General features: G+C 43.0%; 3 protein-coding genes and 1 long non-coding RNA gene across 15 annotated transcripts; 2 read left to right on the top strand and 2 right to left on the bottom strand.

Annotated features, from left to right (window-relative positions):
- The first annotated feature begins 46,838 nt into the window (after positions 1 to 46,838).
- On the top strand, positions 46,839 to 155,411 carry IL16 (interleukin 16). Of its 7 annotated transcripts, none has more exons than XM_055277461.2 (19): positions 46,848 to 47,134; positions 73,538 to 73,950; positions 108,138 to 108,246; positions 114,019 to 114,161; positions 116,372 to 116,482; positions 119,374 to 119,488; positions 124,932 to 125,005; positions 125,673 to 125,889; positions 128,970 to 129,087; positions 132,006 to 132,138; positions 136,794 to 136,881; positions 138,904 to 139,385; positions 143,503 to 143,653; positions 145,957 to 147,052; positions 147,923 to 148,091; positions 150,097 to 150,198; positions 152,397 to 152,655; positions 152,910 to 153,035; positions 154,933 to 155,411. In XM_055277461.2, exons 2-19 carry the CDS (start codon positions 73,639 to 73,641, stop codon positions 155,124 to 155,126), a joined length of 3,999 nt encoding a protein of 1,332 aa, XP_055133436.2. In that variant the 5' UTR covers positions 46,848 to 47,134; positions 73,538 to 73,638; the 3' UTR covers positions 155,127 to 155,411. The 7 variants fall into 7 exon arrangements, 6 of the variants coding, with proteins under 6 accessions (XP_063496218.1, XP_055133436.2, XP_055133439.2 ...); XM_055277464.2 differs by having other exon boundaries at positions 46,848 to 47,149; positions 152,913 to 153,035; XM_055277460.2 differs by having other exon boundaries at positions 46,848 to 47,149.
- STARD5 (StAR related lipid transfer domain containing 5) lies at positions 136,796 to 168,995 on the bottom strand. Of its 6 annotated transcripts, XM_063640152.1 has the most exons (10): positions 168,787 to 168,963; positions 168,064 to 168,113; positions 167,577 to 167,709; positions 164,235 to 164,352; positions 163,328 to 163,421; positions 157,438 to 158,300; positions 156,082 to 156,762; positions 155,644 to 155,851; positions 153,788 to 153,949; positions 149,883 to 150,177 (listed from the first exon to the last, which is right to left on the bottom strand). In XM_063640152.1, the coding sequence occupies exons 1-6, from the start codon at positions 168,883 to 168,885 to the stop codon at positions 158,153 to 158,155; spliced, it is 642 nt and encodes a 213-aa protein (XP_063496222.1). In that variant the 5' UTR covers positions 168,886 to 168,963; the 3' UTR covers positions 149,883 to 150,177; positions 153,788 to 153,949; positions 155,644 to 155,851; positions 156,082 to 156,762; positions 157,438 to 158,152. The 6 variants fall into 6 exon arrangements, with proteins under 6 accessions (XP_055133442.1, XP_063496222.1, XP_063496219.1 ...); XM_063640149.1 differs by having other exon boundaries at positions 156,082 to 158,300; XM_063640150.1 differs by lacking the exon at positions 156,082 to 156,762.
- Positions 168,996 to 177,490: 8,495 nt separating this feature from the next.
- TMC3 (transmembrane channel like 3) lies at positions 177,491 to 217,939 on the bottom strand. Its single transcript, XM_055277459.2, has 22 exons — positions 217,686 to 217,939; positions 216,292 to 216,438; positions 211,966 to 212,041; positions 207,187 to 207,268; positions 204,330 to 204,436; positions 203,359 to 203,457; positions 203,110 to 203,252; positions 201,499 to 201,646; positions 200,741 to 200,784; positions 196,744 to 196,891; positions 194,510 to 194,619; positions 191,415 to 191,493; positions 189,823 to 190,068; positions 188,975 to 189,103; positions 188,329 to 188,396; positions 186,428 to 186,556; positions 184,426 to 184,536; positions 183,689 to 183,814; positions 182,884 to 182,962; positions 181,652 to 181,694; positions 179,790 to 180,045; positions 177,491 to 178,334 (listed from the first exon to the last, which is right to left on the bottom strand). Exons 1-22 carry the CDS (start codon positions 217,772 to 217,774, stop codon positions 177,491 to 177,493), a joined length of 3,303 nt encoding a protein of 1,100 aa, XP_055133434.2. The 5' UTR covers positions 217,775 to 217,939.
- Positions 217,940 to 230,697: 12,758 nt separating this feature from the next.
- Positions 230,698 to 249,232, top strand: LOC134736773 (uncharacterized). Its single transcript, XR_010121016.1, has 2 exons — positions 230,698 to 234,670; positions 238,720 to 249,232. It is a non-coding gene; the product is annotated as an uncharacterized lncRNA (long non-coding RNA).
- The last annotated feature ends 4,103 nt before the right edge of the window (positions 249,233 to 253,335 follow it).

Genomic DNA, 253,335 nt, shown 5'->3' with positions numbered 1-253,335 from the left:
GTTACCCTAATTCCCTATTCTGTGTCAGTTTTAGTGTCACCAGGAATGAGTGCCACTGACCAAGTTTGCACTCAGGTAATCAGTGACTGACTACAGTGACTGCTGGGGGCGTGACTGCTGCCTGGCTGACGGTGATTGTGAAGCACTTCATTTTAATGTACACAGACTGAGTTCAGAGACGTTAAAAGATGGAAAAGAAAAGTCTATACTTCTCAGAATAGGTGAAAGACAATAAATAACTGGAAAGTGAGCACTTATATGCATCACCTCGTGTTATTTACAAATCAGTATTTCTACCTTGGGTCTGTTGTGCACCTCAAAATTATAAAGGGCTTTTATATTCATTTTCTTATTTAATTTTCACTACTCGCTGGGGTTAGACCAGGTCTTGTTCTTTGTTGTTTATTTCCATTTCCTGGGAAATACGTGTTAAGTGAATGAATGAATGAATCAACAGATGAATGAATCCATAACTTTTACAGAGGAGCCAGGCTTAGAGATTTGTTCAGGGACACAGCTCCTAAACAGCAGAGCTGGGGCAGGACCAAGTCAGATTCTTCTATCCCTTCTTCTGGACAAGGGCCTTCTAATCTAATTATTTTTTCTAATTCTTTGTTGTGGTTGCTTTCCTGTGCATTATAAGATGTTTGGCAGCATCTCTGGCCTCTGCTCACTAGAAGAAGTAGCACTCCTCCACTCATGACAACAAAAAGCATCTCTAAACATTGCTAAGTGTCCCTGGGAGGGGTCTGCTATTTGAGGACCAATGGTCTAGACCTACTTCTAGACCATTTTTTTTTTATTTGCCATTTATAAAGGATGCTGTAAAATGGGTATTTCTCTCTCTCTTTCCTTCCTTTTCTTTCTTTCCTTTTTTTGTGTCATAGAGATTAGAATATGTGGTCTCTAACATGACTTCCAGATATATTAATAATCTGCCTTTAGCATCCGAGCTGGACTTTGATGGAAACTTAGAATATTGGCAGGTGGAGACTGGCTCTCCAGGACGCAGCAGCTGTATGGACCTGTGTACAGTGACTTTGGCACACAGCACCTCTGCAGCGACCTCCAGTGTGGGGCACAGAGATGCTCATTGAGATGTGAAAAGAAGAGTTTAGAACTCTGCGTATATCATTATTTTATCCTTTAAAGTGCATTAATGTGTGTGTGCTTTATACTATCCAAAATAGTTTTTATTTTTTACCTTTAATACAAGTTTATCTTTTTATTTTTACACTTCAACTTGACAAAATGCTAGTTTTTTTTTCTTTTTTTGAGACAAAATGTTAGTTTTTAAATGTACATGACATGTTAGCTTAATGGGCGTGAGTAAAATTTCTTAATAGAATTACATATAAATGTACGTGTATAGCAAATACCCAGAAGGATTGCTTATTGGGAAGAGTGCACAATCGCAAATTGTGGAGAGCATCCTGTGTGCTGTGTGCAGTCATTCATTATACAGAAAATGCCACTGAGTCACTGTTGCTGCAACGATGCCTGCACAGCTTTGTCCTGAATCATGGACAATGGGCTTCTCCCAGCTCTAAGGTTCACTTTCTTTCAATTGAACAAATATTTATGAATTATTTGACAGTGAGGAACAAGCTAAGCACCCTGCAAATGCAAGAGAGAGGGAAGAAGAGACCGTCTGTGTGATTACGCACAGGGCATGCTGAAATCCCAGTGGAAGGAACACATTACTTATACCTGGAGGCCAGGGAAGCCTGCCTTCAGATGACACTTGAGCTGGAAAGGACACACATGGGAAGAGCATTTCAGGCAAAAAAGACTGTGTTTGCAAAGGGCCAACACCTCTCCTGGGGAGAAGTGGGGACTGGCAAGAGACATTCAAAATGGGCTGTGTGCTGGTACACTCAGCATGGCTATACTGGCTGTTAAAATACGATAATGCCTCCATCCTGGTTGGAAAATAGCTACTAACTCAAGCCCCTAAAGTGCCCCCTGTAACCCTGGCACCTCCCTTGGGACCCTGGGATTTCCCTACAACCAGCAACTAAAGGGTTAATGTTCAGCCCAATGGTGGGGCCTGCAAGACCCTACCCCAGCATGGTGCCTGGAGTTTATTTTATTTGGCCAATGTTTTTCTTGAGTATCACTCAAGAAAAACTATAGAGGTGGTTAACTATTTTGAATATCACTCTTGACTTCATATATCAATTATTGAACTTGAATTTGATCTTGAAAGTGATGGTCAGCCTGTGAAAGGCTTTGAAGAGGAAAGTGTCACGATTTTACTTTAAAAAGATGATTATGGAGGCACGGGAGGATGAGCTGATGCGGCTTTGAACTAAGGCAGTGTCAGGAAGCACTGGGAAAAGGGTATGGGTTAGAGAGAGGCCAGGAAGAGAGAGGCATGACTCTATAGCTAGGTGGGTATAAGGCTAGGAGAGGAGAAGGTGAACCCTCAGATTTGGGGCACATGCCCCTCCCTGAGATTCAAACCCAGGAGGAAAAGCAGGTGCACGGGAAAGGTGAAAAGCAGTTATCTGGGAATGTCTGGCCCGAGTGGAGGTTGTTTTTGTGTGGATATAGCTGCAACCCACCTACAGCACTGTCATCTGCTAGGCTGTTTGTCTCTGTCACACTCACCTAAGTCTTGGGTAACTGATAGCAAATACAACTTTGGAATTGAGGAGCACCTTTAACATCCTGCCAGTGGGAGCAAGGAAGAAACCAACGAGCCCAGTGGCTAGGGTTTGCCACACCCTAGCTCCAAGAACTTCACCTTTGAGGGCTTCTGAGAGGACTGGATATGGTAGCTATGCAAAAGCAGGTGCCCATGTGTGAAAGGGCCTCTGTTGCTCCCCTTCCATCTTCCTATGAATTTGATAGGTGTACATCCCAGTCAGTAAGTGAGTTCATCTTTATCACATTTGGTTCTATACCTGGAGGAAGACTCAACTCCTTTCCCATATACAGTAGATCTTTTTGCATTCAACCAGATCCAGCAGACATCACTGACTATTTTATATCAGGTCTTGAGGTAGACACTGGGGATCCAGTGGGGAATAAATGTGTTTCTACCTTTAAGGCTTCCACTGCAGAGAGGGTCAGGAGGGAGATGAGACATTGAAGGAGGTAGAGGGGTCGGAGTGTGGCAGTCTGTATTAATATATGGAGCATTTGGGAGCCACCGCATATTTTTGAGCAAGGGAAAGGAAGGTTAGTCTGGGAGTGAGGGGTACGAGGTAATTGAAGGAGGTCATTTGTGAGTCTGAAATTATAGTTGGTGAAAGCCCCCAAAGGCTTAAACCTGAGGAGAACAAAGCTGAAGTCTGATTAATGGGTTTTGGCAGGTTTTTTTCCCCAATATCCTTTCAAAGGCAAAAAATAATAGAGACATTGTTTTTTCCATTAATAAATACACTCAACATCTCCTTATTTGTCTGTAGCTGTTTCAAAAGAAAATAGCTTTGTTTTTAAGAGCAACTACGTAGGCCCCGGCGTAGCTCCTGCCTGTACTCCTAGTGCTTTGGGAATTTGAAATCAGTCTGTGCAACATAGAGAGAACCCGTCTTTACAAAAATAAAAATAAAAAAAATTAGCCAGGTGTGGCGGCACATGCCTGTAGTCCTAGCTACTTGGGAGGCTGTGGTGGAAGGATCACTTGTGCCCAGGAGTTAGAGGTTACAGTGAGCTATGGTAATGACACCGAACTCCACCCTGGGCAACAGAGCAAGATCCTGTCTCAAAAGAAAAAAAAAAGGACAACTATTTAGAAGTATTTCTATATTTGATAATAATTCAATATAAATTCAGTTATCTTGAAGACTTGGCATAAGCAGAGCCTGGCTAAATTACTGGGTTCAATTCCTATGGGGAGATGATGTCGCACAGGAGTCAATTGGTTAATATATAAGGAACTCCTACAAATGCAAGATAAAACTGTAAACACCTCATTAGAAAAATAAGGCAAAGGCTTAAACTGGCAACTCTAAAAGAAGTAATTCGAGGATCCAATAAACATTTCAAAACATGTTCAAATGAAGACAGCAGTGAGATACCATTTTCCTTTCATCTGATTGGATGGCAATGACAGAACCGTAGAGTGTCAGAATCTACAAGGACCAACTGATTTGGCTTCCCCACTCATTTTACAGGTGAGGAAGATAGGCCCAGATAGGGGAAGGGACACACCTAAACCCAGGGGTTAGACAGAGGCAAATTCTGAACAGATCCCCCTCTGATGACAGTGGCTGCTGAGAAGTCGAGACTGATGAACCTTGAAGAGGTTTTGCAACCTGGAAGGAGGCCTGGTTTCTGTCCTGCCAATTTGATCTTGCAGTTTTCCAAAGTGGCCACGAGATGTCAATGTTAATAATGCTAACAAGTCAACACTTGCAATTGCTCAAATATTGAGCTTATTGCAAAATATGAAGGAGTTTTCAGTTTTCAAAATGTACATTTTAAGAGGGGAAAAACCGTAAAAACACTGTGGTCAGAGTATGAGTTCAATTTTTTGTGACTTTATAAAGAAAACAGTGTATTAGGCATGTGTAAACCCTGAATAAAACAGCATTCCGAGTGTTTGCGACAAAGGAAGTTCAGGTTAGCATACAGCCCCTTTGGGACTTTTTATAAACATTGCATCTGGAGCCTGGAGTTCCCTCCAAGAAATTGTACCCTAAACCCCGGGTCAGGGTTCCTGCACGATGTGCCAAATAGTGATTTCAAAGCCCTCGCTGCTACTTACCATCCTCAGCTAAGCCACTTTGCCCTCATGAAGCCTCAGTTTTCTCTATAGGATTACTAGCTCCCTCTTAGAGTTGTTTAGAGGATTAAATAGAATGAGACAATGTATTTGAGAGAAGCAGGAGGAGATCATGTTTCTGAGTGCTGGCTCTGGGATCAGACAACTCAGTGTGGACACTGTTCGCTACCTAGCTGCATGTCTTTGGAAGGTCATTGCACCTCTTTGGGCCTCCACTCATTCATAGGTTAAAAAGAGGGCTAAAATATTACCCATCTCTCAGGCTTCCTGTGCAGATTAAGTCGAGTTATGTGGTTAAGCATTGAGCATCCTGTCTAGAACTATGTCAATAAGAATAATAATTCTCAAGACTACTTGGGTCTCTTGTATGTATCTCTGCCTTGCATTGCTGCGTTCTAATTTTTAAATATTTGTCTCTCCTCCACTTAACTATGAGCCCCTCAAATACAGATGCTGTGGGTATACACATATGATTTTAATATCCGCATCCCCCATGTTCAGCCCGGGGCTTGGCTCATACTGCTAAATGCTAGTTCTTCCTTCTCCCTCATTTTACAGGTAAATGAAAACTTGGAGAGGTGGACTGATTTGTCCAGTGGTGCACATGAGTTAGTACTTCCTCTGTTACAGCACTTGTCACTCTGAATTATATGGTGTGTTTACCTCTGTCTGCCATGCTTGACCATAAGCTCCCTGAGGGCAGGAAAACTTATCCCAGGTTGTGTCTCCAGGGTTAAAATACCATCATTAGCATAGCTAACATTTATTGAGCACATACTATGTGCCAGACACTCTTCTAAGCACTCTTTTTCATGCATTAACCAATGTAATTCTCACATATAACCTGTAAGCCAGGTACCATCATTATCTGAGTTTTACAGAAGCAGAAACTGAGACATGGAGAGGTTAACTTACCCAGTGTTACACAGTTGGTAAGTAGGAGAGCCAGGCATTCTGAATCTGGGGCCAGAACACTTCACCGGTAACTTAACCTCTCAGGCAGAAATCCTTCATGAATTTTTGTCGGCTACAACTGAATCAGTAAGACTGGAGATTGAGCAATACTGTAGTGTATCATGGGGAGTGACCCTAGGTGTGCCTTCAAATTCCATGTTGAGACCTGCTTCAAATGTACCATCCAAGGGTGACAGGAAGAACCATGTCTGCAGGGAGAACGTTCTGCAGAACCATGTCTGAGTGAGTGGGAGGGAAGGAGTCAACGGGAGGCAAGGTGCCAGGGGAACCGCTCAGCCCAGGTACCATCCAGTCTTGGGGAGCTGGGAACAGTGGTGAGGACTGTGGAGGAAGCCTGGGGGCTGGGCATCCCCCCATCCCTGCTATGAGTCTATGGTGGGACCACAGTTGTTTGTGAAGGCATGGATGAATCTGGAGGACATTAAGTGAAATAAGCCAGACACAGAAACATAAATACTGCATGATCTCACTCACATGTGGAATCTGAAAGAGTCAAACTCCCAGAAGCAGAGAGTAGAATGGTGGTTCCCAGGGACTGGGAGGTGAGGGAAATGGGAAGATATTGTTCAGAGGATGCAAACTTTATACGATGAACAACTTCCAGGGATCTCATGTACAGATCCACGTGGGTGATAAGAGATGTGCTATTTGGTTTGATTGAGCACACCTAGGGCCGCTCCCCATGATACACTACAGTATTGCTCAATCTCCAATCTTACTGATTCAATTGCAGCCAACAAAAATTCATGAAGGATTTCTGCCTGAGAGGTTAAGTTACAGGTGAAGTGTTCTGGCCCCAGATTCAGAGTGCCTGGCTCTCCTACTTACCAACTGTGTAACATTGGCTAAGTTAACCTCTCCATGACTCAGTTTCTGCTTCTGTAAAACTCAGATAATGATGGTACCTGGCTTACAGGTTATATGAGAATTACATTGGTTAATGCATGAAAAAGAGTGCTTAGATGAGTGTCTGGCACATAGTACGTGCTCAATAAATGTTAGCTATGCTAATGATGGTATTTTAACCCTGGAGACACAACTTGGGATAAGTTTTCCTGCCCTCAGGGAAACTTACACAGTGTGTATGTATATCAAATCATAATGTTGTATACTTTGAATGTATACACTATTTGTCAATTAAATTTATTTATTTATTTATTTATTTATTTATTTGAGATGGAGTCTCGCTCTTTTGCCCAGGCTGGAGTGCAGTGGCGTGATCTCGGCTCACTGCAAGCTCTGCCTCCTGGGTTCATGCCATTCTCCTTCCTCAGCCTCCCAAGTAGCTGGGACTACAGGCGCCCACCATCACGCCCGGCTAATTTTTTTTTTTTTTTTTTTGTATTTTTAGTAGAGACGGGGTTTTACCATGTTAGCCAGGATGGTCTCGATCTCCTGACCTCGTGATCCGCCTGCCTCGACCTCCCAAAGTGCTGGGATTACAGGCGTGAGCCACGGCACCCGGCCAATTAAATATTTTAAAATAAAAAATGTCTTAAGAAGAAGGCGGTGCTTAGTTCCCTGAGCACCCACAGGTGCCTCAGCACCCCTGGAAACTCAGTTGCCCGCCACATCCCTCCAGCCCGGATGGGCGGTGCATGGGACTCGTCTCCCCAGCTCTGTCAATGGGTAGTGGTTCTCCGGAGCCCTGTGCTGAAAAAGATTAGAGAAATGTCCAGTCTCTGTGGGAAGAGCATTCGAGATGCCCTCATGTGTCCAGGAGGGGATTGTGGGCCACATTTTAGCCTGTCCTGCCCCAGGCCCTCCCTTTCTGATAAACCCAAATTCTTGCAGCTTCTGCAGGCCTCCCTGGTCAGCCAGGCTGGCATTGGGGTTGTGGGCTTTGTCTGGGGAGCTGAGAAAAACAGGCGGATCCCCTCAGGGCTCCACCCTAGAATACTGGCACTGTGCGTCCCATGCTGTAACTCACGCGTGCAAGTCATACATGAACACCCTGCCTCCCTCCCACCCAGAAGGAGCTGGAGATGGTGTCTCCTGTGGCCATCCCTAGCCGCTAAGCAAGTATCCTCCCTTCCTCCATCCCTGCATCGTCTCTGCGCTGTGTTATTGTTGGCTGACATGGACAAGGTTGAACATTTGCCAAACATCTGCTCATGTCTCCTGAATGTGCTCCCAAACAGACGGGCAGGAAGCAGCACCACCCTTGAACTGCACTGCCAGGGCCTGGGAGCTGCCACACCAGGACACTGCCTGGCTTGCTTGGGGCTGGCGGGATCCCCTGAGCTGAGATCTGGTCTCTTCCTTTGGGAAGGGTGGGAGAATGGCGAGAGAAACCTCTTGGTTTTACATCCTTCCTTCCCTCTGAGTAGGGATAATGCTATGGGTTAGGGACGTTCAACAGACAGAGGCCTGTCGCAGGTGGCTGGAGATGGAAACAGGAGGAGGTTAGGGTCCCCCTGGGAGACAGAGGGGAGGGAGTGGCCTCTACTTCTGGGATAGAGATGGGAAGCAGACAAGATGTGAGTCCAAACAGCTCATTTGAGAGGTGATATGAGACAGGAAAGAGAGGCAAGTCAATAAAAGGTGCTTTTTATCAAGCAGGTAGCACTGGGGGCAGCTGGAACTCCATCCCACTACAGAACCTGAGAGGCAGGATGTGCCTCAGCAAAACCCCACCTGAAGGGTGAGCACATGGGGAGATTTGCTTCTCATCTCACATCTGTCTTTGATTGAGGACCGCTCTGGGGACGAGAACTCCTTGGCCTTTTTGTCCTGCTGCAGGGAGTGGGCTGAGAGAAAGCCCTAAGGGGAAGCCCCGGGTACTTGCAGTAGGAAGCCACAGAGGCAATTTGGGCAGGACAGGACAGTTCCTGTTACAAGTGGCAAACAAAAGTCGAAGATAAAGGGTAGATGGGGGCATGGACCCATTGCTTATTTCTCTCCTCCTCTCTTCCTGTATCTTCTTTTTCTGTTACTCTTCATGGTTACTTGCTCACCTCTTCTCTCTCCTCCCCTGCCCGTCTCTCCCCTGCCGCTTCTCCTATCTCCCTTTTTCTGTTCTCTCTCTCTCTCTCTTTCCCTATGTACCTGTCTCTCCTTCTCTCTGTTTTCCTTATGTATCCCAGATATGGAACAAGCAAGTAATGGATTGATAAAGTGCCTTCATTCCTACTGCCCAAGCAGGGGCCCTTTAGTTTAGTCCCAGAGAGACGCTTCCTCCTGTCCCCAGGATGAACACTGCTCCACTAGTCCCTTAGCTGGTAAAGTGATCTTGGACCACTTTATGTTGCCAAACACAGGCTCAGTTTGGCAATTACAATGTTGTTTTTCCGTGTCATAATGAAATTCTGAACTTAATGTAAAGTTGAATCTTTCCTTCTCCTCCAGCTCGGCTCACTGCTGGCAGGAGGCCCCTGGTAGATTTGCTTCTCCACCTCACCAGCTGCAGTTTCTGACCCTTTTGGGGTTGAAGTTTGAGGGCAGGAAAATAAATGAGATCATCAGGAAAGTTCTTTCTCGACACCAGTTCTGAGAGATCTAGCTTCTGGGTTCTCCGGTCTTGGCAGATGGCCAAGGTCACTGTCTATCTTGAGTGTTTTGAGACTTCCTTGGGGATCTCCCACTCTGCGGGGTCTTTCCTAGGGTTTCTATGGAAGGCAGATTGGTCTGTCATCCAACTCACTGCTTGCTCTCAGCCTCTGGGCATCCCCCATACTTTTGGGTTCCTCCTGTTGAGGTCTGTCTTCTCTTTCAAGGACACCACTTAGATGGGGCCTAGGATGATCCCACATTCTCTCTCTCTCCCTCTCTCTTCTAGCCCACATCTGGCCCACAGGAAAGAGCCATGGACTTTTCCAGCTCCAACAAATTCTGGGCGCATATATCCAGCCCCATGAAGCCACTCTTTCTTCTTGCCACCAAAGTAGCAACTCAATATTTCCTCATTTCTCTCTCTTTTTAGCCTTTCCAGGTGGGAGTCAGCACCAGTACTGGGTTTCCTTCAAGTGGCAGAGGGTGCTAATCAATATCCCTGGGTGACCTCCTTGAAGCTCTCTTCTGTTAACTTCAGGTGGAGGGGGACGTATTCTCATCCCTCTTTGGGGATGATGCAAGGACAGAGAACACCACCAGTTTTCTCCAAAAATCCCTTTTCTCTTCTCTAACTGCTGACTCTTATAAACCTCTATGAATAGAAAATGTAGGGAAAAAAAACTCACAATGAAAAATAATAATACGACCATAAAAAATAACATGAGGCAGGACATGGTGGGTCATGCCTGGAATCTCAACTCTTTGGGAGGCTGAAACAGGAGGATTGCTTGAGCCCAGGAGTTTGAGGTATTGCAGTGAGCTTTGATTACACCACTGCCTGGGCAACAGAGAGCGACCCCATCTCTAAAAAAGAAAAAAATAATAATACAAATAAAAACCAACACAGTGTAACAACTGTTTATATAGCATTTACATTGTATTGGTATTGTAAGTAATCTAGATATTATTTAAAATATATAAGAAGATGTGCATGGGTTATGTGCAAACACTACACCATTTACTTGCAGTTGGAACATTTACTCCCACTGCAGGTTTTTTTTTTTTTTTTTTTTTTGAGATGGAGTCTCACTCTGTCACCCAGGCTGGACTGCAGTGGCTCGATCTTGGCTCACTGCAACCTCTGCCTCTCGGGTTCAAGCAATTCTTCTGCCTCAGCCTCCCCAGTAGCTGGGACTACAGGCGCCCACCATCACGCCTGGCTAATATTTTTAATTTTTTTTTTTTTTTTTTTTTAGTAGAGCTGGGGTTTCACTATGTTGGCCAGACTTGTCTTGAACTCCTGACCTTGTGATCTGTCTACCTCGGCCTCCCAAAGTGCTGGGGATTACAGGTTTTTGGTTTTTTTTGATAGGATCTTGCTCTGTCACCCAGGCTAGATTACAGCAGTGTGATTGTAGCTCACTGTAACCTCGAAGTCCTGCTGCCTCAGCTTCCCAAGCACCTAGGACTACAGGTGTGTTCCATGCCAGACTTCACACAACAATTTAAATGTGCAAAACAAAGGACTCCTATTCTCTACAGCTATATGATTTTCTTAACAAATCTCTACCACCTGGCAAAGGTGTGATGGGGAGGAGATGAATTAGATTTAAATAAACCATAAAATCTTATTCTGATGCAATAATTCAAACAGTCCCTTTAGGTAAAATTTTTGATCTCTTAGGTTTGTCCCCACCATGCTTCCCTAACCCAAGATGGTATGTAGTGCATGTGGAGGGCTTAAAAGCTGTGCATGGCAGCAGGGGAAAAGGCAGGTTCTTGAGTCCATGAGTTGTCCTGGAGGGTCCTTGCTGAACTCTGCCATGAGGCACCTGGACTGCTCTGGGCTGGTGACTGCTGAAGGCTGACCAGCTCCCTCTGCTGATACTGGCCATAGTTGTCTGTGGCTGGAGTGATTAGTGATCTGGCCTGGTCAGTACTGTATAGTCCTTCTTGGTTGACCGAACCTCCCCTCAGTTCTCGACAGCACTGTGGCTGCCCTACTGCCTTCAGGTACAGGCCACTTTGTCCCTATAGCAGGGACCTTCTCTAGTAAACTCTCCTGCTGAATCCTCAGCTAACTTCTGCTTATCTTCTTCCACAAATTGAACTTTTCAATCATGAGCACAGCACACAGGAATGAAAAGCAGCTCGTTTGTGCTCAACTCAAGCCCCATCTCCCTGATCCTGCTAAATCATGAGTTTACTTTGATGTGGTTTCCCTTTAAGTTCTGCAAGTCATGATTTCCCTATGGTTGTATATGAGAGGTGACTCCAGCTTGAATTGGGCTTTCCCCTGAAGTCAAGTCACCTCTCTGCCTCTCTCCTCCAAAGTCGAGTTTCCTGTCCTCGACATCCAGCTGCTTCTCCCATCTACTGGCTGAGTCTGGGGTCTTTACAGGCACAGGATGGAGGTTGGGATGGGCTGTAGGTAGTTTTGGAAAAGGCAATATTCAGTTGGTAAAAAGACATTATTCAGAAAGAACCAATTGGGAAAGAGTGGGCAAAGAGGGATAGAAGTTCTCGTTTTGGGCCATGGGTTTCAGGCTTTTCAGCTTGAAGATCGAGCTTTGCCAGCTTTCCCCTGCCTGCCTAGAGTTTCTCTACTTCCTGTTTCTATCTTTATATTAATCCCGATATTTTAGGGAAGTTTAGGAAAATGCCCCCACCTGGATGCTGCTGAGGCCTGCACGGAGTTTGCTCCTGCCTGCGCCAAAGTGGCTGGCTGGTTCTAGCGCTCGCTCACCTATGCACTCCCTCCCATGAAGGGTGGGGCACAGCGGGCCCGAGTAAATAGAGTTTGATTCTGCTGGCACTGAAGCAGCCTGCACTTGCTTTCCTACATGCTCCCTCCCATGAAGGGTTGAGCATGGCAGGCTGAGTAAACAAGACACCCTTGTCATGGGTCCCATGTAGGGGTCAAGAAAACATCCTGTATCAATATTATGCTCCTTTTTCCTTCTCTTACCAATCTGCTCTTCTGTCCATTATTCTCTGAGACCAGAGGTGTTAGCTCCAATCTCTACTTCCTCTGTGTTATACCATCTCCCCTAGGGTAGCATCTTAGGCCATTGTCTCTCTCCAAGGCCGAAGGTATTTGCTTTCTATTATGGAATGAATCATGAAGTTTAGCAACAGGCCTGCCTCCTAATAAGCCAAAGAGGAATGGGGGTAAGAAAACCAATTGGTTTTCTTTCTTGCAATAAATCTAGCTTATAGAACTACTGCATGGCTGGAGATCCAGAAAATCCTATGCAGATGCCAGAAGCTGAATGACTCGTGTTGCCTTCCTACTCTACTGGTCTGTACTTGCTTGCCTCTTCTCCCATCTCCAGGCAGGTGTATGCCTCACACTGCCTAGGAAAAGAATGGAAACAAATGCAAAAAGAAAAGCATATTCCTATATTATAAAATAATATACAATATTTAAATTCTGTAATTATACAAATAGGAATGTGAGAGAACAGAAGAGGGAGAGACTCAGGGACGCTTTGTAATTGGGAAGACTTCATAGAGTGAGGGCCATTCCAGTAGAGAGAGGGGCCTATATACTAGTGTGTAATTTTTTTACTTCTTTAGTTTTTTGAGACAGGGTCTTGCTCTATTGCCCAGGCTGGAGTGCAGTGGCATGATCTAAGCTCACTGCAACCTCCATCTCCTGGGCTCAAGAAATCCTCCCACCTCAGTGTCCTGAGTAACTGGGACTACAGGTGTGCACCACCACACTCAGCTAATTTTTGTATTTTTTTGTAGAGACAGGGTTTCACCACATTGCCCAGGCTGGTCTCTAACTCCTGGGCTCAAGCAATCCTCCCACCTCAGCCTCCCAAAGTGCTGAGATTACAGGTGTGAACCACTGTGCCTGGCCTAATGTGTAATCTTGAAAGACCCATTCAGAGGACTAGACGTCCGAAGACAAAGTCAGTTAATTGTTAGGAACCATACCCTCCAAGCAACTGAATTACCTATTGACTTTAATATTTGTGAATTCTTCTGATTAAAAAGTAATAAATGCTCACTGGATTAAGTGAATGCTCACTATATACTTATACTGGATATAAGTACCTGTACTGTTAATTTTTCATGTGTCTCCTTAACATACATTTTATATGCCATATAGAGCCATCAGATTCATATCAGACTTTCTGTGAGAAAGCACATTACTTGTATAAGCCCCTGAATATTGGGATTCATTTGTGATGATAATATTTCCTGACTTCTTCTAATTAATTTAGAAATTGGTAGTAGAAATGGAATGCTGCGTTGACAGATTAGCTAGGCAACAGCAGTGAGGAAAAAAACTAAAATATGTGCATTGACAGATTGGTTAGGCAATAGCAGTGAGGAAACGGAATCATACTGAAAACCCTGCAGCCCCTGCTGTACAGTGGTAAAATATTTGTAAGACTAGCCTGCAATAACTTGGAAGGCTTATTCACTTCCTGATGAACTTGTAGCTCTAGGGGAAGGGGTTGAAAATAGAATGTTGGTAGCATGTACTGATTATTACTGTGCTTAACAAAATTTACAAGGAAGAGATAAGCACAGAAAATAATTGACTAGTTTCTAGGAGTAATAAAAGAAAATAGAGAAAGGCCAGAAATTAAAGTTGCAAAGCTAACTGCCTTTAGATGATAAATGCTAAGTAATGGAATTTAGAAAGATTTTAAATGGCCAAAGGCAAATATCAAATTAAGAGTGTGCTTTCCAGTTGGAATTAAGGCAAAAGTCAAACGAAGTGTGTGTTCCATACCTATTATTAAAATTTCCCTCTGGCTAAAATGTATCAGAGCAAATATTAGATTAAGGCTGTGGCCTTGACACCTATGGCTCCAAGTTGCCTCAAGGTAGCCACCAACATATTGAGTGAAAGAAGCTGGGGTGCCTAGAATGAAGAAATAAAGCAGCTCTGGAAACCAAGCCTTCTAAGAACAATGGGTGTGGTTCTTGGAAGAGGAACTGACTGCTGAACTTTGAGACTCGTACACCAGTGCACCAACAAAACAAAGCAACCTCCCTTCTCATGATTCTGGCCTTAAAAGGCCTGTGATTATTTGGGACCTATAACCACTCTTGAGACTCCAAGAGGCAAACAGGCTGGGAAAGCTATGCAGCCCCCCAGGAGGACACATTTTCTGAAACCAACTTCAGATGAGGCCAAGGAGGCAAGGGAAAAGGAAGAAACTTCTGAAATACATCCTTGGAGGACAATAAAAACGGGAGTGTCCTCCAGAGAACAGCCTAAAGGACTAACTAGGGAACATCTCCCACCCTCGAGGTCAGAGGTCCTCACAATGGCTGTCCAGTAGGATTGCAGGATTTCTATGGTTCTATGACTGCTGGAGTCTCCCATTTTTTCTCCTCTTTGAATGAGAGTCCTTATGGCTGTTGTCTTGTCTCTGTTCCACCACTGAATACTGGTACGTAGAAGGCAGGTAACTTGACTTCTCAGATCAGCAGTTGACAAACTATTGGCCACTGGCCAAATACAGCCTACAAGCCTTCTGCCTATTTTTTTTTTTTTTTTTTTTTTTTTTTGAGATAGGTTCTCACTCTGTCACCCAGGCTGGAGGGCAGTGGCACGATTTTGACTCACTGCAACCTCTGCCTCCCAGGTTCAAGCAATTCTCATGCCTCAGCCTCCTGAGTAGCTAGGACTACAGGCATGCACCACGACACCTAGCTAATTTTTTTTTTTTTTTTTGTATTTTTAATAGGGATGGGGTTTCACTATGTTGGCCAGGCTGGTCTTGAACTCCTGACCTCAGCAATCTGTCAGCCTTGGCTTCCCAAAGTGCTGGGATTACAGGCATGAACCACTGCACCTGGACCCTTCTGGCTGTTTTTGTAAATAAAATGAGATTTATTTACAAAAGCCAAGCTCATCATTTGCATACTGTCTGTGACTGCTTTTTGTGCTACAATGGCAAGTTGAGGAGTTGCAACTGAGATGCTATAGGCTGCAAGCCTTACATACTTACACTTTGGCCCTTTGAGGAAATATTTGGTGACCCCCGTTCTAGGATAATAGTCCCCTTGACCACGAGGAGCCACATCTGACTCAATGCAGAGACCACTGTGCATCTTCTGGAGATTCTAATCTTTTGAGCTGGGTGCCTGGACTGGATGGGACTTTGCGTTGTCTCCCATGGAGTAAGACTGAGTGTTTGTTTGTTTTGTGGAGAAAGGAGGGAGAAGAGGGACATTTGGTGACCAGAATGTGGCTGAGATAATGAATACTCACTAAATATCCATGTGCTCTTCCTAGCTGCCTTGTAGTTGGGTGTGGTCAGAAAATAAGTTCTAGGCAATAGATCATGAGTAAAAATGTCATATATCACTCCTGGCCTGAGGCATTGAAAAACTCTTGTATAATTCTTTGTGCTTTCTCATCCTCCAATGTGGAGCTCTGGAAGCATTGTGTTAAGATGATGGAGACACAAGGTGGAGACAGCCTGGATCCCTGAGTCACTTTGGAAGGTCTGACTGATACAATAAACATCACAGCTAAGTCATAATTTAAATAAAATTGAGTTTATACTTATATATTATTGATAGTGACAGGAGGCAGAGAAATTCTAGGCAGACAGGGGCAGATCCCTGGCGAAGCCCCACTCTCAAGTCAAAAAGCCTGAGACTGAGAGGAGCAAAGTGAGAACTTCTATCCCTGTTTTCCTGCTCAAATGTTGCCTTTTCCTAAATCACCCATGGCCCCACCCCATCCCATCCTGTGCCTATAAAGACCCCAGACTCAGCTAGCAGAGGGGAGAAGCCACTGGACGTTGGGGACTGTGGCTAGACATCAGAGAAAAGTGACTAGACTTTAAAGAGCTTGAAGGCATAACTTCAGAGAAGAATCCAGTTTGAGATGGCTGGACTCCAGGGGAAGATTACCTACTTGTCCCATCCCCTTTTCAGCTCCCCTTCCCACTGAGAGCCACTTTCATTGGGGACAATAAAATCCCCTGCATTTACCATCCTTCAATTCATTCACGCAACCTCATTTTTCCTGAACAATAGATAGAGCTCAAAAGCCATGAGTGCAGATACAAAGGGCCCACTGAGCTGTTAATACTTAAGCCACCTATGAATGGCAGAGCTAAAAGAGCTCTGGGGCTTCAGGGGTTGCAGGCATCACCCACCCCAGATGCTGCTTCAGGGCCTGCACAAAGTTTGTTCCTGCCTGCATAGAAAAGCGCTTGCCCTGCTCCCACAACTGCCCACCTGTGTGCTCCCTCTCATGACGGGTAGAACACAGTGGGTCCCAGCGAGTGCCAGTGCAGAAATGGCCAGCTGGTTCCAGCACTCATATACCCTAGTTCCCACCTTGTTTGCTCACATGCTCCCTCCCACGAGGAGTTGAGAGCAGTGGGCTGAGTAAACAAGGCCCTCCTATTGTGAGTCCCACTAAGAGGTCAGGAAAATATCCTGCTTTCTTATCTATATTTAATAATATAATTATATTTATGTTATTAATAGTTTCCCATACTATGTAAAATAGTCTTTGGAAACATGATTTGTAATAATTTTATGTTATTCCATTGGATTATTTCATTGATAATGCTCCATGCTTGGAAAGGTATCCTGAGAAAGACAAGTTCATTCACTGCTTGTAGGAAAACAATTTAGTGCAATTTTTTTGAAGTGCATAATAAGAGATGTCAATTAGCCGGGTGTGGTGGAACACACCTGTAGTCCCAGCTACTCATGGGACTGAAGCAGGAAGATTGTTTGATCCCAGGAGGCAGAGGTTGCAGTGAATGGAGACAGCACAACTGCACTCCCACCTGAGTGACAGAGTGAGACCCTGTCTCAAAAAGGAAATAAATAAAGAGATGTGGGGAAAAATTTATCAACCAAGATTTTTGTTTTAGCTTAATTTATAATATCAAAATTGGAAATGACCTAAATGTCCAACAGTAACCAATCTGTTAAATAAATGACAACGCATCTCCAGGCATTGCCTGTGTGTTGATGTGGCTTCTTTAGCATCAACTGGCTGGAACTTGAGACAGAGAACATGGATCTGATCTAACAACTGGCAGCTTGAATGCTCTGTCTTTCACACTGTACCTATTCATTTCCTGCCGACTGCCTTGGATTATAGATAGGGCTGGCTGAGGTTTTTCTCCTCTTAATTTTCTTGGCAACTCACGACTTCTGGCTGCAAAGACTTTTCAGATGGTCTCTTGGACATCAAACAGCTACAGGCCAACATTTGGTTACATAAAGTGCAAATGAATCATGAACATGTGGATTATATTTCTATTCAAATACACAAGGGTTTCAAATTATGGGAAATGGACTATGGGCTGTATAAATTAGCACGAGGTTTGGGAAGTCAATGGAAATGCTGAACAGATTCTCAGTTATGTCCATCTACTCTTCCCCAAAACATTCTTCCTTAGCACCCTAGAAATTACAGCTATTCAATTCAAGGGAACGCTGAATGCTAGTCTTTTCTGCAAGAGAGAGGGAAGGCCAAATGAATTTGCCAAAGGTTCTTAGGGTTTATTTATTTTGTTCCAAAGCCAGCAAAGACTGAACAACATGCAAAATATATCCTCCCTTCCCCTTGGCTTCTGTGTTGGAACTTTCTTAATTTTATCTTTCTTCAGTCTCTTCCCTGTCTTGGTGTTGCATCTCTGTTGGATGTCTTTTCCATTGCTTGTTTCTTCAATGTTGAAATTTTATAAGGCTTCGTGCTTAGCCCATTTTTTTTGGTATTGCTGTTATTTTTGTTTTCTTCTGTCTCTGCTGCTTGAACCAGAACTTAGTCCATTTTTCTTACTGTGCTTTCTATATTGTTTTAAATCAGAACCTTTGACTTCAACTACTTTCTATACACGGATGATGTTCATATTTCTATCCCCATCCCAGATCTCTCTCCTGACCTCCAGTTCCTGCATCCATATGCCCATCAGACATCTCTACTCTTTATAGCCCACAGATGCTCCAAACCATGTGTCCAAACTGAGCTCATCATCTTCCTTATCATTCCAGTTGTTTTCCCTGCATTCATTATTTTAGTAACTAGAAGTATCAGTTGCCAATGCCATTATTTAATTAGTTTAGGCAATTTTGAGTCTTCACTGTATGCCAGACACTGAGTTAGATCAGGGAACACAAAGATGAATAAGAGCTAGTATTTGGCCTCAATGTGTTCACAACCCAGCAGAGAAGATGGACATGTCAACAAATAATTACAGAGAAAGCCCAGCATTGGAAATATGCAGAGAATCTTAGTAGCGTGGGAAAGGGGCATGAATTATATTGGTGGTGGCGAGCATTCAAAGGAGAATTTTAGAAGGGTGATCCCTGCACTGGCAATCAAAGGGTGAGAAAGGTAAAGGAAGAGAGGGGACAGATGCACAAAAGCATGGAGGTGACAGACAGCAGTGAAAGCAGACAATTAGCACAATTTCAGCTTTGCTGGAGCCTGGCATTTGAAGCAAATAGACAGGGCTTTGTTATATAAAGGCTTGCATGCCTTGTTCAGAAGGTTTGGGATTTTTTTCAGATAGTTTATATAGTCTCTCATTGGAGTGTTCAGTGGCAAATATAAAGGTCAGACTTCTCCCCTTCCTCCTTTTCCTCTTCCTTCTTCTTCTTTCTTGAGAGAGGGTCTCCCTGTGTTGCCCAGGCTGGTCTTGAATTCCTGGTCTCAAGCAATCTTCCTACCCCAGTCTCCTCTCTTAAAGTGTTAGGATACAGGTGTGAGCCACTGTGCCTGGCCAAAAGGTCAGATTTCTATGGTTATGAGAGAGGATGAATTTGAGAAGAGTAAGAATGGATAAAGGTAGAGAAATTAGGAGACTCTTGGGTTATTCTGGCTGAATAGTATGAAAGCCGACGCCAGGAAGTGGCAGAGAAGTCAGTGGGTCTGAGAGATGTTTAGAATATATAACTGTGAGGGGCCAGGAACAGTGGCTCACTTCTAATCCCAGCACTTTGGGAAGTTGAGGTGGGCAGATTGCTTGAGGCCAGGAGTTCAAGACCAGCCTGGCCAACATGGCGAAACCATATCTCTACTAAAAATACAAGAAAAATTAACCAGTCATGGTGGTATGCACCTGTAATCCCAGCTACTACTGAGGCTGAGGCACCAGAATTGCTTGAACCCAGGAGGCAAAGGTTGCAGTGAGTTGAGCTCGAGCCCCTGCACTCCGGCCTGAGCAACAGCACAAGATCTGTCTCAAATAATAATAATAAAAAGAAATAAAGAAAATATAACTGTCAGGACTTGAGCTGAAAGTTGAGATAAGGAAAAAAAAGGAGTCAGGGATAGATTGTAGCTATCTGGGTTGGGTGATGTGGAATATAGTAATGGTGCTAGCAGAGAAAACACAAGTAGCTCAGAAATATTCTTGATATTTATTAGATATATTAGATATATATAGATATATATTAGATATATAGAGATATATTAGATATATATTAGATATATTAGACTGTGGTTCCTTGAACTCATCCTCCTATTTCCTGTCCCTGTACCATGGTGCATACTGGTGCCTGTGACTCAAACATGCCCACCACCCTTTTCCAGCTGGCCAACTCACCCGAGGTTCAGAGTCAATTCATTCGTCTATCCAGTGTTTATCTGACCTAACTCAGCAGGGTCTGTGCCTTCTTCTGTGCTCCCACATCTCCCAGGGCTAAGCTTTATCCCCCAAACCACCCCACTGTAATGTACTTGCCTCTGTCCCCTCTGTCAGTCTCCAATAAAGAGGTTTTGAGGACAGAAGCCTAGCAGCCATTCAGTTGCTCTTTGCTGACTACTGAATGCATCTTGGGAAGAAATGAAGGTTGTTCTTTTTAGTTACAGAATTGAAATCTAACGCATCAGAGAAATGAGGACAACATAGATGGCATCTGAGCTTTGATTTTTCTTTCTTTCTTATTATTATATTTGGAGATACGGCGTGCTCTGTCACCCAGGCTGGATTGCAGTGGCACAATCACAGCTCGCTACAGCCTCGACCACCTGGGCTCAAGTAATCCTCCCACCTCAGCCTCCAGAGTAGCTGGGATTACTGGTGCATGCCAACATGACCAGTTAATTTTTTTTTTTCAGAGATGGGGGTCTCACTATGTTGCCCAGGCTGGTCTTGAACTCCTGGACTCAAATAATCTACCCACCTTGGCCTCCTGAGCTTTGATTTTGTGACCATTGTTACCAGTGTGATCTCAGGGAAAGAGGAAAGATACAGGCAGCATGCTCTATGACCATCTAACAATGTGATTTGGGGCTATAACAACTCCTCTGGCTATTAGGTGAGTGGGAAGTTTCACTTGTGTGAGTGAATGGCCAATACCCTGGAAACAAAGCATCTGGGCTCAGGCCTTTCAGGGACCAGGGTGGGAGGAGGGTGGCTGATGGAAAGTAGTAGCACTGGTCAAAACAGCAAGGTGACAACTGGAGGCTCCAAGGTGGAAAGCTCAGTCACAGGGCTCTAGGTGGGCCTTTCCCTTGATTCCTTAGCCGTGCAGGATGGGTGTCAGCTGCAAATGAGATTCTTGAAAAGGGCAAGGACAGGAACAGGCTAAGGTTTCAGGGACAGGGGAAGAAGGAATAGCGGAGGGAGGAGGAAAGGTGAAAAAATGTCTCTAGAGAAACAGCAGAGCTGTTGGAGCAGAAGTGGTGGAGGCGCAGAGAGAGCAACGTGAGTAGGAGCTCCCAGCCTGCAGTGGGGCTGTGTCCACTGCGTATAGTGTAGACATGGAGACAGCAACCCAAGTGAGCTCCAAGCCTACAGCGGGGCTGTGTCCACTGTGTCCACAGCAGATGGTGCAGGCATGGAGACAGCAACCCAAGTGAGTTCTAAGCCAACAGTGGGGCTGTGTTCACTGCAGATGTTGCAGGCATGGAGCCAGCAGCCCAGATGAGCTCCAAGCCTACAGTAGGGCTGTGTCCACTGCAGATGGGATAGGCATAGAGTCAGTAACCCAAGTGAGCGCCAAGCTTACAGTGGGGCTGATCTGGGGGAGCCTCCAGAACTTGACAGCCTCACTACTGATTTCTTTTGGCTCTGTGGTCGATGTAAAGGAAGAGAAAAGTGTGAGATGACCTGGAAGGAGTTGAGAAGGCATCCTGGGGGGACTGGAAATACCTTTGAGGCTAAGCCTAATGTCATCCCCTCTATGAGGTCTAGCCTGTGTTCCCATTATTGGAGTTCTTCTTTCCCTCGAGCTCACTCCTGGCCTTTAAGTCATCCAGTTTACCCCCACTCTGTGTTCTTAGTTCTGCAGTCACCACTTTTGGACATAGGGCTGAGATCTGATCTTTGCAACTTGGCTCTGGGGCCTTCCTTGAGAACAGAGCTCTGGCCTTTTGTGCTAACTCTCTGTACTTTAAACAGCCTCAGTGAGTAGATCTGGCCTTGGGTGGACCATTGGCCTCTTTCTGGTTGACATCCAGCCAAACACATTCAGTTTCCCTTGGAGAGGTGGAATTCAGACAACAATCCTTTGTCCCCCCTGGCTTAGCAATCTGCGGCAGCATGAGCTGGAATACTCAGCATTCCAGCCAAGCCTCTGCCTCCTCCAGGTTTTCCTATCTAGAACAACTCAGTAATTTCTGCAAGACAAAACTGACTTAAGGTAGGAAGAGCAGAACTTACTTACCATCTTCCAAATGATGTACTTATTACTTGCTTATCTCCACCTTAAGGGGGAGCAAAGATATGATGCCCCAGGGCTTAACCCAGGACTTTCATGTTAGTTCTGGTTCCTAAGTCACTCCTGGGTGCCATGTGTTACTCTCTGGGTCCCCTATTGCTTCTTGGGTCCCTGTAATGGGCTGGTATTGGAGTCACTTTACTTTTTCCCTTTACTACAACAGACAATCCAGATGAACCTCCATAGTCAGTCAGCCAGCCAGATAGTGGCCATAAGTGTCCATTGATATTTGTCAGTTTCTCCCCTGCTCTTGTCTAGTTTGGAGGAGATAACCAAACTTTGATGGCATTCTACAATGTGATGCTGACCACAGTATGCCTGAATTCAGAGAGGTAATACAGGTGAAGTGATTAGCACGGTACCTGGCACAGAGGAAACGCTCAGGAAATGGTAGCTGCCATCACTACCATCACCGTCATCACCATCATAACCACCACCAACCACCACCACACCATCATCACTATCATCCCCATCATCACCACCACCACCACCATCATCACTATTATCACCACTATCATGATCACCATCATCACTATTATCACCACTACCATGATCACCACCATCACTATTATCACCACTACCATGATCACCATCATCACTATCATCCCCGTCATCATCACCACCACCACCATCATCATCACTATTATCACCACTACCATGATCACCATCATCACTATTATCACCACTACCATGATCACCATCATCACTATTATCACCACTACCATGATCACCATCATCACTATTATCACCACTACCATGATCACCATCATCACTATTATCACCACTACCATGATCACCATCATCACTATTTTCACCACTACCATGATCACCATCATCACTATCATCCCCATCATCATCACCACCACCACCACCATCATCACTATTATCACCACTACCATGATCACCACCATCACTATTATCACCACTACCATGATCACCATCATCACTATTTTCACCACTCCCATGATCACCATCATCACTATCATCCCCATCATCATCACCACCACCACCACCATCATCACTATTATCACCACTACCATGATCACCATCATCACTATTATCACCACTACCATGATCACCATCATCACTATTATCACCACTACCATGATCACCATCATCACTGTTATCACCACTACCATGATCACCATCATCACTATTTTCTCCACTACCATGATCACCATCATCATCACCACCACCATCATTGCCATCATCACTACTACCACCATCACTATGATCACTATCATCCTGATACCATCATCATCATCACCACCACCATCATCATGATTACCACAACCATTATTTTCAACATCATCTTCACCATCATTATCATCACAATCATCATCATCATTGTCACCATCACTATTGTCACTACCACCACTATCATTATCATCATTACTATTATGGCCACCACTGTCATTGTCATCACCATCATCCCCACTATCACCATTATCATTGCTGTTCATTGCAATTACTCATATAATCTCCTTATCTCCCACTGTCCAGGCCCAGTCTAGAGTATCATACTATCATATAAAACTCAGTAAGGGCAGCTGGTGACTGATATGTTAAACTGAAGGGGACTACTAGAGCAGAATAAGCACACTTCATCCCTAGAAAGAAAAGATAAGATGTAGTCCAGAAAGGAGAGCCATAGGCCCTGAAGTCTGGGAGTCCCTTGGTTTAGTCTACCAGTGGTCAGTCTTGAATTGGGAAGAAGCTGGAGAAAAAGAGCAAGGCTGGAACCACAGGAGGCAGAGCTCAAGAGGAGGGGTTAGGACCAGGGGCAGGTGGAAGGTTGGCTCAGAATTAGCCTTGCTAATGCTGGTGCCTGCTGCGATGTTCCTGTTCCTGTTGACTGACTCAAGAGTTGGGCTTGAGTCAGTTCTGTGAGGATAGATAAGGGTGTTGCTGGAGGACAGGAACGTGGCTTACCTATTCTGGTCTCCTACAGCATAGCTACCTGGCTCAGTGCAGGTGCCAAGGAAGTCCTTGCTGCATTGAACTGGCTTCTTGATGACAGAGGCTATGGTGAGTTTCTCTCCTGTGAATTATGCTTGCTTCTGGATTGCTCTTGGAGAAACATTTGTAGTTAACATAGTATTTGTGGAATTTTGTGTATTGGCCATGAGTAATTAATGATAAATTTGTATATATGTGAGTATATATGTACAATGTAAAATACATACACACACATATAATGTAAAACTTTTTCATTAAAACAATAAAAGGCTTCCAGAATAAAAGAATAAATTGAGACTTTATGCTTTGAGTGTGCAGAAAATATTTTTGATACATTACAATATAAGATGAGATTGGGTATTCATGAATATGCTTTCAAAAGTACAAAGTGCATGAAAGATTGATAAAGCAAGCTCTACCTATCTGTAATTTGCTGGAATGTCTGCTTGCTTGGGAGCCGCTGTGGACAAAGGAGACTTTGAGCAGAGGGTCTCTTTCTAGTCTTAGTATGCAGCAGACTGGTCACAGCAGGGCGATGAAGTGAGTTCTTCATTCATCAGCCTTCGCCATGGATGGTTGAGATGGGTGCTGGTGGCAGAGCGATTGGCATTGGTGGCCTGTATGACTCTCACTGTTTCTGAGATTCTTTGTCCTTGAGCACATCATTCTTCCTTCTAGGCCTCGGTGTCCCAGTGTGTATGATGAGTGGGCTGGTTTAGGACAAGGGTTTTCCTGATGTGCTCAGAAGAGCTCTAGGAGGCTGCTGAGGACGGGAGGCTGGGGGCAGGGCAACAGGTTTGCCACCTTGTCTTCAACCAGAACAACTTCACATTTATCTGTTTTAGCCATTGGTGTTTCATGTGAGATGTTATTTGTAAAAAGAGATCTGGTCCTCTTCAAAGTTTGCAGATCACATGGATCAGCTCATCCCTAAGTTCTTCCAGCTCTGACTTTCATGATTCCATGACTATGATCACTCAAGGCTTGGAGTGGATACCAAAGATTATTGCCTTTCCTTCTGGGCACAGCTGGGATAGGTCCTCTTCACTGATGCATCTACTTAGTTCTTGGTTGAGAATCTGTAATTGGTAGTTTTCTGGTCCTAACATAAGAATCATTGGGCATAGGTCCTACTTCCATTATTTCTTAATTCTGTGACCCCCAAGCAAGTCTCCCAACCTCTGTGGGCCTATATTTCCAAGTCCATACAATGGGGAAACTATGAGGATTAAACAACGACATGGCGATAGAGTAGTTCTTTGTAATGTGTGAGGCATATGAGTATTGATCATCATTGTTAAGCGGTTAATAGTTAAGCAGGTTTTGTGGTTTCTAGCACTATTACAGATGACTGCATGAAATTTCAGGACTTTTTTCTGAGATTTGGGATTTCCAAATCTCCAAGGTTAGAAAACCAGTCTGTGCTTTTGCCCTTCTTTGAATGTTGAATGAGGCTCAATTTGTCCTTCACGTGAATGTTGAAAAATAATAAAGCATTTAAAAATCCATAAATTGATATAATGGCCTGCCTCTATAATGTTCTGAATGCAAAAATAAATGATGAAGGCAGTGAACATTTTAAAACTAATGAGCTGGTTGAATAAGAACATTGATTTTTAGGTGCACTTACCATCCGCGGAGTTTAAGGCATTGGGGTTAATGATTACACATTAGACTGAAAAATAGTTTACTGGCATTTTCTGAGCCAGCCCCATCTCCCATGGGGTCACTGTCATGTAAGTTGTCACATGTCAAGCCATGCAGTGTGGCAGCTCTCCATGGAAATGTGTGAGAAGTGGCCAAATGTTTGAGAGACAATGCTGGCTCTTCTGATGACAGGACCTAGGATGATGTTGCAGGCCATTTGCTACACAAGGCCCCTGTGGAGAATGAAGAAACCAAGTTTTAGAGGTTTGTGATCTTGGGATGATGCTGGCAGGCAATGGCTCAGCTCCTGAAGTGTTAAATGTGATTTGACAGCATCAGCTGAGAATTCAGAGGTCCAGGCAATGGGAAACGGGAGGAAGTCGGCTGTGGGAACTGGTCCCGGGGCTGCTGTAGGTCTGGGCCCTCGGGAACACTACAAATCCATTATATAACAGGGAGTGGTGCAGTTGGACTGGATTTGGGCTGTCTGCCCCGCAGAAGTGGCCTGTGCTGAATCTGGTAGGGGCAGTAACTTGTGGCTTTGGGAGAATGAAGTAGGGGCCAACTATACAGTCCAGTCTGTACGCTAGAGGCCGCTAAACAAGAGGGAACATACAGCCAAGGGGCAGGGTTTAGGGCGGGCTCCAGGCCCACCAGGGAAGGCACAGGCCAGGCAACAGCAGCAGGAGGCAGGCTAGGCAGACCAGGTCAATACATGAGACCTGGGAAGACTCAGGGCTCATTCCAGGCACAGTAGATCCTATGCCCACGGCAGTGCGGGTCACTGTGAGCCTCGCCTGCCAAGCTCTCTGAGCCCCCCAACATCCTGGCAGCCCAGTCACAATCAGCTCAGGGCTGGGGAAGGCCCGGTAGGAACTGGAAGCATCTGTGTCCATAGCCGTGAGGGGCTGGGGGGCACAAGGACTAGCTGAGGAAGGGGACCCGATCATCTGAAGGGAGAACAGTCCAAGGGACTGTTGAGTGTGTGGGGGATACCAACAAGCTCTCAGTTCTAGGGGCCAGTAAGGGGTGCTGCTAATGGGGGCACAGCCAGCGGCCAAGAGGGGAACAGAAATTGGAATGTGTATGGGTGGCTGAAGGTATGTCTCTCCCAAGGTAGTTTAACTGGTAAGAGGCAGGACCTTTCATTCTTCGTTATAGACACTTGGGTGCAACAAAAAGTTGCTCCCTCAGCTCCTTTTACGCAGAGGAGGGATGGCAAGGATTTGGGTTTGTGTATGGGAAGAGGTCATATAGAAAGAATGAAGGAAATAGAAGACCTCCCTAAATGTGGTTTCTCCCCAACCCCCTAACGCTCATTCCAGCTTTCCAGCTTTTCTAATTTGTGGTTATAATTGGGATGGTGCCATTTGACACCCACCCGTTCTTCCAGGTTGAGGGACATAGTCTAGAGAGGAAGGAGGTGTGCAAAGAAGCCTGGTGCTTTGGGGCCTCTTCCTGGGGCTGGTGGTAGAAACTCAGAAGTCAGTGTCGAGGACCTTTCATCTGAGACACACATGCATGAGATTCCTAAGCCAAGAGGCCAAAAGCAACAGGTCCACAGCTCTAGCTTAATTTCAACACTGCTGCAAACTCAGAAATGTTAACCTCAAAAGACATGGTGTCTGACTAGTGATTCCCGATGTAGCCTCCTGATCTTCCCACCAAAGTCCCTAGGAACATACAGAATAAGATAAAAGCTTGTCATCAACGCTGGAAACTAGACATCTAGGTTGTTGTAGAGGCATGTGAATTGGTTGAGAAAGTCATTCAACAAATATTTGTTGAGCATCTACTCTGTGCCAGACATCATTCTAGACACTTGGGATAAATTGGTGAACAAAACAAAGATCTCCTCCTCATTGAGAATACAATCTCTTCATAAATGCGTAGTTCTGGGTTCCCAAAGACTAGGGCTTCCCATATTTTTATACAAATATATATCCCCTCCCCCCTCTTTAAAAATATATATAATATATAATATATATTTATATAATAATATGTTTATTTATATATTATATATTATATTATAATATATAATATATAATAAAATATTATATATAATATATAATATATAAATATATATATTTTTATTACACATAAAATATATAGTATTTTATTAAATATTACACATAAAATATATATTTCATTAAATGTTACACATAAAATATATAATATTTCATTAAATGTTACACATAAAATATATAATATTTCATTAAATGTTACACATAAAATATATAATATTTCATTAAATGTTACACATAAAATATATATTTCATTAAATGTTACACATAAAATATATATTTCATTAAATGTTACACATAAAATATATAATATTTCATTAAATGTTACACATAAAATATATAATATTTCATTAAATGTTACACATAAAATATATAATATTTCATTAAATGTTACACATAAAATATATATTTCATTAAATGTTACACACAAAATATATAATATTTCATTAAATAGTACACATAAAATATATAATATTTCATTAAATAGTACACATAAAATATATAATATATATTTCATTAAATATATATAAAATATATAATATTCCATTAAATACATATAAAATATATAATATTTCATTAAATATATAAAATATATAATATTTCATTAAATATATATACAATATATAATATTTCATGAAATATATGTACAATATATAATATTTCATGAAATATATATACAATATATAATATTTCATGAAATAATATATATACAATATATAATATTTCATGAAATATTATATATACAATATATATTATACAATATATAATATTTCATGAAATATTATATATACAATATTATATATACAATATATAATATTTCATGAAATATTATATATACAATATATAATATTTTGTATATTTTATATTTATATATATTTTTTAAGAGACGGGGTTTTGCTATATTGCCCAGGCTGGTCTCGAACCCCAGGGTTCAAGCAATTCTCCCACCTTCGCCTCCCAAAGTGCTGGGACTACAGGCATGAGCCACCATACCTGGCCCTATTTCCTCCCTTTTTGCCAAGGAACAGACATGTTTCTTTTGGCAGAAAATAAATTAGCAAATACAGAAAAAATAAATAATCCCACTAGCCTGAGATAATTTTTGTTCAAACATTGGCATATAGCCAATATGCTATTAACAAAAAAATTATATACAAATATGCAACCTCATTTATTTCCATGTGATTGAATGTCAACTCTTAAATCTCCATTGTTGTGGGTGATGGAAAGTTAATTTTGTCAATTCAAAGTAAACTTAGTCACTCTTAATTTAAAACACAGTCTCCTCTGGGTAACTACTCGCTCAATTCAGGATTTTCCCTGCTGGGCTGCTGTGTGGTATGGTGGTGTTTGGAAGGTGCACACAACTCGCAGTTGCCTCTCCACTGGAATTCACTGCGGATGTCACTTGTCAGCCTCTCGTTCGTCCAGGGAGGTCCCATCCTCACCACATGGGCTGCCGAGACATCTGGTTCTCTGATCCATGAAGGTCATCCTGCTTCCTCTGGTCTGACTGTCAAGAGCTCGCTGGGGCAGCTGGCACATCAGGACAATCCTGGGTACCTCTTCAAGGCACAGAAAACTTTCAGCTATACTCCCACCCCCAACGGAAGACTCAGGAGAGTGTCCCAGAATCTTTGTCTAAATATCCCAGGTGGATATTTCTACTCTGTGTAGACTCACACTCAAAGAGGCTCTTTTCTCCCAGAATCTCAGGTAGGGAGTGGGATACAGGTCTCTGAACTCTTTTCTCTAGTGTGGACAGCCCCTATCTCTTGGTGCCGACTTCAGAAAGGAGCAGAGTGGGCAGAGGCCCTCTCAGGCTCCAACCTGTGGCCTTTGAACGTCACCTTCCCTTCAGCTGGGCAGACTTTTATCTGCTTTTGGATAAGAAGAAAGCTGCTCAGATAGCATCTCATGTTCTTCCCAAGTTCGTGGTTTATGACATAAATTTTGTGCTTTGCGTTCTCCAGGCTTTTCTCTTTGTAGTGAAAGCCAAGCTTTTGGCATCAAAGAAACAAACAAAATAAAAACAAATCCAAATGTATTTATCTGGATAAGCCACACAAGTTTAGTGGCCTAAACAAGGCAAAGTTATTAGCTTACATTTCTGGAGGTCAGAAGCCCAACATGGGTCTTCCTGGGCTAAAATCAAGGTGACAGCAGGATTACAGTTCTTTTTGGAGGCTAGAAGGGATAATCCATTTCCTTGCTTTTTCAGCCTCTGGAGGCCACCTGCATTCCCTTGGCTCATGGCTCCTTCCTGCATCTTTAAAGTCAGCAGCAGAGCATCTTCAAGTCTCACTCTGACTCTGACCTCCTCTTCTACCTCCCTCCACTCTTAATATAAAACACAGTCTCTTCTGGGTAACTACTCACTCAATTCAGGATTTTCCCTGCTGGGCTGTTGTGTTTGGAAGGTGCACACAACTCGCAGTTGCCTCTCTGCTGGAATTCACTATAGATGTCGCCTGTCAGTCTCTCCTTTGTCCAGGACCATCCTCACTATATTGGCTGCTGAGGCATCTGGTTCTCTGATCCCTCCACTTTTTTTTTTTTTTTTTTTTTTTTTTTGAGATGGAGTTTTACTCTTGTTGCCTAGGCTGGAGTGCAATGGCGTGATCCCAGCTCACTGCAACCTCCGCCTCCCAGGTTCAAGAAATTCTCCTGCCTCAGCCTCCTGAGTAGCTGGGATTACAGGTGCGTGCCGCCATGCCTGGCTAATTTTTGTATTTTTAGTAGAGATGGGGTTTCACCATGTTGATCAGGCTGGTCTTGAACTTCTGACCTCAGGTGATCTGCCCGCCTTGGCCTCTCAAAGTGCTGGGATTATAGGCGGGAGCCACTGAGCCGAGCTGATCCTTCCACTTTTAAGGATACTTGTGATTACGCTAGGCCAGCCTGGATCATCCAGGATGATTCCTTTATTTTGAAGTCAGCTGATTAGCAAGCTTAATTCCATCTGCAATCTTAATCCCCCCTTGACATGTAACATAACATATTCACAGGTTCCCAGGTTCAGGATGTGGACATTTCTAGAGAAGCCATTTTTCTGTCCGTCATACGTTTGTCAAAGGCTTGATTCGTATCATTATGAACCATGGTTTTCAATATTACAGTCTTTGCTAGTGATTTAACAAAGTCTATTTAGGAATTCTAAAGCCAATGCTTTGACTTATTTTTTTTTTTAATAATCGTATAGATGATATGAATTGAAAGGGAAAAGCCCAAAGGGATATTGAAAAGCTCATGGTGAAAATAAAAAAAAACCTCAATTTTATTCTCCCAATCTGATCTTGTTTCATGTATGTGGATCATATTTACACCATGTTTTTCGTAAGTGATATTATTCACTTAATAATATAATGCAGACATCTTTCTATGGCAATACATCTTATTTTATCACATCATCTTAATTTCTTTTCTTTTCTTTCTTTTTTTTTTTGTTTTTGTTTTTTGAGACAGAATCTCACTTTGTCACCCAGGCTGGAGTGCAGTGGCACGGTCTTGGTTCACTGCAATGTCCACCTCCTGGATTCAAGCAATTCTGCCTCAGCCTCCCGAGTAGCTGGGATTACAGGCACATGCCACCACATCTGGCTAATTTTTGTATTTTTAGTAGAAATGTGGTTTCGCTATGTTGGCCAGGCTGGTCTTGAACTCCTGACCTCAGGTGATCCACCCACCTTGGCCTCCCAAAGTGCCGAGATTACAGGTGTGAGCCACGGTGTCCGGCCTCACATCATCTTAATATCTGCAGAGTACTCCCAGAATTTATCTAGCCTATTGCTTATTGTTGCTGCCGTTGGGTACAACTAAAATGCAAGGCCAGTTTCTGGCCCTCACAGTGCTCCTGGCACAGCTGCAGCATACTGCAGTTTCAGAGCCTAGGCAGTTCATTCAATAATCACAGTAAAGAAGAGTCAGGAAGTGCCAGTGAGGGGTCCCCACCCTCACCCAAGGGTGATGATGGCTCTCGGGGAGCTGTTCTGACTCCAGGTGCTGATAGCAGAGTTTCACCTGTAGCACTGCCTTGAGAAACGATTATCTAAAGTATATTTGCATGGGGGTGAGGGGTGCAGAGGGAGTAGGAGATTCACAGTGTCTTGGCAGTGGATTGAGCAGAGTGATGGTGATGCCAGTGGCCATAAATCTTTGGAGCCCTGAGTGGTAGCAGTGATACTGAGGCCAGAGGCACCATGGCAGGGGGCCCATCCCAAAAAGACCTGGGGCCATTGGCTGGTGACAGATAACTCAGGGACTAGACCAGAATCTGTCTCACTTGCTTTCCTGGTAAGTTTTTCTCTCTATCAAACAGAGCAGGTTTTCCCTTCCATTCAGTCTCACATTGCTATGTCCAGAAAATCATCACACTCTTCCACCAGAGGGGTGGATATTACTTTCTCAGTTTTCAGTTCTGTTTGCCGACTCACTGTATATTATTTTGGTCTTTCCAATGGTGATCCAAGGATTTATTTAACCCAGTGGTCAAATTGGTCATTTTGAATAATAGTACATCTTGTCCAAGTCCAAAAATAAAATGTCCTGGTATGAGAAGGCAAGCAGAGGAAATTGGGTAGAGTAGGCTGAAAACATTTTATAGCACCATTACCCAGAGTCCAAGTCCCTTTTTCATTTATCCCTTTTTTTGTCCTGGCATGGCAGGAGTCAGAGCGCCTTCTGTTTGTCTTGATTAAAGTCAGCCTCCACCTTCCCCCGAGCCCAATTGCCCTTCTCGGGACACAGGCTGCATTCACCATGGGTCTCTCTGCCCAAGCTCTTTGCAGATTTTATGAAAGGCGTTTTCACCTGGATTAAACAGGCACTGTGTTTGTGTGTGGTGTGTGTGAAGGAGAAAATGAATCACTTCAACTTTGGGCAAGGATTTTAGGTGTTGTGTTTGTCCCATGCAATTACATAAACACACCAGAACTCATTAAAAAAAAAAAAAAAGTAGAAGGGGGGCAGAGATTCAAGTGCTTGCCATGATCTAAACAGTGCGGCACATTTTCCATACATTAGACCTCAGAAAGGGTTGTGTTCTGCCCTCTCACAACAGACTCCAAGTCCAAAGGAAAGTTTGAGGTTTTACATTTCTGTTTGTGGTACAGGAAAAGGCTTATGATCTGAGGGCTTGATTCAGTGAAATAATATTGCCTTTATACACATTTGCTTCTCAAGGAGGGCAGGAGTTGGAAGCGACCGTTGTGAAACGTTAAAGATTTTCTGGCAGAGGGAAAGGGATTTTTTTTTCTCCCTCCCTGCCGAGGAAAAAAACAGTTCTAACGAGGAGTTACTTTGTAGTTTTAACTCATATTCAAATACTCCCAGCCGAGAAGCTGCCATCGATCCTCCCATGGACCCCTGATCCTGGTTTGAAGGAACTTTTCACAGCTCTCTCTCCCTCCCTCAAACCCTGTGTGATGAGTTTGCAGAAGAGAGTCTTCCCGAGAAGGCAGAACGGTGAGTGGAGCTACTTCTCCTATCCCAAGGAACTCAGGGGAGGTTGGAATGGAGGGGTGGACCCTTCCTGACATCCTCCCAGGGGAATGGAAGCATGGTTTTGGTCACACTGTGTAGTATATGAGTGAGTGTGTGAGTGTGTGTGTGCACACGTGTAAGTATGTGTGTGTGTGCAAACTTGTGTGCTACAATAGGACACAATGCCTGTCTTTGCAGAGGCTGGCTGAATGCTTACCATGTGCTTGGCAGAGAGTTCGGGAAGGGCAATTGCAGGACCCCCACAGGGGAGGAGAGTGAACCCTGGCCAGGGCAACGGCTTTCCATGTGCCCTGGCTTCCTCTTCAAGGGGCAGAGGCATCAGTGTCTAAAACGCTGTAGCTGTCAGGGTCCCCACCAGTTCCGCTCCAGTTTCAGCAGAAGCAGAACAGAAGAGGGAGCTGCTCAGCTCCGGGAGAAGTGAACGGAGTGCTGGTCTCTGGAGCAGATCTGAGAACTGGGAGGGACCTGCATCCAGATCCCCTACCTTCCTGCAGGTACAGCCCAAGAGATGAGAGCATTTCTTATTAAAATATTCTTCTTTTGCTCTGGAAACATAAACAGGCATCAGGGCAAAACGTTTTAACCCTTCTGCCCAACTTTTAAAGTTAACACTGGTGAAACTTCAGCTCTGTTGCAACTTTGGCATAAGAGAGTAAACACATGGTTTTCCTTAAAAAGAAGTAAGCGAGTCAAAGGCGTGTTCTGACTTTTCCAGCTCCAGAAAGATACGGCTAGAACCCTGGCATCCACTTGCTTAGGTTGCATTAAGGCATCCGCTGAAGTCTGAAGAAAGGCAGTGGGGTGTAGGGAATAAGAACCTGGGTCATGGGGCGTGGCCACCTGGGATGGAATCTTGGCTCTGAGGCTAACAGCCTCCTTGATCTTGGAAAAGGCATTCAAAGGCTCACTTTCCTCCTTTGCAAAACGGTGGTCATAAATTCTTACCTCACAGGAAGGCAGAAACAATAACTAAGATAAAGTGTGTGAAATGATCCAAATGGCATGTACGTATTCAGAGGACATGTCAGCTCTCCGAAGCAGGCTGCTCCCCTGTTCTGACACAGCAACCATCATAGATATACAGGCTTGAGGATGAAGAAAAGAGTGCTTGAGGGCCCACAGTAGCCCTGGCTCTTCGTGTAGCAGAAAGTAGGGTGAGCATTCAGGCGGTCTCCCCTTGGAGGCAGATGACATGGATGCATTTACTTCCACTGGGGATCTTCGAGGGTGGGACTTGACCTGGTGTTTACTAGGTGCTCAGTGTTTGGTGAAACTATTTTATTCACTCTGATTCACAGGGAGGTCTTACCACTTCCTACCCTGGCTGCACTGCCTTTGGTTGGGTTTCCCTGGTAACAGATGGTGAGACAGAGATTTGCGCATAGGAAGTTCATTGGTGCATGCTCTGGGAACAACACCAGTGTGGGGTGAGGGAGGCAGAACCAGACAGATGGAGAAGCTGGGCTGTGATGCAGTTGCAACACTGGCCTCAGCGGAGCCTGGAGATCCTATGGGGTTTTGTATCCCTGCAGTGACCAGTCATTGCTTGTGGGCTGCCCCTGGAATCCAGGCATAACCTTGGGCGAGAGAGCTGTCTTTGGCTGAAGGCAGTTTCCTGAGAGGGACTCAGTTGTGAGTCATCACAGGCAACTCTTATGTCAGCTGTGGGAATGAACACCTCAGTCCAGGGGTGAGGAGCTTATCTGGGTGATGCCCCATCATCTACTCAATACATTTGACGCAGTGCTTTCTTTCTCTGAGTTAGGCTGTTAGAAGACTGGGCATTCACATGCAGGGACACCTGTCCAGTTAAATCCTTGCATAGTGGTGTGACTTTGGATAAGCCCCTTTCCATATCTGGGACTCAGTGTCCCCGTCTATAAAGTGGATGGAAGGGTGTTGGACTAGACATGGCCTCTAAGAACACTCCAGTTCTGCTATTTCACATGTGCAGATTCTGAGCATGTGGTCATGGTGGTTGGATGTGTCCTCAATAATAGTTGGGTCCTGTGGTCTCTGCCAGAGGTGCCTTGACTCCTGCTGGGATATAGGAATAGAGATACCTGGGGGTCCTTGGGACTTGGCCAGCGGTCAGCAAGGAGGGGCTGGGCCTGTGGGAAGCAGAAGGAGGTTCTGCATAGGGCTGGAGGGTGGGGCGTAGGGTTTGAGGAGGATTCTGCTGCACACCTTCCCCCACCATCCCCGCAACATTTCTCCAAGAAAAAAAGTAAAACCACATGAGACACAGCCATATGTCTTTGATAGTTAAGAGCTATGTAATGTTGCCCGGGACAAGCATGGATATAGTTTTATTACTCTCTGTCTCCTCCTAATTTCCTATTTACTTTTCGATATACAAAGAGTGAAATCACTTTCCCAAACACTTGGAATTCATTTTCATTGCTTTTTTTCTTTTCTTTTCTTTTTTGTTTTTCTTTTTCTTTTTTTTTTTTTTTTTTTTTTTTTTTTTTTTTTGACAGGATCTCATCTGTCGCCCAGGCTAGAGTGCAGTGGCGTGATCATGGCTCACTATGGCCTCAACCTCCTGGGTTCAAGTAGTTCTCCCACCTCAGCCTCCTTAGTAGCTGAGACTACAGGAGTGTACCACCATACCTGGCTAAATTTTATTGTTTTGTAGAGATGGAGTCTTCCTATGTTGCTCAGGCTGGTGAGCCACTGTGCCCAGCCTGGAATTTATTTTCAACAAATTATTTAGAGGATTCTATGCTTCACGCACTGTGCTGGGCTCTGGGGATCTAATGGGACACATTAAACAAACAACTGTACACACATAAATATAACGGCAAAGAGGGTTAAGTTCTGTGGGAGGCTGTAACAGGGGAGTTGGCCTAGTCTGGCAAATCAGCGTGGGGCTTCCCTGAGGAGGTGCTGTTTGAGTTGTTTTCTGAAGGGTGTGTGGGACTTATGCTGGGGCAGGGATGGAGAAGCAAACAGGCGAATTGTAGAATAGAGATGGGAAAAGTGTTTCAAATCTTACCAGCTTAACCTAGCCACTGTGAGTTTTTTAAGTGTACATCCATCCAGTCTGTTTTTCTTGCAGCATCTTAAAAAAATTATGGTGACCTGTTAGCTAAGGGAAGAAGATCTTTTTGCTGGTGGGTCGAGGTTTTGCCTGTGTATCAGCCAGTTGTCTCTGTTCCCCATATCTGGCAGCCAACCCCTCAGTGTGCATCCCTCACTACCAGGGGCCTCGCCCTGAACCCTCGAAAGCCCTCAGTAATACCAGCAGCTCCCTCTTCCTGAGTGCTTTCAGCACCAGGCATTGATTTGGGATCATCCTGCGTGAGCACTGACTCATTGACTCATCTGATCTTACCTACAGCGCTTTATTTTTATTTTTATTTTTTTATTTTTACCTACAGCGCTGTGGGGTATATGCTGTTGTCTTTACTTCTCAGGTGAACCAAAACGAGACACAGGGAGTTTAATCAGGTGGTGAGTGGCAGGCGAGTCTATTCCATCCTAAAGCCTGTACTCTTAGTAAGCAGTATGCAGCTGAAAAAGCACAGTGAGCTTTCTACACATCCATACTGCTCACATGCTGATTCTTCCACTCGACATTGGTTGTGGATAACTTCTCAGTTCCGACAAAGTTATCTGAACCACCAGTCTTACCAACCTCAGAAAATCAGATCAGATGCCTGTGCAGTAATTTATTTAACCACTCCCCAATTATGGACTTCTTGGCTTGCTTTCAATTTTATGTTTTCCAAAATATCATCATAAATATTTTCAAACATATGGAAAAGAGGAAAGAATTGTAGTCAACATACCTATGTCCATTATCTAGATTCTACAAATAACATTTTACCATATTTGCTTTATCACATCTATCCATCTCTCCATCCCTCTGTCCATCCATGCATCCATCTTTTTTTTTTTCTTTTTTAAATATAGAGATGAAGTCTTACTATGTTGCCCAGTGGGGCCTCGAACTCCTGTCCCCAAGTGATCCTCCCTGCCTCAGCATCCTAAAGTGCTGGGATTACAAGAGTGAGCCACCATGCCTGGCTATCCATCTTATTTTTGAATGCATTTCCAAATAAGTTGGGGATTAAATAAAGAGTACCTGAGGGCCCAAAGTAGCCCCCCTGGCTTCCTGTCTAGTAGAAAGTAGGGTGAGGATACAGGTGGTCCCCCTTTGGAGGTAGACTATGTGTATGCACTTACTTACACTGGGGAACCTTCCAGGGTGGAACTTGACTTCATCATACATCCAACTTTCAATATTTGTTTGCTGTTGTTCTTTCAGGTAAGACTTACATACAGTGAAATGTATGTATCTTAAGTGCACCGTTCAGTTCATTGTGAAAGTGTATATCCCAGTGTAAAGCACACCCCTAGCAAGGCATAAAATGTTATCATCACTGGCTGGGTGCAGTGGCTCACATCTGTAATCCCAACACTTTCGTAGGCTGAAGTGGGAGATGGCTGATGCCCAGGAGTTCAAGACCAGTCAGTGCAACATAGCAAGACCCTGTCTCTACAAAAATTAAAAATTAGCTGGGTGTGACGGTGCACACCTGTAATCCCAGGTACTTGGAAGGCCGAGGAAGGAGGGTTGCTTGAGTCTGGGAGGTTGAGTCTGCAGTGAACTATGATTGTATCACTGCATTCCAGCCTGAGTGACAGTAAGACTTTGTCCACCCCCACCCAAAAAAATTACCATCATGATCACCCCATAAAGCTTTCTTGTGCCCTTCTCAGTTGCTTTCAATTTTTGCTAATAATACACAACTTGTTGCTAACTTTAAAGACCTGATTAAATAAAATATGGCACCTGCTTTGTCCTCCTTTGACCACGGGGACAGAACCCTTGCCTGCAAAGGCCCCCAACTGTGGTGAGCAGACCTTATGATGAGTTCAAGTGTAGACTTTGGCTGGGGGTTCTGGGACAAGAAAGCAGCACCAAGCCGTGGGTTATTCTGGGCTAAAGGGCAACAAGGTATAGAGAGTGGTCCTGGCTATCTCTGGGCTTGGGATTAGGGTTGCAGTTTTGGGTTCTGACAGTGAGGTTAGAAACAGGCCAGGGCAGAGGAGATGGAGCAGGGGTCCCATGAGTGGTGAGCACTGTATTGAGGCTTTGTATGTCCTTGTCTATCCTGAAGGCCTCGCCTGAGCCCCCATGGACCCTGAGGCCCAGTGATGGGTGCCAAGCTGTTCCCACTAGAGTTGTCCTCGTATTTCCTGCTGTAGTCCAGACTAGAACAGGCACTGGAGGCAATGCATGTGCCTTTCGCTGGCAAGATGAATACAAAAACAACACCAAATAGACTGCAGGTAGTGTTGGGCAGATGTGCTTTCAACCGTCTGAATCGCTATGTTGTTATGAGGCGGAGAGGGGGAGGGTATAGACACGGGTATTTCTGGCTCTTGCACACTGCTGTTCTTTTCTTCCCATTGCAGAGGGTGTGTGGGGCACTGTGGGCAGGATGGAGCTGAGGGAAGGCAGAGCTGGTATTTGTTGAACGTCCACTGTATTTCAGGCAGTGAGAGCATTCTATATAAGTCTAATAATAACCCACTTTACAGATGAGGAAGCTGATGCTCAGAAAGAGGACTGGCTTCTCTCAGGTCACACACTGGTCAGCAGCAGCCCAGGGGATAGGAACTCAGGCTGCTGGACTCCTGGACCAGTGCTCTTTTTAATGCAAACCCTGCCTCCTGTGACTAGGGTGTGCACGTGCATATGTATGCCTGTAACAGGTTAGATCCATGTGTTGATGTGTCTATATTGTCTCTGTGTCTATGCATCTGATCACAAAGAATCCCTCTCTCCCTCCTTCCTTTGCCCTTCTTCCTCCCTGCCTTTTTTTCTTCTTTCTCTTCCTCTTCTCATCCTTTCCTCTAACGGCTACTTAGCATCCAGTTTGTGTCAGGTACTACACTCAATACCAGGGCTACAAAGAAAGATATGGCACAGCCCCTGGCAGCAAGGCTTTATTCCCTTACTGGATAAGGCAGACACACGGATGCGAGAGCTCAGCATGGACTGCTTTGGGAGGACAGAAGGGCAGCTCCTTATTTATTTCTTATTTATTGAAACAAGGAGTGCAGTGGTGTGATCAAGGCTCACTGCAGCCTTGACCTCCTGGCTTAAGCCTAGGCTTAAGCAATCCTCCCGCCTCAGCCTCCTAAGTAACTGGGACTAGAGGCACATGCCACCACGCCAAGATAATTTTTTTTTTTTTTTTTTGAGACGGAGTCTCACTCCATCACCCAGGCTGGAGTGCAGTGGCCGATCTTGGCTCACTGCAACCTCCACCTCCCGGGTTCAAGCGATTCTCCTGCCTCAGCCTCCTGAGTAGCTGGGATTACAGGAGCCCGCCATCATGCCCAGCTAAGTTTTGTATTTTTAGTACAGACAGGGTTTCTCCATGTTGACCCAGCTGGTCTCCAACTCCTGACCTCAAATGATCTACCTGCCTCGGCCTCCTAAAGTGCTGGGATTACAAGCATGAGCTACTGCACCTGGCCCATACCAAGCTAATTTTTCATTTTTATTTTTGTAGAGACAGGGTCTTGCTGTAGAGACAGGGTCTTGCCCAGGCTGGTCTTGAACTCCTGGCCTCAAGTGATTCTCCCGCCTCAGCCTCCCAAAGAGTTAGGATTACAGGTCTGATCCACTGTGCCCAGTCAAGGCAACTCGTGATTTAATGTGTGAGTTGGGAGGAGGTGTCAGGGAAGTCTTCCTGGAGGAGGTGATTCTGAGCCAAACCTTGAAAAACATATGAGAGTTCGCTGGAGGCAGGGCTTGTTGAGGCCCTTGCTTAGAAAGGGCAGAGTGTGCTGACATGTGGAGGTGGAAGGACGCACGAAGCATCTGGAGGAACTTCAAGCATGGGGGAGACAAGCCTGTGTCCTTGGGCAGGGATTTAAAATTTTTACTTATTGAGTCAGTCATGTCATGACAACAACAAATTAAGAGAAGAAAGTAGGGATTTCTTAATCTTTAAAAATGTTGCTTTCTGATGCAAGGCAGGAAGCGGCGTTCCTCAGATACTTGTGTGGGCAGAAAGACTGAAAGCGTGGGACAAATAACTACTTTGCACAGCCGGGCACCATCCACCTCGAACTCCACCCTTGTCCTGTCTGAAGCCACGCGGGCCAGGGCCCCTGGCCAGGGCATCTCAGACATTCTGTGAGACCAGAAAAGACGAGGGACTCAACTGCCTCCACACCCTCGTAAAAGGCAAGACCCCAAACTGAACACACGGTTCCTGCCAAAGCCTTGCTGAGTGGAAACATTCTCCCCCTTCTCCCCCCGGTGTGGCATTCATTAATACCTGGCCTTTTCTCGTTGCCAGGTGGTGCTGTGCAAACCATCCTAATCTTGGCCTTAAAAATAGCACCACCCAGGCACTGACCACTCCCTCCCGCTGTGGCGTTTAACCCTTTCTAAGCCCACCCATGTGATAGGGCTGAAGGGGATGGGTAGGGATCTATAGATGCTCAGCAGGGCAATGTTTACTTACTCAGCTTTTGTTACAAGGGCAAGAAGTGACTGGATTTTGTTGTCAAATAATCCTGGGTTAACATCCTGGCTCTGTACTTTGGGCTTTGAGTTGTTTCACTCTCTGTGATGTCTCTTCCTCCCTTTCTCATAAGAAAAAGGAGAAATCATTATGGTACCAACCCTCCAAGTGAATTGGGGAGCTGGATACTGTGTGGATGGTACTTAGCTTTGTGTCTAGCTGTTCCATGGTAGGCAGGCCTATGCAAACCTACCCCCAAAGGCGGAGGAAGTTGAGGGGCCAAAGAAAGAAGCTGAAAAATCCAGTTTCTTAGAAAGAAATGTTGAATAGGGACTTACGACCAGAAGCCATGTCTGTGTCTAGGATGGCGAGACAAGATGGTGAATCCCCACAATTACACCCCAGACCCAGGGTTTATATATCATAGGAGAGGGGTACAGTGCTTCAGAAGGAATGGGTAGGGTGATTGCTTAAGGTCAGGATTTATGGTAAGTACAGTAACATCAAGATTGTTTTGACCTAAGGGCAGGATAAGTACATGCTCTTATACAAGGAACAGTAGATAGACTAGAAACCTTCCGAGACTTTCCTGGAACTGGAGTTAATCAGAATCCAACATGGGGGATTAGCACCCTAGATGGAGTTGCCTCAGCCTCCACACTGGCCCACAGCAAGTGCTGCACAAATGCTTGTTGTTGCTGTTATTAATCAGCCAAGGTTCTATATCTCTAAGTATTTTTTCTTTGTTTTAGAGCCATGAATTAAACCAAGTGATTCTTCTTGTCATAACCAGAGGGTCATGAATGCTCTTGGAAGTAAACTCTCTTCCCTTGGAGAGAACATTTTGTTTCCTAATCTGTGGCTTCTAGGAGCTAAGAGAGATACTGTGAATATGTTTTTTAAGTTCCATTTAAACCTGGGCCTAATCACATAAATTACGCTAAGGAAATGTCTAGAAGAGCTCTTTGTAAACTCGAAACTACAAACAAATGTAGAAACTCATTACATGGCATTAGTCATTTATTATTCTTTCATTTATGCATTGATTCACTCAGTAAATGTTTATCAACCCTTTATGGGCCAGGCATGCTCTAGTGCTGGGGACCCCACAGTGAACAGACTGATCAGGTCCCTGTGTGGGACCTAGATGGTGCGGATAGGTGGTATGCAAGCACCCAAGCAGACTAACAAGACAGCTTCAAATGCTGGCAAGTTCTATGAAGAAAATAAAATAAGGAGAGGTAATGGTGAGTGCCTGGTTTAGGTTGAGTGGTCAAGAAAGATCTCGCTTAGGATGCGGAGTCAGGGAAGAGCCAGCCATGTGAAGACCTGGAAGATGAACTTTCCTGTAAGAGAAAACAGCTAGGGCAGAAGCCTTAGGGTGACATGGGCATGGCTTATTCAAGAGAGAGCCAGAAGGCCAGGGTGGCTTTGGGATGCAGCGAGCAGGAGAGGCAGAGGTGGAAGCTGAAGTTTGGGAGATAAGGGTGAGATCATTTAGCTCCTTTGGGACACTGTAAGGAATTTGGGTATTATTTTGAAAAACAATGCAAAGCCTTTGGAAGGGGCGGAGCACAGGGCATTTTTAGGGCAGTAACTACATCCCTCTGTATGATACTACAGTGGTAGATCCATAACGCTACGCACTTGTCAGAACCCATAGAACTGCACAACACAATGGGTGAACCATCACGTAAGCCATGAACTTTAGCTAATAATCATGTATCAGTATTGGTTTATCAATTGTAAAAATGTACCACACCAGTGCAAGATGTTAATAGTATGGGAAATTGTGTGTGTGGAGAGCGAGATCGGTATTCGGGAGTTCTGTACTTTCTGTGCAATATTTCTGTAAATCTAAAACTGCTCAGAACAATCAAGTTTATTAAATTTTTTAAAAAGTGGTTGGGTGCAGTGGCTCATGCCTGTAATCCCAGCACTTTGGGAGGCCAAGGAAGGAGGATTGCTTGAGGCCAGGAGTTCGAGACCAGCCTGGGCAACATAGACCATGTCTCTACAAAAAAAAAAAAAAAAAGCCAAATGTGGTGGCATGTGCTTGTTTTCCCAGCTACTCGGGAGGCTGAGGCTGGAGGATTGCTTGAGCCAGGAGTTTAAGGCTGCAGTTGCTATGATCATACCACTACACTGCAGCCTGGGCCACAGAGCAAGATGCTATCTCAAAAACAAACAAACAAACAAACAAACAAAAAAATAGTTTTTAAAAGTAATTCAAGCCCTTGCAAATGTTATGCTGGTGAATGTCATGATCCAATTTATATTTTCAAAAAGCCTACCTGCTATTATGTGAAAAATGGGTTATGAAGGTCTACGTAGGAACCAGAATCCCAGTTAGAAGGCGAAAGCCATAATCAGGCAAGAGGCACTGGTAAGAGGAGGGTGGCGGCAGTGAAGATGGAGAGAAGCAGAAAGAAAGTGGGATAGCTTCTGGGGATAGAGCCAACGAGAATCACTGATAAATTGGATGTGATGTGGAAGGTCAGAGAGACAGAGGGATCAAGATGAATAAAAACTCACAGAGGGCTTATTCTGGCAGGCACTGTTCTAAGAACCTTACAAGTATTACCACATTTAGTGCTAAACAAACCTTGTGAGGTGGATGTTGGTGCACTAGCCAGCCTGCAGATGACAAAAGCAGTCCACAGAGAAGTGCCTCTTTGCCTGCCTATCATCATGCACTTGGGCAGGGACAGACCTGCGAGATGAACCCAGGAATTTTGGCTTCAGAGCCTGTGCTATGTTCTTCCCACCTTGATACTGAGTATTTTGGCTTGGGAAATTGATGGATGCTAGTGACAACTACCAAAATGTGGAAGTTTAGGGAAGAAACATTTTGTTAGGGGGAAATCAAGAGTACTATTTGGCAGTGTTCCTTTTTTTTTTTTTTTTTGCCTCACTGAATAAGAGCCAGGCAATGTTACTTTTGAAATTTAAGTTAAACCCCAGCTGAAGATGTTAGGCAAGTGGTAGGAAATAACAGTCAGAATTCAAGGAGAAGTCCAGGGCTGGAGAAGTGAACTTGGGAGTTGTTGGCATGTGCGTGGTATATTTGCCTGTGGACTGGCTTCAGCTGCTTGTTGTAATTGTATAGTACCTTAGTGATGGAATATTACTTTGAAAGGATGCAAGCCCGATGGACAGTTTGAAAGAAAAAAAGGCCAGAGGGAGAGGGCAGCATGGTCTAGATGGAAGTCAGCTAGAATTTTCGTATGAAGTTAAAACCTTTGGTTTGAATCTATATGTTGCTGTGGGCCAGGGAAAGAGGGGAAGAGAGCCCGGGAGTGGGAATCAAGGGATCGATGGCTTCTGACTGCACAGCCTTGGACGCACACTTTTTGGACACGTAACTTCTCTGAGTCTCAGTGTTTGCATCGGTAAATGGGAACGTACAATAAAATCGTCAAGTTTTGGCCTCGACCTTCTCTCTAAGTTGAAAGTGCTAAATGCAGAGAGAATTTATTATCATCATGTTGTGATGTTACATTACTAGTTAAAATTGTTAAATTATATTTTGCATCATGATAATACAGTTCGCATGACCGAAAGTGTACAGCATAAAAAATTCCCAAGGCATTTTATAGATTGTGAGACAGCTCCTTGCTCAGACCTCTGAGCAGCCCTGTCAGATTATTGGGTTATTGTTTCCATTTTGTGGACATGGAAACTGAGACTCAGTAAGGTAAAAGGACTTGCAGTTGACAGAGCTGCTTAGTACAGAAGCTGGGGCTTACTGGTCTGACTCTAAGCTCTTTATTTTGCCATTGTTGGAACAGAATAGGAGATGACCCTGTCGTGTCATTTTAAGGACACACTTTCTTTTGCCTTCTGAATATTTTTACTTGCCACAACAAACATGTATTACTTTTATAATTAACATTTTGAAATTAAAAATTTTTGTAATTTTAATTTTTTAAATTAAATTTAAATTTGTAATTTTAATTTTAATTTTTAAAAATTAAATTAGAATTTTTAAAATTAAACTTTTTTAAATTAATTTTTTAAAATTTGTAATTTTAATTTTGTAATTAAAATTTTTGTAATTAAAAATTTACTTTTGGAAATAAAATCTTGTAATTAAAAAATAGGAGAATTAGAAGGAAATACAGGTTATTGGTTATGAAACTTTAGCAAGCATCAGAATCACTTGTTGAACAGATTTCTCAGTTCTGTGGGCTGGAAGGGCCAACAAGGTGAGCAGGCTTCTGCTTGGTTAGCTGTTGGCAGCATGCTTCCCCCTCTATTGCCTCATTCTCTCAGTAAAACTGTGCAGTAGAAGTTTCTAATTTCATCTGGCAGACAATTAATTTCATCTAATTTTCATCGTAGCAGACTAAGGCTGTGAATGACCAAGATCACACAGGAAGCTCTTGGTTGAGCTTGAAGTGGTGCTTGAACTTCCTAGTTCTAACCAGGGCGGGGCTCTCTCAGCTGCGTCTTCCTTCCCCTCTCTTCTGGCTTGCAGTGAGCTGTACTATGGAGTGTTGGGCAGGGTGGAGACTCTTCTTTTTCTGCAGGATGTCCTGAAGGGCAGATGGGTGACAAAGTTTCCACCTGGAAGCGCAAACCACCCGTATTAGGAAAAATCAGGGCCAAGTCTCAACTACACTTGGAATAAATTTTCCTTCTGAGAGTGAGAAAGAACAGATCTTCGGAAAATAGAGGGAGAGGCGGGAACTGGATTCAGGTGCTGATGACAAGAGAGAGCTTAGACTTAGTGGAGGAGGGAGGCTGTGGGGCCCTCCCAGGCTTCAGGATCCAAGAAGGGCAAGGCCAGCCTCCATAGCCCTGGGGTGCTGAATTGCTCCTCAGCCCCTCTGCCAGAGCAAGACGGAAGTGGGGCCTGAGTCTATCCTGGCCCCACCGCACCCAGGCCATTGTGAGAGAGATTGTGGGTGTGAGCTGAGCAGGCGACACTGACAGAGGCGCTCACTCCCTGCAATTTAGAAATTCTTTCACTGCACTCCAGACTCAGCCCTACAATGTCCCCTGTGCCTGCTGACAAAGGCAGCTTTATCCCCAGAGTGCTCCCTCCTCCCATGCTTCCCTTGCGACCATGGGCCTGGGTTCTCCAGCAGCAGCGGCTAGATCTTTACAGCTTTGCATGGAATTTCAAGGGCTTCCTACAGTTGCACCTACACCCTCATTAAAGCCCCCAGGAAGCCCTGAAACATTTGGTGCTGAGCATTGGGAAACAATTCCATTCTTTAGAAGAGAGGTCCACACAGAAACCTCAGGCTAGCATGTACACACGGCTCACAGAGACTGAGCTTAGGAGAGATGTGTGGGATGCTCTTTGCGGGGCAGATGGGTTAAATGCCACCCTACGATTCTCCAAGGGGCTACGTGGGGGAAAGGCACTCCGGTCTCATGACAGTAATGCCAACAGGACACACACAAAAGTGCCCCATTCTTTTATGCTGCAATTTTCAACATGCTCTGTATACGTCAGGTCATGGGCTCTCACACTTGAGCACGCACCAAAATCACCCGGAGGCTTTGTGAAAACAGAGTGCCAGAGGGGCTGCTTCAGGAGGTCTAGGCCAGGGCCTGAGAACTTGCATTTCTAGCAGATGCTGCTGATGCAGCTGGCTTGAGGACCGCTGAGTTACATACGCCTCTGAGAGCCAGTCTGTTGTTTTGGGAAAGGACGGCACAGACAGGAAATGAGATGCTATGGGAAAAGCCTGGGCTTTGGAGACAGGTGGATTTTGGCTTGCTAACTTGCTAACTGTGTGACCTTGGGGAAATTGCATGGCACGTAGTAGGTATAGGCTTTAATGAACGTTTGTGCAGTGGCTTTCTTTGTCTGCCAAGTAGGTGATATATTTACCAGATTGATGGCAGGATTGTATGTGATGACTTTTTTTTCCTCTTTTTATTAAATTTTTATATAATTTGAGATGAGTTCTCACTATGGTTTGCCCAGGGTGGTCTTGAACCCCTCCGGCTCAAGTGATCCTTCTGCCTCAGCCTCCTCAGTAGCTGGGATTATAGGCTGTGCCACAGCTCCCAGCATGTAATGAGGTTTATAGAAATCTCCTAGCAGTGTGCCAGGCACATTGCAGGTACCAAGTCATGTTTGCTACCTTTCTGCTCTCCTAGTCATTTCTGTGTTGTCCAAAGAAGGCAGGGGCAGCTGGGCTGGACCAAGGAACCTCACTGTGGTTCTGTAGCTCTGCACTGGGTTTGCCTCCTGGGTGTTGCCGGCCAGCCCAGCAGATGGTGGACCTTGTTCTGAGGCTGAGCTTCTCAGCACTGGCAGCCCCCCTTTTTGGATCAAGCCTTTTCACGTGGAGCAGTCAGATGGCTCAGATCGGGAGTCTTCGAGCAAATCCATGCCAGGTGGGACACATTTGTCCTGAGTCACCTGTCCAGAGCAGGTGGTGAATATTGTGTCCTACTCACAGCATCTCAACTATCGGAACCTGGGATCTGACTTAAAGGCCGGCCTCCGTCTGAGAACTTAGCGTCCATTTCTCAATCCTTGCCGGCTCTGACCCAGGCCTGGGCCACAGGCTGTCCGGGAATAAGTGGTGCTGCAATCCCTGCTGGGCAGCTGGAGAGAGGAGCAAGGGAGGTGGCAGCCCCGGGGGACTGTGCATAGGGAGGTAGGTGGGCACCAGGTGAGTGAATGTGTGTCAGGCAGCTGCTCTGTCCAGGTGGCCGTTACCGGAGGGAGGAGGCTGGGCCTCTCTGACCTGCATGGGGAGGGTCTTGGTTACTAGGACGTAACTTCATATTTGGAAGTGGTGCTGGGGTCAGGGGCAGGAGCAGAAGCCAGGATTGTGTTGGTAGGAATCTGTGTCACCATGTCACACAGGTACAGGAGGAAGCAGCTTCAGAAGGCCAGGGCGGGCAGAGGGATATCGCTTGACCTGGCTCTGCGGCACGGGGAGAATTCGGTCCTGAGATTTCGGACTTTTCAGCCTAGTCTCATCCTTGGTAATGGGGTGTGGAAGGAGGTGGAGGAAAGGAAGGCAGCGGGAGAGAGAAAGGCCACGGGCACCTGATGGTGGCTTCTCTGCTGCCTGGCCAGACTCCTTTTCTCCAAAGTGGGCACAGCAGGTGGGCATCTCTGCAGATTGACCATGGGAAAAGTGTTCACTCTGCTTGCTTTTTGATAATGGTCCCGTGACTAATTCCTGCATTGGTAGGTCCCAGGATTGGTGTTTTTTGTTTTTTGTTTTTTTCTTTTTTGGTCCATAGCAAGTTTGCTTTCTGTAGCTGGAGAATGAGGTAACAGCACAAGAATAGAGGTTCCCTGGGGAATACAGGGAAGCATCTGCTCCTACTGCCCTTATCAGGTGAAGTCCTCCCACTTCAGGCTGAGCCACACAAAGACGACCCCTTTGTCCCAGGAGGCCAGTTCAAGCTCCCACCGGGTTCCTGGAAGCAGCCTGGGAGCTGCCGTCTCTGTGGCTCCCCTTCCTATTTCTCCAGTTTCCCCTGGAAGGAGAAGACTGTTCAGCCTGTTTCCTCCTCTCTGTTCTCCTTCTTTACCCTGAAGTTAAGTGATGGTCAACATTTATGAGCACAGTAGAAGGCACCTCCCCTGCTACAGATATGATGTGGGCATGAGCCGTCAGGTGGGTCAGACCCTTGAAGCCTCTACTGTTCATTTATTCAATCTCCAGTGAGTCTTTTTAATAAAACTTAGTACCCCAACCATCTCCTGGCCACTCTTCCTGCCCCAGGCACCACGCTAAAATATTCACATACCTCATTTCATTTAAACCTCACAACAACCTGGAGCTTAGGGAGTGTATCCCCAAACTGAGAGGTGAGGAGGCTTGCACAGGACCACTCAGCTAGACATTCCCAGGACCCGAACCGAGCCTGTCTGACTCCAAAATCCATGCTTTTGCTGGCTTTGTGGCATGTCTCAATAAATACTTAAGTTTCCTAAACACAAAGATGGTCATATATCCATAGGGTTAAAAAAAATCTCCGTTGGATGCAATTAACTATAAAATTATTATTTTCTAATTCTTTGTATTCATGGAAACCTTTTTAGAATTAAAATCTATCATGAAAGCTCATGTATAATCAGTTAAGGCAGAAATTATTTTGGCAGAGGCAGACCAGGACCTTGAGACCTGCCCTTTTGTCAACCCCTCCCCCTTTCTGGATCCCAGCAGTGGCCCAGGGGTATAGGAGTGAGAGGGAGGGAGGTACACTTTGAATTGAAATCTACTGGCCGGGCACAGTGGCTCACGCCTGTAATCCCAGCACTTTGGGAGGCCAAGGTGTGTGGATCACCTGAGGAAGGGGGTTCGAGACCAGCCTGGCTAACATGGTGAAACCCCATCTCTACTAAAAATACCAAAAATTAGCCAGGCATGATGGCAATTGCCTGTAATCCCAGCTGCTCTGGAGGCTGAGGCAGGAGAATCGCTTGAACCCAGGAGGCGGAGGTTGTGGTGAGCTGAGATCATGCCACAACACTCTAGCCTGGGCGACAGAGCCAGACTTCATCTCAAAAAAAAAAAAAAAAAAGAGAGAAATCTCTTCACCAGTAGAAGGTCCTCATTCCTTAATTGGCCTGAATTGGCTATTCATTTCTCTCCTCTCTGCTCACACTCCAGGCTCCACTGCTCTGAAGAGATTTGCTTTGACCCGAGTACAGAAGGATCTCTTCACCTCAAAATGCTCATTCAGCTTTCAAGCCCTAGCTCATGGGTTTCAAATTTTTATGGATTTTGCAATATTTGCATTATATACTTAGCCTCGGTTCAGCATCTCTAATCTGAAAATCCAACATCCAAAATCTCCAGTGAGCATCTCCTTTGAGTGTCATGTAGGTGCTTAAAAATTTTCAAATTTGGGGGCATTTTGGACATCAGATTTTTGAATCAGGGAGCTCAACTTGTAATACCTTAAATTTGTATTGTGCAGGCTAGGCACAGTGGCTCACGCCTGTAATCCAAGCAGTTTGAGAGGCCGAGGCGGGCAGATCACTTGAGGTCAGGAGTTCCTGACCAGCCTGGCCAACATGGTGAAACCCTGTTTCTACTAAAAATACAAAAATTAGCCGGGCGTGGCAGCACATGCCTGTAATCCCAGCTACTCAAGAGGCTGAGGCAGGAGAATTGCTTGAACCCGGGAGGCAGAGACTGCAGTGAGCTGAGATCATGCCACTGCACTCCAGCCTGGGTGACAGAGGGAGACTCCATCTCAAAAAACAAAAAAAAAAAAAAAAATATATATATATATATATATTTGTATTTTTATTGTGCATTTGAGTTGGTAATACATTTTCATATATAGGTTACGTTTTGCTATTAAAAAGCAATTCATTGTGAATAGCAATATGCTCATAAACATGGGGAGAAAATAGGCGTGGGGGCAAAATAAACAAATAGTTTCAAGAACTTGGAGTTTTGGTTAGCTAGGAAGGCAGCTTGAAATCAGGAATTTACTTCAAGTTCTTCTTTCGAATTCCTGTTGAAATAAGGACGAATCTATGTCAGTCTTGTTAACTAGACAGGGTTGCTCAGTGTATGCCAGAAACACTGAGAAGTCTCAGTGGATGTCTCAGGTGGATGTGAAGGACGCTGGGTGGAAGAGCGGAGCCCATCAGGAGGGAGGCGCTGTTCTTGCCACAGCTGGAGATGCTGGAGGAGAGGTCTGCTTTGAATGGGAGCAACTGGTAATGCTGGACGGTGACCCTATGCTGGGATCTAGCGTGGAGATCTCCATCGGTCTTGCCCCTGGCTTAGTCTTGGCATGTGCAGCTGGGATGGAAATGCTCCTCCAGTGGACAGTTACAGCAGCTAGGACATGGCTACCTCGCTCAGCCAATAGGAGGCGGTCACCTACAAACATCCCTTCCAAAGGTCCAAGGCTCCCCTGAGAACTTGGATGCTGGGGAATGATGCACCTTCCCTGCTGCTCACTGCACCTCTCACCTGGCAAAGAAAAGCCACAGGAAATCTAAGCCCTTTCTGCAGTCTGGCATGAGCATATGAAAGATTCCAACGAGGAATTTCAGAGCCCATCCCAGCTCCGAATCTGAGTAAGCACAGACCTCTTGAGTAGGGCTGAGCAAATGCGGCAAAATCAACGCACATATGAAAAGATTCAGTGGCCCGAAGAAGGGAGCTAAATGAGGAATCAAAGCAAATACCCCATATGGAATTGCTATAAAAAATCAGAGAAAACCTGAAAGTAGTGGTTTTCAAGCATGACCCACTAGTGGATTGAAAATCAAGTTAGTGGGTTGGAACCAACTTCTTTTTTCTAAAACAAAAAAAGAATAGCATACATCAGATTGCATCAGGTTCTTAGCAAAATCATATTTTATATTATCTTTTTCATACCAAAGATATTTTATATTATTTTTATTATACCGTAGTAAAGGTATTGTTTCCTGAAAGATTTTGGTTATATTTATTTATTTATTTATACATATAAATCTTATGTGTATGTGATCCACGTACTATGATGTAAAATGTAAATTATTATTGTAAGTCAAGATTTTTTTAATTTTTAAAATTCTTTAAAAATTATTTTTATTTATTTATCTATGTATTTATTTTCTGAAACAGGGTCTCACTCTGTTGCCCAGGCTGGAGTGCAGTGGTGCAATCCTGGCTCACTGTACCTTGACTCTGAGCTCAGGTGATTCTCCCCCTTCAGCCTCCCAAGTAGCTGGGACTACAGGCACATGCCACCACACCTGGATAATTTTTTGTATTTTGATTAGAGATTGGGTTTTGCCATGTTGGCCAGGCTGGTCTCAAACTCTTGAGCTCGAGTGATCTGCTCGCCTCAACCTCCCAAAATGCTGGAATTAAAGTTGTGAGTCACCATGCCGAGCCTAGGTCAAGATTTTAAAAGTTTCGTAAATAGTCCTGTAGAACACTGGGTGGAGTTTAGGATGGTGAAAATGTGTCAGAAGAGTATTGTAACTAAAATATTCCTGATCTTCTCTTTCAAAAAGATGGCCTTCTTCCCATTATCCAAGGCAAGGATTTCAGCCCTGAGTCAGCCATAAGCTGATCTCTCCTTTTTTCTGTACTTACCTCCTCATAAATGGATTAAGAGAGCCTCGAGCAACGGTGAGGGTTGGAGAAGGTGGGCAGGTGGCCCAGTCCTATGCACTTTCTCTCTCTTCCTTCCTTCTCCTCATCCTCCGAGGATGGTTGTAGCCAACTCCAGCCAAACTGCAGATGCCAGAGAATCCTGCAGCAGTTGCTGAGAACACAGGATACCTGTCACATTTACTGAAGCAATGGCTGGACAATGCATCCCCTGCATTGAGCTAGTTGTCAGAAGCAGAAAATAAAAAGTGTGTGTGTGTCTCTGTGTGTGTGTGTGTGTGTGTGTGTGTGTGTATGTGTGGTGAAAAAGAGAAATATATCTAAAAATAATCTTAAAAGAGATGATATATAATTTCTTACCAAAACCCAAGCCAAAACAATCATACATACACCCACACTCATGCACCCATTCCCTCCAACCCACACACACACACAGAAGTAAATGACAGCAGTTGGACCATCAAAATCTGAAAAATTCTTTCAGGCCAAAGACACCATAATGCTCTATAGCTGTTATTTTGCATTTCTTTGAATCTCCTGTCAGTTCTATTGAGAGATCATGAGATGTCAATTTAATGCCCCTGCCCTTAGTTCTCCAGGAAGGAGATCTTAGTTGTCCATCCATGAACAACTTTTTGAGCTGCTTTCCCACTTCTATTCTATTTCTTCCAGTAGGCAGATCATATTTTGGGTTTCTTTGTTTTAAGTTTGTGGTTTTTGCTTTTGTTTTTCCTTCTTTTTCTTTTTAGGTTGTAGTTAAGTGGTGTATGCAAATTTATTAGCAATTTATTATATTGCCACTTTGTATTTTAATCTTTAATATTAAATTTTGCTTTTGGTAAAAATGCTGTAATTAGTAAAATGTAGAGTAATCAGTTTTTACCCATTCTCTGCTCTTCAATAACAGCTTGTTGAGTATTCTTTCTGATTTATTCTAGCGTCAAACACACACACACACACATGCACACACTGTGCTGCAGCATGTTTTGTTTTCCAATTCTATGTAGCACAAAACGATTTAACCTCATTCTTCTCCAGGTCTCAACAGTATCCCATATATCTTGATGATCAATTACAATATAAGGCAAGTAGGCATAGGCAATTCATCAGATTTGAACCAGAGATGGGGTTACTAAGTGAACTATTAGTTCCCCAGAAGAATTAGCCCAAGCAAAGGTGTTGTACAGTATGTAAAATGTCTTTTCCTACTTTATACATTTTATCTGGCCAGAGAACACCTTTAAACATTAAATGCAATCATCCTTAGTCATTCAACAAATATTTACTGAGCAATTGATAGAGGCCATTCGCCAAGCTAGGCCTTATGGATCAACTTGAAATATGACAGACGTAGACTCTGCCCTCGGAGCTTAGAATTCAGTAGACATGACCAGTGGTGACACAAGCCACTGCAGTAGCATCAGATGAGTGCTTTGGTAGCGGAAGAACCTGTTCTCAGAGCACGGACAGCTTTGGGGGTCTGTATTGGTATGTGGTTTCATTTTAAAGAAGTGTTATCCAAAAACAGGGTTTGAAGAGTGATGAAAATTCAGCATCATCAAGGACTATAGAAAATTTGGAAGGCATTGGAAGCAGCCTGCACCAAGTCCTGGAAGCTAGAGAGCGCATGGGACATTCAGGGGACTGAAAAGGTTTAGTGCTGTAGTAGAATGGAGTTCAAGATAGGGCAGAGCAAGAGCCTGGAGAGGTTGGGGGAGCAGACCATGATGATAAAAAAATTGACAGGCCACAAAACAAGACAAACTTTAAGTTAAGTCTCAGTGATGGTTGTTAATACAATTTTGAAATAAAGCAAATGATAAAAATAATCTTAGACTGGGCGTGGTGGCTCACACTTGTAATCCCAGCACTTTGGGAGGCCAAGGTGGGTGGATCATTTGAGGTCAGGAGTTCGAGACCAGCCTGGCCAACCTGGTGAAATCTCATCTGTACTAAAAATACAAAAATTAGCCGGGCATAGTGGCACATGCCTGTAATCCCAGCTACTCGGGAGGCTAAGGCAGGAGAATGGCTTGAATCTGGGAGGCAGAGGTTGCAGTGGGCCAAGATCATGCCATTGCACTCCAGCCTAGACGACAGAGCAAGACTCCATCTCAAAAAAAAAAAAAAAACTTGAGAGATGATATATAATGATATATGATGTCCCCTAAATAGTCAATTACCCTGAGAGCACCTAACACCTCACCTCTTGCATAGGGAAGAGGCATTAGTGCCATTCTTGCAATCAATGAAGAGGAAAAATACAGGCTCAAATATTACTTTGAAAAATTGTTTACATAGCCACCAGTAATATCAAATAAAATGAATGAAACCTATGATTCATTAAGAAGGAAAAGAAAGTGTGAGTAAGTTGACTGGAAAACAAGAAAAGGAATAATTAAGGAGCCATAATAAGAAAAACAAAATATGTGAGAAGAAAGATGAATCAATTAAGCTCTGTAGTAAGATTACACATTAAAATAAAAGAGACTCTCAGATTCAGTTTAAAAAAGGGAAACAGAAAAAGCCTAAAGAAACAAACTTTCTCTCCCCAGTCCAATTATATCCCACTTTCAAGAAACACATTTAAAACTTAATCACATAAAGTTACAAATAAAGGGATAAGAAAATACTGTGCAAATGCAAATTAAAAGAAAGTGAGGTGTCAGTGTTAATTTTGTCAGACAAAATAAAAACTGAGGCAACTATTAAATAGATCAAGAATTACTTTTTACAAAATGATAAAAAGAGCACTCGATGAAGGCATGAAAATCAGAAAACTTTGGGTAAACATAAATGTAAAACAATGTTTTGTTTTACATTGAAATACATAAAACAAAAAATTAGAGATATACTCCAAATATGGTGTTAGATTTCAATGTACACCACTGTTAAGATTTTTTCAGATTAATTAGACAAAATGTACATAAAGAACTTGAATTCTATGACTTACAAAATTGAATATGTGCTTACATATATATGCAGTCATGTGTTGAATGGCAATGGAGATAAGTTCTGAGAAATTTCATCGTCATACAAACGTTACATAGGGTACTTAAACAGACCTGGATGGTATAGCCTACTACACCCCAAGGCTATATGGTATAGCCTACTGCTTCTAGTCTACAAACCTGTACAGCATGTTATTGTAGGCATTTGTAACACAATGCTAAGTATTTGTGTATCTGAACATTTGTAAACAAAAGGTATGGTAATGATATGGTATTTTAATTTTATGGGACCACTATCATATATGCAGTTCTTTGTTGACCATAATGACTGCATTTTAATATCACATTTGAATATATACATATTTGAAACTCAAAACACAGAATAATCATTCTTTTCAAATGTGCACAGAACACGTAAAACACTTAGTCACATCACGTACTGGCTAACAAAGTAAACCTTAATGAATTCCAACAAATAAAAATATCTAAGACACATCCTGTGGCACGATGCAATTAAACTGGAATTTTCTATTAAAAAATTATAAGAACAGCAAGACTAAATCTGGGAAATTTAACTACGTGAAATTAACAATAACAACAAAAATCTCCTGAAGAACTGACTTTAAATTGGGAATCAAAACTGCAATTACAGACCATTCCTAAAATAATATTTAGAATATTATATTTCAAAATTCCTGGGTTGTGGCCAAAAGGATGTTCAGAAGAGAATTTCGGGCTTTAAATAATGATGATGATGATGACATGGTGGCAATAAAAACCACCCAACAAACCATGCTAAGAAATTTACATCCAGGCCGGATGTGGTGGCTCATGCCTGTAATCCCAACACTTTGAGAGGCCAAGGCAGGTGGATCACGAGGTCGGGAGATCAAGACCATCCCAGCTAACGCAGTGAAAGCCCGTCTCTACTAAAAAAAAATCACAAAAAATTAGCTGGGTGTGGTGGCAGGCACCTGTGGTCCCAGCTACTGGGGAGGCTGAACCTGGGAGGCGGAGCTTGCAGTGAGCCAAGATCACGCCACTGCACTCCAGCCTGGGCAACAGAGCAAGACTCCATCTCAAAAAAAAAAAAGAAAAGAAATTTACGTCCAATATTTCAATTTATAATCACAATGTTGCTGTGAGATGGCTAATCATCCCTGTCTTACAGATTTTTAAAAAGTGAGTCACAAAAAGGCTAAGTAGATTTTTTAAAATTTCAACTTTATTTTAGATACAGGGGGTACCTATGCAGGTTTGTTACATGGGTATATTACAACTAGTAGTGAGCATAATACCCCATATATAGTTTTTTTAACCCATGCCCCACCTCCCACCCACCCCCTCTAGTAGTCCACAGTGTCTGTTGTTTGCATGTTTATGTTAATATGTGGCCAATCTGTAGCTCTTGCTTACAAGTGAGAACATGAGGTATTTGATTTTCTGTTTCTATGTTAATTTGCTTAGAATTATGTGTGGTCTCTAGCGCCATCCATGTTGCTGCAAAGGACGTGATTTCATTCTATTTTATGGCTGCATAGTATTTCAAGGTGATATGTACCACATTTTCTTTACTCCACCGTTAATAGGTATCTAGGTTGATTCCATGTCTTTGCTGTTGTGAATAGTGCCACAATGAGCATACAAGTGCATGTGGTTTTTTTGTTTTTTTTTTTTTTTTGGTATAGTGATCTGTTTTTCTTTGGGTATATATGCAGTAATGGGATTGATGAGTCAAATGATAGCTCTGCTTTAAGTTCTTTGAGAAATCTGTGAACTGCTTTCCATAGTGGCCAAACTAGTTTACATTCCCATCAACAGTGTACAAGCATTCCTTTCTCTCTGCAACCTCACCAGCATCTGTTGTCTTTTGACTTTTTAATAATTGTCATTCTGACTGGTGTGAGATGATATCTCATGATTTTTATTTGAATTTCTCTAATGATTGCTGATGATGAGCATTTTTTCACGTATTTCTTGGCTGCTAGTATGTCCTCTTTCAAAAAGTGTCTGTTCATGTCCTTTGTCCATTTTTAATGGAGTTATTTGGTTTTTGCTTGTTGATTTGTTTAAGTTCCTTATAGTTTCTGGATATTAGACCTTTGTCAGATGCACAGGTTGTGAATATTTTCTCTCATTCTGTAGGTTGTCTTTTTACTCTATTGATAGTTTCTTTCGCTCTGCAGAAGCTCGTTAGCTTAATTAGGTGGCATGATCTCAGCTCACTGCAACCTCTGCCTCCCAGGTTCAAGTGATTCTTCTTCCTCAGCCTCCAGAGTAGCTGGGATTACAGGTGCCCACCACCATGCCCAGCTAATTTTTAAAATATTTTTAGTAGAGGTGGGGTTTCACCATGTTGGCTGAGCTGGTTTCGAACTCCTGACCCCAAGTGATTTGCCCACCTTGGCCTCCCAAAGTGCTTGAATTACTGGCATAAGCCATCGAACCCGGTCCATATTTTGGTTTTAAAAATGTTTTCGCAACTCTTATCTCATTGTCTCCTTTTCCCCCAAACCCTGGGAGGAAGGTAGTATAATATGTTGATGATGCATATTATCAAATATATGTATAATAGCAGTATTGCTATTTCTGAAGGGCAATATGGCACAGGGGTTAGGTGTGTGGGCTCATTAATCTGACTGCCTGGGTTGTGGTCTTTCTCAGTTACTAGCTGTGTAATCGTAGACAATCCACTTTACCTCTCTGTGCCTGTTTTCTCACCTGTTAAATGGAGAAAGTTAAAAATAGTATATATCTCATATGGATATTATAAGGATAACATTATAGGCACTTATATGAGAAAATTCGCCTAAAACAGAACACTGCACATAGTAATTGCTTGATAGACATTATGATGATGATTTCTATTTTAGCATGGGGGCACTAATTCTGAGGAATTAAGCACTTAATGAATTCAATCACATGTATTGAGTCTCTTCAATGTGCTGGACAGTGTGCAAGAGTTAATAGTTGATGGTGCTCAGAGGATAATGATGGAGACAGGGACAAACCAGATCATTCTTATTTCTGATGTGGCCAAAGTGCAGGCACAGACTTGTCAGGGAAATCATGGGTACACCGAGGAGGGCAGACAGTGTGGAGAGGGGCGTCCTGGGGGAGGTGGCTGTTGAAAGCAGGATATTCCAGGAAACCAGTCTGGATGGTGCTAAGAGATGGGAATGGACAGAGGGATATGGGCTCGCAGGGGCTTGCAGGAGCTCACAGGGGCTTGGAAGAATTTGCTGGGGGTGGCAGAAGAGGTGATGAGCACAGCGGAGTCAAGTTTGAGGCAGGGATGAACTGGGACAACAGAGAGGGGCATTGTCCAATTCAGAACCTGAGCTCTCTTGTTCTTTTTTTTAAGGAGCACAGGTGATCCTTAAAGATCCGAGAGTGAATTCTAAGCAAGGGAGGGTTTCAGTTGTCTAAGCAAGTCCTGCAATCAAAGGTGCCAGGTCAGCAAGGCCAAAGGCGACAGCAGGTCCTCATATCCTTTCTGGAGAAGCTCAGAGTACTCAATAGCCCACACCTACTCACTTCTCCCTTCTCACAGGGACACTCTAGTCCATGCCCTGTCTGCCTCTCTCCCTGCCTCCCCTCGCCAGAGTGGCCCTGCACCTAGGCATGACTCAGTTAGCCCAGATGAACTCTGCAGCCTCTAGCAATGCCATGGTTACACTGACTTCAAAACAACATCTGGAATTGTCACTTTTTGTTTTTGTTGCAATTGCTTTTGGGGACTTAGCCAAAAATCTGCCAAAGCAGATGTTGACAAGGGTACTTCTTAAGTTTTCCTCTAGGATTTTTATAGTTTGAGATCTTATATTTACGCCTTTAATCCATCTTGAGTTAGTTTTTGTATATGGTGAAAGGTAAGGTTCTGGTTTCATTCTTCAGCATATGGCTAGCCAGTTTATCCAGAAACATTTATTAAATAGGGAGTCCTTTCCCCATTGCTGGTTTTTGTTGGTGTTGTTGAAGATCAGATGGTTGTAGGGGTGCAGTTTTATTTCTGAGTTTTGTATTTCGTTTCATTGGTCTGTGCGTCATTTTCTATACCAGTGTCATGCTGTTTTGGTTACTGTAGCCTTATAGTATAGTGTGAAATTGGGTCATGTGATGCCTCTGGCTCTCTTCTTTTTGTTTAGAATTGCCTTGGCTATTTCTGTTCTTTTTGGATTCCCTATGAATTTTCGAATAGTTTTTCTAATTCTGTGAAGAAGGGCACTGGTAGTTTGATAGAAATAGCGTTGAATCTTTAAATTGCTTTGAGCAGTATGGCCACTTAAACAATATTGATTCTTCCAATCCATGAGCATGGAATATTTTTCCACTTGTTTCATTTCTGATTTCTTTCAGCAGTATTTTGTAGTTCTCCTTGTAGAGATCTTTCACCTTCTTTGTTATTCATTTTCTTTGTGGCTATTATAAGTGGGATTGTGTTCTTGATTTGACACTCAGCCTGGACATTATTGGTGTATAGAAATGCTACTGATTTTTGTACATCGATTTTGTATCCTGAAACCTTGCTAAAGTTGTTTATCAGTTCTAGCAGCCTTTTGTTGGAGTCTAGGGTTTTCTAAGTATAGATTCATATTGACAATGAAGAGAGATAGTTTGACTTCTTCTTTTCCTATTTGTATGCTTTTCATTTTTTTCTTTTGCACGATTGCTCTGGCTAGGACTTCCAGTACTATGTTGAATAGGAGTAGTGAGAGTGGGCATCCTTGTCTTATTCCAATCCTCAAGGGGAATGGTTCCAGCTTTTTCCCATTCAGTATGATGTTGCCTGTGGGTTTTTCATAGATGGCTGTTATTATTTTGAGTTATCTTCCTTAGATGCCTAGTGTGTTGAAAGATTTTTTAGGCTTTCTGTTTGTTTGTTTGTTTGTTCTCATAGACAGAGTCTCACTCTGTCACCCAGGTTGGAGTGCATTGGTGCGATCATCGCTCACTGCAGCCTCGACATTCTGGGCCTGAGTGATCTTCCCACCTTAGCCTCCTGAGTAGCTGGGACTACAGGCACGTGCCATGCCTGGCTAGTTTTGTATTTTGAATTCTTTTTTTTTTTTTTTTTTTTGAGACAGACTTTCACTCTTGTCACCCAGGCTGGAGTGCAGTGGTGCAATCTCTGCTGACTGCAACCTCCACCTCCCGGGTTCAGGCTATTGTCCTGCCTCAGCCTCCCAAGTAGCTGGGATTACAGGCATGCACCACCATGCCCAGCTAATTTTGCAGTTTTTAGTAGAGACAGGGTTTCGCCATGTTGGCCAGGCTGGTGTCAAAATCCTGACCTCAGGTGATCCACCCACCTCAGCCTCCCAAAGCACTGGGATTACAAGCATGAGCCACCGCGCTCGGCCTAGTTTTTGTATTTTTAGTAAAAACAAGGTCTCACTATGTTGTCTTGGCTGGCCTTTAACTCCTGGGCTTAAGCAATCTGCCCCTCTTGGCCTCCCAAAGTGCTAGAATTACAGGCATGAGCCACTGCACTTGGCCATGTTTAGGTGTTTTTTATTATTATTATTATTAAGGAATGTTGAATTTTATCAGAAGTTCTTTTCTGTGTCCATTGAGATGATCATATGGTTTTTGCTTTTAATTCTGTTTATATGGTAAATCACATTTATTGATTTATGTATATTGAACCAATCTTGCATCCTAGGAATAAAGCTTACTTGATCGTGGTGAATTAACATTTTGATATGCTGGATTCGGTTTGTTGAGGATTTTTACATCTATGTTCATTAGGGATATTGGAGTGGAGTTTTCTTAGTTCATTGTGTCTCTGCCACATTTTGGTATTAGACTGATTCTGGCTTCATAGGATAAGTTACGGAGGAGTGCCTCCTCCTCAATTTTTTGGAATAGTTTCGGTAGGATTGATACCAGTTCTTTGTACATCTGGCAGAATTTGGCTGTGAATCCATCTTGTCTAGGGCTTTTTTTTTTGGTTGATAGGTTTCTTATTACTGATTCAATTTCAGTGCTTGATATCGGTCTATTCAGAGTTTCAATATCTTCCTGATTCAATCTTTGGAGATTGTGTGTTTCCAGGTATTTATCTATTTCCTCCAGATTTTCTAATATGTTTGCATAGATTTGTTCATAGTATTCTCTGAGGAATGTTTGTTTGTCTGTGGGATCAGTTATAATGCCATCTTTACTTATTTATATATACATCTTACATGTGTTTATGTGATCTATGTACTATGATGTAAAATGTAAATTACTGTAAGTCAAGATTTTTTTTTAATTTTTAAAATTTTTTAAAAATTATTTTTATTTATTTATTTTTTGAAACACGATCTCACTCTCTTGCCCAGGCTGGAGTGCAGTGGTGCAATCCTGGCTCACTGCAGACTTGACTCCCTGGGCTCAGGTGATTCTCTCACTTCAGCCTCCCAAGTAACTGGGATTACAGGCTCCCTCCACCACACCCAGCTAAATTTTGTATTTTTAGTAGAGGCGGGGTTTCACTATATTGGCGAGGCTGGTCTTAAACTCCTGACCTCATGTGATCTGCCTGCCTCAGCCTCCAAGAGTGCTGGGATTACAGGCGTGAGCCACCATGCCCGGCCCTTCTCTTTTTAAATATAGCTAACTGTCTATCAATCTTATTTATTTTCTTGAAAAAACAATTATTGGTTTCATTGATCTTTTGTTTGGATTTTTGCACCTCAATTTCACTGAGTTCTTCTCTAATTCTATTTATATCTTTCCTTTTATTAGTGTTGGGGTTAGTTTGTTCTTTTTTTGTTCTAGTTCGTTTAGGTGCAAAGTCAGATTGTTAATTTAACATCTTTCTAATTTCTCGATGAAGGTGTTTAGGGCTCTAAACTTTCCTCCGAACACTACTTTAGCTGCATCCCAAAGATTTTGGTAAGTTGTATCCCTATTTTCATTAATTTAAAAGAATTTTTTTAAATTTCTGCCTTAATTTCTGTGCTCATCGAGGAGTTATTCAGAAGCAAGTTGTTTAATTTCCATGCATTTACATAGTTTTGAGAAATCTTCTTGTTACTGATTTCTATTTTTATTGCACTGTGGTTTGATAATGTGCTTGGTATGAGTTCAATAACTTATTTGAAGTTATTGAGACTTGCTTTAGGACTTAACATATGGTCTATGTTAGAATATGTTTCACGTGCAGATGAGAAGAATATATATTCCATGGTTGTTGTGTGGAGTTTTATAGATGTCTAATAGGTCCAACTGGTCAAGTGCTGAGTTTAAGTCCAGAGTGTCTTCGTTGGTTTTCTGCCTTGATGATCTGTCTAACATTGTCAGTGGGGTGCTGATGTCTCTCACTATTATTGTATGGTTGTCTAAGTCTTTTTGCAGGCCAAGAAGGACTTTGTTTTATGAATCTGGGTGCTCCAATGTTGGGTGCAGTATATATTTAGGATAGTTAAATTTTCTTGTTGGATTGTATCCTTTATTATTATATAATGCCCTTCATTGTCACTTTAACTTTTATTGGTTTAAAGTCTGTTTTAAAAATAGTGACTCCTGTTCTTTTTTGTTTTCCATTTGCATAGTATATCTTTCTCCATCCTTTTATCTTGACTCTATGGGAGCTACACGAAATAGGTCTCTTGAAGATAATAGATGGTTGGGTCTTGTCTTTTTATCCAGCTTGCCCCTCTGTGCCTTTTAAGTGGGAACATTCAGCCCATTTACATTTACAAGGTTAGTATTGATATGCGTGATTTCGATCCTATCCTCATGTTGTTAGCTGATTGTTATATAGGTTTGATTGTGTAGTTGCTTTATAGTGCCTGTGGGCTATGTGCTTAAGTGTGCTTTTTTGTGTGTGTGTGTGGCAGTAGGTATTGTTCTTTTGATTCCATGTTTAACATTCCCTTAAGAATCTCTTGAAAGGCTGGTCTAGTTAAAACAAATTCCATCAGCATTTGCTTGCCTGAGAAGGATTTTAGCTCTCTTTCACTTATGAAACCTAGTTTGCTTCACTTATAAAGCTTAGTTAGCTATATGCTTAAGTGTGTTTTCTGTGGTAGCAGGTGTCATCCTTTTAATTCCATGTTTAGCACTCCCATAAGGACTTCTTGTAAGGCTGGTCTAGTTTAAACAAATTCATTAAACATTTGCTAGTCTGAGAATGATTTTATTTTTCCTTCACTTATGAAGTTTAGTTTGGCAGGATATGAAATTCTTGGTTGGAATTTCTTTGCTTTGAAAATGCTGAAAATAGGCCCCCAATCTCTTCTGACTTGTAAGGTTTCTGCTGAGAGGTCTGCTGCTGCCTAATAGGATTCTTTCAGTTTATGATTTACTCTACTCTCTAATTGCCTTTAAGATTTTTTTTTGTTTGTTTGCATTGACCTTGATGAATCTGATGACTATGTGTCTTGGTGATGGTTGTCTTCTGTAGCATCTAGCCAGGGTTTTCTATATTTCTCATATTTGCATATCAACCTCTCTAGCAAAATTAGGGAAATTTTTGTAGACTATATCCTCAAATATGTTTTCCAAGGTGCTTATTCTCTCCCCTTTTCTCTCAGGAATGCCAATGATTTGTAGATTTGATCTCTTTACATACTCTCATATTTTTTAGAGATTTTGTTCATTTTTCTTAATTCTTTTTTCTTTCCCTTTGTCTGATTGAGTTGATTCAAGGAATCAGTCTTAGAGCTCTGAGATTCTTTCCTCAGCTTGATCTATTCTGCTGTTGATATTTCTGATTGTAGTATGAAATTTTTGTAGTGAGTCTTTCAGCTCTAGAAGTTCAGTTTGGTTCTTTCTTAAAGTGGCTATTTTGTCTTTCAGCTCTTGTAACATTTTACTGGATTCCCTGGATTGATTGGGCTTCAACTTTCTCAGGAATCTTAATGAGCTTCCTTGCTATCCAGATTCTGAATTCTATGTCTGTCATTTTAGTCATTTCAGACTGAGCAAAAAACCATTGCTAGGGAACTAGTGGACTCATTTGGAGGTAAGGGGACACTGGCTTTTTAAATTGCCAGAGTTGTAATTAGTTCTTTCCCATCTGCAAGGGTTAGTGTTCCTTTAACTGTGGTGTAAGTTGATTATACTCAGTTGGCTTTGTTTCTGGATGTTTTCAGAGGATCAGAGCTCTGCACAGGATCTGTATGTGTGGGTGAATTCTTGTGTTTGGTTTCACAGATGCATATATTAGTAGGATAATTTTTGGTGTTGCAGCTTAGGCTGTGATCCAGTAGATGGTGTGGAAGAGTGATGGCCAATAGCTAGGCTAATAACCAGTCACACTACTCTTTTGTATTTCCTCATGTTGGCAGGTGTGCTCTGCAGTCAGGGGTGGAGACAAATGGCCCCTTCACCAGGTCTGCTCATGAGCCTTGGGGAGACCCTTTTGATCACCAGTTATGTGCCCGTGTTTCTTTTGTTAGGTGTTCTGGGATGCAGGGACCTCTCTGGGAAAGACTGTAAAAGGAAGATGTTCTTCACCCTTTCTGGATTGACCCTGTGGAGGGAGGCATATCTTGTTCCCACCCTGGCCCAGGAACCCATTTGTCTCACCCCTTGCCACACTCTGAGGGTGGGGGATCCTCCCTCACTCAAGTGCCAACCACAGATCCTGGCTTTATATTCCTGAGCTGCTGTACTGTAGCCCTGGGGCACCAGGACATCCCATGGCTCTGTCTGAATCCATGGTTGGATTCTGGCTGCACTGGGGATTCTATGTGCTCCAGATCACCAGGAAAGTACTCAGGTGGAGCAATGCACTCAGGCTGGGCCAAGGAGGCTGTGCTGTGCACCTGCTCCTGCAGGGTGGCTAGGCATGGGCCCTGGGAAGGGCTAGCATGTAGGAGGGCTTGCAGAACGGATGTGCATCATTCCCAGGGAAGCCAGCCCTGCTCTCTCCTGGCTGGAAGGTCAGCTGGGGCCAGCGGCTCCCAGAGGGGAATAGAGAGTCCTGGGGGATGACCATCTATGGCTGCTCTCTGCTGGAGCTGTCCAGTGCACACAAACTCCTCAGCTCCATGCTGTCTGAAGGCCTGTCTTTGCCTGTCCCCTGGGGAGATCCCCCTCCAGCTCCCACGTCCTTGTGTGATGCAGGGTCCCCTGTAGCTAGAATCCTAGAGGCTGGTGGCAAGAGTGAGGCATCCTTCAGTTCCCTCACTCACCCCTTTCCCAGGAGCTGTTTGGGCCAGGAACTAGCCCTAATAGTGTTTGGGTACCCCTGCAGGGTTCCCAGCTTCCTCCCTCTTCAGCCTCAGCTTCAGTATCACCTCTACCCACCCTTGGCTTTTTCTTTTTGAAGAGCTGCCCAAATTATGGTGGCTTACTTGATAGTTTGGTCTCTCTCAGTGGGAGCAACACTTCCTGGCTGCATGTAGTCGACCATCTTGTTTCCGCCTCCTGCTGTCTTTGAAGAATGCTCAGCCTCCATCCAGCTGGGCCACCTCTGTCTGTCTTAGCAGCAGCAGCAGCAGCAGGAGGAGGAGGAGGAGGAGGAAGACAGCAATGATGAGGCTGCCTACTGAGCATTCATGAGGACCTCCTATGAGAAGAACCCAAAGCTGCTCACATCCCTGGCTGCTGAATAGGTCTACTGTGCCTGGCACCCCAAGCAGCCCTCCTTATAGCCTTGCAGCCGAGCCTCTTCCAGCCTCCCTCGTCTCCACTGCATACTAACTGGATTTCTTCAAGGTCAGGCATAAAAAATTGTTGGAGTGGGATTGACACCTAGGTCTACTTAGGCTGTAAAGCTACAGCGTGTAACTACGACATGATATGCTATCATTTCTGAAATAGAATAAATTTAAGGAAACTAAATATTCAATTCTTGAAGATAGAAAAAAAACAAATAAAAGCAAGAAGGAAAAAAGTAGCTAAAGCAGAAACAAATATGTTGGAAATCAAACCCCAAAAAGCAGATGTTTTCACTGCTTCTAAGAATGAGTCCTTGGAAAGGACTGATAGAACAGATAGTCCTCAGTGAAGATAAAGCAAGGCAAACAGAAGGGGAGGCCAACAGAAATGCAGAGCACTGGTTAGGAGAGCATATGCACAGGTTTTAGAAAATATTTAAAATTATGAGTCTGTGATGGACAACTCTATACTAACAAATCTGAAAATCTGGATGAAAGAGTACTTTTATGACAATGTAAGTGATCAAAATTAACAGAGGAAATTTTTTTAAAAATTAAAATAGACCAACCAAGGAAGTAATGGAAAAAGTTTCAAAGAACTACCTAAAGGGGATGCCAGGACCAAAAAATTTTATGGAAAAAGTATTTCAAGCTTTTAGGACTAGGTGTACTTTAAACTATTAAACTATTTCAGAAAGTAAAAGAAATGTCCAGCTTCTCATTGCTCTTTTTATAAAACCTAAGACAACCCAAATGAGATGGCAGACCATTCCTATTTGTGAATATAGATATAAAAGTCCTAAATAAAATGTTAGCAAACTCAATCCAGTTATCTATTAAAAGAGATGCACATTGTGATCTAATGGGACTTAAAACAATAACAAAATATAGGTAGCTCAATTGTAAGAAAGGCATTAGTATATTTCTTCATTTTGACAAATCAAAAGAGGAAAGACACCTGATAGTGCCAAAGAGCTAAAAAAGCATTTAATAAACAACCACCCATTCTTGATGAAAATGCTCCCAAAATTATCATTAGTAACATGTATTTCCTTAATATGATAAAAAAAAATTACGTCTCAATATATATCTACACACCAGAAAACACTGCAGGAATTTCCATTAATGTCTGGAAAAAGAAATGAAAGTCGTGTATTGTCATCATGATTTACTAAGGTTCTAGAAACTTTAGTCAGTAAAATTAGAAAGCAAAATGAAATAAGTGACCCAAATATTTGTAAATGAAGCAAGTTTGTTAATGTTGAGGTTACATGATTGAAAATTCAAAATAACCTACTGAATAGTTATTAGAATTAATATGAGATCTGCAAGTTTGCAAGTTATGAAGTAAATATGCAAAAGTCACTTACATACATACAAAGACTAACCAATTAGAAAATATATTTTACAAATAATTCAATTCAAACTAGAAAAAAATGTTCCGGAAAAATGTAATTAAAAATATTTAGAGCCCAAATAAAGAAGAGCATAAAATGTGATTGAAAGTCTGAAAAGAAAATTTGAATGAATATAAAAACAAAACAACAATTTTCTAAAAAGTCCCTGGATGGGAAGACTTTCTCCCCTAATTCATCTATAAATGCAAAGCAATTCCAATCAAAATTTCCACCAGGCATTTTAGAACCTGATAAAAATCATTTCACAACTACTAGCTGACAAAAATTAGGCATAAATTTCTATTTTGTTCCTGCAAATAGAAAATCTTTATTTTCTCATCATAATTGTGACATAATTGTTGTAAAAAGAAATCAAGTGTAGAAAATTACACGGAAAGGAAAGACTCCTTGTAAATATCATCCCCCAGCACCTTGTTGTACCTAGTTATTAATAGTTTGATTTTATTGATGTAAGTAAGTTTTCTGTAAATAAAACTCAACTCCAGCTATTTTATGGTTTTTCAGTTTTACAATATATTGCAGACATATTTCCATATCTATATATGTATCTATTTTATTCTTGTGATTGGCTGCATGGTATTCCATAGTACAAACGTATCGTAATATATTTAACAAAATCTCCCATTCATATACATTTAGGTTTTTTCTCCTCTTTTACTGTTTTTTGAGTAACAATTTTTTTTTAATCCATACTACGTGCAAGGCAATAAGCTAAGTATCTCTCAGAATTATTTTCTTTAGCATTCACTGTTGTTAGCATCGTTATCTCTAAGCCATAAAGGTGTTAAATACTTTGCTTAAGTTGTCCAGATACTAAGCAACAGATCTGGCATACAGAGGAAGGTCAATTTCAGAGCCTAAGTCTTTAAGCAGTATATTTATAATCCTGCTTGTCCATCTTCCCAATTATTAACAATTACTAATTAACGACACTGTGTGGACATCCCTGTGTGTAGCTTTGTGCAGTTGACCTCTCATTTCATTCTGCAATGACATTGACTGAGTACGTCCTAAGTGTGAAGTCCTGCTCTGGGCACTGGGATTCCATGAGGAATGAGCTTTAGCCAGTCTTTTAAGAACAATGATGAGTGGATATGCCCTTATTTATCTGGGTGGAAATGCCTTTATTTATCTAGCTCCTTCTTGCAATTGACTATATAGCAGGGCTTTATCATATTGGAGGTAATATATACTGAGTGGGAAATCCCTTTCCTGACTTATCCTGTGCCCTAGGGGCCTGGATCTTGTTGAGGCCCTCCTGATGTCCCACTCATGCCTGTGCGCTGATGGTTAGGTTCTCCTTCCAGGATGTGGAAAGTGCAGTGGTCCCTGTGAGGGGCTTCTCCAGGATCTTAAGGACTTTTCTGAGGAGCAGCATTGAGAATCTTCCCTGATGGCTCTTGACTTGTGTTCTGCTCTGAGGTCAGCCCACTGTGGCTCTTTGTCACTCTGATGTTGGTTGGTTACCTGGAGTCCATCATTCTGTGGTCCTAGCTGAGATGGTTTCCTTGAGAACACTTCACATGATGTTGGTGCAGGAAAAGTCTGTTGGAAAGGGCCTCTGAAACACTCCTCTGCCGTTCATTCACTGAACATGCAAATGCCCCTTCTTTGTGTCAACCCCCATCAAAGCTTTGGGGACAAAAAATGAATAAGACTATATCTATCTCTCCTCTCCACGAGGTAACAGTATAGAGGAAGAAAGATGACAGATATGAAACTAACTTCAACACAACTTGCTTAAATTACCAGTTGGGAAACTGAGGTCCAGAGACATTGTCTTCCTAGTCCTCTGTACAGTGTATAGAGACATACACAGAACTACTCCCAGCTGCAGATCCAATGGAATCCTATTAAAGATACTTCTTTTTTTCGAGACAGGGTCTCACTGTTGCCCAGGCTGGAGTGCAGTGCTGTGGTTTCGGCTCACCGAAGCCTCCACCTCCCAGGCTCAAGCAATCTCTCCATCTCAGCCTCCTGAGTAGCTGGGACCACAGGCACATGCCATCACGCTGGCTAGTTTTTTTTTTTTTTTTTTTTTTTTTGTATTTTTGGTAGAGACAGGGTTTCACCAGGTTGCCCAGGCTGCCCTTGAACTCCTGAGCTCAAGCAAATCACCCGCCTCGGCATCCCAAAGTGTCGGGATTACAGGCGTGAGCCACTGTACCCCACCTAAGATATTCTTTTAGAAAGAGAAAGAACCATACATTTCTTCATATCTTATCATTGAGTTATTCTTTAATTGACAAAGACAAAAATTACCCCCTGAGCTAGAGTGACCAAACTTTAAAAATTGCCTTTGATGTAGGACGCTGTTGGAGAATTCAGCAATTGGAAACACATTTTACCAGCTAGTTCTCCTCTCTCCATATGGTTATTTACCCTCCCAGAGATCTCCATGAGTTAAATGTATTTTATCCAGATGGAAATACTGTGGCCGTTCCTCCAGTAGGTTAGCTTTGCCTAGCACAAAAACAGGCACATGACAGTTTCTCAACAAGTGCTTGTTGAATGAAAAAAAAAAAATGAAAAGGAAGGAAGGAAGGAGGAGGAAGGGAGGGACAGACTAACGGATCCTGCTTCACAGTACATATTCTGCAAGTTTTCTGAACTTCTTTAAAGGGGAGGAACTATCCATTTCTTTTCAATTCAGCTCTACCCTTTTGGCTTTGCATTTTCTAAATAAATGACAGCTCTGCCATGGTAAAAACATATACTGATAACTATGATGATGAGTCAGTCCTGTCCCACTTTTTTTTGGCACAGTGTCCTTACCCAAGATGTTGTGGGGAGACCCCTTCCAGATCTAGTATTCTGTGGAAGATATAACTAAAGAGCAAATACACTAGCCCAATTGGGGAGGCGTGGGGAAGCCTCCAGGGAGTTGGAGAGCAGTTTTCTAGGGAGTTGCAGAACTTCTCAGTTTTTCTGCTGGGAAGTAAAAGCAACTGATCTCATTAGCTTAGCCATGTTAGAAACCTTCATTGTGCTTCCCCCCCGGAATCCTCTGGAGGAGACCCACAAGGCTGTCTTGTGGAGGGTCCACCAGAGGCAGAGAAAATCTGCCAAGAGTTTGACAAGTTGTCATAGAGCCTGGGGAAAAATAAGGGAAAGCTCATTAGTTCCAACCTTTCGAAGGCAGCTGGACTAGAGGAATGGCATGGGCTTGCCCCCCAGCTCTGCTGACATTTGGTTCCATTAGGGAGCAATAGCTGGTTCCAATGTCCTGAGCTCAATTACTGAAGCTAAGCTGAACCATGTGACCACAGCACTGTGTTTTCAATTATTCTCTCTCCCTTCCTCTCTCTCGATGCCAGGCCTGGAGGGAAGGCAGTCTCCCACAGAAGTCCAATTCTGGCTTCTCTACTACAGCTCTTTTGCAATTGTTCTCTTCCTTAAAAAAATTCCATAATGACAAGGCTGATTTTGAAAACTGCCTTCACTCTTAACCAAAGGATTAATGCCTTGCCCCCTGGTTCATTGCCATCTCCCATCCCATGGGCCCTGCCATCCCACATGAGAGCCTAGGTCATGAAAGTGGTGATTCTCTTGGGAAGAGCTTATTTTTTCAAAGCTGCCAGTACTCATCAGACACTACTGCAAATGGTGCATTGGGATTAGCACAGTTTCCACCAAGGAATTTGATCCCTCTGTTCTCTTAAATGCTACATGCAGCCAACTATTCCACCACTGAGTGAAGCACACAGCCTTGCACCTAGCCCCAAAGGTCCCCAAATTTTTTTTTGTCCTGGAAAATGCCTAGTGAGTGACCTTGCTATTGCTGGGACAGTTATTGTATGTTGGAAGAGGATGTGGAAGAGAAAGCGAATTGGGTTTGCATTCCAAGAACCCATGCAGACTGTGGCAATTCTTGGTGGGACAAGAATGCAAGAGGCTGTTATACCAGAACTTGGCACTGGGGGATGGAGGGGGCAGAGTTGAGGCCTTGACTGGGTATGACTGGCTTCTCTCTTAGGCTTGGGGTGGGATAAGAGAGTTTCAAAAACCCTCTCGGCCCTTAGATGTCATTGTTTTCCATGCCTTATGCCAGCAATGGCAGAGAGAAGAGCTACTATTCCAGGAGGGTTTTTTTTAAAAAAGCAAAAAGAAAGTCTATTGGTTTGCATAACTGCATAGGTCAATGTGGTTTCAGGCATGGCTGGATCTAGATGCCCATATGATAACATCTGAACTCAGTCCCTCTCAGATTTTCTCTCTGGCCTCCTTCCTTTATCTCTACCTCTCTCCCCACCTCTATGAGTTCTGTACCTTCTGTGTTGGCTTCACTCACAGGCAGCCTCTCTACATGGTGGCCCTCAGGATCCCCATGTTTATATCTTCCATGTTTAGCACCAGCAAAGTCCAGAAGGATTTTAACACAGCACTGATTATCTTACAAATTTCCAAATGCCTAATGGACCAGTGTAAGCTGTGACCAACACACACACACACACACACGCGCACACACACACACTCACATACACACACACATCTTTCCCCGTGAAACCCTGGTGAACTATGGGAACTCCTAAGGAAGTGATCAAAATGGAAAGATGTTTGGACATATTTATAGCGACGCTGGTGTGGAGAGTCACTAGTTTTGGGAAGTGGAATTGGCAGGATGCAGAGAAGCTCTTGGGTTGGGGATGGGGGCAGAGGAACATTCACAATTTGCATTTGGAAGATGACATCTGGAACTAAAGGCAATAATGAGGTAAAAGAGAAAACTACTCTAAAAGCTTGAAACGTATGTATTCTTCTGCCAATGGATCTGAGCATTGATATACTGGTTAACAAATCCTCTCAAAATGTAGCAAGTTTTTTAACCAAGCAGATTTGGCCTCTGGACTTTGGTTCATGGCACTGGGGTTTGTAAAAGGCAGACCTGATACAACAGTTTCAGTGGCTGTAGGGAAAGGAAGCTGACTCTGTGGGCTGAGGCTTGAAGAGGAGGTAAGCATGAGGGGAGGAAGTACAAAGTGCAGAACAATTTGCTCAAGAAGCCATGAAGGGGATAAAGGAAAAGCAAGTGACAAGAGGAGGACATGGAGTTAACATGTAGTGTTTGAAAGACAGAAAAGATTTGAGTATGTTCATGTGCTGTGGATAAAGATCCAGCACAGAGGAAGAGACTGAGGCTAAAAGTGAGAAAGGCAATAATCAATGAGACGGTAGAGCCAGGGTAAAGTATGCAGGCTTAAGAGCCAGATTGCCTGGTTTGATTCCTGCTTTTACTGAGTCCTAGCTGTGTGATCTTGAGAAAGTCACCTAACTTCCCTGTGCCTTAGTATCTCTTCTGTAAAATGAGGCTATTGATGGAGCCTACCAGAGAGTTTGTGAGAACTAAATAGTAAAGCAATGAGAACAATGCCTGGCACACCGTAGTGAAGTTTTCAAACAGATATTGTTGGAAATGTATTATCAAGCTGATTACTGAAACAGTACTACTGTTGGCCAGAGCTAGAGGCCCAGTTGGTGGCCACAAATGTTTCATGGTACCAATCTGTTCAGGAGTGAGAGTGTCTCCTTCAAGGCTTAGAGACCCACAGTCAGGCATGAACGCTGCAGAGGCTTGGATTTGTCTGTGATTGGAGTTTGGCTATCATTTGAGATGGAAGGACATAGAGTACAAAACTTAGGCATGTTGACAAGAGGGTGCTTGATAAAATGGATCAAAACCGAATTAATTGATACTAAAGCATCAAGCACAGTGCCTGATATATTGTAGACTTTCAATCAATCATTAATTCATTTTTGTTTATAGCTATTGATTAGTGGGATGGTTGGTGAATAAATTGATAAAATCAAAGAGCTAATACAGAAAACAATAAATGTGTGCAATTTGAGTGTTGAAAAACTGTCTACTTTTAGGCAGAAATTCTCTTTTTGGAGGATATGTGAAAAGGTTTTGATGTAATGAAATGTTACTAGGTCTCTGCTATTCCTTATTCAATACTGGATGTGCACAAACAGCAGTACCAATGGGCCAAGAGCATCCCACAATTTGTTGTTCCGGCCACAGCCTCTCTTTTGTGGCTTGGGCCTGAGTCAGAACTTTTTAGGATACAGCATCAGGGCCCCTTTCACCACCTGCTTCATGGAAACTGAATCCATGGGAGGCTCCTCTTGGCAAAGCTGAGCCAGGATGTTGGCCTGACTGGAAAGCCCATCTTTGGTCTCTCTGGCTGTGAGAATTTGACCCAGTGGGGATAGGTGATGAAGCAGGAGCCCCTGGGCCTGACTGTGACTCTGGCCAAGTGTTTGACTTTAGGCCTGGAGAAAGGCACTCATGTTTGCCAGGAGCCTGTTATGTGCTCATCCCTTTGGCAGGCGCTTGCCAAGTGTCACCTTCTTTTATGCTCACATCAACTCTGGCAGGTCAGTGTTAGGTGAGACTTCCAACCTTCCTAGCCTTGGGCTCTTCATCTGTCAATGGAGGACATAAGACATTAGTGGTCTTCAGACTCAGCTCCATGGATTCTGGGGTTTCTTTGGAGATGCCATGGGAGTTACCAAGGGTGGAGTTACCAAGGGGCCCAGGGAAGTGGAACTTAGTCTTCGGTTTTCCCATCTTTGGTCTGCTCTATAGACTGGAGTTCACCACACACTTTTGTTTAAAGAATGGCTTCCAAGTTTAAAAACCTCACAAAGTACTAGGCTCTATGATCCCTAAACTGTCTCCTGGAACTTATTACTGGCTCTTCTGCTAGTGCCTTGGGTTGGTACTTCCCCTCTCTGCACCTCAGTTCCCCTGTCTATAGAATGAGAAGCTCTGGGGCTAGGTCTCCATGACACTGGGAGTGGAGTGGGTGTTAACCGCTTGGGTTAACTGAGCCCCATTTGGCTGGCACACTGGAAGGGCCAGTGATCTTAAAGGATGATCTGCCCATCTGTCCTGCTTCACGGGCACCAAGAACCTGTGGCTCAGATCCAGGACTCGTGTGCAGCTCCACTTGTCAGCAGCAAGTCACATTGCTTCTTCCCGTTTCTTCTTTCCTCTAGGGACTCATGAAGTGGCAGCTAAGCCCTGTCCAGTGGCCACCCGTCAGCCAAGGGCCAGAGACCAGGAAAGGAAGAAAGGCAGCTTCACTTCCTCTTTGAGGATGGAGTCGCACAGCCGCGCTGGAAAGAGCAGAAAATCCGCAAAATTTCGGTCCATCTCCAGGTCCCTGATGCTCTGTAATGCTAAGACCAGTGACGATGGCTCTAGCCCTGATGAGAAATATCCTGATCCCTTTGAGATTTCCTTGGCCCAGGGCAAGGAGGAAATTTTCCACTCATCTGTGCAGCTGGCAGACACATCGGAGGCTGGGCCCAGCAGCATTCCTGATCTAGCACTGGCCTCTGAGGCTGCTCAACTCCAAGCAGCTGGGAATGATCGAGGCAAGACCTGTAGGAGGATATTCTTCATGAAGGTATGCCCAGGCTTTGCAGGCCTGAAAGAGCCTGCAGTTGGTTTCTGGTGCTGTGAATTAAAGTCTTAGAATCCATTTATTCAAAAATCAGGAAGCTGCAGAGTTATAATTCTGAAAGAGAGCAAGAAAAAAGTTGAGGCAGGGCCCAGTGGGACTATAACAATGAGTATGGGAGTGAATCAGGCTCAGTTAACACTCTTGCTTGAGAGGTTCAGGGAAGCACTATGTCACTCCAAGGTAAACTGAGCCTAGATCCCTGATGGAAAATGCCAGATGCAGTAGTCAATACACTGGGAAGCTCTCTTCTCCAGACAGGCATTATAGAGCATACCATAGGCAGGCCAAATCACATCTTTCTTGTAGACTTATAGAAACAGACTTATAGGGCCTGGGCAGAGAAGGAGGCCTTATGGCAAGCAAGGTAAGGGGTGCTGGATGAGTGAGTTTGTTCCCTGAATGCTGACTGTGAACATTTTCCAGGTACCCTCTGCCATTTTCAGAACAGGTGTAGATGCTGAAGGTGGCAAGTGGAGCCATCAATAGGGGAGAGGGAAATAAGCAGTGTTTGGGGACCTGCCAGAATTCAGAATGTTTTCCTTTCTGTTATATCATATTTCAATTTTTGTCATCATAATGAGATGGAGATTGCAGAATACCAGAAATCTAGACTGAGTAAAATATTTTGCTATCAAGTGCTGTGGCTTCTAGCAAAGGTGAGATTTCTCAAGGGTCCAAATGGCCCTGAACCATGGGGTAAGTGCTGCTAACTCAGTGATGAGCCAACATAGAGACATTTCTCCGGTAGCCTACTGCCAGTCTATGAATATAAATAGGGAAGGCATTCCAGTACCTTTGAAAGGCGTCTGTCACCTCTGTACAGCTTGCCTTCTTCAGGAGGGAAATCACTATTTAACACACATAATAAACAACATTTGTGTTAAGGTCCTTAAGGACTCCACAGCATCCATAAGAACGTCACCCAGCCCAGTCTGCTCTATAACCCATGATATGACTTCTATTAATATGTCCTGCACTCACTTAATTGAATAGAAGGAGAAGCCATCAGCCCAGTGGGTTTGGGGGAGGCTCGCCAGGCTCCCAGGCTGCTGTTAATGATGTGAAAAAATGCAATCCACCAACGGAGAGTCAAATGTATTAGTGACATTATGAATGTATCTACATTAGCACTCACCTAAATGAAATTCAAAAATTATTTCAAGACCTCAGCAGAATCCTAGAATGGATTATTCACATGCTTCCATGTAATATCATAGGTATTTCCTGAGCACCTATTATCTGCAAGGCACAGTGGGGGTCCAGTCTCTGCCCTGAAATAACTTACTTAAAATAGAGTGAAAAATACACTACAAGAGGGGTGTAGGAGGGCTGTGGGAGGCTCAAAGGAAAAAGGCAGCACGTCTCTGGGGGTGCTGTCATTCCTTCCTTCATTCAGTAAATACTTAAGCCAGGCATGGGAGTGGGCAAAACAGACTCAGTCCTTGCCCTATTGCAACTTTTACTGATTTGGGGATACAGATAATAACAACTTGATATATAATATAATGTTATATTAAATAGTGAAGGACTATGAAGACATATTAAGCAGGATAAGGGGATAGAGAGTCATGAGGAGGGGTTACTGCTTTTTGTTGAAAAGGTAATCACAAAGCCTTCTCTAAAGATGTGACATTTTGGCAAGGACCTGAATGGAGGGGTGCATCACGTGACCACCTGGGGAAGGGCATTGCAGGCAGTGGGAACAGCATGTGCAAAGACAGGAAGCAAGAGTGTGCTTGGGAGCATGAAGGAGACCAGTATGCCTGGGGTAAAGACGAAAGAGGAGGATGGTGGAAGACCAAGTTGAGGTGGCAGCCAGGGACCAGAACAAGGGCTGTGGCAAGGACTTGGAATTTTATTCTACGAAGGATGGGAAGCCATTGGAGGATTTTGAGTAGGAAAGTGACATGCTCAGATTGGTGCTTTAAAAGGAGCTCTCTGACTGCTGAGTGGAGAATGAAGTGTAGGCAGACCAGTGAGGGGGACAGCAGCAATAACCCAGGCCAGAAATGACGTGGCTTGGACTGAGGTGGTGGTGGTAGAGGTGCTGAGAATGGCCAAGGTAGGGATTTGTTGATGCAAGGATGTAGCATGTGAGAGAATGAGAGACATAAGCTTCAACTGCAAGTTGCAGCCTGAGCACCTGGGGGTAGTAGGGGAAGGAGGCACCCTGTCCCAACATGCAAAACAGGACGGGCTGGCAAAATGGTCAGGAAAATGGTGAGCTGTGCTCTTAAGGGTACGCAATTGTACTAAGCAGAGGTGGATGGGAGAGAATTCCAGGTGAAGGGACATGCGTCTGCAAAGACAGGAGAAGAGAGGTCTGAGTGCTTATGCTGGGGTCTCCGGGCACAGGTGAGCACATCTAGCACTCTGTCCTTGTACCTATTCCACAGCAGGAGGTTGGATACTTGGGAATGACTAGATGGCACAGGGAAGGGGTGGGCATGGGGAGGGACCTGGGCAGGGGAAAGAAGAACAAACTTCACCTTTTCATCTGTTTGTGATTCACATGTGCACCACATTTTTTTTTTTTTTTTTTTTTTTTTGAGACAGAGTCTCGCTCTGTTGCCCAGGCTGGAGTACAGTGGTGCGATCTCAGCTCATTGCAACCTCTGCCTCCTGGGTTCAAGCGATTCTCCTGCCTCAGCCTCCAGAGTAGCTGGGATTACAGGAGCCCGCCACTACGTCCAGCTAATTTTAAAAATATTTTCAGTAGAAATCGGGTTTCACTATGTTGGCTGAGCTGGTTTCAAACTCCTGACCTCAAGTGATCTGCCTGCCTTGGCCTCCCAAAGTGCTTGGGGGCGTGAGCCACCGCACCCGGTCTATATTTTGGTTTTAAAAATGTTTTCACGACTCTCATCTCATTGTCTTCCTTTCCCCCAAATCTTGGGAGGAAAGTAGTAGAATATGTTAATGCTGCATATCATCAAATATACATATACTAATATAATAATAGCAGTATTGCTATTTCTGAACAGCAATATGACACATGGGTTAGGGGTGTGGGCTCATTAATCTGACTGCCTGGGTTGTGGTCTGACTTTCTCAGTTACTAGCTGTGTAATCCTAGACAATCCACTTTACCTCTCTGTGCCTGTTTTCTCACCTGTTAAATGGAGAAAGTTAAAAATAGTATATATCTCATATGGATATTATAAGGATAACATTATAGGCACTTATATGAGAAAATTCACCTAAAACAGAACACTGCACATAGTAATTGCTTGATAGACATTATGATGATGATTTCTATTTTAGCATGGGGGCACTAATTCTGAGGAATTAAGCACTTAATGAATTCAATCACATTTATTGAGTCTCTTCAATGTGCTGGACAGTGTGCAAGAGTTAATAGTTGATGGTGCTCAGAGGATAATGATGGAGACAGGGACAAACCAGATCATTCTTATTTCTGATGTGGCCAAAGTGCAGGCACAGACTTGTCAGGGAAATCATGGGTACACCGAGGAGGGCAGACAGTGTGGAGAGGGGCGTCCTGGGGGAGGTGGCTGTTGAAAGCAGGATATTCCAGGAAACCAGTCTGGATGGTGCTAAGAGATGGGAATGGACAGAGGGATATGGGCTCGCAGGGGCTTGCAGGAGCTCACAGGGGCTTGGAAGAATTTGCTGGGGGTGGCAGAAGAGGTGATGAGCACAGCGGAGTCAAGTTTGAGGCAGGGATGAACTGGGACAACAGAGAGGGGCATTGTCCAATTCAGAACCTGAGCTCTCTTGTTCTTTTTTTTAAGGAGCACAGGTGATCCTTAAAGATCCGAGAGTGAATTCTAAGCAAGGGAGGGTTTCAGTTGTCTAAGCAAGTCCTGCAATCAAAGGTGCCAGGTCGGCAAGGCCAAAGGCGACAGCAGGTCCTCATATCCTTTCTGGAGAAGCTCAGAGTGCTCAATAGCCCACATCTACTCACTTCTCCCTTCTCACAGGGATACTCTAGTCCATGCCCTGTCTGCCTCCCTCCCTGCCTCCCCTCGCCAGAGTGGCCCTGCACCCAGGCGTGACTCAGTTGGCCCAGATGAACTCTGCAGTCTCCAGCAATGCCATGGTTACACTGATTTCAAAACAACATCTGGAATGAGGCCCTGTGACGTTAGCCTCTCCTCTGGAAACGCCTAATATAAAAATTAAAGAAGAGGAAGTTATATAAACAGCCAACTTTTTTTTTTTTAAAGCCTTATTGGATGGGTTGTGTTTGGCCCAGAAAAGACTGGGTAAATTAATGCCCCAGGATGTGCCAAAGCGGGGCATGGGCATGAAGAATCCAAACTAATTAAGCATTTGAATCTGTGTTGTGCATTAAAGTACTGATTAGGGCTGTTTGTTCTGGGGGAGCTTCTAGACCCCTGGAGATGAATTCAAATGGAAGAATGTCAAAAGGCAGGCTTCCTAAGTTAACAAACAAAAGCAAATACCAGTTATCAGACTTAGAACTTTGAAAGAAGGAATACAGGGACTCACTGGCTACTCCAGCCCCTGTCTGTTTGCAAATGGGAAGAGTATTTTTAAATGCTCTTAAAGTAGGATGTTAAGGCCAAATGGAAGGCAGCTCAGTTAGAGGGAACGAAAGCTTAAACCCTCCCTCTTCTCTTTCCTCTCTTCCTTCTCCTTTCTTCCTTATTTCTTTCTCTTTCTTCAGACATTGGCAGGGACCTGTTATGAGCTATCCTCTGGAGATAAAGAAATAGATTTGATATTATACCCTCAGGGAACTTGCAGTCTAGAGAAGGGGGCAGGTGTAAGCATAGTTAATCCTGTCCCTTATCTCTTCCCCAACCTGAATGGCGTTCCTTGCTCCGTTTTCTTAAGGAAAGGTCTCATCCAGAGAATGAGTAGTGGGGGAATTATATCCTACAAAGAGACTTCTAGGTTACCTTTCGTTTCCCTAGAACATTCCACAATAATAGGATTTACACCCTTCGTTATGGAGCTTCCCTAGAAGGAATGGGTACAGTTAAGATTTCTGTGAAATCTAAGCAATCTTAGAAATGAGCAAATGAGCTCTGGTCAAGCTGACTCTCCTGCCTACCTCTCCAGGAGGCTCAGTATACATGGGTGGCGGACAAAGGTAGGATTCCCTGGAGAGTTAAAGGGCATCAGAGCATGGGGGGTGCAGGAGAAGATGGAGGTGAAAATGCAGAGGGAGACAGTGGAGGAAGGGGAGAGAAAGCTGGAGGCAGGAGTGAGAGGGATCACTCCTACATCTCAGAAGTCAAACCTGTCCCCAGATTCACAAATAAATCATTTTCTGGCTTGGCACAGTGGCTCACGCCTGTGATCCCAGAATTTTGGGAGGCTGAGATAGGTGGATCCCTTGAACCCAAGGAGGTTTTGAGACCAGCCTGGCCAACATAACAATATAACATAATATAACAATAACATAACATAGCAACATAGCATAACAATACCTTGTCTCTGAAAAAAGGAAGGCAAGCAGGTGGGCAGGAAAGGAGAGGAGAGGAGAGGAGAGTAGAAGAGAGGAGGGGAGGGGAGGGGAGGGGAGATCTACCCCAAGGTCGGTTTGTCTCTCTCTCTCTCTCTCTCACGACAGGGTCTTGCTTTGTCACCCAGGCTGGGATGCAATGGCATGAACACGGGCTCACCACAACCTCAACCTCCCAGGCTCAAGTGATGCCCCCTTTCAGCCTCCTGAGTAGTTGGGACTACAGGCACATGCCACCATGCCTGGCTAATTTTTGTGTTTTTTGTAGAGGTAGGGTTTCACCATGTTGCCCAGGCTGTTCTCAAACTTCTGCATTCAAGCAATCCACTCACCTTGGCCTCCCACAGTGCTGGGATTACAAGAGTGAGCCACTGTGCTCGGCCTACCCCAAGGTCATAAAGATATTTCCTCATGTTTTTTCTAGAAGCTTGGTTGTTTTATGTTTCACAATTGGATCTTTAATTCACATTAAATAAATTTTTGTATATGCTGTGAGTTAGCTGCTAACTTTTTTCCTACATGAATATCCAATGAAGTCAACACCATTTTTTGGAAATCCTGTCATCACCCCACTGCATAGCAGTGTCATCTCTTTTATAAGTCGAGGATCACATATGTATAGGTTTATTTCTGGTTTCTCTATTCTGATCCATTAGTCTTTTATTTTTCCTATTTTTGCACAGTTCAATTTACTGAAGCTTTCTAATAAGCTTTATGATATTTGGTCATGTAAGTCCTCCACATTTGTTCTTAAAACTAGACTTGGTTTTTCCATTGGAATTTTTATTGGAATTGCATTGGCTTTATAGATCAATCTGAAGAAGACTAACATCTTTACAGTACTTGATATTCCAATCCCTTTACATGATGTATTTCTGCAAAGTTTGATTGGAGATTTTTTGTTGTTGTTGATTTTTCAGCATACCCAATCATTACCTACCATTTCTGAATAAGCGGAGCTCTATTTCTCCCCTTCCAATTTTTATACTTTTTTCTCCTTTATTTTACAGGCTAGGACCTACAGTGCAGTGTTGAATAGAAGTGGTGATAACAGGCATCCTTGTCTCATTCCTAATCTCAAGGGGAATTTTTCATTATTACTATGTCAGTACATATGATGTTTGCTGTAGTTTTTTTGTAGCTACCCTTCATTGGATTAAGGAAGTTTGCCTCTGTTCACAATTGGCAGAGGTTTTATTTTGTCCCCCCACCCCCACCCCCAACACGAATTGTTGAATTTTGTGAAATGATTTTTTTCTGCATTTATTGAGATGCTCGTATGGAGTTTTATACTTTACTTTTTCATGTAGTGAATTGCACCAATTGACTTTTTTGAATGTTGAAACAACCTTGTCTTCCTGGAATAAACTCAATTTAGCTATGAAGTATTGTCCTTTTAATATAACTCTGGATTTGATATGCTAATATTTTGTTAGTAATTGTTGCCACTTGTGTTTATGAGAGAGATAACCTAAAACTTTCCTTTCTGGTGATGTTTTGATCTGGTATCCAAACTATGGGTATTTTGACCTCATGAAATGAGTTAGGAAATACTTTCTCTTTTCCATTTTCTGGAATACTTTGACTTACATTGGTGCTATACTTTTTAAAAATGGTTGAAGAATTCACCTACGAGCCATCTGGGACTAGAGATTTCTTTTTGGAAAGGTTTTAAATTATCATTGTATTTATTTAGTAGAAACAGGACTATACAAATTTTCAACTTCTTTTGATATCAGTATTGGTAAGATGCATTTTTCTTCTGAGAATTTGTTTCATCTGAATTTCCAAATTTATTAGCATGAAGTTGTTAATAAAAATCTTGTATTTTTACTCAAATTTTGAGATTGTTGTAGATTTACATAAAGTTATAAAGAATAATAGAAAGATCCTGTGTACCTTTTCCCAGTTTTCCCCAAAAGTAACATTTTGCATAACTCTAGTACAGTAACACAACCAGCATATTGATTTTGATACAAACCATTAATGTTACTCACATTTTCTCAGCTTTACTTATATTGATTTGCATGTGTGTGTATACTTGTTATTTTTTAGGCATTGGTAAAAACCATAGTGATGTTCATTTTTCATTCCTAATATTGATACATATGTCTTCTCTTTCTGTGTGTGTGTGTGTGTGTGTGTGTGTGTGTGTCTTGATTGATTCCTAGACTAATTGTTCCATAGTTAAAGAAGAGAATGTATTGTGAGTGATTTTAATCACTGGAAATTTGTTGAGAATATATATACACGTATATATACACACATATATACACACACAAAATGTGTATATATGTCTGTGTATGTGTATACATATATATATCTGTATATACATATATATTTGTTGAGTGCCATCTTCTATATTTGTCTATTAGGTCAAATTCCACAATAACCATTAATTTGCATGAATAGTCAAATAGAGAAGATATTTTTCTACCCATTTCCCCTATGAATAGCTTGTTAGCTATTTTCCCAATCTTTTTTATCAATTCCAGCTCTCAATTATTTACTGAAAGAAGCATGTTAAAGCCTCTCATTATTATTGTAGATTGGTCTGTTTCTCCTTTCAGTTCTGTCAATTTTTGCCTTATATATTTTGAAGCTATACTTTATATGCATAGACCTTTATAACTTTTTATGTTTTCTTTGTTGATAAATGCTCTTACAATTTTGAAATATTCTTTTGACTAGTGCTGGTTTTTTTCTGAAAAAATTGTCTGTTACTAGTATAGCTTCACCACTATCTTTTGGTGAGTGGTTGTATGGTATATCTTTTTTCCTCCTTTATCTTCAATCTGTGTTCACATATTTAAAGTATATCACATGCAAGCATCATATAATTATGTTGTTCTTCCTTCAGTCTTTGTCTTTATAATTGTAGGTGTTTACACTATTTACATTTAATATCATTTCAGATGTGTTTAGATCTATGTGTACTCTCTTATTATTTGGTGTCTAATTGTCTCAAGTGTTTTATATTCTGTTTTCTCTCTCTTCTTGCCCTCTTTTGGACTAACATAAGTTTTATTACTCCATTTCCCCTATGATTAGCTTGTTAGCTATAATTTTTTTTTTACTTTTTTAATCATTAAAATATACAACATACAGTCTTAATATATTAGTCTTATATAAATTTGTACTTTTTACTAGTTCTCAAATAATGCTAAAACCTTCAGACACACAACTCCATTTATACTTGCCCACTTTTTGGTATTGTCATGCATTTTAATTCTACATATATTTAAAACTCCAGACTATATCATTATTATTCTATAGAGTCAATATTCATGTACATTAATTTACATGTTGACATTTTCCATCATTTTTCATTCTTTCCTGCATTTATGTGTTTCTCAGTAAGATCACTTCCTTTCTGCCTGCAGCAGGCTGCCTCTAACACAGATAGGCCCTGGAGTGAAAGTACACATGAGATCTACATGTTAAATGTCTAAAAAGTTACAAGTCAAGGTAAAATATGTTAAAAATACATGTTCTACCTTCCTACATTGACAAATATACCTTTGTAAGAACTTGGATGGCCAAGTTCAACTGATTTCTTGGACTCCTCAGAGTTTTGCACTGGAAGGTGATGGTGTAGGAAGAGCCATTTCATGGCTCCTGGCTGCCAGCTAGGATCCCTTTTCTTGTACCGCCCTCAGCACTGTTCATCACCAGTAGGGGCCATAAATGCACGTATGTGAACACCTGTAGTTCTCTAATCACTGCCCCCATGCCCAGTAAACAGCTACCCTGGCACCCCTCCAGCCTTGAACTGTGCATACCAGTGGTGTGATTCTGCACTGATAGCATAGACCCAGAGAAAAGATAAGGTTGGGGGCTGTGTTAGTCCATTTTGCATTTCTATAAAGGAATACCTGAGACTGGGTAATTTTAAAAGAAAAGGGGTTTATTTGGCTCACCATTCTGCAAGCTATACAAGGATGGGACCAGCATCTGCTCGGCTTCTGGTGAGGCCTCAGGAAGATTTTACTCATGGTGGAAGACAAAGGGGGAGCAGTTGTGTCACATGGCAAGAGAGGGAGCAAGAGAGAGAGGGGAGGTCCCAGACTCTTTTTAATAACCAGATCTCATGTGAACTCATGACCACAAAAAGAGCACAAAGCCATTCATGAGGAATCTGCCCCCAGTGACCCAAACACCTCCCACTAGGCCCCACATCCAACACTGGGGATCACCTTTCAGCATGAGATTTGGAGGAGACAAACATCTAAACTGTATCAGGGGCACAATCTCTCCCAGTGGAGTCTGATGCCTCCCATTTCTCAGTTTCTCTCCAGTTGAATGTTAGCAGGTCACAAAGTAGACCTGGAACCCCATGTTTACTCACTCTGGAGCCGGTACTCTTTTTACGACTTGGTGGAGCACAGAACTGAATGAGACCGGGAACGGCACATAATAATGGCTCTATAAATGTTTGTGAAAGGAGTGGCATTATACCCATAAATGGGTATAATGAGACCACCCTTAAGGCAGAAAGTCTATTCACATGGCCCAAACTTGCATTTGTTTATTTGAGTCAACACATGGCTTTACACTGGATATTGCTTTGGGCATCCCCATTGGGTGGGATATGGAGTTACAGGGCACTAGATCTGGAAGAAGGACAGCAGCAGATGAGACCGAATGTGTGGGAGGTCCCCACTTCAGAGCTGCCCTCCTAAAAAGATGTGAAATGCTTTATCCACATGAGAATGACCTCCACAGAGTGGAAAATCTTGCTTTCTTTAAAAATTCAAAGTAATTGGTCAGACAGTGTCACCACTCATATAGCATGACTCAGGATTTGATGAGGTCAGATCAGTCGTCTGAATCTCTGGCATGTGCTGTGGTTGGAGAAAAGGTGGTCAAGGCCTTCCTTCAGCAGACAAAAGCCTTTGCTTTGCTGCCTGTGAGCAACTCAGCCTGTGGCTTTGGGGCCTGGGCCTTCTTGGCAAGCGGGAAACCCAATCTTTTGGCTGCCTGCCTCTTCCTGCCACAGAAGAGCAACTTATGGATGCTGAGAGCAGCCACTGAGAGGGAAGCTTGGGGCTCTAGGACTCCCACAGAGCCAGCTGTATCCCCTGAGTGTGTGGGAGGATGAGGAGGGAGGCAAGGGTGGCCCATGTGCAGGAAGCAAGGAGGGGCTGCCCACAGGTATGATTAATCTTCACTTGCTGACTGTCTCCCCAATTCCATGTGATTTCTAGTTGCTGTTTTTATTGCCAGAAGACATTTTGTACTATTCCTGAAAGCTAGTTTTAGGAGTTGGCCTTTTGAATTTCATTAGCTCTGGCAGAACATCATTTGGTTAGTGAAGAGGAGTTAGGTAGAAAAGAAGAGGAGAATAAGGCCAGGCGCGGTGGCTCATGCCTGTAATTACAACACTTTGGGAGGCTGAGGCGGGTGGATCATCTGAGGTCAGGAGTTCGAGACCAGCCTGGCCAACATGGTGAACCCCTGTCTCTACTAAATACACAAAAATTAGCCAGGCCTGGTGGTAGGTGCCTGTAATCCCAGCTACTCGGGAGGCTGAGGCAGGGAGAACTGCTTGAACCCGGGAAGTGGAGGTTGCAGTGAGCCGAGATCGCACCATTGCACTCCAGCCTGGGTGACAGAGGGAGACTCCATCTCAAAAAAAAAAAAAAAAAGGAAACTGGGAAGAAGTAGTAAACCAGCTACCTTTCCAACTCTATTTCTCAATATGGCCCTTTATTTGTACATTACAACCCATGTAGGCTTCTCCCTGTTCTTCACATATAACCCACTGGTTACTGCCTCCAAGCCTTTGCCCTTGCGGCTCTCTCTGCCTGGAATATCTTCCTCACTCTCATCTTTATGAACCCAAGTCTTAGTTATCCTCTAAGGCTCAGCTTCAGTGGAACATCCACCATAAACCTTTTCCTGATCCTCCTCTTCTCCTGCACCCTTAGTTTCCACCATCCCTACTTGAAACAAAAAACAATTAAGAAACTTATATATTCCCCTGAAGAATGGCAACTAGCTGCAGGTAGGAGGAATTTACTCTATCAATTTGTGTTTCCACCCCCAGTTTAGAAGAATGCCTGAAAAAAGGTTTAAGGCTGCATGAGATACTATACATCACAGTTTATTATTTTAAGATCTTCAGAGTATTTTATTAAATATTGAACATATAAAAATGAATTTATAAGATGTATACACACTCTAAAAAATAAAGATGCCCTATACATCTGTGTGTCAATTATCAAGTTTAAGAAACAAACCTTACCATTAACTTTGAGATTATTTGAATGTTCCTACCTGATGCCTTTCCATTCTCACTCCTCTCTAAGGTAACCACTTAATTTTGGGTATATTATTCTCTTGCTTTTCTTTATACTTTATCATTACCTGTTTGTATATCTGAATGTTGTATTATTTAGTTCCACTTATTTTTGATTAGCATTTACATGGTGTCTATATTTTATCCTTTTACTTTCAACCTACTTGTTATGTTTCAAGTGAGTTTCTTATGGATGGCATATAATTGGGTCATTTAGAAATTTTTACTCACTCTACCAGTCTCTATATTTTATTTTTTAAATTTTATTTATTTATTTATTTATTTATTTATTTATTTATTTATTTATTTATTTATTTATTTTGAGATGGAGTCTTGCTCTGTCACCCAGGCTGGAGTGCAGTGATGCAATCTCAGCTCACTGCAACCTCCACCTCCCAGGTGCAAGCAATTCTCTGCCTCAGCCTTCCGAGTAGCTGGAATTACAGGCACCTGCCACCATGCCTGGCTAATTTTTGTATTTTTAGTAGAGATGGGGTTTCACCATCTTGACCAGGCTGGTCTTGAACTCCTGACCTCATGATCCACGCACCTCAGCCTCCCAAAGTGCTGGGATTACAGGTGTGAGCCACTGCGCCCGGCCTAGTCTCTGTATTTTAACTGGTGTATTTAAGCAATTTATATTTAAAGTAATAACTTGTATGTTAGAACTTAAGTCTGTCATTTTATTATTTGTTTCCTGTTTGTTCCCTTTATTTCTTGTTCCTCCACGTATTTTCTTTTGCCATCCTGTGTAATCCTTAAGCATTTTAAAGAGTTCCACTTTGATTTATTTATTATGCTTTTGAGTATATCACTTTTTATAGTTTTCATAGTGGTTGCTATATATATTACCATATATGCACATAACTTGTTACACAGCCTATTGGTACTGACATTTTACTACTTCAAATAAAGTGTAGAAGTCTTACTTATATTTAGATCCCTTTACTCTTCTCATTTCTTAAATATTATTGTTTTAAGTACTTTATCTGTATCTATTGAATACCTCATTAGGTGTTGTTATAACTTTTGCCCCAACCGTAAAATATAAGTAAAAAAACTCATAAAGGGAAAGATGATCTATTATGTTTACTTACATTTTTACTCATTCTATTGTTCTTCTTTCCTTTCCAACGGTTCCAGACATTTTATCATTTTCTTTTTATTTTCCTTTAGCCATTCTTTAAGGGTAGGCCTGTTAGCAACGAATTCTTTGTTTTTTTTTTTTTTTTTTTTTTTAACCTGAGAATATCTTTATTTTCCATCATTCCTGAAGGGTAGTTTCAATAGATATAGGATTTATGGTTGACATGAATTTCTTTGTGCTTAAAAAAATGTGTCCTGACTTCTGACCTTCATGTTTTCAGATGTGAAATCTGCTGTCATTTGAATTGGTGTTCTTCTTTTTTTTTCTTTATAGGTAATGTGTCATCTTTTTGTTATTTAAAAAAATTTTCTTCTTTGTCTTTAGTTTTCAGAAGTTTAATTATGATGTGTCTAGTTGTTGATTTATTTGGGTTTATTTTAGTTTGTCTTTTCTCATTTGACTTGTGAATTCTCAGTTCTTGACATTATAAGTGACTTTCAATTGTGTCTTGGACATTTTGATTATTATGTGAGGAGACTCTTCATCTGACTTAGATCTTTTGTTTTAGTAGGCAGCCACTCTGTTTAGGATTAGCATGTAGTTCTAGCCTACTCTTATGAGCTTTTGTTATAATGGCATTTCAGTGTTCAGAGCCCTTGCAGTGCTATTCTGATATGCTTCACTTTTCTGGTACTACCAGTGCTCTTGCTCAATCTCTGCAGTTCTGCCTACTGGGATGAAAAGACCTTTCCTGGGCTGCCTGGTACCACTGGGTGACCATCTGCTGCTTAGGTTTGGGGACAGAAAAAGCCTGCAGGGCCTGGGCCTCTTTTCCTACTAGGAGGAGAGCAGAAAAAAATGAAGAACTCAGCTGATGCTGTACCTGAAGGTGAACTGGACCACTGGCCGCCAGTGCCCCAGTGATAGAGTGAGGCTGAGTTAACCTAGGATTTTGCTGCTGCTAAAGTAGACATATCAGACCACATCTTGGCACCCTCATTGTGGAACAGAGGCTGGGATTCCCCACTAGGTCTTTACTGGTCTTCCCCCTTTCCTGGTGTTTTAGCCAGGCTGCAGAGAACAGGCTTGTCTTGTTTGTTTGTTTGTTTTTGGCTTTGCCTATTGGCAGTTCTGGGTTGCGGGCCTCTCCAGCCTCTAGTTTGGGGTAGATAGTAGATAGAAAGAAAATCCAGGGAACTCACCCTATTGTTGTTTCTCAAGTCCTGAGGTCCCTAACCAGTTCATTCTGACTTTCAGAATCCTTATATTGTTGTCTATTAAATAATTTCCAGGGTATTTAGTTGTATTTAGCAAAGAGGAGGAAAGTCAGTCTCTACCATCTTGTCCTGGAATTGGAAGTCTCAGTTCCTCTTATTTGTGAATGTGATATAAATGCAATTGCACTGTGATTCCTCTTTGGTAAATTTGTTTATGTTATTCAATATTATGTTCCAGGAACTCATTTATATTATTTCATTTTGTTGTAGTTCATTGATTTTTCTCTGCTCTAGAGTTTTCCATTGTGTGAAAGCCACTCAATTTATCCATTCTACTATTGGTGGACATTTGAGATATTTCCGCTTTCCCCTCTCCTACTTTAAATTAGAGACTATACTTCTATGGGCATTCTTGTACATACCTCCAGCGGCATCTGTGCAAGATCAGTAGAGTATAAATCTAGGTGAGTAAATGGTGAGTCAAAGGGTATGGGAATTTTCATTTATACTAGATAAAGCCAAATTATTTTCTTAAGTGGTTATACCAATCTACCCTTCCATCAGCAGGTGTAAGTTTCTTTGTTCCTTTGCATCCTCATCAATCCTTGATAACATCAGATTTTAAACTTTCTCCAATCTCAGGGCAATGAAATTTTTCTAATTTTAGTTGTAACTTGCATTTCCCTGATTACTAATAACATTGTACATATATAAAACTTTTTTCATATTTTATAGGATCTTTTATGTGATATGCTCATTCAAACCTTTTTCTATTTTTCTTTTGGCTTGCTAGTCTTCTTCCTTCTTTTCCAGTTTTTCCCTATTTTCTCTCAGCTTTTAATTTGTCATTTTTACTCTTTTAATCGATGAGTAGAAGTTCCTAACTTTAATGTGGGATTTATCAATCCTTTCCTTTATACTTTATGCTTTTGTGTCTTATTAAAAATTGTTACCATTTCCTAAAGTAATAAACATTATTTTATAATGTCTATTCTTTTTTGTTGTCTTCTAAACATCTTAGAGTTTTGCCTTTTGTGTTTATGTTTTTAGTCTACCTGGAATTGATGTCTGTGAGGTATAGGGGTACATTATCATTTTTTTTCATACAGTTAGCCCATTGTTGCAGTGCCCTCTGTTGAAAAGTGTCTCTTTCCCCACAGATCAAACGTATTAGTTTTGGAACAATTCAGGTTTCCTCTTATGAACATGGGGTTGTTTCTAGGCTCTCTATTCTATTCCATTTGGTCAGTTTTTAAGATTTTTATGCCAATAAGCCATTGTCTTAATCACTATATTTTAAAACAAGTATTGTTCTCTTGTATGAAAGTATCTCCTTCCTAGTGTTTATTTAGATGCACTTATTTATTTGAGGCCTTTTGCTTTTGATAAATATTTAAGGATAAGCTTAAATCTAAAAAAAAAAAAGACTTGAAAGTTTGATACTATATTAAATTTGTAGATAAATTTGGGGAGAATTGACGTCTATTAAGCCTACCATTTTAATAGATATGATATATTGCTGTGTTATTCAGGCCTTATTTAATATATTTCAGCAATTTTTATAATTTTCTTCAGCAAGGGCTTACATATCTTTCATTAGATTAGTTCCCAGGCATTCCTCATTTTCTGGTGCATTGTAATTCTTATCTTTTTAATAATTCTATTTATGAACTGCTATTTGCTGGCATATGGAATGCAATTTTTAAATAGTTACTTTAAACATTCTATTTTGCAATTATGGTAGATTCACCAGAAGTCACAAGAAAACAATACAAAGAGATCTGTGTATAATCCAGTTTCCCCCAATGGTAACATCTTGTAAAATTATAGTAGAATATTACTGATGTTGATGCAGCCAGGATATAGAATATTTCCATCATCACAAGGTTCCCTCATGTTACCTTTATATAGCCACAGTCACTTCCCTCCCAACCCCACTCCACCTTTTCTCCTATTTTTTTCTAGAAGTTTTATAGTCTTACATTATACTTGTAAGTCCATTTTGAGTTAATTTTTGTGTAAAATGTGAAACTTAAACCAAGCTTTTTTTTTTTTATCTCCTGTGGATATCCAATTATAGCACCATTTGTTGGAAAAAACTATCTTTCTTCCATGGAATTCCTGCTGCATCTTTGTCATATGTCAATTCAGTATATGCTTCAGGCTTATTTCTGTGTTCTCTATTCTATGTATATCTCTTACCAAATATCACACAGTGCTGAATTCTGTAGCTATACATTAAGTCTTAAAATTGGGTAGACTGATTCCTCCCATTTTATTCTTCTATTTCAGTCGTTTTAGCTAATGTAATCCCTTTGCATTTACATATAAATTTTAGAATAATTTCGTCCATATCTACAAAAAGTCTTACTGAAATTTTGGTAGGAATTGCATTAAACCAGCATATCAGTTTGGGAAGAATTAATCTTTACTATGCTGAGGTTTTCAATCTATGAACATGGTATGTCTCTGTATTTATTTAGATCATCTTTGATTTCTCTCATTAGTGTCTTTGTAGTTTGTAGCATACAAGTCCTATACATGTTTTGTCAGATTTATGCCTAAGTATTTTGCTTTCTTTTGAGTGATTATAAATGGTATGCATTTTAATTTGGGTGTCCATATATTCACTGATAGTAGATATAAATACAATTGATTTTTATAAGTTACTTTTATGTCCTGTGAATTACTGAAACTCATTAGTTCTAGGCATTGAGTTTTTCTGTGTAGACAACAACATCATCAACAAACAAGGACAGTTTTATTTCTTCCTTTCGGATCTTTATGCTTTTTATTTTCTTTTGTTTCCTTATTGTAGTAAGTAGAACTTCCAGTAGTATGTTGAATAAAAGTGTTGAGATTGGGCATTCTTTCCTTGTCCCCAGTCTTGGTGAAAACATTTGGTTTTCATTATTAATTATGGTTTTAGCCATGGGATTTTTGCAGATGTTCTTTATGAGGTTGAAGATATTCTCCTCTAGTCCTAGTGTACTGACAGCTTTTAATCATGACTGGGTACTTAATTTGGTCAAAAAATTTTTTTGCATTCATTGATATGATCATGTGATTCTTCTTATTTAGCCTATTAATAGGGTGAATAGCATCAATTGATTCTTGAATATTGAGCCATCCTTGCATTCCCAGAATAATTCTACTTGGTCATCATGTATAATTCTTTTCATATATTGATGAATTCAATTTGCTAACATTTTGCTTATATATTATCTATATAAGTATATATATATATATATATATATATATATATATATATATATATATATATATATTTTGCAGCAAGGTCTTGCTCTGTCACCCAGGCTGGAGTGCAGTGGCACAATCATGGCTCACTGCAGTCTCCACCTCTCAAGCTCAAGAAATCCTCCCACCTCGGCCTCCCAAATAGCTGGGACCATAGGCATGTGCCACCATGCCTGGCTAATTTTTATTTTCTTAATTTTTTTTTTGTAGATACAGAGTTTTGCCATGTTGCCCAGTCTGGTTTCAAAGTCCTGAGCTCAAGCAATCCACCTGCCTCGGTCTCCCAAAGTGCTGGTGTTATGGGCATGAACCACCATGTCTGGCCATGCATCTATATTTATGAAGGCTGTTGGCTGGTAGTTTTCTTTTTTTGTAAATCTTTATGTGGTTTTTGTACCAGGGTAATATTAGCTTAATAAGATGAATTGGGATGTATTTTCTGCCATTTTCTGGAAAAGACTGTATACAATTTATGTTAATTCTTTAAATGCTTGGTAGAATTCTTCAGTAAAGCCATCTGACCCTAGAGGTTTATCGTTTGGAAGTTTTGAAATTACAAATTCAATGTCCTTAATAGTTACAGAACTATTCAAATTATATTTTTCATATTTGCATAGTTGTGGTAGTTTGTGCTTTTTGAGGAATTGGTACATTTCATTTAGTACATTTATGTGTGTAGAGTGGTTGGTAGTATTTCATTATTATCCTTCAGAAGTCTTCAGGGTTTGTAGTGATAGCTTCTCTTTTATTTCTGATATTAGTAATTTGTGTCTTTTCTATTTTTTATTGTATTAATGTTGCAGTCTTGCTAGAGGTTAGTTTCATTGATTGTCTCTATAAAAAATCTTGTATAGCTTTTTTAGTTGTTGTTGTAGGCTTTACATTATATAGACATAACTCATTACAGTCTACTAGTGATCATTTTACCAATTCAAGTGAAGTGTAGAAAACTTATTTCCCTTTACCTACCTCGTTTATACTATAATTGTCTTAAAATATTTCCTTTGCATACACTTAAAACCACATCACAGTGTTAACATTTTTTGCTTCAACCATCAAATAGAAAACTCAAGAGGAGAAGAAAAGTCTATTGTATTTACTCACATTTTGTTTGCCATGTGTTTTTCCTTCCTGATGTTTTAAGATTCTTTTTGTTTGTTTTCCTTCTGTTTAGTGAATGTCCTTTAGATGTTTTTTTGGGATAGTTCTGTTGGTGACAAATTCTATTCATTTTCCTTCATCTCAGAATCTCTTGATTTCCCTTTCATTTCAGAAAAAAATATTTTTTGCTAGATAAAGGACCTTGGGCTGACAATTTTTTTCTTCCATTACTTAAAAATATAGCACATCCTTCTGTCCTCTTTCAGATAAGAAATCTACTGTCATCTGAATTGAGTTTCCTTTATAATTAATGTGTTATTTCTTTCTGCTTTTTTTAAAGATAATTTTATGTGTCTAGTTTTTAAAGTTAAATTATAATGGGCTTTTATGTAGGTTTCTTTGGATTTATTGTTTGGAATTCTCTAAGCTTCTTGAATCTGTAATTTCATATCTTTTCCTAAATTTGTGAAGTGCTCAGCCATTATTTCTGAATCCCATTCTCTTTCTCTCTCCTTCCGCAACCATATGACACAAATGTTAGCTCTTTTGTTATAGTATCACAGATCCCTGAGGCTTGGTTCATTTTTTTCCCAGTCTATTTTTCTCTGTCTTGTTCAGAGTGAGTAATTTCTGTTATTCCATATTCTAATTTATTGATTCTTTCCTCTGTCCCCTGAGTTCATTCCTTTAGTTTGTTTATTTTGGTAATTATATGTTTTAGTGCTAAGGTTTCCACTTGATTCTTCATATCTTCTATTTATTTGTTGAAACTTTCTGTCTTTTTCATTGTTTTGACCATATTTGCAATTGCTTATTTAAAACATTTTATGATAGCTGCCTTAAAATCTTTGTCAGATATTTCTATATTTTCTATCATCTCAGTGTTGGCATCTATTGATGGTTTTTCTTCTATCCTGTTCAAAATATTTCTGGGGTTTGGTATGATTAGTAATTTTCAATTGAATCCTGGACTTTTAAAAATTGTTATGAGGCCCTGGATCTTATTTAAACCTTCCATTTTAGCTGCCTTTGACATTATTCTTGCAAGTGTGGGGAAGGGGCCACCATTTGTTACTGCCGGGTAAAGGTAGAAGTCCAGCTTCCCCATTAGGTCTTCATTGTCACCCAAGGTGAGGGGCTTCTCATTAATGTTGTATAGAGATGTGATTTACAGTTCTCCACATGTTTTACACTAAAGCTGTGGGTGAAAAGGGCTTTCTACTGTATGGCAGGGATGAAAGTCCCATCACTCTACTCAGCCTTCTCTGACAGTACCCCAACAGCCGGGTTGGAATAAGTTGTTACTACCTGGGAAAGATGGAAGTCTAGGTTTCCCATTCAGCCACTTCCCATTCAGCCACTGCTGGCATGGGTGGGACGGGGCCCCATGTTTCTTTGATGGAGTGGAGCAGTTATTGTCTAATGTTTTCTGTCTTGCTGAACAGTCCCTTCATGGTCATTTGGCTAGAGAGATCACACTTTGGTTTTGGCTTTTTTTTTTTTTTTTTTTGCCTGTACCTGCTGGCAATTTCAGATTGCCAGCTACAATTCTGGAATACATGTGGCAAAAGAATTCCTAGAGAAGTCATCTTGTCATTCCTTGGGTACCAAGGTTCCTATTTGATCTGTCTTCTCTCTACCTTTCAGAGTCTTCTTATGTTTGTTTAACATCAAATGTCTAGCATTCTTAGTTGTACTTACTGGGAGAAATAGGGAAAAGTCTGTGTACTCCATCTTCCCAGAGTGGAACTGCAATTTATTTTTGTTCGTTGTTGTTATATTCAGCATCTTCAGGCTCTTTGCAAATCTTTTATCTTAGATTTTATTTTCTACATAATAATATCATCTATGAATAATAATGGTTTTGTTTCTTCAAACCCCCTTTTAATTTTTTTAATTTTTAAGTTAACATACTGTAAAAATGACTTTTATGTTTTTTCAGTGATAAGAAGATATTACAAATAACTATATAGCATAAATTTGAACAACTAGATAAAATGAGAAAGTTCTGAGGAAAATAAACTGTATCAAAATCAACTCAAGAAAAACAGGGAAACTTTTACAGGCCTGTAAAAATTAAAGAAACGGAGCGATTTTAACTCTTTCCACAAAGAAGTTTGCCATCCTTCTAAAATGCAAGAGTTTTATGAATTTTAACATATGCAGGGTCATGGAACCACCACCACAATCAGGATACAGAAAAGTTGGTTCTGTCACCTTTGAAAGTTCCCTTAGGCTGCCCTTTTGTCCTCCAACCATCTCCCCACCCCTAACCCCTGGCAACCATTTTTCTGTTCTGTCTTTCTTTTTCTGCCTTTTCCAGATAGCATATAAAATGAATTCATACACTTTGTGATCTTTTAAGATAATTTTTCTTCTTAATCTGTTAAAGTGGTAAACGATTTCATCTATCTGCCAGTGTTCAACAAATCTTTGAATCCCTGGATTCAGTCGACTATGATTTTATTTGTAATTTTTATGTTCATGAGTGTGATGGCCTTGGAATTTTTCTCCTGTACTGGCTCCAAGGTTACACTGACCTCACACTGATACCATGCTCATCTCTTTTACTGATATCAACGTTTTATTTTTCCTTGCCATGTAACTAAGTTTGCCACCCTTCTAAAATGCGAGGTGTGGTTTCTCATTATCTACATTCTGGAATTTGTATTCCAGGTTTGGAATTATTTATTTCTTCAATGACTTATAGAACTTACTGTTTAAAACCATCTGGTACCAGTGTTTTCTTTGTGGAAAGAGTTAAAACCACTCTGTTTCTTTAATTTTTACAGGCCCGTAAAAGTTTCCTTGTCTTTCTTGAGTTGATTTTGATACAGTTTATTTTCCTCAGAATTTTCTCATTTTATCTAGTTGTTCAAATTTATGCTATACAGTTATTTGTAATATCTTCTTATCATCTTTTAATCTTTACTGTATCTGTAATTGTGTCCCCTTTCAACCATTATTTTATTTGCGTTTTCTTTCTTTTCTTTTTTTTTTTTTTTTGGTCTTGAGTGACCTTGCTGGAGTGTCATCAGTATTTTAAAATCTTTTCACAGAACCAGCTTATAATTTTGTCAACTCCCCTATTATATGTGTATTTTTATTTAATAAATTTTGTCCGTATCTTTATCATTTTCTCTACTTTCTTTGATGATTAGCCCATTATTTTCAGCTTTTCTTCCTTTTTAATATAAGCACTTGAGATAACTTTTCCTGTAAGCACTGTTTTATCTTTAGCTGCATTCCACAAGATTTAATATGTAAAATTTTATCATTCAGTTCTAAATGTTTTAAATTTCCAGTATGATTTCTTCTTTGACCCATGAGTTATTTGAAGGTATGTTTCTTGATTTTCAAATATGTAGTTATTTTCCAGTTACCTTGAAGACAAAAATCAAAACCTTTTTCTTTTCGAGTAACTACATATTCACAAGAAGTTGCAAAGATAGTACAGAGAAGTCTCATGTACCCTTCACCCAGTTTTCCCCATTGGTTCCCTCTTACATAACTATAGTAAAACATCAAAACCACAAATTTGACATTGCTACGGTGTGTGTGTAGTTCTATGCTATTTTATCACCTGTCACTTCCACTTCAGCGAAGACATCAAAGTGCTCCCTCGCCACTAAGATCTCCCTAATGCCACCCTTCAGAATCACACCCCACCCCTTTTCCCAGCATCCTTAACCTCTAGCAGCAACTCATCTGTTTTCTCTCTCCCCAGTTAACATTTTTAAGTGCCTTATAATTAATTGTGGTGTTGTCAGAAAGCGTGGAGTGGGTCATTCCAGTTATTCAGAATTGTTGAGAATTATTTGATGACCCCATATAAGATTATTTTCATATTTTGTTTATGTTTAAAGAGACATTATATATAGCTATTAACCTTACTGCTTTTTGTCTGCTTGATCTATCAGTTTCTTAAGGAGTCACTTAAAAATCTCATGCTAGATTTTCCTTTTAGTTATTTCAGCATTATGAGGCTATGTTATAAGGTGTGAACACATTTAGAATTGTTATATATTCTTTATGATTGAAAGCAGTTATAATTTGTATCCTGAGTTTATCTCTATTATTTTTGTTTGAGTCTACCCTGTCTATAAAGTGGTACTAGCTTTATTTTTATTAGCAGTTGTCTGAGCTATCTACCCACCTATCTATGTCTATATTTATCTACTTGTATCTAGTTTTTATTCTTTTGTTTTCAACTACACACACACCTACATATGTATGTGTGAATGTGTATGTGAATGACTGTTGCTTTTTGAACTTTTTGTCTTCTTTTATTTTACCTGTATATTTCTTAAATGGTTTGTGGTTGGATTTTCAATGCAAATCTATCTTGACAATCTTTGCCTCTTAGATGAATCTCTTTAAAATTATTTTTATTATTATATTAAAAATTATTAAAAATTATCTTTAAAATTATATTTATCTTTAAAATTATATTTAACCCCTTAAATTATAAGTAAAATTATTTCACATTTAATATTTATTCCATTTTCCCTGTTTTATTCTCTGCTTTGTCTTTTTATTGATTATATTTTCTCATTCCTTTTCTCCTCCTCTTGATTCTGTTTCTAATTCTATTTCTGTGATTGTTTTTCTTTCTTTTTTCTTTTTTTTTTTGAGACAGAGTCTCACTGTATCGCCCAGGCTGGAGTGCAGTGGTGCAGGCTCCGTTCACGGCAAACTCCACCCCCCGGGTTCAAGCGATTCTCCTTCATCAGCCTCCCAAGTGGCTGGGATTACAGGCGCCCACCACCATACCTGGCTAATTTTTGTATTTTTAGTAGAGTTGGGGTTTTGCTATGTTGCCCAGGCTGGTCTTGAACTCCTGAGCTCAAGTGATCTGCCTGTTTCTGCATCCCAAAGTGCTGGGATTACAGACAGACATGAGCCACTGCACCCAGACCTATTTCTGTGATTGTATGGTGAACTCAGAAAATTTGGCATGTATATGAAGGTTTTCAAAGTGTAAAATTTATGAATTTTTACTTTTACCCTCTTCCTGAATAACAGAAAAACCATTGAATATTTTCACCCCAATAGTATGTTTTCCTGGCTCATATCCTTTTGTTAACAGGTAAATTGCTCCATTTTTATTTGTAAAACCATAACATATTATTATTACTTCAGACAGTCACTTTTTGTTTAGATTTACCTGAATATCAACTCTTTCTTTTAATCATCATTCTTTGCCTCACAGGCCTTCATCTTGGGTCACTTCTCTTCTTTCTAAAGAAAAACATATTTTTGGAATTTCTTTTAGTGAGAGTATATTGGTGGCAAACTCCCTTGGGATTTTTTTTTTCTGTCTGTAAAGACCTTTATTTTACTCATTTTTGAAGATATTTTAGCCGGTATACAATTCTATGTTGATGATTACACTGAACTAATCATTACACTGCTATTTGACTTATCCAATTGCTGTTGAGAAGTGAGCTTTAAGTTTGATTTTTGCCCTTTTGAAGTTAATCTGTCTTTTCTCTCTGGCTGCTGTTTTAAAGTCTTCTATATGTTTTGGTGTTTTGCAGTTTTGCTAAGAACAATCTAGATATGCTTTTTTTATTTATCTTATTTGGGATTTGTTGGGTTTCATGAATTAATGCATTTCTTCAGGACTGAAAGATTTTCAATAATTACGTGAAGTATACTTCTACCTCATTATTCCTCTGATTAGATGTTAGGCTTTGTCACTCTATCTTACATGTTTCTTTACCTCTCTTTTATGTTTTCTTTATGTTACCATCTGAGTATTTTGTCATATATATATTCTAATTCTTTCATCCTCTCTTTAACATTGTCTAATATACTTTTCATCTATCTATTTAATTTTTAATAAGAATAATTTTTTAAATTTTGTGCTGCTTTTTCAAGTTGGCTGGGAAACCTTATTTTCTCCCTTCTCAAATTTCTCAGTCACTTCTTTTTTGTTTTAAAAATATTAAATATGTTTATTTTGTATTCTGTGTCTGCTCACTCCATAATTAGAAGTCTTCACAGGTCTGATTATGGTGTGTTGCTCCTTGTAGTTCTCTCTCTTAGAACCTTGTTTTTTGTTTTGAGACAGTCTTGCTCTGTCACCCAGGTTGGAGTGCAGTGACATGACCTCGGCTCACTGCAACCTCTGCCTCGTGAGTTCAAGTGATTCTCATGCCTCAGCCTCACGAGTAGCTGGGATTACAGGCATGAGCCACCACTCCTGGCTACTTTTATTTCTTTATTATTTTAAGTAGAGATGGGGCTTCACCATGTTGGTCAGGTTGTCTCAAGCTCTTGGCCTCAAGTGATCTGCCCACCTCAGCCTCTCAAAGTGCTGCAATTACAGGTGGGAGCCACCACACTTGACCTAGGACCTTGTTTCAATGTGTGTTTTATCTTTTGTTTTGTTTTGTTTTGATTTTTTTTTCTGTGACAGCTCATATGTTTTGTCATTTTGTGGGAAGTTTTGTGACCGAAGTCAAAGCTGGTTCCTGCAGAGAAGATTCAAATTTGTTTCTGCCAGGTAGTGGGGCACCACCAGCCTGGAATCATTTTAAACTAAATTCTTATCTAGAGGCTTTAAAAAGATGTCCATATGTATTAATTAGGGTTGCCAACTCTTGCAAAAGCCATCTGGTAATGATTATTCCTCTGGGGGGAAGATTTTCCTCCTTCCATTCAGGGTCATTTCCAGATTAATTGTTTTCATGCATTTCCTGAGGGAGGGGATTGATTTATTTCCAGTTCAAACTTAAAATGAAGATATATCCTTTGGGGCTCCCTTTTTATCCGAGAGAAGTATCCTGTTAAACTCTCTTTCTTAGGAAGGAACTGGTATTTCTCTTCTGTTCCCAATATCCCATAAACCTAAGAAAGACAAAGTTCAAGTTCAACCAGTTCATCAAATTATCTCAGAGCAATCTCCAGCTTCTGGGCTCTGCTTGTTTCTCAGAAAAGCTATGGTACAGCTTTTATTTACTTTTTGGCCTCCAGGTATTCCTTACCCATTTGCTATTTTATTGATACATTTACATCCCACGCAACACTTCCACTTGTTTTTGTTTTTGTGTTTCTAGAGACAGGGTCTCTCACTGTTGACCGGGCTGGGATACAGTGGTGTGATCTTACCTTACTGCAATCTCAACCTCTTGGGCTCAAGTGATCCTCCTACCGCAGCCTCCCAAGTAGCTGGTACTACAGGTTCGTACCACCACACTGGCAAAATTTTAAAAATCTTTGTAGAGATGGATCTCACTTTGTTGCCCAGACTGGTCTTGAACTCCTGGCCTCAAGCAATCCTCCCACTTTGGCTCTTTTACTTTTATTTAGTGGAAGGATCCACTATACTACTAGACATGGAAGTCTCCTGTCATGACACCTTTAGTCATTCTCCTATCATTGAATGTCCCCCTCCATGTTTTCTATTACAAACAATATGATGATGAACATATTTGTATAGACATCTTTGTGTACCTTGTCCAGTTAGTTTCTATAATAAATTTCTAGAATATAAAAAGAAAGTGACAGAACTGAGGAATATTTGGAAAATAGCTTGGCACTACTTATAGACTAACTAGATTCTTAGGGCTCTTGATAGTCATTGCATATATTACTTTGCTTACTCCTTTCAAAAATCCCACTGGAACTAGCATAATGAAAACTCTACTGAGGGTAATTTCTATTAAGTAAATAAAAATATACACACTGTTTCTGGAAAAAAATAGCCAATTATTTTAATATTACCTAGAGTTTTTTTTAAGAGGACCTTCTCCCAAATTATTAACAGAAATAATTTCTTAACTAAGTAACATAATTCTGTAATGTGTTTGGAAACATGTAAGATGAGTCAAGATGAAGAGCAATGAAAAACTGGTCCTATCAGGTTTGAAAACAGCTGTAAACAACCATGGATATTTTAATCCTTCCTAGGGTCTGATTGGTGGAGAAGTCCATGGTTTTCTCAGGGGACAGCTATTTGTCTGGGGACATCACTACAAAGGTTCTGTAAATCAATTCTAAATTGATTCCAGAAGGATGAAGGAGAGAATGGATGGGTAACTACATAAACAGCAGGAAATACCAGGATCCACTGGTAGGAAGTGGACTAACAAAGTGCAATGGAGATTTGGGGCTATCTGGGTAGTGTCAGAGGAGGAGGGATGTTGAATGACATACCAAGGGGTTTGGATTTGGTCTTGAATTCATGAAAGACAGAGCCATTAGTTTTAATAGAAAGTTTCATGGGTAGCATTTGCATTTTTATAAAATTATGCTGGCAACAAGGTACAGAGGAATTTAAGTGAGAAAAGATTAAAGGCAGGGAAATTAGGAATAGATGAGTGAATATTTTTAATGGTTTTATTAAGATATTAACTCACATACCACACAAACAATTTAAAGTGTAATGTTAAATGGTTTTTAGTATATTTACAGAGTTGTACAACCACACCACTGTCTAATTTTAGAACATTTTTGTCCCCCAAAAAAGAAACCTCCCACCCATTAGCTGTTACTCCTTATGCCCCTCATTCCTGCCCGATCCCTAATTACCCACTAATCCACTTTCTATCTATAGATTTGCTTATTCTGGACATAATATAAATAGAATTATACAATATGTGGTCTCTCGTGACTGGCTTCTTTCATTTCATTTAATGTTTTCAAGACTCATCCATGTTGTAGCATGTATCAGTTCATTCATTTTAATGTCTTAATGTATTAATTCATTCATTTTAATTGGCAATCTTCCATTATATGGATATACCCCATTTTATTCATCCATTTATCAGCTAATGGACACAGGTTGTTTCTATGTTTTGGATATCATGAATAATGCTGCTTTGAACTTTTTTGTACAAGTTTTTGTGTGGTTTTATGTTTTCATTTCCCTTGGGTATATACCTAGGAATGGAACTGCTGGATCATATGGTAACTCTATATTTAACTTTTTGAAAAACTGACACTGTTTTCCAAACCCCCTGCTCCATTTTACATTTCCACCATCAATGTAAGAGCATTCCAATTTCTCATCTCCTCCTTATACTAGCAGGTATGAAGTGGGTGTGATTATAGCCATCCTAGTGCGTGCGAGTGGCATCTCATTGTGGTTTTGATTTGCATCTCCTTGATGGTTAATGATGTTGAATATCTTTTTATGTGCTTCTAGTCTTCTTGTATATCATTTGAAAAAATGTCTATTCATATTTTTTGCCTATTTATAAAAATTAGGTTATTTGTCTTTTTATTTTTGAGTGGTAAGCATCCTTTGTATATTCTAGATACACAAGTCCCTTATCAGATATATGATTTGCAAATATTTTCTCCATTTCTATAGGTTGTTTTTTCACTTCCTTGATGGTGTCCTTTGAGGCACAAAAGTTTTAAATTTTGATGAAGCTCATTTATCTGTCTTTTGTCATTTGTGCTTTTTGTATCATACTGAAGAAGCCTCTCCCTAACCCAACCCAAGATTTACTCCTATATTTTCTTTAAGACTTTTATAATATTAACTCTCACATATAGATCTATGATCTATTTTGAGGTCCTTTTTGTGTATGGTGTGAGAAAGGAGTCCAGCTTCACTCTTTTGCATGTGAATATCTGGTTGTCCCAGCACTATTTGTAAAATATATTTTTAAAATAGTTTTTCTATACCCCCTAGGGCATTGTATTAATAATAGTCCAATCTAAAACAAATATCCTGAGCTATGCCATTGGCAGTGGGAATGGGTGTGCTGGGGAAGGTTGAGAAGGTAAGATTATAAGGACTTGGGAACTGCAGTCATGCAGGGGTCGGAGAGTAAGAACTTGAGAAGTTTTAGATTTCTGGTTCCCAACCTTCCCCTCCATATCAGGAGATCTGTGGCCTCATCATCCCACATGACATGTGGCCATCCCAGAACCAATCTGCTGGGGCCTACTTGTTTATCCTCATGACTGGAGGATCAAAGCCTGTAGCTGTATGATCAATTCAACCACAGGAAATAAGCCTCAATCAGGAGGACAGTTGAATTCTATTTTGTGGTTCCCTTAGACTGGAGCAGCTATGGCATCTCAGTTCAAAGAGAACACGGTAAGGTTTGGATGGAAGGGGAATGCAGTAGCCAACTCCAGAAGCATCAGGCTTCTGTCAGTAATGCCAGTGATGTCAGCCAGGGCTGGCTACATAAAAAATAAACACTCCAAACAGAGCAATGGAATTGTCATGATCTTTGGGGAGAAGTTTAGGCTTTGGAATCACCTTGTTTGTAGGACACAATGCCCCAGAATTCTCCATCTTCATTCTGGATCCATTCCCTGGTTGCATGAGAATCTTGTTTGTTTTTGTTTTTTCCCCCATTTCTTGGAGTTGACTGTTCAGCCCTAGCAGTTACATGACCAATCCTAACTTTGGAAAAAATATTTAAAGAGTTCTCTGGACAGTTGACCCCATTTCTCGCTCAGTTGCCATGGGGACTGGCAGATGGAGAGACTGGTACCCAGGTAATTACAGGGTGTATCACCCATAGAACCTCTGCCCAGGGCCACAGTCTCTGATGAGAATAGGGAAAATGTGTTTAGAAATGATTTTGACAGCCCCTGACCTCGATGACAAATCCTCAGCTCTGAGAGCAGCCCCACCTTGAGAGCAGAAACAGAAGAGTTCTGTTCTGTGTGCTGGGAGGGAGTCACACTGTGCAGACGTTCGTGGGGCTCCTACAGAGAATCCTTTGATGAGAAACCTCTCCACCCAGGACATACTTGCCAGAGAGAGACCAGATGCTTTGTTCTTATGTAAGATGTTCTGACATGTGATCATTTGAGAGAGGTGCCCTTTAAACATAACCATCAGTTACTATTAAAAGTAAAGAGCTGAAAGTGATTTTAGAGATTGTTTAGTTCACCCCTCAGCTTTACTAAAGGGGAAACTGAGCCCAGATAATTGACAAGCTCAGAGTCATGAGAGAGTGAGTGCTGCTGGTCTCATGACCCTTTCTCTACTGTTCATTTCTGATGAAGAAACTGTTTAGCTTGAACAATAACTTGAAATAGTCCCAGAGTATAGATGAGTACTAGACCCTTGTTGGTGTCGAGAAAATAGAAGGTCCAAAAATGTGTGCACTGCCTCTGTTTCAGGAACCTTTAGGAGTCATATGGTTTTCTATGTGTTTGATAGAAAATTGCTACTTAGACCTCATCTTGGGTCATGATAGAACATTTCTATTCTCTCCTAGTAGCCATCTCATGAGCCATTTCACACCATGGCCATGTTGAAGTGAAGCACATCAATTTCACAAAACTCTCAAAGAACTTGATTATAGCCTAGTGAGATACACCTTACTGGAGCCTCCAGCTACTTCAGAGACTGGCTGCATGGCAGTGGGAAGGGAACAGCCTTCTGTCATCTATGTCTGAGATGGCTTTGGTTGGAGGATACAGACTTGTGAAGGAAGGAGAAGGACTCATCTGCATAGCCTTGCGCATGCACAAGAGGCTACACCTCCCTGCATGTGGAAACTGAGATTGCTGTTCCCAGGTGCCATGAAAAGAAGAGACTGAGCCACTGAAATGTGGAGAACTGAGGGGCCAAGTGGGGTCCCAGTCGGTTCAGTGTCTTTTGGATAAGGCCTTCTACAGCCAGCACTGAAACCCCCAGAGAAAGCTTTCCTTCTAACATGGCATTAAGCATTTACAGCTAATCTGGGTGGGCGGGGCAGGGAGAGGTTCCACTTCCTATGATTCTCCTGCCATCAATTGGCTTTACAGGCCAGGCAATTTCCAACTGTGCCTTGGACTCAGAACTTACAAAGAGGATTAAAAGAAAGACGTTTAAAAATAAACAGGCTTTAAGTCTACCAATGTGACAATTGAAGTAAATGTAAAAGTAATCATTTATTTTTGGTTTGATTCTAAAAGTAGCATATACTCTCTATGGAAAATATAGAAAATCCAGAAAAGTGTGAAAAAGTAGTATCCATAATTCCATCACCCAAACCGACTCTTGCTAATTCGTGAGAGCAGGACCTTCTGTTTCATGTCTGCTGTCACATCATCAGTACTTGGAACAGTGCCTGGTACAGAGTAAGTGCTTAATAAACATTTGTTGAATGAATGAGTGTTACTGTTTTGGTATACTTATTTCCAGCCCTTTTGCCCTTTTTCTGTGTATATTTTACATGATTGTAGTCAGTCATCATCATTAGATAATATCTTTTTTTTTAACTTACTATGATAACACAGGTATATCTATGTCACAACTGTTTACAAACTTTTTTTTTTTTTTTTTTTTGAGACGGAGTCTTGCTCTGTCACCCAAGCTGAAGTACAGTGGCAGGATCTTGGTTCTCTGCAACCTCTGCCTCCCAGGTTTATGCGATTCTCCTGTCTCAGCCTCCCAAGTAGCTGGGACTGCAGGTGAATGCCAACATGCCAGCTAGTTTTTTTGTATTTTTGGTAGAGACGGGTTTTGCCATGTTGGCCAGGGTGGTCTTGAACTCCTTGAACCCCTGAGCTCCAGTGATCCCCCCACTTTGGCCTCCCAAAGTGCAGGGATTACAGGTGTGAGCCACCGCGCCCGGACTCTACAAACATTTTTAAAGGTGCTTAGTATTCGATGTATTGTGTACACATCATTTACTTATTTACGTTCATGAAGCTAGATATTTGAGATAAAATATCAATTTCAAAGATCCTTTGCACATAGGGCTTGCTCCTCATGGATAAGTAGATCAACTGGCTGTTTTACTAGGCTTCCTTATGCTCAATGGACCCTAAAAAGTTCATAAAATCACATTCTATTTTTTACTTTCATAGTCTCACTGGATTTACATAAAGAAGCTTTCACTTCTCAGTGCCAGAGGGAGGTCTTGAAATTAGAATCAGGACATTACCTTGTCAATCTACTGTAACTAAGAAATATATTTTGAATATTGTGTTTTATGAAGCATTGAATTCAGAGAACTACTCATTATGCTAAGTTCTGGCAATACAGAGTCTCAAGAATTCAACTGAACTCAACTACCTTCTCTATAGAGTCACTGCTTTCTCCCCTTTAAAAGAATTCCCTGGTTAGCCTGGTTAAAGAAGGTAATTTTGTCCAAGTTAATGTAGCACCATCTGCTGCTGAAAAGGAGTCCTTCGGGATGAGTTCTCTAGTTTTAAACATTGACTTGTATAAGAAATAAAAGGGAATTGACATGTGGTTTCTTGCAGGATCCCCTTGTGTCAGACCTGGAAACAATCTTTTTCAAAAAGACTGAGTGGACTTCTGGCTCCAGATGGCGACAGAGTACACTTGATTAACTCCTCCACCTGTTAGAAATTTCTATCAAAATTCAAAAGGAATATACAAATAGGGAGAAATGCATGTCAGAAACAGGAAACCATGGAAAGGGGCCAACACATTCTGGAACTCATGAGAACTTTCTGCACGACAAAGTGCAGGTGAGATTGGATTGAGGGAAGGGCTCATTAGCCTGCCATTGACCACATAAGAGAGAAAAGCCAAGGGAATGAGGGAGACAGATTCCAGCAGAGCCCCTCAATACCTACTAGCTCACAGTGGCAGGGGCTGCAGCTGAGGGTGGGTTATTTGGCACATAGTGAGAGGCAAGCATAGATCCTCCCTCTGTTCTGGAAAATGCACCAGGTGCTGGGTTCTGCAAACCCTTGGCACATGAAATTAACCAGGCATTACTAAGCCTGGCTTCTAAGAAACGCAGTTAAGTCAGTTAGGATAGAGTTATAATACAGTGTCAGTGTCTCCAACAAACTATACCCTGAAACACTAAGTCCCAGAAAGCATTTAAACCATCTAGTTTCCAGGTCGAGTAACCAATATCCAAAGATTCTATACTCAGCCAATCATTCACATGTGACAACCACAGAAAGACATTCCTAGACATGCAGATATTCAGAGAGCTTTCCTGAAAGAAAACACACACACACACAGACACACACACAGACATACACAGATACACACAGCATGTGCACACACACACACAAGAATTATGGTAGAGTAATAAAACCAATATAACTCAAGAGTTAAGTGAAGATCATTGTGGCTACCAAAGTTACAAAATAGAAGAATCAGAAAACAACTTCAGGAAGAGAAAGTAATTAATACCATCATCCTCATTATCAGTCTCTATCCCTATACCCATCCCTAAAATCTCAGGATGAGGAAAGGGAAGAAAGTAAAAGTTGTCTCAAAATCTCATCTTAGATGAGGGAGAGTCGTGTTTTCTGTTTCATTACTGACCCTGGTATGGAAATGAGTCCAAGTATGTTGTTTAATATACTGCTTACATACTCAATACTATAAAATATTTTCTAAATTATTAGTATAAAAAGAGAGCAAAGAAAATTTGATTGGCTAGGCACGATGACTCACACCTGTAGTCCTTACACTTTGGGAGGCTGAGGTGTGAGGATCACTTGAGCCCAGGAGTTTGAGATCAGCCTGGGCACATGATGAAACTCCGTCTCTACAAAAAATACATAAACTAGCTGGGCATGCTGGCATGGATCTGTAGTACCAGCTACTCAGGAGGCTGAGTGGGAGGGTCTCTGGAGCCCAGGAGGTCGAGGCTGCAGTAAGCCGAGATCACACCACTGCGCTCCAGCCGGGCAGCAGAGCACCACCCTGTCCTGTCCTGCTCTCTCTCTGTCACTCGTGCTCTCTCTCTCTCTCTCTCTGTGTGTCACGCTCTCTCTCTCTCTCTCTCTCTCTCTCTATATATATATATATATATATATATATATTTGTGCATATATGCACACACAACATGTGCACGCACACACAAGGATTATGGTAGTGAGTAATAAAACCAATATAACTCAAGAATTTAGTCAAGATCATTGTGGATAACAAAGTTATAAAATAGAATAACAATCAGAAAACTGTTTCAGAAAGATAATTAATACCATCATCCTAATTATCAGCCCATATCCCTACACCCATCCCTAAAATTCCAGGATGAGGAGAGATGTATAATAAATTAATATATATATATTTGATTAATATAGCAAGGTAGAAAAAGGATAAGAGAACCATAAACAAGTTTAACTATTGATTTTCTAAAGCCCTAAATTAAACATTTTCATATAGTAATCAGCAATATAGTAAAATCATGATACCCTTAATAATGCATGGATAGTTCAATATTAAGAAATCCATTTATATAACATTCATTCAACAAATATTTGCAAGTGCCTGTTATGTGCCAGGTATGCCAGAACAATGTAACTTGCTCGATCCTTTTCTCTAAAACATACCTGCCAGGCTCCCTATCCACATCACTCTTTAGTTCTTTTCTTCAGAGCACTTATCATTCTCTGTAATTACCTTTCACCTTTATTTTGCTTGTTTATTGTCAATCATCTTTCACTAAAATGCATTTTCTCCAAGATCAACATCCTTGTCTCTCTTGGTCACAGCTATATGCACAATGTCTAACAAAGAACTTGACATGTAATAGTTGATGGATTCATTCAATCTGTGTCACATTAGTTTACTATTAATGTAATTTATTCATTCAATATTTGTAATTAAACAAATGAATGTATGTCTATGAGTGAAAGGATGGTGGTGATTCTAAATCCCTGCTCTTATAGTACTTATCATTTAGTAGGGGAGACAGATAATCTGAGTACTTCTATGGTCAGTGTCAAAATCCAGTTTTGCTAAGCACGGTTTTCTATTCTAACTTGCTGAATAAAAAGACGGCAATTGTTTTGCAGGAATCTTCCACAGCTTCCTCTCGAGAAAAGCCCAGAAAACTAGAAGCACAAAGTAGTAACTTCCTGTTTCCTAAAGCCTGCCACCAAAGGGCACGCAGCAACTCAACCAGTAAGTGTTTCCCCAACACGTCTTCAGGAACAGGGCTCAGCTGTTCCTAGATAGCGGGAATATTGGGAGGAGGGTGGATCTCTTCTGGTCCAGTTGGAGTAAACTAGCATTGGAGTCTGCTCAGCTTCTTCATAGTGTGTGCATGTTCTGGCTAGCCAGAGCTCTGTGTGCTCTAGCCAGCTCTCCTCATGGCTGCAAGTGCCATGCTGGAAAGACCTGGGTGTGGGGAAGAAGAGACCGGGCTTTACTCCTGCTCTGTCTCCTGACATGCTCCTTGGTCTTGGGAAGGCTTCTGTCTCTCAGCTGCAACACGATAGAGGTTGAGGTTGGAAGATCTCATAATTCTTATTTGCTGAAAATAGAGGATGGCTAATACAAAGTCAAGAGAATGTGAAGAATGCAAGAATACAGAAAAACCTGAAGAAATTAAAATCACACCACATCATAATATTAGAGATCATCTATGTTAACATATTCAGTTATTTCCCTTCTATGCCTATATATACTATAAAAAGCTTCACGCTCACATTTATTAATATACAACTATTTCATGTCATCAGAAACTCTTTTGAAAACACCATTTTTTAGTGGATCCGTGGTATTTTATTATATGAATTTATGAAATCTAGTTAACCAACTCCCTATTATTAGATATTTATAAAATCTACTTAACCAAATCCCTGTTGTTAGGTATTTAAGTCATTCTCAGGTTTTCACCAGCCTAATCAAGTTGCCGAATATGTACATGAGATTTTGTCCAAGTTCGTGATGATCTTTCAGAGAAAATACAGAAGGGCATTGGCCTGGTTAAGAGCTCACATTTGGGAGCTAAGGCATTTGGATCTGGGTCCTGCTTCCAGAACGAATGACCTATGCGATCTTGGGCAAGTCCCCTCTAAGTCTCATATGATTCTGCTGTATGATGCACCATCCTTAGTGATTTCCTATTACTGGAAATAAAAATATTTTTAAAAAGTTACTTGCTTTTTTATCATAAATTTTTACTTATTCTAGCATAATTTTCTAGAAATGGAATTTGGGGTCAAATGGTAGATGTAGTTTAAGGCTTTTTATCTGTGTTGCCAAATTTCAGTAGCTAATATTCTTTCAATAATGTATATGAATACCTATTTCTTCAATCATAGCTCACACGGGATTATGGTTTTTGATAAATATTTGCTTTACAGCAATTTACAGATTTACAGGTTTTTCTCCTTTCCCTTTCTCCCTCACCCATTCTTTGCTTTTTTACTGTTTTGTTTGGCACCCAAGACCAGCTATACAATTGGTAGGACTCACTGTAAAATGAAAATGCAGGATTGCTGTTCAAAAAATATATTAATAATTTCAAAAATGTAGAAGAAAATCTTTGAATCAAGTTGGGATTCTTCAATCACAGGGCCCCAGGTGACTGTGCAGGCCACGTGCCTGTGAAGCCAGGCCTACTTGCCCCCCTGGGAGCTGACACCCTCAGAGCTCCCTGGCTCCCTGGCATCCCCAGGGCTCCCTGGCTCTCTGGCTTCTGATTGACTTCAGTCAATGACAGGCATCAATGGAGGACTGGCAGGGGGAAGAGAGCCACCAGGGTGTTTCTTCCCCTGCTCCCCCTACCTTGGTGCTGCAGCGCTGGCGGTGGCTGTGCCCCTCTGTGACAATAAATCATGTCCGGGTGGCCTGTCGTTTCCAGTGCCCACTGGGCTCTGGTAACACCATTTCCCCACCTTACTTCTTCAAGCCTGGGGTGGTAACAGCATCTGATACCTCAGTAGGCCTCATTATTTTTCTAACCCTGCCCACCCCTCTGTGCATGGCTCCTTTACCCAATTCTCAGAATCCCAACTGAGTGTGCCTTTTGTTTCTTCCCAAACCCTGATGGACACACTGATAAAAATAGATGAAAGAAAAGTACCTAGGCTGGCTGCCACAGCTTATGCCTGTAATTCTAGCCCTTCGGGAGGCCGAGGCAGGAGGATCGCTTGAACCCAGGAGTTTGAGATCAGCCTGGACAATATAGTGAGACCACGTCTCTACAAAAATTTTTTTTTAAAAAACCCACCAGGTATGATGGCTCGTACCTGAGGTCCCAGCTACTGGGGAGGCTGAGGTAGGAGGATCCCTTGAGCCCGGGAGGTTGAGGCTGCAGTGAGTCATGCTTGTGCCACTGCACTCTGGTCTGGGCAACAGAGTGAGAGCTTGTCCTGCCCCCCCTCTGAAAAGACTACCTCTTCATACAGGTGAAGTTAAACATTCCTTCATTTATTTATTTTGTTTTTGGTGAGTTTGCCTATAATTTATTGGAATATCTTTTTATCATTAATTTATAAAAAGCCTCGATTAAATTGATATTTGACATCATACTTGTTGAAAATACTTTCTCCAGTTCGTTGTTTTTATTTTAATTTTTTAACATTAAGGCGTTTTAATCTTTATGTAATCAAGTTTACTGATCTTTTCTTTTTTAATGTGAAAGTTACTTCCACATTCAGATAACTATTAAGTCTGTGACTATATATTCTTCTAATTTGTAAATGATTTATCTTTGTTCCCTCAAATTTACTGTATTATCTGTAGTTTATTTTTTGGTGTTTGATATGATGTAAGAATCTAGGTAGATTTTTTTTTCTAAATGAATAGAGAATGATTCTGGCATCACTTGTTTACAATCAGTTCCTTTTATTTTGCCTTTTTTGTTTGTTTTGTTAATCTCATGCAAATGATATGCAGTTTGGTCCCTGAAAGCAAATTTGGCAATTTTTTTAAGAAGAGAAGCTCAAGGCCGGGCGTGGTGGCTCACGCCTGTAATCCCAGCACTTTGGGAGGCCGAGGTGGGCGGATCACCTGAGGTCAGGAGTTCAAGACCAGCCTGACCAACATGGAGAAACCCTGTCTCTACTAAAAATACAAAATTAGCTGGGTGTGGTGGCGCACGCCTGTAATCCCAGCTACTCAGGAGGCTGAGGTAGGAGAATCACTTAAACCTGGGAGGCAGAGGTTGTGGTGAGCTGAGATTGTGCCACTGCACTCCAGCCTGGGCAACAAGGGTGAAACTCCGTTTTAAAAAAAGAAAAGAAGCTCAAATAGTTGAAATCAGTGTTATAGATCATATTTATTTTTACTTAGCTCTTTGTATGCTTTTTATTTTGATGGTTCCTTGCCATTTGTTTGTTCTTGGCCACTTGCTATAATGATTGTGAAAGATTTATTTAATTGTTGTCTCTACTTCTGATTTCCTTTAAGTTTTAATTAATTACCCAATTAAGTTTAATCAATTAATTAATACCTGACATAACATTTTCCAAATTGTCCCCCTCATGAAAGATGAGGAAGTTAGCTTGGTGTTATTCATCCCTTTTCCATGGATTTTTCCATTTTGTAATTCAACATAACTTTAAATTATAAACTCATGACAATATATAGCTCTAATATAGCCTTTTTTTGTATGTAATCATGACAATATACAGCTCCCCTTTCAAAAACTATTTTGTTTTGTTTTTTTGCATCGGGTTGTAATAACCAGTTGTCAGTTAACTCACTTAATACTCTACACTTAACTGTTTTAAACTTCCCCCAATGGAGATGATAATTTTGATACGTTTCCTAGTTGGCTGGAGTGTATCAACAAGCAATGTTCAGAAACAGTGGGCTGAAGTGGGCACGGAAATCGACCCCAGACCAGGGAGAGTTTTGGAGAACCCACTCTGTCCTGACTCTGGCCTGCGTCCCCACAGATCTGAATGCCTAGTGGGACCTGGAGCCCCCACACAAGTGGAGCTGGGTGTGGCCTGAGCAGTTGCACTGGGCTCTCCTGCGGCTCTGAGGTCAGGTTGATCTGCTCTGTGAATGATTCCAAGTTGGCAGCCTGTTTGTTCATCCTCATTCCCTCTGAACCCAAACCATGCACCACTGGCCACCTTCAAGTCACAGGTCACCTCTGCACTGCTGTGGACGGAGAGAATGCAGGGAGACTGGGATTCTGGAGGCCAAGGTCATGCCTCAGACTGTTTCTTCACTGATCCGGAACCCTCTGGGCTTCCATTTTCTCACTGATAAAGGAAGGAGTAACTCCAGCAGGGTTCCCAAAGGACAAGTGACGAGCTGCCTGCGTCACCTGCACAGGCTGACAAACATACAGGTTTCCCGAGACCCGATCCATGCAGATATGGATCAATAGGTTGGGTGGAGCACTGAAATCTACCTTTCTATTAAACACTCCAGATAAATATAACGCACAGGCAGAGTTAGCACCAGAGGATCTTTAGCCTCTCACCCTCTTTCTTGATTCTGTGTCCTCTCTTTGCAGCGTGTGGTTTTCTGAATCTTCTGGCTTCGTCTCCCTCCTGGTCCATCTGGGAGGAATTGGTCCCTGTAACTCAGAGAGGGCCACCTACTCGCGCTGAGGCAGCTGCTGGGAGCAGCTGTCCTTGCAGGGGCAGGTTTCCCCAGCTACTCTCCGGCCCAGATGGACCAAAACCTCTCCCTTCTGCACCTTGTCTTTGTTCCTTTCCTCATCCCTCTTTGGAGATCTCACACCCTCAGGGATGCCACTCCTCTTTTCTTCTCAAGCTTCCCTGGCCAGTGGCTTCCTCTCTTCAGCCTATAAATAAGCTTAAGTCTTTCCCATCCTGAAAATAAAAGCAAACCCAACCCTGCTCCATCCTGTGTTCCCTTTGAACTACCACCAGTCTTACCTTTCCTCTAGGGGAATTTTTCACAAAAGTCTGTCCATTCACTTGAGCCTCGCTTGGCCCTCAGGATACTAGGGAAACCCTGCCCCTCTCCTGGCCTCTAGAGCAGAACTGCCCAACACATTAGCCACATGTAGTCTCGAGCACTTGAAATGTGACTTATTCAAACAGAGATATTCAGAAAGTATCAAAGACCCACTGGATTCAAAGACTAAGTGCAAGAAGAAAAGGATGTAAAATATCTCACTAATAATTTTACATATTATTTATATGTTGAAAGAACAATAGGTTAGATATAACAGACCAAATAAAATATGTTATTAAAATTAATCTCTCCTGTTTCTTTTCACTTTTTAAATGTGGCTACTAGAAAATTTTTTAATTACATAGATGGCTGGCATTATATTTCATTTGGGAAGCACTGTTGTAGACAATGACAGGTTAAATCAGATCATCTGTGAAGGTTTTCCCAGCTGGATGTGGTAGGGTAGCGAGGTAGGGTAGAGTTCCCGGTTGGATGAAAGGAAGTCTGTCGCTTTGCATTTTTGCAGATATCCAAAGAATCAAGAGTTGTCTCCATGTGTGTATATCCCTGTGTGTGAGTGCCTGTGTAAGAGGCAGTCAGATGGGATCTCCCCTGCCCCCGTTCCTACTGGGTCTCGCCTGTTTGTGCTTGGCCTCGGAAACCTTTGTGTTTTCCTCCTTTCTCTCCTTGGCTGGGATTGAAAACACCGGGGCCTAGATCTGATGCAGCATCGTGGTTTCTGAGAGCTCAGCACACTGATTGACTTGCAGCAGATGCCTGTCAACTCTTGTTGCATTGAATGGAGGTAAAATGGAAGTGAGAGTCCCGTCTGCACCCTGCAGTACAGACAGCATGCGTGGAGATCATGAAAATGCTGCTCATGTCTTCCGCGGCCACCTCTCCCCACCACACACCTGGCACAGGGTGTTAAGTGGTTTACAGTCACACTGGCCCCTGGCTAATGAGGGGCTGGCAGGTGGTGGGGGCTGATATTGTTCTCAGTTGAACTTTGCATTTTGAGAGCACAAATGATTTCTTGCTGTTTTTCCTCTTCTCGTTTAGGTGTTAATCCCTATTGCACAAGAGAAATTGATTTTCCAATGACCAAGAAATCTGCAGCGCCCACAGACCGGCAGCCTTATTCTCTCTGCAGTAACAGGAAGTCCCTCTCTCAACAATTGGACTGTCCATCAGGAAAGGCTGCGGTAAGAATGGAAGGAGGGAAACTCGAAGAAGAGTTTCTCCCGGGGAGAAGGGAGGGGCCCAACATTAACAGTGGCTGAAGAGGACTTCCCAGTAGTTTTTTTGTCCGCAGAACTACAGAGGAGAGGATCTCGCTTAGTAGCTGCAAGAAGGTACAACCATCTCTGGGCTGAGAACCGTATTAGAAATGGTCATCCATTGAGCGCCCCCTTGTGCCAGGCACTTGCAACTGCTGCCACGTGTGTGCTATTAAGAGCTAACATGTAGACAACACGGCACGTGGGGGGACCCTGAACTATGGCTTTGCGTGGATCGCTTTATTTCATCTGCACATACTCCTAAGAGGTAGAAGAGGGAGCTACAGCTTGGGCAAGTTAAGGGATTTATGCACATTCACATTGTTGAGGAGAAACAAGGCTGGGACTTCAAGTCTGATCTTTACGACTCTAAAGCCTGTGCAAAAAGGCTTTTCACTCTTATAATACAGTGACTTGCTTTACCAATATTGCCTCCAATTCTTAAAACAAGCTTAGAAAGGAATATGTTGTTAGCCCCATTTTATAGTAGGACACTGAGGCTTGGCAAGGTGAGGAGCTGAGTTTATGCATCTTAAAACCTATAGGACCAGAATTTAAACTGCCCTCTGTGCTCCTCAGTCCATCACCTTCCCACTACAGGTGTCAGCTTGCAGGCAGAGAGCTAAGCAGATATAAAGCACAGTGTACCCCACACACATCCCCCCAGCTTGCCTTTCAGCCCCAGCCAAAGCACGCTGTGCTGCATGCTGCCACTTTTGGTCACACAGCGCCCTCTGTCTGTAGCATCTTATCCCTCCTTCTCTGATCTCTAGCTCTAGAAACTGCCCTAGCCTTCAAAAGCCTTTCTAAGGTTCCCTTTCGTCTGGGACCTTCCTATGTGTCGGGCACCGTTCTAAGCACTCGCATAGATTTATTCTTCAAAACGACACTATTAGATAGGCCCCATTAGGACCATGCTTTTACGGCTGAGGAAACTGAGGCAGAGAGGGCTAAGTCACTAAGCTATGGTCACCCACCAGCTAATAATGGGCAGAGTCAGAAGAACCCAGGCAGTGGGGTTCCCGAGTCTAAGCTCTCACCACAAACCTGTATTTCCCCACTGCAGGGCAGCTTCCTGTGGTACACAGCTCTGCTTCTCATTCGCAAATAGTTAAGCCTGTCTGCCTACCCCAAAATTACATTCTGAGTTTTGAAGTCTTTGGGCTCCGCCCCCTTGCCCACCACCTCCTGCCTGGCACAAGGGGAATTCTCAGTAAATGTGTCTTGGATTGAACCTAAGTCTCAGGGCATTCTTGGTAGCTGGCTTCCCAAATTCTGCCTGAGACCTCGGTTGTGAGGACTTGTCCTGGAGGCAGTGTGTTCTATGATGTTAACTTATAGAGGAAAGAGGTTTAATGGACTCACAGTTCCACATGGCTGGGGAGGCCTCGCAATCACGGCAGAAGGCAAAGGAGGAGCAAAGTCACATTTTACATGGCAGCAGGCAACAAAGCATGTGCAGGGGAACTCCCCTTTATAAAGCCATCAGATTTTGTGACGTTTGTTCACTGTCGTAAGAACAGCACAGCAAAGATCACCCTGTGATTCAATTATTTCCCGCCGGGTCCCTCCCATGATACATGGGAATTAGGGGAGCTACAATTTGAGATTTGGATGAGGACACAGCCAAACCATATGACACATTCACTTGTTCATTTTCTCCTAGTCAGCTTTATAGTGGGCAGTAACATACAGAGGAAATAATGATTAAATTATATTTACTAAATTTCCCTTTTTTTATTTCTAGGAAATGGTTACTAATTGGCAGTTGGACCTTTGAATATACTGCAATGTGATGAGATTTTTATGGAGTTAGTCTTTTAATCCCATACCAAGTATGCCTGAAAGTGTCAGTTTAATTTCGTTTTTATAGTATTCAAACTGTCCATCCATAATTTGGGAAATCAGATCTCTTTTTTATGATATCAAATAACACTCAGTTTTATGAAGAGGAAATAAGACTCCAGTTTATGGTTTTTCTCTTCCAATTTGTCAATTGGCGTTTTTCAACATGTTGCCCTTAGGAGAAAGAAGACTTGGTTCCTCTCCTTGGCTGGGCTTTTCCCCTTCCTGGTGAGGCGTGTGCTGCTGTCCTACGTGGCTAATCTTCTGCCCACTCTGGTTCCTTGTTGCAGGGAACTTCGAGACCAACACGGTCCCTGAGCACAGCTCAGCTCGTGCAGCCATCTGGGGGCCTCCAGGCTTCAGTCATCTCCAACATCGTGCTGATGAAGGGCCAGGCTAAGGTGAGAGGGGACTGTGGCCAACCGGAAGTCCTGGGGGGCGGCACCAGTCTCCAAGGAGCTTCTGTGTCCAGGGAAGGATGGGAATAGGACTACTGGGGTGTCCTGGCGCATCAGAAGAGACAAACACAAGAGCGGCTAGTCTTTTAAAACGCACAACTGGCTGAGTCCAAGCAGCACACATTTTTCTAATTAGACAAAGTGATCGTTTTCTTGTAAAGGACGCCAGACCCTGCCAGCTGCCTTAGCACTTTCAAAGCTTGTTCTCTAATTCATTCCTGGCACAGTAGTTTCCAGGACTTAATTTTACCTGATAACATAAATCCAAATTGTTTACATAGATTTCTGGATCCTGAGTTTACCTCTGCCATTCAGATGTTGGCATAATAAAGCAGGGACCCACATATTAATTTATAAAAACATACGCTACCTACTACATGTGGGAAATTCAATGGTTGATAGTGCTTTTGGCTGTCAATTGGAGCATCTGGAAGAGTCAGAACTAACTCTACCTCTCTCAAGATGATGAGGCATCATACTGATCTCTGCTTCACAATTGAGATATATCCAAAGGGGATACAAAAGTATGGGTGGTGGTGGTGAGGTAGGGGGTGTACACAGGTTTGCACTGCTCCCAGAACATGCCACCTTGTGCGTGAGGTTGACTGCAAAGCTCTCAGGCCAGCCCAAGCACCCCAGGTGCTAAGATAATGAAAGGGTGGTTTATTTATGTAATATAATTTTTTGTGTGGTGTGAGGGGAGGACCTAATTGCTACTTATGGTCTGCCCAGGGGGAGGGGCCCCACCATACACCTCAAGTCCTCTTTCCCTCCATCTCCTGTTCCTTCTGTCTGCTGGGAGCTTAGCAGGAAATAAAAAAGGAGACAGACATGAGAGATGCTGGGATGAATGCTCCTCTGATCACAAGGGGGTAACTGTCTTCTATGCTGACTTTCTCTGAACGACCCGATTTTCTGATTAGTAAATCACCATGCTTTTTCCTCTTCAATTTAGGTAGTAGTATTTTTTTGAATTGACTTTTAAATTGTTTGCAGTGCCCAAAAGAAGGTGAAATGGTAAACGCCACCAAAACTCATGCAAAGATGACCAAAAATGGTTTAAGTTATCTTGGTGTGCACAAAATGTGCATTCAATGAGTAATCTTTATGAGGCCAGGGGGTGGAAGAAGATGAATCATTTGATATAGAAATCCTCATGTACAGAGCAGTGATGATGAGTTCAGAAATAAAGCAGGCTTCCCACTATCTGGTGATACAACCTACACCCCAAGATCTCGTCACTAACAGGATGACAAGTAGCAGTGAAGCAGGGGGAGGAGGAGTTAGACCCAGAAGGATCAGTAAGTGCTTGAGGTAGAGTCAAAAGCAAATCACACAATAAAACCAGCCACCAAAACCCGGGCATTGTGCTATGGGCTTTGCAACCCTAACTCCTTTAATCCCCGCAACAACCCTCCTATTATCTCCCTTTTATAGACGTGGAGCTGGGCACGCTGGCTCACGCCTGTAATCCCATCACTTTGGGAGGCCTCCTGTTTGAGTCCTGGAGTTGGAGACCAGCCTGGGTAACATAGTAAGACCCTGTCTCTACAAAAATAAAATAAAATAAAATAAAATAAAATAAAATAAAATAAAATAAAATAAAGTAAAATAAGATAAAATAAAAATTAACCCGGTGTGGTGGCACATGCCTGTAGTCCCAGCTGCCCAGGAGGCTGAGGTGGGAGGATTGCTTGAGTCTGGGAATTTGAGGACACAGTGAGCTGCAATAGAGCCACTGCACTCCAGTCTGGGCAGCAGAAGGAGACACTATCTCTAATGAATATCTATGTGTGTATGTGTGTATATAGATACGGAGATGGGGGACCTGGGAGGTTGCAGGACTTGTTCAAGGTCACTTGGTTATTGAGCAGCTGAACCAAGGCAATGACCCCAGGCTGCCTGACCCCTGGGCCTTGTTCTTAACCATGATGCCATCCTGGGTCCCCAGGGTGGGTGAGACTTTGAGTCTAGAGCAGCCGTCTCAGCCAGGACAAGGCTAGGGGCCCGTGGAGGAGCCCTGAAGGGGCTCCTATCTCACCTTTTCCTAAGCCTGTGCTACTCCTGGCCACCATTTGTCCTGCCCATCCTGGAACACACACCACCTTCACCAGAGGCTTAGAACAGCTGCCCATCCCCACGGCTCTCCCACTGACTCCCTACAGTGTCAAGAAGATGGCGGACAGCGTGTTGTCTCTGAGGCACGGGGTGATGCTCATAAACAGTGGAGCGGCTCTGGCCTAAAGTAAACTGCCCATGAGCAATGGTTCTGTTAGAGCAGTGGCCATCACTTTAAAGGGTCTGTCTAGGAGCCAAGCTACTGGCCACTGCCTGGCATGCTTGTAGGTTGGACCCAAAAGCCTGGCCTCCAGGTGCATTTATGCTTTTATCCTGTAATACGTGCTTCTTGAGCACCTGCCTGAGGCCAGACACAGAAATAAGATGCATTTACTGTCTTCAGAGAGCTTATAGTCTAGAAAGCTGCTTATTAGACTCAAGCTATGCCCTCTAGGGCAGGATGGGGTGCCTTAGTCCTCAACAAAATTGAGCAAGTCACATGCATTTCCTTTGCTGCTTTTCAGGTCTGCCAGGCCATTCTGTGAACTCACTGGCCGATTTGCAGGGGAAGCTGTGCCCACCCCAGGCTGGCCTTCAGGCCGCTGCTCTTGCTACTTTTGTCGTTGTTGTTAAGTTCTGAGACCTCTGAGACCAAAGGCACCTTCTCTCCTTCCCAATCCCTTTGTTCAGGGCTGAGGCAGGCCCTCAGAAGGCATCAGCCCAATGAGAAGCATGGAATACTACCCCGAAATCAGACCTTCTCTTTTTTTCCCCAGGGTCTGGGCTTCAGCATCGTTGGGGGAAAAGACAGCATTTATGGCCCCATTGGGATTTACGTCAAAACCATTTTTGCAGGGGGAGCAGCAGCAGCTGATGGAAGGCTACAGGAAGGTAGGCTTCCCAGCCCTTTTCAGACCATGGTGGAGGAATCAGAAGCAGAATCCAGAATTGCTGGGGCCATAGAAGATGTTGGGAATGCAAAATGTGTCTTGAGCTGTCAGGATAGGGCCAGCATGCATCCTGGGGTCTGCAGGGAGTGGGGACACAGCTCCCCCGAGGGGGTCTTCATTATGACTGGCAGGTTGGTTGTGCATGTTTGCACATTTAGCCCCTGGCACCATTACCCCTTAGCTGGTTCTGGGGACAGCCTGGGTGGGACTGAAGTCTGAGGGGTCTGTTTCTGACCCTTCCCTCCTCTCACCCATTCTCTCAGCTGTCTTTCCCTTTCCATCCAAGATCCTGTCTCAGTTGCTGAGATCTGCTAACACCCCCTCTCCTTCATTCTCCCTGTCCTTCCTAACCCACAACCATAGGGAAACCAGGTTCAATGCTTCCAACCCTTGTAACAGATGAGTCTGATAAACATTCGCTACGAGTCTACTGAATTCTAGAGTCTAGGAATACAGAGAGAAACAATCAGGCATGATTCCTGAAGAGCTCATGGTCTGCCACAGGGACTCTCTCTTCCACTCCCTACCCACCTTTCTTCCATCGACCCACCTCCTCTCAACTCTTTCATATCCTCACAGGACAGAAGCCTCAGCCATCCTGGGATTGAGGGGCTGGGGAAACAGAGCTGCCTGTCTTCTTGTCCTGGAGAGTCAGGGTTCCCCCCACCCCCAACTCCACCCTAAAGTCATGCATGAATTATTGAGCAACAGGTTTGGCCCAAAGAGATTGCCAAGTTTCAACTCAGGAGGCAAAGTTCAGGGGCTGGAAGTCACAGGGCAGAGAGTACCCACTGCAGGTCAAGGACGGGGTCATACACCAGAGGTCTGAAGAGAAGTGACTTCATAGCGTTTTCACTCTTCTCTGTCAGCTGGGTTTCTGTAAGCTATGCTGGGAGCCTGACCACCTTTAATCATCTAACTTGCTTAGGGCAGGGTAGGCACACTACGGTCTGTGGGCCAAATCTGGCCCACCACCTGTTTTCAGTATCTCATGAACAAAGAAAGGTTTTTACATTTCTAAATGGTTGAACATTTAAAAGTGTTTTTGATTATTTTATGATATGTGAAAATGAAATGAAATCCAAATTTTAGTATCCATAAAAAAGCTTTCTGGGGATTCGAGCACGCTCATCCACGTACCTGTCATCCAGGGCTGCTTTCATGTTATGGCATAGTATGGAATGGTTGCAGCTCACAAAGACTAAAACTTTTACTATCTGGGTCTTTACAGAAAAAGTTTATCAACCCCAGCACTACGCAGAATTACACATACGGATTTTAGGGTGTGGGCAATGCCGAGCCTCTGAAGGTTTTTATACTATGGGAGGGACCTGCTGTGACCAGGGTTTTCAGAGGCTTCAGGAAGCAGAGTGTAGGGTGAAGTGGGCCATTGTGAACCCCAGGCTACAGCTCTAAGGACTGCCCAGAGGCGGTAACCCTGGGAGGAGAAGGGAGCAGATGAGAGAAGTGACAGAGGCTGAGCAGAGGTCACAAAGGGCGGGGCGGGTCAGAGAGAACTGGAAGGTTTCTGGTCTTAGTAAACTAGAGAAAGACATTGCCTTACATAGAGGAAGAGGCACTGGAGGAGGAGGAGGAAAAGGAAGGCAAACCAGAGTGTGTAGGTCTGAGTGGCAGAAGGGAGAGCAATGTCCCAGGATGACCACGAGATGGCGATGTCCAGCAGAGGAATGACATCCGTTCTCTCTCCGTTCAGGGAGTTAGAAGTGAATGCAGGCATTTGGGGAGCACGGACGTTAGAAAAACAGCTGAAGTTACCAAGCAGATGAGGGGAGGGGAGGGAAGGGAAGGGGAGGGGAGGGGAGGGCCCAGATGCAGTTCTAGGGGAATAGCTAAATCAAGAGGGGAGGGGAGGGGAGGGGAGGGGAGGGGAGGGGAGGGCCCAGATGCAGTTCTAGGGGAATAGCTAAATCAAGAGGGTAGGGGAGGGGAGGGTGGTGGAGGGGAGGGAAGAGCCCAGATGCAGTTCTAGGGGAACAGCTAAATCAAGAGGGTGGTGGAGAGGAAATGTCAAAGAGAGGAAGAAAGAACAGTGGGATCAGAACTGGGACAGTGTGCCATCGTGTGTTTTATTATCTTTTGTACTTTTCTGTGTTTAAACGAAGGGTGGGGGAAGGGTTAAAGTGGCAAGAAAAGAGAATATTGTGTTTTGTTTTCTTTCCTGAACGTAAGCCTGCCCGAGCCAACCTTTTTATTTTTTCTGAGCATTTGCCTCCCTCAGTCAACAGCAATCATAAAAATTGAAGATTTCAATGAGTCAAGACTCTCAGCTAGTATACGATCCCTGATTCTAGCCTCAAACATTGACCAAATCATCTTTTATAACTTCTTTTAAAAGTAAATATTTGAATCTTGAATTCAGGGCAAATACATTAGTTGCAACAAAAGTTTGGTGTACAGATCAAGGCTACTAATGTTTTACTTTTATTCCCCTTCCAAGAAACTATTGTGTAAGATTTATTTGGCAAAACCTAATCAACCAGCTTTTACCAGATATAGCCAAATAAGGACAGGACATTCCAAAAAGCCCAGAGCTGGGCTGTGTGGCCCCAGTAAGATGGACATTCTAATAACTTAATGAGAAGTCTAGCCCCTTAGGTAATTAAGAATGGACATTCTGAATTTTTGTTGTCTATCCTTCCTTCAGCACACATGTAATTATATTCTGATATTTTAAATGTATCTATTTTCCTTCCCAGACTTGGAGTCTCACAATGACAAGAACTGGTTCCTTTTATTTTTCACTTTGGCTCCAGCAACCTAACAGACGGAACTGATTTGAATACTCTCCCCACCCTGCCTCCAGCCCCTGTTTCCAATACGTAGTCTTGTGAAATAATATAGCACATCCAAAATCAAAATAAAGATGTGGAAATGCCCAGCTGCTAAGAAACAAAGAAACAACTTTAAATCTAAGAATGGCAAACTCAGGGGTTGATGATATGGCGGGGAGGGCTGCTGGATGCTTATAGACCTTAAGGGCTGGAGCTCAGATTTGAATGCCCACATGGGCAGAGGGGACAGAGCCTTGGGTCCATGTGAGGCTCTGAGAACCTGCACACAGCCTTGATAATGAAAGAGTTTCCCCTCAATAAAGCCAACAGGCCCCAGGGGAGCAACAAGGAAACTTAACTTTACCCATGGCTCCTCAGTGGGCAAAAAACATCTCTCACCGAAAAGTGAGTATCAAAATTGTGTCATATATGGGCATGCAGTTTACATTTATAGTTCCTGTAAAGCAAAGGTAACGCCAAGGTAAGAAATTAATATGAAAACTAGTCCCAAACCAGTGAAAACCTTGGGGTGCCAAATGGAAATAAAGGAAAAACTGGCAGTGACCTGGGGTATATGGGAACCCCATAGAAAAACAGAATATCCTGAAAATGAGTTTATAAAGATTACATACTATAATACCTCAGGAAATGTCCACTGTTGAGGAGAGTCAGCAGAAATAACAAAGAGGAGTGTTAGCCCTTAACAACTTAACAGAACAATCTAAAAGAGACTATAGAATTTCTATGTTTAAAATCATTTTAAAAAGATATAAAAAGGAATATAAACTGTAAGACAAGACCGGAACACAGTAAAAAAAATAAGTGGAAGTGAAAAAAATAACTTTTGGAAATGAGCAAAGAAAAAGCAGTCATTGAAATAAAAAACTCAATGGATGGCTTAAACAGAAGATTAGATGCCGCCGTAAGGAGAATTAGTGAACTGGAAATTATCCAGTACGCCACACAGATCAAAGAAGAAAAAGATGAGCACTAAAGAAATATGGAGAATAGGTTGAAAGGGTCCAAAATACATGTAATAGAAATTTTAGAAAGAATAGAGTGAAAGGGGAGAGATAATATGCAAAAAGATAGTGGCTTATAATTTTCAAGAACTGACTTAAGGCATGATTTTTCTGCTTGAGGAAACACAAAGTGTTTCCTTTCTCTCTAGCACATCATAATAAAACTGCAGAATATCAAACACAAAGGAAAAATAAATCTTTACTTTTTTTTTTTTTTGAGACGGGATCTCATCCTGTAGCCCAGGCTGGAGTGCAGTGGTGCAATCACAGCTCACTGCAGCCTTGATCTCCCAGGCTCAGGTGATCCCCCACCTCAGCCTCTGAAGTGGCTGGGACTACAGGTGCATGCCACCACATCCAGCTAATTTTTGTACGTTTTGTAGAGACAGGGTTTCACCATGTTGCCCAGTGTGCCCCCATCTCAGCCTCACAAAGTGCTGGGATTAGAGGTGTGAGCCACAGTGCCCAGCTAGAAAAAGGAATCTTAAGAGAAACCAGAGAAAAAGGATGGATTATATACAATGGAACCATGATTAGGTGACAGCAGATTCATCAGTAACGACCAGGTCCAGAAGTCAGTGTAAACATAGTATTTATATCTGAGTTGCTTGGTGCAATGTTGAATTCAGAGAAAATGCTCCCTGTTTGTGTATTGAACAAATTGAAAGAAAGGGAGAAGTGGTTTTCTATTCACATAGAAATGGATTTTTGGTTACAGGAAGAATGATTCTCCTACAAGTATACTGTTGTGAAAAAAGGACTTGCAGTCAAAAGATCCAAGTCCTATTTATTTATTTATTTATTTATTTATTTATTTATTTATTTTTACCATATGACTTTGGACTTCTCTGAGTTCACTTTTCTCTATTGTAAAATGGGATCTACATTGCATTCTGGAAAATCGTATCCAAACCACATCCACTGAGCAATCTGTAGACCTCATTCAGCATTGGTCCTAGGGATATATCATCTAATAAGACAAAATCCCTGTCCCCAACAAGCTGCCAGCCTGGCCAGGGAGTGACTCAGGGTGCAGGCCATTGATCACCACCCAGGGTGACAAGTGTAGTAGGTACAGTGTGACATGAACGTACAAAGGAGCTAAAGGTAGCAGGGGCCTAAAGATTAAGAAGGGATAGGAGGAGAAAGTGAAAGTACATTTTATTTGAGAAAATAGCATGGACAAGCATTTAACTGCACAGACCATTGTGGAAAATGCAGGTCGTGTTGCATCAGAAAATGATGCATGGGAGCAAATGGTGTGAGGGTCAGGGAGACAAGGAGGAAGGAGGTGAAGCAAAGAGGTGGGCAAAGACCATATCCAGCCAGGACTTGTGTGCCTGGCTAAGAACCCTGGGTTTCACCCTGGAAGAGAGTGGGTGCCACAGAAGGCCCATGTTACTGCCCTGCCTGCTTTGCAAGGGGAGAGCACAAAATGAGAAAATGTTCTTCCAGAGCTTCATGCATCATACAAAAATCTGGGCAGGTGGGGAGCCTAGAGTTAAAGGTAATGATAATGCCCTTTGATTGGGCAACACTCTTCTTAGCTACACTTTCTCTCTCTCAACAGGTGATGAAATTCTGGAGCTCAATGGTGAATCAATGGCTGGACTAACACATCAGGATGCTTTGCAGAAGTTCAAGGTGACCATTTCTTATCAACACGTGGCCAAACTCTGGGGCCTTCAGGCAAAGAAACCAAGCTCTCAGCATCCAAACCTACAAATTCAAATTGTGGAACCCTTCACATGAGGCACCTCACTGATGCTGCTCTTGGTGCAGGGTTAAAAGAAGACCTGACTCAGAAAATAATAGTGTGATCAGGATTGTTGTGAGGGATTTTAAAACTCTTTAATATGTATAAAATTGTTTTAAAACACTCCATGTATTTATCATAGTATATTTACAAATCTGTTTTAAGTTTTTAAGATAATTGCTAAATGATATATTTAAGTCTCCATCTAGTTAGTTCAAGTCATGACTCTATCCATCCATCTACCTATTATCTATCTATCTGTCTATCTATCTATATCTATTCATCCATCTATCTATCCATCCATCTATTCATCCATCTATCTATCCTTCCATCTATCTATCTATTCATCCATCTATCTGGCATATGTAGATATATATAGTTGTTGTGTGTATATATACAAATATGTCATAATATAATTTGTAACATGTATAAATATATACACACATTTATATTTCAGACACATACACACACACAGAGGTGTGTTTCCTTAAACAGTATTCTTCATCTCACCCTGGATTGCTGCTGGGTGTTGTAGCCTTCTCTCTTTCCTTTCAGCAAGCCAAAAAGGGGCTCCTCACCCTCACCGTGAGAACCCGCCTGACGGCACCCCCTTCCCTGTGCAGCCAGCTGTCTCCCCCACTGTGCCGTTCCCTGAGCTCCAGCACTTGTATCACCAAGGACAGCAGCTCCTTCGCCTTGGAAAGCCCTTCGGCTCCCATCAGCACTGCCAAGCCCAATTACAGAATCATGGTGGAGGTTTCTCTGCAGAAAGGTAGGAGTGCTGCAGCTGCATCCCCTGCCTGGGTCTCCCAGCACTGGCTGAGTCTCCCAGGCTTTCCTCACTTGGAATCAGTCCAAAGGCAGGGCAGGATGTTGTCTTTTAGCACATTTTACAGCTATTGCATGGAGCCAGGTCTAGTCTTCTGTTTATAGAAGCTAAAGACATACCATTTGAATCTAGTCAATGTGTTCTGGGTCAGTGGTTTAAATAAAGCAAAACAAAGCAAACAAAAACTCAAACACAAAAATACCCAGAGAGAGAGAGAGAGAGAGAGACAATGCGCCAGGAGTGGTAGCTCTGCAGTAAATATGCTAAGACACCCCGGGCAGGCCGCCTCCCCTTCCCTGGGCCTCTGTTTCCCTACCTGTGGCAAAGAATTGAGATCCTTTCTACCTCTGACATTCACGGACAGACAGCCATTGCCTTTGCCACCCCAGGTGGGCTGCTGACTCCAGAGGGCTCGGAGCCCTCTCTGCCTGAATGCAACCGAGATGAGGCCTGGAGGATAAAGAGGAGGAGGTGAGGCACAGAGCTGGGCTCCAGCACAGGGGCCAGCATGTCTTCTAGGAGCAGAATGAAGGCCAGCATGGCTGGAGCTAGGTGGGCAGAGTGAGAGCTGACATCAGGGTACTTGGCAGAGGCAGAGAGACCGTGTGGGGCTTTGCAGCTCAATTCTCTTCTAACTGGAGTTGGACATCTTTTAAAGATTTCGAAGCAGGGGAGTGACACATCAGTTTATGCTTCCAAAAATGTCTCCTAGGGTTCTCCATGGAGAATGGCCCATAGTGTGACGAAAGTAGAGGCTTGGAAACCACTTGCAGCCATTTGGGTCAGAGGTTGGGAGTAGTGGATTTGGAGAGAAGAGGATGGGCTTGAGATGTATTGTCAAAGTGGAAGGGAAGCACACATAGTTAATTCCTAGCTAGATGGATGAATAGATGGATGGATAGATGGATGAATAGATGGATGGATAGATGGATGAATAGATATAGATAGATAGACAGATAGATAGATAATAGGTAGATGGATGGATAGAGTCATGACTTGAACTAACTAGATGGAGACTTAAATATATCATTGAGCAATTATCTTAAAAACTTAAAACAGATTTGTAAATATACCATGATAAATACATGGAGTGTTTTAAAACACTCCTGCTAGGTCGGAAGCTCCCTGAGGCCTCAGATGCCTCTGTGTGCCTGCAAGCCTGGCACAATGCTTGGCATAAGGACTGGGGCAGATAAGTCTGTGCTGGCATGGTCCCAACAGCTGTAACCAGGGCTCCCGCAGTGTATTCGCTGAGCAGGCATAAAATGGGAAAGGCATGGCCTTGGAGTGGTGTTTCCTCTGATCACTGGCATCAGAAACAACTTAGGGAGGATTTTTGTTTGCTCATTTTATATAATGCAGCTTCTAGACTCTACCCCCAGAGATTTTGCTTCAACAGTGTTTGTTCAACAAGGTGAGGTGAGGCCGAGGGATCCACATTCTAAACAAGTATCTTATGCAATTCTGACACCCATTAGACTGAAAAACTCTTGCTCTAGTCAGGACACCTGGGCTGTGGGAAGGGCTCTGACTTTTACCAAATTCTTCATCCATAAAATGGGATTGCCAACAACTGTCACGACCTCCCTTATGGGACTGCTGCGAGGACCAGCATGAGAAGGTGAAAACATTTGCCAAAGTGCTCTGTAAATCATACGTGTCGAAAGAAAACTGTAAAGGGCTTTCCCCTACTCTGTGCTCACTCCATCTGGTCCTCCTTGCCGACAGCTCCTCGTTTTCCAGGCGTTTCCATGTTGGTGAGCCCCAGGTCCTCTCCCACACACTGGGGGATCCCATCCAGCCCCACGGCCCTAACACCACCTACATGCAGCTACGTTCAAACTTTCAGCTTCCACCCTGCTTTCTCCTCTGGGTTTCGGCTTCATCTGTGCAAACATCTGCTCTACATGTCCCTGGGATAGTCCCAGACATCCTGACAGCACCCCCTTGCCTGTGCAGCCACTTGAAGTAGCCATTCCTCACTTTCCAGCACATTGCGCATGTCATTTGGGCAAAACTGAACCCCCCAGTCTCACCCTCATAGCCCCGGGCCTCCATAGCCCTCCCTGCTTTGGTAAATAACATCACCATCTGCCCAGTTACTCAAGCCAAACAGATCTCCGAGTTATTTTGATTTTATTTGTTAAGTTTCTATACTTCATCCATCAGCAAGTCTATCTTCAAAATATCTTCCATGGGCATCCGTTTCTCTCCATCGTCACTAGAGGTGAAGTCCAAGGCCACCACTGTCTCTCTCAACAGAGGCCTCTTAGCTTGTCTCCTTGCTTCCATTCTCCATGATCCATAGTTCTTTCCCTTCACAGTAGCCAGATATGTTCATAAAAATAGGAGTGAGATCATGTCACTTCCTTGTTCATAGCTCTCCTATGGCAACCCTTCTCAGTAGAAAATAAACCCGTTCACTGACATGCCCTTGTTGACACAACCCCACTGAATCTGCGCTTGATCTTGATCCCTCTCTCTCACCGTCACGTGCTGCTCTCCCGTGCAGGCTGTGTCCCTGCCACACTGGCCTTTCTGGTCCTGCAACATGGCATGCTTGCTTTTGCCCTTGGGCCTTTGCACTGGCTGTTTCTGCTTCTGAGATGCTCTGCCCCATCTCTTCACCCCTAACTCTTGCCACTTGTATTTTAGCCTAACTAGTGTCTCCTCTGAGGCCTGAAGTAGCCATCCCTCACTTTCCAGCACATTCTGCGTACATTCACCATGTAATACTTATCAGTCTTAGATACTGTCCTCTCTTCTCATCTAGCTCCCTCCTTCTCTTCTTCCCTTCCTCCCTCCTTCCCTCCTTCCTTCCTAGTCTTTCCCCACTATTCCTTGCCTGCCTTGGTCACTGTTCTGACCCTAGAGCGGTGCCTGCACACAACGACTACTCTGTGAATACAGGTGGGATGAAAGCTGTAATAACCAGGGGGCCATCTCTGTGGCACCCAATCGACGAGTAGCCCCCTGGGAAAGTTCAGTCCCGGTCTCCCCACCCCGCCCTGTTCTGCTTCCAGAGGCCGGCGTGGGCCTGGGCATCGGCCTGTGCAGCGTTCCCTACTTCCAGTGCATCTCTGGCATTTTCGTGCACACGCTCTCACCAGGATCCGTTGCGCACCTGGACGGACGTCTCCGGTATGTCCTCCCTTCTGTTTCTGAATATACCCCCAACTTACAACCAGGGCAGAAATACCGTAGAATGTCGGGAGATTGATTTGGACATGAGCTATAAAGAATGATCTTGTGGTGGAGGTCAGCCGCTCCACCCGCCAGGACACCCCCTGTTGTGGGCACTGGCTGGGGAGGGACAGGCCTCCTTCCGGCCCCCCAGGACACTCTTGGGAGGTGCATTTGCAATCTGGCTCAGAGGGAGGGAGTGAGGCTTTGCACCCCAACCCCTCTCCAGGCCACTGGGAGGGTGGGTGCTGGCTGAGCCCCCAGGGCTAGCAGGAGTGGGGTGGACAGGGTCTTTGTTCTCAGCTCCCACAGCAGAGCCAGGTGTGGGTCCTGCCAGGACCAGACTGAGGTGGGGTGGCCTAAATACCACATCCTGCTGTGGCCAGCACACCCCCAACCCTGCACACATTTGTGACCCTGAGAAATCCCAGGGCCGAGCTGGGAGGCAGAGAAGCTGGTGGGGATGTCTGAGGCCATGCCCAGGGGGCTGGTTCAAGCCTGTGGCTGGAGCTGGGGTCTGTTTATCTAATAAAGTCCCACAGGTGCCTCAAACAAAAAACAACAACAACAAAAAAGAGAATGATCTGGGCATAGCTCAGAGCCATGTTCCTCAAAGTGTGGTCTGGACCAGCAGAATCAATGTCAACTGGGAACTTGTTAGAAATGTGGAATCTCAGACGTCCCACCCGGACCTGCTGAGCCAGGACCTGCATTCTAACAAAATGCCCATGAACGTGTATGCATGTTCCAGCTTCAGAAGCATCGTCTCAGAGAACGCCAGTCCAACATAGAAAACGCACTTTAATTCAGATTTAACTAATAGCGAATTTACAATGACATAAATAGGAGCTTTGATGAGGTTAATCTATGAATTCTATACGGAAATGGTGGCTTAATGACAAAAATATTAGTAAGCTGGGCACGATGGTTCACACCTATAATCCCAGCACTTTGGGAGGCCAAGGCAAGTGAATGGCCTGAGCTCAGGAGTTCAAGACCAGCCTGGGCAACATGGCAAAACCCATCTCTACTAAACATAAAAATTAGCCGAGTGTGGTGGCACCTTCCTGTAATCCCAGCTACTTGGGAGGCTGAGGCAGGAGGCTTACTTGAGCCAGGGAGGCAGAGGTTGCAGTAAGCCAAGATTGCACCATTGCACTTCAGCCTGGGCAACAGAGCAAGACCCTGTCTCAAAAAAAAAAAAAAAAAAAAAAGAGAAAATATCAGTAAGAGAAATACAGGTTCTTTCTCCCATAAAATATTTTTGGGTACTCCAGATATATTTTTTATAAATAATTTCTAAGAGAAGTTCGAATCTAATTTTTTTCAATAACTGATCTGAATTTGATTTAAAAATTTATGCTATTTAATTTGTTACAATACTTTGCACTCTAACATTCATGTATAGTGCAAATATATCTTCTCTCACTGGTTTTGGGTTTTCCTAAATCAGGAGAGTTTTGCCATCCTGTTAAAGGGTTTCCTACAATTGCAGCGTATGGAAAGGCCGTCCCTGCTTATGATGCTGTCTCTCTGGAGCTTCTGAATTTGAAAGGGATTTGCTGTTATCTGCAGGAGGGTGGCAGGTGATTTGCTGAGCTGCTCTGCTGGTTCGTGGGACATAACTGCAGGTTCCATGTGGTTGTCTTGGTCCTAGTACCCTCAGACAGAGAGTACCTTCTTCTTAGATCTGCAGTGGGGTAGGGATTGTTCTGGAAGCTTCTGCTTTCCTTAGCATCTGGTGCTATATAAGCATGGCCTTCAGTTACAGCAGTAAAAAGGAATACGCTCCTAGCAAGGGTGAAGGAGGATGAACTCAGCAGAAGGAAGTCACAGAACACAGCAGGGGAAACAGGGAAATCAGCCTCAGGAGGCTAGAGTTCCAATCCTGGACCTGCTGATGAGCAACTAGGCCAGCGGTCTGCAAACTGGGGCCTATCACTGTTTTGGTTTTGTTGTTTTAATAAAATTCTATTGGAACAAAGCCATGCTCATTTGTTTATGCCTCGTCTATGGCCACAACTGTCATGCTATTAATATAACAGCAGAGTTGAGTAGTTTCGATAGACAGTACGGCAAAGCATGCAACACCAAAAATATTTACTCTTTGGCCCTTTGCAGAAAAAGTTTGTCAATTCCTGAGCAGACCTAGATCAGGGAAATCTATTCAACCTCTGCAACTCAATTTCCCTATCTAGATCGGGAAGGGGACTGGATTATACAAATCTTCCATGTATCTATATGACCCCATGTTTCCTTTTTTTTTTTTTAAGGTTTAGGTTGCTATTAACTCCCTTCCCACCTTACAACTAGAATGAATGCCATCACCTTTTCTCCTTATTTCTTTTTGCAAGAATCTCAATTGCTCTCCTGCTGAGTTATTTTTTCTGTACCATTTAGCACATATAGGATGTTAGGTCTGATATTCAACATCCTGTGTGTGCTATGTTAAATCCAATCCTTCCTCCTAACTAGTCTACTTATGGGAACCTGGAGGCCCAAGGAGAGGATGTGGTGGATTAAATCCTGGTTAATTGGTTATTTAGTTGAATTGGCTAAACCACACCCTCAGTCTTTAATGGGCATAGTTAAATGTGAAAAGAAGGAGGAAAGTTACAGATGAACTTTTGTTAATGTCGACCCACCGTAAATGTGAAATGTCTGCTGCTTTGTGGTTGTACAGTAAGAGGGTGTGGGATATGCTACTTTGGTCTGCCCTGTTCTGAGTTTTGGTCTGGTGGCTAGCGGGGTCTACTTATTCATGTGATTTTTAGATCTCATCAAACAGCCCAGCCAGGAGTGGGCCCCTGGGGCAGTGACTGTTCAAATGTCTCATTGATTCACTTACTGATGGCTTCTTGTTGATGCTTGCACAGGTGTGGGGATGAGATTGTGGAAATCAGTGATTCCCCTGTGCACTGCCTGACGCTCAATGAAGTCTACACGATCCTGAGTCACTGTGATCCCGGTCCAGTCCCCATCATTGTTAGCCGACATCCAGACCCACAGGTAACACCCACTAGGTTATCCTCTTCTTCTCAGGCTCACTCGTTCAGTACCAAAATTGGAACAAGAAATAGATGAAAACAGAGATGTTGCTGGCTGGGTTTGTACCTGAATTCCCAAGAATCCCTTCCAAGTTTCTGTAGTAAGAATTGTCTGCAGCAGAGGTCCATTAACAAACTCCTAGATATCAGAGGCAATTGACATTAACTTAGGGAAGCTCTTACAGCTGAGTTATAAGCTCTGGGGTAGGAAAATAGAGACCCAGCGTCCCAGCTAGTAGACCAAGAGATTTATTCATTTATGCATCTAGTAGGTACCCACTGTGGGAATGTCTGGAGGTAGGTAATGAAGATACAGAGACAAGTTCATAGCACACAGTCCTGCCCTGCAGAAGCTCACAGTATCAATAAAGAGCCTGACATACAAATAATTGCAAAACAGAGATGGTAAATCCTGTGGGAATACAGGAATATAGCAGGGAATTGTTGATAAAGTAAAAAAATACCAGAGGTTAGTTTTCTCCAGGCAAAGAATATAAGGAAGATCATTCCAGGCAGTGGGAACACAAAGTTCAATGTTACAGAGTCATGAAGGGACCTGACATGGAAGGAGAGGAGTGGGTTCTGTGGGGCTGGAATGTAGGGTACTAGGTAAGAGTGACTGAGAACAGAGGTTGGCAGGGCATTGGGCTTACACTGCAGAGGGCTTGCAACAGGATACTAAAGAGTTTGCATTTTATTCTGCATAGTGAGGATCTATGGGAGGTCTGTAGCTGTAGATGGAGCATGTTCATATTTTAATTTTTAAACTTTTGATTGCACTGTAGAAGACAGGATAGAGTGGGTGGAGTGTGGGGTTTGTAAGAGGAAGGAAGCTGATGGTGAGAGCCTGAACTACACAGCAGCCATGAGAAGAGAAAAGAGAAGGAGCAATGTATTAGTCTGTTCTCCCACTGTTGATAGAGACATACCTGAGACTGGGTAATTTATAAAGAAAAAGAGATTTAATGGACTTACAGTTCCATGTGGCTGGGGAGGCCTCACAATCATGGCAGAAAGTGAAAGGCACGTCTCACATGGTGGCAGACAAGAGAGAATGAGAGCCAAGTGAAAGGGGAAACCCCTTATAAAATCATCAGATCTTGTGAGACTTATTCACTATCATGAGAACAGAATGGGGGAAACTGCCCCTATGACTCAATCATCTCCCACCAGGTCCCTCCCACAACATGTGGGAATTATGGGAGCTACAACTCAAGATGAGATTTGGGTAGGGACACAGACAAACCATATCAGGCAACATGAGGCAATGCTTGGGAAGACTCAACAAGAGCTGCTGGGCAAGTGGCTCTGGGGTAAGAGAGGGAGGAACCGAAGATATCTCGAATATTTTTAGATTGGAAGACTGAGCAATGGTCTTCCACCAGAAGAGAGAAGAGGAGAAGGTAGCAGGCTTGGGAGGGAGCGAAGAGCATGATCTTAGTGTGGGACATAGTGAGGTGGAGGTACCATGGGGTGTTCAGGTAAAGACGCCCAGTAGGCAGGTTAGACTTAGGGCTGATAGCAACTATAACAGGGACCCAGGCTGGAGCTGGACTTGGGGGTTGAATCCCTGCTGTTGGTGAGAGCTCTGGGGAACCTGGAATAATCACCACAACTAGTTATTTAATCCCAGTATGCACCAGGCATGTTTTCCAAAGATGTGACCCACACAACTGCATTTAGTTGTTGTGCAGCCTCCTGAAATCAGTGTGATATTTCCCCCCCAACTCACAGATAAGGAAACTGAGGCTTAGAAAGGACAAGTAAGTTTCCCAATGGTGAAGCTGCTAAGTAAAGAAGCTAAGATTTAAATCTAGCAAAGCCTGTGCTTTGAACTCACTGACTCCCAAACTCCCAGTGACACTTGGACAGAGTGGAGTAATGAGGAAAATCAATATATAATGGTGTGGTAGAATTCAAACCCAGCCCCATTCTATGGATTGCACACTGGGGCTAAACACACCAGAGACAAGCAAACTTCTTAATTAAGACAAACAAATAATTGGCCTAAATCTCTGGACAATACAAGAAAAGAAAGAGGTCCCAATTAATTTATCATTTCCTCTTGCTGCTTTTAGGACTACGGCAGAAAATCAGTGGAGTAGGGGTCAGGTTGTGGGCAAATGCTGTAGCCCTGGGCTTAAGGAATGTGCATTCTCCCAGAGAGATGGGACACACACAGAGAGGCCACAGAGGTGAGGGCCTTGAGAGTGAGGGAGCTGGAGTTCCAGCTGCTCAGATAAGGGAGCCAGGCCAGAAAGGACAGGTAAGGTTCAGAGCAGCAGAAAGGCAAAGACACCCTAGGCAGCGGAGATCCAAGGGCACAGGCATAGGGCAGAGAGAAGAGAGCCAGGCCCAGCAGCAGAATGCCTGGCAAGTGTCCAGTCTGCTGCTTGCTTACAGTTAATTTGGGCAACTCATCTAACCTCCAAGAGCCTCTGGTGCCTCAACTCTGACGTGGGGGAGTGGTCTTTACCTTACAGGACTGTTGTAGATAGTAACTCTCCTCTATTAAGAGTTTACCATCTGCCAGGCATTGTGCCCAAGACTTTAAATGATTTATTTATTGTTGTTTATTGTGGTAAAATACACATAACATAAAATTTACCATCTTAACCATTTTTTAAGTGTACAGTTCAGTGGCATTAAGGACATTCTCATTGTTGTGCAACCATCGCCACCATCCGTCTCCAGAACTCTTTCCGTCTTTCAGAATTTAAACTCTACCAATTAAACAAGTCCCTATGTTCTCCTACCCGCAAGTCCTGGGAACCACCATTTTACTTTCTGTCTCTGTGATTTTGACTACTCTACGTTCATCGAAGTGGAGTCATATAAAGTTGGTCCTTTTGTGTCTGGCTCATTTGACTTCGCATAATGTCCTCAAGGTTCATTTATGTTGTAGCATGGGCCAGAATTTCCTTCCTTTTTAAGGTGGAATAATCTTCTAGTGTGTGTGTGTGTGTATGCACGTGTGCGCACGCACGCGCGTGTGAATCACATGCTGTTTATCTTCTGTTTTTGGGTACTTGGGTTGTTTCCATCTTTTGACTATTGTGAATAATGCTACAATAAACATGGCGTACAGATTCCTCTGAGATACTGACTTCCATTCTTTTAAGGTATATACCCAGAAGTGGAATTGCTGGGTCATATGGTAATTCTATTTTTAAGTTTTTGAGGAGCCTTCAAACTGTTTTCCACAGTGGCCACACCATTTTACATTCTTATCAACACAGCCCAAGTGTCCCGATTTCTCCATATCCTTGCCAATACTTTGTTATTTTCCTTTCTTTTCTTTTTTGAGATGGAGTCTCACTCTGTCACCCAGGCTCGAGTGCAGTGGCACGATCTTGGCTCACTGCACTGAGTTCAAGTGATTCTCCCGCCTCAGCCTCCCTAGTAGCTGGGATCACAGGTGTGCACCACTACACTGGCTAATTTTTGTATTTTTAGTAGAGATGGGGTTTCACCATGTTAGTCAGCCTGGTCTTGAACTCCTGACCTCAAATGATCTGCCTGCCTCAGCCTCCCACAGTGCTGGGATTAGAAGCATGAGCTACCATGCCCAGCCCCTTTTCTTTTTGTTTATAGTAGCCATCCTAATGTCCTAATATGTGTGAGGTGGTAACTCAGTGTGGTTGTGATTTGCATTTACCTAATCATTTGTGATGTTAAGCATTTTTTCATTTGCTTTTTGGCTGTTTGTAGATCTTCTTTGAAGAAATGTCTATTCAGGTTCTGTGCCCGGTTTTTAATCAGGTTGTTTTGTTGTTGTTGTTGTTGTTGTTGTTGTTGTTGTTGTTGTTGTTGAGTTGTAGGTGTCCTTTATATAATCTGCAACTCAACCATTTATCTGAAATATGATTTGTAAATATTTTCTCCAATTATATGAGTTGCCTTTTCAATCTGTTGATGATGTCCTTTTGATGCACAGAAGTTTTTGATTTTTACACAGTCCAATTTATCTATTTTTTTGTTTCCTGTACTTTCGATGTCAAATAATTTATTTTTTAAAAACCTGTCCTCATTGTGAAATTGGTTTTATTATTGTTATTATTTTACAGAAGGAAGAAATGGAGGCTTAGGAGGTTAAGTAACTTGTCTAGGTGTTTACACCTAGACAGTAGAGGAACTGGGACTAGAACACAAGCCTTTTGGACTCTAAGACTCCTACTCTTAACTATTACTCCAAAGTGATAATAAACTGTGAGTCACAGCTCAGATGGTATAATAGTGATTGTGATGATTACGACATTGTTGATAATGATGATGTCATGACAGCGTTGCCAAGAATGGACTAGCTCATAGAGATAACCTGTGAAGTGGTAACTTTGTCTAGAATTTTCCTGCAAGTAGTGGGAAGAAGGTTGGAGAGTTGAGGGGGCTTCCTTGGGAACCCCTGCATTGATAGACTTTGGACTTTATCTAGAAGATACTGAGGAACCATTGATTCCCAGGGTAAGTCTGGAAATGGAATTTGTCAGCTATTTGCAGAGTGGGTTGAAAGGAAAAAAATTTAGAATCCAGTGGCCCAGCTTTGGAGCTGGTACAGGGCTGGAAGCCTGATGTAGGAGCTTCCACTGTTTGTTTGAGGAGATGATTGATATTTTCTAGGTCTCTGAACAGCAACTCAAAGAAGCTGTGGCCCAGGCTGTGGAAAACACCAAGTTTGGAAAGGAGAGGCATCAGTGGAGTCTGGAAGGTAAGATAAATGGTGAACTTTGATGTAAAATATCTTTGCCTTCTTAGAAAGCTTAGGATTTATCCATTAACTCATCGTGTATCCAAGGAATAGTAACAGCATTTACCATAGACCAGCATAGTATGTAGACAAAGGCTGAAAACTAGCAGCCCACCAGCTAAATTTAGCTTATATTTTTGCTTTGTTTGGAAGACACAAGATTTTAAAAGCATCTGAATTTAAATTGCTACAAATGTGCCAGGCTCTCTCCAGCTCCCTATGGTCCCCACCATTCGCTTTATCCTGTACCAAGTTGCCATTCACACAATAGCCCCTGTAGGCATTTGAGTTTGCAACCCCTAGTTTATAATAATAGAATATTGGACAAATTAACATTTGGGGATATAATTCTGACATTTATTTAATTCTTATCATGTCAGGGACTGTGCTAATTCATGCATTCACACATAATTTTTATGCACATTTTATAAAAAAAAGTGAGGCCCTCAGAGACTCTCTTACTCAAAGTCATACCACTAGAGCACAGAGGCTTTGGAATGGAAATCCAGCTGGCTTGACTCCCGTGCCTAGCCATTGGGCATTGGTCACGTCTACCATGGAACATCCTTAATGATAGAACAACATGCAACCATTGGCACTGATAGTGACAAGAAATTAAATGATCTGGGGAAATGTTCAGAGAAAAGAACAGAATACAACATTTTATTTCAGCTCTGGTCTATTATTTCTACCCACCCAACATGCATATATGCTTGGGAAAGCATGACAGAGAAACTCACCAAAATTTTGACAGTAGTTATTTCTGGCTGATAGGAACACAGGTGAAGTGAATTTTTACTTTCATTCCTTCCTTCTTGTGGCTGAGTTTTCTCTAAGGAGGATGCATTATTTCATGATCAAGAAAAAAACAAAAGAAAACTTGTTGTTTAAAGAGAAAGTGAGTTAGGAGCTTGGCTGGCCTTGGTTCTCTCTCATGGGGCTCCTCTGGCTTTCCTGGTCTCTCAGAATGAGCTGGAATTTGAGCAAAAGACTAGATTTCAATCCTCTCCCACCCCCTCCAGCTGTGATTTTAGGAAAGGGGCACCCTTGACAGCTTACCACTAGAGAGAAGGGCCTCTCAAGGATACATGGGTAGCCCTAGTGCTGGAAACTAGGGTAGGAGGTACCGAGAACCAGGAAGAAGGGCTAATGGGAAGGGAGGGAGGAAGGTGCAATGGCTAAGAAATAGCAGCTTTCTGCCCTCACCTCACCCTCAACTGGAAAGAAATGGTGACTTCTTCATGTAAGATTCAAAGTGCCTCGACAGGTAGTTTCTCTCTCTTTGTTACTGAGCCTCAAAATAACCCCAGTGACTTTAAAATTATCATCCTCATTTTATAGATGCAGAAATGGAGTTGGGTCCCCCAGGAAGCCAACTCTGAGATGGAGTTTGGTCTGCAGCATGTTTATTAGGAAGCGTCCTGGGGATCACTACCTGTGGCAGGGAGGGGAGCAGGCAGGGTATATAGAGGGAGGATGGAGCTGAGATGCACACCCAACAGCTTCAGCCAAGCCCTGGAGCTCTGCAGCTGAAGTCCCCATTAGAGTTGTCCCGAGTTGGCCAACATAGCTGGGCCTCTGTAACCCTATCTCCAGCAGTCCCTGGAGATGGGCTGCCCTCTTGGACAAGGCAGCTGTCGGCAGCTGTGGCAGCCCCTGGAGGGACCCACAGCTGAAAGTAGTCTGCCAGCAGCACTCCCCACAGCTGGGACACCAAGCCCTTCCTCGTGGGTGATCTGGGTGGCATATCTCCATATACATTAGTCATAGGCTCAGAAAGCTTGAACGATTTTCCCAACCCAAAGTCATACAGCTTGACGGGACCAACACCAAGACTGCCATACTCCAGATCCAGAGTGACTTCAGATAAGAAGCAGATGGCCGGTGTTCAGTGTGCTGCCCACGGCATTCGCAGGCAAGGCCAGGGGGTGTTTCTGTTTTCTGAAGCTCAGCTGTGAAGATTCCCTTGTGCTTCCCACACAGGTGTCAAAAGGCTGGAAAGCAGTTGGCACGGGCGGCCCACCTTGGAGAAGGAGCGAGAGAAGAACTCAGCACCCCCGCATCGCAGGGCTCAGAAGGTCATGATCCGCTCCAGCAGTGACAGCAGCTACATGTCTGGGTCCCCAGGGGGAAGTCCTGGGAGTGGCAGTGCTGAGAAGCCGTCCTCTGACGTGGACATCAGCACACACAGCCCCAGCCTGCCTCTGGCACGGGAGCCAGTGGTGCTTTCTGTAGCACCCTCCAGGCTGCCCCAGGAGAGCCCGCCCCTCCCAGAGAGCCGGGACAGCCACCCGCCGCTAAGACTGAAGAAACCCTTTGAGATTTTGGTGAGAAAGCCTACGTCCTCCAAGCCCAAGCCTCCACCCAGAAAATACTTTAAAAGTGACAGTGACCCTCAGAAGAGTCTGGAAGAGAGAGAGAACTCCTCATGCTCTTCTGGGCACACCCCGCCCACCTGTGGCCAGGTAAGAGGATGGGTCCACAGGTCGAGTGTTTCCAGAACCAGACTCAAATCTTGAGCATGGGCAAATTAGCAAGTTAGTGTTAGCAGGGCCAGAATGAAGGTTTCTCCTGCTCCACCAGAGAGAAGCTGTTGCTTAGGACTCAGCTGAGGACTGACCATGGAAAGATGGGTTTGAAGGTTGACAGATAATTGAAGTCCCAGTCCTGCTTGCTGGCATCTGGGTTCCCACCCATAACACACTGGAATTTAAGGTGTCATTTTCACTCACCATGAAGGAAAAATACCAGGGCCCCTGCAGGGTCATAGTCTTTGCACGTGGATCTTTGAGTGTCCTGCTTGTAGGGAGAATAGTGGCTTAAATAACTCAAAAGGGGCCTGGCGTGGTGGCTCAGGCCTGTAATCCCAGCACTTTGGGAGGCCGAGCTGGGTAGCTCTTGAGCTCAGGAGTTCAAGACCAGCCTGGCCAAGATGGTGAAAGCCTGTCTCTACTAACAATACAAAAATTAGCCAGGTGTGGTGGCAGGTGCCTGTAATCCCAGCTACTCGGGAGGCTGAGGCAGGGAATTGCTTAAACCCAGGAGGCGGAGGTTGCAGTGAGCCAAGATTGCGCCACTGCACTCCAGTCTGGGCGACAGGGCAAGACTCCGTCTCAAAAAACAAAACAAAACAAAAAGCAACTAAAAAGGGACAAGAGCTGCTTACCCTGCTTCCTAAGTGAGGGGACTGGTATGATTTTGAGAAACTGGCTCCTATATCTTCCCCAGTTATCTTTTCCTCCTCACTTCCTTAAGCGTGGATCCTTGGGGAGACCCCACCAATCTGTTAATTGGGGCTGCAAGTAGTGGCTCCTTCCAAGGGCTATTGTGAGGATTAAAGGTAACCACTTAAGGCAAGTACCTGACAGCATCTCAGGCATATTAGCATTCATTGCCATGATCTTTCCATCAGGCCCCTTAAAGCCCTCCTTTCCACCCCTTGCATAAAAGGCAGACTGACTGACAGGCAGCTGCTGTGTCTGGAACCGTTTTTATGCGCAGGCTAACTACACTGACTACTTTCATGTATATTGTGTCAATTACATCTTACAACCACCTGATGGTGAGAGTCCCAGTTGTGCAAAGAGGGAGCTGAGAAACTCGCTCAAGTTCACATTGCTAGTGGGTCACAGTTACCCACTATGCCACGCTGAGTTTCCCCATCCTTACCCAGAAGCTGCCTCCCCCATCATGGAATGGCCCTGCAGGGGCCCTGGCCCTTCCCTTAAGCACACCGTGGGCAGGTGGGAGGGGGCCTCTGGAAGCCCCCTAAAACAATCTACAGTGAGGGTTGGCAAGCTTCAGGAGGGGTAGTGGAGACGGGGTGTTGAGTAGGAGGGGTGAAAGCGAAGGAGGGAGGAAGCCAGGTTACTAAAAAGGAAGTGCAGTTTTGCAGAGTGCTGGCAGGATGTGGCTGGTTAGTAACACATGATGGAGTTCTCAGATGGATCTGTTCTCCCACCCCCTCTTTTAAGCCCATATTTCATTTTCCCTTGGGCCTGAGACCTATGAGTCTAGAAGGGCAAATCAGGAGCAGCCAGCTGAGAAGCCAGTCATTTTGCCTTCCTCCTGGAGGCCCAGAAAAGAATGAGTGCAGTTGCTACAGCAGGTCTGTCCCAGTGATGCCCTCGGCAGAGCCACATAGGGTCAGGGGGTATTCCCAAGTAAGGCATCTGGAGAAAGAACTGGGGTGTCCTCAGGGAAGCCCAGGCAGGGAACTTCCCCACAGGTCATCTTTCCTGCCCTGTGTGCCTCGGCAGAATACCGGGCTCCCTCCCGTACCCGCCCCCAACAGCACCGTCTCCTGGAGACAAGGCTGTTCTGCAGCTGCCCTCCTCTGTCTGCTCTGCTCTGTCCCATGTGGCCGGCAGATCCTTCTCCCACAAACATTTCCATAAAAGCAATCAGCATGACATACTTTTATTGGGTACTGGGGGGTCACAGAAAAAGGATCACAGCACGCAATAGAAAACAGGAAGCAATTTGCTTGAGGTCGCTCTCAAAATTTCCTTGACCGTTCCTGGGGATTTCTCACTGGGTGTTTTCTTCCGTGGCCACGGTGTCCACTGTCTCACCCTCCCACTTTTCCCTCCCTGTAGTCTTTTCTCTACAGGGTCCCAAGACTGTTGTCAAGCTGCTATGGATGACCCCCAAATCTTTCCCATCTACCCTAATTCAAGGGGACTTAACTCTCACAACCAATATGAACTTTGGGATATTTTCTTCAACAAAAAACTAACATCCCTCGTATAGAAAATCAGCCTAAACTCTCACCTGTGCTTAAAAAAACTTCAACACACAACAGGATTTTGTAAGAATCCTTTCTTAGAAAACAAACAAAAACCAAACAAAAACATACTTTCTCCCCTCTATGCTGAATCCACTCTCTCCCTCTTTCCTTCTTTCTCTTCTCCCTCCTTCATCCACCAAGCACTGTTCCAGGAAACACTAGTAAGAGAAAAATTTGTGTAAAATCAAATTTATTTCAGGGGCTAATTTTGAAGTCTCCCATGAAGAGGATGCAATACTGGATGTGTTGATGAAAAGACAAAACACATTTGTGTCTGTTCTAAGATGTAAAGCTGCATTGACTGAAGTTGGTATCACATGTGGCTGCCTGTAAGAGCTAACAATTCATGAATGTCAACAGATGTCAACTTACAGAGCTCCCAACGGGGTGAAATTAAATTTCATCCACATGTCATTTCTCTTGTGGACAAGAGTCTTAGAGATCATCAGGCCAATATTTGAAGCTTCTAATGCCATGACTCAGCCTTGCTTTTTTAAGGGCTAGTTCGAAAAGCCCAATGATTCCTTTGAAATTGGTTGATCTCTCAATATTTCATAATGCTCTCCTAAAGCTCGGTTCTACAGTAGGGAACTTGAGCTGAGGCAATGCTCTGTGAATACATTTCTAACTTTTGTAGACCTTTCCTTCCCCCAAAATGTTTATTGTCAATGTAGATCTTAAATTTCAGGCCATGGATATTTGCCATTTCTTTTTTAGTTCCAAAGGATGCATTTGTTCCTTCCTCCTTCCTTCCTCTCTGAAAGGAAGCCTGTAGCCATGTCAAATGGCCCATAATTACACAAATCTGGAATGAACCGGATGTGGAGGCCACCGCAGTATAGCAAAGCATTTCTCTTGCAGACGATCAAATACCGGCGGCATCGTTTTGATGATGTCTGCCTTCTCAATCTTTTTTTCCAGTTGGGTATTATGTTTGGTCGGGCTATGTCTCTGGAACACTATTCTTCTGCCTCTCTGCCTGGAAAATTCTTACTCTGTTTATGAAGCGGACAGAAAGCACTTCTCTAGGAAGCTTTCTCCACCTCTGGGATGGAACTGGTCTCTCTGTTTCCTCTGGGCCCTGACAGCACCTTAAGCACACTGTGTGATAATCCAAACTCTTCAAGTATTGCATAGCTATTCGGAGCCTGTCCATCTTGCCCCTAGGCTGTTTTGGGAAGGACCCCAGGGCTGCATCCAGGCTCAGTGGTGGAAACAATTCTGCAACAGATTGAGGATGTCACCCTAGGTGCCACAGAGGGGAGCAATGGCACAGGTGATGAGTATCTGCCATCTTTTGCAGAACACTTACTAAATATTTGAAGAGTGCTTAACAAGTGACAGCAATTGACAAGCATTTTCCTGGGTGCTCTAGCCTTAGGGAACACTAGCTGCCAGGTTTGTTGCTGCCTTGTTTCTACGCTGCTCTATACCCTCCTGGGGTGGGTAGTTCACCAGGATGCAGTTGTAACTGAAGCAATGCCAGTCCCTCCACACTCAGAGCCTTTGGTTCCTATCACAAAGAGCCAGGGTCTTCACGTATGTCAACAGTATGAGCCCATGACCTGGACACAAGGTTGCTGGAAGTCAAGGGATGCTCTGCATGTCTAGGAGGTGCTGGCTCTGCCATGTCAGCACCAAGGAGAAAAGAATCCTCTTTACATGGCTGCTGATGAACTTCTCATTGAAAGCAGCTCAATATCCGTTTTTCCGTCCCAATCAAAGCATGTCTCGCTTTCTCACAGCTTGAGGCTACCGTTTTGACATGGTCTCGCTTCCTGTTTACACCACAGGAAGCCAGAGAGCTGCTGCCACTGCTGCTACCACAGGAAGACACAGCAGGGAGAAGCCCTAGTGCCTCCGCCAGCTGCCCAGGACCTGGTATCGGCCCACAGACCAAGTCCTCCACAGAGGGCGAGCCAGGGCGGAGAAGAGCCAGCCCAGGTAAGCTTTCATTGAGATCTTCCAAAAGGAAGGGTCTTTTGAAAAAAGGTGCAGGGATAAGATAAGAGCACAAATTGGCCTGAGGATCAGAGTGCTCTGCATTGACATCACCACTGGACCTGGCTGATAAACAGTCAAGGGTTCCAGGTGCTGGGCAGCAACACTGTGGAGGTGCTGTCCAGGGTGGGGAGCCTCCTGGGTGGACGGCTGATGCTGTGGGGGTGGCAGCAGGAATGCAGGCCATTCTGGATAATTGGGAGGATGCAGCCCTTGGAAGAGGTCCAAAGACACACCCACCCAGCCATCCTGGGCAGCTGTCTCTAGGGTGCCAACATTCCAGTTGCAACAGTCCTGCTGCATTCAGGATTTCTGAGTCAGAGAATGCAATGCCAGAAAAGTATAAATAGCATCTACCAGTGGTCACCTCCTCCATGAGGTGGATAGCAAGGGTGTGTCCACATGGTACACCTGACAATACTAAGACATGACTTGAATATTTATTTGCTTGCTAGAGAGAGCATAGGACTTGAAGTCAGGGAATCCTGGATCTGTCTGTCATTAGTATGATTCTGAGCAACCTACTTTGCCTTTCTGAGCCCAGATTCACCCATCAGCAATGTGTGGAAGAGCACGTGGACCCCAGGCATATGATGCATTCAGCAAGCACACACTGAATGCTGGCTTTGTGAGGCCCTGTGCTAGATGCTGCGGGGAGAGAGAAAAAGGGATAAGACCAGGTAGTCAGGTCCTGCCTCCAAGGAGCAACTAGTAGTGGCAGGAAATAAACATATAGGCTATGAACCATATGCCTGTTTGAGAAACACTACAGAAAAAGCTCATGAAAGACTTTTGGAGGGCTAAGGGACATTTTGGAAAGATCTAGCACATCTCACCCAGAGCAGAGGCCCTGTGTGTGGAGGCTCCTCTCCCTTAGTCACCCTAATTGAGGAACATACTAGCGAAAGCAAACACCTCAGTGTTTAACTGACAGGAGGTTGTCACTCCAATCTGCAAAGGGCTTGCCTGTGGAACCTCTGCCTCCTGATTCTCACAACAGCACCTTACAGCCAAGCCATTCAAAAATGCAGAAACAGGCTGGAGGCCTGGGCTCACTTGCCCAAGGCCAGTCTCTTAGATCGTGCAGAATTTCTCTTTGATATCATCAAGGTGTAATACTCCATGATTCACTTCTTTTGAAACCTGGCATTGAGACAAGGGACAGGAGGGATCAGAGTTCCTTAAACTGGGTTGCGTTCCAGTAGCAAGCATCCCCCAAGGCACACAGGCCAGCCTCCCTCTGCCCCTGGGAAAGAGAGCCAGGACACACTCTCCCCTACCCATGCAGATATGATGCTGGTTCAATGCTGGCTTCTGAGAAAGACTCCTATGTGCTCCAGGGCAGGCCTGAGGTCCTGGTTGGCACAGAGCAGGTTGCACATTGCAATCCCCTGCTCATCACATTCCCAACACGCAGGCTGCATCCCAGGTATCTTCAGTCAGTACCTAGTGGTGGGCGTCAGTATTTTTCAGGGCTCTCCAGATTCCAGTATGTAGCCAAGGTTGAGAATCCTACTTCACAGATTTCTTTCTACCTGGAACCTTTTCCTCAGCTTTTGAGGGAGGGAAAACACTCCTTTGCCGAGAGCAAGCTGATCAATGACCTGTGTATAGGCAGAGCAGCAAACACACGGCTTCAGGGCCAGGCAGGTACATACATGGGAAATGCTGGCTGGGTGAGAGGGAGCATGAAGAGCTGTGGGAAGCTGGGGTGGCCCCACTGGAAGCCATGCACAGGCACCTTGCTTTTTAATGACATGAGTAGGTCAAAGCACAAACAGCTGCCAACTCATGACCTTTGTCTTAAAAGTTTAAATGGCAAGAGAATTGCTTTGGCTTTTACACATTTAACACGGTATCTTGGAGGCTCCTTAGTGCAGTAGAAAGGACACGAACTTCGAGAGTCAGGAGACATGGAGTCTTGCCCAAGCACTGCCATCAGATGGCCCCTTACCCTTCTTGAAATGTAAAATGCCAGAGGTCGGCCCAGATATTCTCTGAGCACCCTTCCAGGCCTAAAACACTAGGATACTGTGAGATTAACTCCTACTTCTGGTTCTTCACTCCTGCCTGTTGGCAGCTCAGTCAGGTGACAGCACCTGGAGTTCACCCACCTGGGTGTCCCCCACTTCTGCTAATCTCCTCCTCTTGAATCCTTCTTGCTATTCAGCTTGGAAACTAGAATTTAGGAAGAAAAGTCACTGTATGATGTAATGCACAGCTCTGGCCTTGTTTCTGCACTGTAGTGACCCAAACATCCCCGATAAAACACCCACTGCTCAAGAGGCAGGCTCGGATGGACTATAGCTTTGATACCACAGCCGAAGACCCTTGGGTTAGGATTTCTGACTGCATCAAAAACTTATTTAGCCCCATCATGAGTGAGAACCATGGCCACATGCCTCTACAGCCTAATGCCAGCCTGAATGAAGAAGATGGGACACAGGGCCACCCAGATGGGACCCCACCAAAGCTGGACACCGCCAATGGCACTCCCAAAGTTTACAAGTCAGAAGACAGCAGTACTGTGAAGAAAGGTCCTCCTGTGGCTCCCAAGCCAGCCTGGTTTCGTCAAAGCTTGAAAGGTTTGAGGAATCGTGCTTCAGACCCAAGAGGGCTCCCTGATCCTGTCTTGTCCACCCAGCCAGCATCTGCTTCCAGGGAGCACCTAGGATCACACATCCGGGCCTCCTCCTCCTCCTCCTCCATCAAGCAGAGAATCAGCTCCTTTGAAAACTTTGGCTCCTCTCAACTGCCTGACAAAGGAGCCCAGAGACTGAGCCTCCAGCCCTCCTCTGGGGAGGCAGCAAAACCTCTTGGGAAGCATGAAGGAGGACGGTTTTCTGGACTCTTGGGGCGAGGGGCTGCACCCACTCTTGTGCCCCAGCAGCCTGAGCAAGTACTGCCCTCGGGGTCCTCTGCAGCCTCTGAGGCCAGAGACCCGGGTGTGTCTGAGTCCCCTCCCCCAGGGCGGCAGCCCAATCAGAAAACTCTCCCCACTGACCCGGACCCACTCCTAAGGCTGCTGTCAACACAGACTGAGGAATCTCAAGGCCCAGTGCTCAAGATGCCAAGCCAGCGAGCACGGAGCTTCCCCCTGACCAGGTCCCAGTCCTGTGAGACGAAGCTACTTGATGAAAAGACCAGCAAACTCTACTCTATCAGCAGCCAAGTGTCATCGGCTGTCATGAAATCCTTGCTGTGCCTTCCGTCTTCTATCTCCTGTGCCCAGACTCCCTGCATCCCCAAGGAAGGGGCATCTCCAACATCATCCTCCAACGTAGACTCAGCTGCAAATGGTTCTGCCGAAACATCTGCCTTGGACACGGGGTTCTCGCTCAAGTGAGTTTCTACACCCGGTGTTTCTCTTTACCTTTCTCATCTTTATTTTAAAAAATAATTCTATATATCATTTTAAAAATTCTCAGATATATTGATTAAAGAATTGTTCTGCCTCTTTCTTTCCATGTGTGTGCAGACGTCTGAGTGTGTGTGTGTGTGTGTGTGTGTCTGTCTGTAGGTATTACACCTCTGCCTTTCACATTAAGGAGGAGTTTTCACAACATCTGGCTTCAGGAGGGCTGGGAGGTAGGAGGTGGGACTGGCTCCCTGGTGAATTGCTCATGAGGGCTGATGCACGCCTGTGGAGATTTGGAAGGTTGATGCACATCTGAAATGTCCTGCAGTTACTCAGAAAGACCAGAATGAGGCCAGGAGATTATCCATCAGGAATTCTTACTGCTCTCCGAATGGAATCCACTTGTACTCTGCACGTGGGTTCAACTCCCTGGTCAGGGAGTTAGGATGTCTGGGTCCTAGTCTCAGCTCAGGCACTGATTTTGACTACGAGCAGGTTCTCTTTCCATGCTCACCCTCAGATTCCTTGTCAGCTGAAATTAGGAGATGGATGAGACCTTCTATGCAGAATCAAGAGGATGTCAGACGTGCCATGGGGTTCCTGCTGTAGGGCTGGGGCTTGGTCTTCCCTTTGATCAAAGTAGCTCTGCATTTATTAGTTTTATTTATTGTTCTTATGCTGCTGGGAAATATCTGTAGAGTGAAGGGATGCTAGTATCTACTCATAGATTTGTTGCATCAAATCATATGCACATAAGTGCTTGGCACCGCACCTGGGACAGAGTAATTATACAATCACTGTTATCTCTTTTAAATATTATTGTTCATACTGTGTGTTGTTTCTCCCTATGAAAGCCTTTCAGAGCTGAGAGAATATACAGAGGGTCTCACGGAAGCCAAGGAAGATGATGATGGGGACCACAGTTCCCTTCAGTCTGGTCAGTCCGTTATCTCCCTGCTGAGCTCAGAAGAATTAAAAAAACTTATTGAGGAGGTGAAGGTTCTGGATGAAGCCACATTAAAGGTAGGTTTCCTTTGTAAGCATCCGCAGTAACCAATGGCTTATTATGGCTGTGTGGCCACCTTAGTTGGGCCAGAGGGGAAGTAGCTTGAGTAGCCTGCTGACATCAGACCCAGGTTGTGTCCTGTGATGGTGGGACATTGTAGCACTTGACTACAGTAAGACCTTCCATTTGAAGAAAGCCTTTTAGCTTGTGAACCACTTTGAGTAGATTGACTTCTTGCATCTTCTTTTGTCATTTTATAAATGAGAAAGGTAAGGCTCAATCAAGGTTACAGAACCTAGGTTTTCTGTCTCCAAGTTCAAGTTCAGTGCTATTTCCACATTCCATGGGCTGCTGTCCTGGCATGTGTCTGTTGTGGGATGCTGTCCATTGTAAACAATGTGGGTTACAAGAGCTCTCACCTGCAGCTTTCATTATTTCCACTGTGCACGGAGAGGTGGTTGATCCCAGGGCTCACAAGGCCCCCACACTTCAGTCAAGTCATTCTGAAAGTCTCACTTCCCATATGTTTTCTGAGCATGACCCAAAGGGGTGTGGGGAGGAAGTGGCCAGGCTGAGCTGGGGCAGCAGTCAGATGAGCTCGGACAAATGGGTCCTGCACCCTCTAGGTGCTACCCCAGGCCTATGCAGGCTTTTGGCACTAGAATGATCCAGACTAGGATGAGAGGATAAGGAGGTTCTCGTTTTCCATACAAGGAGGCCTCAGCTGCAATTTCCACATCTGATGAGCACAAGGTGCTGCTGTGCTAAGATTCTTTCTCTGTGGTTTTCACTTGTCACCTGGGACCATCATCCCTCAGGACCTTACTCAGTGCAAATGAAGTAACAGAGGCAAAGCGTGTAAAACACAAAGAGCCGTCCTGCCTGAGCTGCTCTGGGGAGAGTATTTGCTTTCTAACATGAGAAGAGCCTTCTACAAGGCAAGTAACCTGATACCTGGGTAAAAGTTGAGAGATTTGGTCTAGTGCTGGGGCTTGGAGGTGAGGGTGCAGTGAGGTACATTCATCCTTCCATGCCTTTGGGTCTTAGGGGCTCCAAGTCTTAGGATCATAGGGACAGCTGCAAGTCAGGTGCTCTAGTGACCCTGAGCAGGTGAATTCTTTGACATAAGTTTACTCCTTAGTGCCAAGGTAAAAACAGGTGGCGCAAGAACCTGTAGGTGTGCTTTATTTGGTCTGCATGGTGATGAAAAAAATATTGAATTCTGTATATGATAAAACCTGAATTGAAACCTGGACTTTTTTTAGGGAAGTGATCTGGTAGCGCTAGGTCTGTATTCCTACGTAGAGCTGACCCTTTGAGCAGATGTACTCGTTGGCTCTCTGCAGTTCCTATCACTCACATCTGCCCATTTTGCTCATTTTAGGGACCTGCCTGACTCCTATAGGCATCTGAGTTTGAGACCCCTGCTCTAGACTGGAATAGGAGTCTCTGTGTCCTGGCTCCATATGAGTCCCCATCTAGACTAGGAAGTACCGTAGTAGTGTGTGTGTGTGTGTGTGTGTGTGTCACACTTGCACACTGTGCATTGGGGCAAGATGTTAGCTGGGCTTCCTTAGTGCTGCTGCTGTGACCCATGGAGAAGTAGAAGGGAAGAAGGCGCAACCAATTCCTGCAGAACAGCACTGACCCCTGCTTCGTTTTTTTTTTTTTTTTTTTTTAACCTGAAGTCCTACAACCTGACTTCATCTCACACTGCCCAACATGCTGTGATTTCTGGCTGACTTCATGGCACCCCCCGTGCCCGGGTGTGGACAGGGTGAATGAGAGAGAAAAATAATTACGCTTGCTGCTTTACATACATTTTTTTTTCTTCTAAGCTGCCCATGACTCCTGAAGAGTCCATTCTTTACAGATGAAGAAACTGAGGTTTGAGGAGGTGATGTAACTTGGAGGCTGGCCAAGCTGGGGTTTGAGATAACAAATCAGTCTGACGTGAGTCTGATGTTAAATTGTTCATCCTCTGCAGTAAAATGTTTTTGAATGTAGTATTTCCTCCTGCAGCAATTGGACAGCATCCATGTCACCATCTTACATAAGGAGGAAGGTGCTGGTCTTGGGTTCAGCTTGGCAGGAGGAGCAGATCTAGAAAACAAGGTGATTACGGTGAGTGGCCAAGTGAAGGGGCATGTCAGAGCCAGAGGCAATGGTTCTGGGGGAGGGGGACACACTTGCCAGGAAGGGGCCTTGTGCTGGGGAAATGAGGAATGCATGACACTAGGCCACTGGGCAGGTCCTGTTCACTCAGCACATCCCAGAGCCTGGGGCCGCGTGGAGAGGGTAGCAGGCCTGGCCATGGGCATCTTTTCCTGTAGGTCCCATTATTCTGGCTCATCCAATTGGATCAGCACTGGCTGCTACCTTCAGGTCACCTGTACCTGACCCAGATGGTTTCTGGTTCTGCCGGTTTTGTGGAGCCATGCTGTGGCTGCTCTGTCTCTAAAGCCGAGTGCATTGTTATCATTCTCATGGCTGTGTTGTCTCCGGGTATCCTTTGTGTAAGCTGTGCTGGGCTCATTTGAATTTCCATGCCCAACTGAAAACAAATCCTCCAGTTCATAGCATCAGCCAGCATTAAACATACCACACCCCCTTGCAGTGGCAATCTGGCATGTTCCTGCATGCCACTTCAGGGTCAATCATGTCAGTGGTGACTTCCTTGATTTCTTGATAAGTTCCCTATCACATAAAAAGCACTTAAAACCGATAAGTCTCTATTTCTCTCACTGAGCGCAGCTGAGTATTACAAAAAGATTCCTGACCGTGTAGTTTACTTTCTACTTGAAGAGGAGGAAAGAGAGCTTGCCTGTGGGAATAGCACTTTGGGTGTTTTCCCTGTCCATGAGTAGCAACTTCTGTCCATGTCATCTGGCCAGTCACCCCTGAGACACTGCAGACAACAGGAAACTAGTAGGAAGGCGCACATGTTGGCTGAGCACATGCACAAAACTTCTTTCTCCTGTGTTTGAGCATTTCTGTTCCTTTCCAGATTGATTAAAAGGGAACTAACGTAGAGCACCGTCCACGGCCATGCTGAGCACTCACTGACCTGTTGTCTAAATTCATTCTACCCACACTTTGGATTGATAAATTGGTGGCATTTATGCTTCTTTTATAGAGGAGGAACCTGAGGTTCCTCCTTTAATTAACTTTAATCTTCATTGGCCTAAAAATCCTCTAGCATTGAGGAACCTGAGGTTCAGAGGAGAGGTTCTGCTTCATGCTTGGATGTTACAGCCTGGGGATTCTAACCACGGAACAGAATTTTTCTAACACCAAAACAATTTAGAGAAGCAAAGAGCTTTGCTCCTATCGTAAAAGCAGAACTACAGGTACCACATTTTAGTGGTTTCCATGCATGCTATCACTCAGTCCTCTTAATTATAACGGACCTCATTAAAGAGGCTGAGGCAGAGACATGAGATTTTTTTGTGTGTTTGTTTATCCCACATATCTTGCAGAAAGGGGACCAAGAGGTGATTGGAGGTAAAGAGTCAGAATTTCTAGGGGAGGAGCTATAAAAATGTCTAGACTGCCTCGGAGAGTGTTTCTCAAAATGCATTCTGCCAAATGAGACCGAGAATTTCTCTATGAGAAAAGAATTCTTTGTTGAAACACTTTGGGAATCCCCATAATACCCTGCCAATACTTAGAAATCTGCCATGCAAATTTGCACTGTAGACCCTCTAATGCCTTTTGCTTTTTAAAAGTAGACAATGTCAGAGCTTTTGTTTAACCCAGTATTCCTCAAGTGTCTTTGATTTTAAAAAATTTTTCTTGGCCGGGTGTGGTAGCTCATACCTGTAATCCCAACACTGTGTGGGGCCAAGGTGAGAGGATTGCTTGAGCCCAGGAGTTTGAGACCATCCTGGTCAACACTGGGAGACCCTGTCTCTATTTTTAAAAAAAAATAGGAAAAGCCTTTTTCTTACACAATACCCATTAATATGCCGTAGAATCGGTGCTTTGAGAAAACTACTTTGGGGAATTCTGACCTAGGGCAGGTGAAGCAAAGGATTTTATATGCAATCCCAACTAGAATTGTGGTGATACAGTATAGGACATTGTGTTGGGATGGATTCTGAGGGCTTACCTGGTCATTACTGCCAGTGCTCTCTGCTCTGGATGGAGAAGGAGGGAATGCTGGCCTCTGCGCCAGCAGCTCTAATCTGGGACACAATTATCTTTAATCTTTGTTGGCCTAAAAATCCTCTAGCATTGACTAACTGGTTCAATCCTCCTCCAGCAAGTATGTGGACTGGACTTGTGTGATTTCTGGTCCTGACTTCCTTTGGTTTGCTCAGGTTCACAGAGTGTTTCCAAATGGGCTGGCCTCCCAGGAAGGGACTATTCAGAAGGGCAATGAGGTTCTTTCCATCAACGGCAAGTCTCTCAAGGGGACCACGCACAATGATGCCTTGGCCATCCTCCGCCAAGCTCGAGAGCCCAGGCAAGCTGTGATTGTCACAAGGAAGCTGACTCCAGAGGCCACGCCCGACCTCAACTCCTCCACTGACTCTGCAGCCTCAGCCTCTGCAGCCAGTGATGTTTCTGTAGAATCTAGTAAGTTCTCCCAGCTCAGGGGAAGCCACATGGGCCACATCCTCTTTGGCCATTTGGGGCCAGACCTGATGGGGCTACTCAGTAATTTGTGACCCCCAAGAATGTGTGGCTGCCTAGCACGCTGCCTGAGACGTGTTTACGTGTGCCTGTGTGCAAACACGGGGGCTGCATCACCCCGGGCTCACTTGAAGCCCAGGGCATCTGTGGCCTGGGAGAGGAGAGGATCCCTAACAGAGACCTTTTGTTTTTCTCAGCAGCAGAGGCCACAGTCTGCACAGTGACACTGGAGAAGATGTCTGCAGGGCTGGGCTTCAGCCTGGAAGGAGGAAAGGGCTCCCTGCACGGAGACAAGCCTCTCACCATTAACAGGATTTTCAAAGGTGTGGGGTGTGTCTGGTTCTTTGCGTGCTCTCCAGTTGTGGGCCCGTGGCCAGGCCCCCAAAAGGCTTCTGGGCACTTTCTGGGCTATGTTGATTCCCACAACTCCATGTCCTCTTCATGGGCATGCTGGTCTTTTTAGGGCTCAATTCTGCTTTTTCTACTTTTTCTCTTTTGCTCGGACATCCCCTCAATCCCCCCTCTGTTTTGATGGGTCTTCATAAACACCTAAGTCCTGGGCTTGGTTCGGGTTGGCAGGGCCAGGACTCTAGAGTGGGGCAGTGAGGCACTGGCCTGTGGTGCAAAGTTTTAAAGGGGTGCCAAAATAGTAACTGAGATCAATACTATTTTAATGCAGCATGTTTCTTAAAATTAATTTTAGAAAAACACGTTGAACAAAATATCAAAGTTTAAATAAAGACAGAGTCTGACTTTGTACTGCACAGTCGACCTCATTTGCCTTACCTTAGTCCTGGACACATCAGCTCCTGCCTTTATTTAAAATTTTGATATTTTGTTCATCAGGGATTGGAGTACAAACCAGTCTGATATGGGGGTCACTTGGATTTCCCTGTGAAAATCATGAATGACTGTGGCTACCATGTAAAACCACCCCTGATTCCTTGGTGTTCCTCAAATTGGAGGTCTCCAAGCCACAGAGCAAGGGGTTGCAGAGAGAGGAGTACTGGACAGGGAGGCAGGTGGGCTGGGTTCTAGTCCCAGCTCTGCCTGTAACATGCTGAGTGACCCTTACCTTCTGGGCCTGAGGCTGTTCATCCATAAAAGGAGGTAAAGAGGTACAGGTGTGTGTCTGAGGGCTCTTAGGACTGAGACCCAAAGGGACTCTTCGCTCTGTCCCTCTCCCACCATGAGCTCTTGCTGTCGACTGGTTTCGTTAGAGGAAGTTCTGCTGCGGCTGCAGAAACCCAGAAAGTAGAGTGAGGCTTACATGGCATTCCCCCCAGAATCCATGTTAACCCCAATTCTGGGAAAGATATTTCTGATTTTTGAAGGTCAATTTGGAAGGAGCATTGGGTTCAACGTCAAGAGGACTAGATTCTAGTGTTAGTTCTGCCACATGACCTGGTGGCAGAACCAAGAACTTCAGTTCTTGGTTTCCTCACCTGTTAAAAGGAAACACGAATAATACATCCCTCATAGGATTACTATCATAAATGCAAAACATTAGCACGATGCCGGTTAAAATAATTGCCCAATACACTTAGCTATATTTTCATTACTATCATTAGTATTATCTGCTACTCTTATTCAGGATTTGTGAAGATCACCGTGTCAAATGGATGGGAAATTTTCTTTTAATATAAACAGTAAAATAGCATTGTTTTCACATGCCGATTTGAAATAGTGGGGGCCGCCATATATGGTTGTTTCCTTTTTTATGTGGACACAGAGGACTTCGTGCCACTCAGAGGCAAGATCCCTGTAAAGACTGTTGCACAAAAATCTCACTAGCTCTCTTCCCATACCGCTCAATACTGATGTCCTCACCAGATGCAGAGAACAAATGTGAAGGGGGTAGGGTATTGGGTCAGTGTCCAAAGCAGGGTCTGAGCAGGACTCAGTTTCCCAGAGTCCTCTATGAACTATGGACGGTGCTCCAGCCAGGCTAAGGCGTGGAGCTGCCTGATATTTCCCTCCCCTAGGGACAGCATGGGCTATCCCTTTCCAAGGGCCATGGAGAGCTGGAGCCTGGTGCCCTAACCTCTGAGTCACCATCTTAAGAGATGCCTCATTTTAGAACCACCAACAAGCAAGCTCCCAAGGGATGGTGCCCCATTCTCTACCAAGCCATCCTGGCTCCTTGAAGATCAAGGAGAGGAGGCAACTTTCCTTGTTCCCCATCATCTGTGGAACCCATTGTCTTCTCCCTCATTTCAGGAGCAGCCTCAGAACAAAGTGAGACAGTCCAGCCTGGAGATGAAATCTTGCAGCTGGCTGGCACTGCCATGCAGGGCCTCACACGGTTTGAAGCCTGGAACATCATCAAGGCACTGCCTGATGGACCTGTCACGATTGTCATCAGGAGGAAAAGCCTCCAGTCCAAGGAAACCACAGCTGCTGGAGACTCCTAGGCAGGACATGCTGAAGCCAAAGCCAATAACACACAGCTCCCATAACTGCTGATTCTCAGGGTCTCTGCTGCCGCCCCACCCAGATGGGGGAAAGCACACGTGGGCTTCCCAGTGGCTGCTGCCCAGGCCCAGACCTTCTAGGACACCACCCAGCAAAAGGTTGTTCCTAAAGTAAGGGCAGAGTCACACCAGGGTAGCCGATACAAATTGCAGACTGTGTAAAAAGAGAGCTTAATGATAATATTGTGGTGCCACAAATAAAATGGATTACAATTTCATATGACATTCATGCCTGGCTTTGCAAAATGTTTCAAGTACTGTAACTGTGTCATGATTTACCCCCAAACAGTGACATTTATTTTTCTCATGAATCTGCAATGTGGGCAGAGATTGCAATGGGCAGCTCATCTCTGTTCCACTTGGCATCAGCTGGAGTCATGCAAAGTCATGCAAAGGCTGGGACCATGTGAGATCATTCACTCATACATCTGGCCATTGATGTTGGCTGGGAACTCACCTGGGGCTGCTGGCCTGCATGCTTATAGGTGGCCTCTCCTTGTGGCCTGGGCCTCCTCACAACATGGTGTCTGGAATCCCAGCATGAGCATCCCAGGAGTGCAAGAGCCATGTAGAAGCTGCATCTTGTTTTGTTTATACCTTTGCCTTGGAAGTTGCAGGGCATCACCTCCACTATACTCCATCAGTTACAGCTGACACAAACCTGCCTGGGTTTAAGGGGAGAGGAAATATTGCTGGGGCCGTTTATGAAAAATACAGTTTGTCACATGAAACATTTGCAAAATTTTTTGGTTGGAGAAGTAATCCTAGGGAAGGGTGGTAGAGCCAGTAAACAGAGGAGTACAGGTGAAGCACCAAGCTCAAAGCGTGGACAGGTGTGCCGATAGAAGGAACCAGCATGTATATGAGGGTATCAAATAAAATTGCTACTACTTACCTACCACATGCCAAGCACTGTGCTCAGGGCTAAACGGACGTTGCCTTTAGTGATCACAGCAGCTTCTACAGTGTATGGTTCTGTGCCAATGTATTGATATGAGGGCAAACACTGTGTACGGTAAATGGCTTATCCAGCTGATGAGTGATGCAGCAGATTGAACCCGTTCTTCTGTGATTCGGTAGAGACTATCAGCCCAAGATGCTTTAAGTGCACAACATTATAGGGAATGCCTGAATGCCTGGCCAAAGGGATATTTGGTTTGGCCATCTCTGGATGCCTGATTGCCAAGCTCAGGACCAGGCAATGTGACTTTGCATCAGCAACAACCAGCATCCCTTGACCAGGCCTGGGCCAGAGTATTGGCCTCTTCTCAGCCCCTGATCCTGTGAAGTAAGGATGTGGGGGAAGACTTGGCAAGGACACAGATGAAACACAAAAAGTAGTAATTCTCAGGCCATCATCAGTGGAGCCACGTTAATGTAATCTGATGGCTTCTCTAGGGTCCACAGGAAGTGAAGAATCTGTTTCCCAGCAGTGGACTCAAAACCCAGCTGGGCTCCTAACCTTCCTGTAAACCCCTTTAGTGGCTTCATTAGAGCAGGCGTTCAGCTCACTGTTCTATTCATCCCAAGGCTTAGAGCAGTTTCTGTCCTGCTGGTTAAATTGGCCCATTCCATTCTGGATTTTGTCAAGCAGTAGACAAGCAATTAGACAAGAACTTGGAGGCACCATTTGTATCCACTTTTTAGACATAATAGAAACATTGAAGATGAACATAATCTACCAACGAAAGATGTGATTCAATTCAACACTCCCTCCCCATGACCCAGGCTGGGCAAGGAGGCCACGTGATGTGGAGGGCATATTCCTTGCCTGCACAAACTCACCATCTGTGCACGCAGTGGCCTTCCCTAAAATCAGGGAATTGTTTTAAGTCTTATCAAGCAGCCAAGGGATGAAAGAGAAGATGGGTTTTCATCAAGACTGGAAGGTGGGGACAGGGATGAGCATGGAGCTGGCCGTGGGCCTGGGGTACCAAGAGACTCCTTGAGAGACCAGGCAAAGCAAGTGACTGGGACAGAGGTTATCCGTCCCAGGTTATCTGGGCATAGATGCAGGATCTAGAGGTGGGATTCCAGCCAGGGCTGCTAGACGGAGGCTTGCTCGTCCATCTTTCCTGATGGCAGGATGGCCTGGCCAGGGCCTGGAAGACAGGGACCTCCTGCCTCCGCCTCAGTAAGAGGACAAGGAAAGGCAAATGCCCAAGGGAAAGAAAAAGAAGGCTCTTCCCCCCGGAGTTCCCCATGCAGATGTGAGTGCACGCTCAGTTCAGAATCACTTCCAAGAACTCACCCCTAATGCTGCAGATTTGGGCTGGAACAGATTCACACTGCCTGGTTTCACCAAGGACATGAAAGTCCACCTTGAGGGGATAAAGAGAGAAAAACAAATTCATCAAATGGAAGATACATTGAAAGTGTTTTTCCTTAATGCTTATCCTGTTTTTAAACCATTATTTTCCAAGTTGACACCTTTTTTAAGGAAAAAAAATATTTTGCAGCATTAAAGCCATATACAAGGTCTATATCAGAAAAATATATTTGGGGGTCTGCAGCACAGGACTGAGGGGGCTGTACACGCTTAAAAGGCAACAGGGCCTGGTTTTCAGTGGCGATGATGATTTTCTATGACAGTCAGGGAAACGTGGTCTCTTAGAGTGATGGGCACAGAAAGGCCTGGGGCCAGAGTGCATCGCATGGTGTCCAGGCCGAGTCCCTGTCAGATGGTTAGAGGCCTGGGTCTACCCTGCCAGGAGAGGCGTGTTTGGGTAACAGGCAGATGGAGTTTGGAGCACATGAATGGCTCATCACACGCCGACCCTGAGTGGGGCAGGAGGCAGGAAGGGTGGGCTGCCGCCTCTGGCTGGCGTTCTCAGAGATGTGCAGTCCATCAGCTTGTTCCGAAGAGTGAACACAGGCCTCTGCGTGCTCCCAGGCTCCTTGGTGTCCCAACAGCTGGAGCTCCTCGATGAGTCACGGGAGTTCTTTGCCAAGAAGTAACGATAGCATTACTCATGGAATTGCTTCACTGCTTTCTGAAGGTTGGCATAAAACCGGGTCATACTGCGGGGGAAGAAGGAGTCCACCACGTTCTGTGGGAGGTAACCGCTGAGGTCGGTATGGAAGAATGTGACCAGGTTGGTCTTGGTGGGTTCCCTGTGAAGACAACAGCAGAGCTGTGTTACGATCTGCAGCAGAGGTGCTGGGGACGAGCGCCAGGTAGGTGAGCAGAGCCCAGCCGGGTGGAAATGGCCATGATGCAGTGATCGCGTCTCATCCCTCGCTGTGCCCTCCACCCAGGGGTCCTCTCTGGACCTGCTCATTTTCAGGATGGAAACCCATCCTGTTGGGGATGCATTCCACAGCCTCTCCAGGCCTCCAGGGAGGGAGAAGTCCCTACTGCCAGCGCAAAAAGTCAGTACCCTGCTGCCCGATTCACTCGGCAAATGCTTTAGGAGGACTCACTTTGTGCCAGGCCCTGAGAGGAACGAAGAGATGCTGCCCTTCACTACTTAGGGTCTGCAACCTCCTGGGGGCTCCTGGGACCCTTTCAAGGGGTCTGCAAAGTTAACACTATTTTCATGACAACACTAACACGTGATTTGCCTTCTCTCACGTGCATACGGTGGGGTTTTGCGGAGGTTACATGATATGTGATATTGCAACAGACCACATGCACAAGCAGGTATGCGTTTCTGTTAAGCCTGGCATGAAAGAGATGGGCAAAAATGTAAAAACAATGCCACTCTTTTCACAGTAGTTTTTGTTTTAAAAAAAATACAGTTTTTTAAAATAAAAATGTTATCTGTGTTAACATGCAGTGCATTTTTATGTTAAAATATTTTTAACATTTCTCAAATTTCCCAGTTACAATTTCAAATACATCAAATAATGATAGCTATAACCCCCATGAACAAAGGCCCTATGAAGCCCTCAAATATACGTAAGGGTATAATAAAGCCTACGCCAAAATTTTGAGAACTGCTATTTAGAGAACTGGCGAATAATTTGAGCAGCTATGAAGGGATTTTGGCCAGGGGGTGGCAGAAGCTCAGAGGACGGCAGGTGGCACAGATGCTGACTGGAAGTCCAGAATCAAAGGGGCACACGGTGTGGAGATGGAACACAACTTGGTAGGGACATGAAGCGATCTTCACTGTGACAAACTTCTCAATGGCCAGGACAATAAAGGTGGTATGGGCTTTGTGGAGTGCATTTGGCATTTTACTTGAATGCAACTGTCCACAGCCTCAGCCTCACCAGGAACCCCAGGTAGCACTATGCCTGCCCATCAGATGTTTCCTGACATCATGCAGGCTACAGGTTTGGAACTGGAGACCTTTTAGAATCCCACTCCCCACGGCCAAGCACGGTGGCTCACGCCTGTAATCCCAGCACTTTTGAGAGGTCGAGGCAGGTGGATCACCTGAGGTCAGGAGTTCGAGACCCATCTGGACAACATGGTGAAACCCCATCTCTACTAAACATACAAAAATTAGCTGGGCATAGTGGCAGGTGCCTGTAATCCCAGCTACTTGAGAGGCTGAGGCAGGAGAATTGCTTGAACCTGGGAGGCAGAGGTTGCAGTGAGCCGAGATTATACCATTGCACTCCAGCCTGAGTGACAAGAGCAAAACTCCACCTCAAAAAAGAAAAAAAAAAAAAAAAGAATCTCACTCCCCAAGTCATACAGAAGGACAACTGGGGCATGGAGCAGGATGGGGCCAGCAGATCCACAAGGTAGGAGAGCATGTGCTCCTCTGGGCTGTGGCTTTTCTCCTGTGCTTGTGCCCTGCTTCCCCAAAGAGGGTGAACTCCAGGGGACAGAGACTTCCTTCCATCTCAAAGCCTTAGCATCATCTGCACTCCACCTTTCCCTCACCCACCAACCCCTGCCCCTCCCGCCTTTGCTAGGGCCTTCTCTCTCCTCCTCCTCCTCCTCCTCCTCCTCCCAGTGGGCTTCCTCTGGCCCCCATCACCTCTCAGCAGCATCCTCTTTGGAAACATGAACAGGTGAGTGAGAAATGAGACTCCGTGATCATGTTTCCCTCTGGGTGAGGACTGGGCTTTGTGGTGGGTGGAACATGTGAGAGGCCACGTGGGATGGGACAAAATCTCTTCGTCACAGTGGCCTTGGTGAGTGGTAGCTCTTGCACATACACCATTATGTGACAACAACAGAAAGGGCAAAAGGGGGCACAGAGGAGTTGTAGTTCACCCAGTCTCCCCTCAGAAAAGGCTGGGATGAAGGCATCCACTACGGTTGCTAGAAGGATTTAATGACAGTAGGCATGAAGCACACTTAGCATCCTTCCTGTGCACAGAGCAAGTGCTCCAGAAATGATACTGTAATGCTGCCTCGACCACAGATACAGGCTCCTCCACCTTGAGAACACCTTTCCCCCGCCCCCCGCGCCACTTGGAGCTCAACCACCACCACCTCTGGCCTCAACGCCACCTCACCCCTGATGAGTCCTCTTGCCCTCTTGCTCACAGCCTCTTGCTCAAGAGAGCAAGAGGAGAGAGAAGGCCCTAGCAAAGGCGGGATGGGCAGGGTTTGGTGGGTGAGGGAGAGGGTGGTGGGCAGATGACGCTAAGGCTTTGAGATGGAAGGAAGTCCCTGTCCCCTGGAGTTCACCCTCTTTGGGGAAGAAGGGCATCACAGCAGTTAAGACAAAAGAGCATGTCCTGCTCAGGCCTCCCCAGTGGCTTCCCATTTTATTCAGAGGAAAGTGCCCAACAGGCTGCGGCCCCTGCTACCTCATGGGCCGAATGTCCTAGCCTCTCCTCTTGCTAAAACAACACCTCCCTCTGTGCTGTTCCTCAAAGGCCCCGCTCTTGCTCCGGCTCCTGCTCCCACTTCTGGGACTTTGCATCTGCTCATCCCCCTGCCAGAAAGCTCGCTCCACCAACATGCCCAAGGCTCCCTGCATTTGTGCCTTGCTCAAATGTCTTATTAGGGAAACCCCCTAGATGACCCACTCACACCTTTCCCTGGCACCTTTATCTGGGTTTAGTTTTCCCCAAGGCACTTAACATCTGATACTTACTAGAGCATCCACGAGATAGAACTACTTACATTTGTGTTTTGTCTGTCTCCTTCTGCCTTCATTGGAATCTAAGTTCTAAGAGGGCAGACACTCTAGCTGTTTTGAGACATCAATATCTGGGTTAAGAGCCCAGATTCTGGAGCCAGATGGCCAGAATGAGACTGTGGCTTTCTTACTTGCTGGCTATGTGACCTTGGGTAAGTTACTAAGTCTCTCTGTGCACCCACCATTCTTATCTTAAAAATGAGGATCACAACAGTGCCTTAGGGTTGTTATAAAAATAGTTAATTTATGTAAAGTGCTTAGAATAGTGGCTGACACACAGTAGTGCTGTATAAATGCTTGTTGCTGCTGCTGCTGCTGTTATTATTGTCTGCTGAATCTAGTGTCCAGAATAGGCCTATCTTCACAGAATAATAAGAGAATAATCATGTCATGATTTCAGATCCACAGCCTCATGAGAATAACTGCACACAGCAGGCTTTGGAAGAAAGCTTTACTGAGAACACATGATGTTTTTAATCAAGTGGAGAGGAGGTGGAAGAGTCAACACCTGAGTTAAAACCATCATATGGGAAGGGTTTTGTGGGACCCCAACCATCCTATCAGCAAAATCCAGGCAATCAGGCCAGGTGTGGTGACTCACGCCTGTAATTACAACACTTTGGGCGTCCAAGATGGGGGGAGGGGGATCATTTGAGGTCAGGAGTTCGAGACCAGCCTGGACAACATGGTGAAACCCCAGCGCTACTAAAAATGCAAAAGTTAGCCAGGCATGGTGGCAGACACCTGTAATCCCAGCTACTCGGGAGGCTGAGGCAGGAGAATCACTTGAGCCTAGGAGGCAGAGGTTGCAGTGAGCCAAGATTGCACCACTGTACCCCAGCCTGGGTGACAGCCAAACTCCGTCTCAAAAAAAAAAAAAAAAAAAAAAAATCCATGTGATACCTTTACTACCTGGCATGAGGGCATGACGCTACCCGTTATATTGTGCATTCCACCAAAAAGAAGACAGCAATGGGATTCAGCCCCTCAGAAGAAAGGACTCTGCCTCTTATTCTGAAAATTCTTCTCTGTCAGACCCGGCACCATTGAAACATGAGTCTTAGCATCTGACTACCAGGTGGGAGAGGACAAGGAAATGAGCCCAGGCCAGGGGATCCAGGGCACCTATATATTGGGAAGAACTGAAACTGAGTGCAGGTGGGTATGTTTGTGTGTGGTAGAGCACAGCTGTGCTATTTTCAAACTCAAAATTTTGTTACATCTAAGAAAAGTCTTCACATGATGTCTGAAGAGCCAGCTTAGCAAAGAGGGTAACATAAAGGTGCTAGGTCTGGGCTTGGTATAATCCCATGACACCGAGGCCCACCTCCTGGGACAATGTGGTAGAAGCACAGACCCCTTCCCTCCAGGTGTCTGTATGGAGACTGCAGGGAACACCGGGACACACCTGCAAGGCGCAGTTTCTTTCGCTGTCAACTTGCATGATTCCTGGGATAAACAAGTGACCTTCAGGTAATTCATTACACAGAAATTTCCTGGCAAGAGCCCGGCCATGACCTGTGGCAAGATGGGAACAGAGAGTCCCCGGGGTCAATTCTGAGGCTGACTTACAGTGTGGTCTCAGAACTGCCCTTTAGGCCTGAGTTCCACCACATTCCTTGCCGAGGAGAAATGATCACTGAGTGAAATGTGGGGTGGGGACTGCTATCCTCAAAGCTGCTCCTGCCTGGCGGAGGGTATTCAGGGAGGACTTGGAGCACAGACCCTGCCCTGACAACCTCTTAGCCTTTGAGTCAGGACACATCACTGAACCTCCCCAAACCTCAGTTTCCTCATTTGCTAAATGGACCATGACATTTGCTTAACCTGGAGGCTGCAGGGAAAATTTCCTCCATCAAAAATAAGAGTAACGCCTCCCCTCAATTCTTTCCCATGTGCCAGGTACTCTCAGGAGGTTCTGCTTACGCAGATGTGTGTGAAAGTATTTTGTATCATCACAATCTAAAGAGCTGTAAGGCATTTTTCTTCTTTTGAATCATAGTCAAAGTGCCCCTTCTCACAGAAGGTCCACAGAGAAGTCACAGTTAGGTCTGAGCCATGTACCTCAATGCAGGAAATTATTCTTACCCTGGAAGAGGTTCACAGAAGCAACCACAAGGATGGTTAAATCCTCTCACAAAACCTGGCTTCGGGGGACATAACGGATGTTCCACATGGGTGGCTGGAAGACAGTGCAGAATGTCAGTGAGTTACAACTTCAGATGGTCAGGCCACTGCCACTGGGGTGCCATAGAGCACACAGACCGGACTACCTGCAGCCCTGGAGTCCATGAGGGACTACTGCCTCTTGGCGCAAGTTCCCCCTACTCCCACCCTACTGCCCCTAACACTCACACATATAAATACACTCTCACATGCATGTACACAAACTCACACACATGCACACACACACTTGCACTCACACACACTCACTCATCCACATTCATGCATAAACATGCACATAGCTTTCCCAAGCTTGTCAAGAATATCAGAGAAAAGAACATTCTAGAACACAAGGTTTGGGAGTGGGAGAAGGCAGGTGCCTCTCAAATCTCAGCCAGGAGAGGCATGGATGCCTCTAACTCTCCCATGTAGAAGAATTGGAGGAATGGCAAGGGCTGTGCAGAGGCAGGAGCCCTGCTCCTCACTGGGCATTAAGGGAGTGGACAGCATCCAAACCCTCAAGAAGACACGGCCATAGATTTTGCACACAAGTTTTTTGCCACCCAACTAACCCACATGTCTACAGCACAGACCATGAGCTTCGGCAGAAAAAAAACCGTGACTTGAACATAGAATTACTGGCATGTGGACTGTCTTGCCTCAGACCCCGATGGCCCTGAATCCCCCAAACCCAACCAGATGAGGTAGGTGACTCAGAGTGTGAGTTTCTGGTGATTTCTGGTTGCTTGGCTTTCCTTAAGGAACTGTGGGGTGCAGAAGAGAAAGCTCAGCATCACAGGAAGGCGTGGCAGCTCCTCCGGGCATCACTCACCGTTGGAACTGATGGTCCCATCCTCGTATCTCTTGACTAGCACCAAGTCCACAAAATCTCTGGGAGAAATGAGCTTCATGGCAGCAGAGGGGGTGGAGGTTCTGCTTACACACAGGGTCTGCCAAACCAAAGAAGCACGCAGCTGTGACTGCTGGCCAGACATCTTCTCCCAACTCCCACCCATCCCTCAAGGTCTGGGAAAGGTATCAGAACTGACAGTAGGGTGGCATAAGATCCACAGCGAGTCTTCCCAGGAACTGGGTGTCATGGAAATACACCCAGTTTGTAAGACGAGGGCTGTGACACAGGCTGCCCACAGCTGTCTAGCTGCAGACCAGTGCCATGCTGAGGTCATGTCTCACAAGTGACCATAAGAGGTACCATTTATTGAGCACCTAGTAGGAGCCCGGCTGGACAAATCTCTCAGTTGTCCCTTACCTTTAGAAATAGGAATCATTAATCCCTCCTACAGGTGAGGAAACTGACACTTAGAGAGACTAATGAACTCAGCACGAAGCTCATGGTGGAGATGGGATTTGAACAGGGCCAGAGCTAGGGAGAGGGAAGAGAGGCCACTCATTTTTAGGGCTGACCCTGCACTTGCTCAGCCTCCTAGGTTGTGCCTGGGGCAACTCTTTGGTTTACCCTAGTCCCAGCCCCAGGAGGGAGTACATTGAACCTCACTCAATCTCAGCATATCCCAGTAGTCCACACTCTCATTTTATAAACCAAGGATGCTGGGCTTTCTCCCATTCATCCCATCCTGTGAGAGAGTGGGGCCCAGGCTCTCTCGAGGTCACAATGGAGAAGTACAGGCCAGGCCTGGAATGGAACGGTCCTGGAGAGAAGTCTCGAGGTAGGTGAGAGGGGCTGGTAAAGGTCTCCATCTCTTTGTCTTTCCCCTCAGGTATTAAGAGTTGGGACACCATGTGTTGCTGCAAAACTTTTAATCAGGGACACTTTTGGCCTCAGGAAATTAATCTTCGAATGGGCATGAGATGAGTGGGGGCACTTGAGCACTTTGCAATGGGTGCAATGAGAATAAATTTCCAGGAAACTACTCCGTGTTTCCTTCATCCCCTAATGACCTGCCTGGGAACAGGCTGCACCTGCACACAGGGTCTCCTTTCCCACTTGAAGAAAAGCACAGCATATGCCCATTCATCTAGAATCATCCTATCATGAATTGTCCCAGTGTGTAAAATCCTCCAGGGTGGCAAAGGGACAATTAGGAGTGCGGGCGGCAATATGTAATCAAGGCAGTACACACTGGTGTTAGAATTTCATGTTTTTCCCTTTCTTTTTTTTTTTTTTTTTTTTTTTTTTTTGAGGCGGAGTCTCGCTCTGTCACCCAGGCTGGAGTGCAGTGGCGCAATCTCGGCTCACTGCAAGCTCCGCCTCCCAGGTTCACGCCATTCTCCTGCCTCAGCCTCTCCGAGTAGCTGGGACTACAGGCGCCCGCCACCACGCCCGGCTGATTTTTTTTTTTTATATTTTTAGTAGAGACAGGGTTTCACCGTGGTCTCGATCTCCTGACCTCGTGATCCGCCCGCCTCGGCCTCCCAAAGTGATGTTTTTCCCTTTCTTATGCATATTCCAAAACTTGGTGTTAAAAACAAGGCAATTTTGCCATTTCTAAATTCTGGTATTTTGTAACAGTAATGGCAGAAGTGATGAAAAATTTGAAAAAAAAATTATACTGCTTCCACCCCTGATGACTGCCTCCAAGTGCATCATTCCTGAGGTACAGTGTCTGGAAACCAAGATGAGGAGGACTTTGGAAAGAAATTTTGAAGACAGCAGCAGCACATGTCATAAATGCGACAAACTCATGGCATGGCCCTGTATCCTATCCATCCATCCACCTATCTATCCATCATCTATCTATTTTAGAATTAGGATATTTGACAGTTGCCAAAAGCATGCTGAGAAATGTCAGTCTTCAAGGAAGAGCCCTTTCTCCACATTTTCATTGTTTCACTAAATGATAAAGAGCTACCACTTGGCAATTCTCCACTTTTTTGTAAACCTGAGCTCACCAGTAGCCTGTGCTTCCCCTCTACTTTGCAGTTGTCTATTGAAAAGTTTGTATCTTTTCATGGACTTATGAGTTAATTAGAAAAAAGAGCTCCCATTCATCTCATCTAAAGATACAAAATGTTTTATTTGTCACGTTTAATATTTCTTTATCAGAATTTATAATATCATGTTATTTTAATGAATTACACTCGTACCTCAATCCAATTTTTTAAAAAACAATTAGTCTTGGCCAGGCGTGGTGGCTTACACCTGTAATCTCAGCACTTTGGGGGGCTGAGGTGGGGGGATCATGAGGTCAAGAGATCGAGACCATCCTGGCCAACATGGTGAAACCCTGTCTCTACCAAAAACACAAAAATTAGCTGGGCATGGTGGCATGCCCCTGTAGTCCCAGCTACTCAGGAGGCTGACGCAGGAGAATCGCTTGAACCCAGGAGGCAGAGGCTGCAGTGAGCTGAGATCATGCCACTGTACTCCAACCTAGCGACAGAGCGAGACTCCGTCTCAAAAAAAAAAAAAAAGTCTCATGATTACAGGAAATATATGATTTAAAAAATGTCCATTTCTATGCATATTTATGATGCAAGATGATGACTTCCAAGAATAAACATGTATTATATTAGGATAAAATTCAGGGGGCTACGTGGAATGGAAATTTGAGTTCCAGGAAAATAGTTATATACAATTTCTGACTATTTAAAAAACTTTGTTCATGTATTTTAAATAAAAATTTATATATTATTTAGATACATCTAAAAGAATGATGTCATTGCTTTGTTCAAAACTGAGATTTACTGTCAAAAATGACATGCTTTGAAACTTCTGAAAATTTAGTTGTCAACTAAATGTTATTAATAGACATCAACTGGATGTGTGAGGATGATGCATAATTTCTCAAAAATCTGTTGGAAGCATGTAAGCAAAAAGCGTGAAGACCCTCGTACCAGAGGGTAACTGGGGTAATGCAGGTCCATGGGGCTGGTACTGGCCCAGGCTTCAGGGAAGTGGGTGCCAGGGGCTGAGAGTCCTGTGTGGCCTAGTGCAGCAGCCCCACACAAGGAACAAGTTTGCTCCCTGCAGAGACTCTGTTTGGGGCTTCTCTGCCTCTCTGAGTCATGAGGTTTCCCACTGGGAAACTGGGCTGAGGCAGGCCTCCAATGCTGCAAGCAGTGGGCAGCCTGTGCTTGCAGGACATACCCCCTTGACAAAAGGCATCAGGGACCCCTTCCAGAAGAAATAGGAGGGGGTTGCTATAGCAGGGCCCAGACACTATCTAGAGATAACATGCTTGGAAAGACTTACGTCAGTGATGCTTTGGATAATTTCAAAACCCGTCACATTCTCATCCCACTTCACTCGTAGGCCTCCAACAGCTGGCTTCACACAGTCCCACACCTCCTCTGGTGTCCCATATACAATGCCTTCTCCTCGGTACCTGGAGCACAAAAAGGAATTTGACCCCAGTGCATCAATCAAACTTGTGTGAGATTGTATCTAAGGACTAGAAGGCGGACCATGCCATGTCTGTCACTACTCTTTAGGACAGGCTTGCAGAGAAGGGGCTGAAACTTACTAGCCCCACCTCCCTTCAGGCCTGCAGAAATGGACAGTAAGCTTTCACAAGAATACAGTTTGCTGGAAATGATTTCATTAAAAACAGTAAGGCTTTTCTGGAGGACAACTGATCACAGGTTATAGGGTTGATTTGAATATTTTAGGAGGCAAACCCATAAAGATACCAGGAAGGGTGCGGCACCTCTAGTAAGCTTTGAACAAGGCATGCACTTACAGGTTCCCTGGAAACTCCACAGATGGCCTCCAGGAAACTGAAACTCCATTCTGTCAAAAGGCACAGAACCACAGAATTTTAGAGCTAGAAGGGCTCTCTGGTCACCTGGCTTAATCCCGTTCTACAGAAGAGGGGTAAGAGGCCTCAAGAGATACGACTCTCCAAGGCTGTGCAACCTATACGTGGAAAAGCTGGGACTAGTCTTGGGCAAAGCTGTCCCCACAGCAGAATGTGATGAAGAAAAAGATCTTAACTGGCTGACTCCAAGAGCCGTGGGTGGTTTTCAAATTATCTTAAAAGCCACCAGGCATTTTGTTTCCTTGAGCAACCCAGGGCTACTTGTTAAGTCAGAAGTGTCAAGCAAAATTACTCCCATGCTACCCTCTGGCAACGACAAAGAGAGGGGTCATGCTGTAATGAACAGAGTAAAGGCTTTAGAGGCTGGTGTTCGGGTTCCAGTCCTAAACAGCATTCAACAGCCAGGTGACCTTGGGCAAGTCAATGAGTGAAAGGAAGAGATACTTACCACCTGAAGTCATTGTGAGCATTAACAGGCCCAATCTTTTTTTTAAAGAAAACAATCCCCATTGGAATCCCTCTCAATCGGGTCCAGGGGACTGGGGTGCAGAAAACAACGGGGAGAGGAGGGGCTTGGGGGCTTCTGGGGACCCGGGCTCCACGAAGCCGTCTCCGCGACCCCTTCCCGCCCAGCTCCTCACTCACGCCTTCCCGGCAAATCTTCCAGCCTGCTATGTCCCGCCGGTACTGGAGCATCTTCTCGGCCACAGCCTCGCTCATCTGGACTGCCAGCGCCGGGTCCATTGCGCTGGGAGCTGCGCTTAGCTGCGGGGTCGCGGGTGTTACGAGCGGCGGCGCTGGATCCAGGGTGCCTGGGAGCTGGAGCTCTGGGAGGAGCTCGTGGCCCCGCCTCTTTCCCCGCCCCCGCTCCCGAATTGGTCCAGGCCCTCAGACGGATCCCGCCTCCCGGAGATTGGCAGCCCGGAGACCGCGGGGCGAGGCTCTCCAGTTAGCGTCAGCGCCTGGGCGGGTCCCGGACGCCTTGGAAGCGCCGGGTAAAGTCCAGCCGTATCCACCTCCCTCTTGTCCCACTGTGGGAGGGGCTCTGGAGCGCCCGGACTCTGAGATGGCCAATGACGGAGACCCGTTGGGCCGGGCCAGGTCGTGGACAACGCCGACTGTTTGTTTAAGAAGCGTGGACTCTTGTCCTGAGTACACCGAGGCTTTCAGCCTGCGGGACGGTGGTGCGATTTGCATTAGAGGTAATATTCTAGGGCGGCTGCTGCAGGGTGGGAGAGGAAATGCGCGTGGAGACTGGGCGCGTGCAATGGTGGGAGAGGTGTGGGGCAGGGGTGCGGGGAGTGGGGGTGAAGAGAAGAGGACCCATCGTAGAGTGTTTAGGAGATGGAAGGTGAAGGTCTCTGCTCCCGATTGTGGATGTTCAGAAGGAGAAAGCCTCATGACTCCCAGCCTTGGCCACCTGGCAGCTTACCTGAGATGGAGAAGAGATAGGGTGAGTTCAGTTCTGGGCATATTTAGTTGGAGGTGCCTGAGGGGCCTTTAGTGCAGGAGTCCAGGAGTCAATGCAATGCGCTGACATCTGCGAGAGGCCCGGCTTTATTAGAGATATAGGAGTTCTCTGCTTCCAGCCGCCCTGGAGCTGCGGGGAGTGAGCCAGGGTCGCGTCTTCCAGTGTGAATGGCAGCGACAGCCTCGATTTCCCCTCTTCTGCACTATCCCCAACTAAATACTTGAAAAGGTCAATACTGAGGTCTGTTTCTTATCTTTCTTTTTTGTGTACTTATTGTTTCCTTTAAACTTTCGATATAAATGTTTGGAAGAGTAGTGTAAACGAAATGACAACTGAAAGACCTTTTTGGAAGAGATGAAGGGCAGCCAGGCTGTGAAGAAGACCTGGATGGGGAATTAGGGAGCTCAATATCTAAACCCAGTTTCACTCATTATTCTTTGAGCTTCTGTTTGCTCCAAGGTGAAATGGGATACATCATAAATGTTCCTGGCGGGGTCTGGTGGCTCACGCCTGTAATCCTAGCACTCTGGGAGGCCGAGGCAGGAGATCACTTGAACCTAGGAGTTCGAGACCAGCCTGAGCAGCATGGCGAGACTCCGTCTCTACTAAAAATAGAAAAATTAGCCGGGCATGGTGGCACGGCGCTGTAATCCCAGCTACTTGGGGGGCTGAGGTGGGAGGATCGCTTGAACCCTGGAGGCCGAGGGTGCAGTGAACCGTGATCGCACCACTGCACTCCAGCCTGGGCTACAGAGCAAGACCCTGTCTCAAAAATTAATAAAAACAAACAAACAAACAAATAAATGTTCCCTATGCATTTGTGAAGAGCAAGGGAAGTAATGCATGTGAATACTCTTAGGACCCATAAAAGAAAAGACTAGTAAATTAACCCCATTAAAAAATTAAGCACATCAAAATTTCATAAAAAGTTAGATAATATGAGAAAAAAATCGGGACACACTTTAACACATAAGTTTTCTTATCGAACCAAGGGCTTATACAAATCATTAAGCAATTTTCAGACAACCCCATAGACAAAAAGAATGCATTAGACATGGAAAGATACTTTGTGGAAAGATTAATTGACATGGCTAACAAAGCTATAAAAAGATGCAGAACCTCACTCATTGTTAGGGAATTAAAAATTAAAGCAAGGAGAGGCTTTTTTTTAAACCTATTGATGGACAAACATGAAGTTTGTTTATACCCTGTGTTGGTGAGGGTATGGAGAAATAGTTGTTACACACTGTGGATGAGAGTATAAATGTATGCACCTCCTGGGAATGGAATAACAATATATATTAAAATTTTACTCTACTTGTTCTTTGATCCAGTGACTCTTCCTGCACAAAGATGTATAAAATTAATCTTGCAACTGGAAGCAACCTATTTACCAGTATATTAACCAAAGTTACAGAACATCCATTTAGTGGAATATTATATAGCCATCAAAATAACCTAGCACAGATGGTGGAAAGTGGGGATGGAGCAGACCCCCTGTAGGACTATAGTAGCACTATTTTGCTCCTAGGAAATGGGAACGTCTGGCTATACAAAATATTTGGAGAAGCAAACTGTCCCTGAGGCCTGTGACAAACTGGAAGTGGGAGATTGGTGAGGTCAGGGTAGCCTTCAAGCAGACCACTCACCTATGTTATCACTGGACGCTGGCACAGGGCAGAGTGAGCAGATGGCTGGAACAGAGGGAAGGTGAGAGCTGCCCACACAGTGGTTCCCAGGGGCCTGGGACAGAAATCTATTTTGTAGTGTGTCTGAGGCTGGAGTTCGGAGCTGAAGGGGATGGAGGAATGACTGAGCTCTGGAGATTCCATTGATCAGAGCCCTTCCCACAAGGTCCTGAGAGGCCTCTGAGTCACCCAGTTGTCCAGCAGACTTCATCAAAGTCCCAGTGGAATTTTTAATAGGTGTATATGGGGGCAGGTAGCCCAGTAGCTTCTAACTCACACCACCACCAGACTATAGAGGGGATGGGCCCAAGTGTCCACATGCTCCAATCTTACAAGGCCCTGAATAGAATGCAGTATCTGCTTTCCACTTAAACACTGATGAAGAATTGCATGCATATTTACTGAGTTAGCTTGGGCAGGTGCTATGTGAATCTACAAATGTAAGCATGTCTGTATGTTTATTGTTTACTCAGCAACAGCTAATCGTTACTCAGCACTTACTTCTTGCTAGCCACTATCCTAAGCACTTTACCTGTATTGGGCCATTTAACTTCACAACAAAACCGCAGCACCATGAGATAGAGACTACTACTCCCATTTTGCAAGTTAAGAAAATGACAATCATGTAGGGTATCCAAGGCCACATAGCCGGGAAGTGGCACAGCTGTGGCAAACATCTCATTTCTATTTCCAGAGGCCACATGTTTACTCATATGCTTTGCTGTCTACTACATCCTATGAGCATATGTAGTGTTAAGTGTGAAATGTGCAAAGATAAAAGAAAACAACAACCTGCAAACCCTAAAAAGAAGGAAAACACACACACGGAGTAGCTGGAAAATACTACCTCAGGCTAGGGAAGTTAGTCTTTTAGAGATGTGCAGAAAACTTTGCTCTAAGTTTCCTGGCACTCATGAATTCTGAGACAAAAGGAGCGACTAAAGGAAGCATTCTGAGGTTACTAAGATACTTACTGAACTACTCTTATCAAAAGGAATTCACTCTTTAATGGATGTAACAGTCTGATCTTTGAGACTTGAGAGGAGTTTGTTATGTAGGTGTTTTTAGGAGAGATTTTAATAATGCCATGGATCATGTCCTCAATAATAGTTTGACCAAAGGCAGAAATGTACACCCCATGGACTGTTACTAAAATACAAAGCAATGTTGTGAAACCACAGTTATGCAAAGGCATTTTGACAGAGTAGGTTTTTAGCTTTCTGTAGCTGCAACTTAGACAAGGGCTAGAGTTCAGGGAAGGGAAAGGGATAATTGATTAGCATGTGGTGCTTTTGTCAGGAGCTTTATGAGCTCCTTTTCACAGCGATGATGGTTGATGTCTACAGAAAAATAAACAAAGTTGTTGAATAGGCAACTGGTTCACAGAAGAGGAAATGCAAATGGCCAGTTGACTTAGGGAGAGATGATAACAAAAAATGCAAATAAATTAAATAAGTTGGTATAATTTTTTCATCAGATTGGCAAAAATGATATAGTGTGACAGTATCAGGCATTGGTGAGGCTATAAGGAAATGGCCGTCTCATGCTCTAGAGGAAGTGTGCACAGACATCTGGACTCGTGAGGACTAATAAAGGAGCTGCTAGTGAAAATGAACATGCTCGTCTCTTATGAGCTAGGGATTTCTCTTTTAGGAGGACCGATATTCACTTCTAAGTAAACACTGGCACATGTGTGTGCCAAGAAGATACATCAAGACAGGCATATAAAAGATGTTTGGTGCAACATTATTTTCAGCAGCAAAGAAGTAGAAATGATTACAATGTCCGTCAGTGAAAAAAAGGATCAATATTATGTAGTTTATTCATATGATGAAATACTTTGCTATAATTATGAGTTTGATCTACTTTTTGCTAGAGCTAAAAATATAAGTATGTGCATTAATACATACAGTATAATACTGTTTACTTAAGATGTGCTTACGTATTGTTTGTGGATGCTTATATATATATACTCACACATACAACATATAAAACTATAAACAATTGACCAATTGATGTACTCCAAACTCTTGCTAGTGTGAAGGGAATGAGATTTTGTGTGGGGATTAGAGTAGGCTTTGACTGTATCTGTAATATTTTTTGTATTATTAATAGTAAATGGCTAAATGGAAATAAAATTCCAATTTTGGCAGTTGTTGACCCTCACAGTAGGAATATTGGTGCTTGTCACAGTAGACTTTACACTATTCTATGTCTTTTAAATTTATTTAAATTAAAGACCTAACACAACAGTAAGTGCTAGAGTGCATGTGAGCTGTGTTGTGAACTGGAAAGTGATACTCATACTTTCAACCCTGCGTGTATTTGGCCACTCTCAAATTTTCTTAGGAATGTCTCAGGACCTGCTTGCCCTCAAGTCCTAAAGAAGTACCTCCCCACTCCCACACAGACAACAGTGCTCTCACGGGTGTCTGAAGCAAAGGCCAGCCTTTTCCAAAATATGTTTTAATGTCCCAGGGAGCTTGAGGCCACAATCCCAGACCAAGCACCTGGAAGAGAGGACCATCATCATGAACCTCCCATGAGCACCTCTATCTCAAAAGCACATTTCCATGACGTCGTAGAACATTCAGTCTTAAGCAGACCCATTTCCATGGCATTGTAGAATATTGAAGCTTAAGCAGACTGCAACCTCTTGGATTTGTCATGGCAAGATATTTGAAAATATGTCCACTTAGGCCGGGCGCGGTGGCTCACGCTTGTAATCCCAGCACTTTGGGAGGCCGAGGCAGGTGGATCACGAGGTCAGGAGATCGAGACCACGGTGAAACCCTGTCTCTACTAAAAATACAAAAAAAAATTAGCCAAGTGTGGTGGCGGGCACCTGTAGTCCCAGCTACTCGGAGAGGCTGAGGCAGGAGAATGGCGCGAACCCGGGAGGCGGAGCTTGCGTGAGCCGAGATTGCGCCACTGCACTCCAGCCTGCGTGACAGAGCGAGACTCCGTCTCAAAAAAAAAAAAAAAAAAAAGAAAATATGTCCACTCCTTTTCCTAAATTTCAGGAGAGGTGTTAATCTGCGTGTACTTTTTAAATGGTGGTATTTATACAGACTTTTCTTTCAGTTTAGAATTGTTAATAAATCTTAGACTATAACCCTGTGACCAGGCCATTTGTGATTCATTCATTGGGACAATTCTTTCATTTATTTGTTCACCCATTCACATTCAACAGATGTTTAGTATCTATGGTCAGCCTCCAAGATTGCTGCTCCCTAGTATACATGCCTTATATAATCTTCTTCCCTTGAGTATGCTGGCACTTGTGTATATGATGAGATTTTACTCCCAGATATAGTGAAAGTGAAGTGATTTTGAAGATGTAATGAGATCTCCACTCAGTTAACTCTGAGTTAATCAAAAGAGAGTATGTGGGTGGGCCTGACCTAATCAGATGAGCCCTTTTAAAAAGTGGGTTCAGGCCTTCCCTGGAAGGAAGGAGAGTCAAAGCTGAAGAAACACTCTCTGGCTTTGAAGATGTAAATAGCCATGTTGTGGAGAGGGCCTTGTGGCAGGGAATTGCAGGCAGCCTCTAGGAGTGGAGGACCTCAGTCTTAGGACCTCAAAGAAATGAATTCTGCCAACAATCACCTGAGCTTGGAAGAGGACCTTGAACCTCAAATGGGATGCCAGCTCTGGCAGACACCTGGATTATAGCCTGATGAGACCCTGAGCTCAGGATCCACCTAAGCTGGGCCTGGACTCCTGATCCATGGAAACTGAGATGATAAGTCTGCATTCTTTTAAGCCTACTAAATTTGTTATGCAGTAATAGAAAACGAATACAATATATAAGTGTCAGTGACTGAAGATGCAGAATGAATACAACACCATTCTTGCTCCAAAGACACAATCTGGTGGAGGAGACAAATGTTTAAAAGACACAATTTAGAGTGAAAAGAGTTACGGTAATTTGAATCAGGTTGTGCTCCTGGTTAACCATGGCAGATTGAACACACTGCTGCCCAAACCCTGCAGAATGCCCATAGAAGGATCCAAGGACATCAGCCCATAAAGGTGAAGATAATGTGAAGGGGACAGGGGGCAGGGGGTGTTGGGGGGTGGGGGGAACAGCGCTGTTCTTCCCTCTGGGCTCATTGGCTGGATGGTGTAAACCTGGCATTTTCTGTGGCTGTGATTTCCTTCTCCATTGACTACAGGGAGGAAGCCTGTTGCCAGTAGGAGAAAATGAGGTCAACAAACATAGAAATAGAGCAGAGAGGTGAAAAGAGATTCCTGAGGATGCTTTAATGCCCTGTTTCCAGTTGGGCCTGAGGCTAGCTTGATTCCCATCCTTCCCAGTTAAGCAAACCAGCAAACCTTAGGGATAAATCATGGATTACTTCCAATCTAAGTGTCCTGACTCATTAATACAGATATACTGCCCAGTTAGCAGAGTAAAATAAGTTCTCAATAAATGTTAGTTACTCTTGTCATTACTAAACTGATTATTCATACAAACTAAGCATTGTGTTATCTTTAAGGATGGCCATCTGATTTGGGGTGCTTATTAGAGAAGATGACTTTTGTCTGTTGAAAGACAGCATTGCAATACAAACAGTTCACTTGTATCATTCCAATATCTCAGGTGAGGCTTCAGCAGGCAGGATGAGATAGATATCTCTGGCTTGCTTATGATTTGTGGTCAACCCAAAAGGAGGCAAAGCACTGAGTTTCATTGAAATGATGGCCTGATGTTCTTCTGGATGCAAAGAGCCCCACGGAAACAATCCGCTCATGTGTGGTAGTGTTACAGTGAGTAGCCAGTCAGACACGAGCAGACAGTGGGGGCTCCTGCCAACGAAATGTTGTGGGACAATCAAAGATGGGAGACACTGAACAGAGTGAGTTCAGGAAAGGTCTTTATTAAAAGGTGATCACCTGGCTCAGTAGGACTAGCGTCCAGGAAAGTCTGAACCCTGGACAAAGAAGGCAGCCACCTTTTAAGCAGTCAGTGGCCGGGAGTTACGTGAGGCAGGAAGCGTACTCACAGAAGCGAGAGCAAAGGCAGTTGATCAGTCTTTTACATTTATCTATACTACATGTTCCACATCCCTGGGAAACCATGTTTCTGCATCAACCTTGTAACTTTGCAGCTGCGCTAGGCTGGTGAAGCAGGAAGTCGCTGAGCGTCAAGGAATGTGTAACTAGCAAGTACAGATAAGGCCCGTGGAGCACAGAAGGAAAAACAGGCAGTTAGTATTCTCCTTTAACTTAGACTACGGGGGAGCCACACTACACTTAGTTTTTGAAGGAAAAAGTAAACATTTTTGGTTGTCTTTGATTATGCTTGTAAAATTCATGCATTCCTTCTTCAAAACAACCCCCAGGAATGTCAGGCGACCATCAGGTGATGGTCAGGTGGCTGTTAATTGTCTCTCTAAAATAATAATTGGTCACAGCTGGCACCAGGGAACGACCATCTCCCCAATAGATAGAAAAAATCTGAAACTGGTGATCAGCAGCTTCCCCATAAAAGGTCAGGAGTTGAGCGAGTGGGCTCAAACATGCGCACTAAGAGACAAACTGGAGCAGTCTGCTGGTAAGAACCTCGAGTGAGCATGTGCACAACTCTAGTAAACACACTGCGCATGCTCCCCTCCCAAGCGCTTGCAGGCCACTACTGCGCATGCGGACAGCCCACCCCAAGGGAAGAAAGGGAAGAATCGTGGGGAGAAGTAGCGCAAGACCCCGGAAGCACGCCAACGTGTAAAACCCCAAGTCAAAGGTCAAACAGTGCACTCGATCTCTCAAGTCGCCTGCTTGGTCCTCTACTAAGTATATTTTACGTTCTTTCATTCCTGCCCCAAAGCTTTTCAGTAAACTTTCATGCCTGCTCTAAACTTGCCTCAGTCTCTCCTTCTGTCTTGAGCCCCTCTGCCAAATTCTTTCTTCTGAGGAGGCAGGTATTGAGGTTGCTGCAGATCCGTGATGATTCACTGCTGGTGACATACTTTGGTGCCACCTAACTCGGATACATTTGGCTAACAGTAGCTGTAAAATAGGTATCTGTAGCCCTGTCAGCCTCAGGGCCTCAGCTAGCAGCCGCTGGCCATGCCCCTCAGGTCTCTAACACATGTGTTCACCTCTTTTTCCAGAAAGGGAGATGCCATGTGCTGGCCCAGCACTCTAACAGGGGCCTGACCTCTAGGAACGGGACACTGGAAGAAGCCTAGACATTTGAACAAATCAAGTCATCCAGATCCACGGTCAGCTCCTGCCCTGACTTGGCCTTCCTCCTGCTGGGCTGGTCCACGGACCTCGGGAACCTGCCCTGGCTGTGGGTGACCTGCAAGTACTGGTCAGTGCTGCTGTTCTGCTGGTCACTGCTGGATGCTGCCGACACGGAGTCAGATTCCGTGAGGGATGGCTCGAACCTTGGCTTCCCTCTGGGCTTCAGAGGGGGCTGTGGGTATCGGAAATTCCGGGATCGTGGCTTTTTGGGCACACAGGCTGGCCTCTCAAGGTGACCCTCAAAATCTTCATTCCACGACTTGTAGTGCACCCTCCCCTGGGGCTCGGGAGCCAGGGTCTGACTTTCAGACCTCTCCCCAATATAAAAATGAGGAGCCCGACGGAGGTCTATCAGGGAGCGTGGGGGAAGAGACCATTTGATCCAATCTCTCCTTGGCGTCTCCTCCTCTTCTTCACTCAGCTGTGGGGAGGGAGGCTGGCGGGGGACCCGGGATGCATATTGTCGCACGTTCCTGGGGTACAGCTCCACAATGTCACCTGAAGCATCTATCTTGAAATGTCTTTCTGGCCAGACATTTAGATGTTTTTTCTTGTAAGAGTCACGTTCATTAATGACATAGTATCTGGGGGTGTGGGGCCTGGGACCCTGTGCCAGCAAAGTCGAGGCCTGTGGTCCACAGTTAGAAGGGTTGATTTGCTGAAAGTCTTTTCGGAAAAGAGGTTCTGAGTGTACATCTTCGATGCGCGTTGTAAATGTCATAGGTGTGCGCGATCTGTTCCTGTGAAGGTCACTGGTGCTTGCACACAGACCATGCAGATACCTGTAAGACAGGGGCAGTTAAGTAGCTGTGGCCTTGGTGGTCTCAGAGCCCCACACCTGAGGACTGAGCTGTGAGCAGTTCTCGGAGCATTTTCACTGAGGCTGGTTCCAACTGTTTAATGGGTGTTCTGTGGATTGTGTGCACAGAGACATTTGGGGGACTGGGCTAAACAGTTTACTGCTGGAATTTTCAGAACCCTAAATCAGTGATGTACACGTGAGTCTCCATGAAGAGTGCAGAGCAAGGGGTGTTGTGCTAGTGTATTTCATCACAGAGCCCTCTTTGTGTCAAGAGGCACATAGTGGGACTAGTGTCTGTGAAGCACATGTTAGGAACACAGTTTCTCATCCTTTCTGCTAAGCAGCTGTCTGACTTCTCAAGCACTTCTCTGAATTTCCACTGGTGGGTAGAGGGGAGTTGTACATATTAAACAGTTCTTCCCTGGCCAGGTACAGTGGTTCACACTTGTAATCCCAGAACTTTGGGAGGCCAAGGCAGGTGGATCACTTAAGGTCAGGAGTTTGAGACCAGCCTGGCCAACATGGTGAAACCCGGTCTCTATTGAAAATACAAAAAAAAGCCAGGTGTGATGGCAGATGCCTGTAATCCCAGCTACTCGGGAGGCTGAGGCAGGAGAATTGCTTGAACCTGGGAGGTGGAGGTTGCAGTGGGCTGAGATTGCACCACTGCACTCTAGCCTGGGTGACAAGAGCGAAACTCTTGCCTCAAAAAAAAAAAAAAAAAAAAGTTCTTCCTGATAAAGGCTTGAATCTGTATGGTGGCTGTAGTTTGACCCCTAGTGGCCTCCCAAGGAGTGTTTGAACCCTTTCTCCTTGTCAAGACCCCACAGAGACATGCAGACAGCTCCTTATTTAACAAGACTTCAAGTTCTTTGCTAACTTAGTCATTATCTTTAAAAAAGAGAGCCTCTGTATTTTATCTATATTGCTTTTGCTGTGCTACATTCAGATCAAATATAATTCTGCATATGAGTTTGGGCCACTGCAGTTCTATCCCCTTCATCTTTCCAGGGGTCCTACCTCCATTAAAGAAGGGATCTACTACTTTCTTTGACCACATGTAATGCATAAATGGTCTTGCCAATAACTTGACCAGACTAGAGCTAAAATTTGGAAGATCTTGCCAATAATATGGCCAGTGTGGAACTAAAAAATAAAGTTATTTTCTTAGCCTAGACAAATGTTTATCCTAGGTTGGCTGGAAGGTTTGCTTACAAGTTAAATGGCAGATAACCTAGAAGGAAGAATTTGTCCTGTTCGATAAACTTTCACACCCCCACCCCGCCTCCATTTCTTCTCAGTACCAGCTGTCACAGTCTCCTGACCCATGCCTTCTGGGAGAATTAGAATTTAATGGCCTTGGCCTCCCGAAGCTGCTGAGGCCTTCAAATCTCTCACATTCCAGGTTTTAATCTGTGTTGCAGTGGAGCCTCACCTGTTAGTTTCATGCTCTTGCCTGGATTTGGAGACCCCAGGGAGAGGTGAGCTAGGAGCCCTGTCCCCTGGCCTGGGGCTCTGGGGCATGGACTGTGCGACTGTCTCTATCCTGCCACTCTTGCTGCTCCCTGAGTCAAAATGGGTCACGTTGCCGTTGTTTTGGGGTGTGCCCGAGTGCGCTGAGGACAGCTGGCTGGTAAGATCACTGTCGTTTGGAAGCTTCTTGGTGCTTTCTTCCTGGGTCTGGATTCGGGCTGCAGGGAGAGGGAGGTGTGAGAAGACAAGTGTCACTGAGCAGGTGACACCTTCAGATGAGTTGAGTTGCAAGAGTTTTATGACATCCAAGAGTTGGTCCGCAAACAATTGAGTGCACTTACAAATACACCTAACCAGTGGGCAACAAACATTCTGTATTTCAAATGATTTCATCCCTGAAAGTTGGAGCTGGGAGTGTAGGAGGAATCAAGTGAACACAAGGCTTTACAGTGCTCCATCTGATGCTCCCATGAGGCAAAGCAAGTACTTAACAGCTTTGGGCCTCCAGTTCCTTATCTATTCAATGGAGATAATAAAGCTTACACAACAATTATGATTCTTTGGAAACAGTTCACATGCATTCTGAAAAAAGATGTGGTCTTGAGCTGGAAAATGAACATTGGACAATGCTATTGTTATCCTGAAACAGTCTATGTGGATTCTGGCTTTTGAAGGTGACCTGAACTAAATTTAATTATGCTTAATTGGCAAATAAGCGATGACAATTACAGAGGCATTTTATGGCGTGAGCCACAGCCACTTTCAGTGATCATTATCAATTGTAGGCTTCTCTCTGAAAAGCTGATGGAGCAAGCAAGCATAATCCTTAGGCCTTAGAGCTCTTGCTCAGGCATTTTTCTGGAGAGGAATAGGTCCCTTCCAACTAGTGAAGTATTGCAACAGCTGTGAGAGCTAGCCCCTAGAGCCCTTCTGGGTCCCATTCTCATTCATGTAGGCTGTGCCATGTTAATGGTGCCCAATGAGCCTTCTGGCTCACAGCACTGTGTTAGTGGTCCTGAGAAACAGATCCATCTCCTTTGAGCTGCCCTTGCCCACTTTCTTCCCTTCAGCAGACTTCCACGCCACATGCTTCCATTCTCCCTGCTCTGCAGGGACAGGACAGAACCTAAGGAGGCTCAGGGAAGGGACCTGGGAGGGAACATTGCAAGGAAGAGATGGGCCACGGAGAGGAATTACACAAAAGTGACCCAGATAAAGAGATTCTTCGGGCTTTCATCCACATGAATGTGCTGCTTTTCCTCTCCTACTTCGATACTTCCTTCTGATTTTACACATGTTTTGGGATTATTCATGGGCCTGGATATGATATAAAAATTGAAGATTTAAAACAACATTTACATCCCTAGATTTTATTTTATTGTGCATAGTTACTGATGAAAAAACACAGGTTATCAGGAATTTTTATTGGTAGTATACCGCAAACTACTTTGAATGCCTGTATTTTTAAATGCCCACTAACTGAGACAGCAGATCTCTGCATTTAAAAAAAAATATTAGGACAGGCGCAGTGGCTCACACCTGTAACCCCAGCACTTTGGGAGGCCAAGGTGGTTGGATTATGAGGTCAGGAGTTTGAGACCAGCCTGACCAACATGGTGAAAATATAAAAATTAGCCAGGTGTGATGGCATGCACCTGTAATCCCAGCTACTCAGGAGGCTGAGGCAGGAGAATCACTTGAACCCAGAAGGTGGAGGTTGCAGTGAGCCGAGATCACGCCACTGCACTCCAGGCTGGGCGACAGAGCAGGACTCTGCCTCAAAACAAAACAAAACAACAACAACAACAAAATGGAAATACTCACCTTCTACCATCTGGGCAACCTTTTTCTTATCCTCTGATCTTGCCTAAAATGCAAATGATATGCATGTTTGTTTTGGCTTTGGCAGGAAGCAGTAACAAATATTATTCCTGGGGGAAGAGAAAAAGATTGACATGCCATAGTTCTTACCTTGGACCATGACTGGACTACTATTGCCCCCTATGGATGGTATGCTCTGGGCTCGGGCCTGTTATTTGAGTGGATAAATGCAGATACCTGAGAGCTGAAGTTTTATGCCTAGCCAGTTTTATTTAGGGACAGCTAATTAATAGACCATGTTTAGATTCTGCCCATAATAGTTTACCTGAATGACAAAGAAAAAAATATAGATCAGCAACACTGGAGATGTATGTTTCCACCAAAATGGCCTTTGTAACTCCAGATGAATTTCGAATTAGAAGCTAATATGTGTTTCTTTGCATGAATTGATGTTCATGGGAAGTTTTTCTTTTTTTCTGATAGAAATGGAAGGAGTTTTTTTGCATGGGGGAGGTCAGTGAGGCATCTGGGGTGCCAAATTTAAGGAGGCACTTATTTTCAGGGTTGTGAAAGGACAGAGTCAGCATTACGCTTACAGAGCCTCCTTAAATGTGGTGCTTTGGGAGCCTCACTGGCCTCATCCAAGTCCTGGGATCCTTCCTCGGGGTCTGGAGGACGCAGGGCACTAAGGGAACACCTGGGTTATGCGGAGGAGGAGAAATTGTGGAAGTTTTGGGAGTGTGTGTCTCCCTGGGACTGCTCTGAGAGATAGAGTTTGAGCCCCACGGAGAGAAGGTAATGACAGCCACATCTAAAGGATATGAAAGAGGTGAGGCTTTAGGGACAAACAGTGCTGCTGGGCTCAGATGCCCAAGTTGACAAGGATTGGGAAGGGGCCCTTTCCCTTACCAATCTACCAGAGCTCACAGAAGTACCCGGCACACTGAGGGCTTGGTGTGGTCACAGGAGGGGCACTGAAAGGCTCGAGGCAGCAGCAAGGCCCCTTGAGGAGGAAGAAAAACAGGAGCAGGCTTCTTCCTAGCAAAGGTGAGCCATCCCTGGGTATCCTTAGAAATAACTCTTGGACATCTGGGGATTGGTGGCCTTGCACCATAGTGGGTGGCCAAGAGTCACAGAACCTTGAAGATGTGACCTCACTTGTATTCCCACGCTGGCGAGATCTCAGTCATGTGGTTGACACATATTCGTAATAGCAAAGTTCATGAAATACTTACGTTTTGGATCTGCATTTTGAGCTGGTGGTTGCTGAGCTTTAGAGACCGTGCGATGCTCTGGAGATAATAGATGAGCATGCTAGGACAGAACAACACAGGACAATGATTGGACTGCAACTCGCTTTTCTGCTTTTCAGACCACATTCCCTGCAGACAGTTGGCAGGAATGAGAGGCTCCCAGGCCAGATGCGGGCTACCCACTGACCCTCCACTATGGACAAAATGTATCAGCAAATTCTCAAGCCAGTGAGCACTGGGAAGGAGCTGCTTTTATTTTCTTTTCCTGGCTTTCCACAGCACCCTCGTTGACCTGGAATTCTGCACTGGTGATAGCAATAAGGAAGACCTGAAAATGGGGGAGAAATTTTGCAGTCTATCAAGCTATGAGTACAGGATCCGCTCACTTTTTTTTTTTTCCTTTAAACCAAAACAAGCCAAAGCTACTCAGCTGAGTTGTGAAATTCCTTTTCAGGATTATTTAAGTTTCTAGAAAATGATAATGGCATTCAGCCCCATTCTAGTGATCACAGTAATTGACCAAATGGTGTTGATGGATCAATAACCACCTCAATGGCAATGGAGTGCTCCCTCACCGCCCCTCGCTGAGACCCAGTGGCTGTGTCTCCATGGCACTGTGCCTCATGTGCCTCTGGTGGTGACTCAGAGTCCCTGTTGAGATCATCAGGCTCTAAGCCTAAGTGATTTTTGAATGAACTAATAAATGTTATATAATTATTGGAAAGCAGCGTTTTCTTGTTGCCAAACACACAGAAGTCCCTCCAAAGCTGGCAGGTGTGGTACTCACAAAAGCAGGAGTACCGCGGGCAGGATGACCACAGGGCTACTGATGTGCCCAACCACGGAGCCAAACCACACGGGAAAGTCTTTCTCAATCGTTTCTGACACAATGTCGTAAATTTTCTCTTGTCCACTGTGAGAAAGAAAAACATAACTCCAGATTTTATTGCTCTTGGCAGAAAGATGCTGCAAGACATCAGAAAATGGCTGGATGCCTGGAGGCCAATTCATAACATTCCTCAAATGACTTCATATCTAATTAATATGGAGGTGGAAGATGGGGTCATGAATCACATTGCATGTATGTGTGTGTTCTAATCGTGTACACTAAGGTAGACTAAATATTACATGTTGTAACAAAGCTGACTTGAATGCTAGATGAAGATACTAGAGGGTTTTGCTTGAATACAGCTGGATAATATAGGAAAAAAGTGCTGTGCACTGTGTTTTAATAAAAGCTTTCTGTGTTTTGACCAGGTAGAATGTCCTCTAGCACAGAGCAATGCTGTTTCTCTTTTTCACTTTAAAAGGATTATGTTTTTTTAACATGAGCACAGAGATGATTATACTAAGGGCAGCCTTCTATTAAGGAAAGAGCACTGGTCTTGGATTTAAAACATGTGGGTTTGCAATCTTTCTATCCTGTTTACCTGCTCTGTGAGCTTGGAGGATAATTCAGTTCAATGTGATTTAATTCCCTTACAGCTGTCAGTCGCTCCAGGCAGAGCTGGGAACGAAACTTACCTGAATGGCCCACAGTTTAGAGATGGCTTGTATCGGACAATAGCAAAAATGGTTGGCAGCATGCACAGAAACAGCATAAACAGGAGCATTGCCAAGTAGAAGTTGTTGGATCTGCAGATAAATCAGATGTCATGCATTAAGTTCACTCCATAGCCAGTTGCCAGGGTTGCATATGCCCAAAGAGCTGCCACAGAAACGGTTGCCCTGACTCTTTGCAAACAAAATCCTCCTGTCAGGGTTACCTATGAATGGATCTGTCATAGGGTCACATGCAGCTTAGAAACTTAGAAATCAGCATTCAAAGGAACTTCAGAGATCTCCCACCCAACCTGTTCATCTAATAACATTTGCTGAGCACCTGTTCACCTTAAACCATGAGGTTGGTGAACTCACCCTGGCACCCAGGAGTTCCACACTGTAAACTCAATTTATGGAAAAATCTTAGAAGCATTGCCATCCATCTGGGTCCTTACCTAATGGTTCCCTCTCCTATTCCCAGGCTTGAACTTGTCTCTTACGGCTCGGGATGGTTTGGTGCTTTTGTTTATGATTCCTGACTCTCTCACTTGGGTGTGATTTGCACGCAACCTCTTATCCACTCTGCATGTGGCTGCCCAGGGTATGTGTTCTGCCTGATTAAGCCCTGGTCTCTGAGCCCTAAGCTAGTGTCAGGGAGTTTGGATGCCCAGGGCTCCCCTGAGGGCAGCTTAGACCTGTTTGGTGTGCAAGGCCCTGTACACAGTTCAGAAAAGAGAATGAGGGGTCAATCTAGTTACTTTCAACTAGTACTCTCTGTTGGTCTGATTCTCTGTCTCTCTCTCTCTCATGAAAAAAACTTGACTAAAAGAATAGAAAATTTCAGAGACCACAGAATGTAGTAAGAGAGTGATAGGTTGTGAAACTTCTTTCTCTATCCACAGACACACATACATACATATAATAAATATACATACACATATATACAACCTATATAAATATATCAAAACATATCTCTGAATGTATTAATATATGTGTACTATCATCAGATAAAATGTAAATGCATTGTCAAGTAGGTCATGAGCAAAAAGTTTGAAAGCCACTGATATAGACACACATAACCATTATGTCAAAGTAAAATAACTGAATCAAAGTATGTAGAATGTGTTATGAATTCACCAAAATGGCTACAATTAAAACAGATAAAAGAATAAGTGTTGGCAAGGTTATAGAACAACTGGAACTCTCATATAATGCTGCTAGACATGTAAAATGGGGTGTTCATTTTAGAAAACTTTTTTGTGCTATTTGCTAAAGGTGAACATATGCATGCCCTGTGTCCCAGCAATTGCATTCCAAGGTATATATGCAACAAAATACTTAGGATGTTCAAGGCAGCATTACTCATTATGGGTAACAGCTGGAAGCAATCTACATGCCTGTCAACAGGAGCCAGGATAAAGAAATTGGGGTATATTTTCTCAGCGAGGTGAATCTCACAGACACAATGTTGAGTGTAAGCAGTTGAGCACAAAGGAGCACATACCGTGTGTGTGTGATTACGTTTACATCAAGTAAAAGCCAGGCAAGCCTAATTATGCCATTAGAAGTTGGCAGTGATTAGAATGACATGCAAGTCGGCATGCTCTGGGTGCCATTTGTGTTTTGTTTTTTGATCTGAGTGCCTTGTGTTCAGTTTTTGAAAACTCATCAAGCTAAACATTTATGATTTGTGTACTTTTTTCTAAAGGATTATTAAACTTTGGCAAAACATTTTAAAAGTGTCATGAGTTCAAGAGGAGTAACGATTCATTTAAAGAGTAAGACATTGGAAATGGCTCTTGGAGGAGATAAAATTGGAGGACAGGCAAGATTTTGACAGGAAGAGAGTTGGGGGGACCCCTTGCTAGAGGACCCCTGTGTAAGGCAGGCATGGATTTTATATATATATATATATATATATATGTATATATATATATATATATATATCTGATCAGTTATCTGCATGATCAGATCTTATTCTTACCTTGAGGCTCGAAATACTTGCTGGTGGGGCACATTGCAGGTCAGCACAGCCCAGCTCCTCAGGTACATGAGCCCAATGAGTTTGAGAACGTTGAATGCTGGGAGACATGGGGAGAAGAAGGCCCCCATCCTGGAACCACGAGGAAGGCCAGTTTGCATGTGTTCTCTTCCAGCCTGTCTCCCAGGACTGTGGAAGCCCCATGCAGGAACATGGTTCTGAGACTTTGGGGGTTACACCCTATGCTTAAAGAACTGGAAAAGCCCCTGAAGTCCCGAGACCACGACCCTCCACCTTCTAAAGATAAGACAAGTCACTGAAGGTGGGTATTGATCCTATTTTAAAATATTACATTTGCAAAGGACAACTGTTTGTCTCTCTTTTCACAGCTGAGCAAAGGAAAAAGGAGGCAAATAATGGATAACTACTGTTTAGGGCCAGCTCCTGTTTTTGCTTGTCTATGATGAGGACTGTGTTAATAAATTACTGCCTTTCAGGTTTAATCAACATATGTTGAGCACCTAGTTTTGCTGGATATAGCATTAAGCATCCTCACACATTTCAGTTTGTTTACTCTTCTGCAATAGTGAGAGGAGAGGTAAATATCCAGTTGATAGACAACAAGGGCAGATATGGGGAAAGCAAAGACATGTTGCTAAGGCTGACCCTATATCATCCAAACCTGGGAGATTTGGGGAATGAAAGAACTGAGCCCAAAGGCAAGAACCAGATCATCCCAGGGAAGCTGGGACTTATGGTCACCCTGAAAAGAAATGTCAACTAGGCGACAAAACCCATGTCTTCAGACTTAAGTCTAAATCAGTTTATATTGAATACGGATTCAATCTAATACTTGTGGAATTTGGATTTAGTGGTATGAAAATAAACATAGACATAAGAATATGTTTCATAAGTAAAATGTTTCTAACAAGAAATGTTCAGTTGTCATTATCTGTTGGATGTTAGGTAAGACACTTAGCTTCTCGGCACTTCAGTATTCTCATCTTTAAAAAGGGGAAAATAAAAGTAGTTACTTCAGGGTTTACTATAAGGATTAAATCAGTTACTACTGATACAGTGTATCAAGTAGAAAAGCACTTGATATCTAGCACTATTAAATAAATGTCACATATTATTTTCAATACTGTATTTGTAAAGATATTTTGCAAAATACAGTGGACTCTAAGAATTTGACAGGAGGCATATTACTTTGTACCTCTCAGTTGCCATGTATTTTACTGAATGATTATGAAGAGAGTGTTTTCTGGATGTATGGAATGTCCCAAGTTCTTCTTTTTTGTTTGTTTGTTTGTTTGCTTGTGTTTTAACAAATAGCACTATTCTGGTCCAGCAGGTAAAATCAGCTCCTCAGTGTCTCCAAGGACAGGATTGCCGTGGCCTGGGAGGTGCCATGGGTGAACAGACTTCCCTATTTCCTGCCTCCCCAAGGGTGGGTCTGCAGTCTAGGGGATGGCTGTGCTCCTGGGCCCAGTGTCTACGTGAAAATTAGGAAGAAATGGAGGGAGGGTGGCGAGCGAGGACAGACTGGCCAAGGTGCCCCGCAGCCACTCCTGAAGTCCTCACTAAGGAGAAGTAGCCTCTCCTCCCAGCCGTCCCCCAGTCCTCCCTAAGAGTGTATTCTACCGGTTTCTGTGCAGATTTTTTTCGGCTGTGACCAATAGTAGCTTAAACATGGATTATTTTCTTTTTAATTTCTTCCTGCAAAATTCTTAGGAAACCGTTAATAAAAGTAACATACATGTGAAATAATTCTCTTGGAAACATCCCTTCTTAATGCTTATATAACTGTGTTTATTATGGTCGTGTCCCATCCAGACTAAGTAAATTAAAATCTTAGCCCAGATGAGATGTAAGCAAAGGCAAGAAGAAATTTTGATACCTACCAAATCATTCCTTGGTTGTAGACTAAATGTAGCACATTCTCAGCTATTTTGAATTCTCCATATTCAGGCTACAAGAGAAAATAAACTTATGCATTAAACAAGTTCCAAAGTTCTTTGCATGAACCAATTAATTACAGACACCTATATAGACTTTTTTGCTCTTATGAGCACTTAGAGATCAGTGCTTGTGGGGCCATCCCAGCAAATGGTAAATGTTAAGAAAGGGGTGGGGCTGGGCATTGTAGCTTATGCCTGTAATCCCAGCACTTCAGGAGGCTGAGGCAGGAGGATCACTTGAAGTCAGGAGTTCGAGGTCAGCCTGGGCAACATAGTGAGACCTCATCTCTACAAAAAATTTTTAAAACTAGCTGGGCATGGTGGCATGTGCCTATAGTCCCAGCTACTCAGGAGGCTGAGGCAGGAGGATCGCTTGAGTAAGACCCTGTCTCAAAAAATACAAAAAACAGACAAAAAAAAAAAAAAAAAGGAAGTAGAAGCTCAGCTTTCTGTACCCGTCTCCTCTTCCCACTTGTATTCTCTTTCCATGTGTCCCCCTCAACTATGCTGGACTGTTTCCCAGCCACAGCATGAGAGAGGATAGATTTGGCCATGTAAACTTTCCCAACAGACACAGCATTTTACTTACAAACTTGCTTTCCAGATCCCAACACCAGTAGTCACTTAAGTACCGCACGAAAAGTCCTCGGAAGAAGTCTATGAGCAGAATGCTCGCCACGGTGAAGAGCATGTCAATGATGGAGAGCTTCAGCATCTCCTGAAACACAGGGTGTCCCTGGATGCCACCATGCCCCACCCTTCCCACAGTCACTCTTCCTTCAGGGTGCTCCTAATCTCTGTTCATTCCTGTGGGCCCCAGCCAGTGGGCCCCTCCAATGGCAACTTCATTCCTCATCTTTGTAAGTTCAGTGGGCAGAGGACTGCGCTTCTGGTACATAATGGGTGCTCAATAAATATTAGGTAATTTGAATTCGAATTTTGATATCTGAGGCCAGCATCACATGAAACTAGGAAAGAATCTAAGGTCTGTGGTTCTGAGCTGCAGGAGACTCGAGGCCAGTGACTCATTTCCATGGGATAATACCCTGGGGTTGAGGTTCTCTGTACATGGTTAAGGGTGCAGATTTTGGAGCAGATTACTGGGTTCAGGACTTCATTCTGCTCTTTACTATCTGTGTCCTTGGGCAAGTACTTAACCACTGTGCCTCAGTTGCCTCATCTGTGCCTATAAGGGTGACAATAATAGGACTCTTATGAGGACCAAGCATTTAGAACAGGACCCAGCACATGGTCAATATTGCCTGAGTCTTTGTACTGATTATTTTTCTTTTTTAATTTTGAGGCTTGGAAAATTATAAACCTCACTGAACTTTTCTTTCTTTTTTCTATAAGATGGGGCAGTGACAGCTCAGAGAGTTGCTGGGGTTAAGTGATGAGATGGATATGACAGAGCTTTGTAAGGGTAAAGAGAACCACCTGACCAACGTATGTCTCCCAGCACTGGTCTTGTGGACTCTGAGTGTAGAGGCTAGTCTTGTTGGCCTTTATGAGAGGCATGGTGTAAGCTGAAATGCTGGTCTCTTCCAAGGCCCATGTGTTGTTTCTCCTGAGCCCCATTCCAGGCCGAGATGTGGACCATTTCTCTTCTTCAGGGGCTGTCCTGGTTGCAAAGAAGGTGGTGAAATCTATCCAATGACTTGTATTATTTTTGGTAGCCATTTCCTGGGGAGAGAGAGAGGGAGGGAAGGAAGGGAGAAAGAAAAATGGCCGTCCACATATTTGTAAATGAGAATCCATCATGGACCCCAGGGGTGTCATTGCATTGCTTGGGAGTAATCATTCATCCTCTTTCTCTTTCTAGACTACCACTTGACTAGAGTTGGCCCCAATAAGGTAACACAGAGGTGTAATGGATAGTATTTATTCGTCCCTAGTAAGGGTCAGAAACTGTTTTAGGTAACACATGTTAACTCTACTTATCCTCACAAGAGCTTTAGATAAGGATTATTACCCCATGTTGAGATGAAGAGATTGAAACTCACTGAGTTGAAGCCTAATGCTCAAGGTCACGCTGCTAGTAAGTGTCAGGTAAAGACCCAGGTCTATGTAACCTCAAAGCCCCGATGCAGAAAAATGACTCTCTGTGGCCTCATCTACCTGTAAGCCTTGAAATTTGATGTTAGTGTGATATGCCTTGGGCAAACAACTCTAAAAGAGCACCCACTCTCTTCCTCCCTTTCCTCCACCATTCAGGATATCCTTATAGGTGGGGAAGGTTGAAAGTGGACATCAGGCTGGGCGTAATGCCTCACACCTGTAATCCCAGCACTTTGGGAGGTCGAGGCAGGGGAATCGCTTGAGCCCAGGAGTTTGAGACCAGCCTGAGCAACATGGTGAAACCCCATCTCTATAAAAACAAAAACAAAACCAAAAAAGCCAGATGCGGTGGCACGCAGCTCTAGATCCAGCTACTCTGGAGGCTGAGATGGAAGTATCACTTGAGCCCAGGGAGGTTGAGGCTGCAGTGAGCAGTGATTGTGCCACTGCACTCCAGCCTGGGCAACAAAGCGAGACCCTGTCTCAAAAAAGAAAAAAAAAGGTGGACACCAAAGCTACTCTAGGTTGGGAGCAGATACTCCTGCTGGGCTGGGATAGTAAGTCCACTCTGAACTGTTCCCCATGAAATGATTATTCTGTCCTGACTTTCTAAGCGAGTCTCATGGCCTGCTGCTCTTCCTGTGATTGTTTGCAATAGCTGTTGATAGCCTTTTCCTGATGGGATTCAAAGAGATGGGGTAGTATGATACAAAGAGTCAAAAATTCTGGAGTTCTCATCCCAGCACCATCACTTACTAGCCAGGCACTGTGGCCTGAGTTTCTTTATCTGAGAAACAGGGATAATTTTTCTCTTCTTACCTTGAGAAGACTCCAGCAAAGTCAAGTTTTGCACATGATTATGGAGTACAAGTATAAGCAGTGATCCTGTCCACGATCATGACCCTGGTGTTGGGAGGAGGTAGCAGGGAGGGCAGAGGTGGGGCAGGCAGCTATCTGGGATGGGCACTCACCTCAATGCTCATGCTGTTAACTTTGTCCAGGAGAGCAATGATCAGGCTGTAGAGATTTCCCAGATACAACACAAGGACCCTGAAAGCCACAAGCCCACCTTGAGAAACAAGACCATGGCACACAAGTCCATAGTTCTAGAGCCCCTACATGGTTCTAGAGACTGTCATGGATATATTAAGGCAGTGCCTTCCACACTTGGTTTCCTCTAGAATCACCCTGAGGGCATTTTTAAAAAGACAGAATTCCAGAATCTACCCTTAGTAGGTCTGGAAGGGGTCTGGAAATTGTTTTACAGCCTTTCCAGGTGATTCTGCTATAGCCCATCCTTGGATCCGTACTTTACAAACACTAGTGTAGCAGAAAGTGTGAGTTTAGGAAGTGGGGCCCTAACGTGTGGTTTATGAGTCATGCTTTCTGGTTTATGAATTGATTTCCCATGCATTATCTCATTTGATCCTCACAACAGCTCTGTAATAATCCCCACGTAAGGGACAAGTGTATTGAAGCGCAGAGGGAGCTAAGTCACCAGCTCAAGTTCACACAATTAAAAAGCAGCAGAATGCAATTTTAGGACCCCAATGCTCTGCTTCTGAAATACAGGCTGGACCCCTCAGAAGCACTGAAAAGCTGTGGGTACAGCTACACCCTGTTAGCCACTGGGAGTGAATGGAACCTGCCAGCAACAGTCTGGATCAGCCAATGATCAAAGACTTGATGTCAGCTTCCCCAGTGCTGGAAGGTTTGGGAAACACATCATGGAATTTCCCAGGATGAAGCCTTGGGTCTTACTGGAAACCTGTCTGGGAAAATAAAGTGAGAAAGGAAACGACAGGTTTATACACACTTCAATGAGACAACACTTAGCCCTTGGAGAAAAATGAAGCCAATTGATGAGAGAATCGTGAAACCAATTGAGAAAGTTGGTGGGAAAGCATCTTTATCTTGAGGAAAGACTCCAAGTTGAAACCATCCCCCCAGGCCTTCCGCATCTCCTCAAGTATAAAGTTGACCACCCGTGTGCAGGCAGTGGGCAGAGAAACAGGAAAGTGGCATCTCCAGGGGACAGCATTGTAACTCACATGGGCTCTCCCTCTGAATTGAGGCAGGATTCCCGTGGGCACAGTGCATTTACAGTACTGAGTACAAGGCAAGCCTCTCAGTGTGTGTTCAGTAAGTGTTGGCCAAAGGAAGGATTGAATGCATTTCCTCTCCTGCTGTCTTGGCATTACCATCACTCTGTGCCTTGGATAGAAGGTAACATAGTCTGCTGGTGAGTTATGGAACTGAAATAGTATGTCTTATGCTTATTACCAGAATTAGCCCTAATTTGTCTGGGGGAAGTCTCTGATGCCTCTGTTTCTCTAGTTTTCAACATGAATAATGAGGCCAATTTATATAATAGCATTGCCTTTAGACCAAATGCAATAATGGAATTGATTCCACCCAATACTTGCTAGTGAGGAAGGAGCTTCTCTCTTGCAGGTCAAAAGACGTGTTGGGTGGAGCAGAAAGAACCAGGAATAGGAGCCAGGGGGCTGAGAGGCTCATCCCAGATCTACCCTGGGCCATGAAGGTTTGACCAACTCCATGCTCTTCCTAGTCATGTTTTCTCTCTTTGAAATGACAGTTGAATTTCAGGGGTTGGAAATTATGGCCCTCAAACCAAACCGTACCCTTGCCTATTTTTGTCAGTAAAGTTGTATTGGAACATGGCCACACCTGTTCATTGCCATATGGTCTGTGGCTGCTTTCATGCTAGAACCTTAGAGTTGAGTAGTGGTGATAGAGACTGTGTGACCCACAAAACCACAAAATTTACTATCTAGTTCTCTTCGGGAGATGTTTGCCAATTCCTGAATGAGAGCAAATCTTCCCAAAGTGGTCTGTGGCAAATTAGTTCTGTAGAATGTTATTAGGTGTTACAAGAGGAAACGGGGAGAAACCAGTGTAGACAGGGTGAAGGTGGGAGCAGGTAAGCAGGGCTCTCACTGCCTCCCTCTGCCACATTCAGTTTAACAATGCCTCACCCAGCCCTACAGTAGCTAAATTTGTAGATGAAGAGACCATACTCCAGGGAGGACAGGCAAATTTTTCAGGAAAATACTGATAAAGCCAGTGCTCAAAATGAGTGTGGCTGTTCTGACTCCCACAGAAGGTGTCCCAGGACGTCCCCTCAGGTGCATCAGCCTACTCTTGCTCAGGTCTTCCTCAACCACCTGCTGTCACAGCCACTGACCGTCCTAGCAAAGCTTCCAGGCATATCTACAAGGAACTCTTTGAGTCTGTACTTTGGGGGAACTGTTCACAAAGCATTGACTGTTCTTCTTGCATTAGAAAAACAACATGGGTCCCTCTCACCACTCAGAGTTAAACCACGGGGAAAACAGGACAGTGGGGAAAACCAGACACACTGCCAGTCCTCTTCCTGGTTCCCTTTTGTTCATTGTTTGTTTGTTTGAGACGGAGTTTCGCTTTTGTTGCCCAGATTGGAGTGCAGTGGCGTGATCTTGGCTCACCACAACCTTGACTCAACCTCTGCCAAGCGATTCTCCTGCCTCAGCCTCCCGAGTAGCTGGGATTATAGGCATGCGCCACCACGCCCAGCTATTTTTTATTTTATTTTATTTTATTTTTTTTAGTAGAGACAGGGTTTCTCCATGTTGATCAGGCTGGTCTTGAACTCCTGACCTCAGGTGATCCACCCGCCTCGGCCTCCCAGAGTGCTGGGATTACAGGCATGAGCCACCACGCCCGACCCTTGGTTCCCTTTTGTGTCCTCTTTTTCTGCCTGTTCTTCCTTTTTTCCTTTCCCTTCTCCTCCTCCTCCTCCTCTTCCTCTTCTTCATTCCTTTTCATCCATTTCTCCTACCCTTGTCATCCTGGTCCTCCTCCTCCCTTCCTCCTCCTCTTCCCCTGGTTCCTCACCTATCCATCCTCAGGTTATGCTTTTCTTGAGTTGCATCCATAGGTAAAGTTCTGGGCTGATTGTCTGAGAGAAAAGAAGCAAGCCCTGGCTCTTGAGGCACTTACATTTCCACTGTGGGTGGGCACATGGGTGAGCCACAGGTGGCATTTCTGGGCAGGACTATCGTACCTTGCAAGCTGGAAGCGCAGTGTGGTCCTGGGGTGGTACATCTCTAAGGCAGCAATGAGGTCAAAGGCTGATGGTGCTATCATGGTGACGAGGGAGACTACCACACTGACCTGCTGAGAGAGCACATGCCAGGGCCAGGCATTCCCAGGACCCCCTACCAAGCCTCGCCATGTGCATTTGATCTCTTTCCCTAATATTGGATCAGTGGGTATCCACAGGGTCCTTGGATCCTCCATGGAAAATCCCCCCAAATCTCTGCTAATTAGCTTTTTTCAAAAGGCGGCCACCACTTTATCATGGCCTTTTTTTTTTTTTTTTTTGAACTCTCCTTAAATGTTCTGAGGACACTCATACATGCCATTTGGGATTCACTAGGCCAGGTGCGGTGGCTCACACCCAACACTTTGGGAGGCTTGTGAAGCTGAGGCAGGAGAATCGCTTGAGGGCCAGGCATTCAAGACCAGCCTGGGCAACATAGCAAGAACCCATCTCTACCAAAAAAAAAAAAAAGCTAGCACATGCCTATGGTCCCAACTCGTTGGGAGGCTGAGGCAGGAGAATTGCTTGAGGCCAGGCATTCAAGACCAACCTGGGCAACACAGCAAGACCCCATCTCTACCGAAAAAAAAGAAGTGGCACATGCCTATGGTCCCAGCTTGTTGGGAAACTGTGGCAGAAGAATTTCTTGAGCCCAGAAGTTCGAGGCTGCTGTGACCTGTGATTGGATCACTGCACTCCAGCCTGGGCAACAGAGTGAAACCTTGACTCAAAAAACAAAAAGGATTCACTAGCATTTCTGCCACATTTTCCCCAATTACCATCTCACAGTATTTATACTTCCCTGACCTTGGATGGAAGACGGAAATAACTGCAACTATTACCAATAGAAAAGGCAAGCCTGAGAGTTAATGTAATATTCTTTCTGTACATGGAAGATTAATTATCTAGAGAATTATGCCTGGCTTTTGTTTCTCTGTACTTAGAGCAGAAGAAAGAGGAGTTTTAGCTGGTACAGAAGATGTTTGAGATAAAATAAGAAATAATTTCTGAATATATCTTTAAAAATCATATTTCTATCTGTAAACATACAAGCTCACAGTAACTCAATTGGCATAAAATAGAGGCATGGGAAAAGATTATCTAGGGTAGACTTAGATTTTGATAAATTACTGTACATTGATAAATATGCACACAGTAAATTGATGACCATCTTACACACCTTTCTTTTTAAATCCCCACAGGGGGTAATAATTTTCATAGAAATGGTCGGAGAGGTGCTTTTTATGCTATTTCTGCCTTTCAAATCTGTATAGATAAATTGGGCCAACCTTTCAGGACAATGGTCTTAAAATGAATATTTACAATTCCAAAATTGTTCTTAACCGTTCACTTGGTGATTTTCTATTTATGGGAATAACACAATGGGGGTTGGAGGGGAGAATGATTGTTTAAAAAACAAACCATTTGTGTAGAGCTGGTTCTGGAAGCATTATTTGTCATTTAGATATTCAGAAACTACCTAAATATTCACGAATGGCACCTGGTCAACTTTAATCCATACTACGGAAGAAGTGCAGTTGTTAATTCCAGTCTGCAGGAATGTGGAATATGGATGTGAAGAAACAGATGTGCAAAAGGCAAAACACAGTCGGTGAGGCTCAAAGCTAGAGAACGGTGTGAATGCTTGAAGGTGTTTTTGAATCAAACTCTTTCCCAAAGAAGACGAATAAAATTGCCAAGTCCTATTGCTGCCTCTCTGGCTCAAAGTCCTTATAGTCAATGCTCTAGGACAAGAGGACTAAAGTTTTTCCCTAGAGATATTCCCACCTAACTTACATAAGGAACAGAGAGGCAGGGTAGTTTTCTGTCTCTCTCTCTCTCTCGTTTTTTTTTTATTTGTTTGTTTTTTGAGACAGAGTCTCGCTCTGTTGCCCACACTGGGGTGCAGTGGCGTGATCTTGGCTCACTGCAGCCTCCGTCGCCTGGGTTCAAGCGATTCTCCTGCCTCAAGCCTCCTGAGTAGCTGGGACTACAGGTGTGCACCACCACACCCGGCTAATTTTTGTGATTTTGGTAGAGATGGGGTTTCATCATGTTGGCCAGGCTGGGCTGGAACTCCTGACCTCAAGTGATGCACCTGCCCTGGCCTCCCGAAGTGCTGGGATTACAGGCATGAGCCACCGTGCCCAGCTGTGTCTCTTTTCTAGGGTGCTGCAGGAAATGGCAGTGGGTACCTCATTCTTTTCCCAAAGTGTCAGCTCCTTCTTCGACTGCTCCAGCTTCTGGGACCGGTCCACCACAAAGTAGATGAGATAAATGCTCCCAGCCAGTGAGAGAAGCACCAGGATGTTGGCAATAATCCTCAGGCAGATGGTCACTGCCCTGGGGAGAGAAGCAGGCATGAGAACGGTACACAGGGTCCTGCTCACAGCACCACGATACAAAGACAACACTACTTGGGGACTGGAACACATCCATTGCCAAGAGGATTCTCTGCCCTGAAGCATCAGTGCTCTTCCAGCCCACCCCACCCAGCACCCTAGAATTCCTCATTTCCTAAGAGATCAACAACCAGTCATAAATTCAACCAGCCTGCATCAGTGGGGCTTAAAACAAACAGACGAACAAATAAACGCCTCTGGTTTTAGAGTCAGGGTATTTGAGTTTCAGTTCTAGCTTCACTACTTAAAATTGGAGTATGCACATTAAAGATATAGGAATTCAAGTAAATGTGTCCAGCAGAGGGAGGGAGGAAGGAAGGCAGGGAGGAAGGGAGTACACATGATTCTGCATGTCATCCCATATGATGAATCTGACATTGTAGTCATGTGCCGCATAATGGCATTTTGGTCAATGATGGACTGCTTATATGACAGTGGTTCCATAGGATTATACTGGAGCTGAAAAATTCCTATGGCCTAGGACATTGTAGCATGATGCATTGCACGTTTGTAGTCATGCTGGTGTAAACAAGCCTGCTGCACTGCCAGTTGTATAAAAGTATAGTACATACAATTATGTACAGTACATATTTGATATTGATATTAAATGACTGTTACTGGCTTATGTATTTACTATATTTTTAAAATCATTATTTTAGGGTATACTTCTGCTTATTTAAAACAAAATGTTAACTGTAAAACAGCCTCAGGCAGGTCCTTCAGGAGGCATCCAGGGTAAGGCACTGTTACCGTAAGAGATGACACCTCCGTGCGTGTTATTGCCCCTGAAGACCTTCCAGTGGGACAAGATGTGGAGGTGGAAGGCAGTGATAGTGATTATCCTGACCCCGTGCAGGCCTAGGCTAATGTGTGTGTTAGTCTTTTGTTTGTTTGTTTTTTGTTTGTTTGTTTGAGATGGCATTTTGCTCTTGTTGCCCAGGCTGGAGTGCAATAGCACAATCTCGGCTCCCTGCAACCTCTGCCTCCTGGGTTCAAGCAATTCTCCTGCCTCAGCCTCCTGAGTAGCTGGGATTACAGGCATTTGCCACCACGCCTGGCTAATTTTTGTATTTTTAGTAGAGACGAGGTTTTCCCACGTTGATCAGGCTTGTCTCAAAACTCCTGACCTCAGGTGATCTGCCCGCCTCAGCCTCCCAAAGTGCTGGGATTACAGGTGTGCGCCACGACGTCCGGCCTGGTCTTAGTTTTTAAGAAAAAAAAGTGTAAAAAGTTAAAAAAAATTAAAAATAAACAGCTTATAGAATAAGCATATAAAGAAAAACTGTTTTTGTACAGCTGTACAATGTGATTGTGTTTTAAGTATTACAAAAGAGTCAGATTTTTAAAATTTAAAAGTTGATAAACAAGTGACAGTAAACTAAGATTATTATTAAAGAAAGAAATTTTAAGAAATACATTTAGTGAGGCCTAAATGTACAGTGTTTATAAAGTCTACGCTAGTATGCAGTTGTGTCCTGGGCCTTCACATTCACTCATCACTCATTCACTGACTCACTCAGAGCAACTTCCAGTCCGGTAAGCTAATTCATGGTAAGTGCTCTATACAGGTGTACCATTTTTTAATCTTTTATACCACATTTTTATTGTACCTTTCTATGTCTAGATATGTTTAGATACACAAATACCGTTGTGTTACAATTGCCTACAGTATTTAGTACAAGTAGCATGCTGTTCAGGTTTGTAGCCTAGGAGTAATTGGCTATACTATATAGCCTAGGTGTGTAGTAGGCTATACCATCTAGCTCTGTGTAAGTGCATGCTATGATCTTCACACAAGGACAACACTGTGTAAAGACACATTTCTTGGAATGTGATCCTGTCACTGTGCAACATCTGACTGTTCCTTTGGTAGTTTCTTAATTGTCTTTTCCCTTTAGAAGTAAGCTCTAAGCTTTTTAGCCGTTTTCAATGCTGTTATCTTCAGCTCTTAAAACAGGCTTAGCATATATGGATGCTTCATAAATATTTGCTAGATGAATAAGTAAATAAAGGAGCAACTAATTGCCCATGAGATGGGAGACATAGGGCTCATCTCTTTCCTAATTTGGTCTCACTTCTCATATGCCTCTGATAGTGAGGGCAGGTGTATGAATCAGTAATGATTCTAGTACTTACATACATGTTTCTGGTTTTAACTGAAACACATCCATTTTTTTCTAACACTGGAGGACAACTCCCTGTCTGACTTCAATTGGCCTATTTTGAAGGCACCTTCTTCTGCCAACTTTGGAGCTTGTCTTAGCCTGGCTAAAGCCTGGAATCCCAGGCCTTTTTTCAGGTAGTTTATTTGGGAAGTGATCCCAGAAAGCAGGAGTGGAGGTTGATCCCAGAAAGCAGGAGTGGAGGTCCTGGAGTGGAGCAGGAGAGAGGGGCCATCAGTATAAGAATATGCAACGGGGTTGGCAGCAGCTAGAGGCAAATGCAGGGCCTTCTGAGGGGCTTATGAAATGCCTGACAGAACTGTTTGCCCAGTGTGAAATAGGAAAGCATTTATTCTATTCCCAGCTGTTCAGGGTAGCTCCATGAGCATTCACTCCCAGCATTGCACCCAGCCTCTTGGTTGCACATACATGTGTGTTGACTGGGATCTTGTGGGTGCCCTATGCAGCAGCCTCAGAAGATCCCTGGGGCACAAAACAGTGGGTACCAGCAAGGGGTACATGCGTGCAGCTGGTGGTGGCCTGCACAGTCCTGCCCAGTAGCAAGGGCTGGAGAAAAGTATGGCCAAGAGGATTTGAAGGGGCATCCAAGGTATACTATCTTCTCCATGAAATTTCTACCCACTGGGGACCTTGGGCGGGTCACAACTCTTCCCTCTACACGTGTTTTGGCCCTTGATTTGCACAATGAGGAAACATTCCCAAATGAGATGATAAATGTCACTTTGCTTGGTAAAAATAACAACATGGCACAGTATGTTATTATCAACTCTGGTGGAGGAGAGCTACAGAGAAAGAATCAGATGGCAGAATCCCATACTTTTATAGGTGAGGAACTTCAGGTTCATGAAGTTGAGGAGCATGTCCCAGGTCATCGACATTAATGACAGAGAGGACTAGAATCCATGTCGTCTGACTCCCTATGGACAGCCCTTTCCAACTCCTCCCCCACTCCCTAAGCTCCCTCATTATTCCAGAGGCTGGGTGTGTTTCCTTAATTCCCCATGTCCTTTTGTACAAGTCCTCTGAATGGGCTTTCTGCACTGTGGAAATTAATCATGAGGGCTAAATAACCAGTAAGGATGTGGGATGAACAGACCTACCTGTCTCCATGAGGTCAGGGCCATTGCCCTTCCCTGGGAATGGCTTTCCCTTTCATTAGTTCTCTGGTTGAAGGGCTTCACCCTCACCAGCATAGCTCTCAAGATCTTGAGAAGAATCTTGAACCTAGGAAATCATCTTGAAAGGCTTGTGAACACCAACTGGATAATATTTGTGTCTTATGACTTATTTCTAAATAAAACTAGTCTTAACAGCATAAGTTGGTGCTCAAAATACCTCTTTTATTATCTAAGTAAAAGAGTAAGAAATAAGAAACTGGTCAATTTCAAACCCTGTCACCCATGTTACAGGATCTATGGAAGGAGGAAGTCATCCTAAATATTGCTAAGGAAAAATCATTCAGTTCCCTCAGATCACATTATGAGAGAGGAAGAAAGAAGAGCTGCCTGACAATTATGAAAATAAGATATAGATGATCTGGTAGTTTTTGTACCAAACTAAAAATAAAACTTATCAATGAATTCAACATGGAGAGTAATAATACCTACAGGTTTTTGCTTTTCTTTTTCTCCTGTTCTTCCAGTATAGCTTCCTTTAAGAAAAATACAGCAATAAAAGCTTAGCATCATCATTAATTATAAATCATTAGAAATAATTTACCCAGTAATTTAGCTCATACCTTCATTGTCTGAGACTATTCTGTAGGATTCAATTGATATAAATGAATTAGATATCAATGATCTAATAATCAATTGAAAAAAGATATTGGCGGTTGGGAAGAGGGATTGGGAGATAGTATGGGTGTAATTTAAATTATCTAAGTAGATTTTTTTTCTCAAAATAGTGTACAATTTAGCTGTCTGTATAGTTCAATAGAGCTAAGTCTCTGAATATTTTTGATTGCATTATTTTCTAAGTTAAAAGTAAAAGCCTATATCCCTCACATATATGTATTCGCTCATTTTCAGGTTATATATTATGCAACATGGTATATACCATGGTTATATATATACCATGCAACATGGTAATAATCCATTATGTAAATTATCCAAAATATACAAACTGAAATTTTAAAAGGATAAAATGGAAAAATTTAAAAAGAAAGGAGTTTCAAAATGTTTCTCCCTCCCTTCATTGAGTCATTTGGTACATTTCCTGGAGCATGTTCACCTCGCTTTGGAAACAACTGCCCTAGACAATGAACATCAATGGGAAGAGGATGGTTTTGGCTTCCAGCTGAGGGCCAGCGGCTAGCTCTGAGCCCGAGCTGCCCACCCCCGCAGGCTGCACAGGCTCATTCACTCACCCTGATGCTGTTCACTATGGCAGCTGTTTTGCTCTCTGCAGCCTCTGGGTTTCCAATGAGGTAATCCCAGGCACAGAACACCCGCCAGCAGAAGGTGTAGTTTTCGTTGGAAGCACTGGCAAGGCTCGTGCGGGAGTTCTTAGCCATCCTGCAAAAGAGGAGCACAAACAGGTCATAGGAGTCTCAGGAATAGGGGGCTGTAGCTAGCACCCACGGAGCCTTTGTGTGAATTAGCATAGGCTGCTCTCCTCTGGGTGGATGCAGCTCCTCAGGTCACAGCTTGGACATGACAGCACCGACTGGATTTCTGCCCATGCGTGTGACCTCAGCAACACTTTGGAACAGTGTGAAAACTGCAATTGCCCATTATTATATGAGTTCATTTGACAAGGACTCCCACCACTGTGGTGCCCAGCAGGTCACTGCAGGTGTGTGTGCCCCAGGAGCCAGCTTTTCTCATCTCTTTGCAGCTGTGATTGTGAAATAAAAGTTTCCTTTGTATCAGTCTTCTTGGAGCTCCTTCCCATGGGAACTCTACCCCATGGGACTCCACATAACGTGCTGAGTCCCTCTTTCCCACATTTCTTTAGATATTTGAAGGCAGGAGTCATGAACCCTCCTTAGGTGAAACTCTCCCTGCTTTTTAGAGCCTTTCTCCTGTAATAAGCTCTCCTTTCCATCCATATTTCTTGCTTCCAAGTTTGCTCTAATCTGTCTCTTACATTGTATGTCTAGTAAAGGGCCCGAGTCTTCCTTGTGAGTCCTGGAAGCCACCAGGAGCTAAGCTGGAAAGCTTCAGGGGCACTGAAGGCCCCTAGGTCATTATGCACCTCCTCAAGTTTTGTTTATTTGTTTATTGTCTTTTTTACCCCAAGTGCTTCTATCTGCATTTTGCTAACATGACACAAGTGGGTAGGGTGATGAAGGGTGGTTACACGAATCAAGCAGAAGCAGCAGATGAACCAGCGTGGCTGGGGCCAGCTTTTCCCCGGGGGTTTAGAGCCTCCCTATCAGTCTGCATTTCTCTAGCTCCCACACGGAAGGCCTGGTGATGTTCTGAGCCAACCTGCCCATTTTACAGATGAGGCCCAGGGAAGGAAGATGAGTTCCTGCAGGTCTCACAGTGGGGGTGGTGCAGGGCTCCTAACCCCCACCAGATTGCTTCTTTTGCATTTTGCCTCCTCCAGTGATGACCTAGAGATGCCAACTGCATCACAGCACAGACAAGCCTGGCCTTTGCAGAATTTGTAGCTAGGTCACAGGCAAACAAACGTACAACCAAAGGAGGACGTTTTGCTTTTTGCAACCTCTGGTCACCTAGATCATATTGCTTATGTCGCTATTAGTGCAGCTACCACATTGTCTAAAATTACATGAACTGGTAAATCTATATGATTCTTGTATTTCCAGGCCCAATATAGGACCTAGTACAAAGCAGTAAGAGTTCAATAAGTACTTGTTAAAATGAACATGCCTCTTTTAGCCTTGGTTCTTCTCATTTGTAAAACGGATACAGCTATGCCTTAACTTTACAGGGCTATTGACAAGATTAGATGACATTACACATATCATAACAGTTGATATGTATTTTGAGAAATCGAGCAGTCATACTTTTTTAAAAGAATGATGAAACTGTAAGCAAACACTGCCATCCCCACTAGGAAATACGCCAAGGGCAGCCGGTAGCCAGCTCTCCCGATCTTCCTCTCCCTGCCGTAATATCCGTAGAAGAGGACAGAGTACTGGAGGTAGCCCTGCAAAGAAAACAGTGTCATTTCTGCCTTCCATTCCCAGGTCTCAGAACTGTGGCCCATTCACCCCTTCCCTCAAGACAAGAGTGTGGCCAAGCATCAACCTCACCCCCAGAGACCAGACGGTGTCCAGGTCTTGGGCAGACGAAACCTGCTCCTTGGGGATGGTCTTCCTGGCTGTGCTTCCAAAGGGCTGGCCTGCAATCAGCTGGTGAGAGAGGAAAGCGTGTCATGTGGTCCTCTGGGTGGGAGGGGACCAGGAGAAAATGAGAGGTTGATCTCCATGTGCTTGTGAAAATGCCACACGTAAGAGATCTCCAGGGGTGGATTTCTGCCTGATTTTCATTAATGAAAAATTAATCTTGGGTGGCCAGATATTCTTTTTGCCTGATTAGAGCTCACCTGGATGTACTCTCTCTGAGCTAGACATGGTTTCTACGGGTGGACTATTAAGGCCCCTGTTGGGAAATGACCCATTTACTTTTTGAGAATGAAGTTTAGTTGAGAAATGGATTTTATTTCTTTATATAAATGTAAGGGGCACGAGAGTGCGGTTTTGTCACATGGATATATCATGCTATGGTGAGGTCTGGGCTTTAGTGTACCCATCATCTGAATAATGTACACGGTCTGTGTATTATTTCAACTTTGGGCTGGCAAACTGGCTGGTTGGCCGAATCCAACCCGTGGCCTTTTTGTATGGCCCAAGAGCTAAGAACAGTTTTGCATTTTTAAGTGGTTGGGGAAAAAAATCAAAATAATTTATATAAAATTCAAATTTCAGTATTCATAAATAAAATTTTATTGAAACACAGCCACATTCACTGGTTGATATACTGTCTGCGGGTGCTTCTGTGCTACATGGCAGATTTGAGTCATTGTGATGGACACCAAACAGCCCATGAAGCCTAAAGTATTTATTCTGTGGCCCTTTACAGAAAAAGTTTGCCAAGCCCTGCTTTACACAAACACATATATTTTCCTCCCCACAATGATAACCAGAGGAGCCATTTTATGCGACTGCTGTAATGTCTCCTCTTTTCAATGAGTGGTACTTTTTTCTTTCCTGAAACATCTTACCTCTGGAATGACAATAAAAGCACCTGTCATAATGGTGAGCACAATATTAATTCCAAATAACCATCTCAAGAATATGAAATAGGAGGCAACGCCAGATCCAAAATGACCTAAAGAAAGAGAAGATAATGAGAACAGTTTAAATAAAATCCTCATAGTGCAAGAAATCCTACAAAAAGAACACCATAATTTTTCTTACATCCACGGGACATAGAGTAAGAATGCCATTATTGTACCAATCGGGGTGTGCCTTCCTAAGTGTTAACTTAGACAGATCAAGATGCCCCTGAATATCTATCAGTTCTATAGGCAGGAAAAGTCTCTAGTTTGCCTAAAATGCTATTTGATAGTCACTTCCCTAATGACTTATTTATCTAAAATGGTCTTATCAAATTTACAATATTTCATGTATGTTAACAAGTATCAGCATCTTTTAAGAATTTGGCATATTTCTTATCTATTTTGCATCATTTTGAGAATTTCAAGGATTTTGCTAAGGGTCTTTTTGCCTTAATTTCAAGATAAAACACCATTTGCTAGATGTTCACAATAGTGGACAGTGGGTGAAGGGTACACGGGAACTCTCTTTCCAACTTTTCTATACATCTAAACTTATTCTAAAATAAAAAGCATAGTAGAAACAAATTTATATCTATTGAGAAAATCCAAGAGCATCAGAAGAACTTAGATGAGGATGTAGGCAACAATTTGACAGCATTCTGGAGTAGGTAGTTTTACGTCATTAAAAAAAACTCTTAAATTTTTATTTCAAATCTAGTTTGTTTGTCATAATGAGTAGCAAAACACAAAACATCACAAGGACAAGAAAAATTACCTATTCTGTGATCACTAAATTAAAATCACGATTAGAATTAGTTTCTATTAAACTTTTAGTGTAACCCTCCACAATTATTCTATACAAATAATGTTTTTGTATAAGATTGGCATTTCTCTCCAGCATACATCTTCAATTATCAATATATTACAAGCATTTTCTCTTGCCAAAAATACTGTTCTATAAAATAAATTTTATTGTTCCATTAAGTAAATTTTCCATAACTTACTCAAACTGTTCCCCACGACTTGACATTTAGGACATTTCCAACTGTTCACCAGGGTGAATAGTTCTCTAATAAATAATTTCTGTCTATGGTAAGGTTTCCTAGAAGCAGAGCTTTCGAAAGGGATTTGGCTACAGGTGATTTCTTCAGGAAGCACTCTCCGTAGAGTAGTTGTGAAGGAGTCAGGGAAGGTCAGGGGAAAGAGCCAGGGAAGGGCACGATCTTAGCTGCAGCCTAGCTGAGTCTATCCCACCAGGAGCTCTGCAGCATGAATTGCACCACTGAGTTGGTCCCACTTGGAGCAAGGGATCGGACTTGAATGCCCCTCTGTCAATGGCCACTGCCTCTAGACTCTAGGTGAGGGATTGGGGTAATAGGTAGTCCTGGGGCAATTCTCTGAAGGGGAGCAGCTGAGTGACAAGCAGTCCATACTCAGCAGCTGAGGAAGGGATAGACTAGCCAAGGAAAGGCAACCTGGGTACAGCACTAATGGCAGCTACTACAGCCTTGTTTGTTTAGTTTATTATGGTTTTCTCTGTTTTTTTTTTGGAGATGGAAGCATATTACCAAAGTAGACAACATTTTGGAGACTTTTGGTACATATTAAAGCTTTTTAAAAAAGAAATACTGTCCTAATTTACATTTCTGCCAGCATATCAAATTGCTTAATCCATTTAAATATTCAACATGTTTTTCCCAATTCGTCATCTAACTTTTAGCTTTATTTTTTATGTATGTAAATTTTCTTTTTTTAGGTAATTAAATATAACAGTACCTTTTCCTCCTTCACTTTTATGATTAGATATGTCTCCATTCTGCAATCATACCATCTATTATCTATTCAAATATGTAATAGAATTTTAAGTGAAGGAATTAAACTTACTCTTTAAAACAATTGAATCAATTGTTCCAGTGATATTTATGCAGTAGACTGATTTCAATAATTATTGCATGCTAAAAGTCTAAGTGTATTCCTATCTGTTCCTGAATTTTTTGCTTACTCCTTTGATTTGCCAGTCAATTCCCACACTATGTTATACTGTTTCAATTGTTGTAGCTTTATGATATACTTTAATATCTTGATCATGCAACTTCATTTGCATTCTTCTTTATAATTTTTAATTAATCTCTTGGATATTTTTTCTTCCATATAAGTTTTATGATCATTTTGTTAAATACTTGGAAACAATACATTAAGATTTTTATTTGATTGCATCAAACTTGTAAATTAATTTTTGGAAAATTAACATATTCCAAATATTAAATCTTTGTGTTTTAACAAGACTTTTCTATTCTGTGGTATAATTTTACCACAGGATATTTTGGACTTATTGTTAAGTCTATTCCAGGTATTGTGTGTGTCAGTGTGATCAAAGACATGATTTATTTATTTTTTGGCATATATTTTCTAAATGGGCACAATTATCTCTATGAAAATGCAGATTTTTGTATTTGTGTTTTGCAATTCCTTGAGCTACCCTCTTATTCTTCCTCATAGGTTTTCACTTGATCCTTTTGGGGTTTGCATTACATCTGACTGAAGGAATGAACTGGGAGAGAACAGCAGAGCCGCAGCGGAATGTGGAAAGGCCCACGTCGAGACTGTTCCTATTCTGGTAGGTGGTGGGGACAGGTATCTTGTCTTCTGGGTCTGTTGTCCCATATGGAGCCTGGTGACTCTGCTATGAGAGTGCCCTCAACTGCACAGCATAAGGACCAGAACACAGCAGACTCTCCTTAGGCTGTGACTGGCCACTAGCATTGCATTCCTGCCCCACTCTCCAAGTGTAAATACTTACTCTCGATTTTCTTTATCCTCATTTCCCAGGGAATGAAGATGACCACAAAGTTACAGGCAAGACGAGCAAATTTCCGCCAGAGCTAGACAAGAGGGGTCAGGATTAGAGAGGTCACATTCATGAAGATGGCAATGGCTGTGCAGTACTAGGCACCTAAATGGAGTATACCAGACACTCCCTCTGGTACCTTTAATTATGGATTATGGCTTCATAGGCCTTTAAGCTGCACTAGAACCAAAGTAACTCCCTTCTCTGTGCTCCTAAGCAGGTGAATGGACACCGGCTTTGGATGAATAATGCCAAGCTGCATCCCCATAGAATATGCACCTCAATACAGACACCACTCGAGCCATGGTACCTGTATTGAAGTGCATATTCTATAGGGTTGTAGTTTGCATTAGCCATCCCATTCCTGATGAGGGATATCTCTTGCTCTTTGAGAAAAAAATTTTTTTTTAACTTTTGGCAATTACATCTTAAAACCACAAGACACAGTACAAATTACTCGAGGAATGATATCTAAATAAATCCACTTGATCCTGTCATAAACCTAAGGGGGTTCTGAGAGTGCACCCCAGGAATCCAGATGCCTAACAAACTCCCCAGGTGATTACAAGCGCATCCCTGTTTAAGGACCAAGAGTCTAGAGCCTCCCCTGAAAATGATCCCCACCCTAATGTGTGACTCACCTTCTGCTACAGCCTCTTTCCTGGATAGAGCTGTCGGGGATAAGGTCTAAAAATTTGTCTTGTATTTTTGGCCGGGCACGGTGGCTCACGCCTGTAATCCCAACACTTTGGGAGGCCAAGACGGGCAGATCACAAGGTCAGGAGTTCGAGACCAGCCTGGCCAATAAAGTGAAACCCAGTCTCTACTAAAAATACAAAAATTAGTCAGGTGTGGTGGCGTGCGCCTGTAGACTCAGCTACTCAGGAGACTGAGGCAGAAGAATCGCTTGAACCCGGGAGGCAGAGGTTGCAGTGAGCCGAGATCATGCCACTGCACTGCAGCCTAGGGGACAGAGTGAGATTCCGTCTCAAAAAAAAAAAAAATTTTTGTCTTATGTTTTTAAGATGCAATTGCCAAAAGTTTAAAAAACATTTCTCAAAAGCGAATAAAGCAAGACATGTCCTGACACTAGTTCTGCTTCCAACAAAGTTGGCAGGTTGTGCATTTTAACACACAAACAATCTGGGTTTGTGCTGGAAGCAAATGATATCATTGCAGAAAGAGGGATTACAAATGTAATTATGACATTCTGAACTATAAGACCACACATGGTCCCGGTATAGACATGTATGATAATGCCATTCTGGACGTGTCTGCTGAGGCCAGAATGGCTGCTTGTAAATGAAAATCTGAATTTTATCAGAAGTTCATCAGAAGTTGTTCATCTTCTGTTCATGATTTGAGAGCCAACTCAAATACAGCCACTCCCATGAACACAGAATCTCTGTAGCCAGAAAAGAAATTCTCCTATTCGTAAACTCCCCTAGCGATTTTTGGTCTCTCTCATAATGTTTATCATATCCTACCTTACATTACCTTAATTTTGTTCACCTGGCTTGTCTCCTAGAGCATAGAGAGGGAGATGGAGGCTTTCTGATCATTTATTCCCCTAGTATCCAGAGGAAGGGGTGCACCATCATCCTTTGGCAAGGGTTTGGTGTTGGAAAGCATTGAGTCTCTGGCCTGTTTTAAAGCCCTGAAGTCTAAGAAGCACAAGGCGGAAAGCCAGAGACCTGAGTTCTAGCTCTAATTTCACATCTATCTCACTATGTGTCCCTGGGGAAGTTATTTTATTTCCTTGGATTCCATTTCTCCATCTGTATAAGAAGTAAGATTCGATTAGTGGCATTCAGAGTGCTTTTTAAATTTAAAGTTGTATCAGAATTTTCATACACGCAACAGGCTAAGGCAGGGCAAATCTTGTAGGTGGGGGTAAAAATTCTCCCCCACCACCCCATCAGCAGTGCTTGAGGAGCCAGGGCCCTTGGACTCAGGTTAGGGAGCACTGGACTGAATGGCCCAAGATGCTCATTGTGGGAATGAGAGTCTATGCGAGTTGGCCTAAAGGAACTTCTTAAAGGAAAATGTGATTGAAAAAGGTGATTTGTTGGTGACATGTTCAGTAAGGCATGGGGGAATAGTTTCATGTTTCTCTGATGATTTATACCAAATCTTCACAGCAAAAGCCTTGAAACAGGAATAATTCAAAATTTAAGAACAAAGGAAAATCAAAACAAAGAAAAACTAAACTTGGAAGAAATAGATCCTAATTGTGGGTTTGGGTTATTGAGCTTTGGTAACTAAGAATAAGCTCTTTCTTTGGAAAGACTTACATGTCCACCCAGAAGATATTTAACAACATATATGATAGTTCATGAAAAGTATATTTATTCATAGTATGTGTTAAGCACCTAGATTGTGTTGACCTATCAACATGTCAACATGAACTATCATACTTGTTGTTAGATATGTGATACATGCACCTATCATCATACATACATATGTATGTATACATGTATCATTATACATGTATGTATCATACAGATCTAACAATATGTATGACAGTTCATGAGAAGTATATTTATTCATAGTATGTATTAAGCACCTAGGTTGTGTTTTCCTGTGAATGCAGATAGTGAACACGACATGCAAGATGTCAGCTGGTGTAGAGTTTGCATTCAGGTAGAGACAAGGAAGCCACAAGCAAGTCCATGCCACAATGGGACACAGTCTATTAGGACTGGGGGAGAAGGCCCTTTAAACAAGGTCAGGGAAGGTCTAGCTGAGGAGGTCATACTTGAGCTGAGACTTGAATGAAAAGGAAAATGAAAAGTAAATGGGAAGAGTAGCTTTCTAAAAGGGGAGAACAGCCAGTACAAGCTGTGGGTTAGCACGAGCTGAGCGTTTTACAGAACAGGATGGAGGAGAGAGGAGCGAGATAAAAATTTGGATTACCTTACTTGGTGTAAAAACTCTGCTTCTAATAATTCAGCCCATTATCAAGTTATACCTTTAATACATACTGAGTTTACTATTGCTAAAAGTCTCAATAGCTTTTCATTGTTATATATATATTATAGGTCATTTGAATTCAGGTGAAATACTTTATTTCCTGTAGCATTTCAGCTTATTTAGAGAAAACAAAAGAGCTTGGTAGTTCATATGTCTACAAAAAGATAATTTATTTCATAAACTCCATCATAGTGTGGCAGGAATAAGGAGTCATGGGTGATTTGGTCATAAAAACAGATTAGAATTTTAAAGAAGATTTTTGTGAAGAGTAAGAAGAAAGAATGCCAAGATGTGTCCTTAGGGATTCTTTGATATTTTATAATTTTTCAGACATGTAAAATTTATGACCAGCTTTAATTTAAGCTATATTAAGAATATTTTTGTTTCAGAGAATCTAAAAAGAGTGTATCTGTCAGTTATCGTCTCTTAATATAACAAACAAACAATATGATAATCAACATTGGTGCAGGTATTATGAGACTAATAATGGTGATATAAATCATCAAGGCTTTTAGAAAATAATCTTTAAATATTTATCAAAAGCCAATAAATGGACCACAGTCTTTTCTATAGTAATTGCAATTCTGGCATTCACCCTAAGAAAAAAATTCAAAAAGATAGAAAAATCCATGTGTGCAAAGATGTTCTTCGTAGGGCTATTAATAATAATGAAAAATTAGAAGCAATTTAAATATCCACTAGCGGCCAAATGACTAATTAAATTAATATACATTTATCTGATGGAATACCACACAGTCATTGAAAACCATTAAATATAAAAACTATATAGCAACATGGAAAAAAATAATATAATGGTGTTATGTGAAAAAAGAGGCAAGACAAAAATGTATGTACACTACAATATGGTATAAAATAATATATTTATGCAATGACTGATGTGAAATTTCTGAAATGATATTACATTGGGAAGTAGGGGGTATAGAAGGAGAAGTTATTTTTCTTTGTTTCTACACATTTATGAAATGACTTTATAAGCAGATAATTTTAATGTATACTTTTCCTTTAAGTAACTGAATGGGAAAAATAACAAACAAAAACCTTAACATTGTATTATAAAATGAGCATTGGCGTATACCTGCAACTTTCTCATTGTAAGAAATACGGCTGTATACAGGCACACAGTGAATCAAACCTACCAATACGGGTGGGATTAACTCAGGAAAGGTGCTAGATCACTTTTCCCATCCTTTCTCCTGATGAATTAGGCTTACCCAGTTTCACACAATTGGGAAGGGAAGGCATCTAGGACTAAAATTCAAGTCGGGAAATTCATACTTTTCAACTCTATCATCCTGATCTACAGCTGTATTATAGACTGGCACTCGCAACCTGTGCATGATGGCAAGTGTGATGGCAAACACAACCTCCTGGCTCTGGAGACCACAGTGCTCACATGTGTGTGGTTTTTTTTTGTTTGTTTGTTTTGTTTGTTTGTTTTTTGAGACAGAGTCTCACTCTGTCGCCCAGGCTGGAGTGCAGTGGCGTGATCTCGGCTCACTGCAAGCTTCGCCTGCCAGGTTCACGCCATTCTCCTGCGTCAACCTCCTGAGTAGCTGGGACTACAGGCGCCTGCCACCAAGCCCGGCTAATTTTTGTATTTTTAGTAGAGATGGGGTTTCACTGTGTTAGCCAGGATGGTCTGGATCTCCTGACCTCGTGATCCACCCCCCTCGGCCTCCCAAAGTGCTGGGATTACAGGTGTGAGCCACTGCGCCCAGCCACATGTGTGTTCTTTACCTCTGCACCTGCTGCTTGATAGCCTCGGGTCCTGGTCAGCCTCCCTTCAAACTTCAGCACAATGTCCTTCGCTCGTCTAAGAGAAAAAAGACATGATAGTGAACACAATTTTATCACACTTACAATTTCTGCAAAATGTGTAAAAATGCAACATGAATAGGTTGCCATCTTGTCCTGAAAAATGATACAGCACAAGATGCTGTGAGAGAATGGAGTTACACAAATACTTCATGGTCTAATTTCTGGTAATCAGAAATGCCTTAAAATTTTTTTCTTTAATATTTAAATGCATGCATAATCCAAAATGATGAATTTATACCAAAATTAGCTACAACTGAATTTCTTAAAGGCCTTCCCTGATTCTGGTGCTTGGCTGGGAATTCTGAGCTTTGGAAATCCTGGTGGCAGACATGTGCATCTCGACCTCTCCACTTAGCAATTTTCCTCTTGCAGTCAATTGTTTGAAAGTGCAAATCAGACCTGGCTTCAGAGAATCTGCCTCAAGTAAAGGTTGGTGTCTGATGAATGGGAGCAAGAAAGTCATGTCTACATAGACATGAACAATCTGATTCACCCCAATCAAACTTCTAACACACTGATTGATCACTTTTGGATTAACCTTATATCTCTGCCTAAATGTTCAGTCCTGAAAATGGACTAAATTCATTGGGATAGACAGTTAAATTCACACCTTACATGAACAACAGGATTAGAAAATAAATGTTAGTGCCATGGACAGACTGAAGCCAAAGACTCTTAGAGAGATGAATGTCACCTTCAAGGTAACCTAATCATATACGACCCCATGCAGAGATGCTCATTATCTGATGGTTGGACGCCCTCTGCTTGATTATGTTCAGCGTTGAAAAACTTAGTTTTTCTGAATTAGCCACTTTGCTAGTTTGACAGGTTTACTTGGGAGGGTGCTCTGGTCTGTGCATCACAGCAACCCCCAATAACACCCACTGGTCTGAGTACTTCCTTGGAAAACACAAGGTACAAGCCAGCTCCTTTATCCACAGACAGGATGATCTCTCCAAAACATTACCTAACCAGAGTTCTTGGTTTTGGATCTCTCTTCCTACCATTGCAACATCTCCATCTTAATAGCCCAGCCAATGCATTGACTTCATTCTGGCCAGAACCAAAATGTAGGTCAGGAGCAAGGTTGATATCCTACCTCATACCATGCCTACCATGTTGGGGCCATCTTAACAGAACTGTCTGCTGCAAGTATTTAAAAAGTAAAAGCCTATCGAAATCAAATAACAATTCATTTTATATCCTTATTTATTTTTTATTTTTTTCTGAAAATATTTAAACATTTTATGCACACCTATTTTGGGTCGAGCATAGTGGAATACAGAGTTGCCTAAAACAGAGTTTCCACCAGGTGGGGTGGCTCGCACCTGTAATCTCAGCACTTTGGGAGGCTGAGGTGGGAGGATTACTTGAGCCCAGGAGTTCAAGACCATCCTGGGCAACACAGTGAGATCCCATCTCTACAAAAATATAAAAAAAAAAAAATTAGCTGGGTGTGGTGGCACATGCCTGCAGTCCCAGCTACTTGGAAGGCCCTGGTGGGAAGATCACTTGAGCCCAGGAGTTTGAGGCTGTGGTGAGCTGTGATCCAGCCACTGCACTCCAGCCTGGGTGAGAGTGACACCCTGTTTCATAACAAACAACAACAACAACAAAAAACCAGAGTCTGTGCCCTGGAAGAGATCACTACCTAATAGGGATGACAGAGACCTTTAAAGACAATGACTGAGAAAGAGTGGGTGTGACAAAAGCTATGACAGAGGGGTGATTGGGTGTGGAGGTAGCAGGGAGGGGTGGCCCAAACCAAGGCCCAGCCATAGACCTATGCTGATTTCATAGGAACTGACCACTTGCTTCCTACAGGGGAATCAAGCATGTCCTATATCCTCTTAGACAGGTGGCTCTTTCTCCAGACTCAGGGTTAGCTCACTCTGCTTTCATCGGCATCCTGCTATGCTCTCTTGATTCCCAAGCAGTCAGGGTTCCATGCTTTTTGCACCTTCCACAGAAGCACTGTGATGAACCCCAGCAAGTCCAATGAGGGAAGTGTCGGTCCAGTAGTTTCTCAAGGTGATGGAGAGGAGATATGTGTGGCAAGGGGATGACAGATGGAGGTGCTCAGAGGGCCAGCTGCACTCTGAGACCCTGGCCGCTGGCTGAACACATGGCCGGTGTCAGCCATCTTGGGGCTCTGGATGTGTTACGTGGGCCAAGCAACATGGCACAAGGCCTGGCTTATTCTTTGGTTTCTGAAGTGGCTTGACAGAAAAGTTACCATTTGCTCTGCTGTCCCCTCAAAGTTAAAGAGACTTAACCACCTATTATTCAGATAACAATTGATCATCATCATTTCGGAATGATTTAGCAAAATTCTAATAGAACCTATTTCTTTTTTTTTTTTTTTTTTTTTTTTGAGACAGAGTCTGTCACCCAGGCTGGAGTGCAGTGGCATAATCTCGGCTCACTGTAACTTCTTCCTCCCAGGTTCAAGCAATTCTCCTGCCTCAGCCTCCTGAGTAGCTGGGACTACAGGCGCCCACAACCATGCCCGACTAATTTTTGTATTTTTAGTAGAGACAGGGTTTCACCATATTGACCAGGCGGGTCTCGATCTCCTGACCTTGTGATCCGCCCGCCTTGGCCTCCCGAAGTTCTGGGATTACAGGCATGAGCCACCGCACCCAGCCAAGAACCTATGTCTTTTTTTTTAAAGAGTAATTGCTCCAATGATTACTTTGGTTAAATTCCTGTGTTTCAATACAAGAGAACACTGGACTTGGAATCAGAAATCCTTGATTTAAAGCTTAATTCTAGCACTCAGAAACTGTGTAGCTTGGGTTAGTCTCTTAACATCTCTGAGTATCAATCTTTTTGTCTGAAAAATGGACATAATGCCATCCTTACTCAAATAAATGGAAACAACAGCAGCCAGTAACAGACATGAAAGGCCCATGAAGGATAATTACTTGGAACATTTTGAGTATCAAAACTATGGATGACTTTAGCTATCTTTCACAGTCACCTGCAGAAGAGGCTGGTCAGACTGGAAGAACATCACCTGGAATGCAAATCTAAGGAAGAAATGATATGATGGGAAAGAAATGCAAGCCTAATACATGGTTGATGTGGAGGTAAAGAGATGTCTGCTTGGCATCTAGAAAAGGGAAGTGAAGATCAAGACAGGACAGTGGTTCTGTCCACACAGCAGGTGCCTGATGATCAGGCATAGTGTCTGCTTTGCCAGGAAGCTCCACAGCACAGGTCACAGTAGCTCAATGGTACAGGCCATGAAGGCAACCCTGCTAACTCCCTTTGCTGTGACCCCAGGTATCAGAATCACTATTCCTTACTCATTCTTAGTGAGTGACTGTTAAATACCAGATACAATGCTAAGCACTCACAGGGTTCATCCCATTTGATCCTTCAACAAACTTCTATCAGTGGATCTCAAACTTGAATATGCAAAAGTATCAACCTGAATGCATGTTAAAAATACAAGGACTCGAGCTCTCCCTTGGTTTGATTCAGTAGGTCTGAAAGCAATCAGGGATTCTGAGTTTTTAACAATACCCGGAGAGCTTAGTGGTTGACATTTTTGGAAACGTGCTGCAGGAAGTTAAGGGCTATTCCTCACCATCGCTTCAACTTTAAAAAAGAAAAGAACTGGTATTCAGAGAAATTAAGAAAATTAATGTCACATAGATAGAAACTGGTAAAGGTAGATTTGAATCAGGGAATCTGTTTTTAAATCTTTAGCACTTTATTATATAGACAGACTATTTAATATGACTCTAAGTATCATAATAATCTGGCTTCCTATAAAGCCTTTTTTTTTCCAATTATTTTTTTACCCAGAGGGTGGTAATAGCCAAGCAGCTAAAATGAGTATCTCTTTTCATATTGGCTTACTGCTCTGCCTCTAGTGAGTGAGATAAGCTTGGAGAGAATATTAAAATCTAGTGTTTAGAAAGGAGGTAGAAGATAAAAGACTCTCCACCAACACACACACACCCAACACAGACACACAACTCTTTAAACTCTCTTTCTCTGTGTCTGTCTCTCTTTCTCTCTCTGTCTCACACACACACACACACACACACACACAGGAACTGGCTTCTGGGCCAGCTATAGGCCTCTCAGATATCTTTGTGACTTTGCTAATTCAGGTCAAGAATGACTGAACCACTCTCACATGAGTCTTTATCCTCATTCCCATGGGCAAGGCAAGGTGGTTTATCAGAAAGCGCGCTTGTAATGACCAATAATGGCCATTGAGGCCCTTACCTCAATGCCCTCAGCTTCTGTCCCATAGTCCAGGGTCTGCAGCGAATGTTTGCCATGAGATCTTTCTGGAACTGTATATTCTGGAAGATTTGTTCTGGATCATTGCTGTCCCCTGTTTCATCAGCACTAAAGCTGTCATCCAAGTTGCTGAATGATCAGGGCATTAAGGAGGAAATCTGATTAGAAGAATTGCTTCCAGCAAAGATCATCTTGCCCTGGGCACAAGTTCAGCATCTCACTGCCCTAGGGTCATCTGTATGAAATGTGTATGTGTTTGTGCATGTGTGTGTGTGTGTGTGTGTGTGTTTGTGTAAAGGGAGGGACCCACAGAGACAGAAAATTTGGCAGTGTCAGTAGCCTGTTGAAACACATTTATTGGATTCAATTACTTCCACTGGGTCATTAGAAGATAATGATTTCTCAGGGTGCATGATATCAGAAAACACAAGATGAGACAAGAGGGTACTTACGTACTCTTGGATTCCTGAGTAGCAGCAATTTGGGTAGGCAAAATAATTTCTTTTTCAGGCTCATTGAAATAATCAGCTAATTTTAGAGGCAGGACTCCTTATGTTACTTGAAGGTAACATAAATCAAAACTTCTGCCACTCAGAAATCCCTCTTCACCCTTTCACATCAATTCATTTTCAGCCTGAGATAACTGAGGCAGAGCCAGGCAAAGCAATTTCCACGAGCGAAAGATTAGGTAAGCAAATTTACATGGGCGAGATATTTCAGGGAAGTAGATGCTCTCAAGAGGAACAATTTTCCAACATGTAGTAACATTTACTCCCAGTTACACTTAATATGCTTATCCTAATGCAACTTTTTGAGAGGAGTTAAGAGTATTCATCTATGACTATTAGAAATAAAAGATTTCCTTTGTTATTCTCTAATTCATGTTGTTTTTACTCATTTAGAGAATTTTTTTCAGTTTCCCCAAATTAAATGGCAGCTGTACTAGACCTTTATAAATATTTAACAAATTCGAATAGCACTCTCATCCACTTCTAACCTGAAGGCTTTTCCAATAAACACTTTATTTATCATGATAGACATATTATCTGCTCTCTCTTGATGTTGCTGATTGAGTGAACATAGAGAAAACAGGGAAACATATCTGTGGGTTTGGCCAGCTATAAAGCCAGGTTGGGATGCAAGCTTTTGGATTCTGACCTCCTGGTCAAAAAGCAGCCAGAAGAACCATTTCCCTCCATGCCCATTGCTGAGGTTGCCATCCTAGTTGTACCACAACCTGGAGAAGTGAGTTTCTGAGTTCATTCTGAAGGACAACTGAGCAGGACAGGGACTTTGTCCCTGGCTCTGGTGACCCATGCATTCCTTCCTCATACACCTGACTCCTCTGCCCAGCTGATGAATGGGGGCCAGCTCACCTGAGCAGCAGAGATTCCTGGTAGAGGTAGCACTGGCTGGCATTTCTCCGGATGCCTCTATAGCGCTGGGATGCCTTCGAGGTTTTCATAGGAGCCAACCCACTGCTAACGATCAGAAGCTGGACAGAGAGCTGGGAAGTTGGCAGGCAAAGATCTGTTCCGAGGTTTCTGAACGGAAGCAGCGGAGTTTGCTCTGCCTGCTAGTTCTTAGGAACAAGACTGTGTGCTTGCAGCTGGTGCTCTGAGCAGGGAAGAATCCAGGAGGCCAGTCATGCATATTTAATGTTAAGGTGGCTGAGGCGCACAGATTGGCTGGAGTCTACACAGCCAAGGGTTTGGCCCGGTGATCTACAGATCGCTTGGTGCTGTACAAATGATCACATCTGTTAACCCCTTATGCCCTGACAGTCCTGGATGGTTTGCAAAACACTACATCTGTGACCATGGCTGGTGTTCACAAAACACTGAGGGAGTACAAAAGGCAAGGCTTAATTTCCCTAGTTTTTTACTCTCATCGAAGAGGCTTAGAGACAGTAAGGACCTCGCTTGTGTTCATACAGTGGAGTTGAGGAGAGGCACAGCCATCACATTTTATTTTTTCTTGTTCAGTTTTTTCTCAACTTAGTTTCTATTTTGAAAAAAGTCAAATCCTTAGAAATGCTGATGGAACAGTACCAGGAATATCTGTACACTCTTAACCTACATTTACCAATTGCCACATTTTGCCACAATTGCTTTATTTCTGTCTGTATCCTTCCCCCACATCACACCATTTGAAAGTAGATTGCAGAAATAATGACACATCAACCCCAAGTACTTTCAGCATGATATTAATAATAATCAAATTAACGTCTTATTACATTTTACCTTTACCATACATGGTCACATTAATCAGCACGATGACTCTGAGACTGAGGCTAAAAGAAATAAAGAGACTTCCTATAGCATTTGGTAAGAAAGGAAGACTTTGATAGAGATTAGACTCTCACCTTGATATTCTGAAAATAGGTTGCCTGCTGTAAAATGGGATGAGTAGTCATCCTAGTCCTTCAGCAAAGGTCAGCAGCTTCTCCTCCCCTTCCCCAGCCATCAGCAGAATGGAGCCTGGTTCGTTTGTCACCTGCAGACTCTCACTGTTAGCCATGCATTGGGATTCTCTGCCAAGAACCTCATTCCCAAGTCCAAGACTTGCCCAGTTTCACAGTGTAAACCTCTATTTACTACTTAACACAAGAAATGGTTTGACTGCAGTGAGGTTAATTGCACCTTTGTAGTAACAGAATGGGAAGGTGCAGGACTGGAATAGACATGACTCTTTCTATTGAACATTACCTACTGCACACTAAAGACTCAATAAATGGATGAATAAATAACTGAAGTGGACACCAGACAACAGAGCAGAAAGAAAATCCACCAGCTAGTTCAGATGTGGGGCTTCTGAGAGAAACTTCATTCATTTGTCCACTCAATCCTCCACTAATTCATTAGCAAATAATTAGAAAGCTCTTACCACACACTGAACTGGCAAATGTAAGCAAGAGCCCTAGCCCAAGGGTTCAGGGACCATCAGGCAAGTGTTCAGACCTAGGACTGAAAACATGGGAACAAAGTAGAAGGCTGAGTGCCAGAGCTGGCCTTGGGTCAGAGATGGATCCGGAGCCTCTGGGACCAGGTCATCTGTCTGCCAATTTGTTTGAGGCCATTTGGCCTGATGCTCTTTCTGGTAACATTAGATAAAATGTGTGCTTATCAAATGGACAAATGGCTTATACAATAGAATTACTGCTAGCCCCACTGGGATTTTTTGCATTCTTTCAGAGATCTTTACTTATCTCAATCATTCCTGAACATTTCAAAGATTTTTTTCATCCTACTTTTTCTAAAGCCCCCCTGCCTTATTTTGAAATATTTACTCAAAAATTTAAAATATTTTATATTAATCTCATTCAAGTATTTTGAGCGTTTTTGTTTCCTTTTGATGTTACATATACATGTATATTGCAAGGAGAGGTAAGGGAAGGTAGTAGCAAATTTTGCAATACACAGGGATTTATTAAAACAAATTAGAGCAAAATCCATCTTTTTAAAATTTCATATTCATTCAGGTAATTCTCTCTGGCACTATAGGTGAGATAAGTGTCAACCTTAAATAATGAGATTCAGAAAATTAATTCAGAGATTAAGAATAGAGTTTATTTGAACACAGAACTTGAGGGTAGCCACCCAGGAACCATCTAGTCCAAATAAATGGGATCAGCATTCCAAAGTGGAGAAGTTAAAGTTTTACTTATATAGGCAGAGACAGAAATTTTAGCCGGATTACATTTTCTATATGAGACCAGTGCCTATGGTTATAGATTGCTGCATTCTAAGGAAGATGACTTAATTACTCTGTGAGAAGGGGTAGTGATCTGGGTGGGGGAGTCTCATCTCTGATGCCATTTGGCTTTTCTAATTATTTACACAGAAGAAAAGGCAGAAGTTGCAGCTGTATGCCACATGACTCAGGCTGCAAAGCCACATTCTTCTCAAGGCTTAGAATAATTTCAAGTTCCAACAGCATTAAGTTTAAATTAATTTTAATAATTAAGTAATTTATTGGCCGGGCGCGGTGGCTCACACCTGTAATCCCAGCACTTTGGGAGGCCGAGGTGGGCGGATCACAAGATCAAGAGATCGAGACCATCCTGGCCAACATGGTGAAACTCCATCTCTACTAAAAATACAAAAATTACCCAGGCGTGGTGGTGCGTGCCTGTAATCCCAGCTACTCAGGAAGCTGAGGCAGGAGAATCACTTGAACCAGGGAGTCGGAGGTTGCAGTGAGCTGAGATTGTGCCACAGCACTCCAGCCTGGCAACAGAGCGAGACTCCATCTCAAAAAGATAGATAAATAAAAATAAATAAAATTAAGTAATTTATTGAACCTAAATGAAGATAGGTTGAATAAAAGATATTTAACTCTATTTTTAGTATCCAAGTCATAAATTAACTGAGATAATTAAATAGGAATTGCAACTTTTGATATGAATCAATTGTCCTTGTTTTTTGCCTAATTTTAAGGAAATGTTGATTTCTAAACATTTTTATTATGAAGTTAATGTATAATCATCAAACAAAATGGAAACAATAGGAAAATCAGAAATAGCAAAAACCACCTAGAACAATATTGCTCAATGATATTAACTATTAATCTTTTCAGCTTTTTAGAAGTGCATATTTTTCTTTATATTTATATATTTTGTGGCTGTACTGTGTATGTGTATTCCTCTTACTTTTTCCATTGATTTTTGTATTTAAAGCAATTTCCATGTTTTTAAAAAATTTTCTGTGGGCGTATTTTACCAATAGGCTATTGAGTGGTGATATATTCTGTCTAGGATGTGAAGCATTTAATTCTGCCCCATTTCTCAAACATCCATTTTGTTCTCCCTAGTACCTTTTTTTTGTTTTTGTTTTTGTTTTTTTTTTTTTTTGAGACAGAGTCTCACTCTGTCACCCAGGCTGGAGTGCAGTGGCACCATTTTGGCTCACTGCAAACTCTGGCTCCCAGGTTCAAGCGATTCTCCTGCCTCAGCCTCCCAAGTAGCTGGGATTACAGGTGTGCACCACCACACTCGGCTAATTGTTTTAGTACAGACGGGTTTTCACCATGTTGGCCAGGCTGGTCTCGAACTCCTGACCTCAGGTGATCCACCCACCTCGGCCTCCCAAAGTGCTGGGATTACGGGCGTGAGCCCAGCCTCTGCCCACCTTTTTTTTTTGGCCATCAATATGTTCTGCTTTTCGCATCATTTCTATAGAGTTAGTTTTTCAGGAGTGAAATTACTAGATCAAAAAGAATATTATTTAAGAAAATTCAGTGTTGTCAAATGAATGTTGCTGCCTTTACATTTATATTGACTTAATGTGCTTTTATTATTATTGGTAAAATGAGTTTATAATCAAAAGTTCACTTTTTTCTATGGTCTGTTTATGGTTTCCTTGGTCTGATTTTTACAAACTCCCTCTGAGTACTCCCCAGCATTATTTTGGGCAGTGTGTTCGAGGCGAGGCTGTGATTGCAGCCTCTCATTCTCCAGCGGGATGGACCTGGATGCCCTTCCCCATTTCCTCTCTAGACTGCTGCTCCTCTGGGTGCTGAAGGGCCAGGCAGAAAGAGAACATAGAGAGGATGTTGCTTTCTGAATGCGAGGAGATTAATTACTCCACATGCGTTGACTTCCTCTGACAATTTGATTAAAGGTTTTAGATGCCCTGGATACATTTAAGTTAAGCCAGAATTTGTATGTAGATAAAATGACAAAAAAATCCAAAAATCAAAAAGGTTCCAATAGTGTCAATATGGGCTAAAATTATTATTTCCTAGACCCACTGCTTACAGGATCTATGGGGTGAGAGAAAGAAGGTAGTGAGGGAGATAGAGATAGCAAGTGAAGGCCTAATTGTATAACATATGAATCTTGTTCAGTTCTAAAAACAAAACAAAACAACAATAAAATTTAGTTATAAATCCCAGAAGGTTTCATCAGAAATGATCCGAAGGCTTAGCTTACAGGGACAAAAACATTTATTTCCTACGTCATCAATTAAAGAATTGTTTTCCTGCTAAGTGAATTCTATTCTGAGAAATTAATATCCCCGGGCGCATCCTAAAATTTATGTGTGAGTCCAGCGTGTTCCATCAGCAAAGCCAAGGTCTCTTTTCTGAGTTATCAAATTTTCAGCTCTGGATTTTGCAACACAACCTTTCCCATTTCTGGGACATATTTACACCTCGGTTACATTGTTTTAGCAACCCCAAAAGCTTTTGCTTGAAGTTTAGACATATGTTTTGGGTTTGGAGAATATTTTTCAGGGAAGATTCTCAAGAAGAGATTGTTTTCAATTATCTGAGTAACAGCTGAATTTGTCGAGGCATGAGAACAATTTTTATTTTTATTTTTGGATTCCACATGAAATCATTGGTGGCAAGTAAGTTTGAAACTGTGCAGACCCTCTGAGATTTCCCTTGGGGTCCTGTGATACTCTGTAACTCTGTTACACCTTTACAAAGTAGTCTGAGATTCATAGATGGATTGGTGGGGATGGGGAGTGGTGTCCTTTGCTACATTGCCCCTTGCATTAAGTGAAGATAGATTCTCATCACCATAATAGAATCCTTTAATAAGAGGAACAAATCATCAGATAGGTTGTTGTCGGGATATAATTGTAATGCTGCCCTGTCCCATCAGCTGTTAAGCTTCCTCAAGGAATGAGATTCCTTTTCATCTATGAGTGTATCTAAACACATAATCTGTCCTAGGAGACAGAAAAAAATTGAAGTTTCTAAAAAACGGGGGTAAAAGAAAGCAGCTGAATTCCTTGTCAAACAACTATTTAGTAATTGGCTGAGAGTTTTCTTGAACGATTTTTAGACTGTTTGTATTTTCCCAAGTATTTGGGGAATATTAGAAAGCACAGCCAACGTCTCAGGAGGGATGAGCTCCCAGCATTTCTTCACGTCCTTACAGAAATGCTATGTCTCCATCAGCAGATGGAAGCCAAATGGCATCTGGGATCAGCTGAGACAACAGAACAGAGCAGATTCCAGACAAAACAGTATTTACGATATGTTGATCTACCACCAAAATATGAAGTTTTTCATGTTTTGCTTTGGTCTCGATGTGATATTTTAAAACCCCTTCTTTTAGAAAATTATCTTCATCTTTTCCTCACATCTCTTTTCATCTTATATTTTCATTTTAAAATAATTAATGGTCAAATAGGGATTGAGGTATACAATGTGATGATTTGATATATGTATATGTTTTGTAATGATTACCACAATCAAATTAATTAACATGTATTTTTGACATATCTTTTCATTTCTTGTTTTATAAAGATCTTTCAAAATCCTTTTCCTTAACGTGCAAACCAATTTAATTCCCCAAAGCAAGGCCTTTTAAAAATTAAACTACTCCTGCCCTCGTTTTTCACTTTTAGTACTTTACCTTCTTTTTAAATAATATTTTCATAGGTCTAATTAACACTGCATTTTTGCCTCTACATTTGATGATTTTTGAAGAAGGAGAGTTCTGTTTTGGCATGTGTATACCCACAAATAGTCTTCATGTATAAATTATATTTCCACCTTAAATCTCATCGTATATATAAATGCCATGATGATCTTTACAAATCATCTGGGATTTTATATTACTCATAATTTTATATTACTCATAGTTTTATATTGCTTGTTTAGAGATTTAAAAGCCTGATGAAGGAACAGCTGAACTCAGAGAAACAGCAGGTGAAAGTAAATTTTTTATTTATTTTTTCTTCCTTTTGCCAACATTCTGCATCACCTCTTGTTTCTAGCCTCACTTTCATTCCAGCAGCTTCTAGGGTGTGGCTGTGGCTGTCTGGCTTCCCTTCTATTGATACCTCTGGCAGCCTTTGAGGGATGAGGGGATTTGGGGGTTTCCACTGCAAACATGAGGGAGTAGGTTGAGTGCTTCTTTGTTGAGGTGAGCTTCCCTGATGGGGTTGAACCCTGTATATCAGAAAGAACCCCGACCACCCTTTTGCTATTTCATAGTGAAACATTGCATTGAATCTCCTGGAGCAGACATAAATGAGTGTTGTGGCTCTGGAGGGGTAAAAGAGATTGCAAATAAACAGCCTTCGTATCTCCTGGGGGTGCTTTTTACGAGCAAACATAGCTAAGCTGGAAATGTGTTTTCCAGTATTCCATTCTCTGTGTGGTGCTGGCCACAAAGAGATTTGTGTGTCTAAGTCTTGGAAGGTGGAAGAGAAGGAGCTGCCATGTTGTGTGCTCTGAGGTGGGTAAACGGCACCAGATGCTGTGGCAGCTCACACAGGTCTGTTATCTGCTAGCCTTGCCTTGCGGGTGGGGCCATATCCTGAGCCTCGCACGACCTCAGCTCCCACTGGATCTCTTCCTTCGGCTCCTCTGAGCCCTGGGCCAGATGTGTGTACAGCTCCATGGTGAAAGCCACCAACTTTTCCAGTAGGTCTTCTGCATCTTTTGGATCGGAGGTGGTGAGAAAGAGAGGTGGGCTCTATTCCATCCTTTTGAGGGGAAATGGGAGAATACCTTTTGTCCTCTATTTCCTCAATTTCACACCCAACTCTCCTTCCTAACTCCCAGTCCAAGCGACATAGAACAAATTCAGCCCAGTATCAGATACTACCTTTACAGAGATTTCACAACCAGTCTCACCACTGTGCAGATCCTAATCCCTGTTATAAATTCTATATATTGGTTCTGTTTCTCCAATTGAACCCTGACTGAAAAAGCTCTTCATGGCTACTGTTGCCTGCGAATTTTATCTCTTGAATTAGTAGATGGTTATACTGCTCTGCCAGGACGGTTTGACTTCCTGAACAGAAAGCGTAAATGGTAAAGTGTGGATTGTGATTAAATCATTGATGACCTACTGCAGGTTGATAGTTTGTTCTGTCTGAATTGCATCTTAGAGAAGCTCATTGAAATGTCTTATATAATGACATACTTCCTTTTCTCCAGTGTTATTTAATGTTCTCTTATTTTTATAGCCCTTGACCTTAGCCTTTTATTTAAAGCTACTGAGGGGCTTAGATTACTGTTGCCATATTTCTTGGGATTATGCTAATCCAGGTTTTCATTTTACCATGTCAATCTCCACTTACATTTTTTTAAACTCTGCTGGTTTCCTTTATAAAGTCACTATCTCTTCTTATTCTTTTAATTTGCATCCCTTATTTCAGAGACAATGATTTCATTTTATTTCACTGAGTGAGAGAAGCAAACGTCTAAAATTTACATTTTGCTTTCTGTAGAAAGTTCCTTTCTAAAATCTGCGTTTTCCTTTACCTCTGGCATCCTGTATTCATTTCCTTTTTTATGCTGCAGAATTTCTGTGTTTGCACCCCCATCCTGTGGGTGAGTGTTCTCCGGCTTCCTTCGCTGTTCCCAGGAATGCTATGGGACTTCACCTTTCATATGCTTACTGGTGGAGGCTGCTGTGTGATGACTTTGTAGGCTGAGGGAGTGGAGAAAAAGGTGAGGCTGGGAGCACTCTAAAAAGAAGAATGTGGTGTTTCTTTTGTTTACTCCTTCCTTCTTATACAGGAGGGCAGTTCTCTTCTTGTATTCCTTTGTTTTTGGTGTGTTGTTTCTGTGTTTGTTTTTTGTTTATTTTGACACAAAGTCTTGCTCTGTCGCCCAGGCTGGAGTGCAGTGGTGCGATCTTGGCTCACTGCAAACACCTCCTCCCGGGTTCAAGCAATTCTCCCACCTCAGCCTCCAGAGTAGCTCGGATTACAGGTGTGCACCATAACACCTGGCTAACTTTGTATTTTTAGTAGAGCCGGATTTTCACCATGTTGGCCAGACTGGTCTCAAACTCCTGGCCTTAAGTGATGTGCCCATCTCGGCCTCCCAAAGTGCTGGGATCACAGGCGTGAGCGACCGTGCCCGGCCACTTCTTGTATTCCTTTGTTCAGCATGGCCTCTTCCTCAGGCCTTCGATGTGGCTTAGTGTCCCTCTGAAGAACTTTTCCACAACAGGGACAGGATCTCACCACAGCAGAGAGAATCAGAATCAGTGAAAAACACCCATGCCTGGAGACTTCTTGTTTAGAATGGCCACTCTTGTTTTGATCCTTCACATCTCCTCCAATTTAATTCTGATTTTTTTTCTTTATTGTGCCAAAATACACATAACATAAACTTACATGTTACCGTTTTTAAGTGTCCGTTTCAGTGGCATTAAGAACATGCACATTTTTTGGCAATCATCACCAATATTCATATTCAGGACTTTATTCAATCTTCCTAAACGGAAGCCCCGCATACCCACTAAACAACAAGCCCTCATTTTCCCCTGCCCCACCAGCCCCTGACAGCTGCCATTCTTCTTTCTGTCTCTAGGAAGCTGATTACTCTAGGTACCTATGAGGGTGGAGTCATACAGTATTTGTTTTTGTGACTGGCTGATTTCACTCAGCATAATGTCTTCGAGGTCCATGCATGTTGTGGCATGTGTCAGAAATTCCTTCTTTTTTAAGGCTGAATAATATCTCACTATAGGCATATTCCACATTTTGTTTATCATTTAAATGTTTTTAAGCTATAGCAAGAAAAGGCGTGGAACAAGAAACAGTCCCTATCTCTGTTCACTCTGATGATAGTTTCTTTTGCTGTGCAGAAGCTCTTTAGTTTAATGAGATCCCATTTGTCGATTTTGGCTTTTGTTGCCATTGCTTTTGGTGTTTTAGACATGAAGTCCTTGCCCACGCCTATGTCCTGAATGGTATTGCCTAGGTTTTCTTGTAGGATTTTAATGGTTTTAGGTCTAACATATAAGTCTTTAATCCATCTTGAATTAATTTTTGTATAAGGTGTAAGGAAGGGATCCAGTTTCAGCTTTCTACATATGGCTAGCCAGTTTTCCCAGCACCATTTATTAAATAGGGAATCCTTTCCCCATTTCTTGTTTTTGTCAGGTTTGTCAAAGATCAGATAGTTGTAGCTATGCGGCATCATTTCTGAGGGCTCTGTTCTGTTCCATTGATCTATGTCTCTGTTGTGGTACCAGTACCATGCTGTTTTGGTTACTGTAGCCTTGTAGTATAGTTTAAAGTCAGGTAGCGTGATGCCTCCAGCTTTGTTCTTTTGGCTTAGGATTGACTTGGCGATGCGGGCTCTTTTTTGGTTCCATATGAACTTTAAAGTAGTTTTTTCCAATTCTGTGAAGAAAGTCATTGGTAGCTTGATGTGGATGGCATTGAATCTATAAATTACCTTGGGCAGTATGGCCATTTTCACGATATTGATTCTTCCAACCCATGAGCATGGAATGTTCTTCCATTTGTTTGTATCCTCTTTTATTTCATTGAGCAGTGGTTTGTAGTTCTCCTTGAAGAGGTCCACAATGGGAGAAAATTTTTGCAACCTACTCATCTGACAAAGGGCTAATATCCAGAATCTACAATGAACTCAAACAAATTTACAAGAAAAAAACAAACAACCCCATCAAAAAGTGGGCAGAGGACATGAACAGACACTTCTCAAAAGAAGACATTTATGCAGCCAAAAAACACATGAAGAAATGCTCCTCATCACTGGCCATCAGAGAAATGCAAATCAAAACCACAGTGAGATACCATCTCACACCAGTTAGAATGGCCATCATTAAAAAATCAGGAAACAACAGGTGCTGGAGAGGATGTGGAGAAATAGGAACACTTTTACACTGTTGGTGGGACTGTAAACTAGTTCAACCATTGTGGAAGTCAGTGTGGCGATTCCTCAGGGATCTAGAACTAGAAATACCATTTGACCCAGCCATCCCATTACTGGGTATATACCCAAAGGACTATAAATCATGCTGCTATAAAGACACATGCACACGTATGTTTATTGCGGCACTATTCACAATAGCAAAGAGTTGGAACCAACCCAAATGTCCAACAACGATAGACTGGATTAAGAAAATGTGGCACATATACACCATGGAATACTATGCAGCCATAAAAAATGATGAGTTCGTGTCCTTTGTAGGGACATGGATGAAACTGGAAAACATCATTCTCAGTAAACTATCGCAAGGACAAAAAACCAAACACCGCATGTTCTCACTCATAGGTGGGAATTGAACAATGAGAACTCATGGACACAGGAAGGGGAACATCATGCTCCGGGGACTGTTGTGGGGTGGGGGGAGGGGGGAGGGACAGCATTAGGAGATACACCTAATGCTAAATGATGAGTTAATGGGTGCAGGAAATCAACATGGCACATGGATACATATGTAACAAACCTGCACATTGTGCACATGTACCCTAAAACCCTAAAGTATAATAACAAAAAAAAAAAAAAAAAAAAAAAAGAAACAGTCCCTATCTGTCCCACAACCCATCTTCATGTCTAGCCCATGCACCTCTGAAATAGTAGTGTTGGTAGGGCTGTAGATACTTCCTATTAAATGGGCTACAAATTCCCTGTAGATGAGGGTTCTGACTTAGGGAACTTTCTTTAATCTCCTTACATTTTATCAAGTCTCCTGGAAACTTCTTGAAGCATGATATGGTTTGGCTGTGTCCCCATCCAAATCTCATCTTGAATTGTAGCTCCCGTAATTCCCACATGTTGTAGGAGGGACCTTTTGGGAGATAATGGAATCCTGGGGGCAGTTTTCCCCATACTGTTCTTGTAGTAGTGAATAAGTCTCATGAGATCTGATGGTTTTATAAGGGGAAACTCGTTTCACTTGGCTCTCATTCTCTCTTGTCTGCCGCCATGTAAAATGTGCCTTTTGCCTTCCACCATGATTTTGTGAGTGAGGCCTCCCCAGTCACGTGGAACTGTCAGTCCATTAAACCTCTTTTTTTTTTTCTTTTCTTTTTCTCTTTCTTTTCTTCTTCTCTTTTTCTTTTTTTTTTTTTTTTTTGATGGAGTTTGGCTTTTGTCACCCAGGCTGGAGTGCAGTGGTGCGATCTTGGCTCACTGCAACTTCCGCCTCCCAGGTTCAAGCTATTCTTCTGCCTCAGCCTCTCAAGTAGCTGGGATTACAGGTACCTGCCACCACACCCAGATAATTTTTTGTATTTTTAGTAGAGGCAAGGTTTGGCCATGTTGGGCAGGCTGGTCTCAAACTCCGATCTCAGGTGATCTGCCTGCCTCGGCCTCCCAAAGTGCTATGATTTCAGGCGTGAGCCACTGCGCCCTGCCCTTTTTCTTTATAAATTACCCAGTCTTGGGTATGTCTTTATCAGCAGCATGAGAACAGACTAATACAAAGCATTTAGTAAGTTCAGGCTTTTTTTTTTTTTCTAGTTTCTAGAATTGGTGCAGATTTGCCCCTAATCATTTAAAAATAATAAATATAATATTCTCCATTTCTGGTGGGTGGAATTCCCATATCCACACCACTTTCTTTCCCCTTCCGTTCTCTGCTTGTGAGGGCCTCTGAGTTTATTCTTTCACTCATTCATTACATAAATGCTTACTAAGTACCTGTGCTGTGCTGTGTTACAGCATTAAATCATATGCTACAACATTTTCACCAGACAAGGTCTATGGGTTTTGGAAAAACTCTAGGCAGTTTCCCTGAATCCCAAGCAGGCTTGTTCAGGCTTACTATTTAGAGAAAATGGGTCTGACCTGGAGAGTCAGTATTTATGGTGTGATGCACTTGAGTAGATCTTATTAGCATCTACTAATGAGAGTTGAACATTAGCATGCTAATGTTTAAATTCAGAGAATATTATGTGTCATTAAGATAGGCAGAAAAATGACCCCCCAAAATCTATCCACATCTTAACCCCTGAAACCTGTGCACATTTCCTGATATAGCAAAAAGGGAGGGAGGTCTTTGCAGATGTGATTAAGTATTCTGAGATAGGGAGATTATCCTAGATTATCTGGGTAGGTACTACAGGTAATCACATGTACCTTATAAGAGGGATGAAGGAGGAGATTTTACTGCATACAGAGGAGAAAGTGATGTGAAGATGGAGCAGAGAGAGACCTGAAGATGCTGGCATTGAAGACTGCAGGGATGCAGCCACAAGCCAAGGAGTGCCTGCTCTCACCAGAAGCTGAAAGAGGCAAGGAATGTCTTTTTCTATAGAACCTACAGAGGGAGTACCCTGCCAACACCTTTATTTGGGCCTAGTGATACTATCAGACTTCAGACTTCTGGCCTTCGAAACTTCCAGAAAATAAATTTCTGTCATTTTAAACTACTACATTTATAGTGATTTGTTACAGCAGCCACAGGAAATTAATCCAGCCACTTTACATCCAAAATGAGGTTAATAATAGGTAACCTGTAAGTGCATGCCTTGTTCCGAGCTTACCAGAGATGTTGCATCCTTCCTGATGTCTCTGTGGGTTTGCTTCCTAAGATTCCAATCAACCCTTGCACCTGGTGATCAACTTTCCAACTGTCTTTCAGAAAATGATTAACTTCTGTTTTTTAACTAAGTCGTCTCCAGCAAACCATATTCTTTTTTTTTTTTTTTTTTTTTTTTGAGACGGAGTCTCGCTCTGTCGCCCAGGCTGGAGTGCAGTGGAGCAATCTCGGCTCACTGCAAGCTCCGCCTCCCGGGTTCATGCCATTCTGCCTCAGCCTCTCCGAGTAGCTGGGACTACAGGCACCCGCCACCACGCCCGGCTAATTTTTTTGTATTTTTAGTAGAGACGGCATTTCACCCTGGTCTTGATCTCCTGACCTCGTGATCCGCCCGCCTCGGACTCCCAAAGTGCTGGGATTACAAGCGTGAGCCACCGCGCCTGGCCGCAAACCATATTCTTGTGAAAGCTTATACTGTTCATTTCTGCAGGCCTGAAGGGAGGTGGGGCTAGTAAGTCTCAGCCCCTTCTCTGCAAGCCTGTTCTAAACAGCAGTGACAGACAAGGCATGGTCCACCTTCTAGTCCTTAGATATAATGCCAAGATAAACAAGTTTGATTGATACCCTGGGGTCAAATTCCTTTTTATGCTCCAGGTACTGCGGAGAAGGCATTGTATATGGGACACTGGAAGAGGTGTGGGACTGTGTGAAGCCAGCTGTTGGGCATGGTCCACCTTCTAGTCCTTAGATATAATGCCAAGATAAACAAGTTTGATTGATACCCTGGGGTTAAATTCCTTTTTGTGCTCCAGGTACTGAGGAGAAGGCACTGTATATGGGACACCGGCAGAAGTGTGGGACTGTATGAACCCGGCTGTTGGGGGCCTGTGAGAGAAGGGGGATAAGAATGTGATTGGTTTTAAAATGATCTAAAATAGAAACTCCACAGATGGCCTCCGAGAAATTGAGACTCCATTCTGTAAAAAGGCACAGAGTCATAGAATTGTAGCACTAGAAAGGCTCTGGTCACCTGGCTCAATCCCCTGTTCTACAAAAGACGGGTCAGAGGCCTCAAGAGATACGACTCTCCAAGGCTGTCCAACCCATAGGTAGAAAAACTGGGACTTTTTGAAGTGTTTCTGTGAGAACGAAAATAAATACCTATAAAAGGCTCAGAATAGTGTTTGATGTAATAAGTGTTCAAAATGTTAGATTGTGATAGGTTTATTTCAAACATTGGGCCACCTAAATTTCCAACATCAAAAGTGAAGTAACAAGAATGCTAATGAACTACAACCTTTTATCTAAAATAATGCAATCATCAGAGCCTTTGTGTTCCATCTGCCTCTGTGACTACTGCCCAGTCCAAGCCACCATTGCCTGAATTGTCGTAGTGGCCTCCTCATCGTTGTCCTGTTTCTTTCGATGACTTCCAAAGACTATTTCCCTCCCAGCTACATCCCATTCTCCTCACAGCAGCCAGAGAATTTTTTCTGTAAAAAATGTAAGTCAAATCAGGTGCCTTCTCTTCTAGAAACCTCCAGTGGCTCCTTTTCTCAGTCAGAGTAAAATCCACATCCTTACCCAGAGCTACACCGCCCAACAAGAGGGACCCTGTGCTGCACCCTGGAGCTCTCCTCCTGTAATTTGACTGTCTTGCCTACCCTGCTCTGGCCACACTGGACTCCCTGCCGTGCCCAAATACTCCAGGCCTGTGGCCTTGGGGTCTTTACATGCTTCTTGTGCCCTGGTTGGAACGCTTTTTCCCTGCATGCTCAATTACCTGCTCCCTTTCCTCCTTCAAGTCTCTTCTCAAATGTTGCCCTATCAGAGAGTATTTTTGGCCACCCTACATACCAGAGCAAACCACCAGCCCTCATTAGCTGCCTATCATGCTTTATTTTCCTTTATAGCATTTATCCCCACCGGGTATTAAATACATACATATTTACACCTTGCTAGTCTATCTGTTCAGTACTGTACTTTTACATGAAAGTAAAAAACAAACAAGAGACAGTTTACATATTATTTCTTTAAAAAAACATAACTTACTCTATTTAGGTGAATAAATGAAAATTGAGCCTATCATTTGTTCTGTGTCTCCTAAGAATCTAATTTATCAACCAAAATAATCTTCCTGGGGAGATGCAATGAACACTATGCTGCACACATAAACACATTGCATCACCCCATGTAGATTATTTTGGTTGATAAATTAGATTCTTAAGAGGCTTGGGGGTCAAATACTCCAGGCATTAAATGTCAGTTCTACTGCTTGCTAGCTAGAGTACTTTCACGGTGAAAGCTAGGGAGCTTTTACTGACTGTCCCTGAGTCATTATTTCCTTATTTGTAAAACAGAAATAACTTTGCAACGTTGTCATAAAGATTAGCAAAATTGTATAGGAAAGGCCTAGCACAGTGCATAGGGCGTAGTAGGAACCTAAAAACTGAGAGGGATGTTTATTCTTGTGTCTATAATAGTAGCGTCATTTAAACCCCACCATGAAAGCATGGCCAGATGGTTTAAGTAATTTCTTATGAAATATGTGATAGCCATTATTATCATCATTCTTGACATTATTTTAAAATCAGCATTAAAGTTGGTGAGAATGCTTTGAGATGAATTATTTTTTGCAAACTGATCTGATTCATGTAGAGAACTGCAAACAAAATATTTTGCCAATATACTGATTAACGACATAACATACGCACTATGTGTGCTCTTTAATCCAGCTCCAAATGCAAATAAAACTTTAAAAATGCCCTCTCCTGTCTAAGAAACAAGCCCAAACAGTAGCCAAGTACATATATAGAATTTAACTCGGGGTGTCTGAATTTACTATAGTTGCCCATGGATGGGAGAAGCAGCCTGCCAAGGCCCAGAGATGCAGGGTTTAATTCCCAGAGCTCATGGGAAGCTGGCTGATTGGTGAATGCACCCTCACTGTGTAATTGAACATGTGCTCCCAGCCCAACTGCAGGAAGGATGAAATTTGTTAAGTGGTATCTTTCATGAGATTAAAAAAGGAAGACAAACTGTCACTGGTTATGATAGGGTCTTATTAAATTTCTGCCCTACTAATTTGGAAACTGTGATAATCCAGACTTGGCATATATGATACAGAACAAAAAAGTGCAATTAAATGCTGACACTTGGAAATTTTACATTATGGTGCACCCCTAGATGCTAGGGCCGGTTGTTGACTTAAGTTTATTTTGTTTCAATTCTGTGTATCTATTTTTAACCCTTAGGTGCCATCTGCTTGAGTGTTGTCCTGGTTCACTTCCAGTGTAAAGCTCAGAGTGCAGGAATAATATCCAAGTGCCAGCAAAACCACTTGGGTGGTCGCAAAATGGTTTGAGGAGGATCATGAGGGCTGTGTTTCTGAAGAACCCACAGGGGCAGGCAGCAGGGATGAACTGCAAAAAAGTGGCAGTCTATGCTGCACACATCAGCCCCACAAAAGAATAACAAAATCCAGGAGCAGAGAGCTGAGCTGCCGTAACTGAGAATGGCTCCGCAGTGGGGATGGTTTGAGAACCGTGACCTGGGTCTAGATGGCCCCTCTTGGAGCTCACTGGGACCCTGCATACATTCCCTGCCTATTGACCTCACACAGCAGTGGCTTAGCTCAGCTGAGAAAGAGGACTGTCTGTTCCTCTTTGTTGGTTTAACCATATGATATGCAATCCTGTAAACAAATTAATTTCCTCCGGGACTTTTGAAAGCATGCTAACTGCATTATCATTTTGTTCTGCATAAAGGAAGCTTAGCAAGAAAACAATTATGGGATAGACTTCAAATGATCTCCAAATGGCCATAAAATAGAGATGCAGTCAACAGAGATGCAGGAGAAAAAAAAATTAACAAGGTTTTGTTTGCTAAAATCTAGGATTCATTTGATTTTAAAGCTGTGTGACCCACTTCTGTTCTTTCTCCCTTCCCTCAGCTTTCTGCACAAATCTTTTGTCATCCTCATTTTTAACATTTGTATTCCTCCTCTACTGCCCAGAGCCTTTCTACTCTGTGTTCTCCAATTCATCCTAAAATCAAGACCAAGTTAGAATTCTCGAACTTGGCCTATTCTGAGAAAAAACTGACATGGCTGGAACAGGGAGCTTGTGTGAATATTCCCAATTGGTAAGGAATGAGTTCGCACACTCTTTCATTTATTCTGCCATCAAGCATTTACTGGCTGTCTGGTTTGTGCCTGACCCTATGCACTTCCTTAGGGAATGGAATAAAAAAAAAAAATACATGATCTTCTCCTTAAAGCAATTTGATGCTTGGTAGAATGACAGACAGAGCAAGAATTGAAACACAGTGAGGTGACTGCTGTGATGGGTGAATGCTTAGAGCTAGGGAGGGGTAGAAGAGGAGAGAGAAGGAGTATTGCTTAGTTTGGGTCTTGAAAGATAAGTTACTGTTCTGAAACTACAGTAGTATGCTGTTGAGGGGCACAGGTGGACCATTCAAGACAGAAAGCTGCAATGGCCTGTGGGGACAGGCGGGAACTTCCACCCTCCTCCAGTCACTCAGGCCCTAAACCGCAGCTGTGACAGTCTATCAACTTACCTTCCAACCTCACCTGCAGGACACAAGGGAGAGAGTTGCCAGAGAGGTGGCCGTAGGTAATGGGGTATATACATTTGGATACTAGACACAGAGAAGACACAGATCCAAAGTCTCATTGGGATGAGGAAGTTAGAAGAGCTTGAGTTTCCTTGATCTTATTAAAATATATGAACACCCCTTCATTGATTATCAATACCATCCTGTCTGAATGCAGACATCTGGAAGTGGTCTCATGTCTTCAGCAGGAACTCCCTTCTTTTCTACCCTAGCTTCCTGTCCACATCCCAATAGGCTTAGAGAGTCTTTTGGGTAGAAAAAAATCTTAGAGCCTTTTATTCCAAATCTCCACTCATAAGTGAAAGAAGCCAGTCTTAAACAGCTACATACTGAGCCAGGCGCGATGGCTCATGCCTGTAATCGCAGCACTTTGGGAGGCTGAGGCGGGTGGGTCACTTGAGGTCAGGAGTTCGAGACCAGCCTGGCCAACATGGCGAAACCCCATCTCTACCAAAAATACAAAAATTAGCTGGGTGTGGTGGCGGGCGCCTGTAATCCCAGCTACTTGGGAGGCTGAGGCAGAGAGAATCACTTAAACCCAGGAGGTGGAGGTTGCAGTGAGCCGAGATGGCGCCACTGCACTCCAGCCTGGGGGACAGAGTGAGACTTTGTCTCAAAAAAAAAAAAAAAAAAAAGCTACATACTGTATGATTCCATATGACATTATAAAAAAGACAAAAACAAAGAGTTGGCAAATAGATCAATGGTTACCAGGGAGGGTTGAATAGATAGAGAATAGGTTTTTTGTTTTTTGGGGTTTCTTGGGGGCAGCGAAACTATTCTGTATAATACTGTAACAGTGGATACATAAGAATATGCATTTGTCAAAAACTCTAGAACTTTTCAGCACAAGTAGTAAGCCTTAATATGTGCAAAATTTTCTAAAAAAGCATTTGCATGTATGCTTTTCAATGTTCACAAATGTATGGAAAAAAACCTCAACGAAGAAACTAGAAAGGTGCTGCCATAAGTAACTTTGGAATTGGGTAGATTTTATAAGACCAAAGGCAAAAAACCCCAAACCCTTTAATTGATAAAGTTGTTTCCCATGGGGGTATGGGTTAACAATTCTGAAATCGCTGTATGTGTATATTGGAACTGAACAATTAAGTAAATGGATGATAGATAGTGGGAAACAGGTTTCTCACTGTTGGAGTGGGAGGTTACAGACAAGCAAGGCGAGGTGGCTGGAATAATCTGTGGGTAATGGATTAGAGTTGGGGACATCAGTATGAACTCCTGTTTAGCTTAAAGTCGATATACATACACAGAGGCACATATATAATATAATGCATATCTATATATCATATTTAAAGATATTATATATGTGTGTGGGTCTATATTAGTATACACACATATATTTGCTCTGTCATCTGGAAGGCCTAGATGCAATACCACCTTAGTAGCAGTAAGCACACCTAATACCCTGATCTGATTTTCTTTCTTTTCTTTTTCTTTTCTTTCTCTTTCCTTTCTCTTCCTTCCTTCCTTCCTTTTTTTTTGAGATGGGGTCTTGCATTGTCACCCAAGCTCAAATACAGTGGTGTAATCATAGCTCACTGCTGCCTCAAATTCCTTGGGCTCAAGAGATCCTCCCACCTCAGCCTCTTGAGTAGCTTGAACTACAGGTGTATGCCACCACACCTGGCTAATTTTTAAATTTTGTGGAGATGGGGTCTTGCTGTGTTGCCCAGGTTGGTCTTGAACTCCTGGGCTCATGTGATCCACCCACCTCAGCCTCCCAAAATGCTGGGATTTCAAGTGCGAGCCACTGCACCAAGCAGATCTTGTTTTCTAATACCATTCTCCAATAAAAGAACCAGGGCTCTTTGAAGAGGCAATGATTTTAGGACTGGGGCAGGAAATATACAAGATAATCCTGACACATTCTGTAGTGCTAGAAAGTCAAAAAGTGCTCAAAAAAATCCACGACAATGATGTAAGTCAAAGGAATACATGAAAAAACTTCCAATGGCCAAAGCTGGAACAATTCAAACAGCAAAACAAAGTTGTATCAGAATAAACCTCAAAGTATAGTATAAAATAAATATCTATGCATCTATATTGATATAGAGTCATGTGCCACATAATATGTTTTGGTCAACAGTGGACCACATATACAACAGTGGTCCCATAAGATTATAGTATTATATTTGTACTACAATTTTTCTATGTATAGATATGCAAATACTTACTATTGCATTACAGTTGCCTATAGTATTCAGTACAATAATAAGTGGTACAGGTTTTTAGTCTAGGAGCAATAGGCTATACCATATATGTGTGCAGTAGGCTGTACCATCTAGATTTGTGTACTAAGATTGTCCCCTTTGGAACCCTGTGGTGTTCACACAATGGTGAAATCACCTAATGACATGTTTCTCAGAATATACCCCAGTTGTTGAGCAACACATGACTGTAAATGGTTGAATAGATCAATAAATAGAGAAGAACAGACAAATCTCCAGTGCAAAATTCTAAATAAATTATGTAGTTACTTTGCCCTCAGAGAGATGAAGCCCTTTCTTAAATGCAAGCTGTAAGTTACTTCCTTCCAAAGAGTGCAGTACAAAATATGGGGGAGAGAAGGGTAACTTTACAGTAGAGAAATCTGATAAGCACTTCAGCCAGGTGATTGAGGTCAACGTCAACAGTCATAAATCATGTTGGCGGTATGCATCCTTGATATGATGAAAATGACACTTTATTTCTGTAGTCTTCCTCCCCAAAACTCATAACCTATGTCCAATTATAAGAAAAACACTAGACAAATACCCATGGAGGGGCATTCTGCAGTATACCTGACCAGGATTCCTCAAAACTGTCAAGGCCATCAAAAACAGTAAAAGTCTGAGAAACAGAGCCAACAGGAATCTAAAAAGAAATGATGACTAAATACAACATGGGATCCCAGGGAGGATCCTCAGACAGAAGAAGGGCATTAGGCAAAAACTCAAGAAATTTGAATAAAGCATGGACTTTAATAATGTATCAATATTGATTCATTACTTGTGACAAATATACCATATTAATGTAAGATATTAATAATAGAGGAAAGTGGGTGTGGGGTCCTATGGGAACTTCCAGTATTATCCTCACAATTTTTATGTAAATCTAAAACTATTCTAAATAAAAGACTATTTCAAAAATATAATATCAAGCATATAAAAAAATGAACAAAAAACTTTGAGCTGTCTTTCCAAATGTCATCTCCCCTTTTGGGGTTTATGATATTTCTTTTGTACAAAGTACATGTTTACTTTAATGACTTGGAATATAATAAATAATAACAGCAAAAGTTAGCATGTACTGAGTACCTGCTGTGTGCTATTTATATCTGTTAACTCTGCCAGCACAGCTCTAATGATGATAACAACAGTTGAGGCAACAAGGAAGGGACAACAAGGGTTCACCCATATATGGTTTTCCTCTCCTTCCTGGACACATGGGCCATGACTAGTTCTAATGACATGTTAGGCAAAATGAAATGTGTCATGTATAGGGCAAGACAATAAGAGCTGATATAACCCATCCACATGTTTTGTCTCCTTTGGAAGTGAACATGGAAGCTATGAATTGAGATGGCAGAACCACAAGATGGAAGTACGTTGGATTTCTGAGTCACCACCTGGAGGAGAGCTTCCCTGCAGCATTGCTGCAATCTGATGTGAACTAGATATTAATCTTGATCATGTCGACTTGAACCTAATTCAGGCCTAAGACATAATATATACTGCATAATATATGCTGTATAATGATAATATATTTATGCAGTCTTTATTGATATGAGTAATGGTTTATCTCAGTTTTATAATAAAAATCTCTCAAAGAACATTGGCTCCAAGGAATAACAATCACAAAAGGATTACAGCTTTGTTTAACACTTTTTGCAAATCCTTGAAGCTCATCTTTCTCATTGTTTCTAATCCCAATAGCCAGCCTAAACCTTTTGGTGTAATCTCATGTATTCTGACCTCTGTTATTTCCAGCTGCTTAATGATCTTCATATAAATTGTACGGGAAATGAAGCAAATGTAATTACAGTGTCTGACAGCCCTGATGCAGATAAATAGGTGGGAGTCTGGCCAAATGTCTCCCCAAGCTAGCCTTTGGTGTCTTTCACTCACAGCAGAAAGAAATAGGTCATAAATTACAGCACTGATTTGTTCCAATGATATCATTAGCTCCTGGAAAACAAGGATCATGAAAAACCCATTTCAAATGAACATATGAGTCAATACCAACCGAGCATCTTTTGGAACAGATCCCTTATAAATTCACACTAGAATTCTGACTCCTAAGTGAATATCTGTGGATCTTCAGAACGTAGAAGACTTAGCTCTAGCCCATGCATCAGTCCCTTCAGACCATAGAGTCATAACCAGGCCTACTGAAAGAGCTGGTTACATGGGACAGTCAGAGATTTACCTAGGTGAGAAAATAAAGATTAGATGGTTTGAAGCAGAGTTCTAGCCCTTCCAAATCAGACCTCCAACCCCTTTCTTAATTCTATAGTTTGTAGTTTTCAAAGGAGAAGTTGTAATAAAGAGTAAGTAAACTAACTTCTTTTTTTCTTATGGTTTTTGTTTGATAATATGAGGATAAAAGCAATACCCTTCTTTGACCTATCCCAGGATAAAATGCAGGTGGAGAAAAGGTTTTCCGTATTGTCTTTAGCCTTGACACAACAAAATAGGAAAAGGAATTTTCCGATCTGGGTCGAGTAGATGCAAAGAAGTGTTTTAAGGTACATTTGTAGAGCACACTCAGCACTTGGGGACTGAGATGCCTCAGGAGAAGCTAGAGACCTAATGTAGGGATATAGAGGCCAGGAGGACACACTGGAACACAGAAGATGACAGCTTTTGAAAGAGCTCAAGATTCTAATTTCTTGAACCAGAAGACAGATTCTCCTCCATGTCCATTCACACTTTCAGACTTTACTCTGCATTAGCCCTGTGTTCCCCACACCTACTTCTGGACCCCTGGGTGGTTACATACTCTGACTTCATCAACCCTGATCCTTATTATAGTGATATGAAATTTAAAAATTGGCATCTTCCACAGCCAATTCTGGTCACTATTCTTGTTACTTTAACTGATATGCAATAAAGAATATGCCTGACTTTGTCCCTGGTTCCTGGGAAGTAGCATCAAAACCTTTAGAATTTCTTAAGTGGTAGGAGTGTCTATTATTCATGGTGAACTCCTGGGATCAAACTTGATAGTCTGTGCTAAAGAGATGACTCAGGACAGGAGCTGGCTGCTCCTGCCAGAAAGACCAACCATGTGATTAGAGGGTGGGGCCTTTGAGCTGGGTGATATCAGCTCAGTCTCCAGGGAGCCAAGGGGAGCTAGAGATTAAATTCACCTGCAAGGAAGGCCAATGATTCCATCAATCATGATTGTGTAATGATACCTCAATAAAAACTCTGGGCACCAAAGCTCAATTGAGCTTCACACGTTGTTAATATTCTGATAATGTCACACATCGATATTCCAGGAAGGTAATGCATCCTTACTCTTTGGGGATAGAACAACAGAAGCTTTGTGTTGAACTCCCCTAGACCTCATTACATGTGTATCTCTTTCCCTTTGGCTGGTTCTGATGTGTATCCTTTTGCTGTAATAAGACTACAACTGTAATTTATAGGATGTTCTTGAGTTCCAAGAGTCATTTTAGTGAATTATTAATCCTGAGGGGGTTATGGGAACCACCAAATTTGTAACAAGCTGGTCAGGAGTAAGAGTGGCCTGTGAGCCTTTGAACTTGTGTCTGATGTCTTTAGTTTGTGTAGTCTTGTGGAAAACTGTGTCCCTAACCTGTAAAGTAACTGGTGTCAAAAGTCAGTGAAATTAGGCATAATTAGAACTCATGGACATCCACACCCATTCCACTTCAGTCACATGCTTCCAAGGCCTCACTGAGTTCCTTTTACACATCTATCTTCTCTACTTTGGTTCTTATTCCCTATGATGGCAAAAAGAAATACAAATGGACTCTAAGATGATGGTGACTCATGATGCCTGCTCCCTTCATTGCTGCAGATCTTTGGTTCTTATTATCTCGTTTTACACATCTATCTTCTCTACTTATGAATAATATTCCACTCTGTGATCATACAATGACCTATCCCAGCTATCAAACCATTCCTGTCTTTGCACGTATCCTTTAACCACAATGAGACATTTGAACTGTTAACTTTTTCAAATATCAGCTTTTGTCTTTCTCATTATCTTTCCTGTTCAAACTGAACTCCATAAGTGATCTCTTAAATTAACCTTATACAAGTATTCTTGGTCTTCTGTCACTCTTGCCTTTCTGGACACTTGTCACACAAAACCATAATTAAGAATTAATCCTAACATATTCCTGAACCCTTCTCACACCTGATTTGCTGGACATCTGTTTAAAATCATTCAAGTATGCTATATTAATTGATCGTCTTTATTTCAAGTGATAGAAAATCTACCCCATTATCTTAGGCTAAAAACTGTAAAACACTGATGAAAGAAATGTCTCAAATATAAATGGAGAAATATACTATGCTTATGGATTTAAGACTCGGTGTTGCGAAAGTGGCAATTCTTGTTCAAATTCAGGTATTCAACCCAATGTCAATCAGAAGTCTATATTTCTTTTGTATAACTTGACAAGCTAATTTCGAAATTTGCATGGAAAGCCAAAGCAAAAAATAGCCAAAATCACTTTGAAAATGAAAAACAAAACCAGAGGACTCATCCTACCTGATTTCAAGATTTGCTATAAAGTTTATCTAACCAAGACAATGTGGTATTAGACAAATGATAGACACATGATAGACTCTGTTCAATGGAACCGAACAGAGAGTCTAGAAATAGTATACAGTCAATTGATTTTCAACAAAGGTGCAAAGACAATTCAATAAGGAAAGAGTTTTTTTTTCCAGCACATTGTGCTAGAAAAATTGGACACTCATATGCAAAAGATAAACCTTGAACTATACCTTACACTATAAAAAAGTATTCAAAATAGATCATAGGCCTAACATAAAGCCTAAAAATTTAATATTGCTAGACGAAAACAAAATCCTTGTGATGTGGGGTTAGGCAAAGATTTCTTAAATACAAACCCAAAAGCATGATCCATAAAATTAAAAATTTGATAAATTAGACTTCATTTAAATTGATAATGTCTGTTCATCAAAAGACATCGTTAAGAAAATAAAAAGACAAGGCAGAGTCTAGGAGAAATATTTGCGAAACACACACCTAAGAAAGAACTTGTATCCAGAATACACAGAAAACTCTTAAGACTCAATGATAAGAAAACAATCCACCCAATTAAACGTGGGCCAAAACTGTGAATAGTTACTTCACCAAAGAAGGTCTATGAATAGCAAATAAGTACATGAAAAGAAGTTCAATATTATTAGTCATTAAAATCAAACTAAAACAACAACGAGATGACACTATACATTTATTAGAACAGAGGAAAAAAAAACAATTGCAAATGCTGGAGAAGATGCTGAACCACCGGAACTTTCATACAATACTGGTAGGAATGCAAATAGTATAGCCATGGTAGCATTTGAACAAGACAAAGAGACAGAGATAAAGAAAAATACAGACAAAATGTGTTGAAGATGGAAAGGAAAGAAAAAAGGCAGAACAGATAGACTATTATTATTCTTCCTTTCTATACCTTCCTGTCTGCACCAATTCCTAGATCTCACAGAAAGATATAACCTGGAGAAAATGAGCAGGCATATGATACATCCAGACAATCATATACAGCACATGTGAACTTCAGAACAACCTTATATAGTTGGGCAGGATAGTTCTTGTCCTGTTACAGATGTGAAATTCACCGATATATGCAACATATTTAGTAGACATCTACAGGGTTCTCCATGCGCCCCATAAATTCTACCTGTTCTCTAATTATTCCCTTGGAGGAAAGTCTTTCCTTCAAAGACTCACAATTCTGTAGGAGTTCAGGGACCATCCTGTGTTTCTGGCAGAGCTGAAATGTATCCTGGACCACAGAATGGAGGATGTCCTCATGGTCTGGGTTGGATGGAGGCTTGAGTGAATTCTCACAGCACAGACAAATGTTATTTTCTCTGGACAATTTAAAAACAGTGGTGACCACTTTCTACTTTTGGTTTCCCCATGATGGCAAAAAGAAATACAATTGGACTCTAAGATGATGGTGACTCATGATGCCTGCTCCCTTCATTGCTGCAGATCTTTAGTTCTTATTCTCTATTATCTACCTTGTCCCTTCCTTCTATAATCTCCCCAGCTCCTGATATCTAAAGGCAGGACGTCTCAACTCTCTATCTTAAACTTAAACCAGCTGCACATCTTCATGCCATTCAGCTTTTCAATGTAACTGTCAAGTACCTGCAGCCTTTCTTTTCTGGTTCTGCATTGGATGATTGATGTTTCATTGACCTTGTGGAGGCAAGAGGGTACAGATAAGCAGTAAAGACTCCAGGATACCAGTGATGACATTATATGATGCTAAAGAGTGTGTGTGTGCGCGCTCGCGTGTGTGTGTGTAATGGGCACAGCCCTATTTTACTTTTGAGACTCCGAGACCCAGTGATAAGTGAATTGGGCAAGGCCACACTAAGAAGACAACTGCTGCCATCTTGGGCTTGAAGAGATTCATCTTAGAATACTGAAGGGAGAATTTTCCCCTCCACCTTTACAATCCCTGATTTGGAAAGATCTTCTCCTGTGATAATTAACTGGTCCCAGGCGTTGCCCTACTCAGCAGCAATGGATGGGTAGGAGGGAAACCTGGAGATAATAATGGCAGCTTTCAGGGAATCCCATCCTGAAGACATTACCTTCAAGACCAGAAAGAAAAGTTATGCTCTCATCATTTTCCTGCATGTTGGCTCTGCTACTCAGCCGTTTACCCCTACCCCATCCTTCCCAACAATGAGGAGGTGTTGAGTTACCTTGCTAAAGAGACTGAATGATGCTGCCACCTTTGTCCTATAAGGAACTACTTGGTTTGAATTTCTCCAAGTCTACGCCAAACTCCTGAATAAGTTTGGCCCACCTTTGGTTTATACTCTTTAACCAGCCCTGCTTTAACTAGGCTCCTGTCTGCCTGAGAAATATGTCCCTTTCCAGACACCTGTTTGTCCTCTCCATAGGCCTGGTATGACCTGGGCAATGTGACACCCAGAACATGCCTGGATCTGTACCTTATCACTAACCAAATCCATGTAGGAATACTAACTATTTGAATTCCTTAGCTCAGTATCTGAGTCTGAATATGCATAGATTAATATTTCCCAAATAATCTGATTCCATTAGCGATAATTTGAGAAATATCTTGGGACAGCTGGAAAGACTTCAGACCTTTTCCTTAGTCAAACTACAATGCTTTCAAAAGTTTTCTAGCACAGTTTGGCCTGCAAACAAATTTAGTTCATTTCAGTAGGAGGTAACAAAGCTTTCTGTACCTGCCTTCTTCTGGTGTAGTTCTTGTTTGCAGTTTATTTCTCTGCAATGTCATAGGGGGAAGCCAGGTAATAAATAGATACAGATAGTAAACAGACTCCTAAGTATTTAATGGGGTTGGTCGGATTTACAGCTCCAGTGTCGTAACACAGAATTACCCAATTCCTTCAGCTGTTTAGTAAGTTTCACATTATCACACAAATCAAGGGTGACTCTCTTAAAGTCGTGGTGATCATCTAAACGCTTTTCTTCATTAGATGTCAAAGTAGGAGAAAGACAACTATTTTGGAAGGTTCTCAGATGTGAAACACCAGAAAATATCTGTGAATCTACCTTCCACTCTCTATCGCCATACCCAGGAATGTATTTCCTTTGTTATATTGACACTGGCAACTCCCAGATCTGATTGCCTTGATGTAGCCTGGAGCTACGAGAGGTCCTTAGAATCTGTTCTTGCCAGTGGCCCCTTTGCAGAATTAATAAAAAATCTTATGCACAGTAATAGCAAAGCTTTGCTCCCTCTACTTGACTTCTGGGAAAGCTTGGCTCATTGGTAAACATGTAATGTTCTTTATATTAAAACAGAGTTCTGATACTCTCAGAGTTGGGGCAAATTGTTAGTCTTTCACCAAAACTTGAAAGGCTTTCTACGTTAAGATCCAAGCTCCTGCCTTATAAATATTCTGAATTACAGTCAATTTTGGAATATTCTTGTGGCAGAGAAAGTAACATGCACCAAAAAGTCCAGGCTTGTGTTGAGTTAGAGCCATGCGACTAGTTCCAGCCAATAATACATGTGTGTGAGTGATACATGCCCCTTCTGACAGAAGCAGTGAAAAATTTATGAACAGTATTTTAGTTTTCTTTCCTCTACTATGGCAACTTAAGTTGTGTGAACCAGATAATGGAGTTGCAGGATGATGGTTCCTACTCAGCCTGGGTCTCTGAGTGACTGTATGGAATAAAGCTCTGCCGACACTTGTTAGACATGACCATGTGTAACAAATAAGCCTTTGTTAAGCCACTGACCATTTGGAGTAATCTGTTACAACTGCAGAACAGAGTATATCCTGATTAACAGAATTCCTACTTCCCAAATTTCTGCTTCTTTTCCTGGCTGCATAATTTGTCCAAGCTGTCTGTCGTCTATATACTCCTTTACCCTATTTATGGCTTACACTATTTCATCTGACCTTCATGGTCTATTCTAAATGTCGTCTCCTTCCCAAGGATCTCCAGTTTCCAGTTGGATGGGATACCCTCCTCTTTTCTGCTAATAGAAAGAGTAGTATACCTCTCTTAAGGCAATCATCTCATTTGCTTCTCTTCCTCATCCATTTAACTCAGAGCTCCTGGAAGGTGAAGACCATGTTTGATTCACCCAAACACCTCAAGGCCCCAGCTGAACGTTCTGTGGTAGCTACAGGTGGATATTATTTAGTTTGAATTGAGTTTTCTCCTCTCATGAGGTTAGCAATGCATAGGCCAATGTAGACAGCACTGTGAAATGATTTTAAATAAGTTATCTGCCTGAAACATAGCAACAGGGAGAGAAGAAAACAACAAAAAAAAAACCCTTTACATGAGTAAGTGTAATTCTCAGAAAATAAGAGAAATAACACATCAGAAAACACATAGGAAGAAAAGTGGTGCTTGCTGAAGAACATCAGAATGGGAGTTAGGAAACAAGCTTCTAGATTGGACTACTTTGAAAACCAATTCTGTGATCTGTCTGGAACTCAGGTTCTTCATCTTGTATATGGGATCAGAAGCTGGACGATAAATTAATTAAGGTATTTCATTCTGGAATTTTACTTACAGAAACCCCAGGTGCTGAGATGTTTTCCAGGACTAGGATGAAGTCTCCACCTTGTGGCTAAATTAAGTTCTGCAGTCACTCAACATGATGAACATCAAGATCCAAGTCAATTTAGTGGAGCAGCGTAGATTAGGTCAATAGCTTCTGTGAGAAACAGAAACACATCTTCTTAATGCAAATGCAGCAGGACAGGTTCATTCACAGCCATTTGGAAAGGAATTTAAACTTGGACAAGGAACCGTGCAAATATATTTATTCATTCTTTTACTAAAGAGAGGGACTGTCTTATCTTTTCCAGCCTTGCATTCCTTGGCTTGTGGCCCTTTCCTCCTTCTTCAAAGCCAGCAATGTAGCATCTTGCTTCAGCCCTCACATTGCCTCATTCTTATCTGTCAAATCTCTCTCTGCCTCACTCTTATAAGGACACCTAGGTGATCCAGAATAATCCCATCTCAAGAATTTTTAATTTAATCACTTTTACCACATAACATCCACAGTTTCCGGAGATTAGGATCTGGATATCTTTGGAGACCATTATTAGTCTACCACTGGGTGAAAGTGAAGGGGGCTGGGGAAAGTGTTTCCAGGAACACAGTGGTCTCTCCAGTGCCCCTTCCACCACTGCCATCATTGGTGAAATCATTGGTAGCAGCTGTGAAGTGTGACAGAGACTGACTTTTCTCCAGTTCCAGGGGCTCCAACTGGCAAAAGCTCATGACTGATACCATCCCCCTGACTTCAGTGATCTGCTCAGGAATGGGCACTTGAACAAAGTCAGACCAGCTCAGGAGCCTCTACCCTCCACCCCCATAGTTGTGGAAAAAGTTTTCATATCAGCTATTCTGGAGGTAGCAAAAAGAAGGCGGAAAGATTACAGCCATTTTTGTTTGTTTGCTTGTAAGCCTTGTGGTTCTATCTGACTTTTTAAATTATGTGCATGAATTACTTGGAGACATTTTTTAAATTGAAGTGGAAAAAATAATTTAATTTAAAAGGGAAAACTAACAAAAGTAATATAATTTCAGAGTATTGATTATTGTCCAGAATATGCTTTGTTTTATTATTTTGCTAATAAAATTAAATTCACTGTACATTGTTCCAGAAGTATGTTGACTCTAAGGAAAATGTTTTAAATGGAATATCCTGAGGATATCATTGTGGGGAAGTATTGGATGTCCTTGATCTTTTCTGTTCAGTGTGGATGTTTTCTAGAAGACAGCACATCTTAAAGATATTTCAGGCTTCTTATGAAGGAAACAGCAAACCCTTTACAAACTATATTTTCTAATTTTCTTGTCTTTTCTTGAAGTACCACTGTACAATTCTTGTTGGAGAGCTACTGTAATTATTCATGACATGTTTTTCTTTGGCCATTTCTCTATAGCTTCTACTCAGTGCAGCAACCTCATAAGAACATGAGGTCACCCTCTCTGCACATGGATTTTGAAAGCTGTCATAACTTCATGGGTTCAAAGCCAGGTTCTCTTGGGACCTGCTTCCATGCAATGGCGGTCAGCTCATCATCTGCTGTGGTTCATTCCCTCAGCTTTTGACTCGGTCCTGGGTGTGCCTGAAAGAGAACCCTCTTCCCTCATTGCTGTCCTGAAAAACAAAACTCTCTTCTAGTTCTCACTAGAAGAGTGACATATTGTTTTGGGGGAGGAAAGTAGTGTCTCCATGTGTCAACTCGTTTCTCTCCAGGCACACAGTGCTCCAAAGTAAGGGATGATTACAAGCTATATGACAATGAATGAACAAATTATTCAAAGTGAAAGGGTTTTAAAGATCAGTGAGTTCAATGTCTCCTCAAATGCGGAAATGCCTGTCAGAAACTCCCTGACACAGATACATCCCTTGCATCAGATACAGTATTTCCAGTTACAGGAAAGTCATGACTGAAATGCATGGAATCAGATTTTTCAGATTGAGAGGTCTAAGGTAGTATTTCTCAATGTGACGTCAGTGGAACACTTGCAGCAGGGTCACCTGGGATGTTCATTTAGGATTCAGATCCTTGGGCCCTGTCAGCTACTGAACTACACTGTCCAGGGATAAAATCCAAGCATATGCCTAGAAGAAAGACTTATTAACTACACTGAAGATTGAGATTAATTGTACTGGACTAACTCTCCTATACAATTCTCAAAAAACCTGACATCTATTTGTTGAATGTTATGGCTTCTCCCTAGAAAAAGACGTATGTGTGCCTAAGTTGCCTGCTCCTCCACCCCCGACATTATCATATATTTAATTAGAAAAGTCAATGCCATTGACTTTTTAAAGCCAAGGGCCTCCTAGAATTATGTTTTGCAAAATGCGCTATACACATTGCTTATGGTATATCAAGTAGTCCACGTATGGTTAGCCAGTTTTGGAGATAAAAATGATGAAACAATCCTATTTACATATGTTTTATGAATTTGAAATGTAATATTAATTATACTTTTTAAATTCCACTGCATTTTCAACAATTATATCATCATAAAAGTTGTAAATGTGCTCCAAGAACTGCGTTGGTAAATTTGTTTCAGCTGTCATTCAGCTAACAGAGTCTTGTGAAAATTTTCCAATGTCGCTTGTATTCTATTAGTTGTGATTCGTGTTCTTAAATTGCTGCGTGGAAACTAATCTATGGTGACAATAATCAGGGCTTGGGAAGGCTTGATTGTAAACAGGCTCATGACCCTGGGAACTTTTGGGGATGAAGCAATTATTTTCTTATATTGATTATGTTGGTGGTTCCATGGATGTAGCTTGCCAAAACTCATTAAACGATACACTTCGAATGAATGCATTTTATCATATGTAAGTGATACCTTGGTAAAGTTGATTTTAAAATGTGAAGTGTTGGCCAGGTGCAGTGCCTCATGCCTGCAATCCCAGCACTTTGGGAGACAGAGAGGGGTGGATCACGAGGTCAAGAGATCGAGACCATCCTGGTCAACATGGTGAAACCTCGTCTCTACTAAAAAAAAAAAAAAATACAAAAATTAGCTGGGAGTGGTGGGTGGCCCATGCCTGTAGTCCCAGCTACTGGGGAGGCTGAGGCAGGAGAATCACTTGAACCAGGGAGGCAGAGGTTGCAGTGGGCCGAGATCACACCACTGCACTCTAGCCTGGGCAACAGAGAGAAACTCCGTCTAAAAAAAAAAAAAACCCAAAAAACAAACAAAAACAGTAAGATGTGAAGTGTTATAATACCAATTTACAAGAAAGCATATCAAAAATGATTCATTGAAGCAGGTGGTTAGTGATTACAAATTTAATGAATATACTACAAATCAGAAAAATACACTAGATGTAAATAATAAATACAGCACCTGTGAAGACAGAGGCTGATCTGTATATGCCGAGAGAAATGAAGATACAAGAGAAATGATGTCACCAGCCGAAATGCTGTCACATTGTTATCTTCATTCTTTTAGAAGAACTAAAGAAATAAAAGAATGAGCATCTGAAAATTAGATTTTATTGATAAACATTGATCCATTCACCCATCAGTCCCACTGTGTTCTGTTACAAAGTTTTTCAAAACAGCAATGTGAAATCTTTCAAGGGTTTGTGAAAAATAAGGTATAGCATCTCTTTGGTGAGCCAAATGTTTTTCTACAATAAGCTTGGTATTTTTCACCCTAAAATTGATGTATTTTAGTGTAAGAAATGAAGAGGTAGTGAAGTGTAATGGAGGGTGGGAGCCAGGGTCCTCACTGTTGGAGTGGGAAGTTACAGACAAGCAAAGGGAGGAGGCTAGAGTAATCCATGGGTAATTGATTAGAGTGGGAGACATCTGTATAAACTCATATTTAGCTTAATATATAAATAGTACATGAATATTTATAGATCTGTGTATACATGGGTTATATAGATCTGTGTATACATGTATTTCTCTGATTTGTCAGCTGAGAGGAACTAGAGGTAATAAATGACACCCAAGTAGTAGCAAGTAAAGTTAGAACTCAGATCCTGGTTTCTAATACCATTCTCCAATAGAAGGAATCAGGGCTCGTTGGAGCAATAGATGATTCTAAGGATAGAGGAGAAACATCTTGTAGTGCTGGTAATAAGGAAATGCACAGAAAAACCCACACTGATGAGGCTACGCCAAGGGATACAGGAACTGACAGAAAGCTCCCAATGGCTAAAGGCAGAACAAGCTGTGCAACAAAATAAAGTAGTATTGAACTATAACCCAATATATAAAATAAATATCCATGGGTCTACACTGATATAAACAAATGATTGCATAAATAAATAAATGGAGAAGAATAGCGAAATCTCCAGTGCAGAAGAATTTCAAATAATTTATGCAGATACTGTGAGGGTTAATTTTGTGTGCTAACTTGGAGGATGTTTTCAGATGTGATTAGCATTTAAATGGGTGCACTTTGAGTAAAGCAGATTGTCCTCCGTTATATGGGTGGGTCTCATCCAATCAGTCGAACCATGAATCAAACCAAAAGACTGCCCTCCCCAAGCAGGAAGGAATTCTTCAGTGGACTGCCTTTGGACTTCATCTATATTATTGGCTTACCTGAGTCTTGAGCCTGACGACCCACACTGCAGATTTTTGACTTACTGGCCTCCAGAATTGCATGAGCCAATTCCTTATAATAAATCCTTCTCTCTACGTATACACACACATACATCCTATTGGTTCCGATTCTCTATAGAACCCTGACTAATACAGGTAATTTGCACTCAAGAAAAGTGAGCATGATTCACATTCCTTACGTGTGGGATGCATATAGTGACTTCTTTCCAAAGAGTACAGTGTGGAAAATGCAGGGAGAAGAGTAACTTTACAGTGGAGAAGATTGGCAAACTACCTCAGCCAGGTGACCAAGGTCAACATCAACAATGACCAGTCATGTTGATGGTATGTATCCTTGATATCATGAAAATGGCACTGTACCTGTGATCCTCCTCCCCTACCCCATAATCCCAGTCTAATGAGAAAAACATTAGACAAATCCAAATTGATGAATATTCTACAAAAATACCCGACCAACATTCCTCAAAAGTGTCAAGGTCATCAAAACCAAGGAAACTTGGAGACTTTCACGGCCAAGAGGAGTCGAAGGAAACAGGACAACTAAATGTAGTATGGTATCCTGAATAAGATCTTGGGAGAGAAAAAGGACATTAGGTACAAACTAAAGCAATCTAAATGAAGTATGGACTTTGGTTAATGACAATATATCTATATTGGTTCATTAATTGTGACAAATGTACCATATTAACGTAAGATGTTACTAACAGAGGAAACTGTGTGGGGTACACAGGATCTCTCTGTACTAGTTCCTTAATTTTTCTGTAAATGTAAATCTACTCCAAAATAAAAAGTTTGTTTAAAAACAAAAGAAAAAAGGAGGAGGAAGAGGATGAAATGATGGAAAAAAACAACTAGGGAGGCACCTTTTAGAGTTACACTTCTCACAGCAAAAAGAACTACAAGTTATTCTACTACCAAGAAGCTTGCAGGGTTAGCCACAAAAACCAATGATAAGTATTGTACCTGGGAAAATAATCAATTAATCTTTGCAGTTCTAGTCAGATCATACTATTGGACACCACATCATAGCAATGGCATACGATAGATTACAACAAATGCTATTGTTTAAAAATTATCCAAAATGTAGAAATAAAGCAAAAGATTGCTTGTGCTTTCAATATCATATACCAGAGCAGTGTCTGTCAGGCCCACCAAGCATTATTTCATTTTTTAAAAGATGGACTCTTGTTGATTAACTATTTTCTGTTAATTAAAGCCAAGACTCTGAAGTCACGTTAACTTGTAGATTTTTGTATAATGGAGATGCAAAACATTAACTAGTTATATCTCTGACTTAGCAAATTTATTTGGTATTCCTTTCCTAATAGACTGTGTAATCTTTTTTTTCTCTAATTTTTCTTTCAATCATTCTGTGCACGTTGCTGGTTTCCTCATCAATAAATCAACAGCTCATTGACACACATTTGCTTTATATTTGTATGAGTGTAATGTTTTTAACTTTTTAAAAAAAATATGCTTTTATCGTGCATGTTCAAGGAGCTATTTTGTGTTTCAATTAGATGACATAGATCACTGGTATTTGATCATGCATGTTTGCAGTACATATATGAGAAGAAGCTCTTGGTGGCTTCTGTTTATCAAAGCAGTTCTTTAATCAAAGTTTTTAAAACCAAAGACTGAAACTAAGACCTAAAGTTTCTATAAACTAGAAAACCTAGATATGTCATGAAGATAGCCACTGCTACTCAAATACAACTCGTACTTGGAAGCCAATCCATACATTGCCTTTCTCCTAAAAAGCACTAATTTACCAAATATAGAGCTCCTGACCTTGATTCAGTGTTCACAAAAATTGTAAAAATTTTAAATATAATCAAATCATGCCTACAGAGAATATGTATTTTTAGCAAATTGCACCAAGAAATTGGCAGCAAGGACAAGATTCTGCTTTTCCCTGTTGAACCATCCTGGCTGCCAAAAGAAAAGGTTTTTGAAACAAAGAAGGAGCTTTAAAAAGTTTTTATGACACCCGTGATACCAGTGTGACAAAATGTGCACAGGACTTTTTCTGTCCTCTGACAATTTTAGAATGAAGTCCCTGAGCTGAAAACAGAAAGTGTGAAGTGTTATCAGATTCCAAAAAGAGCTGCCCAGGAGATGCCAAGAGATGGAAGAATTTGCCTGGATCCCATCAACTCACCACAGCCCTTCCCATATGTAAGAACAGGAACCAGAAAGAGAAGGGACCCTTCAGAGTCAGAGCCCAGGGCTACGGTTTTTTACTCTCCACCGCTGCCCAGGCTAAGAGTTACCTTCAGAGTTGGGCCCTCAGTCATGCCTGCGCAAGTGAGGGTGATGGGACCTCAATCCCTGGCT

Source organism: Symphalangus syndactylus, chromosome 5 (assembly GCF_028878055.3).
Source record: "Symphalangus syndactylus isolate Jambi chromosome 5, NHGRI_mSymSyn1-v2.1_pri, whole genome shotgun sequence".
In the NCBI taxonomy this organism is placed as follows: Eukaryota; Metazoa; Chordata; class Mammalia; order Primates; family Hylobatidae; genus Symphalangus; species Symphalangus syndactylus.
Note: the sequence above shows the minus strand (reverse complement) of the source record. Positions and strands in the feature narration are given on the sequence as shown.

Coding starts and splice junctions, on each gene's coding strand:
- IL16 (XM_055277461.2), top strand. CDS start 73,639: ATGGAGTCGCACAGCCGCGCTGGAAAGAGCAGAAAATCCGCAAAATTT. Junction 73,951..108,137: donor GGAGGATATTCTTCATGAAG/GTATGCCCAGGC, acceptor ATTGTTTTGCAG/GAATCTTCCACAGCTTCCTC. Junction 153,036..154,932: donor CATTAACAGGATTTTCAAAG/GTGTGGGGTGTG, acceptor CCCTCATTTCAG/GAGCAGCCTCAGAACAAAGT.
- STARD5 (XM_063640151.1), bottom strand. CDS start 168,885: ATGGACCCGGCGCTGGCAGTCCAGATGAGCGAGGCTGTGGCCGAGAAG. Junction 168,114..168,786: donor GGAAGATTTGCCGGGAAGGC/GTGAGTGAGGAG, acceptor GCCTTTTGACAG/AATGGAGTTTCAGTTTCCTG. Junction 163,422..164,234: donor TGGGACCATCAGTTCCAACG/GTGAGTGATGCC, acceptor ACTGTCTTCCAG/CCACCCATGTGGAACATCCG.
- TMC3 (XM_055277459.2), bottom strand. CDS start 217,774: ATGAAAACCTCGAAGGCATCCCAGCGCTATAGAGGCATCCGGAGAAAT. Junction 204,437..207,186: donor GAGGATAAAGAAAATCGAGA/GTAAGTATTTAC, acceptor CTCTTTCTTTAG/GTCATTTTGGATCTGGCGTT. Junction 194,620..196,743: donor CACTTTGGGAAAAGAATGAG/GTACCCACTGCC, acceptor CTCTCTCAGCAG/GTCAGTGTGGTAGTCTCCCT.